At 44.9% G+C, this 288,358-nt stretch overlaps 6 protein-coding genes across 10 annotated transcripts; 3 read left to right on the top strand and 3 right to left on the bottom strand.

Moving 5' to 3' along the window:
• The first annotated feature begins 49,464 nt into the window (after positions 1-49,464).
• On the top strand, positions 49,465-120,188 carry ABCB1 (ATP binding cassette subfamily B member 1). The gene is made up of 28 exons (XM_077268254.1): positions 49,465-49,603; positions 50,326-50,441; positions 60,762-60,837; positions 78,386-78,530; positions 79,545-79,593; positions 86,621-86,812; positions 88,751-88,922; positions 89,004-89,128; positions 89,231-89,402; positions 90,421-90,534; positions 99,821-99,931; positions 100,149-100,274; positions 100,351-100,554; positions 100,804-100,974; positions 101,062-101,223; positions 106,618-106,785; positions 108,000-108,146; positions 110,633-110,734; positions 111,675-111,752; positions 112,194-112,277; positions 113,363-113,566; positions 114,153-114,253; positions 114,363-114,503; positions 115,218-115,374; positions 115,943-116,140; positions 116,231-116,437; positions 118,375-118,521; positions 119,251-120,188. Exons 2-28 carry the CDS (start codon positions 50,335-50,337, stop codon positions 119,449-119,451), a joined length of 3,861 nt encoding a protein of 1,286 aa, XP_077124369.1. The 5' UTR covers positions 49,465-49,603; positions 50,326-50,334; the 3' UTR covers positions 119,452-120,188.
• Positions 113,565-162,320, bottom strand: CROT (carnitine O-octanoyltransferase). Of its 2 annotated transcripts, none has more exons than XM_077268256.1 (17): positions 162,192-162,320; positions 159,811-159,945; positions 158,575-158,699; positions 144,817-144,998; positions 143,417-143,541; positions 142,970-143,078; positions 142,359-142,452; positions 142,126-142,251; positions 139,307-139,408; positions 134,132-134,215; positions 133,943-134,050; positions 133,335-133,465; positions 132,573-132,696; positions 131,181-131,259; positions 130,569-130,662; positions 129,651-129,770; positions 113,565-113,641 (listed from the first exon to the last, which is right to left on the bottom strand). In XM_077268256.1, the coding sequence occupies exons 2-17, from the start codon at positions 159,923-159,925 to the stop codon at positions 113,638-113,640; spliced, it is 1,722 nt and encodes a 573-aa protein (XP_077124371.1). In that variant the 5' UTR covers positions 159,926-159,945; positions 162,192-162,320; the 3' UTR covers positions 113,565-113,637. The 2 variants fall into 2 exon arrangements, with proteins under 2 accessions (XP_077124371.1, XP_077124370.1); XM_077268255.1 differs by lacking the exon at positions 113,565-113,641 and adding an exon at positions 124,864-129,025.
• Positions 162,321-162,442: 122 nt separating this feature from the next.
• Positions 162,443-181,390, top strand: OLAH (oleoyl-ACP hydrolase). The gene is made up of 7 exons (XM_077268257.1): positions 162,443-162,509; positions 163,398-163,528; positions 169,838-169,976; positions 172,062-172,161; positions 177,284-177,453; positions 177,729-177,811; positions 180,864-181,390. Exons 2-7 carry the CDS (start codon positions 163,399-163,401, stop codon positions 181,004-181,006), a joined length of 765 nt encoding a protein of 254 aa, XP_077124372.1. The 5' UTR covers positions 162,443-162,509; position 163,398; the 3' UTR covers positions 181,007-181,390.
• Positions 181,391-197,374: 15,984 nt separating this feature from the next.
• ACBD7 (acyl-CoA binding domain containing 7) lies at positions 197,375-210,330 on the bottom strand. Its single transcript, XM_077268252.1, has 4 exons — positions 210,205-210,330; positions 201,387-201,504; positions 199,554-199,616; positions 197,375-197,659 (listed from the first exon to the last, which is right to left on the bottom strand). The coding sequence occupies exons 1-4, from the start codon at positions 210,214-210,216 to the stop codon at positions 197,586-197,588; spliced, it is 267 nt and encodes an 88-aa protein (XP_077124367.1). The 5' UTR covers positions 210,217-210,330; the 3' UTR covers positions 197,375-197,585.
• Positions 210,331-213,343: 3,013 nt separating this feature from the next.
• On the top strand, positions 213,344-222,642 carry RPP38 (ribonuclease P/MRP subunit p38). 4 transcript variants are annotated; one of them, XM_077268249.1, is made up of 2 exons: positions 213,344-213,453; positions 221,624-222,642. In XM_077268249.1, exon 2 carries the CDS (start codon positions 221,643-221,645, stop codon positions 222,510-222,512), a length of 870 nt encoding a protein of 289 aa, XP_077124364.1. In that variant the 5' UTR covers positions 213,344-213,453; positions 221,624-221,642; the 3' UTR covers positions 222,513-222,642. The 4 variants fall into 4 exon arrangements, with proteins under 4 accessions (XP_077124364.1, XP_077124365.1, XP_077124363.1 ...); XM_077268250.1 differs by lacking the exon at positions 221,624-222,642 and adding an exon at positions 215,430-216,439; XM_077268248.1 differs by lacking the exon at positions 213,344-213,453 and adding an exon at positions 213,492-213,688.
• A 16,911-nt stretch (positions 222,643-239,553) lies between these two features.
• Positions 239,554-288,122, bottom strand: NMT2 (N-myristoyltransferase 2). The gene is made up of 13 exons (XM_077268247.1): positions 287,842-288,122; positions 260,399-260,534; positions 256,182-256,220; positions 255,193-255,337; positions 254,068-254,186; positions 253,604-253,695; positions 250,696-250,812; positions 250,348-250,518; positions 244,947-245,055; positions 243,690-243,860; positions 243,287-243,454; positions 241,730-241,867; positions 239,554-240,598 (listed from the first exon to the last, which is right to left on the bottom strand). The coding sequence occupies exons 1-13, from the start codon at positions 287,949-287,951 to the stop codon at positions 240,578-240,580; spliced, it is 1,536 nt and encodes a 511-aa protein (XP_077124362.1). The 5' UTR covers positions 287,952-288,122; the 3' UTR covers positions 239,554-240,577.
• Between the last annotated feature and the right edge of the window lie 236 nt (positions 288,123-288,358).

The raw sequence follows: 288,358 nt of genomic DNA, 5'->3' as shown, positions 1-288,358 counted from the left end.
CCCTGTATGTGGTATTATTGGTCTTGGTATAATGGATTGTGTTGTGTATGGCGGTCATTTGTTCTCTCTGATATTAATTAGGTTCTTTAATTCCATTAGTGATTAAATACTTGGAACACAGCGGTAGAGATTCCCTTACAGGTGTTCTCCTGTGAAAAAAGTAATCACCTCTCCACAGGATAAGTGATAAAGTACTGATTGGTGGGGTCTGACTGCTATGACTCAATTGGCAGAATGTGGAAAGTTTATCCCCATTAGACTGGAACGCCATGTTCGACTTGACCACTGATCCATTCATTCACTCTGTGGCTGCAAGCAATGCACTTGTTTGTTTTTTTTTCTTGAATCCCCAAACAGAATGAATGGAGCTGCGGTCAGACATCGCACCTGAAGCTCCATTTTAAAATGACCTATCAGGGATAAAATTTCCTTAGGCTGGTTTCACACTTGCGTTTTTGGCCGCTGCGTTTTAGCGCTAAAAAACGCATGCGTTTTTTTTTATTCTTAACATTAAAAACGCATGCGTTTTTTTGCATGCGTTTGGCGCGTTTTTTGGCAACGCATGCGTTTTTTTATGCGTGCGTTTGTTTGCAGAAATGCAACCTGTAGTAATTTCTAGCGGCGTTTTTTTGACGCAAAAAAACGCATGCGTTTATTCGCGGCAAAAAAATGTATTGCTGTCTATGTAAACGCATGCGTTTTTAAGCACATGCGTTTGCATGCGTTTTTAAACGCATTCGTTTCTATAGAAAAACACAAGAAAACACAAGAAAAAACAAGAAAACCCTAACCCTAAACCTAACCCTAACCCTAAGGTTAGGATCCCTAGTAACCCTAGGGATCCTAACCCTTACCCTAACCCTAGGGATCCTAACCCTAACCCTAACCCTCAGGGTTAGGATCTTAACCCTTAGGGTTAAGGTACCGTCACATTAAGCGACGCTGCAGCGATAGCGACAACGATGCCGATCGCTGCAGCGTCGCTGTTTGATCGCTGGAGAGCTGTCACACAGACCGCTCTCCAGCGACCAACGATGCCGAGGTCCCCGGGTAACCAGGGTAAACATCGGGTTGCTAAGCGCAGGGCCGCGCTTAGTAACCCGATGTTTACCCTGGTTACCAGCGTAAAAGTAAAAAAAACAAACAGTACATGCTCACCTGCGCGTCCCCCAGCGTCTGCTTCCTGACACTGACTGAGCTCCGGCCCTAACAGCACAGCGGTGACGTCACCGCACCGCTTTCACTTTCACTTTAGGGCCGGATCTCAGTCAGAGCAGGAAGCAGAGGCTGGGGGACGCGCAGGTGAGTATGTACTGTTTGTTTTTTTTACTTTTACGCTGGTAACCAGGGTAAACATCGGGTTACTAAGCGCGGCCCTGCGCTTAGTAACCCGATGTTTACCCTGGTTACCAGTGTAAAACATCGCTGGTATCGTTGCTTTTGGTGTCAAACACAACGATACACGGCGATCGGACGACCAAATAAAGTTCTGGACTTTATTCAGCGACCAGCGACATCACAGCAGGATCCTGATCGCTGCTGCGTGTCAAACTAAACGATATCGCTAGCGAGGACGCTGCAACGTCACGGATCGCTAGCGATATCGTTTAGTGTGACGGTACCTTAAGGGTTAGGATCCCTAAGGTTAGGGTTAGGGTTAGGATCCTGTTGTGAACTCTGTTCTTGGGCTCCCTCTTGTGGTCACAAGTGGTACTGTGTGAGTGCTATCTTTGGGCTCCCTCTGGTGGCTCTTTTTGTCATTCTGCGGGTCTGTGGCTGGGATCAGCTGTCTCGTTATCTGCTAGTTGGTTTCCTATTTAGCTCACCTGGACCTTTAGTTGTTGCCTGCTGTCGATGTATTCAGTGCTATTTTGATCTCTCCTGACTACATTCGCTATCAGTCTCTCCAAGAGAAGCTAAGTTTCTGTTTGTTCATTTTTTGCTCATCAGTGTTCAATATGTTTCTTTGTTTATGATGAGTTTTGTCCAGCTTGCTAATATGTGATTTCCTCGCTTGCTGGTAGCTCTAGGGGGCTGAGTTTCTCCCCTCACACCGTTAGTTGGTGTGGGGGTTCTTGAACTCTCAGCGTGGATATTTTGTATAGGGTTTTCTACTGACCGCATAGCTTCCTATCTATCTTCTGCTATCTAGTGTTTAGCGGGCCTCATTTGCTAAATCTGTTTCATTTCTACGTTTGTATTTTCCCCTTACCTCACCGTTATTATTTGTGGGGGGCTTTCTATATCATTGGGGTTATTTCTCTGAGGCAAGTGAGGTCTTTGCTTTCTCTCTTGGGGTAGCTAGTTTCTCAGGCTGTGTCGAGACGTCTAAGAATTCTAGGCACGTTCACCGGCTACCTTTAGTGTGTGCGGTTAGGATCAGGATTGCGGTCAGTCCAGTTACCACCTCCCTAGAGCTCGTCCTGTGTTCAGTTACTTAGCTGGTCAGTTCTGTGATCCTCAGCCACTAAGGATCATAACAGTACAGCAGGCCCAAAAAGTGTTTAATGCATCGCAGAAGTGGGATAAGAGAAGTCCTGAGTGCAATTTTTTTTTTTCCTTTGCTGCAGTCTGTCCAGCTTCTCTTCTCCCCTTAATCTCTGGGTGGCTTTGAGTTCAGCTGCAGACATGGATATTCAGAGTCTGACTTCTAGTATGGATCATCTTGCTGCAAGGGTACAAAGCATTCAGGATTTTGTTGTTCACAGTCCTATGTCAGAGCCAAAAATACCTATTCCTGAGTTGTTTTCTGGAGATCGATCTAGGTTTCTGAATTTTAAGAATAATTGTAAATTATTTCTTTCTTTGAGACCTCGTTCCTCTGGTGATTCCGCTCAGCAAGTTAAAATTGTTATCTCCTTGTTACGTGGTGACCCTCAAAATTGGGCATTCTCCCTGGCGCCAGGAGATCCTGCATTGCAGAATGTGGATGCGTTTTTTCTGGCGCTTGGACTGCTTTATGAGGAACCTAATCTTGACAACCAGGCAGAAAAGGCTTTGCTGGCCCTCTCTCAGGGTCAGGATGAAGCAGAGGTGTATTGTCAAAAATTTAGGAAATGGTCGGTGCCTACTCAATGGAATGAGTGTGCCCTGGCTGCAAATTTCAGAGAAGGTCTTTCTGAAGCCATTAAGAATGTTATGGTGGGGTTCCCCACGCCTGCAAGTCTGAATGACTCAATGGCTTTGGCCATTCAGATTGATCGGCGTTTGCGGGAGCGCAAACCTGCGCACCATCTGGCGGTGTTTTCTGAACAGAAACCTGAGTCTATGCAATGTGACAGAATTCTGACCAGATTTGAACGGCAAAATCATAGACGTCAAAATGGGTTGTGCTTTTACTGTGGTGATTCTGCTCATGTTATCTCAGCATGCTCTAAGCGCTTAAAAAAAATCGCTAAATCTGTCACCGTTGGTACTATACAGCCTAAATTCATTTTCTCTGTTACTTTAATTTGCTCTCTGTCATCCTACTCGGTTATGGCTTTTGTGGATTCAGGTGCTGCCCTGAATCTGATGGATTTGTCGTTTGCCAGGCGCTGTGGTTTTATCTTGGAGCCTTTAAAATTACCTATTCCACTAAGGGGAATTGATGCTACACCATTGGCTGAGAATAAGCCTCAGTATTGGACTCAAGTAACCATGTGCATGACTCCTGTACATCAGGAGGTGATTCGCTTTCTTGTGCTACATAATTTGCATGATGTTGTCGTGTTGGGTCTGCCATGGCTGCAGGCCCATAATCCAGTCTTGGATTGGAAAGCTATGTCTGTGTCAAGTTGGGGTTGCCAGGGAGCTCATGGCGACGCTCCTTTGGTGTCGATTGCTTCTTCCACTCCTTCTGAAGTCCCTGAGTTTTTGTCGGACTACCAGGATGTATTTGATGAGCCCAGATCCAGTGCCCTACCTCCTCATAGGGATTGTGACTGTGCTATAAATTTGATTCCTGGTAGTAAGTTCCCTAAGGGACGACTTTTTAATTTGTCTGTACCAGAACATGCCGCTATGCGGAGTTATATAAAGGAGTCTTTGGAGAAGGGACATATTCGCCCGTCCTCCTCCCCTCTTGGTGCAGGATTCTTTTTTGTGGCCAAGAAGGATGGTTCTCTGAGACCTTGTATAGATTATCGTCTTCTAAATAAAATCACGGTCAAATTTCAGTATCCTTTGCCATTATTGTCTGATCTGTTTGCTCGGATTAAGGGGTCCAGTTGGTTCACCAAGATAGATCTTCGTGGTGCGTATAACCTTGTGCGTATTAAGCAGGGTGATGAATGGAAAACAGCATTTCATACGCCCGAAGGCCATTTTGAGTACTTGGTGATGCCTTTTGGACTTTCTAATGCTCCTTCTGTGTTTCAGTCCTTCATGCATGACATCTTCCGAGAATATCTGGATAAATTTATGATTGTGTATCTGGATGACATTTTGGTCTTTTCTGATGATTGGGAGTCCCATGTGAAGCAGGTCAAGATGGTATTCCAGGTCCTGCGTGCCAATGCCTTATTTGTGAAGGGCTCAAAATGTCTCTTCGGAGTACAGAAGGTTTCCTTTTTGGGTTTTATTTTTTCTCCTTCTACTATTGAGATGGACCCAGTCAAGGTCCAGGCTATTCATGACTGGACTCAGCCTACATCTGTTAAGAGTCTTCAGACGTTCTTGGGTTTTGCTAATTTTTACCGTCGCTTCATCGCTAATTTTTCTGGCGTGGTTAAGCCCTTGAAGGATTTGACCAAGAAGGGTTCTGATGTGACTAATTGGTCTCCTGCGGCCGTGGAAGCCTTTCGGGAGCTGAAGCGCCGGTTTTCTTCGGCTCCAGTCTTATGTCAGCCAGATATCTCTCTTCCTTTTCAGGTCGAGGTTGATGCTTCTGAGATTGGAGCAGGGGCTGTTTTGTCGCAGAGAAGCTCTGATGGCTCTGTGATGAAGCCTTGTGCTTTCTTTTCAAGAAAGTTTTCGCCTGCCGAGCGGAATTATGATGTTGGTAATCGGGAGTTGTTGGCTATGAAGTGGGCATTTGAGGAGTGGCGACATTGGCTCGAGGGAGCTAAGCATCGTGTGGTGGTCTTGACTGATCACAAAAATCTGATTTATCTCGAGTCTGCCAAGCGGCTGAATCCTAGACAGGCTCGTTGGTCGTTGTTTTTCTCCTGTTTCGATTTCGTGGTCTCATACCTGCCTGGTTCGAAGAACGTGAAGGCTGATGCTCTTTCTAGGAGTTTTGTGCCTGACTCTCCTGGAGTTTCGGAGCCGGCTGGTATCCTCAGAGAGGGAGTGATTTTGTCTGCCATTTCTCCAGATTTGCGACGAGTGCTGCAGGAGTTTCAGGCGGATTGACCTTACTGTTGTCCATCAGAGAGACTGTTTGTCCCAGATAGATGGACCAGCAGAGTTATTTCCGAGGTTCATTCTTCGGTGTTAGCAGGTCATCCTGGGATTTTTGGTACCAGAGATTTGGTGGCTAGGTCCTTCTGGTGGCCTTCCTTGTCGCGGGATGTGCGTTCCTTTGTGCAGTCCTGTGGGATTTGTGCTCGGACTAAGCCTTGCTGTTCTCGTGCCAGTGAATTGCTTTTGCCTTTGCCTGTCCCGAAGAGGCCTTGGACGCACATTTCCATGGATTTTATTTCGGACCTTCCAGTCTCTCAGAGAATGTCTGTCATCTGGGTGGTGTGTGATCGTTTTTCTAAAATGGTCCATTTGGTGCCCTTGCCTAAGTTGCCTTCCTCCTCCGATTTGGTTCCTCTGTTTTTCAGAATGTGGTTCGTTTGCACGGCATCCCTGAAAACATTGTGTCTGACAGAGGATCCCAGTTTGTGTCCAGATTTTGGCGGATTTTTTGTGCTAAGATGGGCATTGATTTGTCTTTTTCGTCGGCCTTCCATCCTCAGATGAATGGCCAAACCGAGCGAACTAATCAGACCTTGGAAACTTATTTGAGATGTTTTGTTTCTGCTGATCAGGATGATTGGGTTACTTTTTTACCATTGGCCGAGTTTGCCCTTAATAATCGGGCTAGTTCTGCTACTTTGGTTTCGCCTTTTTTTTGTAATTCTGGTTTTCATCCTCGTTTTTCCTCGGGTCAGGTGGAGCCTTCTGACTGTCCTGGGGTGGATTCTGTGGTGGATAGGTTGCAGCAGATTTGGAACCATGTGGTGGACAATTTGAAGTTGTCACAGGAGAAGGCTCAGCGCTTTGCCAACCGCCATCGCGGTGTGGGTCCCCGACTTCGTGTTGGGGATTTGGTATGGCTGTCTTCTCGTTATGTTCCTATGAAGGTCTCCTCTACTAAGTTCAAGCCTCGCTTCATCGGTCCTTATAAGATTTTGGAAATCCTTAACCCTGTGTCATTTCGTTTGGACCTCCCAGCGTCGTTTGCCATTTATAATGTGTTCCATAGGTCTTTGTTGCGGAGGTATGTGGTGCCTGTGGTTCCTTCTGTTGAGCCTCCTGCTCCGGTGCTGGTTGAGGGCGAATTGGAGTACGTGGTGGAGAAGATCTTGGATTCTCGTATTTCTAGACGGAGGCTTCAGTATTTGGTTAAGTGGAAGGGCTATGGTCAGGAGGATAATTCCTGGGTTGTCGCCTCTGATGTTCATGCGGCCGATTTGGTTCATGCCTTCCATGTGGCTCATCCTGATCGCCCTGGGGGTTTTGATGAGGTTTCGGTGACCCCTCCTCAAGGGGGGGGTACTGTTGTGAACTCTGTTCTTGGGCTCCCTCTTGTGGTCACAAGTGGTACTGTGTGAGTGCTATCTTTGGGCTCCCTCTGGTGGCTCTTTTTGTCATTCTGCGGGTCTGTGGCTGGGATCAGCTGTCTCGTTATCTGCTAGTTGGTTTCCTATTTAGCTCACCTGGACCTTTAGTTGTTGCCTGCTGTCGATGTATTCAGTGCTATTTTGATCTCTCCTGACTACATTCGTTATCAGTCTCTCCAAGAGAAGCTAAGTTTCTGTTTGTTCATTTTTTGCTCATCAGTGTTCAATATGTTTCTTTGTTTATGATGAGTTTTGTCCAGCTTGCTAATATGTGATTTCCTCGCTTGCTGGTAGCTCTAGGGGGCTGAGTTTCTCCCCTCACACCGTTAGTTGGTGTGGGGGTTCTTGAACTCTCAGCGTGGATATTTTGTATAGGGTTTTCTACTGACCGCATAGCTTCCTATCTATCTTCTGCTATCTAGTGTTTAGCGGGCCTCATTTGCTAAATCTGTTTCATTTCTACGTTTGTATTTTCCCCTTACCTCACCGTTATTATTTGTGGGGGGCTTTCTATATCTTTGGGGTTATTTCTCTGAGGCAAGTGAGGTCTTTGCTTTCTCTCTAGGGGTAGCTAGTTTCTCAGGCTGTGTCGAGACGTCTAAGAATTCTAGGCACGTTCACCGGCTACCTTTAGTGTGTGCGGTTAGGATCAGGATTGCGGTCAGTCCAGTTACCACCTCCCTAGAGCTCGTCCTATGTTCAGTTACTTAGCTGGTCAGTTCTGTGATCCTCAGCCACTAAGGATCATAACAGGATCCCTAGTAACCCTAGGGATCCTAACCCTAACCCTAACCCTAGGGATCCTAACCCTAACCCTTAGGGTTAGGATCCTAACTCTAAGGGTTAGGTTAGGGTTAGGATCCCTAGGGTTAGGGTAAGGGTTAGGATCAGTGATAACTTGTTTTAACAAAATAACCCATTTCATGTAAACAACTATAATTGTACATGTCAGTTATGGTGGCGCCCAGTAGATGTGCAGGAGCCGCCTGTGTTTTACAATCGATGCTCCACTGTAATGGCGATAACAGCTTACAGATATTTGCATATAGCTCTAGGGTGGGTCCCTAGATTCAATTCCCCCTGTGCGACCCCGACACCCCAGTCCGACCCTGGTGGTGGGGGAGAAGGCAATGATGGAGGAGATGGAGAGGGCAATGATGAGAGTGGTGGGGGAGAAAGCTGTCAGTGTCCGCCCCTGACTGCTCACTATAAGGGCCGGCCGATCAGGGCCCCCGCTCCCCCAGGGGCCCCAGCCCATGCGGTCGCTATGGGGCCTGTAAGTCAGGGGGGCCCGGCGTCAGCGCTGCCCCCAAGTGCATGCCGCATTCAATTTTATCATAGATGCCGATAGAGTTGAAAGCAATAATGGAGGACAGGGAGTTAGATGACACTCCCTCTCCCTTCATTCCCCTCTGACACTCTGACACTGTGGGTTTGTGATGATGTCACTTCATCGCATACCCGCTGTGTATCGGGCAAACTGCAGAGCAGCTGCTGAGACCGGAGCAGAGCCGAGAGCAGCATGGGAACGAGGAGGAGAGGTGAGTATTGTGTTTATGGTTTTTATATACTGTATATATATCAATGAGTTCTGGTGGCCATAATACTGTAGGACTGCGAGGATATATTATAGTCTACGGGGGGCTACATTATATTCCATGTGGGGGTGCATTATACTCTATGAGGGTCTACATTATAATCAGTGGGGGCTGCATTATACTTTGTGGGGGGAGGCTGCATTATACCCTATGAGGGGGGCTGCATTATACCCTATGAGGGGGGCTGCATTATATTCTGTGGGGGGCTGCATTATACCCTATGAGGGGGCTGCATTATACTATATAAGGGAGCTGCATTTTACCCATGAGGGTGGCTGCATTATACCCTATGAGGGTGGCTGCATTATACCCTATGAGGGGGCTTCATTGTACCCTATGAGTGGGCTGCATTATACTTTATGTGGGGGCTGCATTACACCTTATGAGGGGGCTATATTATATTCTGTGAGGGGACTACATTATACTATATGAGGGGGGCTGCATTATACCCAGAGGCGTAGCTAGGGTTTTGGTTCAGGGGGGCTAAACTTCTGAGTAGGCCTCTAACCAGGTAACCTTGAATACAATTCGGTGACGCGCCCTAATACTGGAGGAGAACCTCAGCAGATAACAGCGCTGTTACTGAAGATAATCTCTACATAAAGACCAACATTGATATTACTGCCATATGGTCAGTGGTAGATACCAGTCCTACAGAACATATAAGAGATTACTGCACAGTTACAGATAATGACTTACCTCTGACGTCCTTTCTGATGGAATCGTTCATTTTTCCCATCTTTTCCATCTAGCCCAGACCGCCATGACAACTTCTTCCAGCTACAACTCATCTGCAGAGATTACAACAAAGACACATTTCACTTCTCATATTCCAGCCATCACCATCTATTCCCAACCTGCCCAAACTCCTCATCCTGCTGATACCCCAATACTGAGCCGCTGCTGCCGTATGTGTCCCTATTACTGCCCCTGATACCCCAATACTGAGCCGCTGCTGCCATATGTGTCCATATTACTGCACCTGATACCCCAATACTGAGCCGCTGCTGCCGTATGTGTCCCTATTACTACACATGCTGTGTGATTCTCTGTGCCCTCTAAATTCAAAACACCCCTCTATAACATAGCAATGCCGGGTGCAAGTGCCCTAGAAAACAGTGCCCATATTTTGCCCCCTAGAAAGTAATATTGCCCTGTGTGCCCCTTTGATAGCCACAGTAACCTGAGTTCCCGTATAACAATAAGTGCCCACTTTACATTTAATAATGTCCTGAGTCTCCCCCTGTACAGCTCCCCTATACCCAGTATGATGCTCTCTTATACACAGTATAATGCACCCACACAGTATACTGACTCCTTAGTAGCCTGAGTATGATGGCCCCCTAGATAGCCTCCATATACAGTAACATAATGCACCAAATAGTCCACAATATAGTATAATGCACTCCCCATAGGCAGACCCTGTAATAAGGCAGCACCCCTATAGGCAGACCCTGTAATAAGGCAGCACCCCCATAGTCAGACCCTGTAATAAGGCAGCACCCCCATAGTCAGACCCTGTAATAAGGCAGCCACCATAGTCAGACCCTGTAATAAGGCAGCCCCCATAGTCAGACCCTGTAATAAGGCAGCCCCCATAGGCAGACACTGTAATAAAGCAGCCCCCATAGTCAGACCCTGTAATACCTGTAATAAGGCAGCCCCCATAGTCAGACCCTGTAATAAGTCAGCCGCCATAGTCAGACCCTGTAATAATGCAGCCCCCATAGTCAGACCCTGTAATAAGGCAGCGCCGCCATAGTCAGACCCTGTAATAAGGTAGCCCCCATAGTCAGACCCTGTAATAAGGCAGCACCCCTATAGGCAGACCCTGTAATAAGGCAGCCCCCATAGTCAGACCCTGTAATAAGGCAGGACCCCCATAGTCAGACCTTGTAATAAGGCAGCACCCCTATAGGCAGACCCTGTAATAAGGCAGCACCCCTATAGGCAGACCCTGTAATAAGGCAGCCCCCATAGTCAGACCCTGTAATAAGGCAGCCCCCATAGTCAGACCCTGTAATAAGGCAGCCCCCCCATAGGCATACCCTGTAATAAGGCGGCAGATCCCCATAGGCAGACCCTGTAATAAGGCGGCAGATCCCCATAGGCAGACCCTGTAATAAGGCGGCAGATCCCCATAGGCAGACCCTGTAATAAGGCGGCAGATCCCCACAAACAGACCCTGTAATAAGGCGGCAGATCCCCATGGGCAGACCCTGTAATAAGGCGGCAGATCCCCATGGGAAGACCCTGTAATAAGGCGGCAGATCCCCATAGGCAGACCCTGTAATAAGGCAGCAGATCCCCATAGGCAGACACTGTAATAAGGCGGCAGATCCCCATAGGCAGACCCTGTAATAAGGCGGCAGATCCCCATAGGCAGACCCTGTAATAAGGTGGCAGATCCCCATAGGCAGACCCTGTAATAAGGCAGCAGCACCCATAAAAAAATAAATAAATAAATACTCACCCCTCTTCTTCCTGGTTCCTGCGCTGCTCCCGCTGATCAGGACAGGTCAGGACAGCGGGCGTTGGGCAGTGACGTCATCACGCCCGCTGTCAGTGTCGGCGACGTCAGACGCCGACACTGACGGGGATGATGGGAGAAGGAGCGCAGCGCTCCTTCTCCCATCAATGCGATCAGCTGTATCGGCTAAATGCCGGTACAGCTGATCTTCCGATGACAGCGGGGGGCCCACTGCTGGCACCGGGCCCCCTGCCTGCTCAGGGGCCCCATAGCGGCAGAGCAGGGATATCGATTCTCCCTGCTCTGCCATAGAATGTAACTGTATCGGCACGCTGGGCGCGCCGATACAGTTACAGTAGTGTAGCTCTGGGTAGGCCCCCTCAGAGCACCACTCTGCCCCCCCGGTAGCTACGCTACTGATTATAAACTATAAGAGGGTTGCCTTATACTCTGAGGGTGCTACATTACAGGTGCTTCTCACAAAATTAGAATATCATCAAAAAGTTAAATTTATTTCAGTTCTTCAATGCAAAAAGTGAAACTCCTATATTATATAGAGTCATTACACACAGAGTGATCTATTTCAAGTGTTTATTTCTGTTACAGGCAATAAAAACCCAAACGTCATTATCTCAGTGAATTAGAATACTTTATAACAACGGCTTGAAAAATGATTTTAAAATCAGAAATGTTGGCCTACTGAAATGTATGTTCAGTAAATGCACTCAATACTTGGTCGAGGCTCCTTTTGCATCAATTACTGCATCGATGCAGTGTGGCATGGGGGCGATCAGCCTGTGGCACTGCTGAGGGGTTATGGAAGCCCAGGTTGCTGTGATAACAGCTTTCACCTTGTCTGCATTGTTGGGTTTGGTGTCTCTCATCTTCCTCTTGACAATATTCCATAGATTCTCTATGGGGTTAAGGTCAGGCGAGTTTGCTGCCAATCAAGCACAGTGATACTGTTGTTTGTAAACCAAGTATTGGTACTTTTGGCCGTGTGGACAGGTGCCAAGTCCTGCTGGAGAATGAAATTTCCATCTCCAAAAAGCTTGTCGGCAGAGGGAAGCATGAAGTGCCCTAAAATTTCCTGGTAGACGGCTGCGCTGACTTTAGTCTTGATAAAACACAGTGGACCTACACCAGCAGATGACATGGCTCCCCAAACCATCACTGATTGTGGAAACTTCACACTAGACCTCCACCAGTTTGGATTGTGGCCTCTCCACTCTTCCTGCAGACTTTGGGACCTTGATTTCCAAATGAAATGCAGAATTTATTTTCATCTGAAAACATCACCTTGAACCACTGAGCAACAGTCCAGTTCTTTTTCTCCTTGGCCCAGGTAAGACACTTCTGGCGTTGTCTATTGGTCATGAGTGGCTTGACACAAGGAATGCGACACTTGTAGACCATGTCCTGGATACGTCTGTGTGTGGTGGCTCTTGAAGCAATGACTCCAGCAGCAGTCCGCTCCTTGTGAATCTCCCCTAATCTTTGAATTGCCTTTTCTTAACAATCCTTTCAAGGCTGCGGTTATCCCGGTTGCTTGTGCTCCTTTTTCTACCACAGTTTTTCCTTCCACTCAACTTTCCATTAATATGCTTGGATACAGCACTCTGTGAACAGCCAGCTTCTTTAGCAATGACCTTTTGTGGCTTACCCTCCTTGTGGAGTGTGTCAATGACTGCTTTCTGGACATCTGTCAAGTCAGCAGTCTTCCCCATGATTGTGGAGCTACTGGAACAGACTAAGGGACTTTTGTAAACGCTTAAGAAGCCTTTGCAGGTGCTTTTTGTTAATGATTCCAATTTACTGAGATAATGACGTTTGGGTTTTCATTGGCTGTAAGCCATAATCATCACCATTAACAGAAGTAAACACTTGAAATAGATCACTCTGTTTGTAATGACTCTATATAATATATCAGTTTCAGTTTTTGCATTGAAAAACTGAAATAAATTAACTTTTCAATGATTTTCTAATTTTGTGAGAAGCACCTGTATATTCTGTGGGGGGGGGGCTGCATTATACTATATGAGGGCGGCTGCATTATATTCTATGAGGGGGCTGCATTATACCCTATGAGGGGGTTACATTATATTCTATGGGGGGGCTGCATTATACCTTATGAGGGGGTTGCATTATACTCTGGGGGCTACATTATATTCATTGGGTTGGCTGCATTATAGCCTGTGAGGGGGCTACATTATATTCTATGAGGGGGTTGCATTATACTATATGAGGGCTGCATTATATTCTATGAGGGCGTTACTTCATATTCTATGAGGGGGGGCTACCCAACTCCTGCTACATAATTAAGATGTATCAAGAAATGTCCATAAGTAACAGAGCTGGCACTTCAAATAACTATACAACAACAGACAAAACCAGTAAAATAGCTGGTCGGAGGAAGAGATCCAAACACTCCCCCCCCCCCCCCGGAAGAAGCTAAGGGCAAAACGCGCGTCGGGGTGAGGGGGAACGTCGGGACTATTCTGTTCTACCTGCGGTCACAGTGATATGAGGTAATATGACCAGTATACTTAGTGTTTCAGCTGTCAGTTCTATATTATAAATTATAATGGTCACTTACCTTGTACATTAGTCACCATTGGGCCGCCTTTCTGTTGCATTTTCCATTTCTTGCAGTACCCATGTCCTTACTATGTGGCCTTTATAGTCACTCTCATGCTTTATTACATTTATTAGATTCATGTTATGTAATTATTATTGGTACTTGCCAGTTGAGTACGTGATTATAGACACAGGACAGGGATACAGGTAGTATATTTTCAATACTGTTTGCTACTCTATTTATTTTTCAGGATATCACTGTAGTTCCCCCTACAGGGTACATCTTGTGTTTATTTGTCTTTAGCCTTTTTTTATTTATTTTTTACATGTTGAAAATAAAAGCTTTTTGGTTTTACGTATAGTTTGGGTCTCTTCCTCCTACCAGCTATTTTACTGGTTTTGGCTGTCGTTGTATAATTAAGATCTGCATTACCTTATATTATACCCTGATATTAGCGTGTTTTACCACACAATTGGTGGTCTTGTATTTATTTCTATGTAGCTACTGTCACGATATGGTATGAAATATCATATAAGTTTAGTTTCTCTTGTCAGCCCAGGATGTGGGCTAAGAAACCCCCCTTCTCTTTTACTTCAGAGTTGAGCTTGCCTTGCAAATGTACATGGGGGAAGAGCGTTTTATTGCCTAAAGGAATGTTTACAACCAGGTAGAAGCTTCCTCCAGCAAGAACTGGATTCTAAGTCTCTAGAACCATGCGGTCCTTTGTTCCATTTTTGTAAGATATTAGGCAAATGATTTAAAATATGAACACAAAAATATATCGTCATAATCACACTCGGAGGATCTACCCATCACTCTAAACACGGGCGTCTAACTCCATCAGGGGAAGAAGTAGGGATTGCTCTGTAAATAATAGGACATATTTGATCTCACTAGAATGCCAGCGATAATACGAGATGAATGCTGGGTTTGTCAGGACTATGATATGTTCAGCAGCGGAATTACAAGTCTTAGAAAGATTTAGCTTATACTTAGTCAGAATGCAGAGAGAGGAGGGACTGGGATAGCCAGCCTTTTTGGTGATGTCACCAGGCTAAGCTATAACTGTTTTGGCCGGACTCCAGCAGTGAGTCTGTTGCTGGAAGAACATGTGGGTCTGACCTGAAGAGCTGTACCTCATGCATTGGGATTTTTGGGAGCCCCTCCCACTAGCATGGTGTTTGCCTGAACTGATATGAACTAAGAACATGTGAGTTATCTTTTCTTCCTTTAATCCTTTTATTTTCATAATTACCTTGTACATATTTGCAATTGTCTCATTTGTAACATCTTTGTATAATTTTGATAAAGCACTGCCTAACCTTTCTGGAGTATAATATTTAATGCTAGTTCTTCCTCCCTGCTCTAAAAACGTACCCTGTCTCTTGAAGGGAAATTACGCTACTGTTTTGGGTTAGCTCCGGACCCGTTTGATCGGAGCTGGTGGCAGCTTACCTTGTGCAGGCTTTTGGGGTTGTTTCAGCGACTGCGGCTTGATAATTATTGTTCCTGCCTGCGTGGGAGTAGTTATCGCGTCGCTGCAGCGCGCCCAATAGCCAGTACATAGCAGGCAGCCTTTCTGGCGACTAATTACCCTAGGTGCAGTACCTAATCTGACCTGAGAGTAAGGGGGGCGCCAGAGAGCTGCAAGTGTTAAGTGGAACTGTAAGCGGGATACACAAGTCCCTGCAGTTCATGGTATATTGAAGAGCAGTGGGATACCTAAAATAAGCCCCTGCTGTAAACTAAGAGGTCAATAGCATTGTGTGTGTTTTTTTATCACATTGTGGCAGTAGAGGGATAACGAGGATAAGCCCCCTGCACATGTGATAGCCGTCCGCTGGTCTAAAGTCACCCCAATCCGTGACCTAATGGTGGCAGTGGTCAGGAATCCCTGTGGATTTTCGTGACAAACTGCGGGCCACGGCTAAGGGATCGTGACAATTGGTGACAGTCACGGTGTGAATCGTGACAATTGGTGGCAAGGCGGTGGGATATTAGAGCATTAGTGATTTGGTTTGAGCAATCATTCCTCTCACTAAAAACTTGCAGAAAGTTCTTGCGAGAACTCTGCGCAAATAAGTTTGGGAGAACAAACTCAGTGCTTATTAGTTGTGAGACAATTGTGTACTGGTAATTATCCCCCCTTTCTCTTCGTTTTTCTATCCTATCTTTTATTTGGCAACCATGGTTGTGCTGGGAGAAACCTTTTATAAGAAGCAGTCCAAGGACACTCTTATGGCCTTGTGCATGTCACAGCAGATTGACTGTACAAACAAAACCAAGGCTCAAATGGTCGCTGAACTGGTGCAATTTGAAGCAGACCAAGCCAGGCCACAGAGGCCGCAGAAGCCGGCACAAGCAAACATGGTGCTGCAGCAGGGGTCCACCCACTGAATGCCGGCCCGATTAGACATCAGGGCGGATTGGACCCCCACCTGCTGGCGGTCTTGGAACTACTCCCCGCTGATGACCGTGATGGACGTCGGCAGCTGATCCAGCAATACCAGGAGCGGGAGCACCAGCTGTAGATGGCCCGACTGCAAATGCAGGGGTCGTCCCAGTCAAGTCGTGAGCCCAGCAGCGCTCAGACACCGAAGCCCCGGCCCGACCACCAGCGTCGGACTGGGGTGTCTGGGGCCCACCAGAGGAATGGACTCTAGGGGCCCACCCTACAGCTATATGCAAATATCTGTCATTATAGTGGAGCATCGGCTGTAAAACACCGGCGGCTGCTGCACATCTACCGTGTGCCCCAATAACTGGGATGTATAATTACGGTAGTTTACATTAATGTGGTTCTAGGTAAAACAAGTTATCACTGATCCATGGGCTCCACAGGATAGGTGATCGCTTAGATCCGACCATTAGAAACTGGGGAAGTTTTATCCCTGACAGGACACTTTTATCACTATTTTAAAATGCAGCGGCAGGTGGGATTTCTGACCGCAGCTCCATTCATTCTCTTTGGGGCTTCCAGAAAAAAACAAGAGCAGCCACTGAGGGAATGAATGGATCAGTGATCTAGTCGGACATGCCACTCCAGTCTAATGGGGATGAAAAGTTCCACATTTTGCTGAGTGGGTCCAAGCAGTCAGACCCCCACCAATCAATATGTTATCACTTATCCTGTGGAGAGGTGATTACTTTTTTCCACAGGAAACCCCTGTAAGTGCATCTCCGCCGCTGTGTACAAAGCATTAAAACTCGAATGGAAATAAAGAATCTTCTCCTAATTAATATCAGAGAGAACAAATAACCGCCATACACAACACCATCCACTATACCAAGACCAATATTACCACATACAGGAAGAAATACCACCACACCATGACCAGACTACATAGTGACCGAATAATACTACATACAAGGGAGAAATACCACCGCACCGTGTCAACACCACATATTACCACCACTTGGTGACCAAATAGCACATACAAGGGACAAATACCACAACACCATTTCCAGACCACATATTACCACCACATAGTGACTGAATACTACAATACTGATCAGAAATAAAAAAAACAAAAAAAAACACAATACTATCATCATAAGGCTGCTGTCACACTAGCAGTATTTGGTCAGTATTTTACATCAGTATTTGTAAGCCAAAACCAGGAGTGGAACAATTTGAGGAAAAGTATAATAGAAACATGTGCACCACTTCTGCATTTATCACCCACTCCTGGTTTTGGCTTACAAATACTGATTTCCACATATAGTGGGATCTATGCAATAAAGCGATCTCCACTATGGTACTAATATAAAATAAATTTTATTGAACATAATGTTAAAAACACAAATAGGATAAAATTACTACATGTAAGAAAGGTACACAATCCAATAAAAGGGACTATACTGCCATGGGAGATTGCAAGATGGCTCAGGCTGAATGCAGTATATATACAATGAGAAATACCTATGCTATGATATGAGAGTCCATGGATGGAAAGCTGCCTCTATCAACGATACCTAGCTTAATAATATGGTGTCCTAAATCAGACCCCTCAAAAATACATGGCATATGCTAGAGGTAGTAAAAGGATATTACCTTACTGTTCGCCTGCTGCAATGACCCCGGCGTCCCTCTAGCATATGCCATGTATTTTTGAGGGGTCTGATTTAGGACACCATATTATTAAGCTAGGTATCGTTGATAGAGGCAGCTTTCTATCCATGGACTCTCATATCATAGCATAGGTATTTCTCATTGTATATATACTGCATTCAGCCTGAGCCATCTTGCAATCTCCCATGGCAGTATAGTCCCTTTTATTGGACTGTGTACCTTTCTTACATGTAGTAATTTTATCCTATTTGTGTTTTTAACATTATGTTCAATAAAATTTATTTTATATTAGTACCATAGTGGAGATCGCTTTATTGCATAGATCCCACTATATGTGGAAGTTTTGCTGGGTGGTACATATACCCTTCGTTTTGAAGGGATTTGTCTTTGTAAAAACATAGAGCAATTACGTGTGATTACAAATACTGATGTAAAATACTGACCAAATACTGAATGTGTGACGGCAGCCTAAGTGACATTATACACAGGAGATCTGTACTTAGTATGCAGTGTCTGTGTAGAGATAATACAGAGATCACTGGTGGTATTATACACAGGAGCTCGGTATATAATGTATAGGTAATACAGTGATCACTGGTGACATTATACACAGGAGCTCTGTATATAGTGTATAGGTAATACAGTGATCACTGGTGACATTATACACAGGAGCTCTGTATATAGTATACAGTGTATAGTGTCAGTGTATAGGTAACACTGACTCACCAGTGACGTCTCTAGGTGAAGTCCTTCGTCTTTCATCCCGCACAGACCGCCATCATTTCTTCCAGCCAGGACTCATTTCTGCAGGAAATAACACAGTTATCTCGAGCTCCACTTGCAGAACACATTACTTAATTTTTCACAACTTCTGCATTACACCACATGAAGAAAAAGAGGCGACATAGTGTCACTCTACACAGTAACAGGACCGCCCCCCCCAATTAAAACAGTATACTCAAAAAATAAAATAAATACATCACTGCAGTAATAATATCCCTTAATTAGCCCCTATGGTAATAATATTCCCCACCCTGGCCCCGTTTATCTCATTCCTGGCTCCAGCCATATGTTCTCCCATCCTGCCCTCATGAGTATCCATTCTACCCCATATGATCTCCCCATCCTGCCCCATCTGTCTCCATCGTATCCATCCTGCCCCATGATCCAATCCTGCCCCATGTCTTTCATTCTGCCCCGTGTCTCCAATCATGCCCCATATCTACATTCTGCCCATGCCTCCAGTCCTGCCCTCAGTGTGTCCAGCAATCTGCCCCAGTGTGTCCAGCATTGCCTCCAGACAGTGTATCCAGCAATCTGCCCCAGTATGTCCGGCAATCTGCCCCAGTGTCCAGCAATCTGTCCCAGTATGTCCAGCATTGCCCCCAGACAGTGTGTCCAGGAATCTGCCCCAGTATGTCTGGCAATCTGCCCCAGTGTGTCCGGCAATCTGCCCCAGTGTGTCCAGCATATTACCCCCGTGTGTCCAGCGTTCTGCCCCCAGTCTGTCCAGCGTTCTGCCCCCAGTCTGTCCAGCGTTCTGCCCCCAGTCTGTCCAGCGTTCTGCCCCCAGTCTGTCCAGCGTTCTGCCCCCAGTCTGTCCAGCGTTCTGCCCCCAGTCTGTCCAGCGTTCTGCCCCCAGTCTGTCCAGCGTTCTGCCCCCAGTCTGTCCAGCGTTCTGCCCCCAGTCTGTCCAGCGTTCTGCCCCCAGTCTGTCCAGCGTTCTGCCCCCAGTCTGTCCAGGGTTCTGCCCCCAATCTGTCCAGCGTTCTGCCCCCAGTCTGTCCAGGGTTCTGCCCCCAGTCTGTCCAGCGTTCTGCCCCCAGTCTGTCCAGGGTTCTGCCCCCAGTCTGTCCAGCGTTCTGCCCCCAGTCTGTCCAGGGTTCTGCCCCCAGTCTGTCCAGCGTTCTGCCCCCAGTCTGTCCAGCGTTCTGTCCCAGTGTGTCTCCAGCAATCTGCCCCCAGTGGGTGTCCAGCATTCTGCCCCCCCCCCCCTCCAGTGTCCCCCACTGCTCCAGGGGCACCCGCCGCTCCGGGGGCCGCTCTGGGGGCCCCCCGGCCGCCACCCTCCCACCCTCCTTGAAGACGATACTCACCCTGCTGCCTGCTCCAGCGATGGTCTCGGCGTCTGCTCTGCACTGCATCTTCTTCCTGCTTGTGCTTGTGCGGTCATGTGATACTGATTAAAGTCATGAATATGCGCATATTCATGGCCTTAATGAAGCGGTACCACGTGACCGCACAAGCAGGAAGAAGATGCAGTGCAGAGCAGACGCCGAGACCATCGCTGGAGCAGGGTAAGTATCGTCAAGGAGGGTGGGTGGGTGGGGGGCGGCCAGGGGGGCCCCCGGAGCAGTGGGGGCCCCTGGAGCAGTGGGAGCCCTGCCAGCAGGTGTCAGTGCCTGGGCCCACCGGGGGATCCACCGATTCCCCGGTGGGCCAGTCCGAGCCTGCCGACCACTTTCCTGTTATGGAAAAGGATGGGGACTTGGACACTTTTCTGCGGGCCTTTGAGAAAGCCTGCAGACAGTACCAGCTGCCTACACAAGAATGTGCACGATACCTGACACCAGGGCTGAGAGGAAAAGCTCTGGAGGCGTTTGCTGCCCTCCCTGTTGTGAATTCTGTTTGTGGGCTCCCCCGGTGGTGTTTTATGGTAGTGCCACTTATTCGCCTTCTTCTATCCTTGATCACCTGTTGACACCCATTAGGGGAGTTTCCTATTTAAGGCTGCTTGGCTGCTGGTCTGATGCCGGCCAACAATGTATCAGTAGCATTCTGTTGCATTCTCCTGCCTCAAGATCCTGTTCAGCTAAGTTGAATTTTGTTTCTAGTTTATTCTATTTTTGTCCAGCTATTTGCAATGTGACTCTCTGTAGCTGGAAGCTCTCGTGGACTGGAATTGCCACTCCAGTGGCATGAGTTGTCACTGGAGTTTTAAAGTAATTTCAGGATGGTGTTTTTGAGTAGTGTTTTGAAGTTGACCGTGAAGTGACTCTTTCCTGTACTTCTGCTATCTAGTAAGCGGACCTCACTGTGCTAAATCTGCTGTTCATCCTACGTATGTCTTTTCCTCTTGACTCACCGTCAATATCTGTGGGGGGCTGCTATCTCCTTTTGGGGTTCATCTCTGGAGGTAAGGCAGGCCTGTATATTCCTCTGATAGGGGTAGTTAGATCTCCGGCTGGCGCGTGGTGTCTAGGGCATCGTAGGAAACACTCCCCGGCTACTTCCAGTGTCGTGTCAGGTTCAGGTCACGGTCACTTTAGTTCCCATCACCCGAGAGCTAGTCCGTTGTTATTTTGATTTCCCTGCCATTGGGAAAATCATAACAGTTTGGCCGGCCACATGTGTTAAACTATGCACTAAAGCAGGAAAGGATATGAAAAGGTTTTTTTTCCTTCTGTGTTTGGAAAGTGCACCTTAGTGCTTATTTGTACTCCTTGCTTAAACTGCAGTCTTCAGCCTTTTTTTTTTTCCTCTCCTCTTAATCTCTGAATGGCTTTGGTTACACCTGTTTGAATCATGGATCCACAGAGTTTGGTTGCAGGTCTGAATAACCTGGCTACAAAGGTCCAGAACTTACAAGATTTTGTTATACGTGCTCCAATGTCTGAACCTAAGATCCCTATGCCTGAATTTTTTACCGGAGACAGATCCCGTTTTTTGAATTTCAGAGAGAATTGTAAATTGTTTTTGTCTCTGAAATCTCACTCTGCTGGTGATCCTGCGCAACAGGTTAAAATTGTTATTTCTCTATTGCGGGGTGACCCACAAAGTTGGGCATTTGCATTGTCGCCAGGGGATCCTGCGTTATTAAATGTAGATGCGTTTTTTCTGGCTTTGGGGTTGCTTTATGAAGAACCTAATTTAGAGATTTTGGCTGAGAAAGCCTTGATAGCTCTTTCTCAAGGGCAAGATGAAGCTGAGATATACTGCCAAAAATTTCGTAAATGGTCGGTGCTTACTAAATGGAATGAGTGCGCTCTAGCAGCTAATTTCAGAGAAGGTCTCTCTGATGCCGTGAAGGATGTCATGGTGGGGTTCCCTGTGCCTACAGGTCTGAATGATGCCATGAAATTGGCTATCCAGATTGATCGGCGTTTACGGGAGCGCAAATCTGTGCACCATATGGCGGTATCTTCTGAGCAAAAACCTGTGCATCATTTGGCGGTGACCTCTGAAAAGGCACCAGAGCATATGCAATGCGATAGTGTATTGTCTAGAGGCGAACGACAGAATTACAGGCGCAAAAATGGGTTGTGCTTCTATTGTGGAGATCCAGCTCATGTTATATCAGCATGCTCTAAACGCATAAAGAAGGTTGATAAAAAGGTTGATAAATCTTTTTCTATGGGTACCTTGCAGTCTAAATTTCTTTTGTCCGTGACATTGATTTGTACTTTATCATCTGTTACTGTGGATGCTTATGTGGATTCTGGCGCCGCTCTGAGTCTCATGGATTGGTCCTTTGCCAAGCGTTGTGGGTTTGATTTAGAGCCTCTGGAGGTTTCTATTCCCTTAAAGGGTATTGATTCTACACCTTTGGCTAGCAATAAACCACAATATTGGACACAAGTGACTATGCATCTGTCCCCAGACCATCAGGAGATTATTCGTTTCCTTGTGTTACATAATCTACATGACGTATTAGTACTTGGATTACCATGGTTACAAATTCATAATCCAGTCTTGGACTGGAGATCAATGTCTGTGCTGAGCTGGGGATGTCAGGGGATTCATGGGGATGCACCTTTGGTTCCCATTTCTTCATCTACTCCCTCTGAGATCCCAGCATTTCTGTCAGATTTTTATGATGTCTTTCAGGAGCCTAAAACTGATTCTCTCCCTCCTCACAGAGAGTGTGACTGCGCTATTGAGTTGATTCCCGGTAGTAAATTTCCTAAGGGTCGCTTGTTTAATTTGTCTGTACCTGAACATACTGCTATGCGGGAGTATATCAGAGAATCTTTGGAAAAGGGTCATATTCGCCCCTCTTTGTCTCCACTGGGGGCAGGGTTTTTCTTTGTGGGTAAAAAGGATGGTTCATTGAGACCTTGTATCGACTATCGACTTCTGAATAAGATTACAGTTAAATACCAGTATCCGTTACCTTTACTGACTGATCTTTTTGCTCGCATAAAGGGGGCGAAGTGGTTCACTAAGATCGATCTACGTGGTGCGTATAATTTGGTGCGGATTAAGCAGGGGGATGAGTGGAAGACCGCATTTAATACGCCTGAAGGCCATTTTGAGTATTTGGTAATGCCTTTCGGTCTCGCGAATGCCCCTTCCGTTTTTCAGTCCTTTATGCACGATATTTTCCGTGAATATCTGGATAAATTTATGATTGTGTATTTGGATGATATTTTGATTTTTTCGGAGGACTGGGAATCTCATGTTCAACAGGTCAGGAGAGTTTTTCAGGTTTTACGAGCTAATTCTCTATTTGTGAAGGGCTCAAAGTGTATTTTTGGGGTTCAGAGAATTTCCTTTTTGGGATATATTTTTTCCCCTTCATCTATGGAGATGGACCCTGTTAAGGTTCAGGCTATTTGTGATTGGGTACAACCTACTTCTCTAAAGAGTCTTCAGAAATTCTTGGGATTTGCTAATTTCTATCGCCGATTCATAGCGGGTTTTTCTGCCATTGCTAAACCTTTGACTGATTTGACCAAGAAGGGTGCTGATGTTGCTAATTGGTCCTCTGCGGCTGTGGAGGCCTTTCGGGAGCTTAAGCGCCGCTTTTCTTCTGCTCCTGTGTTGCGCCAGCCTGATGTTTCGCTCCCGTTCCAGGTTGAAGTAGATGCTTCCGAGATCGGAGCAGGTGCAGTTTTGTCGCAGAAAGGTCCTGACTGCTCAGTGATGAGACCATGTGCGTTTTTCTCTCGAAAGTTTTCGCCCGCTGAGCGAAATTATGATGTTGGAAATCGGGAGCTCTTGGCCATGAAGTGGGCATTTGAGGAGTGGCGTCATTGGCTTGAGGGTGCTAGACACCAGGTGGTGGTCTTGACTGACCACAAAAATCTAATTTATCTTGAGTCAGCCAGGCGTCTGAATCCTAGACAGGCGCGCTGGTCGTTGTTTTTCTCTCGATTTAACTTTGTGGTTTCATATCTGCCTGGGTCTAAGAATGTGAGGGCGGATGCCCTCTCTAGGAGTTTTGAGCCTGACTCGCCTGGTGATTCCGAACCTACTGGCATCCTGAAGGATGGGGTGATATTGTCAGCTGTCTCCCCAGACCTGCGGCGCTCTTTGCAGGAGTTTCAGGTGGATAGGCCTGATCGCTGTCCGCCTGGTAGATTGTTTGTCCCTGATGACTGGACCAGTAGAGTTATTTCGGAGGTTCACTCTTCCGCGTTGGCAGGTCATCCTGGAATTTTTGGCACCAGGGATCTGGTGTCTAGGTCCTTCTGGTGGCCTTCCTTGTCTCGAGATGTACGTATTTTTGTGCAGTCTTGTGATGTTTGTGCTCGGGCTAAGCCCTGCTGTTCCCGGGCCAGCGGGTTGTTGTTGCCCTTGCCTATTCCTAAGAGGCCTTGGACGCACATCTCTATGGACTTTATTTCTGACCTTCCTGTTTCTCGTAGGATGTCCGTCATCTGGGTGGTGTGTGACCGTTTTTCCAAGATGGTTCACTTGGTACCTTTGCCCAAATTGCCCTCCTCCTCTGAGCTGGTCCCTCTATTTTTTCAGAATGTTGTGCGTTTGCATGGTATTCCTGAGAATATAGTGTCTGACAGGGGTACTCAGTTTGTGTCTAGATTTTGGCGGGCGTTCTGTGCCAGGATGGGCATCGACTTGTCTTTTTCGTCTGCATTCCATCCTCAGACTAATGGCCAGACTGAGCGTACTAATCAGACCTTGGAGACTTACTTGAGGTGTTTTGTGTCCGCTGATCAGGACGATTGGCTTGATTTTTTGCCATTGGCAGAGTTTGCCCTTAACAATCGGGCCAGTTCTGCCACTTTGGTTTCTCCATTTTTTTGTAATTCAGGGTTTCACCCTCGCTTTTCGTCCGGTCAATTGGAGTCTTCGGATTGTCCTGGAGTAGATGCTGTGGTTGATAGAATGCATCAGATTTGGGGACAGGTTGTGGACAATCTGAAGTTGTCCCAGGAGAAGACTCAACAGTTCACTAATCGTCATCGGCGTGTCGGTCCTCGTCTTTGTGTTGGGGACCTGGTTTGGTTGTCTTCTCGATTTGTTCCTATGAAGGTCTCGTCTCCTAAGTTTAAGCCTCGGTTTATCGGCCCTTATAGGATTCTGGAGGTTCTTAATCCTGTGTCCTTTCGTTTGGACCTCCCAGCATCTTTTACTATTCATAATGTTTTTCATCGGTCATTGTTGCGGAGGTATGAGGTGCCGGTTGTTCCGTCTGCTGATCCTCCTGCTCCTGTGCTGGTTGAGGGTGAGTTGGAGTATGTGGTGGAAAAGATCTTGGACTCCCGTGTTTCCAGACGGAAACTTCAGTATCTGGTTAAGTGGAAAGGCTATGGTCAGGAGGATAATTCTTGGGTGACAGCATCTGATGTTCATGCTCCTGATTTGGTTCGTGCATTTCATAGTGCTCATCCAGATCGCCCTGGTGGTTCTGGTGAGGGTTCGGTGCCCCCTCCTTAAGGGGGGGGTACTGTTGTGAATTCTGTTTGTGGGCTCCCCCGGTGGTGTTTTATGGTAGTGCCACTTATTTGCCTTCTTCTATCCTTGATCACCTGTTGACACCCATTAGGGGAGTTTCCTATTTAAGGCTGCTTGGCTGCTGGTCTGATGCCGGCCAACAATGTATCAGTAGCATTCTGTTGCATTCTCCTGCCTCAAGATCCTGTTCAGCTAAGTTGAATTTTGTTTCTAGTTTATTCTATTTTTGTCCAGCTATTTGCAATGTGACTCTCTGTAGCTGGAAGCTCTCGTGGACTGGAATTGCCACTCCAGTGGCATGAGTTGTCACTGGAGTTTTAAAGTAATTTCAGGATGGTGTTTTTGAGTAGTGTTTTGAAGTTGACCGTGAAGTGACTCTTTCCTGTACTTCTGCTATCTAGTAAGCGGACCTCACTGTGCTAAATCTGCTGTTCATCCTACGTATGTCTTTTCCTCTTGACTCACCGTCAATATCTGTGGGGGGCTGCTATCTCCTTTTGGGGTTCATCTCTGGAGGTAAGGCAGGCCTGTATATTCCTCTGATAGGGGTAGTTAGATCTCCGGCTGGCGCGTGGTGTCTAGGGCATCGTAGGAAACACTCCCCGGCTACTTCCAGTGTCGTGTCAGGTTCAGGTCACGGTCACTTTAGTTCCCATCACCCGAGAGCTAGTCCGTTGTTATTTTGATTTCCCTGCCATTGGGAAAATCATAACACCTCCCTCAAGAACAAGATGGTGACTATGAGGCTATCAAGCAGGCCCTCATAGCCAAGTACCAGCTTACGCCCGAGGTGTACCGTAAAAAGTTTCGGACCCTCCAACGTGGCCCACACGACAGTTACAGTGATGTGGTGCATGGACTGGGGACCCACTTTGACCAGTGGACCCAAGGACTGTCAGTGACCACCTTTGCACAGCTGCGAGACCTGATGATCAAAGACCAGTTCTTCCATCTTTGCCCAACTGAGGTGCGACAGTTCGTGATGGACAGAGAACCCAAAGACGTGACGAAAGCAGCGCAGATTGCCGATGCCTATGAGGCCAACCGTAGATCGGAAGTGCGGAAGCCAGTCACCACCAGCTGGAGAGGGGGTAAGCCTGCATCCAACGCCAGTACCCCTGCCAGCCAACCTACCAGAGGTCCTGTCCCCGTGGCCAACAGCACCAGACCTACCACCGAACTTCGCCAGTGTTACCACTGCAGGCAGACTGGACACCTCAGTCACCAATGTCCAGCCAAGCAGAAGAACCCCTCATCCAAGGCCCCAGGGCCTAATGCAGCAGTTCTTTTGGTGGGTGGTGTGGCTGGGAGGGGGTGTGATAACGTACAGCATGTCATTGTGGGAGGTCATGTTGCTACAGGCCTCAAGGACACTGGGGCTGAACGAACCCTCATCCGACCCGAACTGGCGGCCCCTGAAGAAATCATTCCGGGGAAAACCCTAACTGTCACTGGGATTGGGGGCATCAGCTGTCCCTTACCGATGGCCCGGGTTTATATTGATTGGGGTGCCGGGAGCGGGGTGAAGGAAGTGGGGCTGTCTGATAATTTGCCCACTGATGTTTTGTTGGGGACTGATTTGGGGAGGTTGTTTGCATACTACGTCCCTGACACCCCTCCCCAATCTGCTAATAAGGGTAACGTTAACCCTGATGATGATGATGATGATGGGAAATCGCATGTGTTACCTGACCATGCTTTATCTTGTAATGATGCATCTGTTAACCCTTTTTTCCCTAGGATTGATGGTGAAAATGTTGTACCTGTGCCAACTGTACCTGATAATGATGTTTCTATGAATGTTGATGTGTCCGTAGGTACAGGAGTGCTCAGCCACGTCGCTCTGCGGAGTGAGACGGCTGAGGAACCCCTAGCAGGGGCAAGTGTCGGTGCTACCGGAAATGGGGAGATACATGGGAACCGTGAGGAAGGTGATGCCATGCAATTGACCAGTGCCACCGAGGAAGGTAACTGGCCCATAAGTAGCAATGCTCCTGAGGTAATGGGGGTGGATGGGGAGGTAGAGCCCATAGCAGCGTCGGCTGATGGGTCTGTAGAAACCCCCGCGGAGACAGCCTACGTAGCTGCTGTCACCCGCAGTCAGAGTGCCCGGAACGCAGATAACTGTCTGCCTCCCGGACCCTCCTCAGTCATCAGTATGACTGAACCAGAGGTGGACCCAGAGCAGGTCCCAGAGGGCTCCCGTGGGGAAGGGATCCTGACGTCACTTCTAGCTTCCCCTAGCCAGGAGTTTCAGGCCACTCTGCACACAGATGCGAGCCTAGAGAGTTTGAGACAACTCACCGGGACATCATTCTCCGAGGCTGATAAGGAGAAGGTGTTCTGGGAAGGAGGAAGGTTGTACCGGGAGACAGTACCCGGAGAATCACAAAAGGAGTGGTGGAGGGAAAGACAGCTGGTCGTCCCGCAGCAATTCCGGGGTGAGTTGTTGCGGATTGCCCATGAGATCCCGCTAGCTGGACACTTGGGGATCAGCAAAACTAAGGCCCGGCTGTCTCAACACTTCTATTGGCCTAAGATGGGGACAGATGTGTCAAACTACTGCCGCTCCTGTGTCACCTGTCAAAGAGTGGGGAAGGCGGGGCCTGCTCTTAAGGCTCCCCTGATCCCTTTGCCAGTGATAGAGGAGCCTTTCCAGAGGATTGCGGTGGACATTGTGGGCCCGCTGGCCGTCCCCAGCAGCTCTGGAAAGCGATATATTCTTACTGTGGTAGACTACGCTACCCGGTACCCAGAGGCAGTAGCTCTGTCGTCAACTAGGGCAGATAAGGTGGCGGATGCCCTGTTGCCCATCTTTTCACGTGTAGGATTTCCCAGGGAAATGCTTACTGATCAAGGGACCCAATTTATGTCTCACCTAATGGAGGCTCTCTGTAAGAAAATGCAGGTGAAACACCTGGTATCGAGTGCGTATCACCCACAGACCAATGGCTTGTGTGAACGCTTCAATGGTACCCTCAAACAGATGCTACGCATGCTGGTTGAGACACAAGGGCGTGACTGGGAGCGGTACCTCCCACACCTGGTATTCGCTTACCGAGAGGTTCCGCAGGCCTCGACGGGGTTCTCCCCCTTCGAGCTCCTGTACGGCAGGCGAGTCCGGGGACCCCTTGGGTTGGTAAGAGAATCCTGGGAAGAGGAGCTGAACCCTTCTGAAGTGTCCATAGTGGAGTATGTCATGCGCTTCCGTGACAAGATGCAGACCTTGACTCAGTTGGTGCATGACAACATGACGCAGGCTCAGGCTGATCAGAAGCACTGGTACGACCAGAACGCCCGGGAGCGGACCTACCACGTGGGTCAAAAGGTGTGGGTGCTGGTTCCTGTACCAACGGATAAGCTTCAGGCAGCCTGGGAGGGCCCGTACGTCGTCCACCAACAGCTCAACCCGGTCACCTACGTGGTCACGCTTGACCACACTCGGGGTAGGCGAAAGGCCTTTATTGGATATCTGTAAAAAACACTGGTCAGTATTGACAACTGACGGTGATTTAGCGAAACATCTCCCAGAGGTGCCATCTATCACGTGGAGAAGATCATAAAATCTGAAAGATATTTTGACCCGTAGTCACTATGTACCTCCCAAAAACTCCTTTTTCTCAGAGAGATTGGGCCCCAAATGGGGCTGTTTTAAATGTGGTGATTGCTCGGCTTGTAAATTTATTGAGTGTACCTCTACATTCTTTAATAGTGACCAATCACGCATATACAATATCACTCACCACATCTCTTGTAGAACTGATATGGTAATATATTTTGCGTCCTGTCCATGTAATCAGATTTACATTGGCATGACTACGCGACAGCTCCGAGTGAGAACATTAGAACATGTTAGAGACATTAAAAATGCGGATCCCACTCAGGATATTGCCATGTTAAAAACAATCCCCAGACATTTTTTAGTCCATCACAATGGTGATTCTAGGGGATTGAGAATAAGAGGAATAGACAGGGTCCAGCTGGGAATCAGGGGAGGAAATTATCAAAAAGAACTTTTGAAAAGGGAGACTAAGTGGATTGTTGTGCTCAATACTCTCGCACCTCATGGGTTAAATGAGGTGTTGAGCTTCAAATCCTTCATTTAATGTACGGCGCGAATTTTAGAGTTGTGTATGGTTTTCACTGTTTTTATTCACTTTGTTTATTTTTTTAGGTATGTTTATTATGTGCTTACCCCAATTTCTCTGGCTGACGTATATGGAGAGATACAGTTTGAGGACATGATCAAGCTGACTGATGATTTTGTAACAGAGCCACTGAATACATCATGTGGAGGAATCCTGTTGAGAGAAGAACTGTATTATATGGTGTTAGATATAAATATTTATAATGACCGGCTATGCTAGGGTCAATGCAATAGAAACTATGTTCATTAATACTGTTTGCATATCATATATGTTAGTAGATTGTGGTATCATTATTTTTACAAATGCGTATGTATTATGCAACATGGGCCTATGTTGGATGTATATGTATTTATCATTGGCCGGTGTTTTTTCCAATATGGTGCTCATGGTGGCTTTATATACTAAATGTTTATTTATGATGATTTTCCATTAGGTATATTTCCCTTGTTGCACATTATAGATATGCTGACACGTTTGGGATTACGGTATATAGTCACTACAGTGTAGGAGTATTAGGTGGTAGTGCACCATGTTAATGTATACGCCAATCAGAGAGATTAATGTCCATATGGGATAGAAGGATGATGACACATAGTTATATCTATATACATCTCATATTAATGAGTACATATGGACTGTGCCATTGTGCACACTAAACATGACATCAGAGGGGTATAGTAGATATTGTCTCATACCTGATAGATGTTTTTAATGTTATTGCAGACTAGAGCGCGACCCGAGCATGCGCTGTTGCTCGGTGAGGGTGGCGGAGTTCTATACGGGTATCGCACTGCCTAGGTAACAGGCGCGGTCATGTGACCGGGCTTGGTTGCCGGGTGACGCGATCTCTGAGCGCCGCGCTCGTCACTGGGCGGCAACATGCCGGGGGTGCACCGTCACAGCTGCACACAATCGGGATATTGTAGGTTACATATAAGGACGCCGTGCAGGTAGCTAGCCACCTCCTGACGAAGCTGCAGGACAGCGAAACGCGCGTCGGGGTCATCTGGGCACCGCATACTCACCTATACCATGGCTACAGGTAATGGATATATCAGATTTCCTTTATAGCAGATGGGACATTGCGTCTTAACTGGCACCGCCTCCCATACAGTTATGGTTAAAGAGATAGCATTGAGGCCGTACACTACTTGTACTCACATGTAGAGACTTACGCCCCATCTAGTGGCTATATGGAGTTATTATCTGCTGTAGTACCTTCAGCAATTGTTATAATCTTTGTACATTTGGGTATATAGGTATTTATGTTAGTTCCCAGGTTGTATGTTTTCGTTGTCACAACTTATAGTCCATTAACGGCAGAGTTTAGGATTTCCATCTCTGCTGTCACTATTTATTACTATTTTTGATATTCTTATACATATATATGTAATACTATTGTTGGATGTATTTTTCTAGTACATAATAAAGAATTGCTATTTCTACTTTCATCATTGATCGTGTTTACTTCACTATCTCTATTGGTTATACCTCCTGGGATGAACACCTGCAGCATCTCGAGGAGGTGCTCGGGAGAATTCACCGAGCAGGACTGACTATCAAGCCGGGAAAGTGCCAGATGGGCATGAGGGAGGTCCACTACCTGGGGCACCGGGTAGGTGGAGGCACCCTGGAACCGGAGCCTGAGAAAGTGGGCGCGATCGTGAACTGGCCCACTCCTGGGACCAAGAAACAGGTGATGTCCTTCCTGGGCACTGCAGGGTACTATAGGCGCTTTGTGCAGCACTATAGTAGCCTGGCAAAACCTTTGACGGACCTCACCAGGAAGAAGCTACCCCACATCGTGAACTGGACAGATGGCTGTGAGGGGGCCTTCCAGGCGTTGAAAACAGCACTGTGCAACGCCCCTGTGTTGAAAGCAGTCGACAGCAGTCGACCGTTCTTGGTACAGACTGACGCCAGCGAGTTTGGCCTTGGTGCTGTGCTCAGCCAGGTTGACTCGGAGGACCAAGAGCACCCCGTGTTGTACCTGAGCCGGAAACTTTTGCCGAGGGAAGTGGCCTACTCCACCATTGAGAAGGAGTGCCTGGCCATAGTCTGGGCCCTGCAGCGCTTGCAGCCCTACTTGTACGGTCACACCTTCACTGTGGTGACTGACCACGACCCTCTGCGCTGGCTAAGCACCATGTGTGGAACCAATGGCAGGTTGCTACGCTGGAGCCTTGCCCTTCAGCAATTTGACTTCACCATTAAACACAAAGCGGGCAAAGAGCATGGGAATGCAGATGGACTCTCCCGCCAGGGGGAACCCGCGGAGGTGCGCATGGAGGCATACCGAGAGGTTCTGCTGCCGTAGCGCACGCTAAAAGGGGGAGGTGTGACGATATGGTATGAAATATCATATAAGTTTAGTTTCTCTTGTCAGCCCAGGATGTGGGCTAAGAAACCCCCCTTCTCTTTTACTTCAGAGTTGAGCTTGCCTTGCCAATGTACATGGGGGAAGAGCGTTTTATTGCCTAAAGGAATGTTTACGACCAGGTAGAAGCTTCCTCCAGCAAGAACTGGATTCTAAGTCTCTAGAACCATGCGGTCCTTTGTTCCATTTTTGTAAGATATTAGGCAAACGATTTAAAATACGAACACAAAAATATATCGTCATAATCACACTCGGAGGATCTACCCATCACTTTAAGCATCAGCGTCTAACTCCATCGGGGGAAGAAGTAGGGATTGCTCTGTAAATAATAGGACATATTTGATCTCCTTAGAAAGCCCACGGTAACCTGAGATGAATGCTGGATTTGTCAGGACTATGATATGTTCAGCAGCGGAATTACAAGTCTTAGAAAGATTTAGCTTATACTTAGTCAGAATGCAGAGATAGGAGGGACTGGGATAGCCAGCCTTTTTGGTGATGTCACCAGGCTAAGCTATAACTGTTTTGGCCGGACTCCAGCAGTGAGTCTGTTGCTGGAAGAACATGTGGGTCTGACCTGAAGAGCTGTACCTCATGCATTGGGATTTTTGGGAGCCCCTCCCACTAGCATGGTGTTTGCCTGAACTGATATGAACTAAGAACATGTGAGTTATCTTTTCTTCCTTTAATCCTTTTATTTTCATAATTACCTTGTACATATTTGCAATTGTCTCATTTGTAACATCTTTGTATAATTTTGATAAAGCACTGCCTAACCTTTCTGGAGTATAATATTTAATGCTAGTTCTTCCTCCCTGCTCTAAAAACGTACCCTGTCTCTTGAAGGGAAATTACGCTACTGTTTTGGGTTAGCTCCGGACCTGTTTGATCGGAGCTGGTGGCAGCTTACCTTGTGCAGGCTTTTGGGGTTGTTTCAGCGACTGCGGCTTGATAATTATTGTTCCTGCCTGCGTGGGAGTAGTTATCGCGTCGCTGCAGCGGGCCCAATAGCCAGTACATAGCAGGCAGCCTTTCTGGCGACTAATTACCCTAGGTGCAGTACCTAATCTGACCAGAGAGTAAGGGGGCGCCAGAGAGCTGCAAGTGTTAAGTGGAACTGTAAGCGGGATACACAAGTCCCTGCAGTTCATGGTATATTGAAGAGCAGTGGGATACCTAAAATAAGCCCCTGCTGTAAACTAAGAGGTCAATAGCATTGTGTGTGTTTTTTTATCACATTGTGGCAGTAGAGGGATAACGAGGATAAGCCCCCTGCACATGTGATAGCCGTCCGCTGGTCTAAAGTCACCCCAATCCGTGACCTAATGGTGGCAGTGGTCAGGAATCCCTGTGGATTTTCGTGACAAACTGCGGGCCATGGCTAAGGGATCGTGACAATTGGTGACAGTCACGGTGTGAATCGTGACAGCTACATTGTGGGCCCTAAGAATGATTTTCTCTGGTGGGCCCAAGGTGCTCCAGTCCGACGCTGATCACAACCCACTGATTAGTCCTTATGTGGAAAAAAAATCAGTCTGAGCCACATAGGAGGAGTTATGGGTGCTCACCCAGAAAATTGGAAGCAAAAAATGTAACGTGAAAAAATAAAACCACTCGCTCTCACGGCTCCATGAAATTCTTCTTTATTGCACTGACATAACGGATAGCAGGAGGAGACAAAACACTTTGAGGAAAAGTGCATCATGCCTACAGTGAAACATGGTGGTAGCGGTGTCCTTATATGGGGCTGAATGAGCTCCTGGTGTCGAGCAGCTACATTTCATTGATGGTATCATAAATTCACAGAAGTACTTTGGTGAAAGATAAGATGCTGTCATCACTTCGTGCCCTTGCACGTTTCCAACATGACAATTATCTAAAACATGTTGCATTTCTGATGAAGACCAGAGTGAAAGAGATTCAGTGGCCAAGTATGTCTCCTGATCTGAACCCAACCGGACACCTATGGAGAGTTCTGCAGATACAAGTTGTCATCACTCTCCATCCAGCATCCAGGCTCTAAAAGAGCTTGTTCTTGAAAAATGGAAAAAGACAGATATGTTGCCAACTTGTTCATTCCAGGCCTACAAAACTTGGTGTGGTTTATCTATCTATCTATCTATCTATCTATCTATCTATCTATCTATCTATCTATCTATCTATCTATCTATCTATCTATCTTTCTATCCATCTAGAAAAAGAAAACAAAAAGCAGCACCAAAAGAAAACAAAGGGTGCAAAAAATCCTTCCAGGTATGTACCAAACCTCATGCTATTATCCAGAAAAATGAAGGCAGCACTGCAATAGAAAAAATAAATGTGGTTTATTAGCCCATGTGCGACGTTTCAGTCTAAGATGTGGAGAAAGGTCCACATCTTGGACTGAAACGTCGCACATGGGCTAATAAACCACATTTATTTTTTCTATTGCAGTGCTGCCTTCATTTTTCTGGATAATATCTATCCATCTAATCTATCTATCTATCTATCTATCTATCTATCTATCTATCTATCTATCTATCTATCTATCTATCATCTATCATCTATCTAAGAACATCTTTCATTTTTTAATTTTATCTCATTTTTTTATTTCTCTATATCATCTTTCTTCCACATTTTGTTAACGTTTCCCTTCTAACTTTTAACATCTATTTTTCTATCTTTCTTACATGAACCTAAGAACTATCTATTTATTTTTTTACTTATTATCTTTCTTTCTTTTTCTTTCATCAATTCATCTAATATCTATTTTTGTATCTATCTTTTCTTTCTTTCTGTCTTTCTTTCGTTCTTTCTCTATTTTTAAATCTATTTATCATTCGTTTTGTTTAGCAATTTATCTAATATCTATTTTGTATCTATTTCTTTCTTTTTCTTTGTTTTTTTTTCTTCTAATGTCTATATTTTTCTCCTTCTTTCCTATCTTCCTTCCTTCTTTTTTTCCTTCCTTCCTTTCTTCATTCCTTCCAAATCCATGTGGATTGTTTATTTGCTCTGATGTTTCAGCTCAACACAAATTGATCCTTTCTTGGTCTGTCCATCTACAATCCTGTGTAAATAAATAAATAAACTCGAGCACAGGGAAAACAAAGTACCATCATAAGGTGATGAACTTGGCCCTCGGGATGACACCTGCGTTGTATGTGGTATTAACCTTGCAGAGAGCGGGGTCTCTAGTGCCGCCTCTTGGAGGTAGCAAACCTAAGAGTCAATATGAGATGGCGGAGTGAGAGGCCTCTGACGGGGTCTAAAGGGCTGAAGTTTTCCATGTGGAGAGCTCCAAGTTGGCCTATGAGAGTATACTGGAACTACTTGCATATATGCTCAGGGAAATGTTGTGTTTCCAATCAATCAATCATCCTGTCAGCAGCTCTAGTGTGGTGGCCAGCGGGCAGCAGATCTGAACTCAGCTGTGTACATGGTAAATACAGCCACTGGTTTAACCTGTTATGTCTCATGGTTGCAAGAGACCTGTCACTCCACACCTTTATTTTTAGCTTGGGCTTTTCTCTTCCATTTGATGACATATCACCAGGATTTGACACCATTTTATCATTGGTGAGGGAAACCCACCAATTCTGGGAGCTGTGACATCACCTATTGTGAATGGTGGATCCTGTGTTATCTACTATATATAGAGGTGTTATCAGTCATTGTACAGGAGGAGGAGGTGAGCTGTGACATCACCTATTGTGAATGGTGAATCCTGTGTTATCTATTGTATATAGAGGTGTTATCAGTCATTGTACAGGAGAAGGAGGAGTGAGCTGTGACATCAGCTATTGTGAATGGTGGATCCTGTGTTATCTACTGTATATAGAGGTATAAAGAAACTCTAATATGCATAATTTAGTAGTACAAAAGGTGAGTACACACAAAACCAATTCCAAATGGTATAAGAATGTACCACTCATGCATGGACATAGGGATAACTGCACCAATATAGAACAAAGAACCGAAAGACAACCAAGCAGTCATAAAATCCAAATATGTAATACTTTATTTAAATAGACATAAACAATACAGATAAAATGCACATAAAAAACAGACAGTGTGTAGCAGGGCTAACAGATGGAAACAGCCACCAGCATCATGTGAAAAGAGCCCAAGGTTGGTGCTCACCCATACCTGGACAAGAACAGTACCCGGAGATAAAGTAAAGTGCAGTATATAGTGGCAGACAGAATTGCTGAACGCCACAAAATAGGAAGTAGTATAACAAGGAGTAATGACTCCTATTCAGTAGGTAACAGCCATAATGGTGGCTGAAAAAAAGCCTATAAATATACAGCAAATGCACATACCCGTAGTAGCTGTGTTGTCCGGTACGGGGGCTCCAATCCACCCCGACGCGCGTTTCGGTATGAATACCTTCCTCAGGGGGCGCGTAAATAAAGAGGGCACAATAGAAACTATATATAGAGTCTGCCATAATTACAGCACATTTTCGCGCCGCAATACACCCGCCCATCTCAGCGCCGCGGTGCACGCCGCAACCGGAAACACGTGGGGCCCCACGTGATCCGGAAGTGCGTACCCGGCCGATGCGAGACAAGCAGGCCAGAACGGCGCATGCGCAACAACAACGTAGGAATCAGATCACCATATTGATAGAGGGCAACGGGAAGGGCAACAGAAGCAGGTAACAGTATGTTACAGTATGAGTGGTACATTCTTATACCATTTGGAATTGGTTTTGTGTGTACTCACCTTTTGTACTACTAAATTATGCATATTAGAATTTCTTTATATATTTATCTGTCTGTGTTATGCACAGGTATCCGTTCTGATGCGATGGACTATCGGGCCAAAGAAAAAGCGTGGCTCAATCAATGTGACCAGACTTTTGGTAGCAGTGGGACTAATGTGCAGCAATGTGACGATGATAGATTTGATTCTAAATTGTTCTTGATTAAGGATTCCCTAATAAAACGATCCAGACTATGGTGGAATCGGATCTTTCTCGAAAAATACATGTCAAACAAAATGATTCCAAGAGGACTACGTGTCCGTGTTATACCTACGTTCCCTATTAGTGATGATTCATTCGTCCGTAAATGGGAAGAAGCGAGTAATACATGTTCTTTCACTTTGATGCAACTTCTAATTGATTTAAATACTACGAAAATTAATGATTTGGATAAAGATATTGATGATATGCAAAATCTTGTTAAAACTGAATGTCCAAAAGAAAAATTGCAGCATTTTGATTTAGAGTTGGAAAAATCCCTGGATGCTTTAGTTAAAAAGATCCAGGAGAATCAACTGTCCAAACATAATAGAGATCTTAAGGACTATCAGACCAATAAGGTATACCTCTGGAGAAAAACTAACTTGGTACGTGCTCCTTCCAATACATCTATATCATCTACTAGTGGCCTATCTGAGATATCTGCATCGTCGGGTCCGATACGTTTGAGGGATCATGCATATCATCCGTACAAGAGACAGTTCAAACAGCGGACGACACCCGAGGGTAAAAACAAACGGGTAATTAATTTGAGTAGTTATAAACTGTCTCCTGCTGATATATCCCTCCTTAGTAGAGGTCTTTCCTTTTCGCCTACTCCGGAGTATGATAGTTTTACCACTATTAAGGACTTAAATCTTTTTGCCAGATCACTGTTGTTGAGACGCCATTATTTTAATGATGAATCTAATACACTTTTCCCTACAGAAGAAGAACGGGCCACGTTAAGAATACTGGAGGAGCTGGCGGTGGAACATGTCCATGAGGGGGGTAAGATTCCTCCCTCTATTCGCTCTCGTTCTACTAAATTCCCCCTTTGTCTACATGCTCATCTATTGATTTGTTCGTCCGGGTGGTGACTCGAGATCTATGTCAGATTCCAAGGTTCTCGCGGGTGGATAATTTATCTAGGATGGAACGTGAGCGGTTAGATTACCTGAGGAATCTTCCTGATATATTAATAAAACCTGCTGATAAAGGAGGGAATGTTGTGGTGTGGCCTGTTGGCCAATATGAAAAGGAGGCGTTCTGCTACAAAAAGCTAACGTACAATCCTTCTAGTACCTATTCGGGTCAACTTATGGCTATTATTAAGGAGGCTTTGGATCTTGATGTGATTACTAAGGAACTTGCCTCCTCTCTTATAATTGGTGACCCCACTATAGCCACTTTCTACCTCCTCCCTAAAGTACATAAAGATCTCGAGTCGCCACCCGGTCGCCCTATTGTATCGGGGAGGGGGAACTATCTCGAGCATGTTAATTCCTGGATTGACTTCCACCTCCAGCCCCTCGTTACGGCCTTTCCTTCATATCTTAGGGATACTGGTGAGCTGCTTCGTAGGGTCGACGGCCTCCACTTTGGGGGTGAATCTCTACTGGTCTCAGCAGATGTGGAGTCCCTATATACAAACATCAGACACACAGATGGCATTGCTGCTGTTACATTTTTTCTAGAAACATCTACTTTATCGGCTGCACTTAGGGGACTTCTGCTGAGACTACTGGAGTTCACCCTCACTCACAATTTCTTTGTGTTCAAGGGGTCCTTCTACCTGCAGCTCCAGGGAACAGCCATGGGTGCGGCCTTTGCGCCGGCCTATGCCAACCTGTTCCTGGGGCTGTGGGAGAGGGACCTCTTCCTGTCAGACAGGCTGTCGTCGATGGACCATATCCCCTTTTGGGTGCGGTACATCGACGACATCCTTTTTATCTGGCAGGGTGAGGCCGTTGACCTTGAGCAGCTCATCAGTCATCTTAACAATAATGAACTTAATATTAGCCTTACTTGTGAGTGGAACAAATCACAAATCAGCTTTTTGGATGTCATGATTGGCATGGATGAGTCAGGGAATGTCCACACGGACATTTTTCGCAAGGCCACATCCACTAACATGGTTCTTCATGCCACTTCATGTCACCCACGACACATGATTTCATCAATACCTATTGGCCAATTCCTCCGTCTACGGAGGATTTGCTCAACGGAGAGTGACTTCGAGAAACGGGCCATTGAACTAACGGAACGCTTCGTTGAACGGGGATACAGCAGGCGGATTGTTAAAAAAGCGTATCATAGGGCGAAATATTCAGCCCGCAACCGCCTGCTGTATAAACCCCAAAGAGACGAAGCATGTAAGGGTGGGGACCAATTGAGGTTTATCACTACGTTCCACCACCAGGCGGACAAAGTGAGACTGGCACTCACCAAAGCCTGGCCTATTCTCCTCACTGATCCCACCATTTGTAAATTTCTCCCTGAAAGACCTCTACTTACCTTCAGACGGGCTAAGAATTTGAGAGATCTTCTGACCAGGAGTCATTACACAGCACAGGGACCTAGGACATTCCTAGATAATGTATCGGCCCGAGGGGGTTGTACCCCATGTGGCCGTTGCATTGCATGTCCGAATATTGATAGGTGTGATACGTTCACCAACGCAGGTGGATCTAAGGTCTATACTATCAGGAAACGCATTACTTGCGTTTCAAGATATGTTATATATTATGCCACCTGCCCCTGTGGACTCATCTATGTTGGAATGACAACAAGACAGTTGAAGGTCAGAACTAGGGAGCACGTCCTTGGAATTGAGGCGGCCGTTACACAAAAGGATACGTCCCTATTAAAAACAATTCCGAGGCATTTCCAGAGGTACCATCAAAGTGATAGTTCACTTTTTAGGGTCCGTGGTATAGACATGCTTAATGTCAATATTCGGGGTGGGAATCTTTTCAAGCGGTTGGGCCAGTTGGAGACACGATGGATCTGGCTGCTCAACACAGTAGATCCATTTGGCCTGAACGAAAATATCAGTTATGCCCCATTCTTGTAGTCGTCACATTGCTGTACTTCGCTTATCCGCATCTTGTTCTTGGTTTTATATGTTTTTAACTGCTTGTTTTATTATTTATTAGGATTGGTTACATTACCTATTGTTTTGGGTCACTTTCATCTTTGATGAGGCTCTACAGCTTGTTGCTGGAAGCAGAGGAATCTAGCTGCAAGAGAGAAAGGAAGAATGAATGGACTATCTTGGATGCCATATGCTACCATACGGACTGTTGCCTGCTAATATTTTGAGATTTGTTACATGTATACGATTGTTGTGTGGTAATTTAATCTATGCTTATTTAACTCCACTAGGTGTGTACTTACTATGTTCGAGCATTCCGCACTGTTATACTGCTGCTTTTAAGCTTTGCTAATATTTAGATGTGTCATGTCTCCCATGGTTTGCATTCGTCTCATAATCGCACAAATTGTGTGCTGTTCTGCTGCCTATTTGGCCGTATATTCCATGCTCTCCGATTGCGATATAACATACTGTTACCTGCTTCTGTTGCCCTTCCCGTTGCCCTCTATCAATATGGTGATCTGATTCCTACGTTGTTGTTGCGCATGCGCCGTTCTGGCCTGCTTGTCTCGCGTCGGCCGGGTACGCACTTCCGGATCACGTGGGGCCCCACGTGTTTCCGGTTGCGGCGTGCACCGCGGCGCTGAGATGGGCGGGTGTATTGCGGCGCGAAAATGTGCTGTAATTATGGCAGACTCTATATATAGTTTCTATTGTGCCCTCTTTATTTACGCGCCCCCTGAGGAAGGTATTCATACCGAAACGCGCGTCGGGGTGGATTGGAGCCCCCGTACCGGACAACACAGCTACTACGGGTATGTGCATTTGCTGTATATTTATAGGCTTTTTTTCAGCCACCATTATGGCTGTTACCTACTGAATAGGAGTCATTACTCCTTGTTATACTACTTCCTATTTTGTGGCGTTCAGCAATTCTGTCTGCCACTATATACTGCACTTTACTTTATCTCCGGGTACTGTTCTTGTCCAGGTATGGGTGAGCACCAACCTTGGGCTCTTTTCACATGATGCTGGTGGCTGTTTCCATCTGTTAGCCCTGCTACACACTGTCTGTTTTTTATGTGCATTTTATGTGTATTGTTTATGTCTATTTAAATAAAGTATTACATATTTGGATTTTATGACTGCTTGGTTGTCTTTCGGTTCTTTGTTGTATATAGAGGTGTTATCAGTCATTGTACAGGAGGAGGAGGTGAGCTGTGACATCACTTATTGTGAATGGTGGATCCTGTGTTATCTACTGTATATAGAAGTGTTATCAGTCATTGTACAGGAGGAGGAGATGAGCTGTGACATCACCTATTGTGAATGGTGGATCCTGTGTTATCTACTGTATATAGAGATGCTATCAGTCATTGTACAGGAGGAGGAGGTGAGCTGTGACATCACCTATTGTGAATGGTGGATCCTGTGTTATCTACTGTATATAGAGATGCTATCAGTCATTGTACAGGAGGAGGAGGTGAGCTGTGATATCACCTAATGTGAATGGTGGATCCTGTGTTATCTCCAGTACATAGAGGAGTTATCAGTCATTTTGCAGGAGGGAGAGGAGGAAAGCGGTAACATAACCTATTGTGAATGGTGGATCCCATCTTATCTACTGTATATTGAGGTGTTATTGTACAGTAGGAACAGAAGGTAAGCTCTGATATCACATATTATGAATTGTGAATCCTGTGTTATAGATAGTGTATAGATGTGTGACAGTCTTTGGTAAGGAAGGGGGGCTTCAAATTGTCCCTGGAACTGGGACCCTAACTATCCCTGTCCCAGGCATACTCTTCAATGTAGAGAGGCCCGAGTCTCCAATATTACTATGCTCCTGTTAAACCCTGGTCTGTCTCCTCCCCCGACCCATGAGGCATGGGACAGAATTATAAGGTAAACAAGAAACAAAGACAAAACGAGGATAACAGAAAGCAACAAACCTACAAACACTCACCAAAGGTAGAGAAGTACAGTACAGACCTAAAGTTTGGACACACCTTCTCATTTCAAGATTTTTCTGTATTTTCATGACTATGAAAATTGTACATTCACACTGAAGGCATCAAAACTATGAATTAACACATGTGGAATTATATACTTAACAAAAAAGTGTGAAACAACTGAAATTATGTCTTATATTCTAGGTTCTTCAAAGTAGCCACCTTTTGCTTTGATGACTGCTTTGCACACTCCTGCGAATTGAGATACTGATTTGGCTTTTATCCTAAGTCATATTGTACAACTTGTTAAAGGGTTGATTGTGACTTGTAGGTGCAGCGCCCCAGAGTCCTGATCGTTGCAGTACTGATGCTCCGCCGCTAAGGGGGGCTATGGTACGTCTGATGGCACTGAAGGAGTTCACCTGACCAGGTATCACAGACACCAATACACTTCACAGTCTGGCCTCCAGGGGGAGCTAAGTGTACTATGTATTAGGCCACTCCTCACAATCTGGTAAAACTGGGGGTTGGATAGGAAGTTAGACAGAAAGCTGACTGGGGATCGAACAGGCAGGGGCAGGGGGTGTTGCGGGGAGAGACTCAGGGGGGTCCCTGTCAGGGGTGGGATCCTGACAGAGGCCTAGCGAACAGAGAGAACGATACGGGACCGCGCCTGCACTAGATAGCGGCGGTGCCCTAAGAAAGGACAAGAAGCGAGGTTTATTGTGCTGAGTGAGAAACGAGATCAACGCAACAAGGAGAAATACCAGTAGGAGTCGTGCTGTAAGACGAGGCAACATCCTACTGAGGCGCGTAGCCGGTGGCCGGAACGCCGAGGAAGTACTAGGCTCCAAGCAATAATTCAAACCTACGGCAGGACAGTCAGCTATAGGCGGGCTGTCTCACACGAATCACCTACGAAGACATAGGGGGGCAACAACAGGAGAAGGGCGACACTAGAGTCCAGGAAGAACTCCGGGCCTACCCGTCATACGGGTGCGTCCTAGCCATATCATCTGGGGGATGAAGAAGAACATCAGAATCGAGTTGTGAGGGAACACGAGAAACAGACACAACAGTTGTGGGGACTATCCCGTAAGCACAGCAGGGGAGGACCACAACACTCAAGCGCTAGAAGGTAGGCACAGATTTCCACCTGCAAAGGGAACTCTGGAGGTGCCATCGGACCGGCCGGACTTGCGCAGCCCGGTTAACCGTATTCCGGACTGAGGATCCTGAAGCCTTCAGTAAAGAGGTAAAGAGACTGCACCCTGGTGTCCTCGTTATTTACTGCAACTGGCACTTCACCGCACCATAACATTATCACCATACCTCCACCTTCATTGTACGCCCCTCAGCAGGGTCACGGACCAGGTCTAGCCACCGTGACAATCCCAGAACAGAGACTCAGAGGCCCGGTACCGGGTACCCCTCGGCCCTGCGGCAGTGGGGGCGCTACAACTTGGCGTCACGAACAGGATCTACTTAAGCCTGAAGAATCAGGTCATGTGTGCCTTGGAACTGTGATTTATTGTGCTTGGACTGTGACTTATTGCAAAGACTGTGGATTGTCACTTGCCGCCAAAAGTTCCCGCCAAAACCGCCGCCATTACAGCGCTAAGGAGAGCGCAGGAGAAGAAGAAGGGCGTGGAAGTGGGCGTGAACAAGCTGAAGAGCGCGAAAGACAATGGCCGCCCAGTCTAAATATTTCGGCCCCTTGAGCACGTGTCCATCAGCAGCTGAGATCCGCCTCCTGATCCTCAATGGTGGGCAGAGACAAAGAAAACGAAACCGCCCACGGAGGAGAGAGCGGGAAAAGGACCAGGAAGAAGAAGTCAGCGACATGGAGGACGCCATGGCGAGCCACCCGGAGCCGGAGCGTGGGGCCGGAGTGGATGAGCTCGATGACCAACTCTGGCGGACGCAGCTGAGTACTGAGGCCGGGTGGAAGAAGACCTTCATCGGGAGCCTCATCAGACGTCTGTTGGCAGCCTCGTCTGGTCCGGAGCAAGAAAGAAGTTCCAGCGCTCCGAAGCCAGAAAGCAAGGCCCTGCCGGAAAGCGAGGTGCTGCAAACTGAGATGACAACGCCGCAGTGCAAGGCCCTGCAACTAGCGTTCCAGACCCCAGCGGAGACGGAGCAGATCGGCACCGGAGGGACCGCATCTGAAGCAGGTATGAAGAACGACCCTGCCTCGCCAGCAGAGGACCTGCTGATAGGCCCCGTCGCGTTACCCCCTCTCCCTGGTACCTATAGACTCCGGCACTTTACACCCTGGGATCGGGCCACGGGTATGGAGCACTTCTTAAAGGCCCCGATCTCGTCGATCACCTTGTCGAGCGAGGTCTATGCAGAGCTACGGCCGCCAGAGCGAGAGTAAACCTCGATGCCATGGATATGTAAATAGTTAACTGTTTGTTTCCCTACTTTTTGCTGCTTTAAACCCGACTAGGGTTAACTCTTTAAGGGATCCCTTTGTTTACCCGTGATCCCTTCCTCTGCTTTTGCTTTTGTTTCCTGTTTCATCATTGTTGAAAGAACTGCTGGATCATGAACACTGCATGATTACAAACTCATTGTAAATAGTTTGCACCTTCTTAAAGGTGTCCTCTACTGGTTTTATAAAAGAAAGGACTCTTTGCGAAGAAACTGTTCCTGGAAACAGCACCGGAGTCCTTACTGCATACAGACTTGCAGTTTGAGAAGTTGCACTACCTCATAGAGACTTGGTCCCCTCTTAAAGGGAATGTTCACCCAAAGCACTTAAAGTATAATGATGCTTTAAAAAGAAGAAATAGTAATAATGCTGATATGTAAAAGTTATATGTAGTAAGCTAGTTAATTGTAAGAAATGTTTGATAATGTTGTTAGAAACTGAGGACAGGAAATGAACCCGTAGGGGTTAGATAGTGAATCCTCCAGAGAACCGTAAGAGATGGTTGATTGGTTTAGTAAATGAGAGAAGAATTACGTTCGCATGAGAAGAAAGGCAGTAGGCCTGGGCAGATAGACAGGCGGTCCTGCATGAGATAATAGTCCTCCTAGGAGCCATACAGAGATGGCTCCGCGGTCCTAAATTGTGAGATGGATGATAAGTTCTATACTGTGTATAGCAGCAGAAAGGCAGTAGGCCCGGGCAGAAAGGGGCGGTCCTGTAACAGAACGAGAGGCAGTAGGCCTGGGGCAGATAGACAGGCGGTCCTGCAGATGTAAAGATGGAAAATGAAGAAAAAGTTGATTAGCCTTATAGTGTTCTATAAGAAGGTCTTTAGTGGATTCAGCGTGTACGTCCTTAAAGGCAATGTTAAATTATTGTTCAGAAATTTGCACTAAGTAGAATACCCGGTTGGGTAAGAAAAAGTTATTTATAGTATGTTACTTATAATATTTAACCATGTTTGTAATGTTCAAGTGTCCTCACCTCCCATAAAGGGAAGCTCTGTTAAAAGTTTACTTGTTTGGTTGCATTTCAAAATTGTATGTCTTTTTGCTGACATGTATTGTTGTTTTCTTCCCAGTCCAGGAGTACTGGATTTAACCGGGGGGGAGTGCAGCGCCCCAGAGTCCTGGTCGTTGCAGTACTGATGCTCCGCCGCTAAGGGGGGCTGTGGTACGTCTGATGGCACTGAAGGAGTTCACCTGACCAGGTATCACAGACACCAATACACTTCACAGTCTGGCCTCCAGGGGGAGCTAAGGGTGCTATGTATTAGGCCACTCCTCACAATCTGGTAAAACTGGGGGTTGGATAGGAAGTTAGACAGAAAGCTGACTGGGGATCGAACAGGCAACATCCCGTGGCAGGGGGTGTTGCGGGGAGAGACTCAGGGGGTCCCTGTCAGGGGTGGGATCCTGACAGAGGCCTAGCGAACAGAGAGAACGATACGGGATCACGCCTGCACTAGATAGCGGCGGTGCCCTAAGAAAGGACAAGAAGCGAGGTTTATTGTGCTGAGTGAGAAACGAGATCAACGCAACAGAGAAATACCAGTAGGAGTCGTGCTGTAAGACGAGGCAACATCCTACTGAGGCGCGTAGCCGGTGGCCGGAATGCCGAGGAAGTACTAGGCTCCAAGCAATACTTCAAACCTACGGCAGGACAGTCAGCTATAGGCGGGCTGTCTCACACGAATCACCTACGAAGACATAGGGGGGCAACAACAGGAGAAGGGCGACACTAGAGTCCAGGAAGAACTCCGGGCCTACCCGTCATACGGGTGCGTCCTAGCCATATCATCTGGGGGACGAAGAAGAACATCAGAATCGAGTTGTGAGGGAACACGAGAAACAGACACAACAGTTGTGGGGACTATCCCGTAAGCACAGCAGGGGAGGACCACAACACTCAAGCGCTAGAAGGTAGGCACAGATTTCCACCTGCAAAGGGAACTCTGGAGGTGCCATCGGACCGGCCGGACTTGCGCAGCCCGGTTAACCGTATTCCGGATTGAGGATCCTGAAGCCTTCAGTAAAGAGGTAAAGAGACTGCACCCTGGTGTCCTCGTTATTTACTGCAACCAGCACTTCACCGCACCATAACATTATCACCATACCTCCACCTTCATTGTACGCCCCTCAGCAGGGTCACGGACCGGGTCTAGCCACCGTGACAATCCCAGAACAGAGACTCAGAGGCCCGGTACCGGGTACCCCTAGGCCCTGCGGCAGTGGGGGAGCTACATAGGATCGCTACTTCCAACAGGTGGCGCTATAGAGTTTAAGTCCTCTTTTTCTCAGAAGAGGCAATTTGCATATTGCACACTCTTGGCATTCTCTTGATGAGCTTCAAGAGGTAGTCACCGGGAATGGTTTTCACTTCACATTTGTGCCCTGTCATGTTTAATAAGTGGGATTTCTTGCCTTATAAATGGGGTTGGGACCATCAGTTGTGTTGTGCAGAAGTCTGGTGGATACACAACTGATAGTCCTACTGAATAGACTGTTAGAATTTGTATTATGGCAAGAAAAAAGCAGCTAAGTAAAGAAAAATGAGTGGCCATCATTACTTTAAGAAATGAAGGTCAGTCAGTCCAAAAAATTGGGCTAAAGGTACCTTCACACGAAGCGACGCTGCAGCGATAGCGACAACGATGCCGATCGCTGCAGCGTCGCTGTTTGGTCGCTGGGGAGCTGTCACACAGACCGCTCTCCAGCGACCAACGATGCCGAGGTCCCCGGGTAACCAGGGTAAACATCGGGTTGCTAAGCGCAGGGCCGCGCTTAGTAACCCGATGTTTACCCTGGTTACCAGCGTAAAATGTAGAAAAAACAAACAGTACATACTTACATATGTCCCCCGGCGTCCGCTTCCTGCACTGTGTGAGCGGCGCGCCGGCAGTAGCAGGGCACAGCGGTGACGTCACCGCTGTGCTGTGCTTTCACTTTCACTTTGCGGCGCTCAGTCAGTGTGGGAAGCAGACGGCGGGGGACGCATGTAAGTATGTACTGTTTGTTTTTTTTACATTTTACGCTGGTAACCAGGGTAAACATCGGGTTACTAAGCGCGGCCCTGCGCTTAGCAACCCGATGTTTACCCTGGTTACCAGTGTAAAATATCGCTGGTATCATTGCTTTTGCTGTCAAACACAACGATACACGGCGATCGGACGACCAAATAAAGTTCTGAACTTTATTCAGCGACCAGCGACATCACAGCAGGATCCTGATCGCTGCTGTGTGTCAAACTAAACGATATCGCTAGCCAGGACGCTGCAACGTCACGGATCGCTAGCGATATCATTACAAAGTCGTTTCGTGTGAAGGTACCTTAACTTTGAAAGTGTCCCCAAGTACACTGGCAAAAACCATCAAGCGCTACAAAGAAACTGTCTCACATGAGGACCGCCCCAGGAAAGAAAGACCAAGAGTCACCTCTGCTTCTGAGGATAAGTTTATCCGAGTCACCAGCCTCAGAAATCGCAGGTTAACAGCAGCTCAGATTAGAGACCAGGTCAATGCCACACAGAGTTCAAGCAGCAGACACATCTCTACAACAACTGTTAAGAGGAGACTTTGTGCAGCAGGACTTCATGGTAAAATAGCTGCTAGGAATCCACTGCTAAGGACAGGCAACAAGCAGAAGAGACTTGTTTGGGCTAAAGAACACAAGGAATGGACATTAGACCAGTGGAAATCTGTGCTTTGGTCTGATGAGTGCAAATTTGAGATCTTTGGTTCCAACCACCGTGTCTTTGTGCGACGCAGAAAAGGTGAACGGATGGACTCTACATGCCTGGTTCCCACCGTGAAGCATAGAGGAGGAGGTGTGATGGTGTGGGGGAGCTTTGCTGGTGACACTGTTGGGGATTTATTCAAAATTGAAGGCATACTGAACCAGCATGGCTACCACAGCATCTTGCAGCCGCATGCTATTCCATCCGGTTGGCGTTTAGTTGGACCATCATTTATTTTTCAACAGGACAATGACCCCAACACACCTCCAGGCTGTGTAAGGGCTATTTGACCAAGAAGGAGAGTGATGGGGTGCTACGCCAGATGACCTGGCCTCCACAGTCACCAGACCTGAACCCAATCGAGATGGTTTGGGGTGAGCTGGACCGCAGAGTGAAGGCAAAAGGGCCAACAAGTGCTAAGCATCTCTGGGAACTCCTTCAAGATTGGTGGAAGACCATTCCCGGTGACTACCTCTTGAAGCTCATTAAGAGAATGCCAAGAGTGTGCAAAGCAATCATCAAAGCAAAAGGTGGCTACTTTGAAGAACCTAGAATATAAGACATAATTTCAGTTGTTTCACACTTTTTTGTTAAGTTTATAATTCCACATGTGTTAATTCATAGTTTTGATGCCTTCAGTCTGAATGTACAATTTTCAGTCATGAAAATACAGAAAAATCTTTAAATGAGAAGGTGTGTCCAAACTTTTGGTCTGTACTGTATATAGGGAAGGATAAGAACGTACCTACAAAATGGGAATAGTACAATGAGGAAAGCATGCACCCAAAAAGAGCACGCAACAATCTCTTTCACTGGCAATGCAGAGAAGGTCTGGCCAGGTTTTATAGGGAGAGGTAATGACCAGATCAGAAGCAGCAGGAAAGGAACTGCAGGTTTATGGCCAGCATAGAAAGGGTCATTAACCTCTTCAACACCAAAGGAAACCAAATCCATTTAATATGGGACACAAACAGGCTAAATGGAAGATCTGTGATTCACAATACGTAGTGATCTTTTAACCACAGATCTCCCAGGAGGACATGACACACTCGTGACAACAGCAGTATTAATATAAGGTCTAGTGGCCAGTTTGAAAACCGCAATATTTCTTTTTTTTTACAATAATGATATTGATATGTAAAATTCTTTTACATTTCTTTACAATAATTTTTGTAAAAAAATAATGGGTCTTTTTCTGGTGCCAGATTCGCTTAAAGGGCTATTTGCAATGTTGCAAATTATTACCTAACCATAGCGATCACTCGCTGACTGCTGAGAAACCCACTGATCCTGAGAACGGGGATTAAAATTCTCTGTGGTGCTGACCGCTCTATTTCGATGAGACATTTTGATGAGGATTGGTGGGAGTCCCGGCAATCGGATCCCCACTGATGAGCAAGTTATAACTTATCCTGCAGCAAATGGTACGGACTGTGTTGTGGAAATGTTTCATTGCAAAGTATCCTTCAGAGAAGAGTTGTGCAGCCGCCAGATGTGACAATGAAAGTGATTGACAGAAAGCTGAGATCTTGGGATCAGTGCGGAAAGGATACAGAAATGGGATTGCAATCCTCAGAAATCTACTAGAAGTCACAACGGAAACCTGGAGGGCTGGAGGATGATGTAAGTGGCCACAAATTTCATAGAGAGCAGGCGGAGAGGGTGGAGGGACTGGAGGGGCGGATGGAGTGTATATATAAGTATGGGAGGAGTAGCAGACATGACAGTGTGTGTGAGAAACACAATATTACTCCTTATCTCCAGCAAATATTAACAGAAAGAGCAGCAACTCGTCACCGGGCGCGGAGGAGCCGCAGCCAGGGACACCCAATCCGGGCCATATTAGGAGAATTATTGCAATTTATTACATGCAGGGAGGAGGAACCAACACGTTTTCCCCGTTAGCACAGTACTTTAAGCCTCTATTCCTCAGTCCTCCTCCACATTGTAATATCAGGACTATACAGCATCCCCTGTGGAAATATCTGCGACATTTCTATTAAAGGAACTGCAAGGGTAAGTGGAAAGTAGCAAAGCGGAGCTGGAAAGACGCAGCTTGTTACTTTCAATATTGACCTAAGATAGCAACAGATTCAATGTTCGTCAGTCTAAAGTAATTTATACACCGTTTGTTGTTATTTTCTTAAAACCAAATAAAAAGATATTGTTAAAAAAAAAAGATTGCAACATAGTCTGGTTTTACTTACATAGGACTGCAATTTAGTCTCAAAAAGTGAAACCAACAATTCAGCTCTGCTACATATCTAGAATTATGTTCGTTACAAGTATACAGTATTTCATACATTGATTCTTTTTTTTAAATCTTTTACTCATTCGTTTGCGAGCTAATTTATTGGGTAATACAGAATATAAATGTCATAAAAATGTAGATTTCCAATGTGAACGGATTTTAAAAAAATCTGCATTTATATTAGACTTTAATATATTATATCATTATTATTTTATATATGTGTGTATATATATATATATTTATAATAATGATATATAATATTAATTAAACTTACTTTTATATACCTTTACCTTATGGACTGGTGTTTTGTTTGTATACATTTTTGAACAAAAGTCAAATTAAACAACGTATATTAAGTGATTGTCATTTTAAGGAATTTTCAGACTGTGTGAGGGCAGGTACTGTCATATTAATCTACAAGACTGGTCCTGTTGCTTATTTGGTCCATATGCGCCATAAATATATATTTTTATTCTTTTTCTTCTAGCAATCAAACATGGCAAGTAATCCAAATAGCGCAGCCAATGGCATCGAGGGGAAAGGGAAAGCCAATGGCCGTGGAGAAGTACAAGTGGATGTTGCAGACCCTAACCCACCAAAAAGGTGAGTTTTATAGATCTATGGATTATTATATGGAAAAAATATATATATAAATGCATAAAACTAACATAAATAAATTAATTGAAGTTGAAGATAATAATAATAATAATAATAATAATAATAAATAATTGGTGGCTAAGTTACATAAGAACAACTGTTACATCCCAAGATAGAGGCATATATCTACTGTACAGCACCATAGTAAAAAATTGATGCAGTGCGGTATTTTGTGTTTTTTTTACCGCATGCATCTAAAAAAATGATACCAACTTGTAACAGTCGTTCAGTTTGGCCCTACGGATACATTCGGTATATGGGCCTGGAGATCAGGCGCATATACTGATCACAAATAAAATGTCAACAGAGATTGGCGGCACACAGCTGTGATATGGCGCTGTACAAGTAGGAAGGTTTATGGGACTGCGGCTGTACCAAAGCCATCTAGTTTTTCTTTTCTTGGTTTCATAAGAAATCTGACCAAGCAAGTGTGACATGTTACACTGCATTGTATCTAGAGTAGAATATTGGCAACACTGTGCTGCACTGAGGCACGCTATGGCGGTACATGGAGTGCTGTGCGACTGCTTTTCAGTGTCTGTGCGGACTCCTCTGTTGTGTGCACAAGGCCCAAGTTCATATTTGCTCATTTTTTTCCTGAGCACAAGAATATTTTATCAAAGCATGAGATATATATCAGTTATTTGGCACCAAATAAAGAATATTACATTGTAGTAGGCTGGATTTACTGATAAGCACGGCGGTGAGAAGGACGCTACACTGCAGTTATTTTGCAGCTATTTAAATTGGCCTTAGGTCACACTGATGTTTCGATACCGCTCAGATTTAGTGAGATCTCTCTGTCCTAGCATCAAGAAAATAACGCTGTGTCTTGGAATCTATTATCCCTGTCTCCAATAGCTATCTATGTAATATATCTATATATAATATTAATATAGCTGATATGTATTTATCATCTATATATTCTTTTATTTCCTTCTTTCTTTCCCTCGTTCTTTCTTTCCTTTTTCTTTCTTTCTCTTTCTTTCCTTCTTTCATTCCTTTTTCTTTCTTTCTCTTTCTCTCTTTCTTTGTTTCTTTCTTTCCCTCCTTTCTGTTTGCTTTCTTACTCTTTCTTTCTTTCTTTCTTTCTTTCTTTCTTTCTTTCTTTCTTTCTTTCTTTCTTTCTTTCTTCCTTCCTTCTTTCTTTCATTCCTTCTTTATTTCCTTCTTTCCTCTTTCTTTCCTTCCTTCTTTCTTTCTTCCATCTTTCTTTCTTTCTTTCTTTCTTTCTTTCTTCCTTCCTTCTTTCTTTCATTCCTTCTTTATTTCCTTCTTTCCTCTTTCTTTCCTTCCTTCTTTCTTTCTTCCATCTTTCTTTCTTTCTTTCTTTCTTCCATTCCTTTTTTATTTCCTTCTTCCCCTTTCTTTCATTCTTTCTTTGTTTCTATCTTTCTTTCATTCCTTCCTTCTTTCTTTATTTTTTCCTTCTTTCATTCCTTCCTTCCTTCTTTCTTCTATCTTTCTTTCATTCATTCATTATTTCGTTCTAATTGATCTGTCAGCACTTGCTCACAAATTATTATTTTATGATTGATTATTTGATAACAGCAGTGAACCTGACGATGAACCTGTAGGAAATAAATAACTGCCCCTCGCTGTGTGGCCAGGAGGGCAGAGCTGCTGATTGTGGCAGCCTGTATACCATGTAGGGAGAAGAGCTGCCATGTACACTGACTGTCACCAGTACCATCACCATGGTGGGATTTATTTTGCAGGGATGTTCCTATAAGACATTTCTGTAATATTTCCAAGTATTGGTGATCATGTCATAAGAGATCCAAGACGTCTGCCAGCACAAGTGGCAGACCGTAAAAGGAGGGGACGTTGTTGTTGCAGGAAATGACTAATTGCATTTTTACCTCTGGAGCTTTAATGGTTTCTGTTACTATAGAAGCAGCTACAGCCGCTCACGTAAGGTCTCTGCACAGTCACCTCAGCACCGCAGGAAGTGGTTGGTCCGACATAGCGTAATTCTGACTTCTCACAAGCAAATCCATCTCTACAGCCAAAATCAATCTTTAGAGATCACCTAAAAAAAAGTTCACATCTCTTTGGAGTTGTGGTTAATTACAAAGAGCGTCTCTAGCTGTGGAGGACCTGTCCTGTCCTGCGTTACGCGGACAACCTATTGATGTGAATGGGCACTGTGCAATACCTAGATTCCCCTGCGATTATCTTCTCTTCAAAGGATGTATTTAGTTGCCTCACCTCTAAGTGGGAATCAAGTCTTAAACTTTTTTAACCCCCTGTAGTTTCACAATGTACTGTTGCACCAAGAGGCTGAGCTTGCACCCCAAAGGGCAGCGGTGGGGCGTTTGTGTACCGATCACCCTCCCCCCCATGATGCAGGGTACCGACAATTTCCTTTTGGAGCCTTTTACCTGATCAATGTCATAATCACCACCGCCTGCACCTCCCCCAAAACATGCAATAAAAAGTTAAAAAGTTATTCTATATCCCAATAAGGTACAAATAAAAAACTTCAGCCCGCATGGAAGCAGTAACCCCTCGCACACTTCATCATCAGAAAAATATAAAAAGTTACGGGTCATTTTTATTAGACAATGAATAATAAAATAAAATTTTAAAAAAAGGAGAATCGCAATTTATTTAACCATTTCACCCACTTGGAATTTTTTTCTCGTTTTCCAGTCCATTGATTGATTGGTAAAATGAATAGTGTCATTGAAAAATAAAATCGGTGCCGCAAAAAATAAGCCCTCATATGTCTATCTGGACAGAAAAATAAAGAAAAGTTATGGCGCTTGGAAGAAAGGAAAGAAAAATCTAAACTTCAAAAATGAATAATGGGGTTAGAAATTTTCCAACACGTCCCTGCTTTTCGGGATGACTTTTATTATTCCAGCGATCGCTCTTTATCCAGCACCTCAGTGTCATGTTCATGGTCACACCATCATAAACATGGATCCTGAATGTTGTTTTTTCTCCGAAGGCCTCCATGGACAGGAGTTTTTATGGCACCACATGATCACTTTTCATTGCAGGGCAAACAATGTTCAGTGTTTTCAGCAGTTTTTTTTTTAGCTCAATGTTTGCTCTCCTTCTGTAAAAAGTACATTATATTACCTGATTGCCTCTTTATAGTGCAAGCTGATTATATCACGGATATTTATGATCCCAGAACCATAAGTGGCTAATTAATGATGACTAGAAAGCCCATTTCCATTCATGTAGACAGTTAATAACATTAATAGGTTGCGGGGCAGCGACAAGATTGTCCATCACGGTCAGGTGCTGGTTCTTTACATTGTTCACCATTGTGCTGTTATCGTACAGAGCAACTCTATGTTATAAAGCCCTGCTCCTGGATGGGAGATATCTCTGATCCTGGTAATCAGCTCCTCAGGGGTTCATCTCTGCAATCATGGTTACCGATGGGGCACAAGTCATAGGATCAGAGATAACTCACCCTGTCATCCCTGTGATTGTGCGGTGTCGATATGCCAGGACTATCGTCCTAGTATTTCAACTCTTTAAGGACTTACACTGTCACCCTTGCTATAATGGAGTACTGAAAGACTGCAAATGTGAGGGATCAGAGGTAAATCTGATCCTGGCTGATTAACCACTTTAGCAAAGCCTGGTACTGGAGCTCTTATTTAGATGTACCTGACTAGCTTTGACTTATAACCAGGAATTGGGTTCACCCTGTGTCAGTCTGTTGGATTTTGAGCAAGGTAAAGTGTGTTGAAGCTGGTGAGTGACCAGTCAAAATGTGAGCTATAGATGGGAGAGAGACAAGCCAGGGTCTTTCTCTGAATGGAGACTGCAAGGGTCAGCATGGAAAGCTGAGCAGTCTGTGTGTTCGAGCTGTAGAGTTATGTGTGGAAGCTGCAGCCTGTTCAGTGTGAACTCTGCACAGAGCTGAACACTTCTGTTTGGTGTTGGAGCTCAGGCTGAAGGGAATACTGAGACTGGAAGGGCCGTAACTCTTCTGTGTATAAAAGTTGCCCTGGGAGAAAGGACTGTAATCTGTTTGGGCGAGCCTGCACTGACATGTACAGTATGTGCCTGCTGAATGAGCTATTTATTTGCTGTTATAGTTTTGTGCCCAGAAGACGCTGTTTTTGGTTTTGAATCATTTTGAGTTTTGTGAAAGCAATAAAACTGCTCGTTTGGACCAAACCTCAGAGCATGAATCCCTACATTATTTAAAGAGGTTGTGCACTACTTTTTTATTGATGACCTAGCATAGTGGACAACCTCTATAAGTATCCTCTGTCATCTAATGTGTGCTCCTAAGTGTCCTTATTGAGTGCTGATAGGTTACAAGCACAGACAGGAGCTTAAAAAAAAAGTAAGCAATCAACTGATTGCAGCCTCAAGTTTTCGAGTGTACCAGAAAGAAAAAAGTAATGTTAGTTTGAGTAAAGTGGATTAAAAAAGTCTCCAAAAATACAGAAATAATTTGCTATTTCCGTTTTATTTTTTAAATCGTCCATCATAATAAAATGAATCCCCAAAAATATTCTAAGAATCTATGGAATAATTTCAACCTATAATTTATACTGCTTGTCACATGGTTTAAAAACAGTCAATCTTTCCTATAACAACATCGATGGAAAAGTACATAAATTATAGCTATTGGAATGGGAGGAAAAAGCAAACCATAACATTTGCTTAGTTGTTAAGAATTATTCTAGTTTTAGGCTGCCGTCACACGTTCAGTTTTTGGTCAGTATTTTACATCAGTATCTGTAAGCCAAATCCAGGAGTGGATGATTATACAGAAGTGGTGCATATGTTTCTGTTATACTTTTCCTCTGATTGTTCCACTCCTGGTTTTGGCTACAAATACTGATGTAAAATACTGACCAAATACTGATAGTGTGACGGCAGCCTTGTGGAAATAATTCTTATCTATGTATAAGGCCTCATTCAGACGTGAGTGATTTTTCAAGCGTGCAAAAAATGGTATGAGTGTCATCAGTTTTTTTCTATCAGTCTCATAAATGTTTGGTCCGTGTGCCAATTTTTACCATCTTTGTTTCATCAGTGATTTTCATGTTTGAATAAATGACAAAGCTTCTCGCATCCATTACAGTGTTAATCTTGGGCAGTATCCGGACTGTACGCTCATGCCATCCGTGCGCTGTCAGAGCTTTTCATCAGTGACGTTGAAAAAAGTCTTTGGGATTTTTTTTTTTGTGGACACATAGTCTGCAAAAAAACACGGACATGTGACATTATATTACTATATACTGCAATACTAACGTATTGCTATATACAGTCATGGCCGAAAGTGTTGGCACCCTTGAAATTGATCCAGAAAATGAAGTATTTCTCCCAGAAAATTATTGCAATTACACCTGTGTTATTATACACATGTTTATTTATTTTGTGTGTATTGGAACAGCACAAGAAAGCACAGAGAAAAACAAGGCAAATTGCACATAATTTCACAAAAGAAAAAGAAAAAATGTTGGCCAAACAAAATTGTTGACACTTTTCCAAAATTCAGGGTAAACCAGATTGTTTCAAGCATGTGATGCTCGTTCAAACTCACCTGTGGCAAGTAACAGGTGTGGACAATATGAAAATCACACCTGAAACCAGATAAAAAGGGGAGAAGTTGACTCAGTCTTTGCAATGTGTGTCTGTGTGTGACACACCAAGCATGGAGAACAGAAAGAGAAGAGAATTATCTGAGGACTTGAGAAGCAAAATACTTCATTTTCTGGAACAATTTCAAGGGTGCTTTCTGCTATGACTGTATGTTAAAAGTCAGGTTAAAGTATCCAAGTGAAAATTAAATAAAAAAAAGTTTAAAAAAAAAGATCAAATAAGAACATAAAAGTTTGACCCACTCCCCTTTTCCCAATCTACAAAAATAAGTAATAATAAAAAATAAACATATAAAATATAAAAGTCCCATCTACAAAAATATAAAATGAATGATCTCATACAGTAAAGGAGAAAACAAAAACCGTAACATCGGAAATGCCATTTTTTTGCTCAGCTGGCCACTTTCCATGAATTTAATAACATGCAATCAATATGTCCAAGTGAAGACTACCGCTTGAAAAGCACACTTTCACAAAGCTCCATAAACTGTGAAAGAAAAAGTTTTAGGTCTCAGAAAATGGTGACACAAACTATTTTTTTTATATAAAGTTCTCATCGCACTGACCTGTAGAATTATGATCTCAGGTAATTTTTACCGCAGACTAAATGTCGAAAAATAAAAAGGAAACCAAAAAATATTGGAGCTATTTTTTTCACCATTTAACTACATTTGATATTTTTTCCTGTTTTTTTTTTTTTTCTGTTTATCAATACATTAATGGTGCCATTCAAAATTATAACTCATCCCACAAAAAAAGACCCTCATACAGTTATGGAGATACAAAAAATATTTAAAAAAAAAAGTTATGCATTTTGAAAGGAGAGGAAAATAAATATAAATTGGTTAAATTAAAGTATCCTGGGCTATAGCCTATAGAATATAATAGTTTCCTATACTTGTTCACTATACTTTTCCACCCTTTTTTGCATTAAAGGGGTTGTCTGGTCAAAGCCGATAAGTATGCAGTTACTCTGTGTGACTGTAGACTTATGAATCCCAAAAGTGCATGCACTGTGTACTGTTGGGATTCGCTGGTTTCAGACCATGGAACGGAGGGTGTATATGAGTTATACTGTACATACCTCCTGCCAGTGGACGCGACCTAGGTCCATAACTTTATATGGAGCGAGGCCGTGCGCTCTAGTCCGCTATGCCCGCTAACCGTCCACATCATTGGTCGGGGCGCGGCGTCGGCTCAATATAAGTGTATGGAGAGTGAAGCCGGGAGTATGTATAACTCATACATCCATGGACTGAAACCGGCGAATCCCCGCAGCGCACAGTGCATTCACTGGGGAAACACGGGATTCATAAGTCGCCACTCACACAAAGTCACTGCTGACTTATCGGTTTTGACCGGACAACCCCTTTAAGGATTTTACTAAGAACTCCATGTGATCCATAGTATGTTAGCGATATATATATCATTATATCAGCATTTTACTGTGGCCCCCTTAAGTAGCAAAATCTGACAGCGCTTCCTTTGGGCTAAAATTGCGTTACCCCTTTGTTATAGATATATTCTACATTCCTCATGTGTTAAAAAATAAATATATATCTATTTCCATATGGTTTAGAGGAAACGACATCTTTGTGTTTCCCGGTCACTCGCAGATGTGGATTTTATCAGAAATAAAACCTTTATCCGGAATCGCAGGGGGTCTGATTGTGCCGAAGGGAAAAAGATAATAATTAACCGTAGGAGCAGCGTTTGGGACATTGTGATAGTCATTTGTATGTTTTGCTGGATCCCCGGGACATTAAAGTTTTTTTTGGGGACTGTATTTGTGATGGTCTATCCTGAATGAAGGTAAACAATGAAGATGTTTTGGTCGCTGGACCCAGAAATTGGGACTTAGATCAGACATACAGATACAGCGAGGAGGCTCTGATTGACAGCTGCACTCCTACACTGAGGACCAGAATCATGGAAACTTCCAATTCCAGATGTTTATGTCTAAAAGTACTATCATTAGGCGCCCCCTTTTTTGCTTACTGTGAACAGTTGCACGGGCAATGTGATAATATCTTAAAGGGAATTTGTCAACGGGTTTTTACTATGTAATCTGAGAGCAGCATGATGTAGGGGCAGAGACCCTGATTCCATTGATGTGTCCCTTACTTGGCTGTGTGCAATCATTTTGATACAATCACAGTTTTCTCTGCTGCAAATCTTGCAGTTACCTTAATGCTGTGCCCTGTATAACCCCACCCACACCACTGATTGGCAGCTTTCTGTATACACTTTGCACTGCCAATTAGTGGTGGGGCCGTGGTTATATAGAGCAGGAGGACTACATGGCACGAGTCAACTAGTCCTGTACTGATACTCTCCTGATGATAACACTCAGATTTGATTGAAAACAAGCAGAGCAGTAAGTGACACATCGCTGGAATCAGGGTCTCTTTCTCTACATCGTGCTGCTCTCAGATTACATGATAAAACCGGCTGACAGATTCCTTTTAACCAGGACAATAAATTTTACACTTTTTTTTATTATTATGGCAGCTAAATACATTTAAATTTGTTACACATAAAACAGAGCCGCGAGCCTCACACTTTAATGAAAAAAAATACCAAAGACAAAAAAATAAAATTGCTGAATTTTTTTAAAATGTGTCTTGTTTATTGTACTGTTTTAGAATATTTTGACGTAAACAAAAAATGGTTTGTGATCTTCATCTTTGGAAAAAGTTTCGTACTTCTCTAGGACAGTAATCTGAATCTTTTCAAGGGTGTTGTATTAACAAGTGTCCAAACATTTCCAAAAATGGCTGCACTAAATCTCGTAACTGTTTCATTTCTGGAGTGGAATGAGCCGTGTATGAGCCAGATGTGACTCACCGGAATTGTAGCGTCCGAGCGATGATTATTCCAACATCTGAAGGCTGAGGGCCCTAATGCAAAATCTCCAACTGGGCCCCCACTATCTCGGGTCTTTTATAGTTTTATTCTTCTCATGTGGGCAAATGGGACCTTTTAAACATTCGTAGATTTTAGGTCCCGGGTGCGACTACAAACCCTGCACCCACTATAGTTACGCCCTTGACTTCAACCCTCTTCCAAAATTTCCCACTGAAGCTGCTATGGCCTAAAAGTATTATACCTCCAAAACTCAGCCTACTCCATAAATGAAAAACTCAACCTACCCCATAATTTAAAAACTCAATCTACTCCATAAATGAAAAATTCAACCTACCCCATAAATTAAAAACTCAACCTACCCAATAAATGAAAAACTCAACCTATCCCATAAATGAAAAACTCAACCTACCCCATAAGTGAGAAAATCAACCTACCCTATGAATGAAAAATTCAACCTATCCCATAAATTAAAAACCCAGCCTACCCCATAAGTGAAAAAACCAACCTACACCATGAATGAAAAATTCAACCTATCCCATAAATGAAAAACTCAACCTACCCCATGAATGAAAAATTCAACCTACCCCATAAATGAAAAACTCAACCTACCCAATAAATGAAAAACTCAACCTACCCCATAAGTGAAAAAAGTAAACCTACCCCATAAATGAAAAATTCAACCTATCCCATAAATGAAAAACTCAACCTACCCCATAATTGAAAAATGCAACCTACCCCTTAAGTGAAAAACCCAACCTACCCCTTAAGTGAAAAACCCAACCTACCCCTTAAGTGAAAAACCCAACCTACCCAATAAATTAAAAACTCAACATACCTCATAAAGGAAAAACTCAACCTACCCCATAAGTGAAAAAAATTTACCTACCCCATGAATGAAAAATTCAACCTACCCCATAAATGAAAAACTCAACCTACACCTTTTAAAGAAAACTCTGACTCCTTGTATTTATGCGATTAAATTGACAAACACAAATGTCTGAATTACTCCCACTTTTACCCACTGGTTTAGGGGCACCATAACTGACTGATTTACCCTCCACAGATTCCCAAGGGCACCACCCTATAAAGATACCACCTATCAAATACTCAAAGGCAAACCAAATTGTTAAACAATATATCATCTACCACAAAGGCCACCTACCCATCAAGGCTGTTATGATCTGAATATTTTACCTTATTTCTTGGACTTTATGAACCCATATATACCATAGGATGGTGTTTGCATTTTAGGGACGCTTTTGTCCATCCCGAAAAGCATCCAGAAACGCCCATTTGTGGTTTGGGTGAGCTCCACCCTGTACTCTTCCCTTCCTTCCAAACCCAGTCACGTTGGCCTTCACCCACAGCTCCGGCAGGGCTCCATCTTTTCTTTACTTTCTCCATATTGTACTTTATACCATTTCTGAAAAGCATGAAAAAACCTCTGTATAATTAGATTACTTTTATTCCTTGCCCTCTGATATGTGTAGCGGCCAGAGATTTTTATGTTTATGTTTTGGGGGGAAATTTATTTCACTGGAACAGGTCCTCTTTAAGAGATCATGAGTATCATGTAATTACTCAATCTCTGTAACTTAGAAACCATCATTTTCTGCTATACCCTGATGACTTCCTGACTGGTAATTCCACTGATGACCCCAGCAGCCTATTTCCCCTCATTCTGCATTCTTTAATACCCTACAATACAATTACATCCTAAGGACTGATATTCGCATCCCTCAGATATGATCTCATTACTGCCGCACATTCCGTATCATCGGGATCTCTAACATTATGTTTTTCATTGCAGCAAAAAGAAAGGATTTTTCTCCAGGTCCAAAGACAAAGACAAAGTAGAAAAACCAAAAGTCGGCTCGCTCACAATGGTAAGAAGCAGTGGCATCAGAAATAATTGAATTTAATTTTTGGAGAAAAAAAAAAATTAACATTTATCTGAAGTGGAGCCCTTTTATTTTTACTGATTTTATATATATAAATATACACGGTGCCTTGCGAAAGTATTTGGCCCCCTGGAACTTTTCAACCTTTTCCCACATATCATGCTACAAACATAAAGATACCAAATGTTAATTTTTGGTGAAGAATCAACAACATCTTCCCTGTTCCTGCTGAAGAAAAGCAGGCCCAAACCATGAAGCTGCCACCACCATGTTTGACAGTGGGGATGGTGTGTTCAGGGTGATGAGCTGTGTTGCCTTTATGCCAAACATATCGTTGGGCATTGTTGCCAAAAAGTTCGATTTTGGTTTCATCTGACCAGAGCACCTTCTTCCACATGTTTGGTGTGTCTCCCAGGTGGCTTGTTGCAAACATTAAACGACACTTTTCATGAATATCTTTGAGAAATGGCTATCTTCTTGCCACTCTTCCATAAAGGCCAGATTTGTGCAGTGTACGACTGATTGTTGTCCTATGGACAGACTGTCCCACCTCAGCTGTAGATCTCTGCAGTTCATCCAGAGTGATCATGGGCCTCTTAGCTGCATCTCTGATCAGTCTTCTCCTTGTTTGAGATGACAGTTGAGAGGGACGGCCGGGTCTTGGTAGATTTGCAGTGGTATGGTACTCCTTCCATTCCAATATGATCGCTTGCACAGTGCTCCTTGGGATGTGTAAAGTTTTGGAAATAATTTTGCATCCAAATCCAGCTTTAAACTTCTCCACAACAGTATCACGGACCTGCCTGTTGTGTTCCTTGGTCTTCATGATGCTCTCTGTGCTTCACACAGAACCCTGAGACTATCACAGAGCAGGTGCAGTTATACGGAGACTTGATTACACACAGGTGGATTATATTTATCATCATTAGGCATTTAGGACAACATTGGATCATTCAGAGATCCACAATGAACTTCTGGAGTGAGTTTGCTGCATTGAAAGTAAAGCGGCCGAATAATATTGCACGCCCCACTTTTCAGTTTTTGAATTTCCGCAAAAATTTAAAATAACCAATAAATTTCGTTCAACTTCACAATCGTGTTCCACTTGTTGTTGATTCTTCACCAAAAATTTACATTTGGTATCTTTATGTTTGAAGCATGATATGTGGGAAAAGGTTGAAAAGTTCCAGGGGGCCAAATACTTTTGCAAGGCACTGTATAATACATCTATCTATCTATCTATCTATCTATCTATCTATCTATCTATCTATCTATCTATCTATCTATCTATCTATCTATCTATCTATCTATCTATCCATGCTGTATATACCTTTTATCTTTATGTCTAACAAAGAGATATGTAGATATGCATTATATAGCGACATAGTGACAGTTATTAAGGTTGAAGGAAGAAGTCCATTTAGTTCAACCCATGCCCTAACAAAACCCAAGAAAAAAATCCCCCCCCTCCAAAAAAATGTGCATATACCCTACAACTAGCAAATCAGTAAATAGTAATAGTACATGTAAATAACATTGGACACTTACAAACAAACATACACACAAGCACATATAAAATACACACATAATACCTGCATACACATAATTACATTTTTCGGAAGCGCTTCTCCATCCAACCAAATTATTTGTTACTTTTTTGTTCTTTCACTCACTTTTTATTTTTACGTAAGTTTTAATTACATGGGTATGTACACACAATATCTTTTAGATGCTTTCATACCCGCTGAGATTTTCCTGCAAATGACGCTTCAGGGCAACGTGTTTTTTCTGAATTTTTTTTTTGGTCTCCTCTGATGCCTTTTGCAGTGGTTGCGCCGGTGGCATTTTTTTTTTGTCTCTTGTGACGCCTTTTGTAATGGTTTCGCAGGTGGCTTTTCTTTTCTTTTTTTAATCTTATGTATTAATAGTGAGTGACTTCAAAGCGGAAGCCGCCAGAATAATGTTCTGGAGGCCTGAAGCGGTTAAAAGAAGTTCATGAAGATTGAACGTGTGCACAGCAAGTCATTTTGACATTGTATATGTTCATTCTTCTTAACATTTTTCTCTGCACTTTTTCTGGCGGATTTTAGACAGAATGCGCCTGTGTCATGTGCACATACCCCATAAAGGTAGTGCTTTTTTTGCGAGTTGAGCTGTAATTTTTTTAAGTGCCATTTTGTAACAGTTACATTTTTGTTAACTTTTTCATGAATTTAATAGAGAAAAAGAAACAATCACAACTTTTTTATTTTCTTACGACATTTACAATCACCATATATAAACTGTTGAGTTGACTACATTGTAAATGTTGTTGCGATTACAGTGATATCAAATACGTCTGTGTTATTTACTGTTTTGTGACATTTATTTTTAAAAAGTGTATTAAAAGTGTGATTATTGTAATTGTTTTTTATTATTTTTTTTATAATTTTGTAGGAAGGAAAACCACCTTGACTTGTGTTTTACTTCTAATATACGGGTGTATAGAGATTTGCTGGGATATAGGGATGTATATCTAGTTACCAGTACAATATGCCTGTAGAGAAGAATATAATTTGGCTAAATCTTCCTAAACTTACCAGTGCAGCCTGTGGTTCATCGATAAAGCTTTTGCCTGCTATGTTTATAGATATGCTGGGGTTTTTCCCCCAATGTCCTGAGTCAGAGGAGGGGAATCTACAAAAAGAGAAAGTAGAATGGCCACAGCATCACCTGAGAAATTTGCAGAATGACTTGACCCCCTTATAGCATGGGCCCTTGTGCATGTGAACCAGCTGCCTATCCGGTATTTCCTCCCCTGCTACATCCTCTCTCGCTTTCTCATGCATTACATGGATTGCTCAGAGAGCACCATGTAGTGCCTTATCCTTCCTGCAGAGGCGCTGCAGGGAAATTGAACACTTGTTGGCTAGGATCTTCCATGGAATATAGCAGCTCACCGAGGGGGGTCACTATAGTGGATCCCCTTTGATATTCTAATTTTTTTTAACCTTTCTAACAAAAATAGGTTCTTCAAAGCAGACGACCCCTGCAACATTGCCAACATTTTTGGGGTTGTTTATAGCCCCGTCCCTACTGAGAACACACACATCACTCATATAAACTCCATTTTGGCCTGGGAATCCTCCAAAAATTGAGACAATTGGCAACTGTTACTGGAGCGCCCCCACACCGCCGCAGGGCCGAGGGGTACCCGGAGCCGGGCCTCTAGGTCTCAGTCCTGGGGTTGTCACGGTGGCTAGACCCGGTCCGTGGCCCTGCCTGTCAGTGGGGGACGTCCGGTGCAATAAGTGGTGTAGTAACGGTGTAGCGGTGCAGTTGTGGGGTGCAGGTCGCGGTAAATAACGAGGACACCAGGTTGCAGTCTCTTTACCTCTTTACTGAAGCTCTCTGGGTCCTCAGTCCAGAATACGGCTCACCAGGCTGCGCAAGTCCGGCCGGTCCAATGGCACTTCCAGAGCTCTCCTTGCAGGTGGAAATCGGTGCCTTCCTTCTAGCGCTATGTGTTGCAGTCCTTCCCTGCTGTGCTTACGGAAAGTACCCCACAACTGTTGTGTCTGTTTCTCGTGTTCCCTCACAACAACTTAATTCGCAATGATCTTCCTCGTCCCTCCAGATACTATGGTAGGAACGCACCCGTATGACGGGGAGGCTCGGAGATCTTCCGGGACTCTATCTGCGCCCCTCTCCTGTTGGTACCCCCCTTTGCCTTCCTGGGTGATGCGTGAGACAGTCCGCCTAAAGCTAACTGCCCTGCCGTAGGTCTGAGGTATGGCTTGAAACTCTTTACCTCCTCGGCGTTCCGGCCACCGGTAGTGCGCCTCAGTAAGGTGCTGCCTCTTTCAGCACAACCCTCACTGGTATCTCCTTTCGCTTGATTTCGTTTCTCACTCAGCACAATCTATCTCGCTTCTAGTCCTTTCTTGAGTCCCGCCGCTTCCAGGAGCCTGCGCGGACCCGTTACGTTCTCTCAATGCCAAGCCTCTGCCAGGATCCCACCCCTGGCAGAGACCCTACAGTCTCTCCCTTCACAACACCCCCTGCCACAGGGTGTTGCTCCGTTCAATCCCGTCAGCGTTCTCTCTAACTTCCTGCCTGACCCCCAGTTTACCCACTATGGTGGGGAGTGGCCTAATGAATAGCACCCTTAGCTCCCCCCGGAGGCCCAGCTGTGAAATGTATTGGTGACTGTGATACCTGCTCAGAGAACTCCTTCAGTGCCATCGAACGCACCATGGCCCCCCTTAGTGGCTGAGCCATGATACTGCAACGACCAGGACTCTGGGGCGCTGCACTCCCCCCTGGTTAAACACAGTACTCCGGGACTGGGAAGAAAAACAACAATACAAGTTAGCAAAAAGACATACAATTTTGTTGAGTGCAAATAACAGTAAGTATACTTAAGTAGGCTTCCCTTTATGGGAGGTGAGGACACTTTTAACGTTACAAACATAATCAACATTATAAATTACAGAGCATAAATAACTTCTGTTACCCAACCGGGTATTCTACTTAATGCAATTTTTGGAACAATAACTTAACATTGCCTTTAAGAAACTCACACTCTTAGTCTATCAAAGGCCTTCCTATAATCACATTATAAGGCATTTCAACTTTACATTCTCCTTCTTGTGAACCTGCAGGACCGCCTGTCCCTACGGCACCAGGCCTACTGCCTCTCCTTTCTTCTACAGGACCGCCCTGTTCAGCCAGGGCCTACTGCCTTTCGCTACTATACACAGTATAGACATAACATTCCTTTCGGTTGAAGAACTCTGAGCCAGCTCTACTCGGCCCCTTTAAGGACTCACTCTCTAACCCCTACGGGTTCACTCTCTGTCCTTAGCAATAAAGTAACTTTTCAATGGGGACGCAGGGTTTACCTTCTATCCTCACCCTCATTATTACTTCTCTTACTTTCAACTATGCAGACCTCTACTTCTACCCCTACGGGCTCTCTGCATCTTTCCTGTCTTCAAAACATTATTCAAATTTCACATTTTAACAAATTCAACACATATAACTTAGCATGTAAAACAGTTACATTTTCTTTTTCAAGGCATCATTATCACATTACTGTTCGGTAACAGTATCTCTTTCAAGTTTACTTCGTCACATCCCCTTTAAGAGGGGACCAAGTCTTTCTGAGGTAGCTCGTCTTCTCAGCCTACCAGTCTTATGCAAAGTTCCAGCCCGGGATCTTCACAAAGTGTCTTTAACTAGGACTAGTAGGAAAGGTTTCTTCGCAAAGTGTCTTTAACTAAAACCAGTAGAGAAGGAATCTTCGCAAAGTGTCTTTTGGCTCAAACCAATAGGGCAAATATCTTCGCAAAGTGTCTTTGGCTAAAACCAGTAGGGAGCACCTTTAAGAAGGTGCAAACTATTTACAAGGGGAGTTCGAATCATGCACAGTCCATGATTTCTGCAGTTCTTTTAAACTTGTGCAAAACTTTGAGAACAACAATAGTGGCCCCGGATCAACAAGGGGTCACCTTTAACCCTAGACGGGTTTAGTAGCAAACAGGAACAGTTAAAGGAATGAACAGTTAACTATTTACATTTTCATAAAGTGACTCTTCTTTCAGAAGTTTCCATAAGGCGCCTCCTGGCGGGCGGACCCCTGCAATCCAGGTTTCAGGTCCACTCCCGCTGCCAGATACACCCCATGGGTTCGGGTCTGTTGCACGACCAGGTCGTGCGCGGCGATCAAGGTCTGTGTTCCCATTTCTCTCTGTGCTGGCACATCAGGGACATTGATCGCCCGCAGAGGAACTTCTTTAGCCACTACGGTGGTTGTGGCGATCGGGCGGCAGATCGCTAGTTCTGTGGTTGGGCAGGTGGAGGCAACCAGGGTGGTTACAGGTCGGTCACACGGCGGCACTTTGGCTACAGGGGCTGGTTTCTCTTTCTTGTAGACGTTCAGGGCGAACCACCCCTTTTCCCCAAAATGCCGGGTGTAAGTAACACTGTCTCCCGGATAGAGGTCTCGATCTGGATGTCCCTCTCTAAGGTGTGACTCAACATCCCGTCGGTTAACAAAGACCTCCGCGTATAGCCCCGGTTCTTTAATGAAGCCCCAGCCTCCTTGGAGTTTAAAGACAGTGACGATACCCTGCCTACGCGGGGCCTGGTGAGTGGTGGGGTCCTTACGGGCCCGGTCCTTGACCGCCAAATCTTTTTGATGGTAGGCCTCCCGTTTAGCCTGATGTGCTTTCTCTTCCTCTCGCCACCGCTGTTCTAGCTGGATCTGGTATTCCTCCCAGCTTAGGGCCTGTACCATTTCTCCCTTCTGGGTCTCCACCCCGGGGAACCCCATGAGATTGGATCCAGGGTTCACCCAGCGGCACACCGTGCGCTCCGCGCTGACCTCACACGGCAAGGGAGTAGGGGTGATTGGGGCTCGCATACGGTGTTCCATGCCCGTGGCTTCCTCCCATGGTAACAGGCGCTGAAGTCTATGGGTCCCCGGGAGAGGTGGTGCTGCTACGGGACCCACTAACACACCCTCTGCTAGTGGGGTAGGATCGGCGGACTCACCCACTGGTACGATTCCACCTTCTGCGACAGGTCCCGTTGGTTCTTCCGATGTCCGGGAATCCACTGCCGGTCCTACCTGATGCGGGGCCTGGACTCTCACATGCAGTTGGAGGAGCTGGTTATATAAATCCTCCATCTCGGCTCTCAGGAATTTGGTGTTATCCACGGAGGACAAGCTGCTGGGCTCAGCCGGGTAGTCAGGGGAGACTTCCACTTCAACCCCGCTGTCGGGTTCGGAGCTGCTAGCCATAGCGTCCTCCACGTGGGTCGCTTCCTGGTCTTTTTCCCGCTCTCTCCTGCGTGAGCAGTTTCGTTTTCTCTGCCTCCGCCCCCCATTAAGGATCAGGAGGCGGATCTCTGCTGCTGACGGACACGTCCTCACTGCACAGAAATATTTAGACTGGGCGGCCATTACTGTTCGCGCTCTCCAGCTCGGCTACGCCCACTCCACGCCCCTCTTCTCTTCCTGCGCTCTCCTCAGCGCCGCAATGGCGGCGGACCTTGGCGGCAAATGGCACAGCACACAGTCTTGCAATAAAGTACAGTCCAAGCACAGTAAATCACAGTCTCTAGGCACACATGACCTGATTCTTCAGGCTTAAGTAGATCCTGTTCGTGACGCCAAGTTGGAGCGCCCCCACACCGCCGCAGGGCCGAGGGGTACCCGGAGCCGGGCCTCTAGGTCTCAGTCCTGGGGTTGTCACGGTGGCTAGACCCGGTCCGTGGCCCTGCCTGTCAGTGGGGGACGTCCGGTGCAGTAAGTGGTGTAGTAACGGTGTAGCGGTGCAGTTGTGGGGTGCAGGTCGCGGTAAATAACGAGGACACCAGGTTGCAGTCTCTTTACCTCTTTACTGAAGCTCTCTGGGTCCTCAGTCCAGAATACGGCTCACCAGGCTGCGCAAGTCCGGCCGGTCCAATGGCACTTCCAGAGCTCTCCTTGCAGGTGGAAATCGGTGCCTTCCTTCTAGCGCTATGTGTTGCAGTCCTTCCCTGCTGTGCTTACGGAAAGTACCCCACAACTGTTGTGTCTGTTTCTCGTGTTCCCTCACAACAACTTAATTCGCAATGATCTTCCTCGTCCCTCCAGATACTATGGTAGGAACGCACCCGTATGACGGGGAGGCTCGGAGATCTTCCGGGACTCTATCTGCGCCCCTCTCCTGTTGGTACCCCCCTTTGCCTTCCTGGGTGATGCGTGAGACAGTCCGCCTAAAGCTAACTGCCCTGCCGTAGGTCTGAGGTATGGCTTGAAACTCTTTACCTCCTCGGCGTTCCGGCCACCGGTAGTGCGCCTCAGTAAGGTGCTGCCTCTTTCAGCACAACCCTCACTGGTATCTCCTTTCGCTTGATTTCGTTTCTCACTCAGCACAATCTATCTCGCTTCTAGTCCTTTCTTGAGTCCCGCCGCTTCCAGGAGCCTGCGCGGACCCGTTACGTTCTCTCAATGCCAAGCCTCTGCCAGGATCCCACCCCTGGCAGAGACCCTACAGTCTCTCCCTTCACAACACCCCCTGCCACAGGGTGTTGCTCCGTTCAATCCCGTCAGCGTTCTCTCTAACTTCCTGCCTGACCCCCAGTTTACCCACTATGGTGGGGAGTGGCCTAATGAATAGCACCCTTAGCTCCCCCCGGAGGCCCAGCTGTGAAATGTATTGGTGACTGTGATACCTGCTCAGAGAACTCCTTCAGTGCCATCGAACGCACCATGGCCCCCCTTAGTGGCTGAGCCATGATACTGCAACGACCAGGACTCTGGGGCGCTGCATTACCTCTTAGCTCAAAGAGCTATTCTGGTGCACTAAAGATCATTTTAATGGCTAATTCTGCTCTGCTACAACCCGCACACATCCTCTGATCTCATCTGTTAAATTTCAGATTTCAGATAGTCTGGTTACGATTATATAATTATTAGTTGGAGGAAAAATATCATGAAATTTCTCATTAAATATCTAAAAGTCACTGACACTTGTCCAGAGGTGATGATTTGGGGGGCACTTGAGCACGTGGTGTACAGTCTCTTCTAGGAAGTCTCACGTGGCCAGGGCCTAATGTCTGATCCAATTAGTTTAATTACCAAAAACGTCCTTTGATCGCTAATGATTCAGGCTTCTTGCATCTGTAATGAAAACCCACTGCTAAAAGTCTGTTTCCATTTCCTTAAAAGGGGCTCTCCGGGAATAGGAAAAAAAAAAGAACTAAAGAAAATGTCATTATAAATAAATTTCTAAATGCTTTTAATGAGAAAATCACAATAGTTTTGTCTTGGTGGTAATCACTATATAATGAAGATGGTTGCTGACTTGTTACACTTACAGAAATATGTCTTAGAATGTGACTTTCTTACTGCACATGCTCACAGGCGCCTGTACTAACATTATTACTGCACATGCTCACAGGCGCCTGTACTAACATTATTACTGCACATGCTCACAGGCGCCTGTACTAACATTATTACTGCGCATGCTCACAGGCGCCTGTACTAACATTATTACTGCACATGCTCACAGGCGCCTGTACCAACATTATTACTGCACATGCTCACAGGCGCCTGTACTAACATTATTGCTGCACATGCTTACAGGCGCCTGTACTAACATTATTGCTGCACATGCTCACAGGCGCCTGTACTAACATTATTACTGCACATACTTACAGGCGCCTGTACTAACATTATTACTGCACATGCTTACAGGCACCTGTACTAACATTATTACTGCACATACTTACAGGTGCCTGTACTAACATTATTACTGCACATGCTCACAGGCGCCTGTACTAGCATTGTTACTGCACATGCTCACAGGTGCCTGTACTAACATTATTCCTGCACATGCTCACAGGTGCTTATACTAACATTCTTACTGCACATGCTCACAGGCACCTGTACTAACATTATTAATGCACATGCTCACAGGCGCCTGTACTAACACTCTTACTGCACATGCTCACAGGCACCTGTACTAACACTCTTACTGCACATGCTCACAGGCACCTGTACTAACATTCTTACTGCATGAGCTCCCAAGTACCTGTTCTAACATAACTGCACCTGTCCTAACATTTTTACTGCACATGTTCACAGGTACCTGTACTAACATTCTTACTGCACGTGCTCACAAGCACCTGTACTAACATTCTTACTGCACATGCTCACATGTCCTGTCCAAATATTCTTACTGCACATGCTCACAGGCACCTGTACTAACATTCTTACTGCACAAGCTCACAGGCACTTTAGTAACATTCTTACTGCACATGCTCACAGGACCTGTACTAACATTCTTACTGAACATGCTCACAAGAACCTGTCCTGACATTTTTACTGCACATGCTCACAGGTACCTGTATGTTGTGAACTCTGTTTTCGGACTCCCTCCTGTGGTCGTGAGTGGTACTGTGTGAGTTCTATCTTTGGGCTCCCTCTGGTGGCTCTTTTGTTATTCTGCGGGTCTGTGGCTGGGATCAGCTGCCTCGTCACCTGCTAGTCAGGTTTTCTATTTAACTCACCTGGACCTTCACTCTTTGCCTGCTGTCGTTGTACTCAGTGCTGGTTTTGATCTCTCCTGACTTCATTCGTGATCTGGCTCTCCAAGAGAAGCTAAGTATTTGCTAGTTCATTTTTGCTCATCTGTGTTCTATATGTTTTCTCAGTATATGATGAGTTCAGTCCAGCTTGCTAATATGTGATCTTTTCGCTTGCTGGTAGCTCTGGGGTGCTGAGGTTCTCCCCTCACATCGTTAGTTGGTGTGGGGGTTCTTGCATCCTCTGCGTGGATATTTTTGGATAGGGTTTTGTACTGACCGCATAGATTCTTTATTGTCCTCTTTCTATTTAGTGATTAGCGGGCCTCCTTTGCTGAACCTGTTTTCATTACTGCGTTTGTATTTTCTCCTTTACTCACCGTTATTATTTGTGGGGGGCTGTTCTAAACTTTGGGGTTATTTCTCTGAGGCAAGTGAGGCTTCTATTTCTCTCTAGGGGTAGTCAGTTTCTCAGGCTGTGAAGAGATGTCTAGGATTTTAGGAACGTTCCATGGCTGCCTATAGTGTGTGCGGTTAGGATCAGGTTTGCGGTCAGTCCAGTTACCACATCCCCAGAGCTCGTCTAATGTTCTGTTACTTAGCTGGTCAGATTTGTGATCCTAAGCCACTAAGGATCATAACAGTACAACAGGCCCGAAAGTGTTAAATGCATCGCAGAAGCGGGATAAGAAAAGTCCTGAGTGCATTTTGTTTTCTTTGCTGCAGTTTGTCTTGCTTCTCTCCTCCCCTTAATCTCTGGGTGGCTCTGAATTCAGCTGCAGACATGGATATTCAGAGTTTGACTTCTAATATAGATCATCTTACTGCAAGGGTACAAAGCATTCAGGATTATGTCATTCACAGTCCTATGTCAGAGCCTATTCCTGAGTTGTTTTCTGGAGATAGATCTAGGTTTTTGAATTTTAAGAATAATTGCAAGTTATTCCTTTCTTTGAGACCTCGTTCCTCTGGTAATCCTGCTCAGCAAGTTAAAATTATTATTTCCTTGTTACGTGGTGACCCTCAGGATTGGGCATTCTCCCTGGCGCCAGGAGACCCTGCATTGCTGAATGTGGATGCGTTTTTTCTGGCGCTTGGATTGCTTTATGAGGAACCTAATCTTGAGGACCAGGCAGAAAAGGCTTTGTTGGCCCTCTCTCAGGGTCAGGATGAAGCAGAGGTTTATTGTCAAAAATTTAGGAAATGGTCAGTGCTTACTCAATGGAATGAGTGTGCCCTGGCAGCAATTTTCAGAAAAGGTCTTTCCGAAGCCCTTAAGAATGTTATGGTGGGGTTCCCTACGCCTGCAGGTCTGAATGAGTCAATGGCTTTGGCCATTCAGATTGATCGGCGTTTGCGGGAGCGCAAACCTGCGCACCATCTGGCGATGTTTTCTGAACAGAAATCTGAGTCTATGCATGTCAGAATGGGTTGTGCTTTTACTGTGGTGATTCTGCTCATGTTATCTCAGCATGCTCTAAGCGCATAAAGAGCTTCGCTAAGTCTGCCACCATTGGTACTGTACAGCCTAAATTCATTTTGTCTGTTACTTTGATTTGCTCCCTGTCATCCTACTCAGTTATGGCTTTTGTGGATTCAGGTGCTGCCCTGAATTTGATGGATTTGTCATTTGCCAGGCGCTGTGGTTTTATCTTGGAGCCTTTACAGTTCCCTATTCCATTAAAGGGAATTGATGCTACGCCATTGGCCAAGAATAAACCTCAGTACTGGACTCAAGTGACCATGTGCATGACTCCTGCACATCAGGAGGTGATTCGCTTTCTTGTGCTACATAATTTGCATGATGTTGTCGTGTTGGGTCTGCCATGGCTGCAGGCTCATAATCCAGTCCTGGATTGGAAAGCAATGTCTGTGTCAAGTTGGGGTTGCCAGGGAATTCATGGCGATGCTCCTTTGGTGTCAATTGCTTCTTCTACTCCTTCTGAAGTCCCTGAATTTTTGTCGGACTACCAGGATGTATTTGATGAGCCCAAGTCCAGTGCCCTACCTCCTCATAGGGATTGTGATTGCGCTATAAATTTGATTCCTGATAGTAAGTTCCCTAAGGGTCGACTGTTTAATTTGTCTGTGCCAGAACATGCCGCTATGCGGAGTTATGTAAAGGAGTCTTTGGAGAAAGGACATATTCGCCCGTCCTCGTCCCCTCTTGGTGCAGGATTCTTTTTTGTGGCCAAGAAGGATGGTTCTTTGAGACCCTGTATAGATTATCGCCTTCTAAATAAAATCACGGTCAAATTTCAATACCCTTTGCCATTGTTGTCTGATGTGTTTGCTCGGATTACGGGGTCTAGTTGGTTCACCAAGATAGATCTTCGTGGTGCGTATAATCTTGTGCGTATAAAGCAGGGCGATGAATGGAAAACAGCATTTAATACGCCCGAAGGCCATTTTGAGTACTTGGTGATGCCTTTTGGACTTTCTAATGCCCCTTCTGTGTTTCAGTCCTTCATGCACGACATCTTCCGTGAATATCTGGATAAATTTATGATCGTGTATCTGGATGATATTTTGGTCTTTTCTGATGATTGGGAGTCCCATGTGAAGCAGGTCAGGATGGTATTTCAGGTCCTGCGTGCCAATGCCTTATTTGTGAAGGGCTCAAAATGTCTCTTCGGAGTCCAGAAGGTTTCCTTTTAGGGCTTTATTTTTTCTCCTTCTACTATTGAGATGGACCCAGTCAAGGTCCAGGCTATTCATGATTGGACTCAACCTACATCGGTTAAGAGTCTTCAGAAGTTCTTGGGTTTTGCTAATTTTTACCGTCGCTTCATTGCTAATTTTTCTGCTGTGGTTAAGCCTTTGACGGATTTGACCAAGAAGGGTTCTGATGTGACTAACTGGTCTCCTGCGGCCGTGGAGGCCTTTCAGGAGCTGAAGCGCCGATTTTCTTCGGCTCCAGTCTTATGTCAGCCAGATGTCTCTCTTCCCTTCCAGGTCGAGGTTGATGCTTCTGAGATTGGAGCAGGGGCTGTTTTGTCACAGAGAAACTCTGATGGCTCTGTGATGAAGCCATGTGCTTTCTTTTCAAGAAAATTTTCGCCTGCCGAGCGTAATTATGATGTTGGTAATCGGGAGTTGTTGGCAATGAAGTGGGCATTTGAGGAGTGGCGACATTGGCTAGAGGGAGCCAAGCATCGTGTGGTGGTCTTGACTGATCACAAAAATTTGATTTATCTCGAGTCTGCCAAACGGTTAAATCCTAGACAGGCTCGATGGTCGCTGTTTTTCTCCCGTTTTGATTTCGTGGTCTCGTACCTTCCTGGTTCGAAGAACGTGAAGGCTGATGCTCTTTCTAGGAGTTTTGTGCCTGACTCTCCTGGAGTTTCAGAGCCGGCTGGTATCCTCAGAGAGGGGGTGATTTTGTCTGCCATTTCCCCAGATTTGCGACGGGTGTTACAGGAATTTCAGGCAGATAGACCTGACCGTTGTCCACCAGAGAGACTGTTTGTCCCTGATAGATGGACCAGCAGAGTTATTTCCGAGGTTCATTCTTCGGTGTTGGCGGGTCATCCTGGGATTTTTGGTACCAGAGAATTGGTGGCTAGGTCCTTCTGGTGGCCTTCCTTGTCGCGGGATGTGCGTTCCTTTGTGCAGTCCTGTGGGATTTGTGCTCGGGCTAAGCCTTGCTGTTCTCGTGCCAGTGGATTGCTTTTGCCTTTGCCTGTTCCGAAGAGGCCTTGGACGCATATTTCCATGGATTTTATTTTGGATCTTCCAATCTCTCAGAGAATGTCTGTCATCTGGGTGATTTGCGATCGTTTTTCTAAAATGGTCCATTTGGTGCCCTTGTCTATGTTGCCTTCCTCCGACGATTTGGTTCTGCTGTTTTTTCAGAATGTGGTTCGTTTGCACGGCATCCCTGAAAATATTGTGTCTGACAGAGGATCCCAGTTTGTGTCCAGATTTTGGCGGTCCTTTTGTGCTAAGATGGGCATTGATTTATCTTTTTCGTCGGCCTTCCATCCTCAGACGAATGGCCAAACAGAGCGAACTATTCAGACCTTGGAAACTTATTTAAGATGTTTTGTTTCTGCTGATCAGGATGATTGGGTGACTTTTTTGCCATTGGCCGAGTTTGCCCTTAATAATCGGGCTAGTTCTGCCACTTTGGTTTCGCCTTTCTTTTGTAATTCTGGTTTTCATCCTCGCTTTTCCTCGAGTCAGGTTGAGCCTTCTGACTGTCCTGGGGTAGATTCTGTGGTGGATAGGTTGCAGCAGATTTGGAACCATGTGGTGGACAATTTGACGTTGTCACAAGAGAAGGCTCAGCGCTTTGCTTACCGCCGTCGCTGTGTGGGTCCCCGACTTCGTGTGGGGGATTTGGTGTGGTTGTCTTCTCGTTATGTTCCTATGAAGGTTTCTTCTCCTAAGTTTAAGCCTCGTTTCATCGGTCCTTATAAAATTTTGGAAATCCTCAACCCTGTGTCATTTCGTTTAGACCTCCCAGCATCGTTTGCCATTCATAATGTGTTCCATAGGTCTTTGTTGCGGAGGTATGTGGTGCCTGTGGTTCCTTCGGTTGATCCTCCTGCCCCGGTGCTGGTCGAGGGAGAATTGGAGTACGTGGTGGAGAAGATCTTGGATTCTCGTATGTCAAGGCGGAGGCTTCAGTACTTGGTTAAGTGGAAGGGCTATGGTCAGGAGGATAATTCCTGGGTTGTCGCCTCTGATGTTCATGCGGCCGATTTGGTTCGTGCCTTTCATGTGGCTCATCCTGATCGCCCTGGGGGCTCTGATGAGGGTTCGGTGACCCCTCCTCAAGGGGGGGGTACTGTTGTGAACTCTGTTTTCGGACTCCCTCCTGTGGTCGTGAGTGGTACTGTGTGAGTTCTATCTTTGGGCTCCCTCTGGTGGCTCTTTTGTTATTCTGCGGGTCTGTGGCTGGGATCAGCTGCCTCATCACCTGCTAGTCAGGTTTTCTATTTAACTCACCTGGACCTTCACTCCTTGCCTGTTGTCGTTGTACTCAGTGCTGGTTTTTATCTCTCCTGACTTCCTTCGTGATCTGGCTCTCCAAGAGAAGCTAAGTTTTTGCTAGTTCATTTTTGCTCATCTGTGTTCTATATGTTTTCTCAGTATATGATGAGTTCAGTCCAGCTTGCTAATATGTGATCTTTTCGCTTGCTGGTAGCTCTGGGGTGCTGAGGTTCTCCCCTCACATCGTTAGTTGGTGTGGGGGTTCTTGCATCCTCTGCGTGGATATTTTTGGATAGGGTTTTGTACTGACCGCATAGATTCTTTATTGTCCTCTTTCTATTTAGTGATTAGCGGGCCTCCTTTGCTGAACCTGTTTTCATTACTGCGTTTGTATTTTCTCCTTTACTCACCGTTATTATTTGTGGGGGGCTGTTCTAAACTTTGGGGTTATTTCTCTGAGGCAAGTGAGGCTTCTATTTCTCTCTAGGGGTAGTCAGTTTCTCAGGCTGTGAAGATACGTCTAGGATTTTAGGAACGTTCCTCGGCTGCCTATAGTGTGTGCGGTTAGGATCAGGTTTGCGGTCAGTCCAGTTACCACATCCCCAGAGCTCGTCTAATGTTCTGTTACTTAGCTGGTCAGATTTGTGATCCTAAGCCACTAAGGATCATAACACCTGTACTAACATTCTTACTGCACATGCTCACAAGCACCTGTACTAACATTCTTACTGCACATGCTCACAGGCACCTGTGCTAACATTATTACTGCACTTGCTCACAGGCACCTGTACTAACATTCTTACTGCACATGCTCACAGGTACCTGTACTAACATTCTTACTGCACATGCTCACAGGCACCTGTACTAACATTCTTACTGCACATGCTCACAGGCACCTGTACTAACATTCTTACTGCATGTGCTCACAAGTACCTGTTCTAACATAATTGCACCTGTCCTAACATTTTTACTGCACAAGCTCACAGGCACTTTACTAACATTCTTACTGCACATGCTCACAGGACCTGTACTAACATTATTACTGAACATGCTCACAAGAACCTGTCGTGACATTTTTACTGCACATGCTCACAGGTACCTGTACTAACATTCTTACTGCACATGCTCACATGCACCTGTACTAACATTCTTACTGCACATGCTCACAGGTACCTGTACTAACATTCTTATTGCACATGCTCACAGGTACCTGTACTAACATTCTTACTGCACATGCTCACAGGCACCTGTACTAACATTCTTACTGCACATGCTCACAGGTACCTGTACTAACATTCTTACTGCACATGCTCACAGGTACCTGTACTAACATTCTTACTGCACATGCTCACAGGCACCTGTACTAACATTCTTACTGCACATGCTCACAGGCACCTGTACTAACATTCTTACTGCATGTGCTCACAAGTACCTGTTCTAACATAATTGCACCTGTCCTAACATTTTTACTGCACAAGCTCACAGGCACTTTACTAACATTCTTACTGCCCATGCTCACAGGACCTGTACTAACATTATTACTGAACATGCTCACAAGAACCTGTCCTGACATTTTTACTGCACATGCTCACAGGTACCTGTACTAACATTCTTACTGCACATGCTCACATGCACCTGTACTAACATTCTTACTGCACATGCTCACAGGTACCTGTACTAACATTCTTACTGCACATGCTCACAGGTACCTGTACTAACATTCTTACTGCACATGCTCACAGGCACCTGTACTAACATTCTTACTGCACATGCTCACAGGCACCTGTACTAACATTCTTACTGCACATGCTCACAGGCACCTGTAATAACATTCTTACTGCATGTGCTCACAAGTACCTGTTCTAACATAACTACACCTGTCCTAACATTTTTACTGCACAAGCTCACAGGCACTTTACTAACATTCTTACTGCACATGCTCACAGGACCTGTACTAACATTCTTACTGAACATGCTCACAGGAACCTGTCCTGACAATTTTACTGCACATGCTCACAGGCACCAGTGCTAACAGTCTTACTGCACATGCTAACATCTGACCATCTGTTTTGTCTTGTGTTGTAACTCAACGCCATTGAAGTAAATGGGGCTGGTCTGAAATACTACCCTCTACCCATGGTCAGGGGGTTGTGCTTTTTCTGAATGAGAGCAGATATACCGTATGTTTCTTATCTTTGGCATAAATCAGTAGTTATTGGGAAATTATTCTTGTTTTTTATCAGTAGAGATCCAACGTCCACGACACCAGCAGAACGTCTCAGTGACAGGGTCGTGGCTATGATACTTTGCAGATCGGTGAAGGTGGACCTCCACCATTTTAACAGTGATGATCTATCTTAGAGATCCTGGAGAATCCCTTATCATTCCTCACTTTCTACCCTATTTATTCTATCAAGGCTTTCTAAATATAAGGTCTTAACGGATATCCTATATTAACCTTCATTACCAGGACTGATGTAGTCCGATGTTATTGAAAATCCTTTTAATTCCATTAGATTATTTCTTTTTCTTCCAGTTCCGATATTCTGGAGGAGTAGACAGACTTCTAATGTTGGTGGGAACAATAGCAGCGATGGCTCATGGTGCCGGCCTACCGCTCATGATGCTCGTCTTTGGAGACATGACAGACAGCTTTGTGGACTTTGGGAAAAATATGACCCGTGAGTATATAATCACATGGCTTTTCTTTGATGTACAAAATGTGCTGAAATCCTTATTAAATCCGGATAGCGTAAAAGGCTCACAATTGGATGAGAAAACAAGGTTATTGTTTACTTTTTCAGTGGGAGAAGTACTGCTTCTTCTTAAATGGTCACTGTCCTTTCAACAAGCTTTGCATAAAACAATAGTACAAACAAAAATAAGAAACTTTGTAATATATCTTCAACTTCTTTCTCCACTTATGAGCCACTTCTTACCCCCCTGCTTCCTGAACTTACCATCTGCTGTGGAAAAAAAAAGCTCTAATCAGTCTTGGTCAAATCAAGATGGACTGCTAACATCTTGTTATACTCTATGGAGAGGGAAGGACGAGGAGGAGCTGAGGGATACACAGGCATGGAAGCACACTGACACATCTTTCTGCTTTCCAACAAAAGATTTAGCTTTTTACAGAGGTGGATTCACAGCCACACAGTTCAGTACTATTGTTTAATGCCCTTCACGCAGCTGCTGCTTCTGACTGTGCAACATAAAGAAGAAGAGCAGGAATCCCTCATGTCAGTGTGTGCTGTGCTATGTTGGGAGACATCGTAGCTGATAGTCTCCACTCTCTAGCTCAGAGACAACTGAAAATGAGAGAATTAGAGATGGATCCTGCAGAGGTGAAAACATAAGAAAAACGTATGATAAACTACATAATGGATAGATATACTGTTATTCCACATGTGCACATACATGCCGACCTATTCTGAAATATTACCTGAAATGTCTGGAACCATAAGGAGACCGGCTAAGTATGGAGACACCATCTGCTCTACACTAAAGAGGGGCAAATACCCGGCACCAACCAATGAACCAGGCTTTCTGTAGATGAGTTTTTGGCTTGGCAGCTATTCCTTGTTAAAGGCTCAGACATTGATTTAAAGAGTAGCTACCTTTCCTCGGTGAGTTTCTTGTTCTGAGACATGTCAGATGATATTTCATACATTTTTTTTTCTTTTTGTCCTGTACAGTTGAAGCGATGATAAATGCATCCAATGCGTTCCAAGACGATATGACAACGTAAGTAGAATTTTGTTGGCAAAATGAATAAAAACGTGTTATCAGCTGATTAAAGGGAACTTGTCAGCTCCCCTAACCTTCTATAAACAGATATTATGACTAAATATATAACGCTATTTTTGCATTACAATAAACGCCTTCATGTGCGACAGACTTGTTAAATGGGAAAAATAAAGCTTTAAAGGGGTATTCCCATCCCCAAGATCCTATCCCAATATGTAGTAGATGTAATAATAATAATATTAGCATATCCCTCCAATTAGAAATGTAGTATAGTTTTTCTGATTCACTATGTCACTTTCCTCATGTGCAGCAATGCAGGACCTTAGGTATCCATGGTTACGATTGCTAGCAACTAGTTAACCCTCACTAGATCAGTGGTCGTAACATGGATACCTAAGGTCCTGCACATGGGGAAAGAGACATAGTGAATCAGAAGAACTATAATACATTTATAATTGGAGGGATTTGCTAATATTATTATTATTACATGTACTACATATTGGGATAGGAGCTTGGAGATGGGAGTAACCCTTTAAACCTTGTTTGTGTTTTAAAGACTAGCCAGGATTAGTTGGGTGGAGCGTTGATTCCCCCAAACTAGTCCAGACTCAGATGATAGTATGGACATCCCTGTGTCAGCGCATGTGTCCGAACGTTCCGCCTCCCTGCTCATGAAGCCAGGTGTACGCTCCCCAGCTTCACCAGCTCACTGTGTGAGACCAGGGAGGCAACATATTGAAATACTGAAAAACTCACCAATTACTCAACGTGTGCACGAGGCCTAATCAAGCTCTCCCCTGTATCACCCTGGTGGTCTCTAGATGTTGTAAGATCACAACTGAGGGTAAATGGTTTATGCTAGAGCTGCGCGTGTCGTGCAAAACGAAGATTGCAGTTTTGGAGTATAACATGCCCTCTGATGATTGTGAACATGGCCGCAACTTGCAAATGACATGCATCCCTTTTATTTTTATTACTAAATTAAAGAAGAGTCCCTGAAATGTCTTGGTTTGGGTAACAAATGTGAGAATTGATGTTGTGTGGCTAGTAGTGATGAGCGAGTATACTCGTTACTCGAGATTTCCCGAGCATGCTCGGGTAGTCTCCGAGTATTTCGGCGTGCTTGGACATTTAGTTTATGTCGAGGCAGCTGCATGATTTGCGGCTGCTAGACAGCCTGAATACATGTGGGGATTACAGCTGCGTCGACATAAATGAAATCTCCGAGCACGCTGAAATACTCGGAGACCACCCGAGCATGCTCGGGAAATCTCGAGTAACGAGAATACTTGCTCATCACTAGTGGCTAGTCGTCATCTTGCCTACACTGTAAGCTGTAGTTTGCAAAAACTGGAAATCAAACTCTTAGCAATCAGTGTCCTATAAAGATTATACAATGACCCAGCGCAGACTGATGGACTTATTATAACTTCAGAAAATGCAGTGAGTTCAGTGGTATTCGGAGGGGTGGGGTCATTATGGGAGGTGCAGAAGTTTCTTTCCTTATCGGCTCCAGGAGACTTCCTCCCATTCTTCCTTAGTGTTTATTTTGAGTTTTCGATGTGATAAAGTCATACTTTCCAAACTTGAGTCCAACCTTCCACGCTGCCCATAGATTCCCCAATTATTGCAACTCAGGTGGTGCTTTTCACACTAGATGTAGAGGAATTGATTAACACTTTACAAATTGTCAAAGTTTTACTGAAAAAAAAAATGTAAGAACTGTATTGAAAAAAAGTGTTATATATATATATATATATATATATATATATATATATATATATATATATATATATATCTATATATATAATTGTCTAAGGGTTTTTCCGTCTGTCTGTCTGTCTGTCTGTCTTTCTGTCTGTCTGTCTGTCTGTCTGTCTGTCTTTCTGTCTGTCTGTCTGTCTGTCTGTCCTGGAAATCCCGCGTCTCTGATTGGTCGAGGCCGCCAGGCCTCGACCAATCAGAGAGGGGCACAGCATGGCGACGATGATGTCATAATGGAAATCCCGCGTGTCTGATTGGTCGAGGCCGCCAGGCCTCGACCAATCAGCGACGGGCACAGTCTGCCGCGAATTCTGGAATCATCATTGTCCATATACTACGGGGACATGCATATTCTAGAATACCCGATGCGTTAGAATCGGGCCACAGTCTAGGCCTCGACCAATCAGCGACGGGCACAGTATCGACATAGATGTCATAATGGTTGCCATGGCGACGATGATGTCATAAAGGTTGCCTCGACCAATCAGCGACGGGCACAGTCTGCCGCAAATTCTGGAATCATCATTGTCCATATACTACGGGGACATGATGCATATTCTAGAATATACCACTCCATATAAGGTATGGTATACAAACCGCCGACCACTCCATATAAGGTATGGAGTTCGTAGACCATACCTTATATGGAGTGATTTCCAGGACAGACAGACAGACAGACAGACAGACAGACAGACAGACAGAAAGACAGACAGACAGACCTGTAACGGGTCTCCAATTGGCCTGTATAAACGATTGATGTTGGCAGCTAGAAATTCCTTTTTGTTGCTGTGGAGTTGGAAGTGACTGTACTACGGGGACATGCATATTCTAGAATACCCGATGCATTAGAATCGGGCCACAGTCTAGTATATATATATATATATACACACTCACTGGCCACTTTATTAGGTACACCTGTCCAACTTCTTGTTAACACTTAATTTCTAATCAGCCAATCACATGGCGGCAACTCAGTGCATTTAGGCATGTAGACATGGTCAAGACAATCTCCTGCAGTTCAAACCGAGCATCAGTATGGGGAAGAAAGGTGATTTGAGTGCCTTTGAACGTGGCATGGTTGTTGGTGCCAGAAGGGCTGGTCTGAGTATTTCAGAAACTGCTGATCTACTGGGATTTTCACGCACAACCATCTCTAGGGTTTACAGAGAATGGTCCGAAAAAGAAAAAAAATCCAGTGAGCGGCAGTTCTGTGGGCGGAAATGCCTTGTTGATGCCAGAGGTCAGAGGAGAATGGGCAGACTGGTTCGAGCTGATAGAAAGGCAACAGTGACTCAAATCGCCACCCTTTACAACCAAGGTAGGCCTAAGAGCATCTCTGAACGCACAGTGCGTCGAACTTTGAGGCAGATGGGCTACAGCAGCAGAAGACCACACCGGGTACCACTCCTTTCAGCTAAGAACAGGAAACTGAGGCTACAATTTGTACAAGCTCATCGAAATTGGACAGTAGAAGATTGGAAAAACGTTGCTTGGTCTGATGAGTCTCGATTTCTGCTGCGACATTCGGATGGTAGGGTCAGAATTTGGCGTAAACAACATGAAAGCATGGATCCATCCTGCCTTGTATGGAGCATCTTTGGGATGTGCAGCCGACAAATCTGCGGCAACTGTGTGATGCCATCATGTCAATATGGACCAAAATCTCTGAGGAATGCTTCCAGCACCTTGTTGAATCTATGCCACGAAGAATTGAGGCAGTTCTGAAGGCAAAAGGGGGTCCAACCCGTTACTAGCATGGTGTACCTAATAAAGTGGCCGGTGAGTGTATGTATATATATACAGTTATGTTCCAAATCATATTTTAGGAACTCTGCTTTCTGGCAGTGAAAAAGACCAATTTGCTTTCAAGCGTGACGTCTGAAATATACACTTTCACATAAGCCGAGCCTTTTAGGCCCTTGTGCAAATCATATGGAGGAACTCAAATAAATAGACTTTTACAAGTTTATTTCAAAATTGCAAAGTAAGATATGAAAAACTAACTAAAGTCATTTTGCAGAAAATAGTAAAAAGTAAGCTACCTGGGCCTAAAAGGGTTAACTGGCAAAAGTATATGGCTGATAAGGCTGAGTTCACACGTAATGATATGGTGCGGCAGCAGTTTGCCCGTGGCAGTGTGTCGTCGTGTGCGGGCGTGATTTTATGCCGGGTTCAGGCAAGCACATATCCCTTTTTGACATTCATATAGTATCTGGTTTTATACATTATTAATGACATTTTTCTTACAAAGACATTACAGTTTTCACTGTTAACAATTGCAATGGAGCCATTAAAAACAGATGTAGTACAGATGGTGATGATATGGCATCCATTGGGCTTAACAGGCGAGTCTGATCCGAAAAAACGATGCTGCGATCTTTCTTTCTGTACTAGATCAGTCACCCCTGTTGGCCTATGTGTGGCATGTTTGGATCAGGGACAACACATAGACCAAAAATATATCTAAGCTAGACCTTTAAATAGGTTGTTCAGGACTTTTTTTGTTACTATGTGCCTAAAAACTAATAGACAGGTAGTTGCTTACTACCTGCCTGTTGTACCCGGCGTTGGCTCAGAGCGGTCACCGACTGATACTGCCGGCGATTTAGCTGCTCCAAGTCAAAAGAGTAGCTCTTCTTCAAAGCTGCTCTGTCGACAGGACACAGCTGGCTTCCCGCAGTGAGGCAGCAGGGAACCGGCTTGACGGCTTTCAGTAAGCCTGATGTTGGCAGTCAAGTACCGTCGACAGTTTAGAATGAAAAAGAAGCCGCTGCTCGTCAACATGACGTCAGCGGAGGAAGCTGAATTGCCGGCAGGAGCGGTCAGTAACTGCTCTGTGCCAGCAGAGATCAACGCCAAGCACAACAGGCAAATAGTTAACAACTACCAGCCTGTTAGTTCTGCAGAAATATGGTCATTATAGGTTGATGGAATATGATTCTATTCCATCTGCCATTTATAGTACCCACATCTTCTTTTGCACAAGAGGGGACTTTGATCCCCCACAAGCTCCAGGACCCAGGTTCATCCGGTAATTCTGCACCCCCCGTAGTGGTGCCTTTGTCAGCAGGACATGATCAAGACCCATGGTTCTGCACAGTTACCATGCACCAGTTTTCTGTCCAGTCTCATGGACTCTTATCCCACCTCAGGGGTATATGCTCCCCCTAAATGTAGCCGAGCATTTCAATAATCTGATGGACTTCGCAAGTCTTCGTGTCTTTCAAAGGGTATCACATAACTAATTCCTGGAATTAAGATAAAAATGTTTCTTTCTTGCGTTTATCAGCTTCCCGAGGTGCGGTGATACTGTATGTCATGGGGCAAAGTACAAATATTGCAGGTTATCTATTAACAATGAGTTATTCCCACTATCCATATATATCTGATTAGCCGTCTCCACTGTATGCAGAGATGGGCAGAACAAACTGAGCAACATGGTCATAAAAGCAGAAAGCAAAGGTCACCGCTAAATACGATTCCACTGCATGGTAGTAAAACTGCAGCTTTTCATTTAAAGGGATCTTTCATATGACTAACATAATGACATCCATAATATACCCCGATAGAGTCACTCTGCTTTGTGTAGTTGACCCTTTTAAATACCCCTACATTTAGCTATGAGGACTGAATTGACTCCATGACACCTTTAGTAATGGAGATTATCAGGTAATGGCAGTATACTAATGTATAAACTGATAAATATACTGCAAGCTTGCCCTAAGGCGTCCAGTACTAACCCTAAGGAGGTGAAGGCAATGGGTATTTTGATGAGACCAAGCTATATTAATTATTCTAGCTCTTACAGATACTGTCATTATGGCAGATATTCTTTCAAGGGATTTTCCAACCAAAATCATTACCGGCATTCCCATAGGATATATATTTGCCAGCTGGGTTGTACCTATAGGATAATCACAGTAACAGGGGCCTCTATTTGCTGCCACATAGCCCTGAATTTATATGCATTCTCCATTAGTATATAGGCTAAAAACAGCATATTGTCATATACCATATATCCTCTGTCCTCCTGTACCAGTCGGTGACTCGTTTTGTTCAGGATTATTGTATTTGTTTTTGTTATGTATATCCCCTTCCTTTCACATGTAAAATGCCATGGAAAAAATGAAGCTATAATAATAATAAATAATAATACAAGCATCTATTCTTTGTTGCCCATATTTATTCCAGTATATATAGATGTAAATGATCACTATTTCCCTCTCAGTGATGGGACCATAACCTACCAAAAATATACCTTACAGGGTAGAAGCTCTAAGAAGTCCTTACAGTAAATATGTAATTTTTTTAACCTGGTGTGAATGTCACTGATCTCCTGAATCCAGCGATGTTTTTCTTTCGTCCCTGCTCCTCTCAGTTTCTGAGATACGGCCCAATTTTCTCTGTGCATAGATCAAGTCTCTTTAGCCAGCAAGGAGTGGTTCTCATAAAGACGTCCTCAGAGGAAACTTGAGGACCACACCCACTTGTTTAACAAGACTAGATTTATGTGAAGGGAAAAGAGGGCCATATCTCAGGAACAGAAAGGCGCAGAAACAAAAGAAAAACAACGCCGGATTCAGGAGAGCAGCAGTATTTACACCTGGTAAAGAAAATTACGTATTTATTTATGACAAGTGACAGGTCCACTTTAAGTTTGTCCACTGAACACTAACACAATGGTTTTAGTGCAGTAGGACAAGGCAAAATTAAAGGGGTATTTTTGATAGAGAAAGTATTTTTTAAATATCAACATATGCGTTGTTCTGAATATCTTAAAGCCTTCCCAGCCTCACACATGTACAATTTACCTAAATCACCCCAATTTATACCTCTCTGTCACTGACTCACAAGCTAATTAGCCGTGCTCACCATAAGTCCCATAACAGGCCAAAACCCTCTTCCTACTACAAGTCCCTTAATTCCCTACTGTACAGGACTATGGGAAAGGGCTCTGCATATCAGTGGACCTAGTGGTCAGTGCGGTAGTGTGCACATTTACAAAGCTTCTTAAATAGTGACCATGGTACTGTGAATGCTCGACCACCAATTGTGAAAAGTCACAGTGACAGGTCGTAACTAATAGCAATGAAACACCAGGCGACATGACTGGTAAGATATTGTATAAGAGAACGGCTTTTAGAACAGTAAGTTGGAAACTTTTACAACTTTTAGAATGTAACACAAAAAGAACAACTTGGCGTAACCAGAATCATCGTTGTACGTACGTAGCGTTGACCATTATCCTTTCCTGATGCAGGTATGCCTATTATTATTCGGGGTTAGGATTCGGAGTTCTTCTTGCCGGCTATATCCAGGTTTCATTTTGGACCTTGGCTGCCGGCCGGCAGATCAAGAAAATAAGAAAGAATTTCTTCCATGCGGTGCTGAGGCAGGAAATCAGTTGGTTTGACATCAATGATGCTGGAGAACTGAACACCAGGCTGACTGAGTGAGTATTCACTGACACTATTTACTGAGATTTTACATACTGTAATCATATGGCTCCAAACATGCCACCTTGGAGGTTAGGGTATTACTTGGGTCACCCCAAGGGGTAAAAGTATGACAGCTACTCAGAGTTCCACTTTTTGCCATCCAAAGAGTTTTCACTAACTTTCCCCCAAAGTGGACCACCCCAAACTAGAAAATAATTATACTTTTATGGGGGTCATAATCTTCATGCAGGAAAAGAACGGGGTTTCTAATGCCATCTACTGGAGGTAGCCATTCTAGAAGTGGATATTGATCTGTGCCTCGTGCCAGAACAAGACCAGAATCTTCTCCAAAATTAAAAGATCTCCATTTGCAAGCAGCTGTTTTGAGGGTTCTTGTCCCTTATCAACGCAAAGTAGGAGTGGGAGAAAGCCATTGATGGCTTTCTTGGCTAAAGTTTCTCATTAAGTCGGCCGACGGAGACTTATAGACCAGGATTTGCTCCCTGGTAAAGTTAGGCAAATAGCTTCTTCATAGAGGGAGCATTTCCTGGCCTATAAGTCTCCCTATGCTGACTTAGCCCAACATACTTTTCTTATTATGTTGCATGCATAGGAATTAAGGAAGCTGAGAAATTGTAATTTGTTTGCCACGGTCCTCTTACGAAAGGGAAACAAAATCTAAAGAATACTGGGAAATTAAAAATAGGAACTTCAACAAACAACCCCCCACATCTCAGCTTCCTGGATTTTGTGGGTGTAGCATGGTTAGAAGGAAGTGCGATGTTGAACTTCCTGCAGCCAGACGTCCAGAATGTTATTTTTTGTGTATTCACATAAGGAAGGCATTCAGGTTCGTAATAAAAGGCCGACACTGATTGCTGAAGATTTATTATCTTTTCTGATATTTTTTATGTTATTATGTTCTTTTTATTTTCTGTCTTGTTGTTACATCTTATTGTTCTGAATTACATAATGAGCTGGTTGGTTTCTATGGAGACTTTGGAAGATATAATTATATCTAAAACGGATCTAATCTGTTTACTGACTAGACAGAGGACAAGGGAAAAAGAGAAGCACAGACAACAGGCCATCCTTACAAAGAATTTACAGCCTTCAGATCTTAAAAAGAAATTGAAATTAATAATAAACATGAAAAAAACCAAAAGTATACTTAATAAATAATAACAATAGTAATAATAATTACAGTTATCATTATTAAAGGTGTTTCCCATGTTTAAAATTAATTGGGTACACCATCAGTGTACCTGTTTCTGGAGAAGGGAGATTGTGGCTATATGGATCTCATGATGACCCATGTACATATAAATCATTGATCTGGAGTGATCTGTTGACCTTTTTCCCAAATGGCAAAAGGGAACTATTTGTGGGTAAGATAAGGAATTCTAAAATTCGAGGAATAGCATGACACATCACCACCACTACCCTCGTGGGGACCATAACTGTTTGAGGCAGGTTTTAGATCCTTAAGTTCGTGAGCCCTACTTTCCAATAGGGCTCCCATCACAAGCTTTTAATACTTCTGATTTTACCATATGGACCTATTGGACCTCTCTAGGCTTCATGACCCAGGTGCTACCTACTATAGTTACACCCCAGGAGGCTCGAGAGATAGTGAAGGAAGTGTGAGCGTTTTGTTACTTGCTGGACAAGTTAGTGGCACAATCTGCCAAATTTAACTTTTATTAGTTCTCCATTATCTTTGTTTAGGGGAGACCTTGCTTTAGTTTTCATGAGGAGCAAGGATGATATCACCCTCTGAGGACCCTTAACCTTCTGCATTAGATGCCTCTGTGGTACATATACCCGTAATTCTAGGTTATTCCTTGAGCAGGCTTTCCATGGTATTGTTGTAGAACATGTCTTCTCCATCATCCCTTCAACTTTACAGCTTGGTCTGTTTCGATTTTTCCTTTCTTTTATTTTTTATTCAGTGATGTCCAAAAAATCAATGACGGCATTGGAGATAAGATCGCCATGCTGGTCCAATCGTTGGCTACTTTTTTGACCGGATTTATCATTGGCTTTGTTAAGGGTTGGAAGCTGACCCTAGTCATTCTGGCAATCAGCCCCGTAATGGGACTTTCAGCTGCTATTTGGGCAAAGGTAAAAAAACAAAAACAAACACAGATTCTCTATATAATGCCTATAGGCGAGGTCCATATAAATCTTACCATTTATTTACAGATATTGTCAGCATTTACTAACAAGGAGCTGACGGCATATGCCAAAGCTGGAGCCGTGGCCGAGGAAGTGCTCGCTGCCATCAGGACTGTTATAGCCTTTGGCGGACAAGATAAGGAAATTCAGAGGTGGGTGCAACTCTCTTCTTGTAATACTGTTTTAGGTCGAGAATAGACTGTGACCGTCACAGCATCAGTTGATTGACTTGTTTAACCATTTTGTGTACCCAGGTATGAAAAGAACCTAGAGGATGCCAAAAAGATAGGGATCAGGAAGGCAATCACTGCTAACGTCTCGATAGGATTTGCGTTTTTAATGATATATGCATCTTATGCATTGGCATTTTGGTATGGTACCACCCTGATCATAGAAGGAGACTACACTATTGGGAGTGTGCTGACGGTGAGTACTGATGCCTCTGAATTCTCCTTACAGCACATTTGTTAGCATCTGGAAGCACATTCGCAGTTGGGGTTTTGTCAGTGTCTAGGACGTGTTAATTTGATTATCAGATTTAGAAAACCCATTTGCAAATCACCTAGATTCATAATTAAATTCGTTACCGAATTTTCCAAAATTTTCAGGTTTGCTAAAATGATCAAGATTCCATTTACCAGTCACCATTTTGGAGGAATCTTTGAGTCCTGAGAAGAGGGTAGAAATAAAAAAAAGATTATACTAACCTGTGCTAGGGGCACCCCAACCAACCCGGTCCTCTGCTCTGGATCAGTCTTTGGACCTCAGCCATCAGTCCAGATCTGATTAGCCCTCATATTGGGTGCAATTTAGTGAAGATCTGAACCAAAGTCCGATCTGAAGACCAATACAAATCAAGCAGAGGACCTGGATGAGAATTGCAGTTGGAGGACATGTGAAGTGTAGCACACATGAATATAATATTTTATTATTTTTTTAACCTCTTATCGGCCTGCCCTTACTTTGAGTTTGGGTATGAAGAGATAAATGTCTTTTCAAGACAGAATTTATTTGGACCGAATTTTATTCGGACCAAATCGAAACTACAGGTCAATATGAGCAAATGAATTTTGAGAGATTTGGTTATCTCTACTTGTCTACAATTACAGAATGGAGCTTAGGAACAGAAAGTGTCCCCTAATCCGGAGTACCTGGCTCCTTTGAGCAGACTTTGCACAGACAGTTCATACTTCATTTCCCCTGTGGCGGCCGCGCTACCGAAGAATTGGGCACTTGCTGACGGTTTCCCCAGCAGATTGCATTTGATTACTTGGGAATCCAGAAGAAGGACTCCCTGTGGTTCTGTGATCAGCTTATCATATTGAGACCCTTCTACAAAAAAAGTTTGTCAAAACTAGACAACTCCCTGTAAATTAACTTTGTATTTATCTCTATCAGTGTCATGATGAACTATTGAGATGTCTTTCTTTTATGACTCTCTTAGGTATTCTTTTCTGTCATTATCGGAGCTTTTGCCGTTGGACAAACATCCCCCAATATTGAAGCATTTTCCAACGCTCGGGGGGCCGCATATGCAGTATTTAGCATTATCGACAATGTAAGACTTCTTTTTTGTAGATTCTTTATATTTGCAGGAATCTTTACTGTTTGTGACTATGTGTATAGGACTTTTTATTAAATGTGGGGTTGGTTCCTGGAGCGTTTTTTTGGGGCTTCTGACCACTAATAGCGTCATCTATGCTCTCAGGGCCGGACTGGGACTAAAATTCAGCCCTGGCATTTGAAGTTACACAGGCCCACTTGTCACATGGTGACTGTATAATATCTTTGTACACTTGTAGGCAGGGCTGGTTTTAGGCAAAGTGGGGCCCTAGGCAAAGTTTAAAATGGGTCCCCAAATGCTAACATATTGCACATCACACAGAAGCCTTTCTGTTGTATTTACGTGCGCTGAGTTCAGGCCGCTAAACGAGTTTGATCGACAATACTGAAGTTGTTCAACGCTTGTTTCCCGGCCTCTTTCCACCAGCTGAGGAATAATGATGAGACAGAACGATCACTAATAGATCACCATACAGTATCATGTTTTCAGCAGCACATCTACAGTTTACACTGGCAATGTGCTGCTGACAACAAGGCTTTTTGTTCCAGCAAAAACAATCCGAATATGCAGCATTTTACTTGTTTAGTAAAATACACCCCATAGTCCTCCATATATTATAATGTGCTCCATAGTCCTCCATATAGTATAATACACTCCCTATAGTCCTCCATATATTAAAATACACTGCTCAGTCCTCCACATAGTATAATACACTCCTCATAGTCCTCCATATAGCATAATACAATCCTCATAGTCCTCCATATAGCATAATACAATCCTCATAGTGCTCCATATAGTATAATGCACCGCCACAGTCATCCATGTAGTACAATTCACTTCCCATAGTATAATGCACCCCATAGTTCTTCATATAGTATAACGTATTCCCCATAGTCCTCGATACAGTATAATGCAGACCACATATAGTATAATGCAGCCACCCCAGAGTATAATGCAGCCACCCCACAGAGTATAATGCAGCCACCCCAGAGTATGTAACCCCCATAGAATATAATACAGCCCACCTCCCCATAATATATAATGTAGCCCCCCATAGAATATAATGCAGCCCCCCATAGTATATAACGCAGCCTCCCCCATAGAATATAATATACCCCCACAATAGTATATAACACAGCCACATAGTACATAACATGGCCTCCCCCATAGAATATAATATACTCCCCATAGTATATAGCAAAGCCCGCATATTATATAGCACAAACCGCATAGTATACAGCACAGCCTGCATACTATAGCACAGCTCGTGTAGTAGATAACACAGCCCACACAGCAGTATTCAGCACAGACCACACAGTAGTATACAGCACAGACCACACAGTAGTATACAGCACAGCCCACGTAGAAGTATACATCACAGTCCACACAGTAGTATACAGCACAGCCCACAGAGTAATATATGCAGCACAGCCCACAAAGTAATATATACAGCACAGCCCACAAAGTAATATATACAGCACAGCCCACAGAGAACTATATACAGCACAGCCCACAGAGAACTATATACAGCACAGCCCACAGAGAACTATATAAAGCACAGCCCAGAGTACTATATACAGCACAGCCCAGAGTACTATATAAAGCACAGCCCAGAGAGTACTATATAGAGCACAGCCCAGAGAGTACTATATACAGCACAGCCCAGAGAGTACTATATACAGCACAGCCCACAGAGTACTATATACAGCACAGCCCACAGAGTACTATACACAGCACAGCCCACAGAGTACTATATACAGCACAGCCCACAGAGTACTATATACAGCACAGCCCACAGAGTACTATATACAGCACAGCCCACAGAGTACTATATACAGCACAGCCCACAGAGAACTATATATAGCACAGAGCACACAGTAGTATACAGCACAGAGCACAGCCCACAGAGAGCTATATACAGCCCACAGCAGTATACAGCACAGAGCACAGCCCACAGAGAACTATATACAGCCCACAGTAGTATACAGCACAGAGCACAGCCCACAGAGAACTATATATAGCACAGAGCACACAGTAGTATACAGCACAGAGCACAGCCCACAGAGAACTATATGCAGCCCACAGCAGTATACAGCACAGAGCACAGCCCACAGAGAACTATATACAGCACAGAGCAGTATACAGCACAGAGCACAGCCCACAGAGAGCTATATACAGCCCACAGAGAACTATATACAGCCCACAGCAGTATACAGCACAGAGCACAGCCCACAGAGAACTATATACAGCCCACAGCAGTATACAGCACAGAGCACAGCCCACAGAGAACTATATACAGCCCACAGCAGTATACAGCACAGAGCACAGCCCACAGAAAACTATATACAGCCCACAGCAGTATACAGCACAGAGCACAGCTGTTGTGAAATTGGATTTTGGGCTCCCCCGGTGGCCACTGGTGGAATTGAACTGGTGTGCATCATCCTCTCTGTTCACCTGTTTCCATCAGGATGTGGGAGTCGCTATTTAGCCTTGCTCCTCTGTCACTTCCATGCCGGTCAACATTGTAATCAGAAGCCTTTCTGTGCATGTTCCTGCTGCTAGACAACTCCCAGCTAAGTTGGACTTAGTCCTTGTTTGTTTTTGCATTTTGTTCCAGTTCACAGCTGTAGTTTCGTTTCTGTGTCTGGAAAGCTCTTGTGATCTGAAATTGCCACTCTGATGTTATGAGTTAATACTAGAGTCTTAAAGTAATTTCAGGATGGTATTTTGATAGGGTTTTCAGCTGACCATGAAAGTGCCCTTTCTGTCTTCCTGCTATCTAGTAAGCGGACCTCAATTTTGCTAAACCTATTTTCATACTACGTTTGTCATTTCATCTAAAATCACCGCCAATATTTGTGGGGGCCTCTGTCTGCCTTTCGGGGAAATTTCTCTAGAGGTGAGCCAGGACTATATTTTCCTCTGCCAGGATTAGTTAGTCCTCCGGCCGGCGCTGGGCGTCTAGGGATAAAACGCAGGCTACGCTACCCGGCTACTGTTAGTTGTGCGGCAGGTTTAGTTCATGGTCAGTTTAGTTTCCATCCTTCCAAGAGCTAGTTCTTATGTTTGCTGGGCTATGTTCTCTTGCCATTGAGAACCATAACAGTTTGACCGGCCTAAAAGGGTTAAATTAATTGACAGAGAAAGGAGAGAAAAGAGAAGTCTGCTGAAGATTTATTTTTTTTTTTTTTCTCAGTTCTGAGTGTGCTTGTAATTGAATCTCTTGCAAGTCTGCTTATATTGCAGCCTTTCTCTCTCTCTCTCCTTCTAATCCTGGAATGGCTCTGTGTTCACCTGTTTAAAATGGATATTCAGAGTTTAGCTGCAGGTTTGAATAATCTCACCACGAAAGTTCAAAACTTACAAGATTTTGTTGTTCATGTTCCTATATCTGAACCTAGAATTCCTTTGCCTGAATTTTTCTCGGGGAATAGATCTTGCTTTCAAAATTTCAAAAATAATTGCAAGTTGTTTTTGTCCCTGAAATCTCGCTCTGCTGGAGATCCTGCTCAGCAGGTCAGGATTGTGATTTCTTTGCTCCGGGGCGACCCTCAGGATTGGGCTTTTGCATTGGCTCCAGGGGATCCTGCGTTGCTCAATGTGGATGCGTTTGTTCTGGCCTTGGGGTTGCTTTATGAGGAACCTCAGTTAGAACTTCAGGCGGAAAAGGCCTTGATGTCCCTATCTCAGGGGCAAGACGAAGCTGAAATATACTGCCAGAAATTCCGTAAATGGGCTGTGCTTACTCAGTGGAATGAGTGCGCCCTGGCGGCGAATTTCAGAGAGGGTCTCTCTGATGCCATTAAGGATGTTATGGTGGGGTTCCCTGTGCCTGCGGGTCTGAATGAGTCCATGACAATGGCTATCCAGATCGGTAGGCGTCTGCGGGAGCGCAAACCTGTGCACCATTTGGCGGTGTCTACTGAGAAGACGCCAGAGAATATGCAATGTGATAGAATTCTGTCCAGAAGTGAACGGCAGAATTTTAGACGAAAAAATGGGTTGTGCTTCTATTGCGGTGATTCAACTCATGTTATATCAGCATGCTCTAAGCGTACTAAGAAGCTTGATAAGTCTGTTTCAATTGGCACTTTACAGTCTAAGTTTATTCTATCTGTGACCCTGATTTGTTCTTTATCATCTATTACCGCGGATGCCTATGTCGACTCTGGCGCCGCTTTGAGTCTTATGGATTGGTCCTTTGCCAAACGCTGTGGGTATGATTTGGAGCCTCTTGAAACTCCTATACCCCTGAAGGGGATTGACTCCACCCCATTGGCTAGCAATAAACCACAATACTGGACACAAGTAACTATGCGGATTAATCCGGATCACCAGGAGATTATTCGCTTTCTTGTGCTGTATAACCTACATGATGTGTTGGTGCTTGGATTGCCATGGCTGCAATCTCATAACCCAGTCCTTGACTGGAAAGCTATGTCTGTGTTAAGCTGGGGATGTAAGGGGACGCATGGGGACGTACCTGTGGTTTCCATTTCATCATCTATTCCCTCTGAGATTCCTGAATTCTTGACTGAATATCGTGACGTTTTTGAAGAACCTAAGCTTGGTTCATTACCTCCGCACCGGGAGTGCGATTGTGCCATAGATTTGATTCCGGGTAGTAAATACCCTAAGGGTCGTCTATTTAATCTGTCTGTGCCTGAACATGCTGCTATGCGAGAATATATAAAGGAGTCCTTGGAAAAGGGACATATTCGTCCTTCGTCATCTCCCTTAGGAGCCGGTTTTTTCTTTGTGGCTAAGAAAGATGGCTCTTTGAGGCCGTGCATTGATTATCGGCTTTTGAATAAAATCACGGTTAAATATCAATATCCGTTGCCACTGCTGACTGATTTGTTTGCTCGCATAAAGGGGGCCAAGTGGTTCTCTAAGATAGATCTTCGTGGGGCGTATAATTTGGTGCGAATTAAGCAGGGGGATGAGTGGAAAACCGCATTTAATACGCCCGAGGGCCACTTTGAGTATTTGGTGATGCCTTTTGGTCTTTCAAATGCCCCTTCAGTCTTTCAGTCCTTTATGCATGACATTTTCCGTGATTATTTGGATAAATTTATGATTGTGTATCTGGATGATATTTTGATTTTTTCGGATGACTGGGACTCTCATGTCCAGCAGGTCAGGAGGGTTTTTCAGGTTTTGCGGTCTAATTCCTTGTGTGTGAAGGGTTCTAAGTGCGTTTTTGGGGTTCAAAAGATTTCCTTTTTGGGATATATTTTTTCCCCCTCTTCCATCGAGATGGATCCTGTCAAGGTTCAGGCTATTTGTGATTGGACGCAACCCTCTTCTCTTAAGAGTCTTCAGAAATTTTTGGGCTTTGCTAACTTTTATCGTCGATTTATTGCTGTTTTTTCTGATGTTGTTAAACCATTGACTGATTTGACTAAGAAGGGTGCTGATGTTGCTGATTGGTCCCCTGCTGCTGTGGAGGCCTTTCGGGAGCTTAAGCGCCGCTTTTCTTCCGCCCCTGTGTTGCGTCAGCCTGATGTTGCTCTTCCTTTTCAGGTTGAGGTCGACGCTTCTGAAATCGGAGCTGGGGCGGTTTTGTCGCAGAGAAGTTCCGATTGCTCCGTGATGAGACCTTGTGCTTTTTTCTCGCGTAAATTTTCCCCGCCGAGCGGAATTATGATGTTGGGAATCGGGAGCTTTTGGCCATGAAGTGGGCTTTTGAGGAGTGGCGTCATTGGCTTGAGGGGGCTAGACATCAGGTGGTGGTATTGACTGACCACAAAAATCTAATTTATCTTGAGTCCGCCAGACGCCTGAATCCTAGACAGGCGCGCTGGTCGTTGTTTTTCTCTCGGTTTAATTTTGTGGTGTCCTACCTGCCGGGTTCTAAGAATGTTAAGGCGGATGCCCTTTCTAGGAGTTTTGAGCCTGACTCCCCTGGTAATTCTGAACCTACAGGTATCCTTAAGGATGGAGTGATATTGTCTGCCGTTTCTCCAGACCTGCGGCGGGCCTTGCAGGAGTTTCAGGCGGATAGACCTGATCGTTGCCCACCTGGTAGACTGTTTGTTCCTGATGATTGGACCAGTAAAGTCATTTCTGAGGTTCATTCTTCTGCGTTGGCAGGTCATCCTGGAATCTTTGGTACCAGGGATTTGGTGGCAAGGTCCTTCTGGTGGCCTTCCCTGTCTCGAGATGTGCGAGGCTTCGTGCAGTCTTGTGACGTTTGTGCTCGGGCCAAGCCTTGTTGTTCTCGGGCTAGTGGATTGTTGTTGCCCTTGCCTATCCCGAAGAGGCCCTGGACGCACATCTCGATGGATTTTATTTCGGATCTTCCTGTTTCTCAGAAGATGTCTGTCATCTGGGTGGTGTGTGATCGTTTCTCTAAGATGGTCCATTTGGTTCCCCTGCCTAAGTTGCCTTCTTCTTCCGAGTTGGTTCCTCTGTTTTTTCAAAATGTGGTCCGTTTGCATGGTATTCCGGAGAATATCGTTTCTGACAGAGGTACCCAATTCGTGTCTAGATTTTGGCGAGCATTCTGTGCTAGGATGGGCATAGATTTGTCTTTCTCGTCTGCTTTCCATCCTCAGACTAATGGCCAGACCGAGCGGACGAATCAGACCTTGGAGACATATTTGAGGTGTTTTGTGTCTGCAGATCAGGATGATTGGGTTGCTTTTTTGCCTTTAGCGGAGTTTGCCCTCAATAATCGGGCCAGCTCTGCCACCTTGGTGTCTCCCTTTTTCTGTAATTCGGGGTTTCATCCTCGATTTTCTTCTGGTCAGGTGGAATCTTCGGATTGTCCTGGAGTGGATGCTGTGGTGGAGAGGTTGCATCAGATTTGGGGGCAGGTAGTGGACAATTTGAAGTTGTCCCAGGAGAAGACTCAGCTTTTTGCCAACCGCCGGCGTCGGGTTGGTCCTCGGCTTTGTGTTGGGGACTTGGTGTGGTTGTCTTCTCGTTTTGTCCCTATGAGGGTTTCTTCTCCCAAGTTTAAGCCTCGGTTCATCGGCCCGTACAAGATATTGGAGATTCTTAACCCTGTGTCCTTCCGTTTGGACCTCCCTGCATCTTTTTCTATTCATAATGTTTTTCATCGGTCATTATTGCGCAGGTATGAGGTACCGGTTGTGCCTTCCGTTGAGCCTCCTGCTCCGGTGTTGGTTGAGGGCGAGTTGGAGTACGTTGTGGAAAAAATCTTGGACTCCCGTGTTTCCAGACGGAAACTCCAGTATCTGGTCAAATGGAAGGGATACGGTCAGGAGGATAATTCTTGGGTGACTGCCTCTGATGTTCATGCCTCCGATTTGGTCCGTGCCTTTCATAGGGCTCATCCTGATCGCCCTGGTGGTTCTGGTGAGGGTTCGGTGCCCCCTCCTTGAGGGGGGGGTACTGTTGTGAAATTGGATTTTGGGCTCCCCCGGTGGCCACTGGTGGAATTGAACTGGTGTGCATCATCCTCTCTGTTCACCTGTTTCCATCAGGATGTGGGAGTCGCTATTTAGCCTTGCTCCTCTGTCACTTCCATGCCGGTCAACATTGTAATCAGAAGCCTTTCTGTGCATGTTCCTGCTGCTAGACAACTCCCAGCTAAGTTGGACTTAGTCCTTGTTTGTTTTTGCATTTTGTTCCAGTTCACAGCTGTAGTTTCGTTTCTGTGTCTGGAAAGCTCTTGTGATCTGAAATTGCCACTCTGATGTTATGAGTTAATACTAGAGTCTTAAAGTAATTTCAGGATGGTATTTTGATAGGGTTTTCAGCTGACCATGAAAGTGCCCTTTCTGTCTTCCTGCTATCTAGTAAGCGGACCTCAATTTTGCTAAACCTATTTTCATACTACGTTTGTCATTTCATCTAAAATCACCGCCAATATTTGTGGGGGCCTCTGTCTGCCTTTCGGGGAAATTTCTCTAGAGGTGAGCCAGGACTATATTTTCCTCTGCCAGGATTAGTTAGTCCTCCGGCCGGCGCTGGGCGTCTAGGGATAAAACGCAGGCTACGCTACCCGGCTACTGTTAGTTGTGCGGCAGGTTTAGTTCATGGTCAGTTTAGTTTCCATCCTTCCAAGAGCTAGTTCTTATGTTTGCTGGGCTATGTTCTCTTGCCATTGAGAACCATAACACACAGCCCACAGAGAACTATATACAGCCCACAGCAGTATACAGCACAGAGCACAGCCCACAGAGAACTATATATAGCACAGAGCACACAGTAGTATACAGCACAGAGCACAGCCCACAGAGAGCTATATACAGCCCACAGCAGTATACAGCACAGAGCACAGCCCACAGAGAACTATATACAGCCCACAGCAGTATACAGCACAGAGCACAGCCCACAGAGAACTATATACAGCCCACAGCAGTATACAGCACAGAGCACAGCCCACAGAGAACTATATACAGCCCACATCTCTTCTCTTCCTCCCCTCACCTCCTCCGAGAATGGCCCCACAGTCCAGAAAAAAAAAAAACTCTCCTCACCTCTCCTCGTGCCCAGCGTTGCTTCCTGGTTCCTGCTCCTGTCTCAGCAGCGTGCAGTCTGCCCGGGACACAGCAGGTGCGCGATGATATGACATCATCGCGCACCCGCAGTGTCAGAGGCAGAGCGGGGAATGATGGGAGAGGAGCGTCTGTAGACGCTCTCTCCTCCATCATTGCATTCAACTGTACCGGCGTCTATACGCGACTGAATGTGACGGCGGGGGCGGCGGATTGAGCGGCCCACCACTGGCACCGGCCCTTCTGGCATTTGCCAGAAGTGCCCTATGGCCAGTCCGGCCCTGTATGCTCTAGTGTGGCTAGACACGTTGTCTCAGTGTTGGCGGCTGCTGGCCTTCTATGTCTTTTGGCCAAAGACGGCTTCTTTGTGCAGTCTTTGGATTTGTAAGCAAATGTTGAGTAAAGGAATGGTGGGAGGGAGGAGGGAGATGCAGCTGAAGCCCATGTCACTCTATGTTTGTGGAGCCCAATATTGGATTTACATTGTAGAATTCTACAGGTACAGATTGTCTTGTGCTTTTGACTCAAATAATTCACAAACAAAAGGGGTTATCCAACGTGTCTCACTTACTGTATGTATCGGAAAGTGAGAGGTGTTGCTGTTATGGTGCCAGTATAGACCTACATTGTCTATATACGCACAGGTCTACAATGCCTATAGGTAAATCCTACCATACTAGTGCGTCTTATTTGCTCTGCCTGTTTTATTGCAGATCATCATCTCTACGGGCTACTAATTAATTAAGGGGTCCGATAAATTAATACATTTTGTCTATACATATTTACACATCTTTTTTTTACTACAGAAACCCAAAATAGACAGCTTTTCCACTGCGGGGTTCAAACCTGACAAGATTAAGGGAGACATACAGTTCAGAAATGTGAAGTTCACATATCCATCCAGGCCTGACATCCAGGTTAGTAACTTGTGTTACCACAACAATACTAATGACGATAATAATAGCTGACACCATTATGTAGGGTTTTTATTTGGGCACTGTATAGTGGTATTTTTTATTTTTACAGTATGGCGGTATTATTAATGTGTAATGTACTGTGGCATTACCTATGTGTACATGATGGCAGCATTATCTACATACAAGTGACGTGTAATGAGAATATTTCTCACTGAAGGTTTTGAAAGGCTTGAACCTTACGGTTCCCAACGGTAAGACGGTGGCCCTCGTGGGGAGCAGTGGTTGTGGAAAAAGTACAACGGTCCAGCTTATTCAGAGATTCTATGACCTAGATGAAGGCACGGTAAGGGGGCTTTTTACATCATTTTCTGAATTTTTCTGCCATCCTTGGATAGATTTTCACTCTCTTCTTCTTGAAGATCACCATTGATGGACAAGATATTCGGAATCTGAATACTAGATACTTAAGAGAAGTCATTGGGGTGGTGAGTCAAGAACCAGTCCTGTTTGATACCACCATTGCTGATAATATACGCTATGGCCGTGAAGATGTAACCATGGAGGAAATTGTACAAGCCACTAAGGAAGCCAATGCCTATAACTTTATCACGAAGCTTCCAGATGTAAGCTCTACTTGATTTTATCTTTTTTATACAGTCAATTAATTACCATACTCTCTTTTTGACATTGTGTTTATCTCGATCTTGATATCAATAGTTATGACTTTCCAATTAAAATGGGCTGACTCATGAGTTCAGCGCCTGTTGGGAAATATGGACATTGTAGACGGGTCCTGAAATGTTTGTGAGACTATTGTCCAAGGACATACATGGCACAGATGTTTGATTGACCATGTTTTTGTGAATTTGCAGAAATTTGAGACTCTTGTGGGAGAGAGAGGAACTCAGCTCAGTGGAGGCCAGAAACAAAGAATTGCGATTGCCAGGGCACTGGTTCGCAACCCCAAAATTCTTCTTCTTGATGAAGCCACATCTGCTCTGGACACTGAGAGTGAATCTGTTGTCCAGGCAGCCCTGGATAAGGTAAAGTGACAATGACAAGTATATTGTTTACTTTAATGATCAATCAATTATCTTCCTCTAAGCTCTTTACTATTAATTTTTCTGTAGGCTAGAGAAGGACGGACCACTATTGTCATTGCCCACCGATTGTCAACTATCAGGAACGCAGATACTATTGCTGGATTTTTTGAAGGTGTCATAACTGAGGAAGGATCTCATGGAGAGCTCATGCAGAAGGAAGGAATTTACTATAAGCTGGTCACTATGCAGGTAAAAAAACTATACATGCAGAATATATTTCAACAGTTCACCACTTGTACCTGAAATGTTAGTTATTTTAAGTTAGCCATAATTTTACTGTAGTCCAAATGCCCCCCATACACATCAGACAGCTGTCATAGCTGTCGACTCCTGTGTTCTTCAGCTGCTAAACTCCTCAGGTAGATTATCTCCAGGGAGAACATAGGATCACTTTGCAAATCAACACTATGTCCCCCAACATCATGTCTCATTAGAGAGTCGGGAGACCCCTATAGGCGTTATACAGTTGGCCAATCTCGCCAATATCGATGGGTTCAGCTGACTTTAGCTTTTTGTGTATGAGGGCCATAAATCATAACAACTCATGACAGTGCATCTTATAGGCTCTGTTATAGCTGACCCTTGTTACTTCTCTTCCATTTATGATATACTCATTTTGGCTTCAAAATCTGTATGAAAAAGCCCCCTTATTAAGACATTTCAATGTGTTTTTTTATTGTGCCAAGTACTGCTCAAATAAGAGGGTGGTAGCTCACTCTTACCCAGGGGCCCATCGGAGGATTCTCCTGTTCTCTAGTAGGCCAGTCCGAGCCTGGATATATAATTGTGTTTTTGCTTGCTTTATTGCGTTTTTTTTTTTAACAAAATCCTTCTTATTAAATTTTAAAATTCAATAAATGGAATTGCTGAAATTTTTGTATAAAAAGCAGTATGAATTAAAAAGCATTTTGCTAAACCGGCATCTGCAGGCATCAAACCTGCACCCATGGACATCCCTTAAAGCTGACCATACACATTCGATAGTTGTTGCTGAATGCTCCTCTGGCTCGCAGTTTTTTCTCTTGATCTTCTCTTAGCTAGACTCTTTAGATGACAGCAAAAGAATCAGGTAGTTAAGATTCATCTACCCCATCCTTATCTTTCCTGATGGAAGACCTCATGAGCTTCCTATGCACGGCCAAATCAACCTATGTACATCTGAAGTGCATGGACAGGTAAAGGTGCCAGTAGACATGCAGGTTTTTAATAAAGTTTTTTAATGACATTTTTCAAGCCAAAAAATGGAGTAGATTAAAAAAGATAACAAATATATATCATTGAAAGGGTATTCCCATCTCCAAGATCCTATCCCAATATGTAGTAGGTGTAATAATAATATTATTATTAGCAAATACCTTCAATTAGAAATGTAGTTTATTTTTTTCTGATTCGCTATGTCTCTTTCCTCACGTGCATTACAGGACCTTAGGTATCCATCAGGGGTGGACACAGACAGATTGGGGCCCCTGTGCAGGAAATGTGTCTGGGCCCCCCTCCTTTTAAGGCGAGAAAGCTATATATATATATATACACTCACTGGCCACTTTATTAGGTACACCTGTCCAACTTCTTGTTAACACTTAATTTCTAATCAGCCAATCACATGGCGGCAACTCAGTGCATTTAGGCATGTAGACATGGTCAAGACAGTCTCCTGCAGTTCAAACCGAGCATCAGTATGGGGAAGAAAGGTGATTTGAGTGCCTTTGAACGTGGCATGGTTGTTGGTGCCAGAAGGGCTGGTCTGAGTATTTCAGAAACTGCTGATCTACTGGGATTTTCACGCACAACCATCTCTAGGGTTTACAGAGAATGGTCCGAAAAAGAAAAAAAAATCCAGTGAGCGGCAGTTCTGTGGGCGGAAATGCCTTGTTGATGCCAGAGGTCAGAGGAGAATGGGCAGACTGGTTCAAGCTGATAGAAAGGCAACAGTGACTCAAATCGCCACCCGTTACAACCAAGGTAGGCCTAAGAGCATCTCTGAACGCACAGTGCGTCGAACTTTGAGGCAGATGGGCTACAGCAGCAGAAGACCACACCGGGTACCACTCCTTTCAGCTAAGAACAGGAAACTGAGGCTACAATTTGTACAAGCTCATCGAAATTGGACAGTAGAAGATTGGAAAAACGTTGCTTGGTCTGATGAGTCTCGATTTCTGCTGCGACATTCGGATGGTAGGGTCAGAATTTGGCGTAAACAACATGAAAGCATGAATCCATCCTGCCTTGTATGGAGCATCTTTGGGATGTGCAGCCGACAAATCTGCGGCAACTGTGTGATGCCATCATGTCAATATGGACCAAAATCTCTGAGGAATGCTTCCAGCACCTTGTTGAATCTATGCCACGAAGAATTGAGGCAGTTCTCAAGGCAAAAGGGGTCCAACCCGTTACTAGCATGGTGTACCTAATAAAGTGGCCGGTGAGTGTATATACGTATATATATATATATATATATATAGCCACACACACATACATTGTATATACTGTATTACATAGTCTCTTTTATTATGTATATTGCCATTCTTTTATTATACAGTACCCTCTCTTGTTATGTACAGCACCGTCCCTTACATATTGGATTTTATAGAGCTCTGTTTTTTATTACATACCGTCCTGTCTTATTAGCTGTATAATGAAATGATGGCTCATGGAGCATGGGAAAGCTACTTTTCTAAAGTAGGAGCTGATGGACTGGTAGTCTGGTCACCGGCTCCTCCATCAGTAGTGATTTTATATCTAACAAGAGAGGGGACTATGTAATAAAAGAGGGCACTGTGAATAATAAAAATAACAAGAATACACTATGTTAAAGACAGCACTGTACATAACAGCAGAGGAAGCTATATTATAAGGGAGGGCATCATATACAACTAGAGAGGATGGTACATAATAAGGGACGGTGTTATACATAACAAAAGAGGAAACTGTAACTAAGGATGGTGTTATACATAATTAATGAGTACACTAAGGGACTGTGCTATACATAAGTGAGTACACTATCTACCAAGGGACTGTGCTATACATAATAAGTGAGTACACTTTATACTAAGGGACTGTGTTAGACATAATAATCGATAATAACGTCTTCCTCCACACCTCCCCGTTCCTAAATTCATTATAAATCCCCCCTCCTCCCATCCAAATCCCCCGCTCCTCCTTGTCCTCCTCCCCCCGCATCCCATTATTGCACTGTCCCCCACCCCCCCATGATTGCCCTCTTCACCACCTCCATCATTGCTTTCTTCCCACCACCCCATTATTGCCCATTCCACCACCTCCATCATTGTCCTTTCCACTGCCACCATCATTGCCTTCTCCCCCACCACTCCATCATTACCCATTCCACCACCTCCATCATTTCCTCCTCCCCCACCATCCCCATCATTGTCCTTTCCACCGCCATCATCATTGTCTTCTCCCCCACCACCCCCATCATTACTCATTCCACCTCATTCCACGACCTCCATCATTTCCTCCTCCCCCACCATCTCCATCATTGCCCTTTCCACCACCACCATCATTGTCTTTTCCCCCACCACCCCCATCATTACCCATTCCACCACCTCCATCATTGCGTCCTCCCCTCCATTCTCCTTTCCACTGCCATCATTATTGTCTTCTCCCTCACCACCCCCATCATTACTCATTCCACGACCTCCATCATTTCCTCCTCCCCCACCATCTCCATTATTGCCCTTTCCACTATCACCTTCATTGTCTTTTCTCCCACCACTCCATCATTGCCCATTACACCACCTCCATCATTTTCTCCTCCCCACCACCCCCATTATTGCCCATTCACCACCTCCATCAATTCCTCCTCCCCCACCAACCCCATTATTGCCCTTTCCACCAACCTCATCATTGCTTTCTCCCCCACCACCCCTATCATTGCCCTCTCCGTCAACCGAATCATTGCCTACTGCCCCTTCACCCCCATCATTGACCTCTCTGTCAACCCAATCATTGCCTTCTGCCCCATGACCCCATCATTGCCCTCTTCATCAACCCAATAATTACCTTCTGCCCCATCACCCCCATCATTGCCCTCTCCTCCACCTACACACACACAGACACACACAGCACCATTCACCTCTCTGCATACACACACACCTCACCTCTGCGCACGGTATCCTTAAGCCGCACCATTGCCGGCAGCTTCCTGACTCACACAGCCGCGGCACTGAATGATGATGTCATTCAGCTGCTGCTATGTGAGACAGGAAGCGCAGGCAGGAAGCAGGATGGATGGATCCCTGCAGCTCTGCTCCACTCCCATTTTCTCTTGCAGGCAGTGAAGCTGCAGGGATTGCTCCCTGCCCACCGCACATGAGGGCAATCTGGCCAGGGCCCTCCCGGAGCCTAGGGGCCAGATAAACTGGCCGGATTCCCCTCATTATTAGCCGCCCTGCAGGGGCCCCCAGGAGCCTCCGGGCCCCGGTGCAGCCGCACAGGTTGAACAGGCGGTATGTCCGCCCATGGTATCCATGGTTACGACCACTGATATAGTGACAGTTATCTAGTTTCTAGTGGTTGTAACCATGGATACGTAAGGTCCTGCAATGTCTGCACATAAGGAAAGAAACATAGCGAATTTGCTAATATTATTATTAATATTATTATTACACCTACTACATATTGGGATAGGATCTTGGAGATGAGAATACACCTTTAAGTCTGCTGTTTTCATAGTGGATGCGCAGTGGTAGTGTGCCACACAACAGAGATCTGCAAGGCAAAGCCATGCACAATTTACAGTGACTTGCAGCAAGAACAGTTGAAACACATGGTTTTTATGCTGCCTGGCCAGATATATGGCCTCTTTATTCTCCCGTCCCCATCATAGAAGATGTTACACACTTATTGAACAATATGCATATCTCATGCAGATATCAACAGAGGGCGAATCAGCAGTCACAGCTACTTATCAGTCCAAGACAGGATGATGGACACTTTCATTCTGAGCTTGGTGGACAGGCCCAGACTGGCCCACAGGAGAACAGGAGAATCCTCCAGTAGGCCTCTATGATGGAGTGCTATGTTTATGTCACTTAGACATCAATAGAGGGCGAATCTACCGTCACAGCTACTTATCAGCCTCAGACAGGATGATGGACACTTCCATTCTGAGCTTGGTGGACAGGCCCAGACTGGCCCACAGGAGAACAGGAGAATCCTCCAGTAGGCCTCTATGATGGAGTGCTATGTTTATGTCACTTAGACATCAATAGAGGGCGAATCTACCGTCACAGCTACTTATCAGCCTCAGACAGGATGATGGACACTTCCATTCTGAGCTTGGTGGACAGGTTTGGACTGACCCACAGGAGAATCCTCCAGTAGGCCCCAATGATGGAATGCTAGGCATATGTCACTTAGACATCAATAGAGGGCGAATCCACCATCACAGCTACTTATCAGCCTAAGACAGTGTGATGGACACTTCCATTCTGAGCTTGGTGGAGACCCCACTAGTCAAAATACTTCAATATGTCATATACGTATTGCGGGACATGACGGACATCCATCGAGCCAATCTCCACATTATATAATGTAATATGTACTCTCCTTCATCATTAGACAATAGATGCTGAGGATAAGGAAAGTGAAGAGAAAGGTAATGAATACCAAGTTATAGATGGCTATGAAAAAGTCCCTGATACCAACATAATAAGGAGGAAATCAAGTCGGCACAGCAGCTACAAGAAAACAACAGAGGATGAAGATAAGGAGAAGGACAAAGAGGAGGTGAGTGCTAGGAAACACCATAAATACCTTTTCTATTTTAGCTGGAAAAATTGAATGAATAGCATAGACAAGTTGTAGTTACGAATGACATCATTCACTTTACCATATAATGTGCTGAAAAATGGGAAATAAAACCTCCAACTGAGGTGAAATGGTTAATAAACCTGGCAATTCTGCCATTGTTTGGAGGGTTTTCTTATTTCGTCATTGACTGTGCTGTAAATACAGTATTAGCTGGCAGCAGGATTCTTCATATCTGTAGGATTAAGGCAAAACCAAACTTATAAAGTTCTTTTTATATTTCAATGGTTTAAAAAAAAGTTTGATTTGTGTCGCCATTTTTGGATAATTGTAGCTGTTTTTTATTTTTCTGTTGATGGAGCTGCATCAGGGCTTGCTTTTTGGTTTGGTGAGTTGTAATTTCTCTTGATATCAATTTAAAGTACATACAATGTTTTGATTACTTCTTATAGCATCTTTGGAAGGGAGGTGGAAAAACTGCAACAACCATTCTGGCAGTTTTTATTCTTTTTTTCTCTTTTTTTGGCATTTCAGGGGAACTTTTCACCAGAAATAATGCTTTTAGCCTGCAGATATGGGATTAATCTGCAGGTTACTGGCATAATTGACCTGCCCGGTGCCTGCACTTACCCCATCTCTGCGGGGAGAAAATGAACTTTATTCTCCCAGCAGCATTCCGGTTTCAGTCATGGGGCGACGCCGGCGCTGGTCCAGTCACCACTCTGAGTATACAAAGCGGCGGCTGTAACTGCGCCCCCGGCCCTGACTAACAGTGGGCCCCAATGCAGAGCGAGTGTCAGTCAAGGCCGGGGGTGCTGGACTAAAATGTGCGAGTGCGAGGACTAAAATGGCAGCTATGGGGCTTTCAACAGGAATCCAGCTGCCATGGTCATTCTTCGACTCCCCGCTGATGGGAGGGTGGATGGGAGCTGGTGCGCCCAAGTACACCAGTATATTGAAATGCCACGGTCAGCATGTAAACGGTTAAACAGCAGCCATCTTTGCTAGAGCAGGTTCCTCTATATTTGCACATGTAGACCCAGTGGAGATTACAAAAACGTAAACGTCCTAATTTCATAGAATTATAATGTATTTCGATATATGATTCTACCGTGCATTCGTATCAATAAAAGGGTTTGGCAGTTGTCGATCTCCTCGCTTCCCAACTCATATGTCGGACATGTATATTTCAGGCTGAAAAAGTTCCTCCAGTCTCTTTTCTCAAAATCATGAAGTTAAACAAACCGGAATGGCCGTACTTTGTGGTTGGGATCATTTGCGCTGCTATAAACGGTGCCACACAGCCCGCCTTCGCAATTATATTCTCCAAGATTATTGCGGTAAGTAAATAGATGTAGTTCAGGACACTGCAATTGACTTGTGTTTTTCTTTTATTGCATCAAATCAAAGCCAAATAATACTTAGTTCCAAGTGTAGGTCATTTCTCTTTAACTGGGGGGGTTTCTTGGTGTAAAGATGAAAAGCTGCGCTGTGCTTTGACCAGTCACTACATGTGCTGCCCCTTTTCCTATTTGATGGCTTGAAACTCTGAGATTGAGAATGATGTACAATAACAAATTGTATTGTGGTACCGTGTTAGCCAGAAAATCGATGTGAATACTTTTCTGCCCAATGATGACAAAAGTATTCTAGGAGTGATACCTTTATTGGCTAACCAGAAAATAGTATGTTTGCAAGCTTTCAGAGCACAGTGGCTCCTACTTCAGGCAAGATTACAAATAGATTAATAAGAACAAGCACATTTAAAGAATACTACAGGAGGACATTTGTTAGGGGGTGAAGAGTGTGATGAGTCCATAGATAAGCCAAGTTAATCAAATTAGGCATTTTCTAAAGGTACCTTCACACGAAACGACTTTGAAACGATATCGCTAGCGATCCGTGACGTTGCAGCGTCCTGGCTAGCGATATCGTTTCGTTTGACACGCAGCAGCGATCAGGATCCTGCTGTGATGTCGCTAAATAAAGTTCAGAACTTTATTTGGTCGTCTGATCGCTGTGTATCGTTGTGTTTGAAAGCAAAAGCAACGATACCAGCGATGTTTTACACTGGTAACCAGGGTAAACATCGGGTTACCAAGCGCAGGGCCGCGCTTAGTAACCCGATGTTTACCCTGGTTACCAGCGTAAAAGTAAAAAAAACAAACAGTACATACTCACCTGCGCGTCCCCCAGCGTCTGCTTCCTGACACTGACTGAGCGCCGGCCCTAAAGTGAAAGTGAAAGCACAGCGGTGACGTCACCGCTGTGCTGTTAGGGCCGGAGCTCAGTCAGTGTCAGGAAGCAGACGCTGGGGGACGCGCAGGTGAGTATGTACTGTTTGTTTTTTTTACTTTTACGCTGGTAACCAGGGTAAACATCGGGTTACTAAGCGCGGCCCTGCGCTTAGCAACCCGATGTTTACCCTGGTTACCCGGGGACCTCGGCATCGTTGGTCGCTGGAGAGCGGTCTGTGTGACAGCTCTCCAGCGATCAAACAGCGACGCTGCAGCGATCGGCATCGTTGTCGCTATCGCTGCAGCGTCGCTTCGTGTGAAGGTACCTTTACAAATGGAGAGGCAGTGGGAATAATGTTCTTAGTTATCTGGAGTCCCTCTGGTGGAGGTGCGAATTGTTTCCATGTAGTGACTCATAAATCCAGGTGTTAAATTGAGTCCTAGTGTCAACGAATTAAACATATTCATTAGTTTGTGTTCCCAAATTTTTCTTTCCCTGTGGTCCTTAAAATTACCTTTTAGTATTAAGACTTTTAAGTCTGTCATACTGTGTCCAGCTCCAGAGAAATGTTTTCCCACAGGCGTGTCCATTTCACTCTTGATTGTGTGTCTGTGTAAATTCATCCTAGTTTGTAGTCTTTGCATATTGGGGAAACTATGCAAAGACTACAAACTAGGATGAATTTACACAGACACACAATCAAGAGTGAAATGGACACGCCTGTGGGAAAACATTTCTCTGGAGCTGGACACAGTATGACAGACTTAAAAGTCTTAATACTAAAAGGTAATTTTAAGGACCACAGGGAAAGAAAAATTTGGGAATACAAACTAATGAATATGTTTAATTCGTTGACACTAGGACTCAATTTAACACCTGGATTTATGAGTCACTACATGGAAACAATTCGCACCTCCACCAGAGGGACTCCAGATAACTAAGAACATTATTCCCACTGCCTCTCCATTTGTAAGAAAATGCCTAATTTGATTAACTTGGCTTATCTATGGACTCATCACACTCCTCACCCCCTAACAAATGTCCTGCTGTAGTATTCTTTAAATGTGCTTGTTCTTATTAATCTATTTGTAATCTTGCCTGAAGAAGGAGCCACTGTGCTCTGAAAGCTTGCAAACATACTATTTTCTGGTTAGCCAATAAAGGTATCACTCCTAGAATACTTTTGTCATCATTGGGCAGAAAAGTATTCACATGAGATTGAGAATGAAATTCTGCAGCACCATCCCCCTCCTCCTCCCCACACCTCTTTTTTTTTCCTTCAGCTACTAAAGATTGATTTTTTAGTGACTGGTAAGATCTCTGAACATGTTTTTTAAAAGGAATCTACATGCTTTTGGTAAGTGAGGAAGATATCAACTTCAACTAAAAAGAAATATTACAAAGTTTAGCATTTCATTTTTAGGATTATTGAAGGTTTTTTATGCAAATTCCTCATTATTAATTTCTTATTAAATTACGTATCTCTTATTATGTGCGGAGCCACGGGAATGTTGTTGCTCACTTTTTGTGTTCCTCATTCTTCGATGTTAACAGAGCACATAGTAATTATCGTTTTCTTAAATTGTAGGTATTTGCCGGTGAGCCAGATGAGATGAGGTCCAAAAGTAACATGTTTTGTTTGATATTCCTGGGACTCGGAGGCATTTCTTTTGTGACATTTTTTCTCCAGGTATTCCAGTTTGAGCATTTTTTTTATTTTAAAGAGGTCGTCTAAGACAGTAAAATTGCAACACGCCTGTAAAAACAAGCACATTTGCAGTTAACCTTTTATTAAAAATCCTCTCTGTTCTCAAGAATTTAAGGAATTGTAATTTTATTGTTTACTGCTCGTTGCTTAGGCTACCGGCCACCTTTGAATTCTAACAGCAGTGGCCGGTCTCCTAGGCAATAGAGCTTGTAAGCCCTGCCACTGCATTCCTCCAATGCTACAGGGGCAAATCTACCTGTAGCATCGGAGACTGGCGGTGCCACCATGCTGTTGGTCCGAACTGTTGATCGATCAGTAGCGCACTGACTCTGGCAAGCAGGACGCCGGAAGGCAAGTGCACTCCTAAAATAAGAACAGGAGACGCACCCTTTAAGATCGTTTGCTCAATAAATAACATTTACCCCAGTAATTCTCTAAGGGTATGTTTATACGATGCTTACTTGTTGCATTTTTGCAGCACTGTTCCAAAAATGCAGTAAAAACGCAGTTTTTTGCCTGAATTTTATGAAAAAGTGATAAAAACAGCTTCTACAATGCATCGTGTGAACATTCTCTAAAGGTGTGTTCATATTTCATGCTAATTTTGTTGTGGATTCGGTGCCTCAATCTCTGGGACATCCTCGCCCCATGGATGGAGTGGCGTTTTCACAGCCTCATTCACTTTGGAATGACGTATCAAGAAACTCGGTACTGAGTTTGTAGGATTACAAAAGCATGGCTGATTTCTTCCAAAAACAGCGCCACGCCGACCGACAGGTTATGAAAGGTAATGCAGCTGAGACTCATTGATTTTAATAGTGATGAGCTTCCGGACAAGTGTGGCACTGTCTATGGATAAAAGTAACCGTGTTCTTCTAATCTAACGATCATTTCCTAACGCTTTCTATTCCTAATTTTACAGGGATTCACATTTGGAAAAGCCGGAGAAATTCTTACAACAAGACTTAGGCTATTTACCTTTAAAGCGATGTTAAGACAGGTATGATCTATGGCATTTACTTTAGAAGGGTTGACACCCCTAGGACATAAAGCGAGGGTTTTCTAAGGCAGAATATTTGTTTAAAAAAATGCAGCTTTATAGTATTGTCCATTCAGTCAGGGACAGGACATGGTGTTGTACAGCAATATGTCATATCTCCCGCAATGCTGCCTCCGCTGGCTGGGAAAGGGTAGTACATGAAGAAAAATGTCATCTTATCCAATGGTTAATTTATCCATCTTCCGTAAAGAGGAGCCAACATATTCCTCGGGTTCCTAGGTACATAATTACAATGACGACCTTATTACGATAGGAGAACCCCAGAATAAAAACGGAGGCAGCGATCTGTATTCAGGCCAAGGTCTAGGTACTGCGATCTACTTACACGGATAATAGAGGTTTCATGACGTGGATTATTTCATGGCATCTTTTGTATTTCAGGAAATGGGCTGGTTTGATGACAAGAAGAATAGTACTGGTGCTTTAACGACAAGACTGGCCTCCGACGCCTCCCAAGTGCAGGGGGTATGTGTTTGGCTTTGACTATTCAAAAAATTACTTTGCTAGAGGACGCTCAAAACTAAAACCTAATATGAGGACAGTAGTAGGATACTTTTGGTTATGTGCCGACATTGAAGCTACTATGGGGTCTTGCAGCCACATATACTCAGAGGAATGAGGAGCTGTTGGTGACCACTATAGATGATGGAAAGAGTGACAACAAAAACATATGCATTGGGTTAATGTTGGCCCTACCCGTGAGGCATTGGGTTAATGTCAGCCCTACCCGTGATGCATTGGGTTAATGTCGGCCCTACCTGTGATGCATTGGGTTAATGTCAGCCCTACCCGTGATGCATTGGGTTAATGTCAGCCCCACCCGTGATGCATTGGATTAATGTTGGCCCTACCCATGATGCATTGAGTTAATGTCAGCCCTACCCGTGATGCATTGGGTTAATGTCAGCCCTACCCGTGATGTATTGGGTTAATGTCAGCCCTACCCCTGATGCATTGGGTTAATGTCAGCCCTACCCGTGATGCATTGGGCTAATGTCGACACTACCTGCAATTCATTTGGTTAATGTTGGCCCTACCCGTGATGCATTGGGTTAATGTCAGCCCTACCAGTGATTCATTGGGTAAATGTCAGCCCTACCCGTGATGCATTGGGTTAATGTCGGTCCTACCTGTGATGCATTGGGTTAATGTCAGCCCTACCCCTGATGCTTTGGGTTAATGTCAGCCCTACCCATGATGCATTGGGCTAATGTCGACACTACCTGCAATTCATTTGGTTAATGTTGGCCCTACACGTGATGCATTGGGTTAATGTCGGCCCTACCTGTGATGCATTGGGTTAATGTCGGCCCTACCCCGTGAATACGAGCCCCCTGACAGATTTAGGGAGAGAAAGCGCTTGGATATCGCCAGCAGTCTCATAGACAATGAATTGAGCTCTTAAATATCGAGCATTTCAGATGCTCCTGACATCTCTAGGTTTTGGTCCTTACCTTAGATCTTTACTTACAGCTAATGTAATGCTGCTGAAAATGGTTTATGAAATGAGACGTTATTTACCATATTTTACGTGTGTGTCTTTATTGCAGGCCACCGGATCCAGACTGGCCTTACTGGCACAGAACATTGCCAACTTGGGAACTGCCACCATAATATCTTTCATCTACGGATGGCAGCTAACTCTCCTTATCTTGGCGATTGTACCAGTCATCGCCGTCTCTGCGCTGCTGCAGATGAAAGCGTTTGCTGGGCACGCAAAGAAGGACAAAGAGGAACTGGAAGTAGCTGGAAAGGTCAGCGACGTCTACCATAATATGTGCTGTCAGCCTGTACCACGCTAAGGCAATCTTCACACATCCAGCTGTCATCTGTTTGTAAAAGATTCAGTAATTCAAAAATAGATCAGTTACATACAAAGCAAAAACAACATCTGTTATGATCCATATAATTCAGACTTCAGTGCTAAACAAAACAGATCCAGTTGCTATCCATTCTTTTTTCCGGAAAGGAGGCAAATGGTAAACATTTTATGATACTTCCGATCCCATTGAAATAAATGCGTCCTGTACTGGAACATTTTATTTCCATTTTTATGACCCCAAAACCATAAATAACTACTGGACATGTGAGCAGAACCGAAGACATACAGGTCAGGATGTCCTATCTTACTGCCCCCTAGTGGCGGGGCAGCCTCAGACGAGCAGATATCTCCCCAATACTGCTGATGTCCAACCATCTGCCTTCCTCGAACCCATACTGTCTAACAACAGTGCATTATAGGGTCACACATTGCCAGAATTGGTGCTTGCATTCTGCTGGCAGTTCCTGGGCGCGTAACCAGAGTCTCTTACTTACCGATCACCGCTCCTTCTGTCATAGATCGCCACTGAGGCTGTAGAGAACATTCGCACCGTGGTCTCATTAACCCGAGAGAGGAAGTTCGAGGCAATGTATGATGAAAAACTGGTCGGACCCTACAAGTAAGAGAAGCCATAATGTGTGCGCTTGTGCGTCTGTACAATACCGGCTGAGACGCAGCACAGAAGATCCCTCATCTGACATTGAAGAATGTATTGTCTTTTTGCCTAGGAATTCCATTAAGAAAGCGCACATTTATGGAGTGACCTTTGGATTATCTCAAGCCATCATGTTCTTTGCGTACGCCGGATGTTTCCGCTTTGGGGCTTGGTTGGTAGCAAACAATCACACGAATATGGAGGATGTATTCTTGTAAGTCTATCTATCTATTATCTATCTATTATCCATCTATCTATTATCTATCTGTTATCTATTATTTATCTATCATCTATCTATTAATCATCTGTTATCTATCTGTTATCTATCTACCTATTATCTATCTATCTATCTATCTATCATCTATATATCCGTTATCTATCTACCTATTATCTATCTATTATCCATCTACCTATTATCTATCTACCTATTATCTATCTATCTATCTCTCATCTATCTATCTCTTGTCTATCTATCTACCTATTATCTATCTACCTATCTCTCATCTATCTATCTCTCGTCTATCTATCCATTATCTATCTACCTATTATCTATCTATTATCTATCATCTATTATCTATCTATCTATTCTCTATCATCTATTATCTATCATCTATTATCTACCTATTATCTATCATCTATCTATTCTCTATCTATTATCTATCTATCATCTATTATCTATCTTATCTATCATCTATTATCTATCATTATTATCTATCTACATATTCTCTATCTATCATCTATCTCATCTATCATCTGTTTTAACTATCTATTATCTATCTGTTTATCTATTATCTATCTATACAGTATATCTGTTATCTATTTATCTGTCTATTATCTATCTATCTTATCATCCTTTGCCTGCTTATCTTTCTACCAATATCTGTATAGTTTTGATTGTTATTACACATCTGTATTTTTTTTTATACAGGGTATTTTCAGCCATTGTATTCGGTGCCATGGCTTTGGGTCAGACCAGCTCCTTTGCTCCAGACTATGCAAAAGCCAAGACATCAGCAGCTCACATATTTAATCTACTGGAGAGGCAGCCTCTTATAGACAGCTACAACGCGGCCGGAGACAAACCTGTAAGATCTTTAATGAATAAGTGGAATTATTTTTCATGACTTGTCTATTTGCTCCTATGTTAAATGGAAGACATATCTATAGCCGTCTAGAAGTGGCAGCCATATAATGTGAGAAGGGGGTAATTACAGTAAGGCCGGGGTCACACTTGCGAGTACAATGCGAGAAACTCGCGCATCAATACCCGGCACTGCCGCCGGTATTCGGGACCGGAGCGTGTGGCTGTATTTCTATGCAGCTGAACACTCCGTTCTGCACTGCCAGCGGCAGTGCCGGGTATTGATGTGAGAGACTCGCGCCTAGTTTCTCGCATTGCACTCGCAAATGTGACACCGGCCTAAGGCTCCTAATTAGTTAAAGATTATACAGGATTATAAACATTTTCTTCCGAAAACAGCCCAAAATCTCTGTAATAGATTGTATGGTATTACTAGTGGGCTCCATTCATTTCACGGGAACTGATCTGCAATACCAGACTGAACGCAGATCCATGATTTTCTAATTCTGCACAACTCCTATAAGTTTTGCCACAGGAGCACTTCGATAAAAATCTCTTGTCATTGCCTACAGTCTCACTGTTATGGGAACGTCAGATTCCAAGGAGTCCGATTTAATTATCCGACACGACCAGATTTGCCCGTGCTTCGAGGATTGGATATCAACGTAGGGAAAGGAGAAACCCTGGCATTAGTGGGCAGCAGTGGATGTGGGAAAAGTACCACGGTTCAACTTCTAGAAAGATTCTATGACCCATTGGATGGAGAAGTGGTAAGTAAACCCAACGGAAAAGATTTTTGTAATGGACGTCTTAGTGCCCACTGTTTCCAAGGTTTTAGTCACTTGGTGTCTTCTTTATAGAGTGTGGACGGGTCTGACATCAGGGCGGTGAACATCCAGTGGCTCCGGGCACAGATGGGTATTGTGTCTCAGGAGCCCATGCTGTTTGACTGCAGTATAGCGGATAATATCGCCTATGGAGATAACAGTCGGGTGGTGCCATTCGAAGAAGTGGAGAAAGCAGCCAGGGAGGCCAATATCCAGAGCTTCATTGAATCACTCCCTAATGTAAGTCAACAAAATTGCAATTTGTTTGCGACTTTTAATCACTGGATCAAATTGACATGGTCTATTGCAAGATTAGAAGTCCCGGTTGACTTGTGAGTTACAATAAGTCTAACACTACAACAATATTGTTCCACAACTCTTTTCTAAATACAGTGAACCCTAGATTAAAGAAAACCTTTCACCAATTTTTTTGTGTTCAACTGTACAGGATATAATAGATGCTGCAGATCGAAATAAAAGGTTTTGTTTTTTCATAATTTCGCCTTTCCGTTGCGGAGATATTAACGATCAAAGTATTTGACATCTAAAACGTTAATTTTTTTAAGCCCAAGTTGGCGATACCAGAAAGATTTCACTGGGGGCGTGTACTTCATCCTCATTCTGATGCTGACCAATCATAAGCCATCTGCAACACACTGGGGAAAGAACAACCCCCCCACACAATGTAAGAATACAGCTCTGATCTCCTGATCTAACCTCCTGCATGATTAGAAAATGCTGGCAAATTAGAGCTCAGATGATTCACAGCTTTCAGTTAAGGTCAGTACATGAGCAGAGCAGCCTGTCATTATGTGTTTCACATTGGAGTTGTTTGCTCTGTTCTCACTGCAGAACGATTACAAGTTGCTTTGAGCAGAACAGTGGTAAGTATTACTCATTGGGTGAAAAGGGCAGTACAGCAGAGCTGATAGTGCTATGAGAAGAGGAAAGCTGATAAAAGGATGTGTAATGTAACACTGCTAAACTCAGCTGTGCTGACCCTTCCCTCACATTCACATTATGTGAAAAGGGATAGTTATCTGCTCCAATTTTCCAGCACTTTCTAGCCATGCATGAGGTTAGACCAGGAGATCAGGGCTATATCCTTTCATCTGACACACTGTGAAACCTAAGCTATGGTGGGGGCGTGTTTTTTTTTTAAGCTGTGTTGTTGCCCACTTATGATTGGGCATCTTATACAGGGAGAAGAAGTACCCGCCCCCCCAGCTTGTCTAATTCATGATGAATTGTGGTGTTCTGAAACTGATACAAGTAAATTACTGGTGTAGCGCACAGAGGAACATGCCACTCTTCAGATGTTCTAGGCATGCACCTCTTCACGAAACAGAAGCGTCTGACTCCAAAACACCCCGGTCTTGATGAATTGGGCCCATTGTATTTATTATAAATTAAATAAACTCTGTTTTGATAATCATTCTGAACACTGTGGTCAAGCTGTTCCAATGGCAGTGAACTCACTGTAACTTTTAATTCTTATTAGAGTTATGACTAGTGATGAGTGAATATACTCGTTACTCGAGATTTCCCGAGCACACTCGGGTGTCCTCCGAGTATTTTTTAGTGCCCGGAGATTTCGTTTTCATCGCCTCAGCTGAATGATTTACATCTGTTAGCCAGCATAAGTACATGTGGGGGTTGCCTGGTTGCTAATGAATCCCCACATGTAATCAAGCTGTCTAAGAGATGTAAATCATTCAGCTGCGGCGATGAAAACTAAATCTCCAAGCACTAAAAAATACTGGGAGGACCCCTGAGCGTGCTCGGGAAATCTTGAGTAACGACTATATTCGCTCATCACTAGTTATGACCTGTTAGAAGTCAAAATTCAAGGTAAGTTTATGAGAGCCTGAACGAGGCCAGAACAAGGCTCTCATAGACTTTCACTGAGATCTTGTGACCGTTACCTCTGACTTTCGGCCAGTCAGAAGATGCGGTCACAAGTTGGCGGTGCGAGACCGGAGCCGTGCCGGAAACAGCTAAAGACGGCAGTTGGTGAGTATAATACTAGGGTCAGGGAACTTAGATTAGTTGCACCACTCTAGCGGTGAAATAAAAAAACAAAACGGCTGGGGTGGTGCTTCAAACTATTATCCATATACATAATGCAGAATTGATAAATAATGTAAAAGTTTCCTAAAAATCCCTTTCTTTTACAGAAATATAAGACCCGTGTTGGAGATAAGGGAACGCAGCTCTCCGGGGGTCAGAAGCAGAGAATCGCCATAGCACGAGCTCTGGTCCGTCAACCCAAAATCCTGTTATTGGACGAGGCCACGTCTGCTCTGGATACAGAGAGTGAGAAGGTAAAATTAGTATAAATTAGTATAAAATGATGAACATAAATGTTACCTGCCCTGCATTGCACCAAACTTCATGGTCTCAAGAGGGAAAAAACTACTTTTGGCCTAAAGGTGCCCTGTGCAAAATTATCCTTTGGTGTCCCCACCCCATTGTTTTTTTTTGTACTCAGTTTCCTCAGGACACATGGGTGAACAGGTTTCTATCTTTTATATCTTAGGAAAATTGATGGCAATAGCAATCTATGGCAATTGGGTAAAATAGGGCACTAAGAAGAAGGACACCAAAGGGGCAGTCATTTGATACTGTGCAGATAGGGGGCGCCGAGCTGAAGGACACTATTATACAGAGTGGGATGGCAGCAAGTGGTGAACAGAGAGAGTCATGTGAATCTGACTCACAGTCGCCCCTGCTGCAATCTGTGCAAAAGCAAACGTTGCAAATATCTTAGCCATGAATCGGGCATGTTGAATTTCCATATGTCCAGTCCTGTGCTCTCAAGAGCAGCAAGTCACCATTTGCATTTGGCATTGACTTCCTTTACTCCCTCCTCTATGCACACTCAACCATACTGAATGTGCACGGTTATAGTGAGGCCGGAAGAACAGCGGTCAGCCACAACATAGGCACCAATTTGAGTCTTTCCTTGAAATTCTAATTTTTGTGTTATGTTTTGATTTTTAATTCTAGTTATTGAGTCTCTAACAATATAATGTTCCCCCCGTCCCCCTCAGGTTGTACAGGAAGCTCTGGACAAAGCTCGGGAAGGTCGCACATGTATCGTCATCGCTCACCGCCTGTCCACCATTCAGAACGCAGATAAAATCGCCGTCATCCAGAACGGAAAAGTTGTAGAACAGGGGACACATCAGCAGCTCCTGCAGATGAAGGGGGTCTATCACTCGCTGGTCACAATACAGCTCGGACCCACATGAGCAGGACACGAGAGCGGACATTGCAGATTCAGATGGTGTTACTGTGAATCCAAAGACCATTACCGGGCCAGCGATACGGGCATTACACCGGGGCCGGAGCTCTCGCTCTTTGTTCCGTCTGACAATACCCAAATGTAAAATGGCAAAAATTATTATGTTGTGTAGGAATTGGTTACATCAAGTCATTTACAGTACATGTTGGGAGGAAGCAAAGGCGCTGGTGTAGAGACCTGGATGAGGAGAGCTCTACTAGGTTCTCTGCAGGCAAAATGGTTAAAAATTCCAAAAATGTGTTTATTTGTTAATGTGTCTGATATTGAAACAAAAGTGAACATGGTCTTCTGTGAATATGCTAAAAGGTGGGGATAGCGCCACTCTTCTCTATAGGTGGTGTCTGGTATGACAAACAGCGCCACTCGTCTCTAGACATCGTGTCTGGTAAGGCATAAACAGCGCCACTTTTTTAGTATAATCACATAAGACTTCTTTAGCTTTTGATATAATTTCTGTATAATTTTTCTTAATATGTTGTGTATTGTTAATATAATATATACCTCTTATTTAATAACAAGTATTGATCACTTGATAATTTCGGAGACAGGATAGTCGGAGGGTTGTTTTACTGCTGCTACCTCCCCACTTTGTTTTTGTTCTGTTTTTTTACCACTCCAGCACTGGAATAAAGTTTTGTTGAGCAAAGTTTAAAAAAAATAAACTTTTTTTCCGTAACATTTCAACTTGGCTGGTTTCCTTGAGGTTGTTTTCCAGTGAAGTACAAATACCGTGCCCTAATAAACATATCACCAGAGGGTGTAACTACAGGCAAAGCAAACAGTACAACTAGTTTTGAGTTCTTAAAGAAAAATCTTCTCAAGGGAATGTGTCACCAGGAAATGATCTGTTATTGAAATCAGGTTTTCTATGTCACAGCTCACCTCCTCCTGTACAATGACTGATAACACCTCTATATACAGTAGATAATACAGGATCCACCATTCACAATAGGTGATGTCACAGATCACCTCCTCCTCCTCCTGTACAATGACTGATAACACCTCTATATACAGTAGATAACACAGGATCCACCATTCACAATAGGTGAAGTCATAACTCAAATCCTATTTACGTCTGTATACATTAGATAATACAGGGGGATGTCCCAGCTCACCTGCTCCTCCTGTACAATGACTGATATCTATTTACAATAGATAACACAGGGTCCACCATTAACAATAGTTGATGTCACAGCTCACCTCATCCTACTCCTGTACAATGACTTATAACACCAGATGTCATAGAGAAAAATTAAAACCAATAAAAGACATCTCCAGAGAGGAGACATATAACCCCTACATTGAACATAAGAGATAAATTATAACTGGGGAAGTGGGGTCTTCCTGCAATGACCAGGAAATTACAGCAGGAGATATGCTCTGTGAACCAGATACCAAGACTTGGATTTGTTTACTCAGAGGCAGAGAAGTACACTCCCAAGGCAAGAGCTTCCTTTGTTCAAAGCACTAATCGCAGACATTTTGGAGCCAGTTGTCAGTGATGAATATTGGGATTTGCATCGATCTGATATTTATGGGAGATATATTTTTGGTGTCTTATCGAAACGGCGAACATAAAGCATTCACTCACATCACTGTAGGGCCATTCTAACCCCTCCAACTTGTTCCGATGGATGATGCTATCCATGCCATATTTCATCACCATAGTGAGGTAAAATTGCGATAGAAAACATGATAATATTTAACACAGGGGACCTCCAGGGGTGAAAATATCCTGAAAGTTGGGAAAAGTTGGGAACGCACCTAGCACATCCCACGACCAGCCCTTATATGAGCTCACCACGGGAAGGTAAGTGGGCATAACCTTGATCTAATAAATAGCAGAATTTGGGCTTCTGTATTTTGTCAGTCCTGGAAGGTACAGCTTGTTTTGGGTTTTGTCTGTTTTCCTATTGAGCACCTCCCTTCACTAAGCTCTGAGCCATTTCTGTGACACAGGTTTAGTACTTTTTATTTTGTTATCCCTTTTATTGCATGTGATTGTATATACCGTATTGTTTTGCTCCCATATTGTATAGTCTTTATAAACACTGCCCACCTTTCTGGATTAAATCTATACAATAGCTCGGTCCTTCTTGCTCTGTAAACCGCACCCCTGAATCCATACGCTATGTGTAACGGGTGTAATCGGCCTCTATAAACGATTGGTGGTGGCAACTAGTAGTTCCTTTTGCTATTTTGGACTACTAGTAGTGCAGCCACAGTCTTGTCTATCACTCTGTAATCAATTGCGTAATTGCCCTGACGATTGGTGCAACGGAGCTGTTAATCCTGGCAAACTGGTGGCAGCGGTGAGGTCTGAGTGATCTAATGAGTGTTTTCTCTGACCAGAGGAGTGGACACAAATAGAGGAGGGTCATTGTGCAAGAACAGTATATGGCGTCTTTGCAGTCCAATAATGCACAATTCCACTTGCGTTGGAGGTGGAAATGTGCCCCCTTACATCTTGGTCCCCGGTGAGGCTGCACAGGTTGCAACAATGGTATGTCCGACCCTGAATATCACCTCTATATACAGTAGATAACACAGGATCCACCATTGACAATAGGCATCATCCTTGTTTCTGGAAAACACCCATGGAGTCAAAATCGTCACTACACCTGTAGCTAAATTCCCAAAGGGATAATTTCCAAAATTGTGTTACTTGAGGGGGGGGGGGGGGGTAGAGGGGATTCTGCTCTTCTAGTACTTAGGGTCTCTGTATGTGGAGTCCGCACACTATTCTAGCAAAAACTGCGCTCCAGGAAGAAAATAACACTCCATTCCTCCTGAGTCTCGCTGGCTAGGCAATACAGTACAGCCACTTATGGAGTATTTGTGTACACTAGATAAATTGCACAACAAATTTTGGAGTCCATTTTCACCTCCTAACCTAGTTAAAATAAAAAATTTGGGGCTAAAAACCTTTTTGTGGGAAAAACTGTGATGTTATTATTTTCATGGCTCAACGTTATTAACTTCCGTATAGCACCTGAGAGTTCAAGGTGCTCACCACACATCTAGATAAACTTAAGTGTCTAGTTTTGAAAATAGGGTCACTTGTGGGGGTGTTTCCACTGTTTAGGCACTACAGGGGCTCTCCAAACGCGACATGACACCTACAGAACATTCCATCAAAATCTACGTTCCAAAAGGTCACTCTCTCCCTCCCGAGCCATGCCGTGTGCACAAACAGTGACTTTCCCCCAATTTGGGTCTAAACATTTTTGTGAAAAAAAGTTAAAATGTCCATTTTTCATCACATTTGGTTTTGTAACTTTTGTTTGAAAAATGAGAAATCGCTGGTCAACTTTTAATCCTTATAACTGCCTAACAAAAAATACACTGCTCAAAAAAATAAAGGAAGCACTTAAACAACAGAATATAACTCCAAGTATATCAAACTTCTGTGAAATCAAACTGTCCACTTAGGAAGCAACACTGTCAATCAATTTCACATGCTGTTGTGCAAATGAAATAGACAACAGATGGAAATTATTGGCAATTATCAAGACACACTCAATAAAGGAGTGGTTCTGCAGGTGGGGACCACAGACCACATCTCAGTACCAATGCTTTCTGGCTGATGTTTTGGTCACTTTTGAATGTTGGTTGTGCTTTCACACTCGTGGTAGCATGAGACAGACTCTACAACCCACACAAGTGGCTCAGGTAGTGCAGCTCATCCAGGATGGCACATCAATGCGAGCTGTGGCAAGAAGGTTTGCTGTGTCTGTCAGCGTAGTGTCCAGAGGCTGGAGGCGCTACCAGGAGACAGGTCAGTACACCAGGAGACGTGGAAGAGGCCGTAGGAGGGCAACAACCCAGCAGCAGGACTGCTACCTCCGCCTTTGTGCAAGGAGGAACAGGAGGAGCACTGCCAGAGCCCTGCAAAATGACCTCCAGCAGGCCACAAATGTGCATGTGTCTGCACAAACGGTTAGAAACCGACTCCATGAAGATGGTCTGAGTGCCCGACGTATACAGATGGGAGTTTTGCTCACAGCCCAACACCGTGCAGGACGCTTGGCATTTGCCACAGAACACCAGGATTGGCAAATTCGCCACTGGCGCCCTGTGCTCATCACAGATGAAAGCAGGTTCGCACTGAGCATGTGACAGACATGACAGAGTCTGGAGATACCACGGAGAGCGATCTGCTGCCTGCAACATCCTTCAGCATGACTAGTTTGGCAGTGGGTCAGTAATGGTGTGGGGTGGCATTTCTTTGGAGGGCCGCACAGCCCTCCATGTGCTCGACAGAGGTAGCCTGAATGCCATTAGGTACCAAGATGAGATCCTCAGACCCCTTGTGAGACCATATGATGGTGCAGTTGGCCCTGGGTTCCTCCTAATGCAGGACAATGCCAGACCTCATGTGGCTGGAGTGTGTCAGCAGTTCCTGCAAGATGAAGGCATTGAAGCTATGGACTAGCCCGCCCGTTCCCCAGACCTGAATCCGATTGAACACATCTGGGACATCATGTCTCGCTCCATCCACCAACGTCACGTTGCACCACAGACTGTCCAGGAGTTGGCGGATGCTTTAGTCCAGATCTGGGAGGAGATCCCTCAGGAGACCATCCGCCGCCTCATCAGGAGCATGCCCAGGCGTTGTAGGGAGGTCATACAGGCACATGGAGGCAACACACACACACACACAACAGAACATCATTTCCACTGAAGTTGGATCAGCCTGTAATTTGATTTTCCACTTTGATTTTGAGCATCAAATCCAGACCTCCATGGGATATTAGTTGTGATTTACATTGATAATTTCTTATGTTTTATTGTTCTCAACACATTCCACTATGTAATGAATAAAGATTTGCAACTGAAATATTTCATTCAGTGATATCTAGGATGTGGTATTTTAGTGTTCCCTTTATTTTTTGAGCAGTATATATATTTCACAAAGTGTGCTGATGTAAAGTAGACATATTGGGAATGCTATGTATTGATTATTTTGTGAGACATAACTCTCTGATTTAAGGGCATAAAAAAATTTTAAGTTTGAAAATTGCTAAAATTTTCCAAATTTTTGCCAAATGTAAGATATTTTCACAAATAAACGCAAGTCATGTCAAAGAAATTTTACCACTACCATGAAGTAAAATATGTCACGAGAACACAGTCTTAGAATCACTAGGATCTGTTGAAGCGTTCCAGAGTTTTTACCCCATAAAGTGACAGTGGTGAGAATTGAAAAAAATTGGTCTGATCAGGAAGGTGATAACAGGTTTCAGGGGTGAGGGGGTTAAAGCATATTTTCCATACCTGCCTAATATGTTTGCACAGTACTGTATATACAGCTTGTATATAGACGCAGCGTGTGGCGGAGAGAGACGACGGCAACACATTGTGTTTAAATGCTTTATTTTCTATGTTAAAATTCTTATTAATAACAGTACAGTCATATTGGCGACAAGGCCAGATCCTGGAAAGCAGCACTGAGGTTGGAAGCACACAGAGAAAAATACATTCAGTGTGAAAGTCACAGGTGCAGTCATCGATCCGTTCATATGTAGTCTACACAATATCCTGTAGATGAGGTCTCCTTACGTTAAGATCTAGAAAAATGCTTATTTCACATCTTGCATTCGACGGTAGAAGCTACAGGCCCGAGGCCTGAGACTGCACTACTGAGGCTCTGAGGGCAACATCCTGATTTCTGTCATGAAGACATGAGTTGTAAATCTTCCTCCTTCTGGTGTGAAATGTGCTATTTTTTTCTTCAGTAATTTTGAATTTTTTTACAACATTATCACAAATTTGAAAAGTGTTGAAAGTAGGAGATGAAGCTTAAAAGGGCTTTCTCACGAAAACCCCCCAAAAACAAACATATCTGACTGGTGTGACCCATGCTAATCAGAATGGGGATCCTATAGTCCCCTTTGTGAATGGAGCGGTAATGAGCATGTGTGACCACTGTACTCCATTGGGGAACGGGGGTGGCGCTTGCTTATGACCACTGCGTTGGGAGGGTGGCGCTTGCTTATTACCACTCCATTCAGAAAAAGACTATTAGGCTCACAATTTTGGAATCGGTGGGGGTTTCAGATCCCTCAGCGGTCACACATTTATCATCCATCCAATGTACTTACTTTTTTTTGTACATGATTCTATTGAAAACTAAAACAAACCATCTCATTTTCATGTCGAAACACCACAATCTGAAGCAAATTGGTAGGAACCAGGCTCCTTTCTGACTAGACCACTTGATTGTCTGTCAAGAATTGGGTCTATGATATGGTTGACTGTAAAATTTTGAGGAGAACATGTGGTCTTCAGAATATCTCGGTAGTGCAGCCTCAGGCTTTAGGCCTATAACTTAATCTCTACATTTTAGAGCTTAAGGGCTTTTTTTTTTTTAGGTCACCCCTACAATCTCTGACATGATCAGATACTGTTATATAACTGGTTCTTACTGTGGTAAATCCTCACATATAGGATACTACTGTGACAATCGCGGATTTAGCAGTGGTTGTTTTCTATGGAGAAAACAAACAAGTGTGCCATTTTGAAATGTAACGGAGAATTATGTGGTAATAACGAGGGGGAATCCTCTGTTCGGGGTCCGCATCTCTCGGCAAGAGAGTGTAGAGCGGTTACAAAGAGCGTCTCTTGCTGTGGAGGACCTGTCCTGTCCACTGGCAAGCCATAGATGTGTAATGCTTCATTTGTCCAGTGGAGGCACTGTAGGTAAATGAGACACTTACTACTCCACAGATCGCAAGGAGTAAAGTCCAGTACGGAGGGCAATTACTGATCACCTTATTATCATGGAGCCTATTTAAATGACTATAGTTTGTCCAAAGAAGGAGAAGTTGTATAGGCCGGGCTCTCACGTTATGTATTTGGTGCAACTTTTACGTACTTAAAATCTGCAAAACAATGTTTTACAGTACGACATAATCGGCGTCGGGTATCAATGTGATGCCGGAATACGTGGGTTTGTTGCCCATAAAAAAAGAATAGATTTCACTTCTCTAATGTGACATCTATTTTAGAAAATGGAGGCTTGAGTGACTAGTTGCTATGGGCAACAGGGCAACATGGCCACGGTGTACCTGAGAGATGAGGCCTTATGTGATGGTGTATCGCGATCACTAGTGGTTATAATAGGCCAAAAGTGTTCACATCCGGTCAGACGTGACAGTGTTTGTGTATTTATTATTATTCTACACTATGAACTGTTTATTTTTATGATTTACTGGCAAAATTACTTTTTAGCATGTTAAAGGAATACTACACTGCAGGCGGCAGCCATGCACGTCCTGACTAAATTAACCCAAATTAATAAGGATTTTGCTTATTAATTCATTAGAAATCTCCGCCTCCCCTCTACCGATATACCTGATTGGACTATTGCGCATTTTTATTTAAAGGGATTGTCCCACAAATAAATTAGATTTCAAATCAGTAGATCTTGGAATAATAATAATTTGCACAATTGGATGTGTTTATATAAAATGTTCCTGTGCTGAGATAATCTTATACATGTGCCCCTGCTGTGTACTGTGTAATGGCTGTGTCTGACCGTGCAGGAACATACCACAGCTCCAGTTTCATTTGGTACTAATTGTTATGGTCTTTACCAAAGAAGCAGTGCTTACAGGTAATTATGCAGCGCAGTCTAACGACACTCCCCCGAGGATCTGTAAGCACCACCCCTTTGAAAAAAAGTTAAAAAAACTAGCAGTACATAAAGAGACTCACATCTCTGGAACCATATGGCGGATTTAAGGAAAAAAAAACAATGGAAAACTCGGGAGCAGTGTGAATAAAAAAAAAAAAGAGAAAAGAGCAAAAACGGAGAATTCTGCACCGACGGCAGGTCTTCTTTAAAAGTAAAAATGTATCTCTAAATTCGTACATCCACTAAAGTGCATTCAAATAGTTTCTCTATCCCGCTGACCCTAATGGATGATTGGAGCCTACTTAAAAGGGTAAATATATAAGAAATACTGCTGAGGATTAATTACCATAATTTTTTTAAAGTTTTTTTTTGTGGTTTTAAAATCTTGAGTGCAAAAATTTTGAGTCAATAATAATCACGTTCTGTATACTAATTTCTCTCTATAACACCTTGTAAGCCCAGAATTTTCTTGTTGTACACAGTATAACCCAGCAATGGACGGCATCAATAGCATCCTACTTCCTCCCAAGCGAATCATCATCATCACCTCTAAATAAAAGCAAAACATAAAAATTAACAAAACCCCCAAAAAATCCCGTGCTCTCGGGGTAAGTGATAAAACGGATAAAACGGACGACTGATGAAGTCTTTATGGGTTTCTTATGACATTGCATTGCTTTTGCGTTGAGCACTCTGCATTGGTTAATGCTTTTTTTTATTTATTTTTTTTAGGACCCGTTTTTGCATTGTTCGTTCGTTTGTCTTTTTTCTATCATGATACAGACAGAGCCGCTCCATTGTGGGTAAATCAGTGTAATAGTGATGGGTGGGGTGGAAACAATAACGAATATTGTCCCCCTCTGGCTCAATGAGGTGGGACATAATGCAGGGTGCCGACGTGAAGTTAAAAGGGGTTGTCCCAAATGGGCAAATTATTACCTATACTCAGGTTATATAGGCGATATCTTGCTTAATCGCTGAGAATGACTGCTCGGACCCCCAGCAGTCTGGAGAAAGGGGCTCTGAATGGACTGGGGGCATGCCTGTACTCCGTCACGCCATTTGGAGATGGCACCATTTCAGAGTCCCGTTCTTGGGATTGGTGGATGTCCAATCGGCTGGACCCCCAGCAAGATATCATTTATCATGCGAACAACCCCTTTAAATGGAAGTGGATTTACTTGTTCTCATGTTGCAGGAGAGTTAAAGTATGACCTTGCGCCCACTAAATTCCATGATGGCCGTGGACTTCAATTCTACTTGTTTGGTGCACAGTAGATCTGCGCTACATCCCCGAAATCTAGCCACTGCTTGTATTAGTCCCCTAGACCCCAATACTCTATAAACAAATATCTCAGGATAGCTGATAAATGATGGGGGTCAACTCCTTTTAAAACGTCAAATGGTATGAAAAAAAAAAAATGATGAAATTTTTTTGGGAACTCCCCTTTAAATATGGAGAACAATGAAGTCGGCTTTGTCTGTAGGACTGTGTGTGGCGGATCCACGTATATCGGTAAGAACGGCTTCACAAGCCAAGTTTTAAAAAGTCCAAGTACGGACTGCGGCTTCTGGACCGAACTGATCTCAACGTCCTCATGCTTATACATCAGGCTGTTACTTTCAGGTTCGGTAATCGCAGCCCCTGCACGGACCCCGACACTCGGTCCGAGGATTTGTAAACATTGTGCTAAAACCTATATCTGCGTTTTATGTGATAATGGAAAGTTAAAAAGCCCCCAGGCGCGTGGTCATCATCGACTACAGCTGAGCGCTGACCGTCAGCTGCACCATGTCATGGAAGTTCTGGAACACGGTCCGGCACAGCTTTTCGGCATCGGTTTCGGGGCTGGACTTCCAGGCACTGCAGGCCACAACAAACCTGAGACATCAAAAATAATAATAATAATGAAAAGATGTTAATAGTTCTTTGGAAAGCTAAGAGGAAAAAAAAAAAACATTCTAGGGATTCAGCACAGTGATATGTCCATATGGAGTAAACAAAAAATTGCTTTAAAAAAAAAAAAAAAAAAAGCTTGAAATAATATAAAAAAATTTTTTTTTTGCCATTTACATGTGTCTTTTTTGATAATTTTTAATTTCAGGTTTTGAAAAATGCCTGGTGAGAAAAAAAAAAAAAAAAAAAAGTGCTCGCCCCTTATTTAAAGGTGGCTTCTGATGTAAAACATGAGCTTTTTTACACTCCTATTTCCTGTTCTTTCAGGAAGAATTTTCAGTAGGCTCATTATTATCAGAGGCAGGATCACAATGACTGATAACATTGGATCCATCAATTACAAAAATCGATTTCACAGCTAACCCCCCAATGACTTTTGCACACCCTCATTAGAAGCTACAATACAGGAGACAAAGTCTGGTTCTCTGCATTGCTGCTAATATTAAACAAAAAAAATTTGTTTCACAAACACATTTAACACAAAAACCTAATTTTAATAGATCATTTTCTTTTTTAAAAACAGAAACATTACAAATAGTTGAAGACATACCTGTCATCTCGGATTCTGTAGAAAAAGCCGTATCCATCTTTTACCATAGGAACTACAGCTCCGTGGACATTTGTGTAGCCGACGAGACTCGTGGAAAGGACAAAGTTGCCTCCACCTCCACTGGGATCACATCAAGGACACATAGTGAAGATATCAGATGGGTGTATTCAGAGCAAAATGACAATATAATGTGCCTTAAGTGACATTTATCAATTTACTTTGTAACACACAATGCAATGACTGCAGGGTTTAACCCATTTCAGCTGTGACCAGTTTAATTTCTAACATTTTTGTTTTTCCTCCCGTCCTTCCAAGATACATAACTATTTTATTTTTCAGTCGACATTGCTGTATGAAAGATTGCTTTCTTTTGCAGGAGGAGTCGTAGTTTTGCATAAGACCGATTTAATTTTACCATATAAATGCATTAAAAAAAAAAAAAAAAAAAAAAAAAAAAAGAAAAAGAAAAAAAAATTCCAATTGCAGAAAAATGGTTAAAAAAATGAATGGCACCGTTTTTTTTTCAGTTTTGTTGTTAATAACATTCACAGTGCGATAAAAATCACCTAAAAATCTTGGGGTAAATCTTTTGGTATATACAATGTTTTCCTACTTTTGATGGTGCTTTTTACTTTATTTTTATTTTTTTAAGGGTGTGCAGCAACCATAGAAAAAAAAGAAAATCTGGAGTTTCGATTTCTATTTTTATATATTGTTTACCATTCAAGTTAGTTTATTATACATTTTGATAGGTTGGACTGTTGTAGGGATATGCGGTAATACCAAATATGCTTTTTTTTCTGTACTTTTATAAAAGGAAATGTGTGATTTGAATTTTAATATTTTTTTAAATATTTATCCAACCTTTTTATTATTATTACTGATAAGAAACCAATCCAATAATGATATTATAATCACCTCTTTGTGAACGCCGGGTCATTATAGAGTTCTGGGACGGCAAGTCCTTCTTCTTTTGCAATGAGGAGGAGGCCAAGCAGATGTCGATCAAATCCTGCAAGTACATGGATATAAGGGAATTTCAGAGAAAATATTTGCAGTATGTGAAATAACTAGAAATCTGAGCAAAAACAGTAAAGCAAAATATTTACAAACTTTCTCAACTTTTTCTCAATGGTGACGTTACAATAAAAGGGTGAAACGTTACTTTAAAGTCTATGTTATTCTTGGAAATATGTTATTTGACAACGGGGAGTTACCCTTCTCGTCACTGCTACACAGACTGTTTAATATGGTCATAGGGTCGAGGGATGTGCCCTTTTTAAAAGTCCAATTGTATCTCCAAGTTGGGGGGGAAATAACATTGGAACAGCACACAGTTCTCAGCATTGTCATATGCAGGGGGACTGGTAGAACATGGTTCTGCGACGCCTCTCGTTTCAGCAATAGGCGCAGCAGAACCAGCCTTGATGCCAGCGGACCTCACCCTATCCCGGGCAACAGAGACGTCGCCCCGTGTCTAATCCGAAAGTGTGAGCTGCAGCAGAACCCCTTTTCTACAATTTAATTCACCTTTGCCAAGCTGGCATTCATTCATCATCTTGTTATGCTTCGCAAATGCCTTTAGCATCAGGTCTCGGCGTTGGGCACGCTGAAGAAATATAATTGTGAAAATTTACACTGACATTTCTCCAACAAGATGGGAAAAAGTGAGAATAAGCATTTTGGAATCTTTAACCCCCCACCCCATTAATCACCTAAATGACTGTTGTGCAATTTTTGTGACCCCATCATTGCTTCTTTTTCTACTAGGCTCATGCCTGTACATTTCTGTGTAGCTGTGCTTGGTACTGAAACCATGTACTGTTCTCTTGAATGGTACTATGATGCAATACAAGGCATATTGCTGTACATTTTTGTGTATCAGTGCCTGGTACTGAAGCTATGTACTATTCTCTTGAATGGTACGATGATGCAATACAAGGCATATTGCTGTACATTTCTGTGTAGCTGTGCCTGGTACTGAAGCTATGTACTATTCTCTTGAATGGTACTATGATGCAATACAAGGCATATTGCTGTACATTTTTGTGTAGCCGTGCCTGGTACTGAAGCTATGTACTATTCTCTTGAATGGCACTATGATGCAATACAAGGCATATTGCTGTACATTTTTGTGTAGCTGTGCCTGGTACTGAAGCTATGTACTATTCTCTTGAATGGCACTATGATGCAATACAAGGCATATTGCTGTACATTTTTGTGTATCAGTGCCTGGTACTGAAGCTATGTACTATTCTTTTGAATGGCACTATGATGCAATACAAGGCATATTGCTGTACATTTTTGTGTAGCTGTGCCTGGTACTGAAGCTATGTACTATTCTCTTGAATGGTACTATGATGCAATACAAGGCATATTGCTGTACATTTTTGTGTAGCTGTGCCTGGTACTGAAGCTATGTACTATTCTCTTGAATGGCACTATGATGCAATACAAGGCATATTGCTGTAAATTTTGTGTATCAGTGCCTGGTACTGAAGCTATGTACTATTCTCTTGAATGGTACTATGATGCAATACCAGGCATATTGCTTTACATTTCTGTGTAGCTGTGCCTGGTACTGCAGCTGTGTACTATTCCTTTGAATGGGACTATGACACAGTACCAGGCACATCGCTGTATATTTCTGTGTGGCTGCGCTTGGTAATTCAGCTGTGTACTATTCCCTAGAATGGGACTATAACACAGTACCAGAGAAGGCCACTAAACAATGCAAGGTGCTGTAACTTGTCAACAATAATAGAGGCACAGCAATGCTGATCCCCTTATTTGGCCGATTGGTGGGGCTGGCTGGAATCAGACCCTCCCAGTCGGATACTGATGGCATAATTATAAGACATCAAAATTATAGGCTCCAAAACTTTTTAATGGCAATTGTGTGGAACATAAATGAGAACCTACTGTGGAAGCAGGATCCAGCATGGATCGGCACCAATCCACAGCCTCCACTGTGCAAGGCCTCATGGTTTCTGTGCGACCGTGATAGAACATTCTAGTCGTAGCGGTTTCATAGCAGGATCCGGGGCTGTGCCACCGACAAAAAAAAAAAAAATAGATGAGATACGTTTTTACCTTTTTTTTTTTTCTTTAGCATTTCTCTTTTAAATAAATAGCTAACCAAAGGTATGTTAACAGTTTTTTTTGCAGAGTTTTCGAAGCAAAAACTGAGCAGTACCGTCAAGTTTGTTTGTGTTTTTTTATTAGGAGGACTTGAAAAATTTCCACTCAGTTTGTGCTCAGAAAAAAAAAATCTGTGTGTACATAGTCTAAAAAATGTACACTCCCTTTAAAGGGATTTTCCTGCTTCAGAAAATTCCTGTCGTCCAGCTGCATTTTGTTTTAAAAAAAAAATAAATAAATAATGTTTTAATAATAATGTCCAGGTCCAGCGTGAAGTCTCCAGCGCTGCGTCTTTTATTGTCTACAGCGCTGCAGTCAATCAGTGAGCTCAGCAGCTCTGCCCAAGATGACCGGTCTCCCGACCTGGACTCATAGCATCTCAGACACGCGGTCCATATATAGACTATGAAATGCGACCATCTGAACCCGACCCAAGAGGTAGAAACTAACCAAAGTGCCAAAGAGGAGAACCCCTTAAAAAGTTTTCAAAGACTGAAAATTGCACTAAATAACATGAAGTCCTCCTAATATTTTAACCCTTACCGTCCATGAAGTTTGTAAAATGCCAACTGGAGAGACAGCTGGACAAACGTGTCTGGGTGAAGCTTCTTCTTCTTCACGAGTGACTTCCCGAAAGATGTAAAGGCGTAACTAGCTACCTGCAAGTCAGAAGCCTGGGAACATGACGGACAATGGAAGCAAAAAAAAAAAAAAGAGATGAAAAATACCGGACTCGTGAACCAATACATAAACGTTATACATGTCGATTTGGATTTTCACTAATAGATCTGTAATGATCATCTGTTCAACTAGAAGCCTCACCAATCCCAAAAATGGATGGACTAAGGTTCCTGCACAATTTTTCATGCAAAGCTGTCTACACTCTGCAAAGAAGCGACATCTCCAAAGAGAGTTGTCCAAAATGTTTAAAAGAAGTCTGATTTTGTCCAAAAACAGCGCCTCCCCTCTCAGCAGGTTGCAGGTGGTATGGCGCTTAGTTGCATTACCAAACAAACCCCATAGACGCTGTTTTCCAAAGTCTGGCATTTTGTTTTCCAATTCTGAACCAACCCTTTAACTGGAGCAGCAGGTGGAGAAAAAAAAAAATATATATACTGACATTGAATGGCAAAAGCATCTCCTGTGTATACCTGAGTGTGATACTGCGCCTTGGCCGAGGCAATGTCATTAATTATCTTCTGATCCACGGTGAAGACCAACTCTTCCGGATCTGGAAGGTCCTGAACAGAGGACGAGCCCTGAGAAGAGAAGGGGGGACATTATATGGACATTGTATGGACCAAATGACCAGACTCTGGTGATACTGATCGGCCACGTACCTTCCAGCGCCCCTCACAGGCCTTGATATTCTGGTCTATGTAGTCACATAATGCCACCAGCACCATGGCATCATAAGGCGCGTGCTGGAAAATAAGAGCATAAAGGCATCATAGCGTGTGGGGTCAGGCACGCATCTCACGGCAGCAAAAGTATCACGGCAGATAAAGTATGAGATGCGGCAGTTATTTCAACGGCCGGGAATTAACATCCATCTCCTCTCTTCACATAGGTACAATATCTGCTTGCTGTCACCTGCTGCTTATCATCCTGCAACATTCTCTTTAATGGTATATAACAGTGCCTGCTGAATGTTTGCTAAATCCATTTTTTGCATTGTACTCACTGCTGTGCATCCATGCTGGGGGGGGGGGGGGTCACAGGAGATGTTATCTGGTGCAAGGTGTTACAGCATATGGATGAAGCCAGGCCCAGGCGCCTTTGATCATCTAACCTCCCCTGGTGTGTTGGCCAATTGCTAATTTATCCCAAATCAGCTCCCACAACCCCTTTCACCTGATCCTCTACTTAAGGTACCTTCACACGAAGCGACGCTGCAGCGATAGCGACAACGATGTCGATCGCTGCAGCGTCGCTGTTTGGTCGCTGGAGAGCTGTCACACAGACCGCTCTCCAGCGATCAACTATGCCGAGGTCCCCTGGTAACCAGGGTAAACATCGGGTAACTAAGCGCAGGGCCGCGCTTAGTAACCCGATGTTTACCCTGGTTACCAGCGTAAAATCTAAAAAAAACAAACAGCACATACTTACATTCACGTCCCCCTGCGTCCACTTCCTGACTGACTGAGCGCCGTACAGTGAGAGCAGAGCGGTGACGTCACCGCTGTGCTGCTTTCACTTTCACTTTGCGGCGCTGAGTCAGAGGAGGAAGCAGACTGCAGGGGACGCAATGTAAGTATGTACTGTTTGTTTTTTTTACATTTTACGCTAGTAACCAGGGTAAACATCGGGTAACTAAGCGCGGCCCTGCGCTTAGTAACCCGATGTTTACCCTGGTTACCAGTGTAAAATATCGCTGGTATCGTTGCTTTTGCTTTCAAACACAACGATACACAGCGATCGGACGACCAAATAAAGTTCTGGACTTTATTCAGCGACCAGCGACATCACAGCAGGATCCTGATCGCTGCTGCGTGTCAAACGAAACGATATCGCTAGCGAGGACGCTGCAACGTCACGGATTGCTAGCGATATCGTTATAATGTCGTTTCGTGTGAAGGTACCTTTAGTCCTATAAATTTAGTAGCATTCTAAGGGGTGCACGCGTGTGGAGTCAGGCACATGTCTCCCAGCAGCAAAAGTATCACGAGGCGGCAGTTATTTCAATGGCAGGAGTCAGGACCCCACTCAATGTATCTGTCTCCTTTGGGTATGTCTGGAGAGTAAGCACTTTCTATTAACCCATCTTTCTCCATCATGTTCACATATGCCCTTACAGTGTTTGCTCCACTAATCCTCACTCTCCTTCGCTATCCCCAAACCCCAGCACCCTCTAACCAAATAATCATCTCCCCTTCCCTCTTTCCTCCCCACCTGACCACTTCTGCTGACCTGCTCCTCAACCTCAAATCTGTCCTAATAAAACATAAAACAAGCCGGCCACTCTCTTTCTCCCACCTGCTCTCCCTGTCTCTTCTTGTCCTCACTGCTGGCGACATATCTCCCAATCCTGGACCCCGCAGCTCATGCCTCCCATTACTAACCCCTCCCTATCTAATATGAACTACCACAATCTTTCCAACATAAAACCCGTGCCCCTGACGCCCACCCCCCTGCTCCCTCTCTCTGGAGCACTCTGGAATGCCCGCTCAATCTGCAATAAGCTTCATGTGATTCATGACCTTTTTCTCTCTCACAAGCTTGCCTTCCTCGGCCTCACTGAAACATGGCTGACACCCTCTGACACAGCCTCCCCTGCTGCGCTGTGTTACGGCTGCCTCCACTGCACCCACACCCCTCGCCCCGGCAACAAACATGGTGGAGGAGTGGGTCTTCTTTCTTCTAACTGCACCTTTAATCCAAACACACCTCTACCCTCCCTTATCCTCCCCTCTTTTGAAGTCCACTCTGTCGGCATCTACTCTCCCGCCAACCTCCAAGTGGCCGTCATATACCGACCTCCGGGCCCGGCCACTGCCTTTATTGACCAATTCTCCACCTGGCTTCTTCACTTTCTTTCCACTGACATTCCCACTATCATCATGGGTGACTTCAACATCCCCACTGATCGCCTTCAGTCAACAGCCTCCAAACTTCCGTACCTTACTTCATCTTTTGGACTTACTCAGTGGTCCTCCGCAGCCACCCACACAGACGGGCATACACTAGACCTGGTATTCACCCGTCTCTGCTCTCTAACTTCACCACCTCCCCTCTCCCTCTATCCGACCACCATCTGCTCACTTTCTCATCCCTGTTCTCCTCACCGGTCACCCATGTCCAGCAACATGCGCACCCCCGCAGAAACCTTGCACACTTAGACACCCACACACTCTCTGACTCCATCCTACCACTGGCATCCATATCCTCACTCCACGACACAGACAGTGCCGCTGCTTTCTATAATGCCACTCTTGCATCAGCTATTGACACGTTCGCCCCTCTCGTCCATGGCAGAGTGCGTCGTATCAATAGACAACCCTGGCACAATAACACCACTAAAAAGCTCCGGCAAGTGTCCAGGGTTGCGGAGCGGCGTTGGAAGAAAACACACTCGCAAGACGACTTCACTGTATTCAAACAAGCAACACTCGCTTTCAAATCTGCTCTCACCTCTGCTAAACAGGCCTACTTCACAACCCTCATATCTTTCCTATCCTACAACCCCAAACAGTTATTCAAAACCTTTAACTCCCTCCTCCGCCCCCCACTGCCCCCTCCAACCTCTCTCATCTCTGCTGAGGACTTTGCCACACACTTTAAAAATAGGATCGACCAAACAAGGCAAGTCTTCATTGGTCTGATATACAAAGGTGTTGTGGTGGTTGAACAATGTCCAAAACCCGTAACCTCCCTATCCAACATCACTGAAGGGGTGCTTAATTGTCTCCTCTCCAAATCACACCTTACCACCTGTGCGCTCGACCCCATCCCACCTCCTCCCCAGCCCACCTCTTCAACCTATCACTAACTTCTGGCACCTTCCCATCTGCTTTCAAACATGCCACAATCACGCCAATCCTTAAAAAAACAACTCTCGATCCAACAGCTATGTCCAGCTATCGCCCAATATCGCTGCTCCCATTCACTTCCAAACTCCTGGAGCAGCACGTCCACTCTGAAATTTCCTCCCACTTCTGATCTAACTTGCTCTTTGACAATTTACAATCTGGTTTCCGCCCCCATCACGCAACAAGACAGTCCTGACCAAAATTACTAACGACTTACTTACAGCCAAAGCCAACAGACAATACTCTAAACTCCTCCTTCTAGACCGGTCCTCTGCTGTCGACACAGTTGACCACTGCCTCCTACTACAGATCCTCTCTTCCTTTGGCATCAAAGACCTCGCCCTATCCTGGATCTCCTTGTACCTTTCCAACCGCACATTCAACATCTCCCTCTCCCACACTACCTCCTCATCCCACCCTCTCTCTGTTGGAGTCCCCCAAGGCTCTGTTCTAGGACCCCTACTCTTCTCAATCGTTACACTTGGCCTGGGACAACTCAAAGTCCCATGGATTGCAGTACCACCTTTATGCTGATGACACTCAGATCTACCTTTCTGGCCCAGACGTCAATTTTGGCACCATTTATTGTTCTATTGCATTTACTGTGCAGGATAAAAAAAATGCACTCACTTTAGCACAATTACTTTGATCCAAATATGGCCCTAATTCTTCATTTTATTTGTTTTTGCTTTTTTTAGGCATTTTAATATTTGCGTCAAATTCATTATGGTTTTCTGTGTTCGTTTTTTTGTTTTTTTTAGCACTCATTTTTTACTTCACTCATCAATGAGGCTGTGATTTCTGTGTCCCAGACATTTTTAGCCAATTCATCATTCGAGACGTTTCTAAATGTTGCAAACTTTACAAGCCATTGTACTCCAGTACCCTAGTGGAGCACAAATATGGTCTAATTTTTTTATTTTGTGGGCAGCATGGTGGCTCAGTGGTTAGCACAGCAGCCTTGCAGCGCTGGTGTCCTGGGTTCAAACCCCACCAAGGACAACATCTGCAAAGAGTTTGTATGTTCTCTCCGTGTTTGCGTGGGTTTCATCTGGGTTCTCCGGTTTCCTCCCACATTCCAAAGACATACTGATAGGGAATTTAGATTGTGAGCCCCATCGGGGACACTGATGATAATGTGTGCAAACTGTAAAGCGCTGCGGAATATGTTAGCGCTATATAAAAAAAGATAGAGAAAAAAAAATTAAGATTTTATTTTTTCAGCACATTTTAAGTTAAAAACTTTGTGCCAATATTTTACTCAAAGTTACACAATTCTTCAAACATTGCTCCAAATTCATCGAATTGTTGGTGCACAAAATCCAATGGTGCAGAAAGAAAGTTAAATAAAAAAAATAATAATTTAAATAAAAACAAAATGATGATTCGGGCGCCTTTGTGCACTTTTTTTATATTGCGCTTAGATATATTAAAGCATTTTTGTAATAGTAAAAATATTTTTAGAATTTTCATGCCCTCAGCTTTTTTTTTTTTAGAATATTTAATAACTTTTATTTTTAAATTCCTGCTTTTTAATTCTTTGCCAATGTAAAAATGTACTATACCTTCTTTATTGCAATTTAATATGCTTGTCGGTGTAAAATCGACAGGCATCCCATTATGGCCTGCTTCTGGCAAAATGGCAGTCATAGGGTCTTCGTTAGGTCCCTCATTGACATAGAAACTCATCATCATCATCCCACAATCACATTCCCAGGGCACTAATGGGAGTGGAAAAATGGAGTCCTTGCTTTCTTTCTCTCAGTCTAACCACTTAGGTGCATCAAGCACTAACGACCCTAGCATCCGAGGGGTTTTGGGTAGGATTGGAGTTATTCATACATAGGACGCTTGGCAAATTAATAACATTTAAGACATTACAGTAGTAATTTTAAAATAAATTTAATCAGGACAATCCCCGAGGTCTACAGATAAACAGAGACCGGGCCAGGACCCCAGAATATTAACCCTAATATTTCTACTTACATCACAGTTAGATCCCAACACACCATTCCGGTATACGATGGAGTTGTAGGATTTGTCTCCCCAGCGTATAGTTGGGTCTCCGGCCAGGCCCATCCATGTAATCTGTATGATTGAGAACACAAACAATTCTAATTAGCCAAAACTAACCCGAACCACAAAATTAAATCCCCGAGGACATAATGGTCGTTATTGAGCTGATCCTGAATCATCATTAGGAATCACCGAGATCTCACTTCTCTAACTTTACACCATCTAACGGGTGGCTAATCTTGCGCCAATACTTTGCACCAGAATGTCCGCTTCTTCTTGGCATATCTGGACTGTCAGAGTCGTGGTCAAACGTTTCTAAGCCCATCCCATACTGCTGAGAAGGCAACCAACTACATACACAGGGTGCGCAAAAATCTGACACCTAATGGGGTTTAAAATCGGTGTTCCGGCCAAGCAATCATTTTTTGTTGACACACGAGCTTGCCCATATTGATCCGACATTACGCTAGAGACTGGCGCATGCGCAGAGAAGTGGTCCTAATCAGTTTCGGTCCGCACTTGTGTTAGTCCAGGTGATCCCAAAGTGAGTTAGGGACTGGCGCTGCGCAGAGTTGGCCCTTCTGGGCACAGAGCAATACGTTCCGGTCTGCACATGCTCTACCTCCGATGACCCTGTAGCAAATTAAGGACTGGCGCATGCGCGGACCAAAAACGGATTACCCCAAACACAGGAGCAGACACTCTGTGCATGCTTTGCAGCTCTACGGCACCATCGGATGATTTTGAGCAGTCGGTTGATGTTGTGCGAATGCATCGAGGGAACAGGGCGTGCTTTCTGACACTTGGACAGGTTCAGATTCGCCCTGCGGACACTTGACCCTTCATTTGCATGGAGTTGTATTTTTTATTAGGTAACAGGCGTTACAACTAAAGGGTATAAGTATAGAAAGAACTTATAAGGTCACAATTGGTGAAGGGTAAATCCTGCTGACAGGTTCCTCCTCCTCCTTGATTTACAGGAAATAGATGGAATGTGCACGTAGCTGTGCGGTTACACCAAGGGTGCACCGAGCTCCGGTGGTTGGAACAGTCAATTTGTGCCGAGACTCCTTTTAGTAGCGCGACATTGGATCGTATGTTTCTCTGGAGTCCTAGTCTAATCCAGTAACCCTTAACTCAGCGACTTTCCAGGAATGGAGTTAATTTTATCAACTGCAAATTGCGTCCTTTAAACTTGACGATACAATACAAAGTCCTATCACATCTTACGTTTCCTATAAGCCACGATGATACGTTTACAGAAAGCACAGTTGTACTATTATCAATTTGTTGGAACGGTGAGTGTTGTATCATATACAGATCAGTGAAAAACTGCAGCAGCATCCCCCTCCTCCCATCTCTTCACTAGACTTTACCCTTGGTGAGGGATACAGTTTGTGAATACTTGTCTGGCTATAAAGAAAGAAAAGCTACACAGATCTTATTAAGTTTTATATATTCAAAAGTACTGATGATAAAAGCATTCTGCAGTGGACATGAGTGAAATAACCATCCAAACTTGCATTGAAAAGTAATCCATATGTGGTGTCCACAGTGTCATCCTCTCACAGACTATGGCCAGCATGCTTAAGAGAGCACTTGTCACCAAATTATTCATGTTGAACTGAGCAATTAAAGTATTTTGAACCTAATGAGTTAACTTTTAAGTCTGAGTGTGTGTTATCAGATATTTTTCACTGGGGGCGTGTACGTCATCTCCTTGTATGAAGCTGACCAATCGTAAGCAGAATCATAGGAGAAAAAGAATATGCCCCCCCAAATAGCTTAGGTTTCCCGGTGTGTGTAGAATAATACAGCTTTGAGCTGGTGTGGTAGCAGCACAGCTGAGTTTAGCCATGTCGCATTACAAACCCCTCTATCAGCTTTCCTCCTCTCATAGCACAGTCAGTTCTGCATTACTGCCCCTCCTCCACATGGACTGTCCAAAGCTGGTCAGCATCATACAGGGAAAAGTATATATATATATATATATATATATATATATAAAAAAACATATAGGTGATGTCACAGCTCACCTCCTCCTCCTGTGCAATGACTGATAACACCTCTATATACAGTAGATAACACAGGATCCACCATTCACAATAGGTGATTTCACAGCTCACCTCCTCCTCCTGTGCAATGACTGATAACACCTCTATACACAGTAGATAATACAGGATCCACCATTCACAATAGGTGATGTCACAGCTAACCTCCTCCTCCTCCTGTACAATGACTGATAACACCTCTATATACAGTAGATAACACAGGATCCACCATTCACAATAGGTGATATCACAGCTCACCTCCTCCTCCTGTACAATGACTGATAACACCTCTATATACAGTAGATAACACAGGATCCACCATTCACAATAGGTGATGTCACAGCTCACCTCCTCCTCCTGTACATTGACTGATAACACCTCTATATACAGTAGATAACACAGGATCCACCATTCACAATAGGTGATTTCACAGCTCACCTCCTCCTCCTGTACGATGATTGATAACACCTCTATACACAGTAGATAATACAGGATCCACCATTCACAATAGGTGATGTCACAGCTCACCTCCTCCTCCTGTACAATGACTGATAACACCTCTATATACAGTAGATAACACAGGATCCACCATTCACAATAGATGATATCACAGCTCACCTCCTCCTCCTAACCTCAAAATGACATTTGGACTTCATTGCGGCCATACTGATTGCCTAATGATCTATTTGGGAGAGAAATGCATGAAATACTGATACAACCTGTTCTATAAAAGGTTACCTGGCTGTAATCCTCCGGCGAGCCCTGGGGATACTCATCATCAATGGACTGAACAAACAAGCTGCTCTGAATCTGCTCCAGATGGGATAAATTCTTTGGGTCAAGGCTAATGAGGTGTTCACGAGACTAAAAAAAAAAACCAAAAAAAAAACAACAGTGATAGCGCAATGATAAAAAATAACAGCGAGAAGAGATAAAAAACACAAGTAATGAAGAAAAAAAAAACAACTAACCATAGCCCAGCGCGTCCTCTCCTCTGTTGTCAGCGCTGACAGTCCTATCCCATCCTGGCCATTCTGGCAAGTGTTCTGGATGTAAGAAAATTGCCTAAAATTAGATGAATAATTCAGAAACAATAAATCAGAAGCTGCCAGAATGTCCGAACCACAGGAGTGCACGTGTTATAAAGACCCCGCTGCTTATAATACCTGACATTGATGGGGCACGTAAAGGGAACCTGCCAGGTGCCATAAATATCTATGGTTTAAGCCGGTGTAAATGCTCTCCTGATTCTGGAGACGTTTGTCTTTTGTTCCTGCTCCTCTCCGTTCCTGAGATATGATCCTCTCCTCCCCGTATGTAAATCTAGTCTTTTCAGTGAAGTGGGCGGGGTCCACAACGCATCTCTGTGGGCGTTTCCTAGAAGACCACGCCTATTTTGCAAAAAATGATGATTTAAATACAGGGAAGATGAGGCCATATCTCAGGAATGTAGAGGCACAGGAGCAAAAAAATATATATATTTTTTTAAGGATGTTATTATGCAAAGACATTTATTTTTTATTTTTCTTCATTTTTACAATTGCTGTAAAAAAAAAAAAAAAATTTTTTAAAAAAGGTGTACCTTAATATATCCGGAGGAGTGAGAATCTGGCCATCGACAACCGCTTCGAAGCTGAACAGCCGTCCCCTGCACATCACGATCAGGTGAGATGGGCAGCTGCCTTCTGATTCTGGAATAAGAGGAAAAAAAAATATTATAAAAATGCAAGAAATACAAGATTACAGACATTTCTACTTTTATTCATTTTATTTTTAATATGATCCAGCAGGAAAAAAAGAGTGTCCCAGCAATCTGCAGTAATGTGAAAACCAGCAGGAAGTGTTCGTTTTCTCTTGAGCACCCCCAAAGGATAAAGAGAGTATTACACATATCTCACTTGTCTGCCCATGTAATACATACAAGCACTGGGTCCTCCAGAGAGAGAGTAGTCATCATCCGCATAGATTTGCAGCAGATTTTACCACTGAACATGGGGGATAAATCTGCACCAGATCAAGGTCTACTCACCGGTTTTGAAGTAGTTGGAGATTTGATCTCTGGTGACACCGGGGATTTTGCAGGTGTTGAATAGATTTCGGAATTGGGACATATCCAGAGGGGAAGTCCGAGCCTTATGAACGGCCAGCTTCTCCCTGTAAAAGGGGGAAAAAAAAAATAAAATAAAAATAAAATAAAAAATCAGCAAAGGTGTAATAATGTGTGGGTTGATGTGCTATTAGGGTGCTATACCAAGAGCAGGACAAGAAAAAAATTAGGAGAAATTTAAAAAACAAAACAAAAAAAAAACACCTTTACACCACCGGCAGCTAGATGGCGGTATAAATCGAGGAAATGCATTCACACAAATCAGGGACATTTATTAAGGCTGTCCCCGACATAATAGTTTGTCCTATGTCGGGCCTCTATGTTCAAATCCTTTCAGGGGATTATTTAAAAAAAGTAAAAAAAAATGTTTCCAAAATATTGAAAAAAAAAAAAAAAAAAAAAAAAAAATCTAAAAGTTTGAATCACAGTCCCCTGTAAAGAAAAAAAACAAGACAGGGCTTAAAAAAAAAAAAAAAAAAAAAAAAAGTGGTATCACCGAGTCCATGAAAGTTAATGAAATAAAATAAAATGACCTATACAGAAAATCCTGTAAAAAGCTTAAGAAAAAAAAAAAAATCCACAGTTTTCCAGTCGAAGCATCGCTCTATGCAAGAAAATAAATAAAAAGTGCTCAAAAGGGTATCAATAAAAATGTCACCCGTCTGATGGATGCAGAAGCCGCCGCCAACATGACCCTGGGAGCGGCACCGATAGCTCGGGTGCGGTACACAATCACCGTTGTGTTCTGCAACCGTCACGTTGACAACTGCTACACCGGTACATCAGCAGCAGCTGCACAAATCGCTCTCGGTAATTGTTACAATGTATCGGTCCATGCGGTTTAGCTCACACAGCATTGTCTATAGACTGGAGGTGAGAGGTGCTGGAGTTGTCTCAATCGCCAGGTATTGTGCACATGTCCTACTCTAAATCCGGACAACCCTTTTAAAGGGTTTTTCTGCTTTTCGGAAACCCCTCTGCCCAGCTACACTTTGTTTAAATAAACAAGAATACTTTACTCACCCTCCCCGGGTCCAGCACTGAGTATCTGATGCTGCCCTCAGTATCTGTTATTATATGAAGAGCTGACGTCACATTAACAGTGATGCAGGCAATAAGCGAGCACAGCGGCTCTGCATGAGTGGACAGCACGAGCCGCTCAGAGCTCTGTCTGCAGCGCTGTTAATGTGACGCAAGCAGCGCTGTTAATGTGACGTGAGCTGCATAACATATATGGGGGGCAGCAGCAAAGACTCAGTGCTGGACCCAGGGAGAGGGAGTGAAGGACATTTGTAGAACTTCACTAGATGGCAGCGTCTCACCTTCTGATGAGGTCCCAGAACTTCAGCGTGTGCCATGTCGCTATGCTCGCCCGTTCCAGGTGGGTACCGAGTTTCGGAGGCCAGTAGTGCTCCAGGTAAGGGGCAGGGCCGCCAAAGTTGACGTTGAGCTGAGATGGCATCCGTACATCCAGATACGCCGCATTCAGCCACCATTCCTCCAGCTGTAAGAAAAACGACAAAGGCATCAAATGGCGGGAATGTTCGGGCTCCATTATTGCTCCGAGGATTCCTAAAGGCTCCCATTGACTTGACACAGCGGTCGGCCCAAAGTCGCATCTCCTGCCTCCCCATACACGTGTACACCCGGCTCAGGCCAGCCAGCGTCTGCTTTTTTATTTTTGTTTAGAAATCGGGGAGTAAGTGGACACCATGTCCTATTACCCCTTCCTTGCAGGTCTGTCTGATTTGGTGGATTCCCAATTCTAGATCACCTTTTCTTCAAACTCTGTATTGTGCCGTCCCTCTGTTACTCCTCCTGGGAACGAATGAATAAGAATGGATAAGGCGTGTCCCTCGCAACAAACTCTGACTGGACAGTGTCAAACACGCCCCCAGGGAAATGGTAACACCCAGTTATCAATTAATTCATACATTTCCAGGAGGAATAAAAGAGGAACAGCACATGGAAGTCCCTGCAGTAAATCATTGGGGTACATCAGGCGCCATTGCTATGTGTACGACTGATCTACAAGCTGTATCATACTCCTCGAATGTACAGAGCCGGATGCTGGTTTATAGTCATGGCCGAAAGTGTTAGCTCCCTTGAAATTGTTCCTTTAAAAGGACAAAGGAACATCAAGATCTCTGGAGATGGGACTTATAACCTTGAGATTGTGGCTATTTTTCAACAATTTTTGTTCTCAAGTCCTCAGACAGTTCTCTCCTACTCTTTCTGTCCTCCATACTTTGGCACACACCCAATGCAAAGATTGAGTCAACTTCTTCCCTTTTTATCTGGTTTCAGGTGTGATTTTCATATTGCCCACACCTGTTACTTGCCACAGGCGAGTTTGAACGAGTATCACATGCTTCAAAACAAAGTTGTTTCCCCACAATTTTGTGAGTTTTGTGTAAAATTATGTCCAATTTGCCTTTACTTTGATTTTGTGTTGTTCCAGTACAGACAAAGGAAATAAACGTGTGTGTAATAAAACATGTAATAGCAATAATTTTCTTGGAGAAATACTTCATTTTCCGGAACAATTTCAAGGGTGACAACACTTTCGGCCATGACTGTATACATGAACCCATTTAAATGGCTTTGTAGAAGATTAAAAAGACTTGGCGGCCTTCTTCAGGAGCAGGGCGATTACTGGTCATTGAATGATAATTGCAGCTCAGTCATACTTACATGAGTTGCAATACCGGACACTGCCTAAACACAAGTGTGGCGCTGTTTTCTATTAAAAAAAAAAAAAAAACAAACAAACAAACAAAAAAACACCCAGGTTCTCCTAGCCCCATACAGCCCCCTTTTATATATTCTGATGTCGGCCACGTCCTGGCATTATACATGACTGTGCAGGCCTGCGGGATTTCAGATGCGGGTGGGTGTAAGGGACACAGACCGTGATGTTAAAGGGAACATTCATGGTCATGTTTCCAGGTCACAGAATGTAAAGTGGCCGATCGTTAAGGTTTCTATTACAGGACGGCGTGACCTGAGAACATGAAACGGAGAAACCCCCGCTGAGTCAGGTGCAGAGGAATCACACACGGCACATGTAGCAGAGCTGACTTAGAGAAAACTCGCTGAAAGTCACCAAGTCGGAGATTCCTGACATTTACAGGAGAGACGGAATAATGCCTCATTGTGATACATTTTCCTGCCCCCTCCTTCTTAGCTTAGATGTTCCTTTTTCTAGACACTAAATTCGATGCAAATTTTTGCAATTTTTCACTTTGCATGCGCCGGTGCTGATCTAAGTGTGAACAAATCTTCGGAGCCCTGGGTATCCTGAAGCTGTCCCTGCATCTCCCCCAGGCCTATCACTGTTGATAATGTAAGACTATGGGCAGGCTTATACACATTGCCTGCGACATGCAAGCTGCTGCACAGCCTGCAGCCTCTCATATGCCTCACCTGCACTTTTCAGGAGTCTCATTATCTTCACAGGCACGACTATAATGACAGGTAACTCAGGATCATCTGATCACAACAAGTAAGCCTTGTCACAGCTCGCATCCTCCTCCTCCCTTCACAATTACCTTTGCACACGCTCATTACATGCTTCAATACAAAAACTAGGAATCTGAGTATAGTTCCTAATGTACATGTGCATTTCCTGAAAGAACAGGAAGCACCCTAGTGGCAAGTGTGAATATTGCACGATCATTACCTTTAAAATATAGTACGTGAAAAGAAAAAAATAAATAAATAAAAAATTCTATAAAAAATGTTTTAATTAACGCAAAAACCTGATTTAAACATTAGGTAATTTTTCTGATGACACATCCCCTTTAAGTGGGGGGGGGGGGGGGGGGGAGTGTGATTTCAGGTGTCTGATAGGATGTCCACTGGACACAAAATGCATTAAACCCTTTTAAAGGGGTTGTCACATGAATAACAATATTCACAGGATAGGCGATTAATGTGCTGGGACCCCCATAAATTACAAGCTCAGGGGTCCCAAAGTTCCCTGAGTGAATGGAGCAGTAGTGAGTAAGTAGACCACTGCTCCATTCACTTTCTAAGGCAGCGGTGATCCCACATGTGCACGAGACCTATAGAAGTGAATGGAGCCACGATCACGTATATGCTCCATTCACACTGCGGAGTTTGGGACATCATTTCTTCTGATTAGTGGAGGTGCCAGTGATCAGATCCGCAGCGATTAGACATTTATCACTTGTGGATAAGTCATCAACGTTGTTTATTGGACAGTTTTGTTTTTTTTTACTCAAGTGCCTGCCTGTATTTGGGGCTTAAAAGAATTGTTACTATTGGGATTTATTAAAATTTTTGCAGCAATTTGCTCTTTTTTGCACCAATTTGCATTTACAGGCTCTTCGTTTCCTGCACATTCACCTGTGATGTGGTATCTGGTCATAAATTAGCTGGGAGGAATCCAGAAAAAGAAAAACAAAGAGCGCTCGACAATGCAAAACAGAAGCTATAGAAGTCAAACGGTGCAAAATGTTTAATAGAACCCAAATCGGAAAAATTATTATTAACCCTAGATACAAGAATTTAAATTAAAAAAATGTTCCTAAAAGATGCAGTTTCATTCACAGAGTCAGTCTCGGTGTCACTACTGGGTGTAATACTAGTGACAATCAGACAGATCTCGAATTCCTTACCTTACAATGTAAGAAAATCCGTCTTAAGGAGTAAGGGATTGTCTATAAGACCAAGTCATCTGACACTGATCCTGGGATGCATTGCAGGACTGTACATGAACTCGCCATGAACTGCGCTTCTATATCTATTACACGGACGCCAACACTAAAAATTTACATCCACTGTGAAACATACAGTACAGGGACTAATTTTTCTTATTTCAAAATTTGCATTGTTTTCTAATACAATACACAACTAAAACAAACATATCGACAGGTTCCAAAGAACACACCGTATGGCACAGTAACTACTGAAATAGAGAATGGTTTAGTTACGTGAAAACAAACAACTCCATACGGAATCAAAGAGTAGTTTGCAAAAGACAATTGACAACCTGTTAAACTAAATAACAAGAAGAAGAGAAAAGAGAAGAATTGTTTATAAGGACAAATCACCAAGGAGTGTGTCCTATGATACCGGCATAGGTAGCAATTATCTTGGTACATCGATGAAGATAAGGCACGGGAAACATAAATAATAGAATTGCCTCTGAGATTTTAGGGATTGACACCCCCATCATTTCTTTAATCGCTTTAAGAACACCCCCCCCCCCCCCCAGAAGACCGCCAAGGCCGGGCATGCCCACCATATAGGCGACATCAAACCTACATGGGTCCACATCGCCAGCACAGGTTGGATACTCCCGGTAATATTTATGTAAGACCGAAGGAACACAATACATCTAGATAGTAGTTTCCTGAGCTTTAGTGGCTACATTAGATTTATGAGCGAGATGGAAACATTTATCTTGTAAAGGATTGATGGGGCTCCCTTTCCCACGCCTTACAATAAGGGGGAAGCATATCCGTTACAGTAAGGAGGAAGCATGTCCGCTACAGTAAGGGTAGAAGCATGTCCGCTACAGTAAGGGTAGAAGCATGTCCGCTACAGTAAGGGTAGAAGCATGTCCGCTACAGTAAGGGCGAAGCATATCCGTTACAGTAAGGGGGAAGCATGTCCGTTACAGTAAGGGGGAAGCATGTCCGCTACAGTAAGGGTAGAAGCATATCCGCTACAGTAAGGGCGAAGCATATCCGTTACAGTAAGGGCGAAGCATATCCGTTACAGTAAGGGCGAAGCATATCCGTTACAGTAAGGGCGAAGCATATCCGTTACAGTAAGGGCGAAGCATATCCGTTACAGTAAGGGCGAAGCATATCCGTTACAGTAAGGGCGAAGCATATCCGTTACAGTAAGGAGGAAGCATGTCCGCTACAGTAAGGGTAGAAGCATGTCCGCTACAGTAAGGGTAGAAGCATGTCCGCTACAGTAAGGGTAGAAGCATGTCCGCTACAGTAAGGGTAGAAGCATGTCCGCTACAGTAAGGGTAGAAGCATGTCCGCTACAGTAAGGGTAGAAGCATGTCCGCTACAGTAAGGGTAGAAGCATGTCCGCTACAGTAAGGGGGAAGCATGTCCGTTACAGTAAGGGGGAAGCATGTCCGCTACAGTAAGGGTAGAAGCATATCCGCTACAGTAAGGGCGAAGCATATCCGTTACAGTAAGGGCGAAGCATATCCGTTACAGTAAGGGCGAAGCATATCCGTTACAGTAAGGGCGAAGCATATCCGTTACAGTAAGGGCGAAGCATATCCGTTACAGTAAGGGCGAAGCATATCCGTTACAGTAAGGGCGAAGCATATCCGTTACAGTAAGGGCGAAGCATATCCGTTACAGTAAGGGCGAAGCATATCCGTTACAGTAAGGGCGAAGCATATCCGTTACAGTAAGGGCGAAGCATATCCGTTACAGTAAGGGCGAAGCATATCCGTTACAGTAAGGGCGAAGCATATCCGTTACAGTAAGGGCGAAGCATATCCGTTACAGTAAGGGCGAAGCATATCCGTTACAGTAAGGGCGAAGCATATCCGTTACAGTAAGGGCGAAGCATATCCGTTACAGTAAGGGCGAAGCATATCCGTTACAGTAAGGGCGAAGCATATCCGTTACAGTAAGGGCGAAGCATATCCGTTACAGTAAGGGCGAAGCATATCCGTTACAGTAAGGGCGAAGCATATCCGTTACAGTAAGGGCGAAGCATATCCGTTACAGTAAGGGCGAAGCATATCCGTTACAGTAAGGGCGAAGCATATCCGTTACAGTAAGGGCGAAGCATATCCGTTACAGTAAGGGCGAAGCATATCCGTTACAGTAAGGGCGAAGCATATCCGTTACAGTAAGGGCGAAGCATATCCGTTACAGTAAGGGCGAAGCATATCCGTTACAGTAAGGGCGAAGCATATCCGTTACAGTAAGGGCGAAGCATATCCGTTACAGTAAGGGCGAAGCATATCCGTTACAGTAAGGGCGAAGCATATCCGTTACAGTAAGGGCGAAGCATATCCGTTACAGTAAGGGCGAAGCATATCCGTTACAGTAAGGGCGAAGCATATCCGTTACAGTAAGGGCGAAGCATATCCGTTACAGTAAGGGCGAAGCATATCCGTTACAGTAAGGGCGAAGCATATCCGTTACAGTAAGGGCGAAGCATATCCGTTACAGTAAGGGCGAAGCATATCCGTTACAGTAAGGGCGAAGCATATCCGTTACAGTAAGGGCGAAGCATATCCGTTACAGTAAGGGCGAAGCATGTCCGTTACAGTAAGGGGGAAGCATGTCCGTTACAGTAAGGGGGAAGCATGTCCGTTACAGTAAGGGGGAAGCATGTCCGTTACAATTAGGGGGAAGCATATCCGTTACAGCAAGGGCGAAGCATATCCGTTACAGCAAGGGCGAAGCATGTCCGTTACAGCAAGGGGGAAGCATGTCCGTTACAGTAAGGGGGAAGCATGTCCGTTACAGTAAGGGGGAAGCATGTCCGTTACAGTAAGGGGGAAGCATGTCCGTTACAGTAAGGGGGAAGCATGTCCGTTACAGTAAGGGGGAAGCATGTCCGTTACAGTAAGGGGGAAGCATGTCCGTTACAGTAAGGGGGAAGCATGTCCGTTACAGTAAGGGGGAAGCATGTCCGTTACAGTAAGGGGGAAGCATGTCCGTTACAGTCAGTAAGGGGGAAGCATGTCCGTTACAGTCAGTAAGGGGGAAGCATATCCGTTACAGCAGTGATTTTCAACCTTTTTTGAGCCGCGGCACACTTTTTATACTTAAAAAATCCCGGGGCACACCACCAACCAAAATGGCACAAAATGACACTAAAACAGTACATATTCTACATATAGTTAATAATATAGATTCTAAATGTATTTATACTCACTCAGTGTGAAACCTGGGCCTAAGTGCAACCCTAGCCCTAAGTGCAACCCTAGCCCTAAGTGCAACCCTAGCCCTAAGTGCAACCCTAGCCCTAAGTGCAACCCTAAGTGCAACCCTAGCCGTAAGTGCAACCCTAACCCTAAGTGCAACCCTAAGTGCAACCCTAACCCTAAGTGCAACCCTAACCCTACCCCTAACCCTATCCCTAATGGAAAAACAAAAATAATTATATTTTCTGTATTTTATTATTGTCCCTACCTATGGGGGTGATAAAGGGGGGGTTTATTTACAATTTTTTTTATTTTGATCGCTGTGATAGAATTTATCACAGCGACCAAAATGTACAGGAACGAATCTGCGCATGCGCCCGCCATTTTCCAAGATGGCGGCGCCCATGGAGAAGACGGCCGGACACCGGGAGCGACATCGGAGCTAGGTAAGTATGGGGGGGTGGGATCGGAACACGGGGGGGGGGGAATCGGAGGACCGGGGGAGCGGACAGGAGGACCGGGGGAGCGGAGGGAGGAGGGGAGCGGACAGGAGATCGGGGCAGAAAGGACGACTGGGGAGGCGATTGGTGGCGGTGGGGGGGGCAGATCGGGGTCTCCAGCCATGGCAGATGCTATTGCAGCATCGGCCATGGCTGAATTGTAATATTTCACCATTTTTATAGGTGAAATATCACAAATCGCTCTGATTGGCTGTTTCACTTTCAACAGCCAATCAGAGCGATCGTAGCCACGGGGGGGGGGAAGCCACCCCCCCTAGGCTGAAGTACCACTCCCCCTGTCCTTGCAGATCGGGTGAAATTGGGGTTAACCCTTTCACCCGATCTGCAGGGACGCGATCTTTCCATGACGCCACATAGGCGTCATGGGTCGGATTGGCACCGACTTTCATGACGCCTACGTGGCGTCATGGGTTGGGAAGGGGTTAATGATTATACACAGCATTATTGGCGGGCATTACCTTGGCGGCGGGCAAATGCGAGAGTCTCTCCGCTCTCAGGATGACGCGCCGGCCTCGGTGACGTCATTAAGTCGCGCGAGCGTTCAAAGCTCGCGCAGGTGTTATTCCGTGACTGCGCATAGCTGCGCATTGCCGGGGAACAAAACAAAGGGGGCACCATAGTTTGGGGAACTTTCCCCGCGGCACACCCGACCATGTGTCGCGGCACACTAGTGTGCCGCGGAACACTGGTTGAAAATCACTGCGTTACAGTAAGGGCGAAGCATATCCGTTACAGCAAGGGCAAAGCATGTCCGTTACAGTAAGGGGGAAGCATGTCCGTTACAGTAAGGGGGAAGCATGTCCGTTACAATTAGGGCGAAGCATATCCGTTATAGTAAGGGCGAAGCATATCCGTTACAGTAAGGGGGAAGCATGTCCGTTACAGTAAGGGGGAAGCATGTCCGTTACAATTAGGGGGAAGCATGTCCGTTACAATTAGGGGGAAGCATGTCCGTTACAGTAAGGGGGAAGCATGTCCGTTACAGTAAGGGGGAAGCATGTCCGTTACAATTAGGGGGAAGCATGTCCGTTACAATTAGGGGGAAGCATGTCCGTTACAATTAGGGGGAAGCATGTCCGTTACAATTAGGGGGAAGCATGTCCGTTACAATTAGGGGGAAGCATGTCCGTTACAATTAGGGGGAAGCATGTCCGTTATAGTAAGGGCGAAGCATATCCGTTACAGTAAGGGGGAAGCATGTCCGTTACAATTAGGGGGAAGCATGTCCGTTACAATTAGGGGGAAGCATGTCCGTTACAATTAGGGGGAAGCATGTCCGTTACAATTAGGGGGAAGCATGTCCGTTACAATTAGGGGGAAGCATGTCCGTTACAATTAGGGGGAAGCATGTCCGTTACAATTAGGGGGAAGCATGTCCGTTACAATTAGGGGGAAGCATGTCCGTTACAATTAGGGGGAAGCATGTCCGTTACAATTAGGGGGAAGCATGTCCGTTACAATTAGGGGGAAGCATGTCCGTTACAATTAGGGGGAAGCATGTCCGTTACAATTAGGGGGAAGCATGTCCGTTACAATTAGGGGGAAGCATGTCCGTTACAATTAGGGGGAAGCATGTCCGTTACAATTAGGGGGAAGCATGTCCGTTACAATTAGGGGGAAGCATGTCCGTTACAATTAGGGGGAAGCATGTCCGTTACAATTAGGGGGAAGCATGTCCGTTACAATTAGGGGGAAGCATGTCCGTTACAATTAGGGGGAAGCATGTCCGTTACAATTAGGGGGAAGCATGTCCGTTACAATTAGGGGGAAGCATGTCCGTTACAATTAGGGGGAAGCATGTCCGTTACAATTAGGGGGAAGCATGTCCGTTACAATTAGGGGGAAGCATGTCCGTTACAATTAGGGGGAAGCATGTCCGTTACAATTAGGGGGAAGCATGTCCGTTACAATTAGGGGGAAGCATGTCCGTTACAATTAGGGGGAAGCATGTCCGTTACAATTAGGGGGAAGCATGTCCGTTACAATTAGGGGGAAGCATGTCCGTTACAATTAGGGGGAAGCATGTCCGTTACAATTAGGGGGAAGCATGTCCGTTACAATTAGGGGGAAGCATGTCCGTTACAATTAGGGGGAAGCATGTCCGTTACAATTAGGGGGAAGCATGTCCGTTACAATTAGGGGGAAGCATGTCCGTTACAATTAGGGGGAAGCATGTCCGTTACAATTAGGGGGAAGCATGTCCGTTACAATTAGGGGGAAGCATGTCCGTTACAATTAGGGGGAAGCATGTCCGTTACAATTAGGGGGAAGCATGTCCGTTACAATTAGGGGGAAGCATGTCCGTTACAATTAGGGGGAAGCATGTCCGTTACAATTAGGGGGAAGCATGTCCGTTACAATTAGGGGGAAGCATGTCCGTTACAATTAGGGGGAAGCATGTCCGTTACAATTAGGGGGAAGCATGTCCGTTACAATTAGGGGGAAGCATGTCCGTTACAATTAGGGGGAAGCATGTCCGTTACAATTAGGGGGAAGCATGTCCGTTACAATTAGGGGGAAGCATGTCCGTTACAATTAGGGGGAAGCATGTCCGTTACAATTAGGGGGAAGCATGTCCGTTACAATTAGGGGGAAGCATGTCCGTTACAATTAGGGGGAAGCATGTCCGTTACAATTAGGGGGAAGCATGTCCGTTACAATTAGGGGGAAGCATGTCCGTTACAATTAGGGGGAAGCATGTCCGTTACAATTAGGGGGAAGCATGTCCGTTACAATTAGGGGGAAGCATGTCCGTTACAATTAGGGGGAAGCATGTCCGTTACAATTAGGGGGAAGCATGTCCGTTACAATTAGGGGGAAGCATGTCCGTTACAATTAGGGGGAAGCATGTCCGTTACAATTAGGGGGAAGCATGTCCGTTACAATTAGGGGGAAGCATGTCCGTTACAATTAGGGGGAAGCATGTCCGTTACAATTAGGGGGAAGCATGTCCGTTACAATTAGGGGGAAGCATGTCCGTTACAATTAGGGGGAAGCATGTCCGTTACAATTAGGGGGAAGCATGTCCGTTACAATTAGGGGGAAGCATGTCCGTTACAATTAGGGGGAAGCATGTCCGTTACAATTAGGGGGAAGCATGTCCGTTACAATTAGGGGGAAGCATGTCCGTTACAATTAGGGGGAAGCATGTCCGTTACAGTAAGGGGGAAGCATGTCCGCTACAGTAAGGGGGAAGCATGTCCGTTACAGTAAGGGGGAAGCATATCCGTTACAGTAAGGGGGAAGCATGTCCGTTACAATAAGGGGGAAGCATGTCCGTTACAATTAGGGGGAAGCATATCCGTTACAATAAGGGGGAAGCATATCCGGATCACTCTCTAACAGAAGCTTATAGATATCGGCAATTACGTGCGCAGGATTAGTGGGGGACATATATAGGGATTCAAACGAAGAAAGGGGGCGCACCCATTCTAAATGATCGGAAAAATGTTCCAGTTGAATATACAGTATGCAGAAGAATATCTCGCTTTCTGCGGACGATCACCTACAATAGCTGAGAGGGGAAGCAATACACCCTCAGGGGCCACATGATAAATACGCAAGAAGTTTTTCTTGGAGCTACCCAGGAAAATGCTTGAGGAGACACCGGATGGGAATTTTGGGTTCTCTGTTATTGGGGATAATGGTCCTAATGGGTCAATTATAATTCCCTTTATACTGGAAATGTGGACAGTTTTGAGTGTTTGCCTGAGACTAAATGGAATAGGGATGTTATTTCAGGCCAAAATAGGTCAAGTCCATGGTGGAGTGGAAACTGATGTATGACAAGACTCATAGGCCACATGTACCCACAGTTTAGATTCTCTGCAGTGCAGAATATCTAAGATTCTTGCATGGATGGACGCCAGATAACATTTTCGGCAGGACGGCAAACCTATACCCCCCTAAATCTTTTGGAAGCACCAAAACAGTAATATGAATTCTTGAGCGTCCCGTCGACCAAACAAAATGACTCAATTTACGTTGAACCCTCATCCAGAGGGAGGATTGGATTCATATCGGGATAGTTTGTAGTAAATACAAAACTCTAGGCAATACAGGATGTTAACCCGGCCAAACCAGGAGAACTGTCCACGGTTCCAGGAATTACGATCCCCTTCCAATTCACTTTTAACTCCATCTGTAGTCTGCTATGTACTGTGACACGTAGAGGCTACAGAAGCCTAACAGTTAACAGATTTGCACAAAATACAATAGTAAGTGAGTGACGAAATGCAAATCATATGCCCTACAAGAAGGAATCTCACAATTTTATAGAAAGTTAAAAAATTGTAGATAAATAGCTTAAAAAAAAACACATATTATAATATATTATAATAGTATATTCACACACAGATTCCAGGGAGTAGTAAGTACAAAGAGTGGGTATCGGGAGATGGGGGTGTACATTGATAATATTTAATATAATGGCAAATAGATATTCAATATGGGGATCAATAAATACACCAATAATTACACAATTATGAATCATGTAGATAATTATTGAATGGCCTTGATAAGAATAAAACATTCACATAGAGTATATACAGTCATGGCCAAAAGTATTGACACCCCTGCAATTCTGTCAGGTCATACTCAGTTTCTTCCTGAAAATGATTGCAAACACAAATTCTTTGGTATTATTATCTTCATTTAATGTGTCTTAAATGAAAAAACACAAAAGAGAATGAAGCAAAAAGCAAAAATTGATCATTTCACACAAAACTCCAAAAATGGGCCAGACAAAAGTATTGGCACCCTCAGCCTAATACTTGGTTGCTCAACCTTTAGCCAAAATAACTGTGACCAACCGCTTCCGGTAACCATCAGTGAGTTTCTTACAATGCTCTGCTGGAATTTTAGACCATTCTTCTTTGGCAAACTGCTCCAGGTCCCTGATATTTGAAGGGTGCCTTCTCCAAACTGCCATTTTTAGGTCTCTCCACAGGTGTTCTATGGGATTCAGGCCTCGACTCTTTGCTGGCCACCTTTGAAGTCTCCAGTGCTTTCTCTCAAACCATTTTCTAGTGCTTTTTGAAGTGTGTTTTGGGTCATTGTCCTGCTGGAAGACCCATGACCTCTGAGGAGACCCAGCTTTCTCACACTGGACCCTACATTATGCTGCAAAATTTGTTGGTAGTCTTCAGACTTCATAATGCCATGCACACGGTCAAGCAGTCCAGTGCCAGAGGCAGCAAAGCAACCCCAAAACATCAGGGAACCTCCGCCATCTTTGACTGTAGGGACCGTGTTCTTTTCTTTCAATGCCTCTTTTTTCTCCTGTAAACTCTATGTTGATGCCTTTGCCCAAAAAGCTCTACTTTTGTCTCATCTGACCAGAGAACATTCTTCCAAAATGTTTTAGGCTTTTTCAGGTAAGTTTTGGAAAACTCCAGCCTGGCTTTTTTATGTCTCGGGGTAAGAAGTGGGGTCTTCCTGGGTCTCCTACCATACAGTCCCTTTTCATTCAGACGCCGACGGATAGTAGGGGTTGACACTGTTGTACCCTCGGACTGCAGGGCAGCTTGAACTTGTTTGGATGTTAGTCGAGGTTCTTTATCCAACATCCGCACAATCTTGCGTTGAAATCTCTTGTCAATTTTTCTTTTCCGTCCACATCTAGGCAGGTTAGCCACAGTGCCATGGGCTTTAAACTTCTTGATGACACTGCGCACGGCAGACACAGGAACATTCAGGTCTTTGGAGATGGACTTGTAGCCTTGAGATTGCTCAAGCTTCCTCACAATTTGGTTTCTCAAGTCCTCAGACAGTTCTTTGGTCTTCTTTCTTTTCTCCATGCTCAATGTGGTACACACAAGGACACAGGACAGAGGTTGAGTCAACTTTAATCCATGTCAACTGGCTGCAAGTGTGATTTAGTTACTGGCATCACCTGTTAGGTGCCACAGGTAAGTTACAGGTGCTGTTAATTACACTAATTAGAGAAGCATCACATGATTTTTCGAACAGTGCCAATACTTTTGTCCACCCCCTTTTTATGTTTGGTGTGAAATTATATCCAATTTGGCTTTAGGACAATTCTTTTTGTGTTTTTTCATTTAAGACAAATTAAATGAAGATAATAATACCAAAGAATTTGTGTTTGCAATCATTTTCAGGAAGAAACTGAGTATTATCTGACAGAATTGCAGGGGTGTGAATACTTTTGGCCATGACTGTAGTACAAGTGCAGGATTGCTTTTTGTTTAGATGCTAAATAGAGAGAAAACAAAAAATAAAAGTACAAATATAAAGTCCATTGTAACGTCAATATGGGAGACAGATAGTTACCCCCCAGATCAATCACCGAATACTCGAGCCCAGACGAGTGTTTCACACATATATACTAGTGTTTCGCACATTTGCTTCCTCAGGGGGGACCCGAGTGCTGATTACTTCCTAGAATCTGCGTGTTTATACTATGAGAATATATTAAAATAAGTATTTTTATGACATTTAATAAACTATTATTTTTTTAATTAATTAAGAAGGCAAACTGCTAAATATTCATCAAAAATATGGAGGTGCATTGCAAAGTTGCTGGTTTTTACAAGAACTGTGCAATGTTGTCCATGTAAGATAAGGCAACACCTTTAAGAAAAAAAAAAAAAACCCCGACGGTCTTTGTAAGTGAATGACATTATAAAGGCACTTAATAAAGGAAGAGAACCTACCCAGTTTTTCCTTGTTCTCGCCCTTTCCAGTAACTTTTGGTGAAGTTCTTTGCCTATTCCATTTCCAAAGTCTTTCACGATCCTACAAGTCTTCTTGTATTCCTCTTCGTTTAGAAAGGGTTTTACTGACAAAACAAAAGCAGAACACATGTGAACGATGACGTAAGACACGGGTGACTCGTGTGTCAATGTTAATATCCATCTCATTGATCACTGCTTGTCTAATACTGTCATCTGTCCCCTGTGCAGTTAAGGAAGGTGCATGAACTTTTCTTCAGGTTATCACCCTTCTTTCCAATCACAGCCTGTTATGGTCATCCCTCACTTAACATAGTTTGCAGTGACCTGGGGAGGGCAGGGGTGAACAGAAATTTTTTTTTTTTTTTTTATCATCCCTTTTATTAATCACTGCTTGTCTAATACTGTCATCTCTCACCTGTACAGCCAAGGAAGATACAGGAACTTTTCTTCATGTTATCACCCCTTTCACAATCACATTACAGTCACCCCTCCCTTAGTACAGCGTTAAGCAACCAGAGGGAATGGATAGAAAGTTTTTTCAAGCCATCATCCCTCTTCTTAACCACTGCTTATCTAACACTGTCATCTCTACCCTATGCAGCCAAGGAAAGATGCAGGAACATTTCTTCAAGTTATCACCTTCCTTTCCCATCACAGCCATGTACGGTAATCTATACCCCCCTCCCCCCGCAGTACAGATTTCAATGACCTGACAAATTAGACAAACTTTTTTCATCCCTTTTATCAATCAATGCTTGGCTATTACTGTCATCTCTCCCATGTGCTTTCTTCAAGTTATCACCCTCCTTTCCCATCACAGCCATTTCTGATAAGCTATCCCTCCCTCAGCATAGCTTCCAGTGTCCTGGGAAAAGGGACAACCTCTTTTTTCATCCCTTTTTTATTAATCAATGCTTGGCTATTACTGTCATCGCCCCCTGTACTACCAAGGAAGATACAGGAACTTTTCTTCAGGTTATCACCCATTTCACAATCACAGAGAATATCCGCTCTCTCAGTTTGTTCTTTCTATGGGACAGATTATGTTTTTGTTATTATAGTTGTGGGCAGATGAGCAATTACTTATCAAATTCTTACATGTTTGTTGATGGACAGCCAAGTCAATGACATTTCTGACTGACGTTATTAAGTGATGACTTCTGCAGTTGGGCCTTAAGGATTAAAGCTTTTCAGGGGGTCTTACACATACGTTACCTGATTCACAGTACTTAGACAAGGACTCTTCAAGGAGAGGAACAGGGAGCGGAGGGAGGGCGTCCTGGTACTGAAACGTCCTCTCTTCTACAGACCCAAACACGCGATTCTCCATGATGATCAGGAGTCAGTCATCTGCGGGAAAGATAAAGGATAACTATGAGCTGAGATACAATGTGACAGTTTATGTTTTTACTATAATATTAAAGTGGTTGTCCACCCAGTTATTACTTTGCAATTGAGGACTAAAATCATTTTTGCAATTGGGGGTCTTTAATAATTTGTTGTTTCAAGGCACAAGGGACCCAAAATCTGGTACAATGAGGGACCCTAAGAAGAAAAGTATTTGGAAAAGTTACAGGACATTATATGAGGATTTATCTTGGTGTGGATTCAAGTTAATCGCTTAATAACACCAAGAATTTCTCAGAAATTCCTCCCGGCACCGCACGGCTGACACATCAGTTCTCAGTCTAAGGAATCACATTTATACAGATGACAATTCTGCTTCCATACAGAGAGCAGCACAATATGGCTGCACCGTATCCTGCAGGATGATAATGTGACGAGCTGCTCAGCTGCGAACACGAGTGGCTGCAGTCCAGACCCGGGCGCACTCCGCTGATAAGACTCGTTAATAAAACATTTACAGATATAAGCGGTGAATGTATCCAGGGGTAAACTGGACTCTGCCCCAGATACAGGAGCTCAGCATCCACCCTGAGGACATCTGCTTATCTCCGTGTGCACCAGGTAAACAGTAAAATCCACACTGCGCCCACTGATTACTGGGTGAGTGCAGTCCCACTGATTAGTGGGTGAGTGCAGTCCAACTGATTAGTGGGTGAGTGCAGCGCGCCAGCTGCCACCGATTCCTTCCTGCAATCTGATCAAGATGCCCATAGTGAGAATAGGGGATTGTTGGAGCTTAGCACGCCTGCAAAATAAGAGTCCATGGGAGGAAAAACTGGTGAAACAGCGAGAAACCAGTGAGGGGCGCCCGCAGCGAGAGACCGGGGGGGCCGAGCAGACACAGCGAGAGACCGGCGGGGGGCGGACGCAGCGAGAGACCGGCGGGGGGTGGACGCAGCGAGATTGTGGGGGCCGGGCGGGCGGACGCAGCGAGAGACCGTGGGGGCCGGGCGGGTGTACGCAGCGAGAGACCAGTGGGGGCCGGGCGGAAGCAGCGAGAGACCAGCAGGGGCGGACGCAGCGAGAGACCGGCGGGGGGTGGACGCAGCGAGAGACCGGCGGGGGGTGGACGCAGCGAGACTGTGGGGGCCGGGCGGACGCAGCGAGAGACCGTGGGGGCCGGGCGGACGCAGCGAGAGACCGTGGGGGCCGGGCGGACGCAGCGAGAGACCAGTGGGGGCCGGGCGGAAGCAGTGAGAGACCAGCGGGGGGCGGACGCAGGGAGAGACTGGCGGGGGGGCAGACGCAGGGAGAGACTGGCGGGGGGCGGACGCAGGGAGAGACTGTGGGGGCCGGGCGGGTGGACGCAGCAAGAGACCGGTGGGGGCTGGGCGGACGCAGCGAGAGACCGGCGGCGGGTGGACACAGGGAGAGACCGGCGGCGGGCGGACGCAGCGAGAGACCGGGGGGGCCGGGCGGATGCAGCGATAAACCGGCGGGGGGCGGACGCAGCGAGAGACCGTGGGAGCCGGGCAGGCAGATGCAGCAAGAGACCGGTGGGGCCTGGCTGGGCGGACGCAGCGAGAGACTGGTGGGGGCCGGCCGGGTGGGCAGACGCAACAAGAGACCGGTGGGGGCCGGCTGGACGGACGCAGCGAGAAACCGGTGGGGGCCGGGCAGACGAAGCTTGTGCCTAGATGCCCAATGCCAGTCTATTTACCAGACTCTCCCACATAATAAATTTCGCACAGTTGTATCTAGTGATCGTCACCGCGGCTGCCCAGGACTTAATGAGACCACGCTGCTACCAAAATGTCCAATCCCGACGGATTCTTGAGCGCAGGTTGCATGCGATTTGCCATCATAGACCACAGCGTAAGTCACGTGCTGGGTTAAGAGTCATATGGGCGGGGCCGAGCTCCTGAGGAGTCTTGCAGCCTTCATAAGCTGTGACTACAGGTGCGTGTGGCCCCACCCTCCTGCATTACTCAGGGGCCACATGACAATTCTTGCACAGTAATGTGTGCTCATGATGGGAGCAGTTTCCCTATATTGAGGCTGCATGCTACAACTTTTTATGTCACTTAGGAACCAGTACAGCACTAGTAATGCCCGCGCCCGCACGGGGTGGAGTTGCCCTTTAAGTCAGATCCATAGTAACAAAGATGTCGGAAAGTGACGTGTAAAGCTATGAGACTTGCACACCCGACACTCAGTACAAGCCCCTGTTATAAGCCCGGACCCCGTACCTGTGTCTCAGTCTCCGTCCGTACGAGCTCCGTCCGCGGCGTTCACCTTTACCCTGGATTACCTCCAAGTACAACACTATGGTACGCGGTATAGGACAAACATTCACACTGTGGGGTGATTGGACAGACAGAATGGACTTGTCAACCTAAACCCCGCCTACTGGGCGGAATCAAGTTCTACGATTGGATGGCAGGTCTGGCTCATGTACGTGTAAACACTGTCGTCAGCCAATCAGAAGAGTGCACGCTAACGGCCATTTTTGAAAAGGGCAAAGTGCTGGGAAATGTGAGTGACAGCCAGGAAGAGGAAGGCAGCAGGTAGTGTCAGCAGCTTGGCGCTGTGGTCCGCGGGTGGGGGCGCTCAGGGCGCTGTGTGTAGTGTTATATGGGAATTACAGTGGTGTAGATGGTTTCTGCTGTTCACAGGGGAGAGATGGAGCTATGGAGCACAGTTTGGTCATACGTTTCCATACAGACTTCAATTGTGTTTCACACAGATTACTGATGCATTTGACACAGTTTGACAGATTTTGCACACAGATTGTATTGATTTTGCGTTCAGTTTGCTGCATTTCGCACACAGCCTGCTGACGCATTTCGCACACTGCCTGCTGACGCATTTCGCACACTGCCTGCTGACGCATTTCGCACACAGCCTGCTGACGCATTTCGCACACTGCCTGCTGACAGTACAGTTAGACGCATTTTGCACAGCTTCACACATTTCGCACAGTTTGCTGATGCGTTTTGCACAGTTTGATTTTGCGCCCAGTTTTCTGCTGTATTTCGCACACAGTTCTGACCCCACACTGCTGTATAGCAGATGCCTACACGCACACAGCTCAGCGTGTGCCATCCTATGTAGGGCTCCGTCCTGGCATGTAAACAGCGCTCCTGATGGGGAGAAGTCTCTGTTTGTTCTCAGTAGTAATAAGAAGTCTTCAACCACACATCCACAAATCCGTGACAGATGAATCCTGTATAATCGCGACAAATAAAGAAAATAAAAACAAAACAATTCAATGTTTATTCCAATATAAGGCTGGGGAACGTTAAATACTGATTACACAGCTATTCTGGCCTGGATTTCCAGAATAAGTACATCAGCCTCATCAAGTCTAAGATATATTTAATAATGTATGCTGTTTGTATTGTAAAATTTGTTGACAGATTCACATTAACCAAATCCATACATTTTTTTTGAAGGATGGATAAGCTGGTGAACTGCTTCTATAAACGGCCCAATGCCGTAACCCGATTAATATGCTTCCCATGGGCTGGCGGAGGATCGCTGTTTTATGCACAGTGGGGACGTTTGTTAGATGAGTCCATTGAAGGTTTGTGTTCTGCATTATTACATTATTGTACTTAAAAACATTTTATATATAGAATAATTGTAAATACATATAGCGGTGTCCCATCACTTATCTTCTACTAATCCTGAGTTACATCCTGTATAAGGCTATGTGCACACGTATTCTTGGCCACTGCGGATTTTTCTGCAGCAGATTTGATAAATCTGCAGGGCTAAAACGCTGTGTTTTTGCTGCAGATTTATCGCGGATTTACCACGGTTTTCACTGCGGTTTTACAACTGCAGTTTTCCATAAGGGCAGCTGTAAAACCACTGTGGAATCCGCAGAAAGAAGTGACATGCTGGGGAATGTAAACCACTGCGTATTCACGCGTTTTTTTCCGCAGCATGTGCACAGCGTTTTTGGTTTCCCATAGGTTTACATTGAACTGTAAACTCATGGGAAACCGCTGCGGATCCGCAGCTGCAGAAACGCTGCGGATCCGCAGCGTTTTCCGCATCGTGTGCTCCTACCCTTATACTCCAGAGCTGCACTCACTATTCTGCTGGTGCAGTCACTGTGCACATACATTACATTACTGATCCTGAGTTACATGCTGTATTATACTCCAGAGCTGCACTCACTATTCTGCTGGAGCAGTCACTGTGTACATACATTACATTACTGATCCTGAGTTACATCCTGTATTATACCCCAGAGCTGCACTCACTATTCTGCTGGTGCAGTCACTGTGTACATACATTACATTACGATCCTGAGTTACATCCTGTATTATACTCCAGAGCTGCGCTCACTATTCTGCTGGTACAGTCACTGTGTACATACATTACATTACTGATCCTGAGTTACATCCTGTATTATACCCCAGAGCTGCACTCACTATTCTGCTGGTGCAGTCACTGTGTACATACATTACTGATCCTGAGTTACATCCTGTATTATACTCCAGAGCTGCACTCACTATTCTGCTGGTGCAGTCACTGTATACATACATTACATTACTGATCCTGAGTTACATCCTGTATTATACCCAGAGCTGCACTCACTATTCTGCTGGTGCAGTCACTGTGCACATACATTACATTACTGATCCTGAGTTACATCCTGTATTATACCCCAGAGCTGCACTCACTATTCTGCTGGTGCAGTCACTGTGTACATACATTACTGATCCTGAGTTACATCCTGTATTATACTCCAGAGCTGCACTCACTATTCTGCTGGTGCAGTCACTGTGTACATACATTACTGATCCTGATTTACATCCTGTATTATATCCAAGAGCTGCACTCACTATTCTGCTGGTGCAGTCACTGTGTACATACATTACTGATCCTGATTTACATCCTGTATTATATCCAAGAGCTGCACTCACTATTCTGCTGGTGCAGTCACTGTGTACATACATTACTGATCCTGAGTTACATCCTGTATTATACTCCAGAACTGCGCTCACTATTCTGCTGGTGCAGTCACTGTGTACATACATTACATTACTGATCCTGAGTTACATCCTGTATTATACCCCAGAGCTGCGGTCTCTATTCTGCTGGTACAGTCACTGTGTACATACATTACATTACTGATCCTGAGTTACATCCTGTATTATACCCCAGAGCTGCACTCACTATTCTGCTGGTGGAATCACTGTGTACATACATTACATTACTGATCCTAAGTTACATCCTGTATTATACTCCAGAGCTGCACTCACTATTCTGCTGGTGCAGTCACAGTGCACATACATCACATTACTGATCCTGAGTTACATCCTGTATTATACCCCAGAGCTGCACTCACTATTCTGCTGGTGCAGTCACTGTGTACATACATTACATTACTGATCCTGAGTTACATCCTGTATTATACCCCAGAGCTGCACTCACTATTCTGCTGGTGCAGTCACTGTGTACACACATTACATTACTGATCCTGAGTTACATCCTGTATTATACTCCAGAGCTGCACTCACTATTCTGCTGGTGCAGTCACTGTGTACATACATTACATTACTGATCCTGAGTTACATCCTGTATTATACTCCAGGGCTGCACTCACTATTCTGCTGGTGCAGTCACTGTGTACATACATTACATTACTGATCCTGAGTTACATCCTGTATTATACCCCAGAGCTGCACTCACTATTCTGCTGGTGCAGTCACTGTGCACATACATTACATTACTGATCCTGAGTTACATCCTGTATTATACCCCAGAGCTGCACTCACTATTCTGCTGGTGCAGTCACTGTGTACATACATTACATTACTGATCCTGAGTTACATCCTGTATTATACCCCAGAGCTGCACTCACTATTCTGCTGGTGCAGTCACTGTGTACATACATTACATTACTGATCCTGAGTTACATCCTGTATTATACCCCAGAGCTGCACTCACTATTCTGCTGGTGGAGTCACTGTGTACATACATTACATTTCTGATCCTGAGTTACATCCTGTATTATACTCCAGAGCTGCACTCACTATTCTGCTGGTGCAGTCACTGTGTACATACATTACATTACTGATCCTGAGTTACATCCTGTATTATACTCCAGAGCTGCACTCACTATTCTGCTGGTGCAGTCACTGTGTACATACATTACATTACTGATCCTGAGTTACATCCTGTATTATACCCCAGAGCTGCACTCACTATTCTGCTGGTGGAGTCACTGTGTACATACATTACATTTCTGATCCTGAGTTACATCCTGTATTATACTCCAGAGCTGCACTCACTATTCTGCTGGTGCAGTCACTGTGTACATACATTCCTTTTTTTTATAAATCTAGTTTACATTATCAACAATGAGGGTGTAATTAGTTTTTTCTTGTAGAAACCTCCTCCTATTATGTATTGGTAGATTTTAAAAATACAGAGTAGATCACTAACATCTGCGGAACTCATAGTGCAGTGATAACCAGCAGATGGCGCTGTACATAAAATGTCATACAACAATTTATGTGGACAGTTGTGGAGTTTTATATTGAATTATTTTATTTTTATATATGATACTGTGTAAAAACTTTAGGCAGGTGTAGAAAAATGCTGTAAATAAGAATACTTTCAAAAGTGCAAATGTTATTAGTGAATATTTATCAGTTAAGAAAATTCAAAAATCTAAATAAAATCAATATTTGGTGACCAAGGTAAACAGTATCAGTTGTTCTAGGGACGATTGCAGCAACAGTGAAGCATGGTGGAGGCTCCTGCACGTCTCTGGCTGCATTTCAGCAAACGGAGTTTGGTCAAGATTATTGATGTCCTCAATGTTAAGAAATACAGGCGGATACTTATCCTTCATGCAACACCATTAGCCAGGTGTGTGATTGACTGGTTGGGGTCATTTTCCTTCTGCAGAATACATTTGGAGCCAATGTCATTAATGACGGTCTTCAGGGTCCGGGAGGTCATAATCCGGCCCCCCGCAGAGCCCTGATCTCACATCATCCAGTCAGTCTGGGATCACATGAAGAGACAGAAGGATCCGCACAACTGACATCCACAGAAGATCTGGGGTTAATTCTCCAAGATGTTTGGAACAATCTGCCAAGTTTCTTCAAACACGGTGTACAAGTGACGAGTACCTAGAAGAATTCATGAAGGCAAAGAGCGGTCACCAAATATTGATCTGATCAAGATTTCTACAAAACCGCCTCCTTGTTTTCTTACCCTCCCTTTTTCAACATGCGGTCTATAATATTTTGTTTAATTAAATCTGTAACCTAAACTAACCTCCTTTAAGGGGTATTCCGATTTAAAAAAAAAAAAAAAAAAAGTCCTCATTAGAGCTTATGGAAATCGATTAACATGACCCACTTCATTAGTCAGTAATATGAGACCCTTGGACAGGAGGGGTCCGGAGAATCCGCCACTTCCATCTCGGCATCCCTGACCCCTCTTTTCATTAGACGGTATATCACAACGCCATCGTTGCGGCATGACACATACCGTATATGACCGTCGCGCCCGGCCGGCTAATCCTACGTAGAGCTGGGGATACCAGGAGGAAAGAATCGGATCCCGGAACTCCACAGATTAGCCATGCGGCCAATGGGCCGAGTCCCGCCAGTCCATTTGACCCAACTCTAATCCTCATAAATATCTGGTGACTGAAAAGTAAAATCGTTATATCTCTGAAAATATTGTGATTGAAACCAATTTTTTTTTCCGAAATTTGCTGGAACTATAACTGCACCGACCTTTGCAACAAAGCAGGTAATTTTTACTGCTAAGTGAATGTGATAAAACAAAACCCCCAAAAGCAATGGCGGAATTGCTATTCAATTTTATTTATTTATTTATTTTATTTCACCATTTCTGGAATATTTTTCCACGTTTTTCAGTGTATTAGATTGTAAAAAAAAAAAAAAAAAAAAAAAAGAAGGGGATGGGGGTAATTCAAAACTGTCTGCTATGTTCAGGGAAAAATTAGAAAAAAAAGTTAACGCTTTTGGAAGGCAGGAAGGAAAAAAAGGGAAACGAAAAATGGCCGAGTCTCCAAAGGGATAAGAAGAGTACAGAGTAAAGTTGAGAATTCCATCGCTGCCTTTTTAAAAATGAGGGAGGAACAACTTAGTTTAGGGCTAGTGATGAGCAAACGTGCTGGAATAAGGTGTTATCTGAGCATGCTCGGGTCCTAACAAAGTGTCTTCGGCGTGCTCGAATAATGTTTGAGTCCCCGCGCCTGCATGTCTCGTGGCTGTTCGATACATACAGGGATTGCCTAACAAACACGAGATCCCTGCATGTGTTGTGGCTGTCGAATACCCGCGAGACATGGAGCCGCGGGGACTCAAACATATTTTTGGGGCACGTCCGCTCATCAATTTTTAGGACTAAAAAAAACCCTGACAAGCAACTTTCTGGCCCCTTGTCTGCATAATGTGGGTACATTAGGACAGTTAGAGCCATTGCATTTTTCAAAGTGAAGAGGGGGGTGCACTGGTTACCATATATTCACCCCAATTACATTACATTACTAAATAAAGGGGGATAATAAAGATATAAAGAAGCACTGAGCACAGTAGATTTGGACCCAGAGCACAGGATCTCAGCTCCTCGGTGAGGTCATCGTCTGCGTTACTTTGTATCGGTATCCAAAACTGGCGAGTGCCCACAGAAAGTATTTATGGGGGCAGAAAAGCTGGAGATGCTGGGAGAAGAACAGAGTGGCCGGGGCTCCAGGGCCCAGCATTAGCATAGGGAACAAAGGAAGCCGCGGAGTTGGCGCCCGGCGCTCGGCATTGATGTGCTGGTCACATCACATTTCTCCAGCAGAGAAGAAACCCTCTGTTTCCCAGTGAAAGGCATCCACCATATATCCTGCTGCTGGGCACAATGCCGGCCTCTGTGGCTATCCGCAGCTACTGGCAACATGTTTAGGAATCCAGAACACGACCTCCAGGATAAGACCTGAGACCAGCGGGTGAGCACTTCCTCCGATCTTTCAATATTCACGGTGGGCCTAATATTATCCTCCTATTTCGCGTCTTCACATGGACATTAGCAGCACTAGACTGACTCAGACCCTATCTGTATAGAAGTGTTATCTGAGCATGCTGTAATCTGGGCAAAGGTCATTGTATAGGGAGGAGGTGAGCTGTGACATCACCTATCGTGAATGGATGATCCTGTGTTATCTACTGTACATAGAGGTGTTATCAGTCATTGTACAGGAGGAGGAGGTGAGCTGTGATATCACCTATTGTGAATGGTGGATCCTGTGTTATCTACTGTATATAGAGGTGTTATCAGTCATTGTACAGGAGGAGGAGGTGAGCTGTGACATCACCTATTGTGAATGGTGGATCCTGTGTTATCTACTGTATATAGAGGTGTTATCAGTCATTGTACAGGAGGAGGAGGTGAGCTGTGACATCACCTATTGTGAATGGTGGATCCTGTGTTATATACTGTATATAGAGGTGTTATCAGTCATTGTACAGGAGGAGGAGGTGAGCTGTGACATCACCTATTGTGAATTGTGGATCCTGTGTTATCTACTGTATATAGAGGTGTTATCAGTCATTGTACAGGAGGAGGAGGTGAGCTGTGACATCACCTATTGTGAATGGTGGATCCTGTGTTATGTACTGAATATAGAGGTGTTATCAGTCATTGTACAGGAGGAGGAGGTGAGCTGTGACATTACCTATTGTGAATGGTGGATCCTGTGAAATGTTGCTGGCATAAAACTGGCATGTTTACTGTGTACCATAGAGGAACATTTGCATAGTGCAACCTGAGGCTTATCATCTGTAAGAGAAAATAAATAATTGTGGAACATTCTATACAGAAAATCTGTCTGTTTTTTTTTCAGTGTTCTCCATCAGGCTTCCAGGAAGAGAGTCTCGGTTTTCAGAACCATTTGTTCAAAGTATGGACCAAATCGTTGATGAAATTATTACCGTATTGTTACCACAACTGCGGGAAAAAAGTTTTTCTTTCTTTGGTCACAGGTAAATATTTCCTAGATCACATTAAGGCCGGTTTCACACGTCAGTGATTCCGGTACGTGAGGTGACAGTTTCCTCACGTACCGGAGACACTGACACACGTAGACACATAAAAATCAATGCATCTGTTCAGATGTCATTGATTTTTTGCGGACCGTGTCTCCGTGTGCCAAACACGGAGACATGTCAGTGTTCGTGGGAGCGCACGTTTTACACGGACCCAATAGAGTCAATGGGTCCGCGTAAAACACGGACCTCACACGGACATTCTCCGTCTGGGGTCCGTGTGGCGTGCCGGAGACAGCGCTACAGTAAGCGCTGTCCCCCCCACATGGTGCTGAAGCCGGTATTCATATCTTCCCTGTAGCAGCGTTTGCTATAGAGAAAATATGAAGAATAGTGTTAAAAATAAAGATCCATGTGTCCGCCGCCCCCCCACCCCCTGTGCGCCCCCCCCGCTGGTCAGAAAATACTTACCCGCTCCCTCGCTCCTTCCTGGTCTGGCCGCGCCTCCTACTGTATGCGGTCACGTGGGGCCGATCATTTACAATCATGAATAGTCGGCTCCGCCCCTATGGGAGGTGGAGCCACATATTCATGACTGTAAATGATCGGGCCCACGTGACCGCATGCAGGAGAAGCCGCGGCCAGACCAGGAAGGAGCGACAGCCGACGGGGGACCCGGGTAAGTATTTTCTGACCAGCGGGGGGGCGCACAGGGGGTGGGGGGGCGGCGGACACATGGATCTTTATTTTAAACACTATTCTTCATATTTTCTCTGCAGCAAACGCTACTGCAGAGAGGATATGAATCGCAGCTTCAGCACCATGCAGAGTGGGTACCACACGCTCCGTGTGGTACCCACTCGCCATACGGGCGGCACACGTGTGCCGCAAGTATGGCCTCCGTGAGTTCCCAGGCACACGGACACGGATAACTCCGGTACCGATTTATTCCGGTACCGGAATTATCTGGACGTGTGGGACAGCCCTAAAGGGAATCTGTCACCCCATTTTCTCGCCTGTAAGCTGCGGCTTCAGAAAGGTCAGAGAGGCCCGACGTCCTCTTCTTTGCTTCCCATTGCGGCTCCTGTGCAGGCGCACTTTATCTGCCCTGTTAATAAAGTAAAGTTCGCCTGCGCAGGAGCCGCAACAGGAAGCAAAGAAGAGGACATCATCGTATGAAGATGGGAGGCGCTGGACCCGGACCGCGACGCCCATCGGACCGGACCGCATCAGGACCGCCCATATGTGAGTATACTAGTTTTTCTTATCTTTCAGGTTACATTTGGGGGCTTATCTACAGCATTACAGAATGCTGTAGATAAGCCCCTGATGGCGGTGGCCGCAGCTTATAGGCAAAAATAATATATAGTCCAGAGGGTGGTCCGAATGCGTGATGGCTAGACTTCCTTGTATAAACTATACCATGTGATATGTCAGTCACTGATTAGGACCGCCCACCGGACTCCTAAGTCCTGAGTGAGTAGAGATTCCAAGAAATAAAATCCTGAATCTTTTGCCATAAGCTAATATATCAATCTGCTCAGCTGCTCCTGCTTTAAATATTTAATTTAAATCTGATCTTTAATGCTCAAGTCCCAAATTTTCTTAAATTTTTTGGGGAAAATACTATTTGACTTTTTTGGGAGTTTTGTTATGTAATGGAACCCCTATGATGTACTAAGGAAAGAGGAAAAAAACCGCTAAAAAAAAAAACAATAGAAGTTTGTTTTTGATCTAAGTCACGAATCAGACTCTTCCCATACAAATCAATGGTTCCATGAAAAAAAATGTAGGCCATCCGAGTGTTGTCCGTTGTTTTCTGTTTAATGGGTCGGAGAAGCTTGGGAACTTGAATGAGGCCTCAGTGTTTCGGACCCCGTGTTAGCGAGTAGTCCGGAGCACATGGCGTCTTATGAAGTCTTTATCTATTATACAGACCAGAGAGGATAAAGCCGCATTGTGCGCTCTCTATAGAGTCCAGATGGGAGCATGCATTATGCCGCCCTTCCATGTGTCCATTGTGGATTTCATTTTTCCACATTCCTGAAAATTGAAGAATTTTTTTTTTTTTTTTCTTTGCAGCTTTGGATCCTTCACCAGTTTTGCTACAGCTGTGAGACTGAAGGAACAGTATGGCCTGGAGCCCGTGCACCTGTTTGTGTCTGGAGCCTCTGCCCCTCACGTGAGTCCCTTGCCTCATGCACACTAATCTACATAATTGACTATATAAAAAATAGTTTGAAACGATCCCTGGAGTAATACACACCAAGATCTATGTGAGGGTAAGTGCACACAACATCTTTTTTCAGGCCAATTCGGCCCGGAATACACCTAAAAAAAGCAGCGGAAAAGTTCTCCAAAAAATTAACAAAATGCACAGCAATATCAAAACGACATTGCTGTGTACATACTCAGTTTTGTGTCATTTCTTTTAACCTCTTAAGACGTGTGGGATTTTTTTTTTTGCTGCATTTTTAATGCAAATTAAAATCTGAGTTTTGAGACATTTAATGCGCACACGCTGTTTTTTTTTTTCTGACTGAATTGAGAAAACTGCTGTGTTTTTGAAAACTTCAGCATGTTACTACTTTCAGAGTTTTTTCATCCATAGAAAGCAATGAGTAAGTGATTTTTCCCAAGCTTTAACCATAATGTCTTGGTCTCCTAACCTGAGAATGGAAGTTGGGATTAGAACAGTTTCATTAAATTAGTAATGTGTAAAGCAAACATTGACCGACCAAGGTGTGAAATTGAACAATACCTGATCAACCAAGGGCTGACCAAAGTGTGAAAGTTAACAGTGTCCTACAAGCTCCATGCTCTGGCAATGTCTTAGGGTACCATTACACTAAACGACTTACCAACGATCACGACCAGCGATACGACCTGGCCGTGGTCGTTGGTAAGTCGTTGTGTGGTCGCTGGGGAGCTGTCACAAAGACCGCTCTCTCCAGCGACCAACGATCAGGGGAACGATTTCGGCATCGTTGAAACTGTCTTCAACGATGCTGAAGTCCCCCTGCAGCACCCGGGTAACCAGGGTAAACATCGGGTTACTAAGTGCAGGGCCGCACTTAGTAACCCGATATTTACCCTGGTTACCATTGTAAAAGTTAAAAAAAAAACACTACATACTCACCTTCTGATGTCCGTCACGTCGCCCGGCGTCCACAGGGTTAAAACTGCTTTCGGCAGGAGCGCTGCTAATATGCACGCTCTGCTGCCGAGAGCTTCCTTGCACTGAATGTGTCAGCGCCGGCAGTAACAGCGGTGACGTCACCGCTGTGCTCTGCTTTACGGCCGGTGCTGACACATTCAGTGCAGGGAAGCTCTTGGCAGCAGAGCGTGCATATTAGCAGCGCTCCTGCCGAAAGCAGTTTTAACCCTGTGGACGCCGGGCGACGTGACCGACATCAGAATGTGAGTATGTACTGTTTTTTTTTTTACTTTTACAATGGTAACCAGGGTAAATATCGGGTTACTAAGCGCGGCCCTGCGCTTAGTAACCTGATGTTTACCCTGGTTACAAGTGAACACATCGCTGGATCGGCGTCACACACGCCGATCCAGCGATGGCAGCGGGTGATCAGCGACAATAAAAAAGGTCCTGATCATTCCCATCGACCAACGATCTCCCAGCAGGGGCCTGATCGTTGGTCGCTGTCACACATAACGAGATCGTTAGCGGGATTGTTGCTACGTCACCAAAAGCGTGACGTTGCAACGATATCGTTATGTGTGACTCAGCCTTTAGGCTATGTGCACAGGTTGCGGATTTTGCTGCGGATCCGCAGCGGATTTGACGCTGCGGATTCGCAGCTGTTTTCCATGCTGTTTACAGTACCATGTAAACCTATGGAAAACCAAATCCGCTGTGCCCATGCTGCGGAAAATACCACACGGAAACGCAGCATTGTATTTTCTGCAGCATGTCAATTCTTTGTGCGGATTCCGCAGCAGTTTACACCTGCTCCACAATAGGAATCCGCACAAAACCCGCAGTAATTCCATTGTAAATCCGCGGATTTTACAAAAAAGGTGCGGATTCCGCAACATGGGCACATATCCTTAGGTAAACTATTCCTGACCAATTCACTTCTCCCCGCTGTTACATTTGTAATTGGGTATTTTTTCATGAACTCATGTGAATTATTTTTGCCCAGAATAGTCACTATTTTTTTCAGACGTTAGAATCTTTTTCCACTAAATAATCAAATTACCCATTTTTTTCCAAAAATGGTTATGGTTTCACATATGTCTTACGTTGGTGACCTGTGTTCATGCTTATGTGGAGGAAGCAAAGCTGAACTTTGGGATCCTGAAAAATGCAGCAAAACCTGCTTTTTGTAAGCAGCTCCTTAACTGCCGAGACATCAGGTTTTGCCTGCAGAAAAAAAACGGAGCAAAAACGCAATGTGTGAACATAGCTTAAAAGTCTTTCCGCAGTAGGTTTGCCTGGAAAAACTCAGTGGCTGCACCAGCATCTAAAATACGTCATGTGCACATAGCCTAGGAGTAAGTTTTTGCAGAGTTTTGGAACGGAAACCGAGAAGGACCTCCAAGTTTTTGATGAGTTTTGGAGAGTTTCCGATCAGTTTCTGCCTGGAAACCATTTAAAAAAAAAACAAAAAAAAGAACACAAAACCGCAGCAAAAAATGAACATAATGCACAATGTAAGGCCAGTCTCACACGTCCAGATAATTCCGGTACCGGAGAAAACGGTACCGGAGTTAACCGTGTCCGTGTGCTCACGTGGCACATCAGTGTGGCACACGTGTGGCAGCCGTGTGCCGCCTAAGGACCACACGGACCGTGCAGGAGAGACAGCGCTACAGTAAGCGCTGTACCCAGCGTGTGGTGCTGAAGGCGGCAATCATCTCTTGTCCCCTGCAGTGCTCGCAGGAGAGAAGAGATGAAAAATCTATTTTTTTTTTTGTTAAAAATAAAGTTTGGGGGTCACCGTCCACCCCCTTGCAGAGAAATATACTCACCCAGCTCCCGCGATGCCTCCTCTCAGCGCCGGCAGCCTGTCCTGTGTGAGCGGTCACGTGGTACCGCTCATTACAGTGATGAATATGCGGCTCCACTCCTATGTTCTTTGCTGTGGTTTAGAAACCATGAAGCTGCTAAAAGAAACTTCCTAGTGGAATCCGCTCACTAGTCACAGTTTAAAGGGAATCTGGCACCTCGAATTGGCGGGCTATGTAAATGCACTGTGTCCGGTCAGATGGGCGGTGTTTCCTCTTCTTTCCTCCACCCCATCCTCCCCCGCTGCCCGCAATATTTTCTGGAATTTGAGTAGGTGTCCTCCGTAGTTCGCGCGTGTGCAATGCAATCTTGCCTCGCGCACGTGCAGTATGCTTTGCCCAACAGCGGGCAAAGCCGAAAAGCATTACTGCGCATGCACCGGCGCACTTTGTCCTGGAAGTATTTAGCTGTGTTCTGGGACATAGTGCACCGGCGCATGCGCAGTAATGATTTTAGGCTTTGCCCGCTGTTGAGCAAAGAATACTGTGCGTGCTTGAGGCAAGATTGCATTGCTCACGCGTGAACTAGGGAGGACACCTACTCAAATTCCAGAAAATATTGTGGACAGTGGGGAAGGATGGGGTGGAGGAAAGAAGAGGAACCACCGCCCATCTGACTGGACACAGGGCATTTACATAGCCCGCCAATTCGAGGTGACAGATTCCCAGTAAATTATAGAAAAAAAGACGCCAGGGATGGAACACTCGCAAAAGCTATGTCAAGCCCATCAGAGAAGCCACTTCTGGTACTTCCAGCTTCTTCCTGAAGCGGCTTCGCCTAGGAAAACCTCAGCAGGTCCACTGGCATCTTAAAGACCCCAATCCCTCATACCCTAAAAATTCCACCTTGTGAACAAACGATCAGTACTGTACATTCCTTTCAACCTTAGGATGTGGATATGTCCACTTTGAACTGCTAAAGATTTGCAAACTGAAATTTGGATTGATTCCAATCCCTCGGCTGCAGTTTGTTATAAAAATATAAAATAAAAAAATACAAACTGAGCTTTACTCACACTCCCTGGGTCCAACGCTCAGTCTCCGGTTCTGCTGCCGTCACACTATCAGTATTTGGTCAGTATTTTACATCAGTATTTCTCAGCCAAAACCAGGAGTGGGTGATAAATGCAGAAGTGGTGCATATGTTTCTATTCTACTTTTCCTCTATTTGTTCCACTCCTGGTTTTGGCTTACAAATACTGATATAAAATACTGACCAAATACTGCTAGTGTGACGGCAGCCATACTGTCTGCAGCACTGATATCACCTCAACAGCACTGCAGCCAGTCAGTGAAGTCAGTGGCTCTGCCTGAGTTGACATACGTGCCACTGACGTCACTGATCGCCTGCTGTGCTGTCAACGGGACATCAGTGAATAACAGGCACCAAAAGCAGCGTTGGACCCAGGGATAGTGAGTAAGGCGCCATTTTTTTTTTCTAAATTGTAGCCAGGGGACATGGGTTTCCAAAACTGTTTTTAAAGTGGATTTTAATTTTCTTCACATTCTGTTAAATTTTTCCATTTTGAAACTGAGTTGCGGTGCGGATTTTTATCCTATTCTTCTTGATATAAGTGGAAGGCTCCAACTAAAAATGGCAAACCATCCAACCAACAGAAAAAAAGGCTTAAAAAGGCCTTTACTGTTTGAAAATCTTTTCTGCGAAACCCACAACGTTGTGATTATGTTGGAAATGGAATTGTAATCACAGATCACTACAACTCGGGCAGTGGAGATATTATAAGGTGGAGGAATCAGAAAGCAGTTAATGAAATATTATGGAACCCCAAGTACACTTTAAAAATAAATAAATAATAAATATATAAATACAAGTTAAAGGAATAGTCCAGCTTACCACCCAAAACATACAGAAGCAACAAATTCTGTCTACTCTTCCAATGTAACCCCTGCTGCTTCAGCGCAAAGTGATGACATTCCGTTCTTTGGTCACCCTACTGCTGACACCTGTGACTGGCTGCAGCGGTCAGATGAGGGGAAACTAGACTTCATTGGGTGTGACTCCAATAACATGCAGTCACATGAGTTCTGCAGCCAATCACAGGACTCGGCAATCGGGTGTCAGAAAAATATTGGATGTAATAGCTTCCTGTTCTGCGGAAGGCCGCCCATTAGACTGATGAGTATATATTATTATTATTATATTATTTAATTATCTTTTCTTTAATGTTCATTTTTGTAAAAAAAAAAAAAAAGTAAGGAAAAGCTCAAAAGGCCAGGTCCTTAAAAAAAAAAAAACACCTTTCTGCATCCTGTAGTCAAAATCCCGTAACTTAACTACCAAAAGATCAGAATTGAGCGATGAAGAATTCCTAAAGTGGATGTCCACAACCGGGGGAACCCCTGCCGAAATTCTGGAGAACAAGGAAGCCATGCAGCTCTTCCTCCCACCACTGAAAGCTGATCTGAGAGTTGTTGAGAACTTTGGGTAAGTTCTTCTCCTTCCTTCATATAGCAGCCGTCTTCTTTTTACACAGGTCCTATACAGACTTTTATGTTTCCATGGTTACAGACTACAGTCAAGCTCTGCCCGTAGTCTGATCCCACAGTCTTGACCCTTCTTCTTGGTCACCTGTGGGCGGTAGAAGTGGGGGCAGAGCGACGTGTGCTCTGTAACCATGGAAACACATAGGTCTGTATATGAGCTGTAAACCGAAAATGGAAATGTGCAGAGTTGTTGTTGTTTTTTTTTTCACTCTATAGGTATAATAAGCCAAGGTGTCCTTCGCTTTCATGTGGACTGACGTGTTTTGATGGGGCAGAAGACATTCCTCATGACCTGACTGGTAGGTTTTGATTTGTAGTCCACCGTATATTAACCTTTAGAACTATTTTTTTTATCCCCCTCCCCCTTTATTTTTCATTTTTGTGATTTGTTTTTTCTTCTTTTTTTTTTTTTACCAGGAGCATTTACTTTAATTTTTTTCTTCAACTTGAGCAAATGATGACTTGGGTTTTTTTTTGGGGGGGGGATCAGCTGTAGTTTTGAATGACTATTTATTTTGGCATACAATATACTAAAAAAACACAAAAAATCAATTAAAATTAAGTGGTAAAAAACCCCCCACAAAACCGTCATTTTTTTTTGGCCGGGGTCACACTAGAGAGAAATACAATGTATGAGAGGCACAAAAACAACGCATTGCACATGGACCAATGATTCTCTATGGGGCAGCTCCCATCAGCCGTATATTTCTCGGCCGTATTTTACAGGCGTAGAAAATCGCAGCATGCTGCAACTGTCAGCGTATTCCGACAAAAATCCGCCAATGAAAGTCTATGGGGGCGAGAAAATTACGGATTACACACGGACCACACGTGTGACTTGCGATAAATGCGCAGCGGTGTTCTCTAGAAAAGCCGGCAATTCAGTGCGGTGTACAGTAAAATCACACTGACAGGTTAAAATAGAATAGGCAGAATAAATGTCTACACATAGAATGTGTGTGTGTATATATATATATATATATATATATATATATATATATTTATTTATATATTTATTATTATATCTCCATTTATTCCATGGCGCTTTACATGTGAGGAGCGGTATACAGAGTAAAAACAAGTACAATAATCTTGAACAATACAAGTCATAACTGGTACAGGGGGAGAGAGGACCCTGCCCGCGAGGGCTCACAATCTACAAGGGATGGGTGAGAATACAGTAGGTGAGGATAGAGCTGGTCGTGCAGCGGTTTGGTCGATCGGTGGTTACTGCAGGTTATAGGCTTGTCGGAAGAGGTGGGTCTTCAGGTTCTTTTTGAAGGTTTCGATGGTAGGCGAGAGTCTGATATGTTGTGGTAGAGAGTTCCAGAGTAGGGGGGATGCACGAGAGAAATCTTGTATACGATTGTGGGAAGAGGAGATAAGAGGGGAGTAGAGAAGGAGATCTTGTGAGGATCGGAGGTTGCGTGTAGGTAAGTACCGGGAGACGAGGTCACAGATGTATGGAGGAGACAGGTTGTGGATGGCTTTGTACGTCATGGTTAGGGTTTTGTACTGGAGTCTCTGGGTAATGGGGAGCCAGTGAAGGGAATGACAGAGGGGAGAGGCCGGGGAATAGCGGGGGGACAGGTGGATTAGTCGGGCAGCTGAGTTTAGAATAGATTGGAGGGGTGCGAGAGTGTTAGTGGGGAGGCCACAGAGCAGGAGGTTACAGTAGTCGAGGCGGGAGATGATGAGGGCATGGGCTAGGGTTTTTGCAGATTCTTGGTTTAGGAATGTACGGATCCGTGAAATATTTTTGAGTTGAAGGCAGCAGGAAGTGGAAAGGGCTTGGATATGCGGTTTGAAGGAGAGATCAGTGTCAAGGATTACCCCAAGACAGCGAGCTTGTGGGACTGGGGAGAGTGGGCAGCCATTTACTGTAATGGATAGGGGTCGCGTGAGATGGGGGAAAGACAATGAATTCTGTTTTGTCCATGTTAAGTTTCAGAAATCTAGCGGAGAAGGATGAAATAGCGGAGAGACATTGAGGGATTCTGGTTAGTAGAGTTGTGATATCTGGTCCAGAGATGTAGATCTGTGTGTCATCAGCATAGAGGTGATACTGAAAACCGTGAGAATCTATGAGCTGTCCCAGGCCAAAGGTGTAAATGGAGAAGAGCAGGGGCCCAAGGACTGAACCTTGTGGGACTCCGACAGATAGGGGGCGAGGTGAGGAGGTGGTGTGTGAGTGGGAGACGCTGAATGTCCGGTCTGTTAGGTATGAAGAGATCTAGGATAGGGCCAAGTCTGTGATGCCAAGGGATGAGAGGGTCTGTAATAATAGGGAATGGTCCACTGTGTCAAAGGCAGAGGACAGGCCCAGGAGGAGGAGAACAGAGTAGTGTTGCTTGCTCTTGGCGGTTAATAGGTCACTGGTGACCTTAGTTAGGGCAGGTTCAGTGGAGTGGTGTGACCGGAAACCAGATTGTGTGTATGTGTGTGCGTGTGTGTGTGTGTGTGTGTGTGTGTGTGTGTGTGTGTATATATATATATATATATATATATACATATATATTTTATATTATAATACAGAGCTAGATAGCATAAAAGCCTGGTTAATAATGGAGAGATGTCAATTAAGACACCTATCCATTATTAATCCAATAGTAAAGGGTTAAAAATACACACGCATATTAAGAATAAAGTATTTTAATGAAATAAATAAACACATGGGGTTTTATTATCATTATTGTACGCTCAATCCAAGTGACGACCCTTGTTCTCCTGTAAAAATGGAAAATAAAAAAGCAACAATATCCCATACCTATCCGCCGTACAGTCATGTCCCACGATGTAAATCCATCTGAAGGGGTTAAATAAAGTTACAGCCAGGAGCGGTGCTAATGCGACTTCTCCTGGCTGTAAAAGACTGGGGAATGAATGAAATGATGGTAACGTAGGTTGGGGAACTTGTGGTGCTGCGCCCCCTGTTGGCATAAACTCATATGAACTGTAGCGTGAGAAAATATTCAGAAAAATTCCCATGTTACAGTTCATAATATTCCCGTCAATTTCTATTGTATTTTTGGTGGTATAGGGCTATGATCAAAACAGCAGTTCTTTTGTTTAGATTTTTTTTTCTTTTTCATGCCTTTAGGCAAGGATCTTTTTGTGCCTCCATGACTGAACACATTTGTATGAGATTCGAAAATTAGAGAAATGGACTCTCTATCCTAGAATCCACACCCTGTGTGTCTGGCAATGTAGGTCAGCGGCATTAAAGTAGATGCCTGCAATACCAGGTACAGCCTGTAGAGAAGGATGGCGCTGTTTTGGTATCAGAAAACCAGAATGCTAAACTGTAATCTATGGTCGTGCTCATTTGTTCCTTGTCTTTTTTACTTTCAGCTTGGAAGGAGCTCACAAGTGGAGACTTCAATATTCACATGATGCCTGGGGGACATTTCTACCTAAAGGACCCAAAAAATGAAAAGTCGCTATTGACCTATATATCAAAATATTTACAAGCAGCCGAAGTTGACTATTTTTAAAGTTTATCTCCTATGGATGCCGAAATCAGAATACTGGGGTATTTATTTGTGGGGGTCCTCCTGTTTGGATGGAGAGGGGCTTTTCAACTTCAGCTCTAATCAACCCCTTTCTGACGTGACTTAATAGCACATAACACATCAACTGCCGGTATATCGATCAAAAACATTTTGGTTGCAGCTACCCCCACACAAAAAAAAAAAAAAAAGTGTTCAAAATGGCGTAGAAGAAAAAAAAAAAAGCTTGGAATTTTTTTTTTTTTTGTTTGTTTGTTTTTTGTTTAGTAAAGGGTTTCAAGAAATGGAGAAACAAATTTGGACATGTCATTTTACAACTGTATTACCTATGTAAACGTTTTGTAAATTTTTAGCCCACAATAAATGTCGAAAAATGAAAAAAAAAAATTATTTTGAAAAATGTCGCCAGACTTCAATTTTTTCCCCCTATATTGTATGGCAAAATTAATGGTGTCATTCAGATCTATTTGGCTATGTGCACACGTTGCAGATTTTGCTGCGAATCCGCAGCGAATTGGCCGCTGAGGATTCACAGCTGTTTTCCATGAGTTTACAGTACCATGTAAACCTATGGATAACCAAATCTGCTGTGCCCATGCTGCTGAAAATACCGCGCAGAAACGCTGCATTGTATTTTCTGCAGCATGTCAATTCTTTGGGCGGATTCCGCAGCGGTTTACACCTGCTCCATAATAGGAATCTGCAGGTGGAATCCGCACAAAACCCGCAGTAATTCCGCGTAGTGCGTTTTACCTGCGGATTTCGCAAAACCGGTGCGGAAAAATCCGCACACAATTCCGCAACGTGGGCACATAGCCTTACTCATCATGCGGGGGAAAAAAAAAAAAGCCTTCATATAGCCAAGTGGATGGAAAAATATAAAAGTTATGACTCTTGGAAAAAGAAGAGGGTAAGGGAAAGAAAAGAAAAAAAAAAGTGAATAAAAATTGCCCAAATGCAAATTATTGGATTTGCATTAAGAATATTACTGGTATCATTTTGTAACTGTAAAAGTATAAAACGGGTTGTGTAGATCTGTAGACCTGACGGACCTGCTGTGTTTTATCATTTGTTATTCTTATGGGCCCCCAATATTTCTGTACTGTGTATTGCCATATGGGGCCCTACAGAGACACCTTACCCTTCAAGGAGGACTTATACTGGAGAAGACCTCTAATGCATTGGAACAAACCATTATTTGCTCTAGCAATCTTCTTCCCAGATTATAGTGACACATGTGTAAAGGTACCTTCACACGAAACGACTTTGTAACGATATCACTAGCGATCCGTGACGTTGCAGCGTCCTGGCTAGCGATATCGTTTAGTTTGACACGCAGCAGCGATCAGGATCCTGCTGTGATGTCGCTGAATAAAGTTCAGAACTTTATTTGGTCGTCCGATCGCCGTGTATCGTTGTGTTTGACAGCAAAAGCAACGATACCAGCGATGTTTTACACTGGTAACCAGGGTAAACATCGGGTTACCAAGCGCAGGGCCGCGCTTAGTAACCCGATGTTTACCCTGGTTACCAGCGTAAAAGTAAAAAAAACAAACAGTACATACTCACCTGCGCGTCCCCCAGCGTCTGCTTCCTGACACTTACTGAGCGCCGGCCCTAAAGTGAAAGTGAAAGCACAGCGGTGACGTCACCGCTGTGCTGTTAGGGCCAGAGCTCAGTCAGTGTCAGGAAGCAGACGCTGGGGGACGCGCAGGTGAGTATGTACTGTTTGTTTTTTTTACTTTTACGCTGGTAACCAGGGTAAACATCGGGTTACTAAGCGCGGCCCTGCGCTTAGCAACCTGATGTTTACCCTGGTTACCCGGGGACCTCGGCATCGTTGGTCGCTGGAGAGCGGTCTGTGTGACAGCTCTCCAGCGACCAAACAGCGACGCTGCAGCGATCGGCATCGTTGTCGCTATCGCTGCAGCGTCGCTTCGTGTGAAGGTACCTTAAGGGTCTCAGATTTTGATAAGGCCTACGTTGTGATATGTAAATGACTCGGGACAGAGCATCCCCAAATGGGCAGGACTGGTGGGGTGTTCCTATTTTTAAGAGATTAGAACCTACCAGAGGTGGTCCAAGAATGGAAAGTTGATGAACCAGCCACAGGGCCGAGGGAGGCTCCCCGGACTCATTGATGAGCATGGAACGCGAGTATGGGTTTATCCAGTCTTTTCCAACAGAGCCGTCAAATTATGGAACATTGTTGGCTATAAATGCAAGGTGTAGGATCACACAGAGCATCACAACTTACTGTGTAGCCACAGACTTGTCATGGAGTGCAAGATGGACCAGTATCAGAATTAGACTACAAAGCAATGGAAGAAGGCGGCTTGGTCTGGATGACTAGTCTTGGTGGACAGCCCAGTTCATCACTTACGTGGAGAAAGGGTGGCCTTAGGATGCACTTTGAGAAGACAAGTCACTAAGGCTACGTTCACATTTGCGGTCGGCGCCGCAGCGTCGGGCGCCGCAGCGTCGCCGCATGCGTCATGCGCCCCTATATTTAACATGGGGGCGCATGGACATGCGTCGCACTTGCGTTTTGCGCCGCATGCGTCCCTGCGGCGCCCGCGTCCGGGCGCAGAGGACGCAGCAAGTTGCATTTTTGCTGCGTCCAAAATCAATGAAAAAAAGGATGCATGCGGCGCAAAACGCAGCGTTGTGCATGTGTTTTGCTGCGTTTTTGTTTGCGTTGTGCGTTGCGGCGCCGACGCTGCGGCGCACAACGCAAATGTGAACGTAGCCTTAGGCAGTGTGATGAAGCAATGTTCTGCTAGAAAACTTTGGGTACTGGCATCATGGGAAGGAAACACATACCATCTCTCTTCATAGCAATGGCATCCCCTAATGGTAATATTTCTTTTTGGAGAGTGATGGCCCTGCTGCACTGCACAAATAGTTCAAGAATCAAGAATGGTCTGAGGAACATGATCAAGGTTATCTCACAAAGTTCAAAAAAGCAGAGCACCGCCGCTGGCTTTCAAAAATAAATAAACCATGCTGAAAACTATACCACTTAGGTTCAATTACCCAAATCTTCGGGTGCTCGCCATAGAAGAAGCAATGATGCAGTGTCCAAAATAGTGAAAAAGGTGGCACTCACCAGATAAAGCATGGATTTTATTAGACAAACTTGTAAAATTACATCTTCAGCTGGAGGGAGGGCAGTGGAGTCAGAGGACGACGGGCCGTTTCGTGCTGAACAGCGATTCTAAGGGTCAGTGCGAAGCGGCCCGTCATCCTCACACTCCACTGCCCTCCCTCCAGCTGAAGATGTAATTTTACAAGTCTGTCTCATAAAGCATGGATTTTATCTGGTGAGTGCCACCTTTTTCACTTTTTTGGGACAAAGATCAAGGTTATGACTTCTCTCCAAATCTTCTGCTCTTAATCCAATCTATAATTTGTGAGATTTAGTGGAAAACCAAGTCTGATTTATGAAGGCCGTACTGAGCGATTTAAAGGGAATCTTTTAGTAGGATCATTCCTCCTAAACCATCTATATAGGCATATAAGTAATAGAAAGTTGAATAAAATGACACTTAGATATTTGTGATCCGCTGTCTTATTCCAGATAAATGCGCTGTTAAGATCTATGGACCGGACCTAGATCTCCCTGAGAATCTGCCTCCAGAGCTTATTTTCAATAAAAAAAAAAAGTTAAGTAAGACATTACAGTCCCCAATTCATCAAATCAAGTCACCAGTCTTGATGAATCAGGGCTGTTATATCTGACCGTCTGATGTACAAGCTTCACACTCGTAGCTCCTGCTTTCATTTACAATAATCTCTGGAGGCAGATTCTTGGGGAGATCTATGTCCGGCCCAGAGATCTTAACAGCTTATTTACATATCAAGAAAAACATGGATTTCTCTGTAGTAAGACATCAGACCACAGGTATCAGGGTATCATTTTATTCAACGTTATGACCTGCATGTCCATATAGATGGCTTAGGGGTGTTGATCCTACTGACAGATTTCCCTTATGAGATCTGCCTGTATGGCTCTGGCCAGGTACCACAGGATCTACATGCTATTAAGCTGGTGGTCTTAATGTTAATCAGCGTTCTATTTTTATGGTTTAACCGCAGAAGTCAGTCAGTGTGCTAGTAAACAGAGGAACTACGTGTAGTCACACAGTGCAGGACATATGGCCACTGGCTAAGTATCTGTTTATTATACATACGCTCCAGATGCTCTCTTTACTCCAGATTTGTAAATTACGTGACCCCCCCCAAAAGAAAATAATAATCCGGGTTTGGCTTAGTGTTTACCTTGGTTCTTAGGTCACATTTGGACAATCTAGTATCTGATCCTGTGTGGCGAACATGTCAGTATGCGCAGTGCTCTTCATTAATTTTATTATCTCCCCCTCCCTTTGTGGGAGTCTACGGTTGCAAGAAGTTGAGCACCAGATTGACATTAGGGCTCCAAGAACTAAAAGGTAAGAGGTTAAAGACAAATTTAATAGCAGGACATATAGTTATTGTATTGCTTGCTAGAGATTAGAGAAAACAAACAAACCACACACTGCAGTTTGTAGCCGACCAGGACAACCAGCTGGACTTTCACCCTGGACTGTGCTTTGTAGGAATGATCATAAAATCCTATTAGTAACCAGATCAGGTGAAAGTGCCGCAGTCATTAAACACTGCACATAATCCCAGCCACAAGCACACCATTCCCACTTTTCCTACATCAAGATCTCCAGCTAAGGCCGGAGTCACACTAGACCGTAATACGGACGAGTGCTATGCGATAAAAAAAATGGCATATCACTGGGACCAATGTTAATCTATGGGGCAGCTCCCATTATCCGATATTTTCTCAGCCGGATTCAGTGTGAGTGAAATCGCAGCATGCTGTGATTGTCAGCGTATCTAGGCCGAGAATCGCCAATGAAAGTCTATGGGTGAGAGAAAAACTCGCACACCACACGGACCATCAGTGCGACTTGTGATAAATACGCAGCGGTGTTCTATAGAAAAGTCGGCAATTCAGTGCGGTGTACAGTAAAATCACACTGACAGGTTAGAATAGATATATACCTAAAATAAATGTCTACACAGAGTATATGTCATTGACATATTACTATTTCATTAGAGAGTTAGATAGCAGAAAAGCCGGTAATTCAATTGTCTGCTTTTGCTAAATCATTACAGAACCCGACAGGATATGAGACATGGTTTACATACAGTAAACCATCACATATCCGTTATATTTTTTATATATCCCTCCTTAATGTTAGTGTGTGTAAAATTTTAGCTCTAGGTGTTAAAGGGGTAATTCACAGAAAAAAAACTGGCGTGGGCTCCCACGCAATTTTCTCCACCAGAGAGGGAAAGCCAGTGACTGAGGGCAGATATGAATAGCCTAGAGAGGAACCATGGTTATAGGACCCCCCCCCTCCCGCTACAAAAAAAAATGTGCCTCAGCCACCCCAGAAAAGGCGCGTCTGTAAGATATGCCTATCCTGTCACTTAACCTCTCTCTTCCCACTGCCCTGTGGCATTGGCGTTTGGGGTCATAAGGGGTTAATGTCACCTTGCTATTGTAAGGTGACATTATGCCTGGTTAATAATGGAAAGGTGTCAATAAGACACCTATCCATTTTTAAGTCACTAGTATGAAAGGATTAAAAAAAAAATAAAAAAAAATAAATAAATAAAGTATTTTAATGAAAGAAAGACACGGGTTTTAAATTTTCTCTTTCCTTAAAACATATTTTTAATGTGTGTGGTTTATTTAACCCTTTCAGACTAGTGGATTAATGATTACTAATGGATAGGTGTCTTACTGACACCTCCATTATTAACCAGGCTTAATGTCACCTTACAATAGCAAGGTGACATTAACCCCATATGCCACAGGGCACAACTAACATTATTAGTGAGGGATATATAAAAATAACACGGATATGCAATGGTTTACTGTATGTAATCCAAGTCTCATATCCTGTCGGGTTTGGTAATGATTTAGCAAAAGCTGACAATTGAATTACTGGCTTTTTTGTGTGACACCGGCCTAAAGGATACAAATACTGACTCATTCACACACAGAACAGGAAAATTAAAGGCATTTTTTTTTTTGCAGTGCCACCAATGTACGGACCCTGCAGTAAGTGCAGTGTGAGAAACTCTCACGAGTCAGTCACATCCATACCTGGCACGGCTGCCGGCACTTGGGACCAGAGCGTTCAGCTGCATGTATTTCTCTGCAGCCGCACACTGTTTTGAGTGCCGGGTATTGATGCGCGAGTTTCTTGCATTGCACTCGCAAGTGTGACACCGGCCTATTACGGTTATCGGTGCTGCCACGGTCAGTCTCCAGCAGTTTGACTTGCCGGATAGCACCAGAGGAGGAGCTTTAGGTCACATTCCCACGTTGGAGCATTTGGTCAGTGTTTGCAAGTCAAAACCAGAAGTGGGCGAGAAATGCAGGAGTGGTGACATTTTCTATTATACTTTTCGTCTCTTCATTTGGCACAAATACTGAAGGTGTGAACACGGCCTTAGGGTACTGTCACACAGTACCATTTTGATCGCTACGACGGTACGATTCGTGACGTTCTAGCGATATCGTTACGATATCGCAGTGTCTGACACGCAGCAGCGATCAGGGATCCTGCTGAGAATCGTACGTCGTAGCAGATCGTGTGGAACTTTCTTTCGTCGCTTGATCACCCGCTGACATCGCTGGATCGTTGTGTGTGACAGCGATCCAGCGATGTGTTCGCTTGTAACCAGGGTAAACATCGGGTAACTAAGCGCAGGGCCGCGCTTAGTAACCCGATGTTTACCGTGGTTACCAGCGTAAACGTAAAAAAACAAACAGTACATACTCACATTCCGGTGTCTGTCCCCGGCGTCTCAGCTTCTCTCCACTGTGTGAGCGTCTGCCAGCCGGAAAGCGAGCACAGCGGTGACGTCTGACGTCACCGCTGTGCTTGCCGGCTATGGCGCTTACACAGTGGAGAGAAGCAGAACGCCGGGGACAGACACCGGAATGTAAGTATGTACTGTTTGTTTTTTTATTACTTTTACGCTGGTAACCACTGTAAACATCGGGTTACTAAGCGCGGCCCTGCGCTTAGGGTACCGTCACACAGTGCCATTTTCATCGCTACGACGGCACGATTCGTGACGTTGCAGCGTCGTATAAGTATCGCTCCAGCGTCGTATACTGCGGTCACACGTTGCAATACACGGCGCTGGAGCGATAATTTCATGACGTATTTGCGATGTAGAAGCCGTTGGTTACTGTGCGCACATCGTATACAACCTGTGTCACACAATGCAATCATGCCGCCACAGCGGGACACTAGACGACGAAAGAAAGTTTCAAACGATCTGCTACGACGTACGATTCTCAGCGGGGATCCGGATCGCAGTAGCGTGTCAGACACAGCGATATCGTAAATGCATCGCTGGAACGTCACGAATCGTGCCGTCGTAGCGATCAAAATTGCACTGTGTGACGGTACCCTACCCGATGTTTACCCTGGTTACCGGGGACTTCGGCATCGCTCCAGCGCCGTGATTGCAACGTGTGTGTCCGCAGTCTACGACGCTGGAGCGATATTCATACGATCGCTGCGACGTCACGGATCGTGCCGTCGTAGCGATCAAAATGGTACTGTGTGACAGTACCCTTAGACTTGCTGTGAGATCTTGTGACCAACCTCTGACTTCCACTTCGTAAGGAGCAGCACCAGGAAAGGCTGAAGACAACAAGTAGAATATTAAGTGGATGGACTTTACAATGGAGAGGCCACTGCAGCACAAATGTCAGTTTGTTTGGTTTTTGTTACATGTAACAGAAATATCAGACATCTCCATCTAGATTTTAAGTCTTAAAACCACCCATTATGAGTTATCGACTCACTACCAGGTCAGTGGATCCGACACCCAGAAACCTGTCTGATCACAGATTCGGCTCATAGTAAAAAAAAAAAAAGTTTTTATGGAGGTAGTATCCAAGAGAAGTATAAGCGACTGATAGCAGGACTGCTGTGATTTCATGGGGTTAGATGACAAGGTTATAGAGTTAGACCCCAGGAGCAACTTCCAGAGGACAATGAAAAATAGAGAACAGCTTTGTTTCTTGCAATGCTGCCCTTTTGGGAGAGACAGAGCTCTGGCAGCAAACTCCTTTGGGGGAACTTAAATACACTGCCTCTTTCAGGAAACTAGAGTATAGCGACAGCCTGATGCAAGTGGAAAATTACGTCCCTGGAGAATATTTAGCTTTGTCATCTTTCAAGGAACTGTTTCCTAGAAGATGCAATAGGACAACCTCTGAGCCAAGGTGCATTCACAGTATGTGCAGTATTAAGACGCCTGATGACGATACATTGGCCGAATTACACTTCAATTGTCCACAGAACAGGCGACTGGATGTCTCGGCAGCACAGGTCCCATTTTGGGAAACTCCATGTTTGACCAAAAAAGTTTTTGCTTTTGTCAGGTGATGAGCTGCCTCTTTGGTTCCATAATAATTGTTCAGTCTAGTGTTGCGACGCTGGGTTTACAGTTGTGCAGTGCAATTGCTTTTTGACCTAGAAGTCATTTGCCCTTTGTACGGCGAAATTCATGCACACCATAGCAACTTGATAAGAATCCTGAAACATGTAGTTTGGACTTTAAGACGAAGACTTAAAAAAAATAAAATAAATAATATTATAATTTTACAAAGGTTGAGGATATCTTGCTAGTTGCTGGGAGCACTAGAGATTTGGGTTATAGCACCAAGCTAGAGGCACACTTCCTTGGTGCCATTTTCTTTAGGAGATTATATATAAAATATGAATGGCATTTAGCTAGTATGTGCACTTCCATGCCATTTAAGATTGCTTGGGAACAGTCTTCAGGTCAGTTGGGGTTCAAATGATCAGCAAGTTACCATCCATCAAATATGGGGAGGACTTTGAATAACTCTTTATTGCAATGGCCACAGGACCAAGAAAAATCTAGCTTCACCCAAATGAATGTCAATGCAGAGTAGAGTTGTAGTTATACAAAATGTAACTTGAGAGGAGGGGGAACCAGAAGTGTCAAGACACAGCATTGTATCTTAATTAACCAGATATCTATTTTTAGCAAGCCAGGAATAAAAAAAAAAAAACAAAACTTCTCTATATGTTGACTTTTGAATTTATGTGTTTCTTTCTGGTTGGTCAAGAAAACAGACTTGCTTGTGTAAGCCTATAATATTGACATTTAATGTAACATACTCATATCCTCAGACTGTAATTAGTAGATCAGCAAACATCACTTGTCTAGGCCAGATAGTTTGACTTAAAATGAAGAAAAGAAAAAAAATTCCTTTGTTCTGTTCTTTTTATTTGTGAGTACTGGATAAAGGCCAGTTGCCAACTATAAGAAGTTATATACCTCTGTAAGCATAGAGATTCAGCCAAGACAGCCAGACATTTAAGAGAACCAGAGACAACAGCTCCATCACGAGGGACACATTTGTCCTTCTATAGGATGCCAACTTAGGGGACCTTGGCTCCAGCTGGAAGAGTACAGATCTGCTCCTTTGACCAGCGCGAATCCATGAATATGTTTGGAGAAAACCTGGTGGGTCCTAATCCTGGTGCCTGTCTCCATGGAGATGTTGGAGAAGCCAGGTTGTGACCCTCCGGTCAACTGGTCTTGTACCTTGATGGATTGTCAGCTTCCTATACTTGTCTTTATCTCCTTTGTGTAAATTTCACAGGTGGGGGTAATCAGCCCTGGAGGATCTGAAGTAACAGCTGCTATTATCCCTGCAAGTCAGCTGAAGGGTGAGACTAATAGAACAGTACCCAAGATGGTGCAAGTGTCATCTGCCTGTTTTGTGGTTCAATAAAGTATTGTATTGTTTGAGTAGCATTACACCCATGGTAAAATTTGAGCGGGCGTGCGGTGGGACGATCCCTGGTACATGGGGTTTCAGCTAGTGGATAGGGGCACCTGCTGACACCATCTCCCCCCACCCTCAGTGTCACCACAAGAAGTATCTGCTAGCCGCTTATCCCGACTACCTGTACAATAAACTCATACTTTCCAGCACTGAAGAACCACGTAAAGGAAAAAGTTCTGGGCCCTTGGAATAAGTTGTGGTAAAAGCAGAAGAATACTTCATAGGGTTTGAGGGATCTGCATCGCCCCAGAGTCCTGGTCGTTGCAGTACTGTTGCTCCGCCACTAAGGGGAGTGATGGTACGTCTGATGGCACTTAAGGAGTTCACCTGACCAGGTATCACAGACACCAATACACTTCACAGTCTGGCCTCCAGGGGGAGCAAAGGGCGCTATGTATTAGGCCACTCCTCACAATCTGGTAAAACTGGGGGTTGGATAGGAAGTTAGTTAGAAGCTGACTGGGTTGGAACCAGGCAACATCCTGTGGCAGAGGGTGTTGCGGGGGAACGATTCAGGGGGGGGGGGGGTCCCTGTCAGGGGTGGGATCCTGACAGAGGCCTAGCGAACAAGACAGAGCGTTAAGGAACCGCGCCTGCACTACATTGTGGCGGTATCTCAAGAAAGGACAATAAGCGAGGTTTATTGTGGAGAAGTGAGATCACAGCAAAAAGGAGATAATACCAGTAGGACTTGTGCCGTAAGATCGAGGCAACATCCTACTGAGGCGCGTAGCCGGAACGCCGAGGAAGTATTGGGCTCCAAGCAATACTTCAAACCAATGGCAGGACAGTTAATTATAGGTTGGCTGTCTCACCTAAATCACCTAAGCAGACATAGGGGGCAACTGTGGGAGAGGGGCAACTGTGGGAGAGGGGCGACACTAGGGTCCCGGAAGAACTCCAGGCCTACCCGTCATACGGGTGCGTCCTAGCCATATCATCTGGGGGACGGAGAAGAACATCAGAACAGAAATGATAGTTGTGAGAAAGAACATCAGAAGCAGACAACAGTTGTGAGGACTATCCCGTGGTGCTCAGCAGGCAGGGGCAGACTGGGCCGGAATGCATATGCCCCCCGGGCCGGTGCCTGAGCAGCTGCACAGGGCCGCTGGAGGACCGGCAGCGATTTTAATACATAGCGCACCGCATCCCTCCAGCCGGCCCTTTAAAACTAAGCCAGGTCCTGTGTGCGCGCGTTGCCCGCGCTGATAAGTGCCGCGGCGGCCCACGCTAGTGCACGAGCACGGCCGCGGTCGTAGTTCCTGCGCGTGCTCGTCTGCTGCCCGTGTCAGCGCGGGCAAGCAGGAGACCACGCGCGCACATGTGTTATTTGAAAAGGCCGGCACGCGCATAGGACGCCTCCACCTGACTGTGTCTGACGCTGGCCGGCCTGTACCAGCGTCAGAGAAGACTGCTCACCAATGCCTGGGATCCTCTTCACCGCCGACGCTGGAGAGGACCCACCTCAGCCCTTCATCCTCCCGACCTCAACCCCCCCCCCCCCCCCAATCTCCAGGACCTGGGTCAGTCCCAAGATGATTTTTTAATGTATTTACAGCAGTTGCACCTATATATTGTGTATAGACTGCTATATAAACGTTATATAGGTGATACTGCTGTATATAATCACTATACCACTAAAATGTATGTATAGCAGTCTATATCTTATATAGGCGACACTGCTACTGATGCGTATATACCTTATATAGGTGACACTGCAGTGTGTATACATACAGTATACTGTACACATGTATGTATACATATATGTAAATGTATACACAGCAGTATCACCTATATAATGTATATACACATCAGTAGCAGTGTTACCTATATAAGATGTAGACTGCTATACATACATTATATAGGTAGTATAGTGATTATATACATCAGTATCACCCATATAATGTATATTTAGTAGTCTATACACATTATATAGGCAATACCGCTACTGATGTGTATATAGGTGATACTGCTGTGTATATATGTCGTTATATAGGCGATACTGGTGTGTATACACACACATACGTATATATTGTACACACAACAGTATCACCTGTATATAGCATATATACACACATCAGTAGCAGTATTGCCTATATAATGTAAACAGACTGCTGTATACATGATATATAGGTGATACTATCATTATATACAGCAGTAGCAGTATCGCCTATATATCGTGTATCCAACATTTGCAGTATCACCTGTATAATGTATAGACTACTGCATATACGTTGTATAGGTGATACTGCTGTGTATAGCAGCACTATCTATCTGTGTCTAATATATATATATAATTTTATTTTTTCAGTTTCATCTATATAATGTGTGTACACCAGTCACAGTATCACATGCAATATATAGGTGATACTACAACTATAGAGATCAGTCGCAGTGTCAACTATATATTGTATATACAGTAGCTTCAATGTGATATATATTCAGCAGTCGCGGTGTCTCCTACGTGATGTATACATCATAACATAGTATAATGCTGTCCTAATTACCGTATTTTGTAGAGGTGTGTGTGTGTGTGTGTGTGTGTGTGTGTGTGTGTGTGTGTGTGTGTGTGTGTGTGTGTGTGTGTGTGTGTATTTTTTGAATAAATATATATAAGTGTAGAGATGTTTATATAGTATGGCGCTATGTATATAGTGTGGAATTCACACTATATATACACTGCTGCCACATCTCTACACTATCTACTATATAATTGTCTAAGGGTCACTTCCGTCTGTCTGTCCTTCTGTCTGTCACGGATATTCATTGGTCGCGGCCTCTGTCATGGAATCCAAGTCGCTGATTGGTCTCGCCAGCTACCTGTCATGGCTGCCGCAACCAATCAGCGACGGCCACAGTCCGATTAGTCCCTCCCTACTCCCCTGCAGTCAGTGCCCGGCGCCCGCTCCATACTCCCCACAGTCACGGCTCACACAGGGTTAATGCCAGCGGTAACGGACCTCGTTATGCCACGAGTAACTCACTCTGCTACCGCCGCTATTAACCCTGTGTGACCAAGTTCTTACTATTGACGCTGCCTATGCAGCGTCAATAGTAAAAACATCTAATGTTAAAAATAATTAAAAAATCATTATATACTCACCTTCCGCCGCCTTTCCCACTCCTCGCGACACTCCGGTGACCGGTCCATGCAAGCGTCAGGTTCCGTTGGCAAGGATGGTCTGCGAGAAGGACCTGCCGTGACGTCACGGTCATGTGACCACGATGTCATCACGGGTCCTGCGTGAGAAGGACCTGCGATGACGTCACGGTCAAGTGACTGCGACGTCATCACACCCTGGGACCGGAAGTTGCCGCCTGCACGGCACACAGGCGACAGAACTACAAGGGACCCCTCGGAAGGCGAGTGTTTATTTTTTAACCTGTGACATACGTGGCTGGGCAATATACTACATGGCTGGGCAATATACTACTACGTGGCTCTGGGCAATATACTACGTAGCCGGGCAATATACTGCGTGGCCATGCATATTCTAGAATACCCGATGCGTTAGAATCGGGCCACCATCTAGTATAATATATACACCGCTCTATATTCCTTAACACTGTATATAATAGATTGTAGTATACTGTATAAACTCGTGTATAAGCCGAGTTTTTCAGCATATTTTTTTTTGTCCTGAAAACACCCCCCCCTCGGCTTATACACGAGTCATTGTCCCAGAAAAGGGGGAGCAGCGAGTCACAGAATATTCCAGTGCCGTGAATATTCATTTCTCTTATAGCGTTCCAGCACACATCCTACTTACCTTCCCTGCACTCCCTCGCTGCATCTTGTTCCGGCGCCAGCAGCTCTTCAGGCCGAGCGATCATGTGTCTTCCTCTCCTTAAGGTAATGAGTATTCACCCCTCTCCACTCCCATAGGCGTGGGTAAATATTCATTACCTTAATGAGTGGGGGACACGTGATCACCTGGCCACAGGAGCTGCTGGCACCAAAACGAGATGCTGCGAGGGCATGCAGGGAAGGTAAGTAGGATTTTTTTTTTTTTTTTTTTTACGGGAGCCATGCATACAGGGACGGGAGCCATGCATACAGGGACGGGAGCCATGCATACAGGGACGGGAGCCATGCATACAGGGACGGGAGCCATGCATACAGGGACGGGGATGTGGGGTCAATGCATACCTGGCTTATACTCGACTCAATAAGCTTTCCCAGTTTTTTTCCTGGCAAAATTAGGTGCCTCGGCATATACTTGGGTCGACTTATACTCCAGTATATACAGTATATTGTGGAGCTGTGTATACTTCAACTGTCCTGCATAAATGGTGTAATTCTCAGTATCTATTCTTATTGTGTGTCTATCACTCCGATTAATTGTGAGAAAAGTAGCATCCTCTTTATTGGCCCATGTGGCAACGTTTCAAAACCATAACTGCACATTTCTGATATGGAAGTGAAATGTTGCCACATGGACTAATATAGTATAAAAAAAAAGTTCCATTTTCTTCCACAAAAGTGGTACGATTCTCTTCTCACTTGCTGTCTGTGTGCAGTCGGTTTTTTTTCTCAGCAGATGTTGCAGTCTGATACACGGCAAGTCAGACCATTGAGAAGATGGAGAAATTAATTTCTCCGTCTCCTCCACACTTGTGCTGCGAGAGCATTGGAGCACGGATACTTGGCTCACACTCACAGCAGAGCAAGAGCCAAGTATCATTGGCAGATCACATCTGATGCCATATGCTAGTGTTATTCCACCCTAATGAGCACCTGTATTATAGGGAACCTGTCACCCCCCCTGGCGTTTTTAACTAAAAAAGCCACCTTGTGCAGCTCTAATGATGCATTCTGTGAAGCTGGCTTTTAGTTCTGGTCCCTTCCAACGCTGAAGTAATCGTTTAGAATTTGCCTGTCATACCTGTAGTTTGTCAGGGGGGCATGTCTTTTCCCCCCTGACACAAACGCCTCCCTCAGTACTCTGTGTGCCAGGCGCCACCTCCTCTTTCTTCATTAGCGTCCCCAGCGCCTGCGCTGTAAGTTTTTTTCGGGCTTGCGCTGCCCTTCCAACTTACAACGCAGGCGCCGGGGGCACTAATGAAGGAGAGGAGGAGGCGCCTGGCTCCAGAGCAGAGACTGCTGGGCGGCAGGAGGAGCGCTGGTCCTTTGTGAGGGAGATGGCGCCTCTGCTGTGAGTCCTCTGCAGAGCGGTCACTGGGCGCTGTCCTCCTCAGTCCTCTGCCATCCTCTGGGCTCTCATCCCCAGGGTGTCCCTGATGCCTGCCTGCGGTGTAAAGAGCACCATGTAAATGGACCTGTGTTCGATCATGCGCACTGCGGCGCCATTCACATGTGGCTCTTCAAATAACGCCTTTAAGAGGAGTGTTGAAGGGCAGGACAAAGTATAGCAAAATTCACTGATCGGGATGGGGAGTATTATAGTGTGTAGGCTGGTGGGGTTTGTGGGGCTGTGCCCGTCGTCATACAGTGGGGCTGTGCCCGTCGTCATACAGTGGGGCTGTGCGTCTGACTGTCACTGTATACAGTAGGACTGTGATATATATATATATATTCATTCGCATGCTTACAGTCACAAGACCACCTGTTCCCGGCACCAGAGATTCCTCACAGTGCGCACGATATGGGGATTCACACACAGTGACTGTAGACATGTAGCTTAAGATCCGACAACCCCTTTAAGGATGGGCCGCGACTCATGGGCCACTGCTGTGTGGTTTGCCCCCAGGCTAAAATTTGCCAGCCAGCCCCTGTCAGCAGGGAGGTACTACAACACAGGCGCTAGAAGGTAGGCACTGATTTCCACCTGCAAAGGGAACTCTGGAGGTGCCTTCGGACCGGCCGGTCTCAGCCAGCCCTGTTAGCAGTGCTCTGGATTGCGGACCCTGAAGCCTTCAGTAAAGAGGTAAAGAGACTGCAACCCTGTGTCCTCGTTATTCATCGCGACCTACACCACACACACCATCATCTCATCTTTCATTGGATGCCCCTTAGCAGGGTCACGGACCGGGTCTAGCCACCGTGACAACCCTAAGACCGAGAGGCCCGGTACCGAGTACCCCGCGGCCCTGCGTCTGGGGGCGCTCCAGATCAAGAGCCAAAAGGAAACTAGTGTAAACACTTAAGTGAAGAATCAGAAGTGGTTGCTTATCTAGAGGCCACCATAGATATTTGAGCACAGTTGGACAAACCTTGATTCTAGCAGGACTGGCTGACTCTTCCAGAATGGTCAGGAGACTATAGGACTATATAATGCCCAATCCCTTTATTCTCTGCACCATATTCAGCTCTTACCTGTGAACACCTGAATGTACATCCAAACGGAGCATGCATATGAATGGGGAAGGTGGCAAGGAATATTTTGTCCATCCAACAGCTACCGAGTTTATGGACACCTTTATGAACAGGCAAGGATTCCCCAAATATCAGATTGTTAAAAATGAAACCTGCAGCATCGTTCTTGTGTCAAAATTGTTTAATAAGAGCACAGCATAGAAAACAGTAGGAGTGTAGAAAGTGGGTCTTCTGAGCCAAAACAATCCTATGTTATAGTACCTGAAAGCTGGTAGCAATCTAGCACAGGTAATTAGTGGCATTAGTGGGGCTGTGCCCTCCGTAAGACATTATATTCTCACTGCTGTATCCAGAATATTAGTGACTGCACAATTTTACACGCCGTATTTCTCAATCAGCTCATGGGCTTTAGACACGTAGGCACTCATTGCATCTTCCTTAGACAAGCCTGAAAAAAGGGAAAAAAAAATAATTATTGCTTAAAAATGTGGATATCAGTATTGTGCATGAATTCCTGCAGGTTTGCAAGGATGCAACATGCTGACAGCTGTGCCGAGACCCCCACCACTATTAAGGCTTAAACACATTGCAAACAGGATGTCTATATATTTTGTGTCTTAGGGGTAGTGTTTCTTCTTGCCGAGTGTAAAGTCAGTGTAAGGCTATTAAAAAATATGCCATTAGACTGACTATTAATGCTACATCAGCATGTTATAGATACCCCTGCCTCCAATTTATCCTGGAGGTTTGGGGACATTTGTAGCAATGGTGACCCTCATGGCAAGTGTAAAATACATACCAACATTCTTAAAATTATTACTCTGCAATAACCATTGAAAACTGACTCATTTTCTCTGCATTTTTTATGCTGACAAGATTCAACCCCTGTACATTGCACTAAGTGACGATCAATGGATGCACAATCTACAGCAGTCATGCACTTGAATTGATTTTTAGGATTTCCAACACTTGGGGTCTGTAGTGTTTGTGTTGGCATGAAGGCCAACCATGGGGTCAACCTGACAACTTCAGAAGAGTGCGGGGTCAAAGACAATTTTAGGAGTCACAAATTTCTTGAACAAGAGTTTGCAGAGTTACACTTTAAGGGCTCATACTCACCTGTGAGAAACTCGAATGAGTCTCGCATGTTAATACTCGGCGCTGCTGCCGGCACTCAGGAGCGGAGCGAGCGACTGCATGTATTCCTATGCGGCCGCATGCTCCGATCTGAGCGCTGGGTGTTCACATCAGAGACTCATCCAAGTTTCTCACAGGCAAGTCTGAGCCCCAAGGGAACCTGTCAGCAGGATTGTGCTCAGTAACCTACAGGCAGTGTCAGGTCAGCGCCGTTATACTGATACCTGGTGATGAGATCCATCTTGTGGTTGTTTCATCTTTATTTTCAGTTAGGCTAGGCTCACACATTTACGGTTGAGTCCACAGCGTCTGCAACCGCATTGCAAACACTGCATTTTTTTTGTCTGCATCAACTTACGGATGACGGTTAAAAAAAATTTAACGTTTGCATGCGTTAGTGTTTATGCGCATGGGCTTGACGTTTCTAGGAGGGCGTGTCTCAATCAGTTCCTGGACATGCGCAGTCTGAAGTACGCAAGCGCATTGAATGCATGAGTACGCAAAGGTGTGTACGCATGCGTTCCCATAGACAGAAATAATACTTTTTTTAATGCACTCATATGCATGTGCATATTTGACAGAATTTTGCCACCTGCACACCGTGAAAAATGGAAAAACAAACAAAACAAAAAAAAAAACACGCGAATGCAGGTAAACGCAAGCACCTGCATCTACAATGTTAAAGATAGGAAATCAAGACATGTGGATGTATGTGTCAGAAATGCTGCGGACACTGCAAATGTGAAACCAGCCTTAAGGATATGCTTGTGCTCAGGGGCGGCCTGTGGGGTCTTTGTGGTGCTCCGCTTCAGCCATCGGCAATCTGCTAGATGCTGCGGCACCTTCTTGCTAGAGAAAATATAAAAAAGTTGCCTCCAAGATGGCACTACCTGAAGAGGATTTTTTTCCAATACATAATATTCATTATGTAAACTAGGGGGCAGGTCACTGACCTTTCAGAAGCCATACTGGTGAACACCTAATCCGAGCACCACATAAAGACCCTACAGGCCACCCCGGAGCACGACCATATCATTAACTCAAAACTGAAAATAGAAGATTAGACAACAACCACAAGACAGATCTCGTCACCAGGTATCACTAATCAGTACAACGGCACCGACCTGACACTGTAGGTTACTATGCACAATCCTGCTGACAGGTTCCCTTTAATACCATTTGGTTAGCTATAAATCGAACCATACCCTTCTTTGAGTTCCACGCTTCCCATTTGGCCTTGCCCTTAAGGTCCAACATTCCAGGACAATCTGCAAAAACAAGATTAGATTTACAATTCATGATAGCGTCCATGAGCTAATCACCCTGCAAGGTGTAATACAGTGTTACATGCCTAGCAACTTGCACTAATGATCTATATAGGACCCCTGTACAAGACCACCAGATGGGTAAGCTACTGTTCAGCAAGTCATCAGAAAGCAGCCCACCTATGTCTACAAAGCTGGATCCACATCTGATTTTCAGAGTTCAAGCAAGGACCATGATGTTTGGACCTGCACTCCGCCTCAATACAGTCCACTCACCAACCATCAGTGTTGGCCATGTGAATCCACCCTCCGGCTGGTGTCACTTGCTGTGATTTTAGGCCACTGAAAAAGTGGTAGGACTTGTTCACACTGTTTCCAAGGGTAAACGGCTGCACTTTGTGGTAGCAGCCATCATGTGAGGCTCATTTCATCCAGTCTTACTGTGTAGGCTTCATACCTTTTGTTCCCGTGTTGACACATCAGGACTAGCTCACCCATGATACGTTTATGGGCAAGACCACCATTTATGCAGCACTCCTCTTGCATGTCTGCATATAGTTTAATTCATGAATTAATTTATTCATGGAGTACTTTTACCCTATAAATCTACCTCTGTCATTGAAGGCTTTGCTTCATTGTAGAAATTAGGAAAGTTCACCGGTATATATCTAGGGGTCTTATTTTCTCATTTTTTTCTGTCATATCAACACCAGTAACTACATTTTCAAATAAAAAAAAAAATATATAAGTATAGATTCATAGGATTAATGCAAAGAAATCTACGTATTTGTACGAGCATCTGCACAAAGGTTTTCATGTTGTCAAACCTATAAAAAGGCTACAGATCCCAAGTAGATTCATGAAGGTGTAATGGCTGTAATAAAGATTAATCATCTACTCTTTGCTCTGTGGGCCAGTTGTGTAGGTTCTCATGTTAATCGTACCAGCAAAGTGAATGAGAGTTCTGGATTTCTTTAAATCTACAGCTTGTCAATTCTTTCAGCTAAATGAAGGGTATAGAGGACACCTAGTAATGCATAAAGCAAAACCTGTTTGTCATCTCTTGTGCATACTGATAAGTTTAGTGCCTCTCCCAAAAAAAATAAAATAAATTAGTGCAAGTAGTGCCATGCTGAAGTTTCAAAAAAAAAAAAAAAAGGCAACAGCTTTCCAATTCAGTCAAGGGAAGAAAAAAAAATAAAAATAAAAAGTGCACATGAGATTTCAGAAGTCTCAGCCTTTGCTTGGTACTGTAAAATGTTACTTAAACTGTGCACTAAAAATAAAAAAAAATCCACACTTGTGAACATTGCCTCAGATCTGTCAGCGGTGCAAAACATCCCATGTGGATCCACCCTGCCTTCCAGGGTCATAGCGTATAAACTGAAGGAGAGCACAACCTCCACTCCATTGAGAAGGGGCTCTGCAGTGACTGGTTGTCAGATTCACTGGGGGCTTCAGCAACCACCCCCACCATAAATTAATAAATTATCGCCCCATGCCAATGATCGGAATTAACTTTCAATCTTGTAGAAACATTTGCATTTAAGGGACTCTTAATTTAATCTGACAGCAGGAAGCTGCATTTAAGGTGGCAGGGGACGCCTTCACATCCTAGTTTGTACCCATGGATCTGTCTGGTACCATCTAACCCCAGAATATTGCATGGATGTATGGCAAGCCCCACTCTGCACAGCTGTGGATGCAATAGGAGTAAGACATGATGTAGAGTCAATTACAAGCATGTCACAATACAGTGATAGCCTGATCTACCTATATTGATGTCTCCCACGGTGGCCTGCTTGTAGAGCCCATAGAGTTCCTTTAGTTCATCATCAGTTGGCTTGGTTTTCAAGTTCTTTACATCCTCTGCTGCCTTGTCAAAATCTGCCTGAAGAAAGAACCAAGAATGAGGCAACAGTAATTACTCTACAGCCATTTAAAAAAAAAAAAAATAATTATACAGCATCCCTATCCCATGGGTACAAGCAGCAAAAAAAAAAAAAACTTAGATAACTGATTATCAGGGAAATGGTTGAACAAAATGCCAATTCACTGATAATTTGTTTATACATGCCCATTCAAGTCTATGAAGATCGACAATTCAAGAGGCAGAGAGCCTTGCTAGTGTCCTTCTCACCCCCAGAGCTGGATTCACAGTTGCACTGCTGAATACTTACATATACTGTAACTATTCTATTCAGCTTTTAAAACAGACATGGGGTGAAAGAATCCCTCATGTCTGGGTAACATGTTTGGGAGAAATAGAATCTAATCTTAACATAATAGCTTGTAGGCAAGTGAAAAATTGAGCCAAAACTGGTGAAGAGTGCGAGATACAAGTCACAATGACCAATAATCTGGTTATTCTTTGTGTATAGATGCATAGTTTGAACAGCTATGCCTCAAAAGTACTACAATGGGTCTTAAATATGGTGCCTACTTATGTCACTTTTTGAAAAAAATTATATATAATATTTATTTTCCACACTGCAATGGGCCAATGAGCTATGAGAGCAGACTACTGCCTTTATGCAGTGGATTATACTAGTTCTAAACACTGAAGCATTACCGAGTGAGCCAGGCCAGTGTTGTCTTACCCATGGCATCTTTATCTGTGCCGATCAGGCCATGATATTCCCAGAATACTTACAGGATATAGGACTCATTTCCATTCTGCACACCTTGGATGGTGCCAGTTACACAGTTGAAAAGGCTGCCATTGTGCAATACATTGCACATATAGCACAAAGCAGACCCTACTAACCCAAAAATTGCCCAAGGATCCTTGCCGTTCACCAATGAACACTACCTGATCTATAGAGCAAGTAGCCTGGTTGCCATGAGAAATAACATGACAGTTGTGAGCGGAGCTTTCTGTTAGGCTGCTGTCCGATGATTAAAAGATGCAACACCAGTATGTTCACTGCTACCCATACTTAGAAGGATTAGACCTGATCTGCAGGCATCGTTAGCGAGTTACCTGCCCCACTCACCTCCATGTAGTAGCGCAGAGCAGGGACTACTCCTTAAGGTATTTAATTGGCCTTACACAGGATAGACCACTACTTGTATACACAGTCATACATACATAGAAGGCTGCCAATCACAAAACCACCTACTGGACTCAAGCGCAGAATAATTGGGAGTTAAAATGCTAAAGCTCAATTTATCCCAAATCTCTTCCCATGAAGTGTTTCCATATGTCACAATTTTGTCCCACTAAAAAGTGAGATTTTTCTCTTGCACTTTCAGATCTGCACCAAGTCAATTCTTTCAGCCATTCTAATGAAGGGTGGGTGGATTTTAAGCAGCGTTTTCCTGCCAAGAGTAGTTGCAACTACTTAAAGAACCTTTACCTGCAGATGTGCAGTTACTAGCATTAATTTGCCCAGCACCTGCAAGAAAATGAACTTTAGTCGCTCATGGCAGCATTCTGGTTGTAGTCATTGGACAGCGAAGGTTTTATTTTCTAACTCACTTATATAGCGTCATTAATGCCGCAGCGCTTTACAGACATCGCTGTCCCCATTGGGGCTCACCATCTACATTCCCCATCAGTAGGTCTTTGGAGTGTGGGAGGAAACCAATGCAAACATGGGGAGAACGTGAACTCCTTGCAGATGCTGTCCATGGTGGGATTTGAACCCAGGACGCCAGTGCTGCAAGGCTGCAATGCTAACCACTAAGCCACCATACAGTGCTAGCCACTGAGCCTTTGTGCTGAAGGTTCAGTCACCAGAGCAGCTGTGACTGCACCCCCAATGTAGAGCCAGTGTCCATCAGGGCTGGGGGCACAGTTATAGCTGCCGCTCTGTAGACTCAGTGGTGAATAAAGTGCATTTTCTCCCCGCAGCATTCGGCTACATGCACGAGTCAGGCAGGTTTCACATTTTTCTATAAGCTTCAAGTCTGCAGCTATAGAATTTTGTGAATGAGGATAAAGTAATTTGCATGTAGCTGAAAAGTGGGATCCAGGAGCTCGTTAATGGTGGGCTCTTGGCTGCCCAGTCCAACACTGAGCTCATTACATTCATATGGAGCAGCGCTTGGCCATACTTTGTTGGACTAAATTTATCTACAAATTCTTCCCAAAATTAAACTTGTTCCTCATCAGAAACAATGGGTCACTGTATCAGCACTGACCCAGGCAGAAGGCATCTCCAAGAGCCCAAACAATGCGTTCCAGTGTTACTGGGAAACGTGGAAACTGAATACATTAATTAACCCATTCATCTCCATGCTGGTGGCGCAGACTGGAATTAACCTCAGCCAGTAGTCCTGCATCCTGCACCCGTCATCAGGACTTTATTCCCCAAAGTAATAGCATTTACATAGAAGGCACCATAATGCAGATTTAATTTTACTCATTGTTAAAGTTAGATTTGCCGCTTTAGAGAAATCCATAGTTGAAATTGCATGTTAATGAGTTGCAAGTGCAGGGGGTGGGCGCTGCACTTAACACTAGGACTACCGGACTTGTCACTCCCCTAGAACTACCGAATGGAGTCATTTTGACTCCTGGCTTGTTTTTGTTTATTTTTAGAGTTTCTTGCTCCTGGTATTGTTGCAACTTTAATTTATAGAATGTATAGAATGCAAGATAGCAAGAATATATAGTCAGGCTTTAGCGCACTTTTTCTAGCCGTATTAGAAATTAGCAAAACTGCAGGCTGTATTCTACAGAAATTATGGAGTCCACTGATGATGTCCTGTGTATGTCAAGTATATTTGCAAAAATACTAATTATTCTAAACATACAGGAAAATTAAAACTTAATTTTAGCCACAGACTAGCAAGATATAGTAGGGAGTCAAAATGACTCCCTTTGGTAATTAAAGGTAAATGTAAAAAAAAAAGAAAAAAAAAAAAAAAAGAGAAGAGAAAAGGTTCTCTATTCAAAAATTGTTACAAGAAATTCTTACATCCTAAATGAGTAAAAGTCACCGAGTCTCAAGCCAGAATCAGGCTACTTTCACACTTTCGTCGGTACGGGGCCATCGCCATGCATCGGCCCGAGGTACGTTGTGAAATAAATGCACAACGGGGCAGCGGATGCAGTTTTTCCACGCATCCGCTGCCCCATTGTAATGTCCGGGGGAGGAGGGGGCGGAGTTTTGACTGCACATGTGCGGTCGAAAGTGGCAGACACGATGCACTAAAATAGTTACATGGAACATTTTTTGTGCCGACGGTCCGCCAAAACACGACATCCGTCGCGCAACAGATGCGACGTGTGGCAATCCATCGCTAATACAAGTGTATAGGAAAAAAAACACGTCCTGCGAGCACTTTTGCAGGATCCGTTTTTTCCTCCCAAAATGACGGATTGCGACAGAGGCGGAAGTGTGAAAGTAGCTGTAGGAAAAAATGTAGTCACAGAAGAGAAATAAAAATTGCAAGGAGTCAAAATGACTCCATCGGTAGTTCTAGTGTTAATGCTCCAGCGTCATGTCTGACAGACAAGTCACTGGCACACGAGTGATATGTCAGGCAGGAGAGCTGCAAGTGCAACCATTCACCCATGATTGAATTTGGTGGGTGCAACTTCTCAAAATGTTGCCAGTAAATTTTATGAATGCGTATTCCAGCTTCTGGTTGCCATTGTTATGCCAGATGACCATTACTAGGAGCTATATAGTTAGCCAAAACTTTAAAGGAAGAAGCCACAAGCAGGTCTTGGGCACAGGAGAGGTTGTAGACTTGTGCAGCAGCATGCTTGTTACATGCAGCAGTGCTGTGGGCATTACACCAAGTTGCATATACATCTTAATATTTCCTGTAATGTAGTGGAATATGTATGATTAATACATTTCTCTTTGACATGCATAGGTTGTACTTTGTGTGGCAGATCCTTATTTGGGTCTAGGAAGAACATGGAAGTGCCGACTGCTACTTCCCAGGTGCAGCAGAATGCAGGCCGACTCCATCAAGATGGCAAAAGTGAGGCAGAAGCAGTTTTCCCAAAGACTTAGAAGACTTAGACGCTTGGAACCAAAGACAGCAACACTTCCTATAGTGCGTGCAGATATGGGGCTCCTTCTGGGGAGAAGCTGAGCCGACAGAAGTGCCCTCATTCCATCCTTTTTATTAAGGACAATACAGTCCTCAGCCTGTCCAAATTCCCATGCCACCACCGACACTGGTCCCATAGCAACACTCATTATGGTGCCAGGGTTTCCCAACAAAGTCCTTTCCATGACCCTTGAAGAGGGTTGTCTCACAAGAGACATTTATGACGTAGCTTTTGGCAATGCTTCTCTTCTGCCGTGGAAGAAGTACCTAGATTTCAACTTGTACATTTATCTGCACACATTCAGGATTTTTCACATTTTCACATCTGTTTTCTGTGAAAAACGCTAAAAAAAAAAAAAAAAAAAAAAAAAAGGCTTTCATTAACCCCTTAAGCCCCGAAGGTGGTTTGCACGTTAATGACCAGGCCAATTTTTACAATTCTGATCACGGTCCCTTTATGAGGTTATAACTCTGGAACGCTTCAACGGATCTTGGCGATTCTGACATTGTTTTCTTGTCACATATTGTACTTCATGATAGTGGTAAAGTTTCTTCGATATAACTTGTGTTTATTTGTGAAAAAAAAAAAAACGGAAATTGGTGAAAATTTCGCGATTTTCCAGCTTTGATTTTTTATGCCCTTAAACCAGAGATGTCACCAAATACTTAAGTAACATTTCCCACATGTCTACTTTACATCAGCACAATTTTGGAACCAACATTTTTTGTTAGGGAGTTAAGGGTTAAAAGTTGACCAGCGATTTCTCATTTTTACAACACCATTTTTTTTTTTTGGGGGGGGGGGGACCACATCTCATTTGAAGTCATTTTGAGGGGTCTATATGACAGAAAATAACCAAGTGTGACACCATTCTAAAAACTGCACCCCTCAAGGTGCTCAAAACCACATTCAAGAAGTTTATTAACCCTTCAGGTGTGTTTCACAGGAATTTTTGGAATGTTTAAATAAAAATGAACATTTAACTTTTTTTCACAAAAAAATTTACTTCAGCTCCAATTTGTTTTATTTTACCAAGGGTAACAGGAGAAAATGGACCCCAAAAGTTGTTGTACAATTTGTCCTGCGCTGATAACCCATATGTGGGGGTAAATGACTGTTTGGGCACATGGCAGAGCTCGGAAGGGAAGGAGCGCCATTTGACTTTTCAATGCAAAATTGACAGGAATTGAGATGGGACGCCATGTTGCGTTTGGAGAGCCACTGATGTGCCTAAACATTGAAACCCCCCACAAGTGACACCATTTTGGAAAGTAGACCCCCTAACGAACTTATCTAGATGTGTTTTGAGAGCTTTGAACCCCCAAGTATCTCACTACAGTTTACAACGCAGAGCTGTAAAAAAAAATATATATTTTTTCTCCCACAAAAATGATTTTTAGCCCCCCCCCCCCCAAATTTTTACTTTCCCCAAGGGTAACAAGAGAACTTGGGACCACAAAAGTTGTTGTCCAATTTGTCCTGAGTATGCTGATACCCCAACATATGGGGTAAACTCCTGTTTGGGCGCACGGGAGAGTTCAGAATGGAAGGAGCACTGTTTTACTTTTTCAACGCAGAATTGGCTGGAATTGAGATCGGACGCCATGTCGCGTTTGGAGAGCCCCTGATGTGCCTAAACAGTGGAAACCCCCCAATTCTACCTGAAACCCTAATCCAAACACGCCCCCAACCACACCCTTTAACTCTAATCCCAACTGTAAATGTAATCCAAACCCTAACCCTATCTTTAGCCCCAACCCTAACCGGAAAATGGAAATAAATACTTTTTTTAAATTTTATTATTTTTCCCCCTAACTAAGGGGGTGATGAAGGGGGGTTTGATTTACTTTTATAGCGGATTTTTATGATTGGCATCTGTCACACACTAAAAGATGCTTTTTATAGCAAAAAAGTTTTTGCGTCTCCACATTTTGAGACCTATAATTTTTCCATATTTTGGTCCACAGTCATGTGAGGTCTTTTTTTTGCGGGACGAGTTGACGTTTTTATTGGTAACATTTTTGGGCATGTGACATTTTTTGATCGCTTTTTATTCCGATTTTTGTGAGGCAGAATGACCAAAAACCAGCTATTCATGAATTTCTTTTGGGGGAGGCGTTTATCAATTTTACCAAACGTGGAACGGTATAAAGCAGTTTTATTCTTTGGGTCAGTATGATTACAGCGATACCTCATTTATCTCTTTATGTTTTGGTGCTTTTATATGTTAAAAACTATTTTATAGAAAAAATTATTTTGGCATCGCTATTCTGAGGACTATAACTTTATTTTTTCGCTGATGCTGTATGGTGGCTCGTTTTTTGCGGGACAAGATGACGTTTTCAGCGGTACCATGGTTATTTATATCAGTCTTTTTGATCGCATGTTATTCCACTTTGTTCGGCAGCATGATAGTGTTTTTTGCCTCTTTTTAACGGTGTTCACTGAAGGGGTTAACTAGTGGGACAGTTTTATAGGTCGTGTCATTATGGACGCGGCGATACTAAATGTGTACTTTTATTTAGATAAAGAATTGTATTTATGGGAATAAATAATTTTTTTTATAAACTTCTTTACTTTGTCCCCGGGGGGGGGGGGGGGGGTGTAACATCACAGATCGCTGATCTGACAGTTTGCACAGCACTGTCAGGTCAGCGATCTGACTTACAGTGCTGCAGGCTTACCAGTGCTTGCTCTGAGCAGGCGCTTGGTAAGCCACCTCCCTGCAGGACCCGGATGCAGCCCCGTGACCATTTTGGATCCAGACCTGCAGGGAGGAAGAGGTAAGAGATGCTCGGAGCAACACGATCACATCGCGTTGCTCCGGGGGTCTCAGGGAAGCACGCAGGGAGCCCCCTCCCTGTGCGATGCTTCCCTATACCGCCGGAACACTACGATCGTGTTTGATCGCAATGTGTCGGGGGTTAATGTGCCGGATGTCAGCTGCGATAGTCAGCTGACACCCGGCCGCGATCCCGATTGCATATGACGTACTATCCCGTCGCTGAGAATTAAGTCCTAGGTCACCTTAACGGGATAGTATGTCATATGGGATTAAGGGGTTAAGCATCCCATCATTTTTAATGCATTCTGCAAATTTTGTGCACATGTTGTGTTTTTTCCCCCGCAAAAAAAAAACGCATTGAGCTAACGCAGCATGTTCATTAATTTTTCAGAATTTTTTGCGTTTTTGCCACTATATTATTGCATTGGGATGCTCCAGAAAAAAAATAAAAAATCCGCAAAAAAAACACGCGGATTTTCTGCAGAAAAAGTCTGGTTCTCTTCAGGAAAATTCTGCAGACATTCCTGAACGTGTGCACATAGCCTAAAGGGGGTTGTCCAGTACAAATGGATAAGTCTGCAGTCAGCGTGCGCTGTGGGAATCCGCCGGTTTCTGAGCCAGGACCGGAGGGTATGCATTTGTTATATGTACTCCTGGCCAGAGCCCGTCTAGTGGGCACAGCCTCACTCCATACAACTACTCGGGGCACTGCTTGGCCAGGAATACGTACGACTCCTACAGATCCGCCATCCCGGCTCAGAAACCAGCAGTGCACAGTGACTAGATATGGATTTGGACTTCACAACCCCTTCAAGTATTCAGTGTAGACATTTCTGCTTCTCTTGGCAGGAAGTAAGCACAATAAACTTTTGTGCAGATCCCCCACTCAGTATGGGTGAAGGATGCAGCAAAAACACTGAATGGATGGATTGCCATGCTGCAGATTTACATTTTCAAGTCAGATAAGCACCGTGTGCATGGGGACTTCTACTCATTTGCTGGCATCAGTAAACACTTCAGGTTGTGACAAACAAGTGTGCACACAGCCCAACACTGCACATCTAGTAGACATCGTTTGCAGGTAGAAATATGGAAATGTAACCAGAGTCACATGGAGATGAGAGCGTCACCATACAAAATGGAAACCAAACAGCATTCACCTATTGTGACAACTACCCTAAATGTGCGCGCCAACTAAACATGACAGACAGTCACCATTATACACATATAGGCCTCATTTAGCAATCACTGCTCAGCTCTTTTTTTTTTTAAACCGCTCTGGTAAAATGAAAGCTGTGCTCCGATTGGTTGCTATGGACAACAAAGACCATTTTTCCTTCACGCAGTTGAGCTCTTCCCAGTGCTGCGCTCATATCTATCCCATCCATATCACCGGATACCACACCCAAAAGGGAAGTTTGACCTCAGGCGGTCTATACTACCATCACATGAGCAAAAAAATAAAATAAAGACACCCCACACACCAAATCCATTTCTCTAACAGTTTTCAGTCACAAGTCCCCACCAGAGAGGCAGGAGGAGCAGGGGGGCAGCTGGAAGCACAGGGGGGCCTAATGCTGGGTCTGTAGTAGGGCCCCCTCCCCTACAATGTGCATGTAGAGCACTGGGGTCTTATAGCAGAGACAGTGAGGACCATCAAGCACAGGTGTGACTGCTACCTCAGCACCAACTAGAGCAGACATGAAGAAACAAATACATACAGGTTATAGCTTTCCAATAAAGAATAACAGCCCCATCTGCAGCAATGGAGCCCCTGCAATGGGCTGTACCTGGGGAGACATGGTGGGTGCAGGACTCAGCACAGCAGCAGCACCAGCACAAGCAGCAATAATCTGCAGCTCAGCTGTCTCCCTTATATATGGGTCAGGGTTCCACAACCCCCTGATTGGTTCCCATGTCTTGTGCAATGACATCAGCCATTGTGTCTGACATGGAGGGGAGGCTGCAGGTGTAACCCATTCACTGCCAAGAGAAGGCTTTCAGCTCTGCACTGCAGATATACAGCTTATTGCACACACAGTATATACTGTATATATATAGAAAAGGTTTCCATGTTCCCGGCAGCTCTGTCTGTAACTCCAGCTGCAGATAGAGAATTTCTAGAGCTGCACATTTCGGTTTGATTTCCAGTCTTGTGCAATCTCCTGGCTTATTGTGTGGAAGGTTAATTTCCACCACAGCATGTAGATCTGAACTTGCTTTGATTCCGCCATGTGTGAAGTCACGTCTTATTGGGCTGCTGTCACACGCTCAGTATTTGGTCAGTATTACACATCAGTATTTGTAAGCCAATACCAGGAGTGGGTGATAAATGCAGAAGTGGTGCATATGTTTCTATTATACTTTTCCTCTTTCCTCTTTTCCTTTCTTCCGTGTTCCACTTCTGCATTTATCACCCACTCCTGGTTTTGGCTTACAAATACTGATGTAAAATACTGACCAAATACTGAGCGTGTGACGGCACTCAGCAGCCTTAGGCTACTTTCACACTAGCGTCGTACGATGCACGACGAATTGCGTCGTTGCGACGTACCGACGCAAGCAGTGAAAGCGCCGCACAACGGGGGCAGCGGATGCTGTTTTTCAACGCATCCGCTGCCCCAATGTGATGTGCGGGGAGGAGGGGGCGGAGTTCCGGCTGCGCATGCGCGGTCGGAAAAGACGGTCTCGACGCACCAAAAAAAGTTACATGCAATGTTTTTTGGGGGCGACGGACCGACGCAACACGACACAACCGTCGCACGACGGTTGCGACGTGTGGCAATGCGTCGCACTGCGTCGCTAATGCAATTCTATGGAGAAAAAACGCATCCTGCAAACACTTTTGCAGGATGCGTTTTTTCTACAAAACGACGTGCAGTGCACGACGCTAGTGTGAAAGTAGCCTAAGGGTGAGACGTTTTGGGGTGAATTTTTTGGTGTTTTATTTTTCACCATTTAATCACCGGTAGAATTCTTTGGCCATTTTTCATTAAAGGGGTTGCCCAGGTTTTTCACGAAAGTCTGCAGTCCCTCCTTGTATGTGACTGCAGACCTGTGAAACCTCACAGAGCTTGTGACGATCCTCCATTGGCGGCGGCGAAACGGCGGATGTGACCACAAGTATACGATATCCATACTTCCGTCCATACAAGTGAAATGAACGAGGCCGTGCACATCTAGTTGGACTTTGGCCGACACTGAAGAATCATTGCAGCGCGTAATGTGAGGATTCTCCAGTGTCGACGGCGGACGTGACCAAAAGTATGCGATATTCATACTTAAGGTTATAAAAATGAAATGAACAAGGATGATCACATCTAATCTGACTGTGGCCGACACCGGAGAATCCTCCAGTGATAGTGGCGAGACGGCGGATGTGACCATAAGTATACGATATCCATACTTCCGGTCATACAAATGAAATAAGCTAGGCCGTGCACATCTAGTTGGACTGTGGCCAACACCGGAGAATCCTCCCAGCGCAAAATATGAGGATTCACAAATCTGCAGTCACATAGAGTGTCTGTAGGTTTTCATGATAACCGTGGACAACACCTTTAAATTATATGGTAAAATGAATGGAGTCATTCAGAACAGCAACTAGTCCTGCAAAAAAAACAAATCCCAGTACATCTTTGTCGCAGTTAGACGGCGGTATAAATCAGAGCGAGAGCAGAACGCAGTGTGTGGACTGGCCGGCGGCTCTTCTAACCTGAGCGTGACAGGTGAGTAGAAAGACATGAGGCTGTGCTGCTCGCTGGATCAGGAGAGCTGCCGGCCAGTCCACGCACTGCGTTCCGATCTCACTCTGATTTATCTGTACCCTTTCAGAAAAAGTAAAGATATGGGTCTGGAAAAAAACGAAAGCGCACAGGAGTAAATTTGGAGCTATGGGAAGGTGTTAGGATTTCTCTAGCGGTTTTAGAAATGTAAGGAGGGTTTCACTCATCATCATCCTTCTTCTTGTTCTATGCCCTGAGGACTCTCGTTTATTTGGTGACATAGCACCAGCGCCCCCTGTCTGTATTGTCAGCACAGTACAACCACAGAAGCTTCATAGGGATGTACTATAAGCAGACATCTGACCATCCAGAGGTGGCGCTATAGAGTTATACAAACATTTCACGCCCTATGGCTCCAAGGCGGAAAATGGCAGTCATTTGATTCCTATATGCTCAAAAAATCCACCTATTTCCAAACCACTAATATAACTTAACTTTTAGTTATCATAGTAAAAGAGATATAAGAAATCTATGGCGGAGACTTGTATATACACATAAAATCTCCGGGAAGTGTCACTATTAGTGCATGAATGTATCAGAAAGTATTGCTGTATGAATTCAGTATGGATTGTTATTATAGCAATCATCTAATAATTGTATAGCTAAAAGATAGAGAACAGTATAACATATTTCCGATGGCGGTACTATAGTGGGTGATGCAGAGTGTAGAAAGAAAAAATAAACTAAATCACAGACCGCCCTACAAAGGACATAATTATAATAATAAATTAATAATAATACATTTTATTTACATAGCGCCAACATATTCCGTAGCACTTAACATTATAGAGGGGACTTGTACAGACAATAGACATCACAGCATAAAAATAATCACAGATCAAACTAGATACCAAGAGGAGTGAGGGCCCTGCTCGCAAGCTTACAAACTATGGGAAAAAGGGGAGACACGAGAGGTGGATGGTAATTCTGTAGTAATTGCCATAAAATATAATAAACTAATATATATAACAATATTGTAATTAAACCCTCAGGGAGAACAGTCAGGTAGTTTGAGACAGCACAGCTAAGACCTGTGTTGGATTTTCATGCTAAAACTACATCTCCCACAATCCCCGGATCTTCAGCCTCGGTGTCGGACTAGAACGACCAATCAGATATAACTTCCTGTTTTGCGTTCCAAAATGTATTGAAAACTTGGAACGCAGCGTAGACCGCGCGTTCTGATTGGCTGCTTTTAGTGTCAGTATCGTGCGGTCCATGTGATCGGTTGGTGCATGGGACCGAGAGCCGCTGGTGAGTTTTTCTGGTGCTTGTCAGAATAACGTGAAGCTAGCGCTATACGAGAAATAAGCCCGTGCAATGTAACCTACGTTATGTGCACTACACTACCCAGCAGGCTCTCAGCATTCTGTACTGGAGACTAGTCACTCCTCTATTCCTCCTTGCTGATGGTTTCCACACATATACCGTACTTCTTCAACTGCCAGTTTAGAGCCAGAAGGGAAAGTCAGCAGTACTGTAAATATATGTATGTATAATCACCAAGTGACAGAAGTAATTCTGGTTTTTGACCCCTTGTTTTTCTATTATCTCCCTTTTATTTTTTAATTAAAATTGCCGGATGAGTTTTGAGAGCTACCATAAAATTTATTGGAAATGATTCATTATGTTTATATTTTGGGTTTTGCTTTTACGGTATTTATTTTGCAAAAAAAAAACAAATAGAATTTCTGCTGACATTTTCTCTTTCTTGAAGACTCGTTTTTTTCTGGTTTTGATTTCTGTTCATAGCATTTTTTGGGGAAAAATATGAAAAAACCTGACAGTTCTTGAGTCTGGATTTTTTTTTTTTTAGTTTTTGGTACATATGTTTTTATACATTGAGATGCACTCAGGAGGCCCCTAGATATTCTGTAAAAGGGTCAGGGCAGCGGTCACACCAGACACAGACTCTGAGTCCCTAGGGGGACTGGATGCTGAAGCTGGTTTAGACTGCGGCTTTGGAGTCCAGAGCAGGACTGGGTGCTGAAGCTAGTTCACACAGTGTGGGTACTGGAACGTTAGACCGGTATACATTGGACTGGTGACAGGTTCAGGGATAGAGTCAGGTATAGGCAGGGCGGGTTCAGGTACAGGCAGGGCAGGTTCAGGAACAAGCAGGGCGGGTTCAGGAACAGGCAGGGCGGGTTCAGGAACAGGCAGGGCGGGTTCAGGAACAAGCAGGGCGGGTTCAGGAACAGGCAGGGCGGGTTCAGGAACAGGCAGGGCGGGTTCAGGAACAAGCAAGGCGGGTTCAGGAACAGGCAGGGCGGGTTCAGGAACAGGCAGGGCGGGTTCAGGAACAGGCAGGGCGGGTTCAGGAACAGGCAGGGCGGGTTCAGGAACAGGCAGGGCGGGTTCAGGAACAGGCAGGGCGGGTTCAGGAACAGGCAGGGCGGGTTCAGGAACAGGCAGGGCGGGTTCAGGAACAGGCAGGGCGGGTTCAGGAACAGGCAGGGCGGGTTCAGGAACAGGCAGGGCGGGTTCAGGAACAAGGACCTGACAACAGACTTAACAACTTGAAGACTAACTAAACACTAATATGGCTCAGGCACCTCCCTACAGGGGAATGTGCCTTAAATACTTTGCGTTTCCCAGCTATTGGATAGGGAAACAGATCAGGACTGCATGCACAAGCCCTCTAAGAATCGGGGATCGTTCGCGTCCTAAGCACACAGTCAGGAGATCTGCACAGCGTTCAGGTTCCTGGGGCGCTGGAGCAGAGGACACAGCTAGGCGGATGAGGTGATGTCCCTGCCTAGGGAAGGGAGAGGATCCATGCAGGGACGCCGGCATTCCACACTCTCAGGTCAGGAGAGCCGCCGGCCAGTCCGAGCATTTGGTTGTGATCCTCGTACAAGTTTGTGACTCTTCCCTTATTCAGAAGATATTACGGAAGCTGTAAACGATCCCTTCTCGCCGTGGAGGTTGTCCGAAAATGGTAGAACTCAGGTCCTCAGTTGCAAAGGAAAACCAGACACCCCTTGATAACATTGCTCAGGCACCTATGGAGCTTCTTTAACTGCTTAGATACCATATTTGCTTTTGGCCATAGCATCTAAAGGACAAACGACAGGGATTGGAGCTGGCGTTGACCCCGGGTGTCGCAGGAAAATGTCAGCTTGCTATTGAAGGAGTTTAGAATTTCCAGACGTCGTAAAAGTCAGGAAATTTATTACATATGTCTATTGATGAAAAAAAAATATATATATATGTATTTTTTTTCTTAGGACAAAAAAAACAGTAGCAACATGGCGTCCAAGACACCCGAAGGGCCAATGCAAAAATCAAACCCAATTGTGTCTAATACATGCCCTAGCGAGAAGATCTGGACCCCGGTGGTTGCAGATGACATACAGTTCATCCTGCAGACTTTATTGAAAAAGTTTGAGGAACTTGGAATAAAAAAGATGAAGGGCCAATCCAAAAAGGGTAATAAAGCAAAACGTTCGGATGAAATCAATGAGAAAGTCGACAACCTGAAGACCAAGAAGGAGGCTCAGAAAACAGGTTGGACCGTTGCAGATCTCAAGAAACATCTGGCCATAGGGACTCATGAGGTCAGAAAGGCCTTGAATAAGAACGACCTGGACATGGTAATCGTGTGTAAGTCTGCAGAGCCGGAGATAATCACAAGGCACATCATAGAGCTCAGCTACAGCCGTGAGGTCCCTGCGTGTCGGCTGCCGCGACTCAGCGAGAACGTGGCTCCAGCTCTCGGGATTAGGCATGTGCTGGCACTGGGCTTCAGAAAAAGCTCTGATGTATTTAGAGAGCAAGTGTTAGCAATAACGGCACGAATTCCCCCTCTACATGCCCCTTGTCTACCGACCGAATGTGGGCAAACTGAAGATGTCTATGTTACAGTTGAAGATGATGGATCAGAAGAGGAGGAAAGTGTTATTCCGACCCCCTCCAGAAAAGAAACATTCTCTCCCTACCAGCGTCCGCCAGATGTGAAGCTGCAGGAACTAAAAGTTAAGAAGATCGTCCCAAACCCCCGAAAAAAGCAGAAATTTAAAGTAAAGAAATCGCTGATGAAAAAATATAAAACACTCTTCCTGGATCCATAAAAACACGGAGAAAAAATAAGATGTTTCTTTATTATATTTCTATACCTGCGACTACAGTTGTTGTTGTGTTTTATTTTATTTTTTAAAGATGGATTTCCAGGGATTGGAACAAAAACTGTTGTGTTTCCTTGTGTCAGGGTGTATAATAAAACTGCTACAGATGTTGAGTAATTTTCAAAGGCGTTACCTTTTCTTCCCTCTGTATTGATTAATACGAAAACCCAAGAGGAACAAGAAATTAGTTCCTCCATTACTGACGGCCTTCATATTGTAACACGAAATCCCCAGATATCCTTTTTAAAGGGCTGTATTAAAACTTGGGTATTCCTATCTTGATGGTATATCGCTGCCATTTGATCAATTGTGTCCTGCCTCTGGGAAACCCACTGATCCTGGTCGCTCCAATGCACAGGGAACTGTAGGAGGTGAGCTGTGACATCGCCTATTGTGAATGGTGGATCCTGTGTTATCTACTGTATATAGAGGTGTTATCAGTCATTGTACAGGAGGAGGAGGGGAGCAGTGATATCACCTATTGTGAATGGTGGATTCTGTGTTATCTACTGTATATAGAGGTGTTATCAGTCATTGTACAGGAGGAGGAGGTGAGCTGTGACATCACCTATTGTGAATGGTGGATTCTGTGTTATCTACTGTATATAGAGGTGTTATCAGTCATTGTACAGGAGGAGGAGGTGAGCTGTGACATCGCCTATTGTGAATGGTGGATCCTGTGTTATCTACTGTATATAGAGGTGTTATCAGTCATTGTACAGGAGGAGGAGGTGAGCTGTGACATCACCTATTGTGAATGGTGGATCCTGTGTTATCTACTGTATATAGAGGTGTTATCAGTCATTGTACAGGAGGAGGAGGTGAGCTGTGACATCATCTATTGTGAATGGTGGATCCTGTATTATCTACTGTATATAGAGGTGTTATCAGTCATTGTAGAGGAGGAGGAGGTGAGCTGTGACAACATCTATTGTGAATGGTGGATCCTATGTCATCTGCTGTACATAGGTGTTATTACTTTGTAATTCTGACCGCTGAAAAGTCAGATGTGCAGAACAGGAATCGAATATAAGGCTGAGTCATGTGGCCAATGTGAATATTGTAAGATTTATGAATGTATAATGTAATAATGTCACACTTCGGGTGTCTGTCACCGTACCTGAGAGACACCAGCTTTGTTACACAGCAGACATCATTCTGTAACAGCAGCAACTGGAGCGAGTGCAGATCGCTTATTGCTGCTGTTTAACCATTTAGATGCCGCTGAAAGCGCTTCTAAATAATTTGGTTATCGGTGTGTTCACTGTGACTCTTATTAGCTCACCGTGACCTGATCACAGGCTGATGAGTTATAATGGCAGCCGGGGTTCTGCTCAAGGCCCCAATGGCTGCCAAATAAAAAGCTGGGAATAACATTAGATGGGTGTTGGCTGAAAAATGCCATTTCAGCTGATTCTTTAATACCCAGGAGCGCTCAATCCAAGTATTTAAAGGGAATCTGATGGTTCCCCCATGTCTCACACACCGGACCCATGTCTTTATCCCATTCTTTCTACTGCTTCCAACCAACAAGCAATTTTCTTTTGGTTTTCTGCTTAATTAATTTCCATAATATTGTGTATTCCATTTGGCCTGCGGTATCAATGGGCGACTAGTCAAGGAGTCCTACTAGTTATGTTCTCATTCACCCCCATGACTAACAGGATTTTCCGGAGCGGCGTCACCGCCAGCTCTTTGCAGATCTCTGCCACCGTCCAAATGTGCACGGTAAGCCTAGCGTACATGCCACGGCTTTCTTGGTGCACTGAGCATGCCCAGGGAGGCAGCGGGGATGCCGGCTCTGCAAATCACGCAGCTAATGTGTCCTTCATCACCGCTGCCTACCTGACCATTCTTCTCCCAAAACTCCAGCCATTGAGTTTGCACAACGGTGTTCACGGCCCGGGCACAACTTTAAGATGTTGCTTTCATCAATTTCTAAATAAGTTTAATTTTTTTCAGATGAAATGGAGAAATGTCCAACATTCATCTTCCGATCTGTGTTCTGCTGTGGATAAAGTGCGGCTATGAGAGTTTTCCAGATCATTGAGTTCTTGATTTCTTTTGCACCGTGTCCCAACGTTTTTGGACATGGCCTTGTATAAATAACGAAAATCTATACTAGCATGGCGTTTTGCAGCACTGGGAAAATTTCTGTCTATGGCCTACGTCTGAATCCCAGAGCCGATCATTGCAATGAGAGTTTCAGATGACTTTGCCTTTACTCCTTGACTGCGGTATAAGTATTTTCGGACAGGCACATGGACATGGCTGTCTGTGCTCCCTGTTCGAGGAGTCCTACTCAGTGTGAAATCAATTTGTGTCCTTGCAGTGAATTTCTCTGGGATTTAGATGTACCCTATGCCTAGGACAGAAGTCTTCCCAGCACTGCAAAGCTCAGTGTGAATGTAGCCTTGCTGGATATGTCTGACTCGGTTAGGGCTGGCATCTCCACATCTTATGTCATCAGCCTTCCTTTGGGCTGAAGATGCTCTGTGCAGACATGGACGGTGCAAGAAACTTAGTCCTGGGACTGCGTTAAACAGAGGACGTCCAAGCGTCCCTCCACTGCCATGTGCAGAAAGGTTCACGCATGCACAAGTGGCGGTATAGACAAAACGTAGTTTGGGACACTGACCCCCAACATCACCTAATTGGACAATGGTGTTCTTTTGGAAAGATGCTAAATCATGTGCCGCAAACAACTGAAGACCTCCCTCCCCCCCCCATACACATTAGATGGTAATTTGTCTGCCCGCCGTCTGTCGTCTTTCCCATACACAGGAGCGCTCGATGCTACATGCGCGATGCACCACACACGGGCAGCACACAAGACCAATGGTCCGGATAGAAATAAAAGATGGCAGCATGCACCCTTCTGGTCCAGATTACGACCCTTGTAGAGTATGCAATACCAATGACTACACGTCCGCATTTCAGGTATGCGACTGGCCATTTTTTTTTGCTTATATTGAACTCTAAATCTTGACTTTGACATCATTCACATGGACCATTTTCATCAGTTTGCTGGATTTGATTTTCATCCCTTTTTTGTGGCATTTCAATTTTGCTGAAAAAATAATAAATAGGCTTCTCCTACCCACTGAAAAATAAGAGGCAGCACTCAGACGATACAAGGATGGCGATCACGTGCTGTCCGTTTTCATGGCCGCATTGATTTCGGTTGGCAAGTTTGAGCCGTAAGTTAGATAACAAAAGACAGACATGTCTACGGATTTTTTTTTTACATACACAGACCCCCCAAAAACCCATGGACAAGTGAACAGCTCTATAGACGGATACGTCTGTTTTTCATGTACTTATAACATCCCTGTTTTTCTTGGGTAGAACACGTGTAGAAACAATCCTCCGAATTAGGCCTTAAAGGGCACCTGTCACCCCGTTTTTTCCGTATGAGATAAAAATACTGTTAAATAGGGCCTGAGCTGTGCATTACAACAGTGTAGTTTGTGGACCCCGATTCCCCACCTATGCTGCCGAAATACGTTACCAAAGTAGTCGTTTTCGCCTGTCAATCAGGCTGGTCTGGTCAAAAGGGCGTGGTGTCTTCCCCCAGATCTTGCTTAGTTTTCCGTTGGTGGCGTAGTGGTGTGCGCATGTCCAAGGTCCCGAATCCACTGCACAGGGGAGTGGAAAGAGCGCGATGTGCACTATTTCATTGGTGATCCGTGGGCGCGGCCATCTTCCTTTGGCCGCACGTGCGCAGAAGCGGCGCTCTGCTGGCCGCGGCTTCAGGAAAATGGCCGCGGGATGCCGCGCGTGCGCAGATGGAGATCGCGGCGGCCATTTTCCTGAAGCCGAGATGCGAACTCTGCTTCAGGAAAATGGCCGCCGCGATCTCCATCTGCGCACGCGCCGCATCCCGCGGCCATTTTCCTGTTCTTTTGCGAACTTCTAACTCTGAATTTTATAGTAAGGACGCGGTAGAAGTTTTCTTCTGATGACTCCTAACATGAAGGCCATATTTGTGCAGTTGTCTCTGAACAGTAGAACAATATACCACAACTCCAGAATCTTCTAAATCTTTCTGAAGGTCTTTTGCAGTCAAGCTGGGGTTCTAATTTATCCCTCTAGCAATCCTACGAGCAGCTCTCACTGAAATTTGGCTTGGTTTTCCAGACCTTATCTTGACCTCCACTGTTCCTGTAAGCTGCCATATCTTAATTACATTTTGAACTGAGGAAAGAGCAACTTGAAAACGTTTTGCTATCTTCTTATAGCCTTCTCCTGCTTTGTGGGCCTCCACCATTTTCAGAGTGCTAGGCAGCTGCTTAGAAGAACCCATGGCTGCTGTTTTAGCAAAAGGTTAGAGGAGGCTAAGTTTTTATAAAGCAGGGAAATTTTAATCACCTGGCCTTTCCTAACCATGATGGTGAACATTGAACAAGGTTTCAGACCTTAAAAGTTATCTGAGCACACAAATCTCCAAGAGTGCCCAAACGTTTGCGTTGGCCCACTTTCCTTTTTGTATTTTTTTTTTTTTTAATTTTTTAAAAATTTTTTTGACTAAAATACAAATGAAATGTGTCATCTTTAACTTTAGGCATTGTAGAGATCATTTCATCTTCAACTTGCTTAACTGTTCGCAATAACAGTAATCTTCACCAGGGGTGCACAAACTTTATATGCCACTGTAGAGTGACTGTAGAATTTCCTAATATATTTGGACAACCCCTTTAAATTATATGGTAAAATGAATGTTGTCATTCAAAACAACTAGTTCTTCAAGTAAAACAAGTCCCAAGACATTTTTTTTGGGGGGAGGTTCAGTCATACGACCGAATAAATCAAAGTGAGATGAGACCGCAGTGCACGGACTGGCCGGCAGGTCTTCTGACCTGAGCGTGACAGTTGCATAGAAATACATGAAGCGGTCAGGCTCGGGTCAGGGGAGCCGCCGGCCAGTCTGAGCATTACATTGTGATCCTCACCCAAGTTGGAGACTCTTCCCTTTTTCAGAAGATGGTACACCTGGAAACAGGATCATTGAACTCAGGCCCTTAGTTGCCAAGGAAAACCAGACACCCCTTTGTACCATTGCTCAGGCTCCTATGGAGCTTCTTCCTTTTTTTTAACTGCTTAGATGCCTTATTCCCTTTTGTCCATAGCATCTAAAGGACAAACAACTGGGATTGGAGCTACCCCTAACCTCAGGTGTTGCAGAAAAATGTCAGCTTCCTACTTACGGAGTTTAGAGTTTCCAGAAGTCGGACAGCTCAGGAAATGTATTACATATTCCTCTATTAATCAAAATATATATTTCTTTTTTTTCCTAGGGCAAAAAATAGCAACAACATGGCAGCCAAGACCCCCAAAGGGCCCATACGGAAAACAAAGCCAATTGTGTCGAAGACTTCTCTAAACAGCCCATATGAGAAGATCTGGACCCCGGTGGTTGGAGATGACATGCAGTTCATCCTCCAGACTTTACTGGAAAAGTTTGAGGAACTTGGACTAAAAAAGATGGAGACCCATACAAGATTATCAAAGGGCAAAAAGGGTAAAAAAGGAAAACTTTCTGATGGAAACAAAGAGAAAGTCGCCGACACAGAGATGCCGGAGGAGAAGGAGGCACAGAGGACAGGTTGGACCTATGCAGATCTCAGGAAACAGCTGGCCATTGGGATTAATGAGGTCACCCGGGCCCTGGAGAAGAACGACCTGGACATGGTGATCGTGTGTAAGTCAGCAAAGCCAGAGATGATCACAAGGCACATCATAGAGCTCAGCTACAGCCGGGAGGCCCCGGCGTGTCAGCTGCCGCGACTCAGCGAGAACGTGGCTCCAGCTCTCGGCCTGAAGTCTGTGCTGGCACTGGGCTTCCGAAAAAGCTCTGTGTTTCGAGAGCAAGTGTTAGCAATAAAGGCACGAGTTCCCCCTCTACATGTCCCTTGGCTACCGACCGGATTTGAGCAAAATGAAGATGTCTGTGTTTCAATGGAAAACTCTGAATCTGAAGAGGAGAAAATCGTTATTCCGACCCCCTCCAAAAAACGGACATTCTCCCCCTCTGAGCGTCCGCCAGATGTGAAGCTGCAGGAACTAAAAGTTAAGAAGATCGTCCCAAACCCAAAAAAGAAGCGTAAGGTTAAAGTGAAGAAATCGCTTGTGAAAAAAATGACAAAAACTCTTCCTGGATCCATGAAAAAAATGGAGAAAAAATAAATGTTTATTTTATTTTTTAACCTGCAACTGCAGTTGTTTTTTTTTTTTAAAGGAATTTTCAGGGATTGGAACAAAAACTGTTGTGTTTCCGTGTGTTAGGGTGTATAATAAAACTACAGATGTTTTCCAAGGTGTTACCTTTTCTTTCCTCATAGCCAACTGTATTAATTAATAGCAAAACCCGAAAAGAACAAGAAATTAGTTCTGCCCTCAATTACTGACGGCCTTCATATTGGAACACAGAATCCCCAGATATCCTTTTCAAAGGGCTGTATTAAAACTTGGGTATTCCTATCTTGATGGCATATCGCTACGATATGATTAATTGCGTCCTGTCTCTGGGTAACCCACTGATCCTGGTCGCTCCACTGCACAGGGAACTGTAGGAGGTGAGCTGTGATATCCCCTATTGTGGATGGTGGATTCTGTGTTATCTACTGTATATAGAGGTGTTATCAGTCATTGTACAGGAGGAGGTGAGCTGTGATATCCCCTATTGTGAATGATGGATTCTGTGTTATCTACTGTATATAGAGGTGTTATCAGTCATTGTACAGGAGGAGGAGGTGAGCTGTGATATCCCCTATTGTGAATGATGGATTCTGTGTTATCTACTGTATATAGAGGTGTTATCAGTCATTGTACAGGAGGAGGAGGTGAGCTGTGACATCACCTATTGTGGATGGTGGATCCTGTGTTATCTACTGTATATAGAGGTGTTATCAGTCATTGTACAGGAGGAGGAGGTGAGCTGTGACATCACCTATTGTGGATGGTGGATCCTGTGTTATCTACTGTATATAGAGGAGTTATCAGTCATTGTACAGGAGGAGGAGGTGAGCTGTGACATCACCTATTGTGGATGGTGGATCCTGTGTTATCTACTGTATATAGAGGAGTTATCAGTCATTGTACAGGAGGAGGAGGTGAGCTGTGACATCACCTATTGTGGATGGTGGATCCTGTGTTAACACCTCTATATACAGTAGATATCAGTCATTGTACAGGAGGACGAGGTGAACTGTGATATCACCTATTGTGATGTTATTGTTATTTTTCGTGATTTGGGGCCGGGTGAGGGCTTACATTATGCGTGCCGAACTGGCGTTTTTAATTATACCATTTTGGTGTGGATACAGTCTTTTGATCTCCCGTTATTCCATTTTAATGCAATGGTGCAGTGACCCAAAAAAATAATTCTGATGTTTTGACTTTGTTTCCCGCTATGCCGTTTGCCAATCGGATTAATTCTTTTCATAGCTTGATAGATCGGGCGATTCTGAATGCGAAGATAGGAAATAAGTGTATATTTTAATTTTTCATTTAATTGTTTATTTTGGATGGGGCAAAAGGGGGGTTATTTTGAACAAGATATATATATATATATATATATATATATATATATATATATATATATATATATATATACCAAATAGAAAAAAAGAAGGCAGCACTCCAAATCCTTTTCAAGGTGAAAAAAGTGTAGTTTAATGGACCCACATCTTCTGTGCGACGTTTCGGCTCACACTGAGCCGAAACGTCGCACAGAAGATGTGGGTCCATTAAACTACACTTTTTTCACCTTGAAAAGGATTTGGAGTGCTGCCTTCTTTTTTTCTATTTGGTATTCAGTTTGGGTAGATGAGTGGACCATTCTGCCCAGGAGGCAAGGCACCCACCGGTGAGCTTTGTGCTGTTCCATTTTCTTTCTTTTTTATATATATATATATATATATATATATATATATATATATATATATATATATATATATATATATTAGTGTTAATATTTTTTTTTAATTTTTTTTACTTTTAACTTGCTTCAGTAGTCTCCAAAGGAGACTATAAGCTGCAATAACATGATTGCCTCTGCTGCACACAGGAGATAATCAGTTCGGCTGTGTGTATGAGCGCTGACCACCAGGGAGAGAGAGCTTGTCCAGGGATGTGTGGGCACAGTTGAATGAATAACAGTCCTCTAGCATTGGTACTGGTGCTGATCCTGAACCATCATACTAACAGCCCTTGCATGAGCTAACTCTGTGCTTGGCTGTTTGTATCAGATACGTTCTGTATTTAGGCTGAGGAGGGACAGTTGCAGGAGCAGGGAGAGTGGCAGAATACGCTCTCTAGGCAGGGCTTAGGGCTTTGTAGTCCATTGCTAAATATACACTGCTCAAAAAATAAAGGGAACACTTAAAGGGAACCTGTCACCTGAATCATTCTCTGTCCTCCGGAGTACACGCCAGTGCAAGGCAATATTGCCTTGCGCAGGCGTGTACTCCGGAGGACAGAGAATGAACTTCAATCCAATATTGCGGCCAGCATGCAGCCAGCGGGTAAGGAAAGGGTGAATCAAACACCCGAAAACCCCGCCCATATGACCCAAAACTGGTCCCGCCAAATTCAGGTGACAGGTTCCCTTTAAACAACAGAATATAACTCCAAGTAAATCAAACTTCTGTGAAATCAAACTGTCCAATTTAGGAAGCAACAATGATTGACAATCAATTTCACATGCTGTTGAGCAAATGGAATAGACAACAGAGGGAAATTATTGGCAATTATCAAGACACCCTCAATAAAGGAGTGGTTCTGCAGGTGGGGATCACAGACCACATCTCCGTACCAATGCTTTCTAGCTGTTGTTTTGGTCACTTTTGAATGTTGGTTGTGCTTTCACACTTGTGGTAGCATGAGACGGACGCTACAACCCACACAAGTGGCTCAGGTAGTGCAGCTCATCCAGGATGGCACATCGATGCAAGCTGTAGCAAGGAGGCTTGCTGTGTTTGTCAGTGTAGTGTCCAGAGGCTGGAGGCGCTACCAGGAGACAGGCCAGTACACCAGGAGACGTGGAGGGGGCCGTAGGAGGGCAACAACCCAGCAGCAGGACCGCTATCTCCGCCTTTGTGCAAGGAGGAACAGGACGAGCAATGCCAGAGACCTGCAAAATGACCTCCAGCAGGCCACAAATTTGCAAGTGTCTGCACAAATGGTTAGAAACCAACTCCATGAGGATGGTCTGAGTGCCTGTTGTCCACAGATGGGGGTTGTGCTCACAGCTTTTGGCATTTGCCACAGAACACTAAGATTGGCAAATTCTCCACTGGCGCCCTGTGCTCTTCACAGATGAAAGCAGGTTCACACTGAGCACATGTGACAGAGTCTGGAGACGCCGTGGAGAGCGATCTGCTGCCTGCAACATCCTTCAGCATGACCAGTTTGGCAGTGGGTCAGTAATGGTGTAGGGTGGCATTTCTTTGGAGGGCCACACAGCACTCCATGTGCTCACCAGAGGTAGCCTGACTGCCATTAGGTACTGAGATGAGATCCTCAGACCCCTTGTGAGACCATATGCTGGTGCTGTTGGCCCTGGGTTCCTCCTAATGCAGGACAATGCCCGACCACATGTGGCTGGAGTGAGTCAGCAGTTCCTGCAAGATGAAGGCATTGAAGCTATGGACTGGCCCGCCAGTTCCCCAGACCTGAATCCAAATGTCTCGCTCCGTCTACCAACATCACATTGCACCACAGACGGTCCAGGAGTTGGCTGATGCTTTAGTCCAGGTCTGGGAGGAGATCCTTCAGGAGACCTTCCGCCGCCTCATCAGGAGCATGCCCAGGCGTTGTAGGGAGGTCATACAGGCACGTGGAGGCCACACACAATACTGAGCATCTTTATCTTGTCATGAGGCATTTCCACTGAAGTTGGATAAGCCTGTAACTTCATTTTCCACTTTGATTTTGAGTATCATTCCAAATCCAGACCTCGGTGGGATATTAGTTGTGATTTACATTGATAATTGTTATGTTTTATTGTTCTGAACACATTCCACTATGCAATGAATAAAAATTTGCAACTGGAATATTTCACTCAGAGATATCTAGGATGTGGTATTTTAGTGTTCCCTTTTTTTTATTTTTTGAGCAGTGTATATCTTCGTCACGTGCCCACATTATTTTTGGGGGGAGGAGAAAAAATTTAATATAATGTCATCCATAGAGTATTACGGCTTTGTGGTAAATTTCGGTGGCATATAGCACTAAAAAAACAAACAAAAACGTTTTACAAATTTTTTTGGACTCAATTGCTCATCCATATAGTGTAACGTGCTTGGTGGGCGATAATGGCTGCAGAATTCCATGAGACTCCACAGGGAATGACCGGAAGAATATCGGAGCCAGACCAAGTTGGCGTGAAAGCAGAGTTGGCAGGAGCTTGTGGTCTGGAACTGGCCGTTTTCTTGGAACCACCAAGGCCCGAACCCAAGCTGCAGCCTTCACCGCTGGGGTTCTTGCAGATGAGAGAGCCTGGATCCAGCAGTTGGTGAGCGACTGCGGGGCCTAGGCTGGTCGGAAGAGAGAATGAGGCGAGGCAGGAACAGGGCTGGAGACATGCTCGCAAACCACTAGCCGCAAGGTACCGACAATTGTCATTTCGGGGGTAGGACCAGCAGTGGAGATGGGGGTGCATAGAAGAGTTTGGTACACGTCACATCTTTCAACCAGGGGGCAGTAGAGAAGGAACACTTGCCTCGAAGGCTGCAAGAGCTGAAAGCTTGAACCAGGGTCATGTTCCTCAAAATGGAGGGGGAACATTGCTGGTATGCGGTGGGTGTGAGCAGGATGAACCCTTTTTGCGAAATGCAAGTTCCTGGGAAAGGCTCCTCAAGGTGGCACAGAGAGATCTGGCTGTCATTGGGGTTCCCCACCTATATGGGAGCAGGCGATGGTGCAGGTGGCATGAGACTGTCATCCATTTTTACATGTCGGGGTCTCCAGCACTACCAGAAGCCAGGTCCCTTACAGCCCAGGCACCTGGGAATGGGGCTTCCAGAAGCAGGTGGAGGCAGTCCCTTCAGCTTCCGGAGGAAGGAGAAGAAGCAGACATCTGAAAAGAATTACTGTATTACCCTCCTTTTTTCCTGTCTTTCAAAATATTTACATCCCAAATTTTTTCTGGATTGATTTTGTCATTCATAGAGTATTACGGGATTTGTGTTACATTGTGGTGGAATATAAAACTAGAAAAAAACACTTCAAAAATGTTTATGGATTCAATTATTCATCCATTCAGTTTAAAGGGAACCTGTCAGCAGGATTGTGCACAATAACCTACACACAGTGTCAGGTCGGCGCCGTCATACTGATTACAATGATACCTGGTGATGAAATCCATCTTGTGGTTGTTTTAATCTGTATTTTCAGTTGATGAGATTTTCGTGCTGTGGGGTAGCCTTTTTAGGGGGGGGGGGGTCTTCATGTGGTGCTCTGATTAGCTAATTCATGTGTATGGATTCTGACAGGTCACTGATCTACCCAATATTTTACATACTAAATATATGTAATGACAAAAAAAAAACATTCACATACAGCAGGCAGGTGCCTGACTGCAGCATGCTCGCATCTATAATGTGCATTAAATTGTTTTATTTAGTCATATACATTTATTCTGGGAAAAAAAAACAACTCAAAATGGTGCTGCAGGTGCCATTTTGCTAGAGGAATGAAAAATTATTGTCTCCACCAAGATGGCGGCACAGTAGTATCTATCGGATCACTGATAGATGCTACTGCGCTGGCGCTCAGCGCCATTTTGAGAGATTTTATTTTTTCAGAATAAATTTATATGACTAAATCAATTTATGCATATTATAGATGCGATCATGCTGCTGGATATGTTTTTTTTCATTACATATATTGTGTAAACTAGGGGGCAGGTCAGTGAGGGATCAGTGACCTGTCAGCAGTCTGCAATATGAATACCTAATTCCTATCTAGGGAGATGAGATCTCAGCGCTGACATCTCATCTCCCGAGATCTCCATCTGCGCATGCGCCGCCCTGGCGGCCTTTTTCCTGGAGTCCACCACACAGGAAACCATGGCACTGTGGGGGCTCTGGCCTTTCACAAAATGTTGGCAGAGCTTCCCGCAGCAGCACAGGACCGGAGACACCCACGTAGCACCACCGGACACCCCCTAATCCCAGCCTGGTAAGGTATATATACGCATTATAAGATGCACCCCCATTTTTTCCCCCAAATTTGGGTGAAAAACCGTGCGTCTTATAATCCGAAAAATACGGTAAATGTTTTGTGAAAAAAGTAAAATGTGCTTTTTTTCCTTCCAAATTGCTTTAGTTCCAGTGAATCACCTGAAGGGTTAAAAAACTTCTCGAATGCGGTTTTGCGCACCTTGAGGGGCACAGTTTTTAGAATGGTGTCACTTTTGGGTATTTTCTGTCATATTGAACCCCCCCCCCCCCCCAACCTCACTTCAAATGTGAGGTGGTCCCTAAAAAAATGGTTTTGTAAAAATGAGAAATCACTGGTCAACTTTTAACCCTTATAACGTCCTAACAAAAGTAATGTTTCCAAAATTGTGCTGATGTAAAGTAGACATGTGGGAAATGTTATTTATTAACTATTTTGTGCGATATGACTGATTTAAGGGCACAAAATGAGAAGTTTGAAAATCGCAAAATTTTCTAAATTTTTGCCAAATTTCCATTTTTTCAAAAATAAACACAGTCATATCGAATAAATTTTACCACTAACATGAAGCACAATATGTTATGAATAAACAGTCTCTGAATCAGTGGGATACGTTGAAGTGTTCCAGAGTTATAACCTCATAAAGGGACAGTGGTCAGAATTGTAAAAATTTCTCCCAACAGACGTCATAGGAGTGGACAGTCACCGCTCAGTGTATAGTGAGTGCGGCCTGTAACACTGACTAACACCTGTGTTTCCATGCTGTACACAGTGGTATCTCAGCTCAGAGGCGGGAAGTATCACGCAGCTGTTGAGATAGTGAGACTGCAGAGAGCCTGAATTTGGCTTCCCTGTCTTAATGCGCCAGAGATTTTATACTAAATTAGTGAGGATTTTTTTTTACATTTCCTAAACATACATACAGTCCTGTGCAAAAACTTTAGACATGTGTAAGAATGCTTTAAACAAGTAAGGCTACGTTCACATTTGCGGTCTGCGCCGCAGCGTCGTCGCCGCAAGACAACGCATGCGTCGTGTGGCCCTATCTTTAACATTGGGGCCGCATGTACATGCGTTGTCATGCGTTGTGCTGCGTTGTACGCCGCATGCGGCGTTAGGGCGCACCTGTCAGGGCGCGGCAAACGCAACATGTTGCATTTTTTGGGCGGCGCCGACCTTTTAAAAAACGCATGCGTCGTGTTTGCGTCGTCGATGCGCCTTATTCTCCATTGAATTGTATTCACAACGCAGACGACGCAAGTACTTGCGTCGTGGTGCATTGTACAACGCATGCGTTTTCAATTAAAAAATGCAAAACATTGTCTAGACTTTGTCTAGACACTAAAAAAACTATATATATATATATATATATATATATATATATATATATATATATATATATATATATATATATATGGGTTTGGCATTGTCTTTCACAAGGCTATTCTCTACAGAGAAGACACTGAGAGGAGCAATCTGCTTTCAAAACCTGTAAGTATATTAATTTCTCTTTGCATTTTTATTCTGTGTTTTATTTCTTGATTTTGATTAAATTTGTGCAATGTTTGGTCTGTGCTATTGTACGGTTATGGCACTGTGGGTTGTTATTGAAAAATTGTTTTTTTTAATCTGGCTCTGATGTACTTCTGGCGTTATATGCTGGCGTTTCTTGTCTTCGGCCTTGCTTGGTTTTGGATTGGTTTTGGATTGTTCTGGTGTCATGCGGTTGTTCAATGTCTTTTTTTTGGCTGATTTTTTCTTGTTAAATTTCTGGTGCATGTCTTTTTCTGGTTTCTATTGTTGGGGGTAACCGTATGGCGTTTTCTTGGCTCATGTCTTGCTGTGTTTTATTGTAAAGTATGCTGTTGGCATTTTTTTTTTTTTTCCTTGAGTGTCTTTTCTTGCTGGTGGGGGGGCTACATTTATGATGTTTCATTTGTATTGTTATGTGCGGCTATATGCCATTCTATTTTCAATTGTATTTTTTTTTTCTTTTTTATCTCTGATGGTTTTACGTCGTTTTCCGTATGGCATATATCTCCTTCCTTGACTGTTTGCATTGCCAAGTGTGTAGTATGGATGTTTTTTTTTTTTTTTTTGGTGGGGCCCTTTTTTATTAGTTTCATGGGTTTTTTTTTCTATTTGACTATGGTTTTTCTTTGGGTTGCTGTATATTGTAACAGCTGTTGTCCCGTAATGTTTTTTGCTTATTATCTAGAATGGTATTTATCACCTTTTTCTGATGTATTTCTGTGGTTATATGTCACCAGATGGTGTTGTTTTGGATCAAGTCTTGTTGTAATTGTAAAGTATGGCGTTCATTAGTTTCCTATTTCATTGGGCCTTTTTTTTTCCTGTATAAATAAAGTTGTTGTTTTTTTTTAAATTTTATTTTTTTAAATTTGGACATAGGGGTCTATTTTTGCTTAATTTTGTTTGGGTCTATTCTGGATGAAACTTTTTCATACTCTGCATTTTGTTGTATCTGCTATTGTATTCTCTTGCAATGTATGGCGTTGTGGTGTCGCTTGTTGAGTTTGCATTGTCCTATCTGTCAACAGTCCATTGTGGTTGTTATTTTTTTGGGGGGGCTATTTTATTGTATGTGGCAGTGTTAGCTTTGGATTTGATTTTTTGCTGATTTTTTTCATTGCAGAACAAACTTGCAAGAATGCCAAGTTCTTCAGCATCTGGCCAATCGGCGCAGGGGAGTGCGGTGAGTAATTATGTCCAGTTGCTTACTATTCGCTGTCATTTGTAGCCTTGTCAATAATTTTTGTCTACAATTTTTACAGGCTTCTTCAAGTGAGGGGGAAGGCAATCAGCGGGAGCAGCGAGCTCGGGGCCAAGGTGTGGCGTCAGGCCGGCGAGTGAGTATTTTTTTTTTTTTAATTTAAATTTCTTTTCTTGACTAGCATCCTGCTGTGAGGAACAGTACATTTGACTAGCATCCTGCTTTCACTAGGGATAGCTTTTAAGGGCTGCAAGTATTGGGGGAAGGTAACATACAGTTGAACTCCCTGCACAACAACATACATAAATACAGGTGTAGAAACCAGAGTTACATACATCAAATGGCATATTATTCAAAGACAGGACAGGGCAAAGGTACATATCATGACAGGTGCTGGTGGTTGTTCATATTTTCAAATCTTTCACCTTAATGTTTTCTAATTTTTCTAGGTTTCACAACGGGGCCACGGTGACAGTATTGATGTGGACCTCCTAATCACCAGCATCCAGGAGCGTGGCCCGTTGTGGGACAGCCGTGACCCCCGGCACATGGACCAGGTGGTGTTGAGGCGTTTGTGGGTTGAGGTGGCAAAGTCGCTGTGGGATGGCTTTGAAAGCGCTTCAGGCACGGACAAAAGCAACTTTCGTGAGTATTGCTGATACGCCGTGCTGATACGCCGCTATGACCCATTATGCCAGGATAAACACAACCGTGTGTGATGCGATCAACGCCTAAACTTTGCATCGCACACGGTTGTTTTATCCTTTTTAAATGCTAAATATGTAACCTTTTTTTTTCTTTGCATTCACAGTTAAAAAGTTGAGGACCAGATGGCGATCCATGAAGGACCGTTTCAATAAGGGGCTCCGTAATGAGGAGGAGCAATCTCGTAGCGGTGCTGCTGCGGCCAAGTCTGTGCCCTATAAGTACAACAGGGCACTACAGTTTTTAAGACCGGTCCTTGGCCGCCGACAGTAAGTATTTATCCCACATACCATATTGCCCAGCCACATACCATATTGCACAGCCACATTGTACATAGCCCAGCCACGTACATTGTGCATCCACATAGTATATTGCCAGGCCACTATATCGCAGCCACATAGTACACGTTCTAGCCACGTATCCACATAGTATATTTCCCAGGCACATAGTGTATTGGCCATCCATGTAGTCAGCGTAGCATATTGGCCATCCACGTAACTTTTTCCCTAGTGGGATGGTATATAGCCCATTAGTCATTTTTATGGTTAAGCGTGAGTCCTTGTAGTCCATGACAGGTTACGTTCTGAGTCAGGGTAGTTCTGATCGCAGGAATAATGATGACGTCTCGATCACATGATCCTAACGTCATGGCCGATCCTGCGATCAGCGTTAACATGACAGACATCAGCAAAGTCACTGTGTATATATATATATTTTTTTTTTTTAAGTTTTCTCTTGACTTTAAATTTTATACTATTTTTGCGGCATAGGCAGCGTCAAGAAAGAGTTTTTGACAAAAATTTTTTTTCCCGATGACAGAGGTATGCGGTCAAAAGGCTTTGGCAGCGGGAATGAGCAGTCATTTTCTGCCGTTGGTATGTCCATGATTGTTATCGTCAGCCATAACGGTCAGCTGGCGATAACAATCAGCAATTTATTATAGGCCACACAGACTGAGAGACAGGGGATTGTAATGTATTGATGTGTCATGTAATGTTAATTTTATTACAGGAGTTGGCGTATGTGATAGGTTATTAATTGAAGACTAATTTTTCCCTTATCTTTTCACAGGACACACAGCAGCACCCTCGAGAGAGCTCGCCCCGCAGGAGCGGACCTTCATGCATCGCCATCTGACCCGTCACAGCCCTCCCACAGCGACAGCAGGCTTGCCCCACCATCTGGAGAACCGGCAGCCGGTCCATCAGGTGTTCCCCTGGCCGAGGCCTCTGGCGCTCCTTCTTTCGGGAATTCCCGACAGCGCCAGCGGGCCTCGGACAGGCCAACCATGCCCGAATTTTTGCATTTGAGCACGGTATTCCGGAACTGTTTCAAGGCGCTGGGCGATAGAATGGACACTGCTCTGTCCAATATCGACCGGCGCCTTGAAAATATGGAATCCGAGCTCTCGAGGCCGGCCAAACATTTTTTTAGTGCCATTGCTAAGGGCATGGTGGAACACCTTACGCCGGAACTCCAGATTTCGGTGATGCAGGCCTGCAACACTGCCTACGTGAGGGCTCTGCAGCAGGCTCGGGTCATGCAGTCAGCGACAATGCCTGTAGTGCCGTCGCTGGCTAGCATGACTCCGACTCCTGCTGCAGAGCCACTCCAGCCACCCCACCGAGGTCCATGTGCCGAGCGACGCCACCACAGGCACCATAACATTGAGCCGCTGACTCCTGCTCCTGCCAGGCCCTCATCCTCCCGTAGCCGTCATGCTGTGGGAGCTGCCGCGGGAGAACAGAGGAGGAAGAGAAGGATGACACACACTGCGGCAGGGGTCTAACCGCAGCAGGAGCAGCCAGGGCCATTCAAGAACCAGGGCAAGACTGGTTTTGCCTCCTCCCTCCCCTACAGAGGTTGCCGTTTCGTCGCCAGGGTACCCTGAGGGCTTGGAATTGCCATCGAGCCTACTGGACTCTGGCTCAACATCATCCTCCTCTCCCCATTCCCAACCAGAGACTTACCATTCACCCATGGTAGCTGAGGTTGATACCCCCTAAGTTTATTTCCCCTTTTTTTTCCTGTTTCCCCAATAAAAATTGTTAATTTCACAACAATATTTGTTCTTATTTTGCAGTATACTTCTCGGCAATTCACGCCGTGCGCCGTCTACACATTTTGTGCACAGTATTTTTACAATTTTTATTTTGCCTTTTTTTGGGTGTCTCTCATTGCTGTATGAGGTGTTTACAAACACTAAAGGTACCTTCACACTTAAGCAACGCTGCAGCGAAACAGACAATGATGCAGATCGCTGCAGCGTCGCTATTTGGTCGCTGGAGAGCTGTCTGTGTGACAGCTCTCCAGCGACCAACGATGCCGAGGTCCCCGGGTAACCAGGGTAAACATCGGGTTGCTAAGCGCAGGGCCGCGCTTCCGATGTTTACCCTGGTTACCAGTGTAAAATGTAAAAAAACAAACAGTACATACTCACCTTTGCGTCCCCCGGGGTCCGCTTCCCTGCACTGACTGAGTGCCAGCCCTAACAGCAGAGCGGTCACGTCACCGCTGTGCTGTGCATTCACTTTACGGCCGGCACTCAGTCAGTGCAGGAAGCGGACGCCGGGGGACGCGAAGGTGAGTATGTACTGTTGGTTTTTTTACATTTAACACTGGCAACCAGGGTAAATATCAGGTTACTAAGCGCGGCCATGCGCTTAGTAACCCGATGTTTACCCTGATTGCCATTGTAAAACATCGCTGGTATCGTTGCTTTTGCTGTCAAACACAACGATACACGGCGATCTGACAACCAAATAAAGTTTACTGTAACCAACGACCAGCGACATCACAGCAGGATCCTGATCGCTGCTGCGTGTCAAACTAAACGATATCGCTAGCGAGGACGCTGCAACGTCACGGATCGCTAGCGTTATCGTTTAGTGTGAAGGTACCTTAACTGTTATTGTATACATATAATAAGGTCAGTGCTCCGGGGGTTGCAATGGTCACATGGCAAAGTGTTGACACTATTTGAATCAGGATGTATTTCTGCATCCTGACTTCAATACTTAATGGAGCGAACAAGATGGGCTCCCTCGTTGGCAAACTGAACAGTTTCCAAATACTAGCATATGGACACGGCTTCCTGGTGTGCGGTTGCCGATCTGCTTTTTTCCAGCACTGCATCCGCATGTTCCAAGGATGTGTGAGTGGCACAACCCATGCACAACCGAAGCCTATTGGCCTCGCCATGGTGTGGTGCCAGTCACACTGCCGCGTCACATGCAGCTGCGTGGGTTGAAAATGTATTATCAGCAAGTGCGCTCATTGAAGCCGTGTTCCACATGAAACTAGTCTGGAATCTTGACAGTTTGCCTAGGAAGGAGAGAATCATGTTTGCTCAACTAGCGAACACACGGCCACGTGAACAAAAGTGTGGGGGTTTTGCAGACCATTTGGGAGCTGGTGATCACCAGAGTACATTTTGGGCGGTACACCGTTTTAGCGCAGTTGGTATAAATATGTTCTTTGAAGCACTGTAGAAAACTTTGAAATTTTTTTTATTAAACGACATTTAAAAAAAAAAAGGGTTCCAAGCTTTTAGATAAGGCACATTACAGTAACAAACATTTGTGAAGTATAGGTAGATGCAAAATTTGACCAAACAAAACCAACCTAAACGGATGACATTTATTGCACATAATACTGGAGAATTAATTTATCATGTTATATTTTTAGCACAGTCACAGTAGAGGTATTTATTGGTGTAGTTAAAACCAGAACACAGTCCAACAGTAACATTATTACTACACCATTTGATCTTGCCATGACACACGGCCAACATCTGAAACAAAATAGGCCGCAAAACGATCCCTCATCTGTGCAATTTCCACACTTGTCCTCAGAGGATGATCTTGGTAATCGGGCAATGGGTTGGCTATGGGTTCATCCAGTTCCGCATTCAGTCTCTCTTTGGCCATAATATAATTGTGGAGAACCACACACGCCTTCACCACCTCATCCACTGTTTCAATTTTAAGATTAATGGCGGATCCTAATATCCGCCATTTGGAGACAAGGATGCCAAAGGCGCACTCCACAGTCCTTCTGGCCCTGGACAGTCTGTAATTGAAAGTCCTTTTTGTATGGTCCAAGCCCCGACTGGAGTAGGGTTTCAGTAGGTTGGCCGACATTTGAAATGCCTCATCCCCAACCAAGGGCATCGCAGGGCCTTCGGTGTGGGGAAGAGGTCGTGGCTGGGGGAAATTAAAATTGTTCCCATATAATCTTTGGCCCATATCCGACTCCTTAAATGTGCGCGAGTCATTTGCACGGCCAAACGCACCAATGTCCACTGCGAGAAACCTGCAGTCCGCACCTGCAATTGCCATCAGCATAGTGGAACAGTATTTTTTATAATTATAGAAAAGGGATCCACTTTTCGCAGGCTTGGTAATCCGAATGTGCTTATCATCCACTGCGCCAATACAGTTTGGAAAAGAACACACTTGGTCAAATTTCTGTGCGTTGGCCTCCCAGATTTCACTTGTAGGGACGGGTAAAAATTCCTCCCGGAGATTATCCCACAAAGCGCGGCATGTCTCAGCAATAATTCCGGAAAGAGTGGAGACTCCAATCCGGAACTGAAAATGAAGTGATCTCAAGGTCTCTCCGGTAGCCAGGAAACTGCCAAGAAGATAAAGAAAGAAATTACATTAAAGTACATTGTAATTTATAAAAGTACATTGACCATACAAAACCAATTTTAAAAAAAAGTTAAACAAAGGGAAGAACATATCACAGTAATTCAAACAGCTACGTACCGTAGAGTCACCAGCAGCCGTTCCTCTGCGGAAATTGATCTCCGGAGCTGCGTGTCCTGCCTGCTAATGGCTCCTTCCACCCGACGCAGAAGATAGCGGAAGCTGTCTTGAGACATCCTGGTATATTCAAAATATTTTTCCAGGTTGTCATTGAGTTCGCCAAACAAGCTATGGTAGGCTCCACGGCTCTCCCGGACTTCCACGATAGGGTGTATCCAAAAGCGGCGGCGACTCCATCTCCGTTTTTCCCTTTCCCTTTGATGATAACAGGCGAGAGCATAGGCATTAGCCAAGGCAAATTCCATCTCCATATCCATGTAGATACTGTCCATGGGACGCTCCATCATGAATACCAGCAAAATGGGAGGAATTCATCTCTGCCAGGTTATATATACACAATTACAATACACCAACCCTCTTCTAGCCATTGGTGGTCTTTATCTAGTGTGTACATACAATTTTTTTTTTTTTTTGGGAAGAAGAATGACTCACTTTAGGAAAATGTATGCGTCTGGAAACGCAGCGTTTTTTTGGTCAAAACGCAACAGCGTTTAAAAAAAACGCTGCGTTTTTCGACGCATGCGTTGAACGCATGCGTCGAAAAACCATGCATTTCTATTGCGTTTTTATTGCGTCGTGCGTTGCGGCGACAACGCTGCGGCGCACACCGCAAATGTGAACGTAGACTTAGTGTTAATTGATAAAGAAACATAATTTAAAGCGAACAAAAGAGAAATCTAAATCCCATCAATATTTGACGGCTGCCTTTGCAGTCATCAACTTCTTCTGGGTCCTTGTATTCAGTATTTTGGGTTTTTTTTTAAGGAACTTTCTGTTGTGTTCATTCATTTTTTATTTCATTAGTTTATTTTTATCAATTAATACTTCAATTTTTTTTAATCAATCATTCTTACTATACAGCATTTTTTACACCTGACAAACTGTTGTTGAATGCTGTGCGTTTCAGAATGTTGTAAAATTTGGTCTCTTAAAGGGAACCTGTCACCCCCAAAATGGCTGGTGAGGTAAGCTCACCGGCATCAGGGGCTTATCTACAGCATTTTGTAATGCTGTAGATAAGCCTCCGATGTAACCTGAAAGAGGAGGGAGAAAAAGAGGTTATATTATACTCACCCAGGGGCGGTCCCACTGCGGTCCGCTCCGGCGCCTCCCATCTTCATTCCATGACGTCCCCTTCTGGTCTTCACGCCGCGTCTCCGGCGCAGGCGTACTTTGTCTGCCCTGTTGAGGGCAGAGCAAAGTACTGCAGTGCGCAGGCGCCGGAGAGGTCAGAGAGGCTCCCGGCGCAGGCGTACCTTGTCTGCCCTGTGAAGGGCATAGCAAAGTACTGCAGTGCGCCGGGAGCCTCTCTGACCTCTCCGGCGCCTGCGCACTGCAGTACTTTGCTCTGCCCTCAACAGGGCAGACAAAGTACGCCTGCGCCGGAGACGTGGCGTGAAGACCAGAAGGGGACGTCATGGAATGAAGATGGGAGGCACTGTACCAGACCGCGACGCCCATCGGAGCGGGACCACCCCTGGGTGAGTATAATCTAACCTCTTTTTCTCCCTCCTCTTTCAGGTTACATCGGAGGCTTATCTACACCAGAGGTGTCAAACTGCATTCCTCGAGGGCCGCCAACAGGTCATGTTTCCAGGATTTCCTTAGCATTCCACAAGGTGCTGGAATCATTCTGTGCAGGTGATTAAATTATCACCTGTGCAATACAAGGAAATCCTGAAAACATGACCTGTTGGCGGCCCTCGAGGAATGCAGTTTGACACCTCTGATCTACAACATTACAGAATGCTGTAGATAAGCCCCTGATGACGGTGAGCTTACCTCACCATCGATTTTGGGGGTGACAGGTTCCCTTTAAGCACATTTCTGAACCTCACCATATGCAGGACACCTTATGTAGAGAGCAGGAGTCTTCATTTGGAGAAAACTGCACCAGATTATGAACCTTACCGCTTATCAGACACATTTGTCATGGATGTGTGTCACCCATGATAGTTATGTGCCACAAACATGACCCAACCATGCAAGCTGTTTACTAGTGTTGAGCGGTCGTGCTGGGATAAGGTGTTCTCTGAGCATGCTCAGGTGTTAACCGAGTGATTCCGGTGTGCTTGAATAATATGTTTGAGACGTCACGCCTGCATGTCTCTTGGGCTGTTTGATAGCTGCAACATATGCAGGGATTACCTGTTTATTAGGCAATTCCTCAGCTGTCGGAACAGTAGTGAGACATGCAGCCTCGGGGACCCTACACTGAAGACAGTTAGCCCATGAGCATGCTTAGATAACACCTTAGCCGAGCACGTTCACTTATCACTACTGCTTACCCATTGCCCTTTCATTCATTATTTTTTTTAAGCTGTCATATTTGTTGAAACTTGAAGTAATCTTTCAATATACACACTGTTAGGATTCAGCTCCTCTTAGGTTTTACCATTCATCAAGTCCCTGCCATTATGTGATTTCCATATTTGCAGTCAGATGCCGACTATATTCTCATCCCCTTCGCACAGCGTGCTATTGAGAGCAGCGAATGCGAATCTAGTTGGCATGTGGCCTCAAGTATGCGATTATTGCTGAAATCGAAAAGCAGAGCCGAATCCTAACAGTATGTATATTGCACGCTATTAGGATTAGATGAGCACTGCAGCGGCGTTCCAGAGTAAAACTTACAACACTGAACTCATACACAGTGTCTGATTCACGCTGCCTGCGGATCAGACCGCACGGGTTCACAGGATCCACAAGCCATTCTGTGACCCCATGATAACACTTCCTGACCATCTTATCTGGGAATCAGAACCTCATTGTTACCAATTAGAATCCAGCTTTATTTATTTTTTCTCAACCCAGATGTGTTTGGCTTTTATGATACCCAAAGAAAAACCACTGCCTTAACATGGGGAAAGGAAGGGTTGTCATGGGGACATAGTCAGAGATCATGATCCGACACGTGGTTTGACATAGGAATATATGACAAAAGTGACATTATTTATTTCAAATACGCTTTACTTAAAGCTCTGAAAGGAAGTAATACTTTTGCAGGGGAAGTGCATGAGAAGGCGACACTGCGATCACACCATGAATGTTCTTATCGGATTCACTATGACATCACACTAGCTCGCCCGTGTATCTACTCATTCTTCTATCACAAACACATGATTTTCGTTTTCCCAATTAAAGAGATCCTGCGATCTTTTCCTCGGACTGACCGTTCCCCGCCGGCGACTGATTTCCGGTATTAAAATGACACAAAATAAAGCTTTAAAAGCAAAAAAATAAAAAATAAAAAAAAAAATGGGAAGGGAACTAATCATCTTACAGGCACCTGGGCAAAAATTGGCCAGAGATCCATTGTACATAACTTATTTTTGGCCCTCTGATAACCACATGGTTTTAGATGCTGCATTCGACGGAGCATTGCCAAATCTGAAAAGTTTATTTCACATGCAATCCGCAGTCCGATCCGTATATATAAAAAAAAAAACTAAAAAAAAAAAAATGATGATGAAAAGAAGATCACATGATCTGTCATGTCCTTGAAAAGTTAGATCTTCCCAAGCTTAGAGGAATGTGTGCTTCCGTAGTTTTCTCTCTGTGGGGTAGATTTTTCTTGTTGGTTTTAGTTCTGTAAATAAAAGGATTTGCGCCAGGAGGAGAGGACGACGACGACGCTGTATAATGTCTGTGTGGTGGCAAAGCTGTCCAGGTCGCTGCTTCGTTTCCCCCACACCACCTGGCGGCTCCAGCAACTGCTTCACTTTGTGCTTGACTCTCCTGAAGAGCAGCTCCTGACCCATGCGTCGAATGACTGAGGCGGTCTACTATGGTGGAGTTTACTGTAACACCAGGCCGACCTGAAAAAGAATTAAAAAGTTAGCAAAATACAGATAATTCTCAATAGGCAGAATTGGTCTCCTTCCACTTCTGGCAGCTGATCATTTTAAAAGGCAGTTCACAGCTGTTTTAAAGTAATTTACTAATGTTTCTAGCATAAGGATTTTGTATCATTAATTTGCTTTCATGTATCTCCTATGTTCTGCTGCTAATCTGTGTTCATAAGGCCACTCACTGGACAAAATTGAACTCCTTCCACCTCTGGCAGCTCATAATGGTCGTGAAAGGCAGTTAGCACTTGTTTTATAGTAATTTACTATGTTTCTAACATAAGGGTTTTGCATCATTATTTTGCCTTCATGTTCCGCTGGTAATCTGTGCTCCTAGAGGCACACACTGAACAGAACTGGACTCCTGTCACCTCTGACATCTTGTATGGAAAGGCCGATACTAACTTTTATAGCAATCTAGTGTTTCTAGCAAAAAAAAACGTTTTCATTTGCTTTCATATGTTCCCTAAGCTCCTGGGGGCAAAGCTTTGAACAGAATTAGTCCTCTTCCCCCTCTGGAAGTTAACAATAAAGCCATTTTGTTACTTCACCCGCAGAATAAGTCTTTTGAGCCACACGGCTATGCTACTTCAGAGACTAACAGAAAGCTGGTCTGTGGTGTATGTGGATCACTTTGTAGTCACCTAGCTGTGGAGACAGTGAACTGAGCATGTGTGACCGCCAGCACTCGGCTCAGTAGGTGGACGTGAATAATGCCATAAACTTTGAACACCAGGTGGCGCCAAACTATGTAAATGTCATTCTTCACTAGATCATTCTTTAACACTGATTTAATGGTGGTATACCCCTTTAATTACTACCTAGCCAGTGATACAGCCCTGTCCCTTCTCCCTAAACCTATTTTAATTGTCTGAGGTCAGTATGTGAGAAGGAAAGGTGAAATAAATGCTTCTAGGAAAACAGTCATTTTTTGGGTTCCTTGAACCTTGAAAGCAAAAAGATTGTGACCTTATCTCCTAAAATTCAGAGGCAAGATGGGAACCGCTAAGGGTATTCCATAGTGCGAAGATCCCACCAAGCGTCTCCCTGGATCTCAGCCTCCGGGTGAGATGTTCCTGCCCATTGTAGGTCTATTCTCACCTTTTCAGACTCCATAGCTGGGCATCTCCAGTTGAACAAGTAGTATTGCAGATTGCCATCTCCTATGCCAAACTTTAGTTTTTCCAAGAAAGTTTTGTTTTCCATCAGATCTAGAGCGTTGAAAACATCAAACCCTTTCTGCACGAGAAACGGGAATAAGTTGAACAATTCGATTAGAATTCACACAATGCAGTTTTTACACTTTTTTCCTCCTAAGTTTCTACGGCCATAATCAAGACTTATCCCTGACTTGTAAGAAGTCCTTTTCCTGACCCAAGATGTGCCTCATAAACCCACAATCCCATATCAGTAAGATCTGTCATCATGTAATAATCGTTGGTTTTCTGATATCCGGGAACCCCCCATGAAGAGGATGTAGCGCCCCCTTCAGTCTTAGGATTGGTGGCTGCCCCAGAGGACAGACAACTGGCCATCATCGAAGAAGTTGTCCACTACTTGGACAACTTCTCACACCGCAATAAAATAAAGTTTATACTCGCCTCCGGTGCCGTACCCGCGGTGTCAGCACTCTCCCCGGGGCTCGCATGTGGTGTTGTGACATCGGTGCCCAATTAACGTTGGCGTCACTGTCTTCGCCTTCGGACAAATCGAACATGAAGAGGAAGCCGGGATCTTCTGCAGCCCGACCTTCCTCTTCACGTTCGATTTGTCCGGAGACGTAGACTGTGACGCCAGTGCTGACTGGCGGCCAGGCTCATGTGTCACAACACCGCACGCGAACCTCGAGTAGAGCGACTACCGACACTGCAGGAATGGTGCCAGCACGGGAGACGACTATAGGCTTTATTATTTTATGAGGTCAAACATTTGATCACGAAGGGTTTGCCCTAGTAGTGGACAGCCCCTTTAAGTGAAGACCTTGCAAGAAGCCATCACTTGCTGAAGACGACCCCATTCTGGCACCAGGAAACCAGCAGAATTTGGAACTCGTCCTAAAGACAACATGTATCACTTGTTCACAGGATAGATAGGCATCCATGTGCCAGGACCCCAACCAATTAAAAGAACAGGGGTCTTAAAGTCCCCTGTTTTAAGAAAGCATTACTGAGCATGTGCGACCATCACTCCTATTGACAGTGGTTGCACATGCTCAAAAACCCTTCATTCATACTGAAACATTTGAGACCCCTGGGGTCTGATTAGTGACGGTCCGAATGGACGGCCCCTCAGAGATCATAAATCAGACCCCCCCTTAAGACTCCATCTAACTCAAAGTCAACAATATACAGAAATCTTATATCCACTGGTCAAATCAAAAATTGTCCCTGCCGAATTCCCACATTTGTTTTATAGAAGGGCCTGAGCAATGAATGGGTCGATACATGGCAGCCCCCTTAGGGCACACTCCCACAGTGCAGTCAAATCACTGATGTTAATGGTGAACATTGCAAAATTCCGATAAAAATATTTGCAATTTTTAGGATTCACGTGATTAGCGTTTGACATTAAGTGTTTGCTGGATTCTCCTTGCAGCGATAATTATTAAAGAACACACTCAGTAAGAGGGGAAAAAAAAATAGCGGAAAATCCACTTACTAATTTGGCGATTATCAGTGCATCGTTCATTAAGTCCAGCAGGGGTGTCTCCGTGTGGACGTTATAGAAGGAATAAGCGGCTTTGAGAGTTTTGTGCACCGGATGATGCATGACCGTGGAAGGTAACGTGTAAAAACTGAAGAAGTCCGTCAATACGCCTGGAGAGCTCTGCGAAGAAAGGGTGGACACAGGGAAGAGGTCAACCGGGTATTCCCTAGATGTTTATGGCATTTTATGGAAGAAATCCGCTCAAGTTTCTATTAGGACAGGACCTACAAGACAGTGATGGTCCCAGGGGTCTTCATAGGGACGGTAGCGGTCAGGGCTACAAGTGGTGAACCCTCTCCCTTGATAAGATCTGATCCTGGCACCGAGACGATTGACTGACGGAACAGACACTTACCTCCACCACAAACGTATCAATGATGCTGTCCTGAGGGAAAAACCAATGTAAAATCTCCTCTTCGTCCATGACCGGAGAGAGGTGGAACTGACTCAGGTAGCTGTTTAATAACTGCTGGACCATCGGGATGTCCTTCTTCTCCATTGGTCTTAGCCCGGCAGTCTTTGTAGCCTTATTATTAGGACGGTAAAAAAAAAAAATTATCAAAATTATTTGACCCTCATTGCAAATTTAGTTTTTTGTTTTTTTTTTCAAAAAAAATTTACACAATTGCGGCTTTTGTGCAGTAAACTAATGTAATAAGAACAATGTAAATAGTTCATCACAACTAATAACTACCGTAACTGGATATCTAAAGTGGATTCTCCAAAATCACTAAATGCCACTTTCTCCAAGGTTTATGAATCCCACATAAGAGTGCACAACTGCAAATCAAGTATTCTCGCAAGCACAAAAATAACGCATCAAATACCTGGACTGGCCGGGGGTTGGCCGACTGTGACATTTACCGTAATTTAGAAATATGGCAAAGCCAAGAGAATGGTCGTGAAGGCAACTTCTTTAGTGACATGGTCGCATTAACCCCGAGTGATGAAACGCGTCAGGAGAAGGGGGAGAGTGTCCACTACGGAAACTGGGAGGAGGAAGACCGTAACTATTGAAGTACTCGCTATGTTTCGGGTGAGACCTCTCCTGTTTTTGTTATTTGTCCACGTGTCGTATTGATCCTTGCCATCGAGGCTTTGAAGGTTCTGTTACGGGAGTGTTACAGGAATTGGGTGCAGAGTACAGAACACCTCCCAATATTAAGTGAGACCTCTCCTCAGAGTTTGCTTTAATCAGACTGCAGCCTTTGTGATATATGTAGCCCCCCAGAAGGATGTGGGACATACCAGGAAGTAGAAAGCGTAAGGTCTGATCGGTGGTGAGCAGGTGTTTTGCGTGGTAAGCCATTTGTCTATGTATACGCTAATGTTTCTAACCAGTGCCGGACTTCAGGTGGACCTAGAGGAATGCTTTGTGTGAGCCGGTCCATATAACCTATTAAAAGTTATATTTTATCCTATGTGTATGACACAGCCAGCCCCCTCTGTGTCCGGTGCAGGCTCAGCTCCAGAGCCTGGTCCATATAGGAGCATCCGACATAGGACAGATCAGTACTTCCTATGTTGGGAAGGGGCTAAGCACTTGAAAATTGATCCAATATGATCTCCAGGGTGGTTACCGGTGGAAGTAGAACAAGCTGTGGCTACTTACATCTGGCAGTCTGTACAGCTTCATCGTCCTCTGTAACGTCATATTCCGACTAAGGTGCGAGAACTTCACCTCTACCAGTTTTCTAGGGTTCAGGGAGCGATGCCAGTACCTGCAGGAAAAAAAAATCTATGATTATCGCTCCCCTGTACCAGCATGGCGGAGGTTAACCTGCGGAGACGCCGAGGCGGGCGGCACAAGCCCTAGATTCTCATTTCAGGCACACTCTTGGTAAAACACGCTCTTTGTATCTCAGGACGACTTCCGCATACAAAGTTTTCCTTTTCGTCTGAAATCTACTTTTAGAAACGTCTCCATTGCCAAACCGTGACCCCCCTACCCCCCGAAGCATACGGCATCGGTACACTGAGCCCAGGCCCAAGGGTTATTTGTGAACCACACAAAGGCCAACAGTGAAAAACAGAAATGGCAGAAAATTGGATCTACAGACCCCGGCGGGGGAGCGGGTACGCGGCTCTTTATCCAAATAATGAGGCGACTAAAACACCAATGAATCCAGAAATAGGGATTAGCGGGGACCAATCCCATACGCCGCCAATTAATCCTCTATCTGCTTTATGTTTCCTGCTGGGACCTAAAACAAGTCTGTGCTGTAAATAAAGGCAGTGTACTGTACAGCCCATAGAAACCAATACATTTAACAGTATCTTACTATAACTAACCCTAGAGGAAATGCTAAATTCTGCAAAGCCATGTTGCATCGCTATTTCCACATCCATCGTTCACGTGACCACTGCAGACAATCACTTACCGAAGAGGTCTCATGTGGCAGCGATTGATTGCAAAGGTCGTGTGAATGATGTACGTCACGTCATCGCTGCACGACCTGTCGAAATTATCCCCTGATGCAAAGGGGGTGAAATCTGCAGCATTTTTGCAGTGGTAATTGCAGCAGAATCTGCACATTTTAGTGAATTTTTAACGGATACGTCCTGCATGGATGTATCCAAAAATGAGGCGGGGGCATGCTAGGTATAAGGCAATTTATGAGGCTCTTCCATCGTTACGGCTGCATATCTGCAGAAAAATCCGTGTGTGATACCTGCAGATTTTGCTGCGGAATTGGTGCAAATTTCAGCCGTTCCATCGCGAAGGGTAAAATCCATACACAGGATTGACCTGCTGCAGACGTAATAATCTGCGCTGTAGGTCAACTGGTACACAAAATATATGGATATATAAATGTATGGATGTGATTTATTGAAAAATCTGCGCTGAATAAAAGACTTAGCGTGCCGTATATAGCCTACACTCATTGTATATAGGAAATTATGGCCTCATATGTAATGCCGGAGACCGTATGAAAAGAAATTTGGCAGCACGGTTTTTTTCTCCACCATATAAAGGTCCTTTGTATGAGCATTTTTCCATCACTGCTGCTTTCTGTGACAGGTTCCCATGAATGTGCAAACAAGCAATAATCGGCACACAGGAAAGGCTTCCACTCTTTACAGGCTCGCCCCCGCCAGCTACACATAATATTTGCAGATCATCCCTTTAGAATTAAGGAATTATTTTTTGTTTAGATGGAGTTTTGCTTTCGCACTTGTGGCTTTACAAGGAAAGGTGGCTTCTCCCAAAAAAATATCTCAAAATGCACAGGAACTGGGCAAAATAAAAATGGAAACTGAAGAGCCAGAAATAAAAATATTTATTATATGCATACAGCAATTGAAATAAGTATTGAACAAGTCACCAGTTTTCTAAGTAAATCTATTTCTAAAGGTGCTATTGACATGAAATTCTCACCAGATGTCGGTAACAACCCATCCAATCCACACAGGCAGATAAATCATCCACAGATGTCCATAAATTATTATTATGTGTAATAATGAGAAATGACACCGGGAAAAAGTATTGAACACGCTTACTGATATTTAATACTTCGTACTAAAGCCTTTGTTGGTGATGAATCTTCAAGACGCCTCCTGTATGGAGAAACCTCCAGAGTTCATCGCAGTTCACCGTGAGAAATTTTCTTACGGTAAACTCACCGAGACTTTTTCTCACGGTGCTGGTGGTGATTTCACTGAGGTCACCAAAGTTCATTGGCCCAGCTCACACTGAAGTGTGCGAGAAAGCAGTCTCAGAGACCCGTGATAACCTCGATGATGTTACCGCTAGTCACTGGCGAGCAGCTCATTATCCCAGTTGTTCTCAGCCTGTACAGTCGCATCTTGGCACTGTGCAGGTTGAAAAACAATTATCACAGACATGGACAGTATGTCGAACAGGTGAAGGATATGGTTGTTTTTTATTTTTTTTACAGGAGACAAGGGCTTCAATGAAATGGGTGTTAGGTGAGTATAACAGTGCTTGCTATTTTTAAATAAATTTGTAAAACGGTGTGTATTTTTATTTCAAATAAAGGACTTTATTCTGGGTGTTCTTTACTGACAATATGACTGTGGGGTTAGTAATGGAGAGGTGTCTTATAGACACTGCTTGACTTGATGTCACATGAAAATACAAAGGGGACATCAACCCTACAACTATGAACCACACTTTCACCTGCCACAGGGCAAGTGGAACTTACAATAATATGCACTTTTTTGGGTTTATCTCTATAGGGGTGATTGTCTGTATTATTGATCCTATTTGGATTGAAGGTCTTTAACAATATAAATATATTTCTATTTTATTTAAAAGGGGTATTTTTAATGTATACCAATTAAGATTTACGTTTTATAGGAAGGGTATTTTTCTGGCACTTAACTGTGAGCACTTTGAAACAGTTGTAGCTGCTGATTCCAGATCTCTGTGTAGCTTTCTACAGGTGGTCCTTGGCTCTTGGACAACTCTTCTGATAATTCTTTTCACTCATCTGTCTGAAATCTTGGAGTGAGCACCTGGCTGTGGCTGGTTTATGGTGAAATTATATTCTATGGCCCCAACAGTGCTCACTGGAACCTTCTGTACTTTAGGAATTCTTCTGTAACCATCAGTATTTTTTGCAACAATAAGGTTGTGAAGGTCTTGAGACAACTCACTGGTAGATATCAGCTGGTGTCAGGACTTTCCACAGCTTTCTGCCCTTCTCTGTTTTTAATGTGTTCAATACTTTCACCGCATCATTTCTCAAAACTGAATTTATGGACATCACCGGAAACAATTAACAGACTTGTTTTTAGAGACATCCCAAACAGCTTAGCTCCTATATCGTACGGGTTTTTATTTTACATTTTGTTACATCCACAAATAACCCAGGTGTAGATTTCAGCTCTAAAGTCTTTAGAGTGAATGCAGCTTGTGACTATAATACAGATACAACTGTATAAAGCTGTCAGGACTCTGAACATTTTTTACCTTTTGTGCATTACTGCCCTTTTCCAAGATGGCGTCTTTGGTCTCATGTGCACTTGGGTCTTCCTGCTATAAAACTCCACCCCAGCCTTCAGTCTGTGCTAGGGTATTTTGCCTTGCATCCAGCTCCTGACCTCTGATTACTCCCTGGCTATACACCAGCTCCTGTCAACCTGTGTGGTGATCCTGCTACTCTGCTCTGAGTTCCTGCTGCATACACATGTTTCCAGTAATCCTCCTTCATCTGCTGTTCGTGTTTACTTCCATCTGCATTTGCTGGACATGTAAGCTGTTGCTGCTCTGCAAAACCTGTGACTATTACCCAGGCCTCCCTGGTTGAGCTAAGATATGATTTGAACTGCCTAATAAGCATATCTATCTGTGTCTGGACTAAGGCAAGGATTTATTCATGTCAAGTATCCTCAAGAATAACTGTATTTCATAGACTTTCTGCTTGATTGCATTTTCCTCTGAAGTTTCCTATAGACTGCTAAGCTGCATTTAATATTTGCACCAAGTGTTGTGGACTTGAGTTTCTCTCTGCACCTGTTTGAATCACCGTGTGATAATATAGACTTTACCACTTATAAAACTGTGTCCTGTAGTTGTCTTGTTCCACGCAAAGAGTCTCCTGAGTTATTCCCTATAATTATTACAAAAGCCTTACACTGTCCGAAAAAAGTTAGGAAACTTAGAAATAGTCTTAACATTATTAAAGGCCTTGTGTGGGCCTTTAGGAGTGCTGTGGCGCCTTTAAACGGAGAGAGAGAGCCGGATCCACAATCTAACAATGATGGCCTAACCAAAAAATAGATAAAACATTCTTAAAATGCACCTGTAATTTCAGGTATATTTTCAGAATAAGCCGTCCTGAGTGTGCACATGACGAACAACAATTTCTGGCCACTACATGTTTCGTATCCTTCATTTCTGAGCTGTCTCTAAGCTAGTGGCTATAGACTAGCTGCTATGATGTCTCCCATACACAGCACACACAGACATGAGGAATTCTTCCTTTCTATGTAGCACATGTCCAGAAACAGCAGCATGGAGGACATTATATTGTAGTAGTGAGCAGTGTATATGTGATTCCAGCACCATCTTCCTACTCCTTTCCCTCACTCTGGTCCCCTCTTCTTTCCCTCTCATTTTATATCTGTATTTTGATTCCTCGGTGAGCTGGCAGCCCATAATGTCTTGAGCAATACAGATTTTACCAGTTTTTTTTTTAGAATGGATGGTGAGCTCAGGAGGTGGGGAGGAGGAGAAGAAATGGAGAAATAATTCTCTGCTAAAACAAATGACAAAGTTTCTTATATGTGCTTGTACTACTGATTTCTGTTTATGACATTACAGAGAGAAACCCTTAAAATAAAAATCTGTTAAAACTTTGTTTGGGTCGATTCAACTTTTTAGGCACAAATGGCATCATTATTATATTAGGATTTTATTTATTTATTTTTTCAACATACAGCACTACACTGTTAGTATAGTAGGCGTGGTAGTTTAAAAAAAAAATTCTAAAATTTCTAAAGAAATTCTTTAGAATACACACACACAATATGCTCATTAGTGAAGGCCTTCTCCCATTAAATTCACTGAGTGTAATAAAGTGGTATTTCCATCTCCATGCTACTTAATATGTAGTAGGTGTAATAATAATTAATAATATTAGCAAATACCCCCGATTAGAAATGTAGTATAGTTCTTCTGATTCACTATGTTGCTTACACCATGTGCATTGCAGTAGCTTAGGTATCCATGGTTACCTCCTCTCATATAGTGAGTTAGCTAGTTGTTACTGGTTGTATCCATGGATACCTAAGCTACTGCAATGCCCTGCCCATGGGGTAAGCAACATAGAGAATCAGAAGAACTATGCAAAATTTCTAATTTGAGGTATTAGCTAATATTATTGTTATTATTACACCTACTACATATATTGGGATGGGATGGAATATTGGAGATGGGAATACTCCTTTAATGCCAAGTACTGGTGACATGAAACATGGCATCCGGAGATAGTATATACCTGCATACACAGTACAGGCAGAAATCACATAGGCAATGCATACTGTACCTGCATGTCGACACGGGCTTTGGTAGCACAACCCCTGCTGTGTAAACGGCTTGGAATATACCCTCCAGGTTCACTCTCCGGGTTATCTCTCGGATGAGAACTGGAGCCACACGCTTTGATCGCAGCTTTTTATGGACACAAAGGAAATTGATTTCTACCATTTTCTTTTCACTGCAACAAACCGGCAGAAAGATCGTTTACATCATCGACAGCAGCATTTCTCAGCATCCCCCCACCATGACCCCACTAAACCCCCAGCGTCCCCCCACTAAAGGCAGTACAGTACAGCGACACGTATTTTATCAAGCAGTACAGTCAGCAGATTAATATAAGAACACTAACACTTACTTGTCATAAATACGGATAGTCGCTGGAACAGCACTTATAAAACCGACTAATTTCTTGTTAGAAGACACTCTGACACCGCAATGCCACTGAGACAGCCAGCCTGGAGGACGCAGCGCCCTGTAACACACAGGTATTACCGTCAGTGATCTACCTGCCGTACATCGTCTTTCGTTGTCAATGGATTACACAGAGATTGAAAGAGGCATCAAACAGGCAGGTAGTTGCTAGTTACCTAACAGTTGCGCACATTGCCGATCTTCCCCGACACAAAGAGGTAACAGACTGCTCTTGCCAGCGATTCAGCTGCCTGTGCTGATGTCACATTGACAGAATGGCGGCTTCTTTTCTGCCCTGCTCTGTCGACGGGGCATGACTTCAGACGTCATTCGGATTGACAGCCGGCTCCCCCAGTTAGGCAGCGGGAATCCAGCTGTCAATCAGAATGACGTCGGAAGTCCAGCCTTGTCGACAGAGTGGAGAAGAATCCGCTACTCTGTCGACATGACGTCAGCAGAGGCAGCTGAATCGCTGGCAAGAGCGATCTGTGACCTCTCTATGCCAGGGAAGAACGGCGTGGTGCACAACAGGCAGGTGAGTACCAACTACTTGCCTGCTAGTGCTTAGGCACTGTGAGGAGCTGGCCACAGACTAAAGACTATTGAACTAATGGATGTAGAGCGGAGTCAACGGCTCTAAGGGATGCAGACTTTTTCCAGAGCGGAGCACCGGTTGTGTCGATCCTAGTATTGTGTTTTATTAGAGATTTGCTTGCTTTTCAGTTTAAGGTGCACAAATCTATCCTGGAAAATGTTCAGCCTCGGGAATCGATGTTTCCATTCAGTGACAGTAAGCAGAGGATGATGTGCAGACTGGATTTTATGTATACATAAGGCCAGACACGAGATCGGTAATAAGGTAAAGCAATCAGTCCATTACCCTTGTTAGTGTCTCAGAGGCCTCGATTGAGCCATTGTTTCATATGAGCCTATAAGTCGACTCGTGTTGTATGCTAATTCATGAATACCTACTGATTACGTATTGCATCAGCCCCCTGCAGTTTACTAATCAACACAAATATTCAAGTTAATTGAACAATCGAACAATAAAGGATTACCTCCCCCACCTTCCCCCAATCCTGTGGAAGAATGATCCGAATAGAAGCTGTGGGTATAAAGTTGCTGGCTCCCTCTGCGGAGTGTCTCTTCAGAAAAAGCCCAAGGGAACCATGGCTCCATCTGGTGGAATACAGATCTGCCCATCACTGAACCCACAAAGACGCTTGGAGAATCTAGGTTGGGACACCCAGGTTACCGCTACCTACTCTCTGTGGGTGCTGACCAAAAGCGGGGTGTTACTGGTTGGGGTAGTTGGCCCTGGATGCCCTGAAGTTACAGAGGCTCTAAAACCCAACTAGCTAGCAGAAGGGTGACACTTTCATTTGCACCATCTTGTGCATTTGCTGGAGATGGATACAAGTGCTACGGTCATGGTATCGGTCGTCAGGATTTGAGGAACTATCTTAAGGACTGTTTCCAGCTGGAGACATGTGCTATGGTTGTGGTGTCTATAGTCTGGAGGAGAATGGACTGTAACTACAGACTATACTGGTGGGAGATACAAAAGCCGTAGGTCAACCAAAAGCTGGTAGACAGTGGGTATCGCCTTGTACAGGGTCAATGGAACTTGTATTTTGGACATCTACCTGGAGTTCCTCTAAAACCAAGGACGTAAGGAATAAAAAAAATAGGAGGTAAGGAACAAAAAATTGTTGCACTATTAACCTGCCTGTGTGTTTATTACAACTCCCAACCTCAGATCTTCACAGGCACCTTCTTTGTTTCTCCCAAAGTCCCGGATATTCCCTTTATAGTTTTGTGTCCGTAACACCTTTATTTTTCACTCTATAGAGGGCTAATCTTTTGGCACGAATCCTGGTTTTTATTGGTGTTCACACAACATTCTGATCTCTTTTCATTCCATTCTTTTGGGGAGTCAAAATGACCAAAATACAGGGATTCTGAAATTAGATCATTTTTTTACTTCGGCATTCACCAGGAGTAATAAATATGATATTTTATTAGTTTCGAAAGTTAAAAGTCATAGACTTAGGTATTCCAAATTTGTTGTTTTTTTTTTGTTTTTTTTTGTTATCCATGTTTCAGGAAAATGGCAGGTGATCCAAACTTTAAATATGTGTATTTTTTCCTCGTTTTCTTTTTTTTTTTTTTAAAGTCCCCCTAGTGAACCTTAGATCACTTCTCTACTAACATAGTACAGCAGTCTATTATAAAACTGATAATCTTGGATGAAGCCCAGATGCTACTTCAACTCAACTAAAAATGCAGCAAATAAAGGGAAAATTGATTTAAAAAATGCGCAAAAAAAGCAATAATTAGAGCACATTGTTATTGTGTGTTATGGCATTGACACCTGCAGATAAAAAAAATGCAGTTTGTAATGCAAAATTAAAAACGCAATTTATACTATGGACTTAGAAATTGACAGAATATTGACTTATATAACGCATCTCTTGAGCCCAATCCAAGAATATGGTCCGCAAAGATGTACGATGGACGTCGTCAAGAGGGTTAATGTCCTTTCGTTTACATTTAAAGGGTCATTACTCACTTTCTTCATGTTCAGTCTCCAATTCTACAAATAGGGGGATATCAGACAGACCCTGCTCTTCAAAGCCAAAAAGGTATGATAGATACGTAACATGATGGACACCAGGAGGTGCCAAACAGACCCCAATGACTTACACTGGGGGCTCAGTGACATCTGCCAGGGTATCCATCCATTTGAGGGGATAAACAGCGCTGCATATAACACCATTTTCAGGGGAAAAACAAATTAATCTGTGAAGGAGAACCTAAAGCTCATTCTCATAGAAACCCAGGCTACTCACCATTGTAAAAACTCCGGGGAATAGTCAAAGCGGAACATGTTGTCATCGTCTTCTACGTAATTCTCATTCAGCAAAGTGTAAAGTTCTTTCAGCTGCATGGAGGACACACGACGAGAGAAAGATCACCGTTACTACCAAGCCTGGTCATAGATGTTGAATCAAGGATATAATAAGGAATAACCGGCTTTCCTAAACATAATACATGGTGAAAATCTGGAACCGATGGTTGCAGACAGCAAAAAGGTTCCAAATTCTAAGAACTTAGGGGCTTGACAATATTTTTGAGACCATTTTAGTCGCCTTCTGGCGCCCTATGTAAGACCCCACACTAACCTGATATTGATGACCTACCCTAAGGATATCCAAGTACTGGACAACCCCTCTGTACTCCTATATATGCTGTATATGACAAAAGGGGCACAGCTACATCAATCAATGCAGGGACCCAGGAGCTGGTGACTTACCACCTCAGCGTTGCTCAGGTCCAACGTGTCCCACATGAAACCCTGAGGCAGAGAGTATGGCTCCTGGCGGATGTTGTCCTTGTCGGGTTCGATCGGACCGTGACAAGTTACAATTTCGTCTAAAGTGAAAAGTGCGGGAATTAGAGGACAAAATATGCAGATCCACAATGTAAATGATTCTATCCTCAACTCCATCCTATGGCAAATGTTCTCAGCGGTGTGAAGTATATTTTAGTAAAGGATATATATTCCACCGTAAAACTTACGTTCTGTTATAAACCCAAACTTATCCACCTGTGTAAACAAATAGGAACACCACAACATTTGTGTTTACAGTTAGAATCCAGGACAAGGCATCGCCATGGTAACAGACTACAAACAACACCAATGTAGTCTGATTTTGCAGTCACAGGTTAAGTTTTCCTATGTGGTGGATAAACCAAACATTTCCTACCAGTTGTAATTTCGCACATCATTAGAGTACTAGCAAGGTGAAATTTGCAATGTACAGCATGGAATCCAGACAACATATTGTACTTTCGGCTAAAGAGTAATCCAAGAATCCTCCGGACACTTAGGAGCATATTTATCAATTCTGTCCAATTCTTAAAACAGAATAAACTTAGACTAGACAGTCAGATTTATCATATCATATCATATCATTTATCATCCTGCATTTTGATAAATCTGGAGTATTTTACCACCTATTTGTTGGCTATGTTTCTGCCAGAAATTTGCACCAGTGTTACATGTCTGGTCAAGGACCTTCTCAGTAATCCATGCCCCTTGTCAGACAAGATACAGAAAGTGTCTAAAGCACATAATAAATATGGTGTAAGTAATGAAAAATAGGTTTTCAATGCAAATTTTGCTTGATAAATAAGCCCCATAGAGTTCAAAGAGAAGCGCTTGTGATTGTCCCCAAATCTCCGTACTCACTATTTCCAATGCCAAATTAAAAAAGGAAGACAAAATTTCCGGAGAAGTGATACAACTAAAGGTACTTTTTTTTTTTTTTAAATAGATCTCATCTATATAATGGTCCTTCAATATCACACGTGAATGTATGTAAAACACACAACGACAAGCACTGGATGAATAGGGAGTCCCCTGGTGACAACTTACTAAGTTTCGGTACTGGCTGTGTATCCCAAAACTGGTATTTACGTTTGCTTGCCTCGTCAAGGTTCTTCGCTGGTCCCTGGCAGGCGGAAAGTAGCTCCATGGCTCTCTGAATGTCCTGGAGCTTTTGCATTGGAATAGCGGGGTTCTGGGATAAAAAAGGGAATGCGGATGAACACAGATCCGCACAGTAATAGTACACCCGATACATACGGCACTAATGTGACACTATGATGCAAGCAATCGTTGGTGGGGTTCAGGGCTGTCAAATTAATTTGTAGAGCCAGACGCTATATCTTTTGCTCTTACTTTATTCCGGCTGCTCCCCTGAGTATTTTGTTTGTTTGTTTGTTTGTTTTTTTTAAATGTGCCATACAGTTCCAGAGATATGGGCATTTTATTAAGTGCCTTTTTTTTTCCTAAGGGGGCGGTGCTCACAGAATAGAGGAGCCTAAACACACGCCCCCAAGGAACCTGTGAGTAATATTCCCTTGGTAAAAGCCATAAAAATTAGCACTAAATAAAAAGGCTCATATATTTGGGGGGCGGGGGAAGTAGGGGAAATAAATAAATCACAAAACGGAAAACTCAGGAGAACTGCAGGAATGAAATGAGAACAAAAACTGGTCACTTTTGAACTGGTAACATTATTATTATTTGGAGAAAGTGGTTGCATCAGTGAATTTTGCCTATGCCCCTGATTCATTGGAGGGAATTAAAGGGATTGTTCATAGACAATGAATGCAGGGGGGCTCACATGTGCACGACTACTCAATTCACACGATAGACTTTTGGACCGTGTTCTCGAAATCAGTGGGGTTTCCACTGGCTGAGCCTTGGTGATCATATATTTATCACCTAGTCTGTTCATATGTGATGAACATTGTTAATAACCCCTTTATTATATCAGCAGTGGGAAAATTTGGCAAAAATCGAACATAAGAGGAGTTATTTCGTTTATTAACAAAATATATAAAAACAACAAAACTCACCATGATATCCTCCTCTTCTTTGATTCTGTCCTGTCCCATCTTGAAATAATTGAAAAAAAAAACAACAACAAAAAAAATAATTATTTTATATTTTTCATCAAGAGACATCCCCATTTCTCACAGACTTTAGAAAAATGATCTCTGGCTGGGAAGCAGCCTTCTGTAACAGGAACCTCATCCCCCCCTAACCATCTGTAATAAGTATCAGCACCCGCACCAATGCTTTAGCCAAAATGAAGAAAATTAGGCAAAAATACTGTGAAGTTCTTAACATTGGCACTATTACGTACAGGGGGGCATGTAGAGCACAAAGTGATGTCAGACAAAGGTAGTGCAGCTTCAGCCAATAACTGCAAAGCAGGAAATGATGTCAGAGGAAAAGTGCAGCTTCAGCCAATAACTGCAAAGCAGGAAGTGATGTCAGTGAGGAAAGTGTAACTTCAGCCAATAACTGTAAGGCAGGAAGTGATGTCAGTGAGGGAATTGTAGCTTCAGCCAATAACTGCAAGGCAGGAAGTGATGTCAGTGAGGGAAGTGCAGCTTCAGCCAATAACTGCAAGGCAGGAAGTGATGTCAGTGAGGGAAGTGCAGCTTCAGCCAATAACTGCAAGGCAGGAAGTGATGTCAGTGAGGGAAGTGCAGCTTCAGCCAATAACTGCAATGCAGGAAGTGATGTCAGTGATGGAAGTGTAACTTCAGCCAATAACTGCAAGGCAGGAAGTAAAGTCAGTGAGGGAAGCGTAGCTTCAGCCAATAACGGAAAAACAGGAAGTGATGTCAATGAAGGACGTGCAGCTTCAGCCAATGACTGCAAGGCAAGAAGTGATGCCAGTGAGGGAAGCGTAGCTTCAGCCAATAACTGCAAAGCAGGAAGTGATGTCAGTGAGGGAAGTGCAGCTTCAGCCAATGACTGCAAAGCAGGAAGTGATGTCAGAGAAGGAAGTGCAGTACAGTCCAGTAACATGCAGCAGCTGTTTCCAGAGTTGTAGAAGATTTACACTATCGGTATTCTATGGCCACGAGACCAAAGCCCTAGAAGCCTCCTCCTACTACCCGGCATTCCCAGGGCCTCTTCTGATTAGTAAGCCTGTTCCAACCCATGTATGCCTTCACACCGGGCCTGCCAGTCAGAAAAGGACTAGAAGGTGCCGTCAGGTAAGAGGATGTTTGCAGGGCTCTCGTCTGGTGCTCATGGACTACTTACATGGCCGCTGTACCAGGATAAGGTAAATCTTTTTGCTCAACTCTAAAATTTTGATTCTGACAATTTGCGGAGTGTCTTTTGGTCTGTACCCCGTACGACCCCCGTATTCCTCTGATGCACATTATACAACAGTGTGGATGCCGCCTAATAACAGCTTCCTCCTTCACTGACCACCATGCTCTGCCCACAGTAACCCACGGGAGACCCCACGGCTGCCTAAAAGGAATACCGCAGATTACCACCCCCCAATACAGGGTGGGCACCAGTGAGCTGCACAGGGCGCTGCAGGGGGGACACAATCAGCTACTGATATTCTATAATCATGCAGACGTAAATACATGAAGTACTGAAATACAATAAAGCTGCAATATCAAATATTAATGCCCCATACTAACAAATGCCTAAATGTCAGATACTCGACCCCGGCCTGGATGAAGCACGCCCCAGTGTTCTCTATACAAATAATCTGTTTACCTAACTTGTCCCCCGTGACCCCGTGTAACGCAGCTGCTACTAGAAACCAATGGAAATAAATTATTCACAGCAAAGGTACACAACGCATTTCTGTCTGTCAGTGGATCGGCGCATAGGAAATATAAATACAGAGATGTCGGGCTTTTTGCTTATTTCACACCCTGGAGCCATTATTTGTACAGTCAGTACTAGGGACAGGTGGAAAATAGCTCCTGATATTCTGCTTTTCTTACTTACATCATACTCACATGGGTTTATTTATGCTGATACATGGTGAAAAGATGGCAGAGAGGTGCAATCCGTCACTGCCCTGACCACAGACATAAGGTAGCGCTCAATGGAGCGACCATTAGCTCCATAAGCAATCACCATGTCACTAGTGTGAATATGGGGGAGCAAGCTGATGATATAGAGGATGGGGACACTAGTGGAAAAGAAGACGTCTACTGGGGAAGTGTGTCTGTAAGGGAGGCACTGCTGTGACCACCGGGAAGTGTGTCTGTAAGGGAGGCACTGCTGTGACCACCAGGGAAGTGTGTCTGTAACGGAGGCACTACTGTGACCACCGGGGAAGTGTGTCTGTAACGGAGGCACTACTGTGACCACCGGGAAGTGTGTCTGTAAGGGAGGCACTGCTGTGACCACCAGGGAAGTGTGTCTGTAACGGAGGCACTGCTGTGACCACCGGGAAGTGTGTCTGTAAGGGAGGCACTGCTGTGACCACCGGGGAAGTGTGTCTGTAACGGAGGCACTGCTGTGACCACCGGGAAGTGTGTCTGTAAGGGAGGCACTGCTGTGACCACCAGGGAAGTGTGTCTGTAACGGAGGCACTACTGTGACCACCGGGGAAGTGTGTCTGTAACGGAGGCACTACTGTGACCACCGGGAAGTGTGTCTGTAACGGAGGCACTACTGTGACCACCGGGGAAGTGTGTCTGTAACGGAGGCACTACTGTGACCACCGGGGAAGTGTGTCTGTAACGGAGGCACTACTGTGACCACCGGGGAAGTGTGTCTGTAACGGAGGCACTACTGTGACCACCGGGGAAGTGTGTCTGTAACGGAGGCACTACTGTGACCACCGGGGAAGTGTGTCTGTAACAGAGGCACTACTGTGACCACCGGGGAAGTGTGTCTGTAATGGAGGCACTACTGTGACCACCGGGGAAGTGTGTCTGTAACGGAGGCACTGCTGTGACCACCGGGGAAGTGTGTCTGTAACGGAGGCACTACTGTGACCACCGGGAAGTGTGTCTGTAACGGAGGCACTGCTGTGACCACCGGGAAGTGTGTCTGTAAGGGAGGCACTGCTGTGACCACCGGGAAGTGTGTCTGTAAGGGAAGCACTGCTGTGACCACCGGGAAGTGTGTCTGTAACGGAGGCACTGCCATGACCACCGGGGAAGTGTTGTGTCACTGCTGTGACTACTGGGGAAGATGGGAGGGAGCAGTCCACTGGGAATGCAGAAGTGCAGGACAAATAATAGAAGGGAACACATCACTAAGGAATCAGTGGATGTCCCACGAGTTGCGCCCCCAGCAATCATCCTAAATATATGCCATCACTCTATGACATGGACAGTCCTCTTTCAGGCTAACACATTCACATTTGGAAGCATCTGCGCTGGTTAATGTCCGGGCAGGGGACGGCTCTGGATGAGATACTTATGCCATTTATACTAAAATTCATATTCAAATCAAAAATTACATAAGTAGATCATAGGGAAAAGTAAAAAAAAAAAAATCCAACAATCGCCAGACATTCACTTTTCGATAATACCAAAATACTTTTTGTTTTGTTTTTTTTAATACATTTTTAGCAAAATCTTCTCTATTTTTTTTTTTTTTTACATTAGGTTTAAGATGCCTCCCACTAGTAACGTCATAAAAGATCTCTGGAAGTCATTTACGTTTTATTTTTTTAATTATTTTTTTTGCAGTCTTCTACTGTTACTGGGGCATCCATAGTAGTCCCAGTTACAGGGGGGAAAACACATCCTTTTATGGCTATTCATCACTGGCGGAGCGATTCCTGGGAGGCACCAAGAGATCATATGTTCAATGGAGGCAGCGACGCTGCCAGTGCGATTATCCACTATGCAGCAATTATAGGGGTTGCAAAAAAATAAACATAAATAAATTAAATAAAAAAATGTTTAAAAACGGCTGATGTCTTCTCCTCAAAGACAAGACCCATTCCTGTTAGGCTGCAGAATGAGTTAACTGTGAACAAATCAGTGAGCCCTTTTCTGGTGGAGAGTTTGTTTCCCTTTTATCTATCTTTTTTGTGAACTCCTCTGTGCTTATTTATGACTAAAGACCACATGAAAGTTGACCTGAACTTTGATGAAGTCATAAATCAGATGAAAGGAGATCAGAAACATTCCCGTCAGTTTACAAACTTTTGCGGTGGTGGTTAAAAGTTCAGGATCTGGAGGAAACTTATGTGATTGCGAGAGGAGAAAATCTACACCCCTATGTAAATGTAACTGGTCACCACAAGATTTTGACCTTTGGAATTCACGAGAGAGCTACTTACCTTTGAAGGCTGTTGTGTCCGAATTTCTTGAGAATCGGATGCAGAGTCGGACTTGGTGCCCCCAGAATTTGGCTTTTCCTTTTTTCGCTTTTGTTTTTTCTTCTTCTTTTTAGCCCCGAGATCCCCGGATGGACTTCTATTCCAATAGAAATGTGATGATTAAATTAAGTATTTTTACAATGCAGTAAAAAAAAAAAAAAAATTACTATATTTGATCAGCATCCCTCGGAGACCCGAGAGTGCAGTTTACGGAGTTTTAGAACATGTTCTGCTGTACGAAAAAAGGGGCACACCATATGGAAACCCACAGATCAAAACAACACTACGGTGTGTCAAAAAAATAATAAAATACAGCCACCCTTTAACTCCTTTCCATATGAGACAATTTTCATTATTGCATGGAAAAATGTAAAAAAAAACAAAACACAATTCTGCCTTTGTGTTCTTTGTTTCCATTTTACACTGTTCATTGTGCGGTATAATGAATTCTTCAGGTCAGTGCGATTATGGCGATACCAAACTTAATAAGAATAATAGGTGTACCAAGAAGGTGGAGACAAGAACATTCAATAGTCCCCCAGCTGCCTTGAAAATACATCGGCACACCGCGATTGCATTACAGCAAATGATGGAACAACCGATGCCAGAACACACGCCTCACCAGGATTGTGACATTTAAATGTCGACGTCAGTCTCTTAAAGCAAAATTCAAGCCCTATATGAGATTAAACAGTTGTAAGCACAACGGCTACTTAGCTTCTGAAATATGTCCAGCCATAATGTAAAACGCTCTTACAAGTAGGCCTGTTGTCCTGCCATTTAATGAATATGGTGGCCTCCTAACTCACTAGCCATGTCCTCCTGACTCACTAGCCAGCATCAGCCCAGAGCTTCATTTATATACGGTAAGGTGAATGAAAATCCATTTGCGGCCACGAAGGCAAGTCTAAATTTGTTCTTTTCTCCCTAACCAGCGATGTAATTAGTTTGGTGATCCTGACAGGAACCTTATCCAAAAGGAACCCCCCCTTCAATGTGTCGGGGTCATGAGAAGTCATTTTATAACACTAGATTTCTCCTGCAGAGAAAATGCATTGTCAGCCATGGTTTCACCTGGAAAAGGCGCTATTTGCCATGGGCACAAACTGAGGTGTTCAGGTGAGGCTCGTGAGCAATAGCTATGGTCACCAATCGACTGCCACGAGTTTGAGCCAGGGTGACCAATCAATTGCCATGAGCATGGGTCGGTCTCAACAACCAAAATTAAGAATCAGCCTGCCGTGAACATGAGCCGGACTGAAAAATTGATTGCCATGGGCATGAGACAAACTGCCGTGAGCATGGGCAGGTCAGATCAAGTAATTGTCGTGAGCATGGGCTGGTCAGATCAACCGATTGCCATGACTATGGGCTGGGGTATGGACGACTGCCGTGAGCATGGGTTGGGGTATCGGCGACTGCCATGAGCATGGGCTGGGGTATGGGCAACTGCTGTGAGCATGGGCCAGTCAGATCACCCGACTGCCATGAGCATGGGTCGGTCTCATCAACAGATAGCTAAAATCATGAGTCAGTCTGAGCCGGCCTGAAAAATACATTACCATGGGCAAGGCATGGGCGACTGCTGTGAGCCTAGACCAGTCAGATCAACTGATTGCCATGAGCATGGGCCTGGGGTATGGGCGACTGCTGTGAGCATGGATTGGGGTGAATGGCTGATTATTGTGAGCATGGGTCAGGATGTGGACCACTGCCGTGAGCATGGACCGGGGTGACAGGCTGAATATATTTGAGCATGGGCTGGGGTGTGGACGACTGCCATGAGCATGGAGCGGGGTGACAGGCTGAATATATTTCAGCATGGGCCGGGGTGCGGACGACTGCCGGGAGCATGGGCCGGGGTGCGGACGACTGCCGGGAGCATGGGCCGGGGTGCGGACGACTGCCGGGAGCATGGGCCGGGGTGCGGACGACTGCCGGGAGCATGGGCCGGGGTGCGGACGACTGCCGGGAGCATGGGCCGGGGTGACAGGCTGAATATATTTGAGCATGGGCAGGGGTGCGGACGACTGCCGGGAGCATGGGCCGGGGCGCGGACGACTGCCGGGAGCATGGGCCGGGGCGCGGACGACTGCCGGGAGCATGGGCCGGGGTGCGGACGACTGCCGGGAGCATGGGCTGCGGCGCAGACGACTGCCAGGAGCATGGGCCGGGGTGCGGACAACTGCCGGGAGCATGGGCCGGGGTGCGGACGACTGCCAGGAGCATGGGCTGGGGCACGGACGACTGCCGGGAGCATGGGCCGGGGTGCGGACGACTGCCGGGAGCATGGGCCGGGGCGCGGACGACTGCCGGGAGCATGGGCCGGGGTGCGGACGACTGCCAGGAGCATGGGCCGGGGCGCGGACGACTGCCGGGAGCATGGGCCGGGGCGCGGACGACTGCCGGGAGCATGGGCCGGGGTGCGGACGACTGCCGGGAGCATGGGCTGCGGCGCAGACGACTGCCAGGAGCATGGGCCGGGGTGCGGACAACTGCCGGGAGCATGGGCCGGGGTGCGGACGACTGCCAGGAGCAAGGCCGGGGCACGGACGACTGCCAGGAGCAAGGCCGGGGCGCGGACGACTGCCAGGAGCATGGGCCGGGGTGCAGACGACTGCCGGGAGCATGGGCTGGGGTGCCTGGCTGATTATTATGAGCATGGGTCAGGATGCTGGCGACTGCCATGAGCATGGATCGGGGTTTCCAGCCGACTCTTGTGGCGGTCACATCCTCAAATATGCGGTCCCTGATACAACAACCAAAATCTTATTAAACTGTAAAGTAAAGCTATGCCGCAGAAGAACAGGGTGAAATCCATTCTTGGTGAGGAGGGGGCATGAACGCGGAATATTTAGGAGTATGAGCATGGGCTGGGGTATGGGCAACTGCTGTGAGCATGGGCCAGTCAGATCACCCGACTGCCATGAGCATGGGTCGGTCTCATCAACAGATAGCTAAAATCATGAGTCAGTCTGAGCCGGCCTGAAAAATACATTACCATGGGCAAGGCATGGGCGACTGCTGTGAGCCTAGGCCAGTCAGATCAACTGATTGCCATGAGCATGGGCCTGGGGTATGGGCGACTGCTGTGAGCATGGATTGGGGTGAATGGCTGATTATTGTGAGCATGGGTCAGGATGTGGACCACTGCCGTGAGCATGGACCGGGGTGACAGGCTGAATATATTTGAGCATGGGCTGGGGTGAGGACGACTGCCATGAGCATGGAGCGGGGTGACAGGCTGAATATATTTCAGCATGGGCCGGGGTGCGGACGACTGCCGGGAGCATGGGCCGGGGTGCGGACGACTGCCGGGAGCATGGGCCGGGGTGCGGACGACTGCCGGGAGCATGGGCCGGGGTGCGGACGACTGCCGGGAGCATGGGCCGGGGTGACAGGCTGAATATATTTGAGCATGGGCAGGGGTGCGGACGACTGCCGGGAGCATGGGCCGGGGCGCGGACGACTGCCGGGAGCATGGGCCGGGGCGCGGACGACTGCCGGGAGCATGGGCCGGGGCGCGGACGACTGCCGGGAGCATGGGCCGGGGTGCGGACGACTGCCGGGAGCATGGGCTGCGGCGCAGACGACTGCCAGGAGCATGGGCCGCGGTGCGGACAACTGCCGGGAGCATGGGCCGGGGTGCGGACGACTGCCAGGAGCATGGGCTGGGGCACGGACGACTGCCGGGAGCATGGGCCGGGGTGCGGACGACTGCCAGGAGCATGGGCCGGGGCGCGGACGACTGCCAGGAGCATGGGCCGGGGTGCGGACAACTGCCGGGAGCATGGGCCGGGGTGCGGACGACTGCCAGGAGCATGGGCCGGGGCGCGGACGACTGCCGGGAGCATGGGCCGGGGCGCGGACGACTGCCGGGAGCATGGGCCGGGGTGCGGACGACTGCCGGGAGCATGGGCTGCGGCGCAGACGACTGCCAGGAGCATGGGCCGGGGTGCGGACAACTGCCGGGAGCATGGGCCGGGGTGCGGACGACTGCCAGGAGCAAGGCCGGGGCACGGACGACTGCCAGGAGCAAGGCCGGGGCGCGGACGACTGCCAGGAGCATGGGCCGGGGTGCAGACGACTGCCGGGAGCATGGGCTGGGGTGCCTGGCTGATTATTATGAGCATGGGTCAGGATGCTGGCGACTGCCATGAGCATGGATCGGGGTTTCCAGCCGACTCTTGTGGCGGTCACATCCTCAAATATGCGGTCCCTGATACAACAACCAAAATCTTATTAAACTGTAAAGTAAAGCTATGCCGCAGAAGAACAGGGTGAAATCCATTCTTGGTGAGGAGGGGGCATGAACGCGGAATATTTAGGAGTAGCATCCAACGTCACCCTGGAAACTGTGCAGGCAGCGATGAGATTGTGCTGCAACAATAGAAAAAAAAATCTCAGGGACAGAACGAGCTCACGAAGTGACGCGCCCGTCTTCTCAAGTAATGTCTCCGTAACACAAGCACAGAAGACATGTATTCTCTGCGGCAACATGAGGCGCTGCGTCACCAACTGAGGACAGATACAACTGCATTCACAAGACGCGCTCTCACACCACGCCAAGGGTAACGAGGATCTGCAGTTTATTAATAAAAGGTTAAATTAGCAGTGCGTTACGGGTAGAAACACACAGGGCGGGTTTGTAGTGGATTTCTCCATTGTGAAACCACAAGTGGATTCTGAGGCAGAATTTTTTCTTTTTAGACTTCACCCTTTTTTATCCATAGGGGGGAACCTAGGGCAAGAAAACATGCAACTCACACGGAAACCACCCTTCAGAAAAATTGTTTTGTGCTGCCATATCCATTAAGCCCGGGCCACAGGCGCGCACACACATGGATAGATATAAGGGCCTTCATCAGGCCCCCGGATGCCATGACAATACCATCAGGAAAGCTTTGCGGTCGGACCTACGGGTGATGGAATGGATACTCCTCCTGTTCTCCAGTATTCAACCACCTATATGCTGCAGTTACAATCAACAGCAGTATCTGAGGGGGTTAAACCACAGCGATCACAGCTGGCTCCAATCTCAGCACTAATTGGGCGTCAGCTGTATAACACAGCCGCCTCCCACAGCCCATGAAGCAGGCTCAGCTCTTGAGCCTGCCTCATATAGTGAGCGGATGCACGTCGCAGGTCACCAAGGTTTAAAATTCGCCCTGTTGGTCAATTTCATGAATATTTTATTTTTATTTTTACACACCATGTGGATATAATTTGTTAAATCCTCGCTTACTTAGCTGTCACCTCGAACGTTCCACCCTCAAATATAGATGTAAAATAAGCTGCATAGTCGCCCTTTATTGCATTTCTGCAGGAAACACGGGTAAATTAAAATAAATTCTATCCCCACGCTCCTTGTTAATATATTAACATCCATGCGTCCTGCGTAATATCCGTGTATGACATATATATATTATATAGATACATATACATACACACAGATTGTATATATATATTATATATATACACATCATATATTATATGTATACACACACACCATACATACAGATCACACACCACGAATTAACCGACACATGACACCAGAACAATCCCATTACCAGCCACAGAAATCCTCATAACCAATCACATTAACCTGTCATACACTTGGCAGTATGAGAAGTCACGACAGATGATTCACCATAAGAACCAGCAGTAGATTAAAACCATTGATAATTAAAAGGTATTTACATTTTTTATTGCTAATGCAATTTCTTTTAGTGATTTTACACATTGATATCGATGGGTTTGGCAGACATGTGTATGGGGGGCTCCCCCGATAGATGATTGTCAGGGGAGTTAAGGATCCGGCATGTCCGATTTCAGACTGCAGATCATTTTACTCTAAGGGCTCATTCGCGAGAAAAAACTGAAAAGTGCTTCCAATTAAAAAAATAAAATAAAATCGCACTGCACTCTGTCCAATGTTAATCTAGGATTCCCTGCTCATCTGCAATTTTTTTCTCAGCACAGATCGGACTGAGAAAAAAAAAAATTGCAACATGCAGAGAGTCTTCGTGTCTCGGTCGAAACTCACCAATGCAAGTCAATGGGTGTGATGGAAGCAAAAAAATTCACATCACTCGGAATATGTGAATGCCGTCCGATTTTTACACACCCATGTCCTTCACAACCCAACATTTCATCTGCTGCAGTGAAATCACAGCGTCACCCGACAGAATAGATAAATATACATAGATATAAAGATGTCAGTTACATATATAATTACTACAGTGCTTGTGTAGCTGTACATGTATTTAACTAATAAATGAATAATTTCCTGGAAAAAAAATGGCGTGGGATCCCCCTGACATTTTATTAACCAGCAGAGGGAAAGCAGACAGCTAGGGGCTAATGTTTATATGGAGCTTCCCAGGCTATTAATATCAGCTCACAGCTGTATAACTTAGCTTTCCTGCTGGCAAGTGAGGCAATAGGGTTGGGGTTGATGTCACCTTTGTATTGTCAGGTGACATCAAGCCCAGGAGTTAGAAATGGAGAGACGTCCTGAAGACGCTCCCATTACTAACCCCATAGTCATATTGCAAATACAAAACACCGTGAATAAAGCCCTTTATTTGAAATAATGACTCCTTTATTAAATAAAAAATAATATAGATATAATGATATCTTTTACATCCAATCCATTGATAATGGATAATCTCCACGTCGGGGGACAAATGAAAGATATGGTTCTTTATTAATTCTTTTACAGGGGACATTGACTTCAGTGGATTGGGTGTAAACGTGAGTATGAGTTGGCTTTTTCTGTTTTTAAATAAACAATTGTCAGTGTGTTTATTTCAAACTAGATGGTGGCCCGATTCTATCGCATCGGGTATTCTAGAATATGCATGTCCACGTAGTATATTGCCCAGTCACGTAGTATAATGCCCCATGCAGTTATGGCCCCATAGATGCCCCATATAATGCTCCATGCAGTTATGGCCCCATAGATGCCCCATATAATGCTCCATGCAGTTCTTTATGGCCCCATAGACGCTCCATACAGCATTGTGCCACATGTAATGCTGCTGCAATTAAAAAAAAAAAAAATCACATACTCACCTCTCGTCGCTGCTGCTCAGCGTCCCGTCTCTCCGCACTGACTGTTCAGGCAGAGGGCGGTGTGCACACTAATACGTCATCGCGCCCTCTGACCTGCACAGTCACTGCAAGAGGACGGGAACACGGAGCGGTGCCCGGCGGATGGAACGCGGACAGGTGAATATGAAATACTCACCTGCTCCTGGCGCTCCTGACGCTGTCCCTGCCTGTCCCATGGTACCGCAGCTTCTTCGCGCAGGGCCTGTGGTGACGTCATGGCAGGTCCTGCTCGCGCACCAAACTTAGCACCGGAACCTGCCGCTTGCATGGACCGGTCACCGGAGCGTCGGAAAGGCGGCAGAAGGTAAGTACGGTATATAATGATTTAATAAAAAATAAACATACTCACCTTCCGATCCGAGGGCCCCTTGTAGTTCTAACATACTCACCATACTTGTAGTTCTGTCGCCTGAAAGCGGTACAGGCGGCAGCTTCCAGTCCCAGGGTGTGATGACGTCGCGGTCACATGACCATGACGTCATGGCAGGTCCTGCTCGCGCAGGCCCTGTGATGACGTCGCGGTCACATGACCATGACGTCATGGCAGGTCCTGCTCGTGCAGGGCCTGTGATGACGTCGCGGTCACATGACCATGACGTCATGGCAGGTCCTTCTGCCATACGATCCTTGGTACCGGAACCTGCCGCTTGCACAGAGCGGTTACCGGAGGGTGGCGAGGAGCGGTAAAGGCAGCGGAAGGTGAGTATATAATGATTTATTTATTTATTTTTTTAATTTTTAACATTAGATCCTTTTACTATTGACGCTGAATAGGCAGCGTCAATAGTAAAAACTTGGCCACACTGGCTTAATAGCGGCGGTAACGGAGTGAGTTACCCGCGGCATTACGCGGTCTGTTACCGCTGGCATTAACCCTGTGTGAGCCGTGACTGCGGGGAGTATGGAGCGGCCGCCCGGCACTGACTGCAGGGGAGTAGGGAGGGACTAATCGGACTGTGGCCGTCGCTGATTGGTCGTGGCAGCCATGACAGGCAGCTGGCGAGATCAATCAGCAAATGAATAACCGTGACGGAAGTTGCCGACAGAAGGACAGACAGAAAGACGGAAGTACCCCTTAGACAAATATATATATATATATATATATATATATATATATATATATATATATATATATATATCTCAATCAGTATATTTCCTTGGAAAAGATGTTTAAATGACAGAGGATTACCCTATATAAAAGCTCATGTTAAAATCACATTGCATACGGATTGCATATGCATGTCATACGGATGCCAATTGGATGCTATGTTATAAAAATTGGATTGTACTCGCATGGAAATCACATGACACTCGTCTAACTTTTCAGGAACAATATTGGACCCTTTTTTCTTTTTTTTACAGTCATCGGTATGAGCCCTAAAGATAAGCCTCTGGAAACATTGGAGCATTTCAGAGAGAAACATACCTAGCTACAATCGTGCAGTCACTCTCAAAATCACAGGTTTCCTTTAAAAAAAAAATTGGCTACAGATGCCATATTCAGAGAGCCATCATTTCTTTTTTTTTCCTACAACAGTTGTGTTTGTGTGAAGGCTTGTTTTTTTCTGGTACAAGCTGCTGTTTTTATTGGTACCATTTTAAGCTTTATACAACTTTTTTGATTTCAGTTTATTCCATATTTTTTGGAGGTCACGCAACCAAAAAGTAATAATAATTAAAAAAAAAAAAAAACAGAAAAAAAACAGCCATTTTGATGTTTTTCCCGGTTCGGTGTTGACTGTATAGGATACATAATTTATTTTTTTTCTATTTTGGACAGTTACCAAATATTGTAAATTTTTTTTATTTTCTGGATTTTGATACTCGCACAAGAGGAAAAGCAGAGTGGGGTTGATTTAAACTTATACATTTATTTTTTGTTTATAATATTTTAAATTTTTTTTTTTTTTTTTTTTTTTTTAGTATTACGCTCATCAAGGAGCGTGAACTTCAAATCACTTGTATATCAATATTGTATAATTACAGGTCTTCTATGAAGCCAACGGCACAGCCTTAAGTAGACCCTGATCCTGGGAGCCGTAACCACCCAACCTGCAATCATTTTGCTGCCGATAGTGGTCAAAAACCATCCTCTGTTCTTAACCGCCTAAATGCCACTGTCACAATTAACAGTGGCATCTAAGAAGTAAAACTGTTGTATAATCAGAGCTCATTCCGATCTCAGTAATTTCATTCTGGTGCCAGTTGTATAACACAGCCGACACCTGCACTGTATGGTGCAACTATGAACCTGATCACAAAGTTGTGATCGATTGTCTGTAAAGCAAGAGGGAACCTGTTCTCAAGTGTTCGATATCCTGCAGCGCCCCCACAGAGAAAAGGAGGTATTACACTCTTCCCACTGACAACCTAGGTTCACTCTAGGAGAAGATCCTGGCCGGTGGATCGCCGACCCTTCAACTCTAAACCTGACGACCCTTTTCGCCTGACGTAGATTTAGTATTTTTTATATAATAATCTGCCCACATATTTTAAAAATTGCAAAAAAACAAACGAACCACAATGTGTCCTTCTGTGAAGCTTTGTGACATGCAGTGATAATGGCCGGAGCCCGAGCTCAGCAGCCGGCCACGTATAATAGGCACAGCGTTGTCGGTGACATATGCCAGCCGGCTAAGAGAGCACTTGATGGTCTCCTAATTGACTCTAAGGATTCTAAATAATCCACATCCCAACAGTCCTCGCTCAGAGAGGATTTAGCAAACAGCAATATTTCTCTAAAAGAGACCACGAGGATGTCAGCAAATCTCTGGTGAAGGCGGCACCCGTCCCGAGACGTCACTCCAGCCCGGTCTCACCCAACACAGATCATAGGAAGGCTTGCTGAGAAGTATGTATGTATGTATGTATGTATGTATGTATGTATGTATGTATGTATGTATGTATGTATGTGTATATATATATATATATATATATATATATATATATATATATATATATATATATATATATATATATATATATATATATATATATATATATATATATATATATACACACACACACACAAAGCCAAATGGGACTGGGTTAAGCCTTAGCACTTGGCTGCATCTGGCTAGCTTTGACCTAGAACCAGGTTCACCTTGTGACAGTCTGCTGGATGTTGAGCAAAGTCGTAAATGTTGAAGCTGATGAGTGAGCGGCCAAAGTGTGAGCTGTAGCTGACAGGCATGCCAGAGTCTTACTCTGAAGGGAGACTGCATGGGTCAGCAAGGAAAGCTGAGCAGTCTGTGTGTTGGAGTTGTAGCCTCTTCAGTGAGAACTTTGCCTGGAATTGAAAACTTCTGTTTGGCGGGATGGTGCTTCTTCTGTGCATGCAGCTTGCTCAAGCAGAAAGGACGGTAATCTGTTCAGTTGATCCTGCACTGACATGCATGTGCCTGATGAATGAACTGTTTATTTGCTGTGATACCTTTATGCCCAGAAGAGGCTGTTTTTGGTTTTGAATCCCTTGGAGCTTTACGAAAGCAATAAAACTGCTGCTGTACTTCCCATTTCTTACATTTGTTCTTCGGCAGTCTTGGCTCCTCGTACACAAACTCTACACTGGATGACTAAAATTGGCAGATTTTTAAATAGTCCTGATTGAAAATATGAATACCGTTTTGAGTACACAGCTCCTATGCAGACCGGTGTGTCTCCACGGTTAGACTACCAGCATAGTCTGGCCTTCTGCTTCTCCATTCTTTATCCTGCGGCTCTACAATGCGCTAGTTTAGATTTTCAGCTGTACTTTACACCGATTTCACATCCAATTTAGATGTGTGGTGAGCACTTTGAGCCCCAAAGTGCTTCACAGAAGTTTATAAAGTAGAGCCGTGAAAATAAGAAAATCGCATTTGTTACACAAAAGTGATCTTTTCGCCCACAAATTCTTATTTTCACAAGGGTAACAAGAGAAATTCTCCTGAATACGCTGATACCCCATATGTGGGGGTAAACCACTGTTTGGGCGCACCGCAGAGCTTGGAAGAGAAGGAGCGCCGTTTTACTTTTTCAATGTAGAATTGGCTGGAATTGAGATCGGACGCCATGTCGCGTTTGGAGAGCCCCTGATGTGCCTAAACAGTGGAAACCCCCCACAAGTGACACCATTTTGGAAACTAGACCCCTTAAGGAACTTATCTAGATGTGTGGTGAGCACTTTAAACCCCCAGGTGCTTCACGGACGTTTATAGCGTAGAGCTGTGAAAATAAAAAATCCTTTTTTTTTTCCTCAAAAATGATTTTTTAGCCTGCATTATTTTATTTTCTCAAGGGTAACAGGAGACATTGGACCGAAAAATCTGTTGACCAGTTTGTCCTGAGTACGCTGATACCCCAAATGTGGGGGGGCACTGTTTGGGCACCCATCGGGGCTCGGAAGGGAAGGAGCGCCGCTTGGAATGCAGACTTTGATGGGATGGTCTGCGGGCGTCATGTTGCATTTGCAGAGCTCTTGATGTACCTAAACAGTAGAAACCCCCCACAAGTGACCCCATTTTGGAAACTAGACCCCCCAAAGAGCTTATCTAGATGTGTGGTGAGCACTAAGAACCCCCAACTGCTTCACAGAAGTTTATAATGTAGAGCCATGAAAATTAAAAAAAAATCCTATTTTTTCCACAAAAATGATTTTTCACCCCCAAATTTTTACTTTCACAAGGGTAACAGGATAAATTGGAGCCCAAAATTTATTGTGCAATTTATGCTGAGTAGGCCGATACCCCATATGTGGGGGTAAACCACTGTTTGGGCGCATGGCAGAGCTCGGAAGGGAAGGAGCGCCGTTTTGGAATGCAGACTTTGATAGAATGGTCTGCGGGCGTTATGTTGCGTTTGCAGAGCCCCTGATGTACCTAAACAGTAGAAACCCCCCACAAGTGACCCCATTTTGGAAACTAGACTCCCCAAGGATCTTACCTAGATATGTGGTGAGAACTTTGAATGCCCAAGTGCTTCACAGAAGTTTATAATGCAGTCGTGAAAATAAAAAATGTTTTTTTTTTTCCACAAAAAAATATTTTTTTAGCCCCCACGTTTTTATTTTCACAAGAGTAACAGGAGAAATTGGACCCCAAAAGTTGTTGTCCAATTTATCCCGAGTACGCTGATGCCCCAAATGTGGGGGTAAACCACTGTTTGGGCGCATGGCAGAGCTCGGAAGGGAGGGAGCACCATTTGACTTTTTGAGCGCAAAATTAGCTGTGGTGTTTAGAGACCCCTTGATGTACCTAAACAGTGGAAACCCCCCAAATCTAACTCCAACCCTAACCCCAGCACACTCCTAACCCTAATGCCAACCCGATCCATAATCCTAATCACAACCCTAACGATAATCACAACCCTAACCCCAAAACAACCATAACCCTAATCAGAACCCTAAATCCAACACACCCCTAATCCTAATCTCAACCCTAACCTCAAACCTAACCCTAATCCCAATACACCCCTAATCCCAACCCTAACCCTAATCCCAAACCTAACCCTAATCCCAAACCTAACCCTAATGCCAACCCTAATCCAAACCCTAATCCCAACTCTAACCCTAACTTTAGCCGCAACCCTAGCCCTAACTTTAGCCCTAACCCTAACCCTAAATTTAGCCCCAACCCCAACCCTAACTTTAGCCCCAACCCAAACCCTAGCCCTAAATTTAGCCCCAACCCTAACCCTAAATTTAGCCCCAACCCTAGCCCTAACCCTAAATTTAGCCCCAACTCCTCTAGCTGCCTGCCGGCAGATCATGGCGGGCGCACTGCGCATGTGCCCGCCATGTTCTTACCGAAGGAAGAAGACGGCGGCCAGGAGAGGACACAGGAAGACCCAGGGACACCGGTAAGGGTACCGTTACACTAAACGACTTACCAACGATCACGACCAGCAATGCGATCGTTGGTAAGTCGTTGTGTGGTCGCTGGGGAGCTGTCACACAGACAGCTCTCTCCAGCGACCAACGATCAGGGGAAAGACTTCGGCATCGTTGAAACTATCTTCAACAATGCCGAAGTCCCCCTGCAGCACCCGGGTAACCAGGGTAAACATCGGGTTACTAAGTGCAGGGCCGCGCATAGTAACCCGATATTTACCCTGGTTACCATTGTAAAAGTAAAAAAAAAAAACAGTACATACTCACCTTCTGATATCTGTCACGTCCCCCGCCGGCGGCTTCCCTGCACTGAATGTGTCAGCTCCGGCCGTAAAGCAGAGCACAGCGGTGATGTCACTGCTGCTGCCGGCGCTGACACATTCAGTCAGTGCAGGAAGCTCTCGGCAGCAGCGCGTAACCCTGTGGATGCCGGGGGACGTGACAGACATCAGAAGGTGAGTATGTACTGTTTTTTTTTTAACTTTTACAATGGTAACCAGGGTAAATATCGGGTTACTAAGTGCGGCCCTGCGCTCAGTAACCCGATGTTTACCCTGGTTACAAGTGAACACATCGCTGGATCGGTGTCACACACACCGATCCAGCGATGACAGCGGGTGATCAGCGACGAAATAAAGTTCTGGACTTCTAGCTCCGACCAGCGATATCACAGCGGGATCCAGATCGCTGCTGCGTGTCAAACACAACGAGATCGCTATCCAGGACGCTGCAACGTCACGGATCGTCGTCGTTCTCGCTGCAAAGCCGCTTAGTGTGATGGTACCTTAAGTATGATAGGGTCCCCGAATCCCCCTATTTCTCTGTCCTCTGATGTGCGATCACATCAGAGGACAGAGAATTACACATCGCCTTTTTTTTTTTGCGGTCGCCGGTAAACAGTTAATTACCGGCGATCGCAAAACAGGGGTCGGTAAAAACCGACCCCGATCATTTTTTGGCCGGAAGAAGATGGTGGCGCCCATCTGGAGCCACGAGGAGCACCGAAGGAGACAGGTGAGTATTGGGGGGCGATTGGGGGCCCCATTTCTCTGTCCTCTGATGTGCGATCACATAGGAGGACAGAGAAATTAAATGGGAAATTGCGTTTTGTTTTTTTTGCGACCGCTGGTAAACGGTTAATTACTGGCGATCGCAACTCGGGGGTCGGTAAAAAAACCCCGAATCATGTTCTCTGGGGTCTCGGCTACCCCCGGTAACCGAGACCCCAGAGAAAATCCGACTCTGGGAGGCGCTATTCACTTTTTCCACAGCGCCGTTAATTAACGGCGCTGTGGTTTAAGTACCCTTAACTGCCGCCGTTAAAAGGCGTATCGGCGGTCGTTAAGGGGTTAAAGGGGTTTTCCACTTTCAAAAAGTGATCTCTAAATGACTGCAGACGTAGAATAATGAAGGCAGATAGTTCTTCCCACAGCAGCTCAGGTCTCTGTGTCTTGCGCACATTACTGCTGCAGCCGATCACTGAGCTTAAAGCACTGCTGATGTAGAAGGTATGAGTTGCTGAGCTCAGTGATTGGCTGCAGTGGTGATGTGACTATAGTCAAATAGTGATGTCACTGTTGAAGCCAAAACACAGAAGCCGGAGCGTTTCTCTAATCATGGACATCCCCTTTAATCATCACAGCGTATAATACAGGATGTAACTCAGGATCAGTAATGTAATGTATGTACACAGTGACTGCACCAGCAGAATAGTGAGTGCAGCTCTGTGGTATAATACAGGAGGTAACTCAGGATCAGTAATGTAATGTATGTACACAGTGACTGCTCCAGCAGGATAGTGGGTGCAGCTCTGCTCAGCTGCTGCTCATTGTCCTAATTGTGGGTGCGGTCGCTGCTGAACCTGCTGTGTGCTCCTGAGCTCCTGAGAACCACCACCTCTCCACCCGGGGACCTGCTCTCTCTCTTACCCAGGGAGGGAGTGGGTTTCCTGGGATGAGTGAAGGAGCCAAGTCCCAGGCTTCTGCTTCCCGGACCAGGCTGGCGGGGGGCAGAAGGAACCAGCAACCAGCCTGCACATCAGAAGATTCGGGGGTGAGACGCTCCACCAGGAGTCGCAGCAATGTGGCTCCTACTCCCCCCAGGTCTGCAGAGACCCAGAGAAGCCGCAAGGCTTCCATGGAGGAGAAGCCTGCTAGCGTGCAAGATAGCGGTCCTTCCGGAGGAAAGCTGAGTGCTCACGGAGGTGAGGCCGACCTCACTGAGGAGGGTTGGGCGCTGCAGAGACCCTGGGAGTCTGTGTCCACCTATGCCTCCCGGGTCATGAGCCACCTTCGTGAGTACGAAGATGCGAGTAAGACCCTGAGAAGGCTCCGGGAGGAGCTGCGCTGCACAAGCGCAAAAGCTGCAGGCGCCTCCAGACCCAGGAAGACGCAATTCCAGGCGGAGGTAAAGATCCTGAAGCTTGAAATTAATGACCTGGAGGTCAGAAAAGCATTTATTCGTGAAAAAAGTGGACCATTTAAAGAAAAACTTATAAATGAAGACCGATTCAGAGAAATGGCTGATAACAGAGAGCAAAGGCAGATGGGGCTGCAGTCTGAGAGCCAGGTGGATGATGATGATGATGATGAGAAGGAGGATGACCAGCAGAAAGCCCCACCTGGCAGCCTGCTTAGTCACTCACAGGCCACGTGCAGCGAGGTCCCTGCTGGACAGGCGACAATGACATCTCGTCGCAGTTCTGCTGGCTCTGGGGAGGACAGTGACATCGGCCAGGGAGGGGCGCTAATGGCAGAGATCAAGCTCCTGGAGTCCCCAGTGTGCCTTCAGAACTTCCATCTTGGTGATGATTTACCAGAGGAGGCACCTGGGGGCCAGAAAAAAAAAAAGGCAAAGAAAACCACCAAGCCAAAGCTGCAGGAAGCGGTAAGCTATGTGTATGCCCCCCTCCCTGTACCCCCTGAGTCGGCTGCAGGGTCAGCTCGCTGTATAAGCCCCGTTGCCCAGCCCAGCCCGGGTTCTGCTGTGGATCCGGTGCAAAGGCACGGGGAGATTACAAAGCAATGTAGTGAGGCGCAGAGCTCCGTCTCTGCTTGTAGTAGCGGGGACGTAGCAGCAGGTACATCAGCCGAGAGGCTGGACAGTGAGGGCGGCGGGCGAAAAATCAGGCCACGATACTGTGGTGCGCTCCCCAGTGGGATGGGGGAGCAGCCCGTTGTCAGGGGCAGCTCCGGTAGCCTCTGAATGCTGTTGCCGCTGATCACTTAGTTGAGAAGCGGCGGCAGTGTGAGGGGGTTACCGGGGCTGGGCGTTCTGGTCCTCCCACTAAAGTCCTGTTCTGTGTTGGAGTCGCTGGTCAACAAGATGCTGATATGAAGGATCAGCGGCGCGCCACAGCGGCGAAAGATCAGCGGCGCCTGGTGTCAGCAGTAAAGCAGCAGAAAATATCATCTGATGATGCGGAGGGCACACGTAAGACCAGGGGTGAGGTCGCCTCCAGTTCTGTGGAGGAGACTCAGCCCCTTGTGCCTGATGATGCGGAGGTCAAAATGTCACCCCCTGTTGTCACTGGTCCAGCAGGAGTGAATGTGGTGGTGGGTATGGATGAGGAAAACTCTTTGTCTAGTGGTGTGGTTGCTGGTTTGGTAGAGGGTGAGGGGGTTATGGAGGTGGGTAATGGTGATGCTGTTGGTGTGGATGTGGTCACTGGTCCGGTTGCCCCCCCGGTGGTGGCAGCACCTGTCAGGAGTTTTGCCGCTGTCACCTCCGGGGGAAATAGGGCATCCTCCTCGTCTCTGGAGACGGCATGTTGCAACGGCGTCTCCTGGAGGCTCTAAAGAAGGGAGAGAGATCACTAATGGTAGAGGGTCGAGAGTTTGATCTATCCTTCTGGATAGAGAGGCATGGCCTCGGGGCCTTCCGAGAGCAAAGAGGGGGGGGATACAGTGTGGTCCCTCCCAACAGCTGGGCCAGGTAGTGTGCGTAGGAATGTGGTCCGTCTTCGGTGGAGGGGCAGTGATGCGTGTCCTCCAAGGTCTAAAGTTGTGGAGCTCCTGCTGAGGATGGGCTTCAAGGCGATTGACATCTATGCCTTGATACATCCCTATTCCACACCTGAGTTTGATGTCATCTTTGTTCGGCCGGAGGGGCTTGAGCTCTTCTGGTCGAACTATGAGTTGGCAAAAAATGAGCCTGGCTGGCAAGACTTTACCGTTCAGGTGGTGTCTCGCCAAAACCAAGTCAAGAAAGTGACCGTGATGACTTGTAACGAGTCGCTTTCTTGTTACGACATCATGACGTGGCTTGGCCGGTATGGAGAGGTGGTAGAAATGCCAAAGAAAAACCGTGACGAGTTTGGTATCTCGTCAGGGGCCTGGACGTTTATGGTAAAACTTAAGCGTTCAGGGGGTACGGTTGCCCACATACCATCATCTGCCTTCCTGGGTAGGGATCGTATCCTGGTCTTCTACCAGGGGCAACCGAAGCTCTGTCACAGATGCGGCGACCCCACACACTTCAGCGCAAACTGCACTGTGCAGAAGTGTGCATTGTGTGGGGATATTAGCCATCTTGCTGCATCTTGTGTGGAGATTAGGTGCCACCTGTGTGGTGAGTTAGGTCACCCATTCAGCCGTTGTCCTCGCTCCTTCGATAACGCAGTCGTGACCCCGGTGGGAGAAAGCTGTGAGGCTGATTCTGCTGGGGAAGGGACTAGCAGGGGTGAGGGAGCTGAGGGGCCAAGGAAGAAAAGCAATAAAAAGACGCCTGCCCAGCTAAGGCGTCTAGACAAGCGCAGACAGGATAGGGAGCTGGGCGAGCCTCGGGCTACTGGGGCGGCTCCTGTCCTGGACGCCAGTCTTGCTGCTGAGGCCCCGAGGGATGATGAGTTGGATGAAGAGGTCAGGAGGATCCACAGGGAGGAAAGTGCCACTGCCTCAGAGTCCTCCCATTATGAAAGTATGGATGAGGATAATAGGCAGTGGCTAGAGAACAAGCGTAAGCTCGGCACCAAAAAGAAGAGAAAGAAGGGAGATGAAAAATCTTCTCCCGCTCTGACCAAGGTACCTAAGGAAGGAAAAACCGACTCCCCTCTGGTTGGTCTTTCTAACCGGTTCCAAGCCCTTGAAAACATCTCTTCCTCTGAGGAGGAAGCTGAGGGTGAGGTTCTGGCTTCGGCGGGGCTCACAGGGGACGCCGAGTCTCCTTCTTCGGGGAATGTAAGATCCTTGGAGGGAGGGACTGGCCCAGAGTCCGGAGACGAGGACGATAAAAATAAAAAACACATGGGAATGGATACCTCATTGTCATTAAAGAGGGGGAAGGATTCCTCCTCTGAGGCAGAGGATAAGGGTAGTGGGAAAAAGAAAGCCATCTAACTCAATCACCAATGATGGCGGAACCCACTCCGTTGACGCTGGTGTCCATTAATGTCGCCAGCATAAAGTCAAATACAGCTAGATTTGCGGCCTTTGATTTTCTCAGCCGGGTTGAAGCTGACATTTTCTTTTTGCAAGAGACCAGGCTGCCAAACATGGCAGATGTGTTTAAAGCTAAGAGGGAGTGGAGACTCGGGCCCTCCTATTGGTCTCTTGCGGCCGAGCCGTATAGCGGAGTGGCGGTCCTTTTTACCGCACCGGTGGAATGCCGACGGGTTATTGAGTTAGAAATGGGGAGGTGCCTGATCTTAGATGTCCTCATGAAGGGACAAGAGCTCCGGCTCATCAACATCTGTGGTCCCCAATCTAAGTGGGACCGGAAGTGTCTCTTTATGAGGATCAAGCCCTACCTTTTTACAAGTCGGCAGGTTGTCTTTGGAGGGGACTTCAATGCTGTCACGAGGCCCCGAGATAGAGGAGGTTCCAGAGACAAGCTGACTTATGATAGCGTCGCCCTTAATAGTATAGCTAGTGAGGCTCGCCTGGTGGATGTCCACATTCGGCACACCCCAGGCCACGAGGGGTTCACCTATCATAGAGGTAACTGTAGGTCCAGAATAGATAGGTTTTATTTAAAGGAGGAAGCTGTCTCTTCAGCAGTTTCTGTTGTTGAGGTGGAGTTCTCCGACCACTGTTTAATTTTGTTTTCTCTGAATGTTACAGAGACCCTCCGGATGGGAAGAGGCTTTTGGAGGCTCAATTCCTCTCTCTTGGAAGAAGCGGAGATAAGACAGTCCTTTGAGGATTTTCTTCAGAGCCAGGTACCCTTACTGGATCTTTGTAGTAGTAGGTCAGAGTGGTGGGAGATGTTCAAGGAAAGGGTGGCGAGATTCTTCCGCCAGCTCTCGAGCCTCAGGAATCTGAGCAGGTACCGCCTGTATCAGGGTCTGAGGAGGAAACTCGAACATCTTGTCTCAACTGGAGGTAGCCGCGAGGAGATCTCCAGAGTGAAATCTTTGCTTATGAGGTGTCAGTACAATAGACACGCATCTTTGGTTTTTGAGAGGGATTACGGGAAGTACCGCTCGCCCGACCCTTACAGAAACTGCAAGATGTCAGTGAATAGTAAAGTGGTTACAGGACTGGTCGACACTACGGGGTCCCTGAGGCGATCTAGATCAGGGATCCTGGAGGTTGTCAGATCCTTCTACTCGCACCTCTTGGGGAAGAGGGATCTTGATTGGGATGAGATGTCGGCTTTCCTGGCTGAAGCCGTCCCCGAACCAGGGGTAGACCCCTCGTTTGACAGAAATGATCAGGGAAGAGGAAGTTCAGTTGGCGATTGAAGGGCTTGCCCAAAAAAAAAAAAAATCGCCTGGTCCAGATGGCTTAACATCTGAATTCTATAAGACCTTTAAGGACGTTTTGGTTCCCCTCTTGACTGAGGTATTCAATGAGTGTCTTTCCTCGGGCACTCTGCCGAAGTCAATGAGGAGGTCTGCTCTGATCATCTTGTCAAAGGGTAAGGACCCATCTTGCATTGAGAATTGGCGTCCCATAGCGCTTCTCAATGCAGACAGGAAGGTTCTGGCAAAGGTGCTGTTTAATCGGCTGGTGAAATTTGCACCCCGACTCCTTTCGGAGGCCCAGCATTGCTCTGTTCCAGGCCGTAGCACATTTAGTGCTGTGCTCTGTGTCCGAGAGGCAGTGGAGCAGGGTAGGGCTGGTCACTGGAAGGGGTACATGCTGTCACTGGACCAGGCAAAAGCGTTTGATCGGGTTAATCACGAGTACCTCTGGTCCGTCCTTCTGAGATATGGCCTGCCGGGGGGGGGTTGTTGATTGGCTTAAGACCTTGTACAGTGGGGCAGAGAGTTTCCCGCTTGTGAATGGTTGGATTGGCAGCTCTTTTGAGGTTGGGTCCGGTGTTCGCCAGGGTTGTCCCTTGAGCCCGCTGCTGTACGTGTTTGCGATTGACCCTCTTGTTAGGAGGGTGGAGCGTGGACCGTTGGCCGGGATCGGGATGGACCAGGCAGCACCGGAGGCCACTCTGAGGGTGGTGGCGTATGCCGATGATGTCACCGTGTTTGTTTCCTCTCACGAGGAGGCAGGGTGGCTGATGTCAGAGGTAGATCGCTACTCGGAGGCATCCGGGTCCAAGATCAACCGGGATAAGTGTGAGAGTCTCTGGCTGGGAGGAGGAGATCCTGGTTTTGATCTCCCGGACACCCTTCCAGGACCCAAAATCTCTGCAAAAATCCTTGGCATCGAATTTGGCCAGGGGGATTACCCCAAACAAAATTGGGACAGCAGGCTAGAGATCGCCACTCAGAAGGTGAACCAATGGAAGGGTTGGTCTTTGACCCTAAGGGAAAGGGTAAACCTGATCAAAACTTACCTGCTCCCTTTACTGATTTATCTGGGCAGTGTGTGCATCTTGCCGGAATCTCTCTGGACTCGGGTCTACAGTTTGTTCTTCCAACTGTTATGGGGGAATAGACTGAACCTGGTCAAGAGGGAGGTTACTTACCGTACGAGGAGACTAGGAGGGTTGGGTATGGTCAACCCTGTGGTATTCCTTGTGGATACCTTCATTAAGATCAATATTGCAAACCTCTGGAAAGAGAGGGCTCCTCCGTGGGTATTCTCCTGTAGGGGATGGTTTCAGCCTTTCTTCCAGGAATGGGAGACAGGAGGGCAAGTGAAGGATCTTCGCACACCGCATGGACATCTTCCGGCTTACGCTACCTTGGTTCTGAAGGTAATTCGTCAGTGGTGTCTGGGAATGTGGGAGATCAGGACTCTGCCAAGGAAACTCCTTGACAATAGGGTTCTGTTGACCCATTTCCAGAGGCCTCTGGCGCTCAGGGACTGCCCAAGTCGGGATCTTGGGGTGGGTTTACATCTTTTGAATTCTATCCGGATCCCCTCGAAGTTTTGGGACTTGGCTTGGCGCTGCTTCCATGGGAAACTGTGTGTGAGGGACAATCTGAAGTGTAGGAGCTCTGAGGACAGGAATTGTCCTCGGGAGCATTGTGGTACCTTGCTGGAAAGCATGGACCACTTCCTGCTTCGTTGTCCCTTCAACACAGAGGTGTACAACAGGGTGGGCGCCTTCATTGGCTGGTCTCGGCTGGCCGGTCTCTCCTATGCGGAATGGGCCTATGGAGCATTCGGAGACCTGGGTGGTCGGGACCGCTGCACCTTATTTCTAGTTAGCGCAGTGGTTAGGTATCACACGTGGAACGCACAGTGCTTAGTATCGACGCAACGAAAAATCGTCACCGTGGATGATGTGTTTAGGACCATACTCGGTGACCTGGTGAAGGTGCGCTCTCTGGAGTATGGGAGACTGGGCGCACGGAGGGCTGCGCTCCTCTGGAGGGGCTTTTCTTTTAGTGTGCCCTAGTCTGGCCATCTCCTTTCCTGGTGGTGGGCTGCTGCTGACACTGTAGATTTTTGTTTTGTTTGATCATTATACAGTGATGTAGGGCTGCAGGCGCCGAACTTGGGCTTCGTGATTTATGATTATTGTGGTGTGTGCTGCTGTATATAGTGTATATATTGTATATAGGGATATAGAATTGGGTGTAGGTGTTAGGTTGGGTGGTGGGAAAGGGGGGGAGGTGGGTTTATCTTGTGGGACTATGGGACACTGGGTTGTTTGGGGGAAAAACTGGCACTGCCTGATCTGGCCTATGGACGTTGGACATGGACTGAGGCATGAGACGCAGGACCAGCTCTCAGGTCAGTGCGGGGGGTTGGGAATGGAGGATAGCTTGTAGTATTGTATATATTTGTTTAATTTGTAGTTATTTTATTTAAAACTAAAAAAAAAAAAAAAAAAACGTTCATGTATATAGTCTTTGTTTGCCATCGTTTATTTTATTTGTTATTATTATTTTGTTTGGTGACCGGACCTGAAGTTATTGTTCTGTATATACTGTATAATATGTGTGAGAGGAGAGAATGAGCGGCTGGACCAGTGTTCAGTATACTGATTATTTTTTTCTGGCTGATATTTCTGTTTTGTTTCTGTTATTATTATTGTTATGTTTTTCATTTTTATAATAAAAGATCTACAGGATGTAACTCAGGATCAGTAATGTAATGTATGTACACAGTGACTGCACCAGAAGAATAGTGAGTGCAGCTCTGGGGTATAATACAGGATGTAACTCAGGATCAGTAATGTAAAATGTACACAGTGACTGCACCAGCAGAATAGTGAGTGCAACTCTGGAGTATAATACAGGATGTAACTCAGGATCAGTAATGTAATGTATGTACACAGTGACTGCACCAGCAGAATAGTGAGTGCAGCTCTGGGGTATAATACAGGATGTAACTCAGGATCAGTAATGTAAAATGTACACAGTGACTGCACCAGCAGAATAGAGACTGCAACTCTGGAGTATAATACAGGAGGTAACTCAGGATCAGTAATGTAATGTATGTACACAGTGACTGCACCAGCAGAATAGTGAGTGCAGCTCTGGGGTATAATACAGGATGTAACTCAGGATCAGTAATGTAATGTATGTACACAGTGACTGCACCAGCAGAATAGTGAATGCAGCTCTGGGGTATAATACAGGATGTAACTCAGGATCAGTAATGTAATGTATGTACACAGTGACTGCACCAGCAGAATAGTGAGTGCAGCTCTGGAGTATAATACAGGATGTAACTGAGGATCAGTAATGTAATCTATGTACACAGTGACTGCACCAGAAGAATAGTGAGTGCAGCTCTGGGGTATAATACAGGATGTAACTCAGGATCAGTAATGTAAAATGTACACAGTGAGTGCACCAGCAGAATAGTGAGTGCAGCTCTGGAGTATAATACAGGATGTAACTCAGGATCAGTAATGTAATGTATGTACACAGTGATTGCACCAGCAGAATAGTGAGTGCAGCTCTGGGGTATAATACAGGATGTAACTCAGGATCAGTAATGTAATGTATGTACACAGTGACTGCACCAGCAGAATAGTGACTGCAGCTCTGGGGTATAATACAGGATGTAACTCAGGATCAGTAATGTAATGTATGTACACAGTGATTGCACCAGCAGAATAGTGAGTGCAGCTCTGGGGTATAATACAGGATGTAACTCAGGATCAGTAATGTAATGTATGTACACAGTGACTGCACCAGCAGAATAGTGAGTGCAGCTCTGGGGTATAATACAGGATGTAACTCAGGATCAGTAATGTAATGTATGTACACAGTGACTGCACCAGCAGAAGAGTGAGTGCAGCTCTGGGGTATAATACAGGAGGTAACTCAGGATCAGTAATGTAATGTATGTACACAGTGACTGCTCCAGCAGAATAGTGAGTGCAGCTCTGGGGTATAATACAGGATGTAACTCAGGATCAGTAATGTAATGTATGTACACAGTGACTCCACCAGCAGAATAGTGAGTGCAGCTCTGGGGTATAATACAGGAGGTAACTCAGGATCAGTAATGTAATGTATGTACACAGTGACTGCACCAGCAGAATAGTGAGTGCAGCTCTGGAGTATAATACAGGAAGTAACTCAGGATCAGTAATGTAATGTATGTACACAGTGACTGCACCAGCAGAATAGTGAGTGCAGCTCTGTAGTATAATACAGGAAGTAACTCAGGATCAGTAATGTAATGTATGTACACAGTGACTGCACCAGCAGAATAGTGAGTGCAGCTCTGGAGTATAATACAGAGTGTAAGTCAGGATCAGTAATGTATGTACACAGTGACTGCACCAGCAGAATAGTGAGTGCAGCTCTGGAGTATAATACAGGATGTAACTCAGGATCAGTAATGTAATGTATGTACACAGTGACTCCACCAGCAGAATAGTGAGTGCAGCTCTGGGGTATAACACAGGATGTAACTCAGGATCAGTAATGTAATGTATGTACACAGTGACTGCACCAGCAGAATAGTGAGTGCAGCTCTGGGGTATAATACAGGAGGTAACTCAGGATCAGTAATGTAATGTATGTACACAGTGACTGCTCCAGCAGAATAGTGAGTGCAGCTCTGGGGTATAATACAGGATGTAACTCAGGATCAGTAATGTAATGTATGTACACAGTGACTCCACCAGCAGAATAGTGAGTGCAGCTCTGGGGTATAATACAGGAGGTAACTCAGGATCAGTAATGTAATGTATGTACACAGTGACTGCACCAGCAGAATAGTGAGTGCAGCTCTGTAGTATAATACAGGAAGTAACTCAGGATCAGTAATGTAATGTATGTACACTGACTACATCAGCAGAATAGTGAGTGCAGCTCTGGGGTATGACATAGGAAATGATAGTATAGGTGAGGTTGGTTCAGGGCCACCATTTATCATACAGTGGTCAGGAGTGGCGCTTTGCACCAGGGTTATCGGTGGTGTTCACATGCTGCAGTTACAGAGTAGTTTTGCGCTCCCACCAGACATGACAACAAAAATGTCTCAGTCTCCTGTTCACCCATGTGTGAAGCCAAAACCTCGGCTCAGGGAGGCTGCATCCAATCCGTGACAGCAAGAATATCTGCTGCTCAAGGCACCGAATCCATGCACAGACTCCAGATGACTATGTCACCGCAAAACTACAACTCCCAGCATGCCCAAAGAGAGACGCAACCTGCTACAATGAACTGAGGGGTTGTTTTCCAGGTGAGAGGTGAAGGGCCCTGACCCCACAGAGACCTGTCGGCCTTCACCCGAGCAGTCAGAGAGCGGAGACCGGGCACAGAGGACGGCAAATGTACCCAAGAGCCAGCGCCAGCTGGGCAGCACAACTCTGCAGGAGGAGGACAGGGGCCTTCCTCTACGGCAAACACACACAGGCCGGGAACATAAGCTGGGCACCAAGCAAGAAGTGGGCATAATGGTAATCCATTCACAAAGGTGGGCGTGCTATGCACAGTGAGTGGGCACACAGGAATATAGAGGAATGGCAGCATGGCACAGGAAGGGGGGGACAAATGTACAGGATGTGCTCACCAGAGGTGAGGCACCTGGGTACAGGATGGGGGCAGCAGAGGTTGGCACCTGGGAACAGGATGAGGGGCAGCAGAGGTGGGCACCTGGGTACAGGATGGGGGGCAGCAGAGGTGGGAAGCTAGGTACAGGATGGGGGCAGCAGAGGTGGGCACCTGGGTACAGGATGGGGGGCGGCAGAGGTGGGCACCTGGGTACAGGATGGGGCAGCAGAGGTGGGCACCTGGGTACAGGATGGGGGCAGCAGAGGTGGGCACCTGGGTACAGGATGGGGGCAGCAGAGGTGGGCACCTGGGTACAGGATGGGGCAGCAGAGGTGGGCACCTCGGTACAGGATGGGGCAGCAGAGGTGAGAAGCTGGGTACAGGATGGGGGGCAGCAGAGGTGGGCAACTGGGTACAGGATGGGGGCAGCAGAGGTGGGCACCTGGGTACAGGATGGGGCAGCAGAGGTGGGCACCTCGGTACAGGATGGGGCAGCAGAGGTGAGAAGCTGGGTACAGGATGGGGGGCAGCAGAGGTGGGCAACTGGGTACAGGATGAGGGCAGCAGAGGTGGGCACCTCGGTACAGGATGGGGCAGCAGAGGTGGGCACCTCGGTACAGGATGGGGGGCGGCAGAGGTGGGCACAGGATGGGGGGCGGCAGAGGTGGGCACCTGGGTACAGGATGGGGCAGCAGAGGTGGGCACCTAGGTACAGGATGGGGCAGCAGAGGTGGGCACCTGGGTACAGGATGGGGGGCAGCAGAGGTGGGCAGCTGGGTACAGGATGGGGGGCAGCAGAGGTGGACAGCTGAGTACAGGATGGGGCAGCAGAGGTGGGCACCTGGGTACAGGATGGGGCAGCAGAGATGGGCACCTGGGTACAGGATGGGGCAGCAGAGATGGGCACCTGGGTACAGGATGGGGGGCAGCAGAGGTGGGCACCTGGGTACAGGATGGGGCAGCAGAGGTGGGCAGCTGGGTACAGGATGGGGGCAGCAGAGGTGGGCACCTGGGTACAGGATGGGGGGCAGCAGAGGTGGGCACCTGGGTACAGGATGGGGGGCAGCAGAGGTGGGCACCTGGGTACAGGATGGGGCAGCAGAGGTGGGCACCTGGGTACAGGATGGGGGGCGGCAGAGGTGGGCACAGGATGGGGGGCAGCAGAGGTGGGCACCTGGGTACAGGATGGGGGCAGCAGAGGTGGGCACCTGGGTACAGGATGGGGGGCAGCAGAGGTGGGCACCTGGGTACAGGATGGGGGGCAGCAGAGGTGGGCACCTAGGTACAGGATGGGGGGGCGGCAGAGGTGGGCACAGGATGGGGGGCGGCAGAGGTGGGCACCTAGGTACAGGATGGGGCAGCAGAGGTGGGCACCTGGGTACAGGATGGGGGCAGCAGTGGTGGGCACCTGGGTACAGGATGGGGGCAGCAGAGGTGGGCACCTGGGTACAGGATGGGGCAGCAGAGGTGGGCACCTGGGTACAGGATGGGGGGCGGCAGAGGTGGGCACAGGATGGGGGGCGGCAGAGGTGGGCACAGGATGGGGGGCGGCAGAGGTGGGCACAGGATGGGGGGCGGCAGAGGTGGGCACCTGGGTACAGGATGGGGGCAGCAGAGGTGGGCACCTGGGTACAGGATGGGGGGGCGGCAGAGGTGGGCACAGGATGGGGGGCGGCAGAGGTGGGCACCTAGGTACAGGATGGGGCAGCAGAGGTGGGCACCTGGGTACAGGATGGGGGCAGCAGTGGTGGGCACCTGGGTACAGGATGGGGGCAGCAGAGGTGGGCACCTGGGTACAGGATGGGGGCAGCAGTGGTGGGCACCTGGGTACAGGATGGGGGGCAGCAGAGGTGGGCACCTGAGTACAGGATGGGGGGCGGCAGAGGTGGGCAGCTGGGTACAGGATGGGGGGCACCACCTTGGAAAGTTGCCCTGCGGTGCTCGGGGTGATGCCAGCTGTGGAGGCCTCGGATGCAGCGGGCACATGAGCAGCCTCTGTAGTGACGTGTGTCCAGCATGTTATGTGCAGGCGGCAGCACACACTGCACCATCACACAATGCCGCCTGCAGCAGCAGCCCGCACCCTGCGCTCCCCGTCTCCCTGCTCACCCCTTAGCATGCTCGGCCTCGTCCTCGTTGTCACCGTCTATGCCGCAGGTGTCCTGATCATCCAGCTCCAGGCTCTGCTGGCTGGCCGCCGACTCACTGTCCTCCGCCATCACGACACAGAGAGAGGACTGAGCCCCAGCAGGGCACGATGCATCCTGCACAGCGGCCTCTGGCGGCCAGGAGAGAAAAGACACCGCACTGCTCCTCTACCATCAACATCAACAGCTCAAACCTGCATGGCGTCATCTCACCACAAGAGGGCGCCAGCAATGAGCGCAGCCGGCGACATATTACATGTCCTGTATTATATAGTATTAGGTATTATACATTATATTACATGTCCTGTATTATATAGTATTAGGTATTATACATTATATTACATGTCCTGTAGATTATTATATGTCCTGTATATTATATATTACATATTCTGTAGATTATTATATGTCCTGTATATTATATATTACATATTCTGTAGATTATATATTATGTTAAATCCTATAGATTATACATTAGATTA

This window comes from Ranitomeya variabilis, chromosome 6 (genome assembly GCF_051348905.1).
Source record: "Ranitomeya variabilis isolate aRanVar5 chromosome 6, aRanVar5.hap1, whole genome shotgun sequence".
Taxonomy (NCBI): Eukaryota; Metazoa; Chordata; class Amphibia; order Anura; family Dendrobatidae; genus Ranitomeya; species Ranitomeya variabilis.
This window is presented reverse-complemented; position numbering and strand designations above follow the sequence as displayed.

Bases quoted from the DNA above. Each gene is read 5' to 3' on its own strand.
- ACBD7 (XM_077268252.1), bottom strand. The intron at 199,617-201,386 runs GTAGATCAGGCT...TTGTTTTTGCAG, and splicing joins CGTGGGAGACATCAATATAG to ATTGTCCTGGAATGTTGGAC. The intron at 197,660-199,553 runs GTATGGTTCGAT...CCCTTTTTTCAG, and splicing joins AGCGTGGAACTCAAAGAAGG to GCTTGTCTAAGGAAGATGCA.
- ABCB1 (XM_077268254.1), top strand. From the start codon at position 50,335: ATGGCAAGTAATCCAAATAGCGCAGCCAATGGCATCGAGGGGAAAGGG. The intron at 100,555-100,803 runs GTAAGCTCTACT...GTGAATTTGCAG, and splicing joins TTATCACGAAGCTTCCAGAT to AAATTTGAGACTCTTGTGGG. The intron at 100,975-101,061 runs GTAAAGTGACAA...ATTTTTCTGTAG, and splicing joins TCCAGGCAGCCCTGGATAAG to GCTAGAGAAGGACGGACCAC.
- OLAH (XM_077268257.1), top strand. From the start codon at position 163,399: ATGGATAAGCTGGTGAACTGCTTCTATAAACGGCCCAATGCCGTAACC. The intron at 163,529-169,837 runs GTTTGTGTTCTG...TTTTTTTTTCAG, and splicing joins GTTAGATGAGTCCATTGAAG to TGTTCTCCATCAGGCTTCCA. The intron at 177,812-180,863 runs GTAGGTTTTGAT...TTTTACTTTCAG, and splicing joins CATTCCTCATGACCTGACTG to CTTGGAAGGAGCTCACAAGT.
- CROT (XM_077268255.1), bottom strand. From the start codon at position 159,925: ATGGAGAATCGCGTGTTTGGGTCTGTAGAAGAGAGGACGTTTCAGTAC. The intron at 134,216-139,306 runs GTAAGTAGAAAT...CTTATTTTCCAG, and splicing joins TGTTGGGATCTAACTGTGAT to CACGCGCCTTATGATGCCAT. The intron at 129,026-129,650 runs GTATGTCTTCAA...TTGATGTCTCAG, and splicing joins TACAGAATCCGAGATGACAG to GTTTGTTGTGGCCTGCAGTG.
- NMT2 (XM_077268247.1), bottom strand. From the start codon at position 287,951: ATGGCGGAGGACAGTGAGTCGGCGGCCAGCCAGCAGAGCCTGGAGCTG. The intron at 253,696-254,067 runs GTAAGTCACCAG...TCCTCCATGCAG, and splicing joins ACCTGAGCAACGCTGAGGTG to CTGAAAGAACTTTACACTTT. The intron at 243,455-243,689 runs GTAAGTGTCTGT...CTTTCTTCGCAG, and splicing joins TTGATACGTTTGTGGTGGAG to AGCTCTCCAGGCGTATTGAC.
- RPP38 (XM_077268248.1), top strand. From the start codon at position 213,609: ATGGTTTCCACACATATACCGTACTTCTTCAACTGCCAGTTTAGAGCC. The intron at 213,689-221,623 runs GTATGTATAATC...TTTTTTTCCTAG, and splicing joins CAGCAGTACTGTAAATATAT to GGCAAAAAATAGCAACAACA.